Below are 275359 nucleotides of genomic sequence, written 5' to 3'. Positions count from 1 at the left end.
GCAGTCTATGGCTCCTATCTTCCCTGACCATTGGCCATGCTGGCTGCTGGGAGATGGAATCCAGCAACATGTTCCCTTCCGGGCAGCCTTCCAGGGGCCACATGTCTGTGGTGGGAGGAGCCAGGGGCAAAAGTGGGCGGAACAACAAAGGCCAATGCTACCACCGTTCAGCAGGCTGGTTTCTACGCATGTGTTCAACCCCCCACTTCTCTAACCACCATCCTTAGAAGCAAGAGGCATGCTCAGAAGCCAGCCAGGCAAAAACACAGGGGGCAGCTTGTGGGCAAGGATGGCCAAGCCAAGAGTATCCCAGACCCTGAGATTTCAGAGCCCAAACCTGAGACCTAGGGGTGGCCCCTGGTGAAGTATTGTGGGGGGCTCTGATTATTCTTCCTCTGTGCTTCCTCCCTCCACTGAGTCCTGGAGACGGAGGTTAATTGGGAGAGGGGAAGAAGGAGCGGAGTAGAGCAGGACACCCCACCCCAAGAGTCTATGCAACAATCTGCAACCCAAGCTTGCCAGCTCCACGCATAGTCTTCTTGATAAGAAATAATCATTAAAGGCACTCTTGCCCACCTGGAGATTCAAACCCTCTCCCTGCCACCTGGAGGGGAGTGAGGCAAACCTGGAGACTTCAGGTCAGCCCAGGAGTGTGTTGACAGTTTGCCATTGTGGACAGTTTCAAGGGCCAAACCAAGTTGCCTGGAGGGTCCCTACCCCAGGTCCAAAAGGTGCCTTCCCTTCCTGGCTTAAATGAGCTTTATTCTCCTTCTATTCTGCCTCTCCTTCCAGGTTGGTGCCCTGCCCGAGAAACGCCAAGGCCACATCTGCTGAGATGAGTAGCAACCTTTGGAATGAATTTCCTCTCTATTCGCGGAATTATCACTGCCTGGCACGCCCCTTTAGAAAAACCATCTCATTATCACACTCCTTAGAAAGGGTTGTATGAAAGGGAGGAGGGAGTTTTTCTTTTTCACAGTGCAAGGACTCAAGGGTGCTCCCACCCTTGTATTTGAGTGTCAGGTCACTCAGCAGGAAAGAGGGCAGAGGGCAGGTTCTTAATGTAAAATCTTAGTCCTCCCTGTTCAAAATAGAGAGCTGGTTTGAAGGGGAACAGAGGAAGCTGCCTGATACAGAGTCAGAGCCATTGGCCTGTCTGGCTCAGTACTGGCAACACTGACCGGCAGCAGCTCTCTCGGGTTTGAATTCTCAGCCTGGAAAATGCCGGGATCTGGGACGTTCTGCACACAGAGCAGGTGCTCCACCACCGAGCTGTGGCCCTTCCTCTAAATCAGAGTTTCTCAAACTTGGGTCCCCAGCTGTTTTTGGACTACAATTCCCATCCTTCCTGACCACTGGTCCCGCTAGCTAGAGATGATGGGAGCTGTAGTCCAACAACACCTGGGGACCCTAGTTTGAGAAACACTGCTCTAAATGTATGTGATCTCTGACTGGTTGGGACAAGTGTCAAGAAGATGCTACTGAACTACAACTTCCAACAGCTGAAAACAGCATGATGATGGGAGCTGTATTTCCGCAACATCTGGGATGGCGAAAGGTTCCCCCACCTGCCTTACGCAGTGCTTTACTTCTCCCTCTCTGGTTGAGTGACAACCGTGGGATACGTCGAGGCAGACAGTTAGAGGCTCAGAAAGCAGAGAGGTGGAATCTGCAATCCGCCTTCGGCAACCGTCAGCTGTGGACAGCTGACTTTGTACTTATCTGCCTCCATTGCCCCTGCCACTTATTAGAACATAAAAATCCATTCTTGGTTCTGTGAGAGTGTGTGTGTGTGTGTGTGTGTGTGTGTGTGTGTTTGTTTTTAATCACATCAGAATATAACTTAGGCGGGGGTAGAGTTGTGATGTAATTTTTGACCTGGCAATATTTTGTGAATCATGGGATGTGCGTGCACTATGCAAAAATCACAATGTGGGGAAAACCGTGAAGCCAGCTAACATTTCTACAGAGCTCCATCCTTATTTCAGACATCGGGACATATCTCTATATCGTGATGTTTAGCTGGTGAAACATAATGTTGAAAACCAGGTATTGCCCGGCCCTAGAAGCCTCCAGCTGTAACCCTCATGCCTAAAAAAGCTGGGAACCCCCTGCCTTGTTCACTATGGAAAGAAATCAACCCTCAGAACAGAAATTGTTGCAGATTCATTTCCCCTTCCTCTGCTGTCTCCCGTTGTGAGGTTTTCTAGACTGTAAGTGCCTCAGGACAGAGAACTGTCTCTCACTTCTTTACTTATTTATTTGGTATAGCGCCATGTATATAGATGGTGCAACAAAAGCCACAATAACAATCTGTATTTTTGGAACACTGTTTGTTCATTCTGCATTTACGATATCTTACAATATCGCCACCTGATTTTGCGTGATGGTTCCTGAGATCAAGCAGCAGGTTTTTGTCTTTCTTTGGATACAACTGGGCACCATTTTGAATTAAGATGGTGGACTGAGCCTTGCACGGATTTTAAGCACTGATTTCAAAATTGCAATAATTCTTGGTTTGTTTGAATTGGGTGTGCTGGCTGATGGTAGTCCCCTGAACATCTGGAGGGCCACAGGCTCCCCATCCCTGCTTTATACCTCTCTAAGTGCATTTCATTTTTGAATTATGGTGCTGGAGAAGACTCTTGAGAGTCCCATGGACTGCAAGAAGATCAAACCGATCCATTCTTAAGGAAATCAGCCCCGAGTGCTCACTGGAAGGACTGATCCTGAAGCTGAGGCTCCAGTACTTTGGCCACCTCATGAGAAGAGAAGACTCCCTGGAAAAGACCCTGATGTTGGAAAAGATGGAGGGCACAAGGAGAAGGGGACGACAGAGGAAGAGATGGTTGGACCGTGTTCTCGAAGCTACCAGCATGAGTTTGACCAAACTGCAGGAGGCAGTGGAAGACAGGAGTGCCTGGCGTGCTCTGGTCCAGGGGGTCATGAGGAGTCGGACACGACTAAATGACTAAACAACAACAAAGTGCATTTCATATGTGATCCCTGATTGGTTGGGACACGTGTCAAGGACAGGAGTGGGGAACCTGGCGCCCTCCAGATGTTGATGGGCTTCAGCGCCCATAAGAGCATCCCTGCTGGATCAAGCAAAGGCCCATCTACCCCAGCACCCTGTCCTCACTGTGGCCAAGCAGATGTTTGTGGGAAACCTGCATCAACTCCAACCGCTGGCCGTGCTGGCTGATGGGAGTTGGGAGTTCAAGCACATCTTGGAGGGCCACAGGTTCCCCACAGGCCTGGGCTTAGAGCTACTGAGCAGCAAAATGTGCATGCATGCTCACCCACCAACGCATGCATAGGCGTGCACCAGGCATGGTTGGGGAAGGGCTGCTCACCTCTGCCTGCCTGCAGAAAGATGGGTCGTGTGTTTGTGTCTATGCATGGATGGCTGGAAGTGAGTGGGGGGAGAGAGGCTGTTTAGATGCCTGTCAGTAGCCCCAGCTGGGAAGGGTGGGGGGTGGGGAGTTGTGGGAAGGGAGGAGGCTGGCGAAACAAACGCGGAAAGACCAAAAAAAGCTTCAATTAATTATTCATCTGAGGAAGTGAAGTGTAGAAAATACAACATGGAAAAAAACAAGCTCTGAACGACTGGGCTGATGGTTGGAGCGGGCAGGGTGGCTGAAGGGGGGGTGGGTAGAGAAAGAGGAGGGGTGGAAGGTACAAGGGGAGGGGGCAAGGAGAGAACAGCAGTCCCAGAGGCTCTGTGTGAGTGAGTGAGTGAGTGTGTGTGTGTGTGTGTGTGTGTGTGTGTGATAGAGGCAGCTGGCCATTAACCCTTCGGGTGCTGACACCGCAAGCAGGGCTGTCAAAGCCTCCAGGTGCTGCTGGATTCCCACCTCCTGCGACCCGTGACCATTGAGCCATGCTGGCTGCTCAGCCTGATGCATGTTTGGAAGTTCAGCAACAGCTGGAAGGGCTGCAGGGTTCCCCTCCCACCACACCCCTGTCCTAGACACATATCCCAACCAATTAGGGATCCCATATTAAATGCACTTGCAGAGGTGCAAAGGAAGGATGGAGAGGAGGGCTGGGTGATATCTGGTTTTCAACATCACAATATATCACGAGCTAAACATCATGATATACCAACATATCACAATGTCTGGAATAAGGATGAAACTATGTAGAGGCAAACAGTAGGGCTGGGAGATAACTGGTTTTCAACATCTCAGTATATCACCGGCTAAACATTGTGATATACTGATATATCACGATGTCTTAAATAAGAACAGAGCTATGTAGAGGCATTGGCTGGCTTCACATATCAAAATTATGAAACCAATATCCTGATATGGACTTCAAACTGGTTTTGGACAATATATCACCCAGCCCTAATGGGGAAACCATGGACCTCCAGATATTCTTAGACTCCAACCCCTGTCAGCCCCAGCCAGCATGGCCAATAGTTCCAGGGAGGATGGGAGTTGTAGTTCAGCAACATTGGGAGGGACACAGGTTCCCCACCCCTGTCCTAGGCACATGCCCCAACCAATCAGGGATCACATACGAAATGAACTTACCCAGCCAGTATAGCCAACAGTCAGGGAAGATGGGTGTTGGAAGTCCAATACCTGGAGGGCCACAAGCTTCCCAACTCATGTTTTATACCTCCATAAGCGCATTGAATCTGTGAACCCTGGTTGGTTGGGACACGGGTAAAGGACAGGGGTGGGGAACACTGTGGCCCTCCAGATGTTGCTGGACTCCAGCTCCCATCATCCCTGGCCAGGCTGGCTCAGAGGAGTCAGGAATCCAGCAACAGTTGGAGTTAAGCTCCAGCTGGAGGCCATGAAACACCCTGCACATGCTCCGAGGCACTGTGTTTTTAACCTCCTCACTTTTTCTGGATCTGAAACAGGTATTCCGACCGAGTTTCTACAGCCACATGCCATGGCAAATAAAGCAGAGTGCTTTTAATGCCATTGCTGTTAGGGGAATCTGTAAATCTTATTACTACAATTGTAATTATACAAATGTTCTGATCTTTATGTTGTATTGATATTATGCTGTGTAGTGACATTTGCGTTGTATGTGGTGAAGCACCCTGGGAACTTCTGTCGAAAGGTGGTATATAAATTAAATTAATAATACTAACAGTCTGGGGCTTAGGAACCTTTGAGACAGTTACAGAGGGAAGCCTGAGAAGAGGTTTGTTTTCCCCTTAATCCAGTCCCCCTCCCAAAATGTAGAGATTCAGCTCTTTTGAGTCTCACCTCTGCCACAGACACTGTTGCAGTAGCCAAAATAATTATTTACACAGCCTCCACCCGCCCCCCCCCCCTCCGGCACGACACAACTCATGATTCTGGCCGACATTGCAAGGTTGTCGTTTGCAAGATTGTTCAAGGATTGCCAGTCACTGATCTGCGCATGTCTTGGGGGGGGGGTGACCATTTCAGCCGCACCATTTCTACCCACAGAACAACCCAAGTCAGAGATTTACTTAGAATTAGGGTGAGAGATAGCGAATGGCCCAAGCTCACTCCATGAGCTTTGTGGCTGATTCGAACTCGGATCTTCCCAGTCTTTGCCTTGCACTCTAACCACTGCCCCACACTGGAAGGTCAGGAACCGGCTTATATAACAGATCTGAATTAAGGAGAACAGACACCTGGGACACCATGCAGACACTAGGATTATCAAGGAGCTCCGAATATCACCTGGTAAATTGAATCTTGGCAGACAGATAGTCTGGGACACCCCAATTATTACAAAACAGTCTGAAAGCAGGATTATCTGTATATAGCTCCCTCAAAATGCTGGGGCTTGCATTTCAAGGACATTTCAGTTAAGTTGTGGGTGAACATATCAGACGACACAGCGATTCTTCAAACAACTCTTGTTTATTCAGAGGCCAGAATAGAACTGAACTGAACTGAACTGAAGGGCTCAGTCAGCCTGCTTATATAGAGCTTCAGTACAACGTTACTGTAGCAACTTTCTAAAACTATCCAATCACTGAACGTCACTTTCGAGCCTTCATTTGCATAAAAACTATCCAATCACTGAACGTCACTTTCGACCCGTCATTTGCATAACTATCTACAGTATCCCCCTGCTGGCCAGGGTGAGAACTTCAGTACATAACAATTTCAAAGCACGGATTCACCCCCAAAAAAGAATCCTGGGAACTGTAGTTTGCCCCCTCCCCCCACAGAGTTACATCTCCCAGCGCCTTTAAGAAATTACAGTTCCCAGGATTCGAGGGTGGGTGGGCAGTGGAAGTTATGTGCTTTAAATGTATGGTATGTACTCAGCCAAAGGATACCCCAAAAGAGCTAAGGCATGTAAAAGCTTTTTAAAAAAGTGAATACTGTATATTCCAAGACCTCCTGACCCCTAAAAATTTGGCACACACACACACACACAGCAGTGAATACTACAAAAGCAGAGAAAGCGGAGCATTTGACTGGAAGACAGTGTGGTGAGTGTCACTCTACGACCTGCGAGTCCTGGGTTCGAAACCCTATTCAGTCATGAAACTCACTGGGTTGAACTTTGTGCCACTCGCTGCTTCCCAGCCTAACCTACCCCACAGGGTTGTTGCGGGGATTAAATGAGGAGGGGGGAGCCACGTACGCCACCTCGAGCTCCCCGGAGAAATATGTGGGATAGGAACGCCTATCCAGCATCTTGTTCTCAATGTGGCTAAACCAGTTGCCTGTGGGAAACCATCAGGCAGTATCTGAGACTATTCTCCTCTCTTGGGGTTCCTAGCAACTGATACTCAGAAAGCATTGCTTCCTCCAGACACGGAGATTGAGCACAGCCACTGGGGCTAGTTGCAGTCAATTGCCCTCTCCTCCATGAATCTGGATTTGTCTAATCCTCTTTTAATCCAGGTTGGTGGTAAAAAGGTAAAGGTCCCCTGACCATTAGGTCCAGTCGTGGACGACTCTGGGGTTGCAGCACTCATCTCGCTTTATTGGCCGAGGGAGCTGGTGTACAGCTTCTGGGTCATGTGGCCAGCATGACTAAGCCGCTTCTGGCAAATCAGAGCAACGCACGGAAACGCCGTTTTACCTTCCCGCCAGAGCGGTACCTATTTATCTAATTGCACTTGGGCATGCTTTCGAACTGCTAGGTTGGCAGGAGCAGGGACCGAGCAACGGGAGCCCACCCCGTCATGGGGATTTGAACCGCCAACCTTCTGATCAGCAAGTCCTAGGTTCTGTGGTTTAACCCACAGCGCCACCCGCATCCCTCAGGTTGGTGGTAGTTTAACTAAATACTTTCGATAGGTGATTGATAGATAGATGGAGGGATAGACATACAGACCTCACAGGTCAGGACTTCAGAACAGAGTCTGATACAGGTGCTTATATATGGAACAGAATATTGGGATGGGTGAGGCTTCTACCAGTTTCAATTTGGAGTGAGTGGGGGAAATGATCCCATAGCAGCCAGGAGCATAACCCACGGCAGCCAGGAACTTGCACAACTTTGCAGAAAACAAGCCTCACCAACATATCGTACACACAGATATGCACACGCAACACAACCGCTGGTTTGTGCCCCCTTTGGAAAGCATGCTTGCACGAAGGATACAGAACATTCCCCCCACCTCCCTGGTTGTTATTCAGCGTGCCCGCCAGGGTACACCATTTACCACTGTGGTGGAGCGATGTGACTGACGGGCGCTCCGGCAGCGGCGAGGCTGGCACCCTTCCTCTTGGCACATCACCAGAGACAAGATTGAGGCACGCTGCCTGCAGAACCCCCACCCCACCCCACCCCCCCTTGCGATCTCCCGCCCACAGCGCAGCCGTCAGGAACCGTGGCAGGTTGACGGCACAAGCAGTGCCGACAGCGAGAACGGGCAGTGCCAACGACAACGGTGGATGAGTTCGTTACAGGCAATTGGGGGGGGGGAGAGAAGAGAGAGAGAGAGAAAGAGGGAGAGAGAGAGAGAGAGAGAGAGAGAGAGAGAGAGAGAGAGAGAGAGAGGAATGGGATTCACAGCTGAAGCTCTGTGGCAGGGAGCTGCAAATGTGTTGGCTTTCTGTCTGCCTCTTTGTGCCAGCCACCACCTTCTGCCACTCTGTGCCACCCTTGCGCAGCAGTGGGAATTTCTCTCTCCCTCCCCCCATCCGCCGATGTATGGAAATAACTCCCCCTACACAGCGTTCTCTTGCGGATGAAAACACACATAAAAGGCACACACACCTCCACATGCCGTTATAAACACACCGCCGTCGTGTGGAAGGGGAACACCAGGCCCAACACGGAGCCTGCATCACGAGCACATTCATGGGCCTTGGATCAGTGACAGTACATTATTATTATTATTATTGGTAGTAGTAGCAGAAGTAGTCCCCTGCCCATCTGACTGGGTTGCTCCAGCCACTCTAGGTGGCTTCCAACAAACATAAAAGCACAATAAAACATCAAACATTAAAAACTTCCCCAAACAGGACTGCCGTCAGATAGTTGTGTGATTATTTATTTCCTTGACACCTGATGGGAGGGCGTTTAACCAGACTAGTGTCATTACTGAGAAGGCCCTCTGCCTGGTTGCCTGTAGCTTCACTTCTGACAGTAAGGGAACCACCAGAAGGCCCTCAGAGCTGGACCCATAGTGACTGATGGGGGTGGAGATGCTCCTTGGGACATCTGCTTTGTGAGCAGAAGGTCTCAGGTTCAATCGCCAGCATCTCCAGGTATGGCTGGGAGAGAACGCTGCCTAGAACCCTGGAGGGCAGCTGCCAGTCAGTGCAGACAATACTAAGCTAGATGGACTAAGCTAGTGGGCTGAATCAGGATGCAGTGGCTTCCTGTGTGCCTATCTCCTGATAAAGCTGAGGACATTCCCTGCCTGAAAAACCTGGAAAGAGTGCTGCTGCCAGTCAGTGTATGCAATAGAGAGCTAGCTGGACCAGTGGTCTGACTCAGAAGAAGGCAGCTTCCTAGGTTGGCTCTTCCTACAGCTCTGTGGAATGAAGCAGCCTGCATTCCTAGGTCCATGCAGCACAAGTCACATAAAGGCGATTTTGGGAGACATGCCAGTTTCTTCCAGGGCGGCCGGGTTCTGGAGGTGCTGGAGACTGAACCTGGGCCCTTCTGCATGCCAAGCAGATGTTCTGCCACTGATCAGCAGCCGTTCCTCATGGGTAGGAAGGTAGCACAAACAGATTCCTGATCCCTACCATCCCCCAAAGCCTCCCCTTGCCAGGTCCCGGGAGAACCACCCATGCCCATTTCTTTGCTGACCAAGGGGGGAGCAAATGCCATCGCTCGGATCTGGCTGGCTGAGAGCGAGGGGGTGGTTGTTTTTGTCGCTTTTTCGGCTCTGATTCATTTCCCCAAGCCGGTGGCAGGCGGCTCCGTTTCCACGTGCTGGCTCTGGGAGAACGCCAAGCTTACAACAACAACAACAAAATGGGGAGGGGGTGGGGTGGTCCGCCAATGGGTGCCAAGCTGCCGGCACTCGGCAGAGTTCGGCCCTGGGACGCCAGGAGGCAGAAAAGGAGAGCGCACCGGGGACTAGGAGATTGACTGCCCAAACGCTTCCCAAAGGGGTTTTGGTGGCACAATGGAACACATCACCCAAAGGACCAGGTGCCTAGATGTGGTGGAAAGATTGAGGAGGACCTGCGTCCAAATCTTGCCCGACTCCTGCAAGCCGGGCTCTCTGAGGCCACATTCACATCACACATTTAAAGCTGTATCATGTCATTGAAAGGGACGCGGGGGGCGCTGTGGGTTAAACCACAGAGCCTAGGACTTGCCGATCAGAAGGTCAGCGGTTCGAATCCCCGCAACGGGGTGAGCTCCCGTTGCTCTGTCCCAGCTCCTGCCAACCTAGCAGTTCGAAAGCACGTCAAAGTGCAAGTAGATAAATAGGTACCACTCCGGCGGGAAGGTAAACGGCGTTTCCATGCGCTGCTCTGGTTCGCCAGAGGTGGCTTAGTCATGCTGGCCACATGACCCGAAGCTGTACACCGGCTCCCTCGGCCAATAAAGCGAAATGAGCGCCGCAACCCCAGAGTCGTCCACGACTGGACCTAATGGTCAGGAGTCCCTTTACCTTTCCTATGTCACTTGAAGCAGTCATGGCTTCCCCCAAAGGATTCTGGGAGCTGTTGTTTGTCAAGGGCGTTGAGAGTTGGTCCGTCTGTGAGGGGAATCGGGGTCTCTGCACAATGGCACCCTTAACAAACAACCGTCTCCCAGGATTCTCCGGGGGAAGCCATGACTGGAATCACCACGCTTTAAATGTAGGGTGTGAACGTGGCCTGAATCTCTCCCTCATGTGGCAGGGCCTGGACCCTGGACTCGGGTACCCCATACCTGCAAAGTGGCCTGGAGAAAACGGGACATCCCCTTTCTTCGCGTGAGGCGGAGGTGGCCATTTTGGCTGCCGCGATCTCACACGCTCTTGTCTGGGAAAAGCCGCCATCTTGCACGGCACCAAAAAGCATGCGTTTTTGGGGCGCCATGCGAGATGCGCCCGAAGAAAAGCGCTTTTCGGCGGACGAGACTGTGGCGCGGGCCGCATGACTTACCCCGGGAGCGCATCCCGGAAGACAAGCGTCCCGGTTTTCGATCAGAAAAAGAAGCATGGCACAGTACCCCTACTTCAGGGTTGGGAAACCTCTGGCCGGCATGTTTCCAAGGGGCATAAGGAGGAGGCCTGCGGTGTGTGTGTGTGTTTGCATCTTTGTGTGTGTGAACTGCCTCCTCCTGCCCTGGTTAATATTTAACCGTGGCTTCCTGTGACAGAACAGCTCGCAGTGTAGTGCATAGACAGTGTTCAATAAATCATTGCACAGGGCGGTGGAGGCAGGAGCAAAGGGGGGTGTGGGTGGGTTGGGGGTGCATTGCAGCTGGAGCGGGCGGTGGGCGAGGGGGGGCGCGTGATAATGGAGATTGCCGAGCAGAGAGCGGAATAAATTATTCATTAAATAAATAAACACGGAGCGAGCTTGCAAGGAGCAGGCGGGAGCGTCGCGGGGAAAGAGGCCTTGGCAAACAGGCCTGGCATGAAACCGTCACCCCCTCCGGGGGCCCCTGGCGATGGAAACCTAGTCCACGTAAAAGGGGGGGGTGAGGCACGCCAAGGTGCTACGCGTGGCACCCGAGATGTGGAAGTCAAACCGCGGCTCCTCGCGATCCAGCCGTCGCCCCTCAAGCGCCGTGACCGGAGAAACATGTCAAACAAATGTAGGACGAAAACCTGGAGTCTGTTGAACATGCCGTACTTTTAAAGGACGTTTAAAGCACCTCCAAGGACGCTGGGAACTGTAGTTTACCCCCCAACAAAGCAATATTTCTTAGCACACGCAACAAACCGCAGTTCCCCGGATCCTTGGGGAGGAGGGGGTGTTTTAAATGCACGCCCTACATTTAAAGCACATCTCCCTCCCGAAAGAGGCCTGGGAACTGTGGTTTTGACCCCCACAGAGCTACGATTCTCAGCACCCTTAGACAAACCGCAGTTCCCAGGATTCTTGGAGGCGTGTGCAGCCACACTCTGCTTAATGGTATATGTCTTTGAATTAAAAAGCACATTTTTAAAAACAAAGCGAAACCTAATTTTCTAAATGTTAATCATTTTGATTCAAATAAAACGTCCCAAACAAAACTGGGCTATAATTTTCTAAACAGTTCTATTGTTTTATTTCAACCTAATGCAAATAAAACACTGAAAACCACAAAATAAGAGTAACTGAGTAGACCAGGCTGAGCCCCACCAGCAGCGCCCCAGTCCAAATGCCATCGCACCTCTGGCAACAGTAGTCTCTCCACTGAAATATGTGAGCACCAGAGAGCCTCAAAAGAAAGTTGAATACATGCTTGCAGTTGGCAACTCATGTTCAGGATGCTAAATGTCCACATGTCAGCTTTTGATTTCAGCTGCATCCATACCATATATTTAAAACACATTCCCCACTCTGAATACTCCTGAGAACTGTAGTGCCCCCTTAGAACGCTACAATTCCCAGCACCCTTAATTACTGTTCCCAGAAATCTTTTCATAGGGTGTGCGATTTAAATGTATGGTGCTTATGCTAACTTTTAAAAACCCATTGGGGTCACATCCACACCTTACATTTAAAGCAGTATCATACCACTTTAAACCGCCATGGCTTTCCCTGAAAAATCCTGGGAACTGCAGTTTGTTAAGGGTGCAGAAAGTTGTTGATAGGAGGCCCCCATTCCTAGAGCTGCAATTCCCAGATTTCCCTAGAAGACAGATTGTTAAAACACTCTGAGAACTCCGAGAATCGCTTGGCATTCCTGCAGAACATTGATCAATTGATTGATCAGTCCATTGATCAATTGATTGATCAGTCCATTGATCAATTGATTGATCAGTCCATTGATCAATTGATTGATCAGTCCGTTGTTCAATTGATTGCATTTCTATCCAGCTTTTTCTTCAAGGAGCTTAAAGCGCCATACATAATTCTACTCCCTCTCCTCATTTAATCCACAAGGCAACACTGGAAGGTAGGCTGGCCCAAGGTCACGCCCAGTGAGCGTCAAGGCCAAGGCAGAATTTGAACCCTGGTCCCTCCCAGGTCCTAGCCCGACACTCTACCACAGTGGATAGGCCTTGTTCTGTCATGCTGCCGGTCTGAATCCCCACTAAGAACTCAGAAATGCTGGGACTGTGTATCTCTGAACTGCAAAACCCACTGCCCAGCTTCAGAAGAGGGTGACCGATGGAGAGCACTGCGTCCCCACCCACCCCAGTTCACCCAGATCCCACGGTTCGGGGTGGACGCCTTTCTCCCTTCCCCTGCCCATTGTTCCATTTCCTGTTTCCTTTTTTAGCGCCACGGTGCCTATTAAAATTGAATGAGGCCCTCATGGCTCGTCGGGTTGAGTCAACGTCTCGCCAGTGCTGAGCCCGCTATGCTTCCCTGCCCTCCCAGCGACGTCCGGGGGGCTACGCTGAAGACGGTGGCAATACGGACCACCTGTCCCCAGGGCGTCCATGGGGTTGCCAGCTGGCTATGATGCTTTGCAAGCCCCAAACGGGAAAAATTGCTTGTGGGAAGGAGGACATGCAAGGTTGTTAAGCCTCCAGGTGGGTTCTAAGAGGCTTCACCTGCAAATCGACAGGTATTGCATTAGCCCCACCCCAGAGCCAACAGATCGCCCTGTGGCTCCACCCTTGGATTGGCTAACTTTAACTCTCGCATTCTAGCTATTCAGCCAGGTGGACCAAGAGTCAGACCCAGGATAAGGCAGCTTCTTCCTATGTTCCTTTGACCCATGGCATAACTTGGCATGAAACAGCCTCCCAGATTCCTATTTAAATCAGCCTTTTTATTCAGAACCATGAGGACTAGCGTCTTGCTTTTTATTAGGCAGAAGGAGCCGCTGAGAAGAACGGGAGAGAGAGCACAAGAAGAGCTGCTGCTGGATGTCAAGGCAGGAGTCGGGAGCAAGTCGGCGATAACTCACAAGGTTGTTTGTGAAGTTAGCTCTTTATTCAAAGAAGCAAAACAGCGTAGGCCTAGTGAGCACAGCAACTCTTCCTGGCAGATCTTGCCCCAGTGAGGCGGTTGTGAGGATGGAAAGTCCCCAACTTCCACCACTTTCTAAGGCTCCTCCCCAGGGCCCTTTCCCAGCAGCCTGAGACTCCTTCGTCTTGTCACTCTTTGCTTCACCCTCTTCATGCCTCTTCTGGTTCTGGGAGACCAGGAGGGAAGAGGAGCCGGTCACACAGCAGGAGGGGGAGACTCCCTGGCTTCTTCAGCAGCCTGGCCACCTCCTCCTCTCCAGCCTCCGCTTCTACCTCTGAGTCTGAACCGCTCTCTGCCACTGCATCTTCCTGCTCACTAAACCCCGTTCCCTCTTCATCTTCGGACACTTCCTTCTCCCAGCCTGCTCCCTCTGGCCAGTCATCGCCATCCCAGCAACACTCCCCTGGCTCTGACCCTACTTCCCTTGAGAGTTCACTTGCCTGAAAGCCTGGAGAGCTGCTGCCCGTCAGTGCAGACAGTACTGAACTAGACAGACCAATGGTCGGACTCAGTATAAGGCAACTTCCTACTCTATACAGCACACAACACCTCTCAGATTCAGATTCTCCCTCGCTCCTCCATCCTCTTCTGAAATGATTCACACATGGATGGAGATTAAAGGGGGGGGAGAGCAATGGGGATATATAGACTCTATATTATGTGGAGGGAAACAAGAGTATTGGGGAAGGGGGCGGGGGCTTTACTCCTCCCCTTCCAGTCTCCAGACCACTAACTCAAAGGGGATTATGGAAAGCAGGGTAGGCTGGGGGGCTGAGGATTAAGCCCCCTCCCCACATTGGGGCCACTTTTGGATTTCAATAGCCCTGCAATCCTCAGGATCTGCATTTGAATGGGATCCAGCTACTTCCCATTCTCCTTGCAACTCCAAATCCATGGTCTTGGTGTATGGAGCCAGTGGGCTGGGGGGGGGCAAGGGGGGGAAGGAGGTGGCAGCCTCAGCAGTACATTCAGATAATTTTAGATTCTGGACCGGACTGAATGGTTTTTCAAGTGGGGGGGGGGCGTGAAAACAAGTGTTTTTATACCCACCTGCCCTCCAAGGAACTCAAGGTGGCAGACAGGGTTCTTCTCCCTTTCTTTTAATCCACAGAGCAACCCTGTAAGGTAGGCTAAGCCTAGAGGCAGGGACTGGTCCAAGGCCACCATAACCCTCTGTCTGGCAGGCTACACTTCCACCTTTATGGGTCCACCTAGCCCAGAAGACACGCTGCGGTGGTGAGAAGGCTGGACTAGGACCTGGGTTCAAATCCCTGCTCAGCCATGAAGTCCACCGGGTGTCCAGTCTTACGGCCTACCCTACCTCTCAGGGTTGTTTGGGAGGGCGAAAAGGAGAGGAAGAGAATCACGGGTGCCAGCCTGAGCTGCGTGGATTTAAAAAAAAGAAAAGAAAGGTGGGAGATGAATGTCATAATAAAAGTAACGAATGCTGCAGCTAACTTGCGCTTTTTCTGCGGAGGCCGCAAGTCAGGGAAAGAAGGTGATAAGATGCTTCCCTTGCTGCCTGTCTGAGTAGTGCATCCTCCTGGGGGGGGTTTGTGGGGTGTGTGTGTGTGTGTGCTGTGTGCCTTAACCCGCTCTTTGCCTCTGCCAAGCTGCCGGCAGAAAGAGAAAGAGAGAGATCCAAGGAAATGCCAGCCGAGGTGTGAAGAGAGATGGAGAAGGAGCCCCGGTGAAACCACGGATCTGGAGGGAGCGGCTAGACGGCAGGCGGCGGCAGGGAGGCGGCTGGCAAGGCTCTCTGCAGGCTACCTAAGGGAGCCGACCTTTGGCCCTGCCTCGCCTGGCACGCGGGCAGAGATTCTTGCTTGCTAGGGGAAGGAGGAAGAGAGGCGTTTTCTGCATGTGGGAAGTCAAGCAGGGAGGGAGGCTGGTTATAGCCACCTTTGCTAACCTCTTCGTAGAAAATAAAAGGGCTTCCCAAGCAACTAGCAACATGCTACAGATGTTGTTGTTGTTGTTTAGTCGTTCAGTCGTGTCCGACTCTTCGTGACCCTATGGACCAGAGCACGCCAGGCACTCCTGTCTTCCACTGCCTCCCGCAGTTTGGTCAAACTCATGTTGGCAGCTTTGACAACACTGTCCAGCCATCTCGTCCTCTGTCGCCCCCTTCTCCTTGTGCCCTCCATCTTTCCCAACATCAGGGTCTTTTCCAGGGAGTCTTCTCTTCTTGTGAGGTGGCCAAAGTATTGGAGTCTCAGCTTCAGGATCTGTCCTTCCAGTGAGCACTCAGGGCTGATTTCCTTAAGAATGGAGAGGTTTGATCTTCTTGCAGTCCATGGGACTCTCAAGAGTCTCCCCCAGCACCATAATTCAAAAGCATCAATTTTTCGGCAATCGGCATTCTGTATGGTCCAGCTCTCACTTCCATACATCACTACTGGGAAAACCATGCCACAGATAAAAGGCCGTTTTAAAACGGAGGATTTCAAAACACACCAAGCAATAAAAATGGAGTGGATTCCCCGTGAAGGAAGGCTGCAGCGTTTGGAGCTCTTAGAGAAAAGGCCGAGTAGCAGACATTGTGAAAGAAGTTCAGAAAATGATGTGTGGCATGGAGGGAACGAATACAGTTGTTTTCCTTCTCACGTAACACAGCAGTACCTCAATTTTCGGACATCTCCATTTCCGAACATTTCAGTTTTCGAACACCGAAAACCGGGAAGTAAATGCTTCTGTTTTCGAACGCGCCACAGACTTCCGCTGCGTGTATCTGTTGTTTTTCACAATTTTCTCTATTGAATTGGCAGACCGCCCTTTGTGCCTCGGTTTTTGAATATTTCAGAAGTCAAAAGGTCTTCCGGAACGGATTATGCTCCAAAACCAGGGTACCATTGTAGTAGAAATCGTGGCCACCCAATGAGGCTGAATGTCTGAACGTTCAGGATAGATAAAAGAAAGTGCAGGCAAATCTCCATTTACACGGGAGTTGCGTTTCATTTAAGTGAAATCACGTATATTTGAAATGCCATTGGAAAAGCCTGCAAAACACCCCATTCCGCCCCTTTTGGGGTCAGTTCAATGTGCGAATGTGCGGTTGTGCACATATTGAACAGGCATAAATGGCAGGTCGCTTGCATTTTCTTTCTAAAAAGAAGGGAAACAAAGAGAAAAATGATGCACACAAACACACAGAGCCATCTGGCAGAGTTACCTCTTAACCCTTGTCCCCCACAAAAGGTAGTGGACCCTCCCAGCTCTCACCTGGGTGCTTCCCTTCCTTCTCCCAGCCTCCCACCCTGGGAGACCTTCCCTTCCCTGCCTCTTGCGCAGGGTTCTTCACCATCCACCCATCACCTTCCTGTGTATATCCTCATTAAGTCTGAGTAGAGGACATAAAAAAACAACGATCAAAACATGAGTATAGGTCGAGTTAACGGAAGAAGACAGAAGCTAGAAATCATAAAAAACAAAAAGGGAGATGACTGGATTATTAGGGGTTTTTTTTACACGTACATAAGTGTAGCAACAAATGCATAAATAATCCCCGATCTCCAGCTTTTGCTGATTTTTAATACAAGCTGAGACCTGGCTAGGAATGACCCAGGAATGTGGCCCTCCTAGATGCTGCTGGGCTCCATCTCCCATCTATCCTGGTCATTGGCAATTCTGGCTGGAGGGCTGATGGGAGATGGAGTCAAGCAGCAGGTTCCCCCAGTCCCGCCTTCAAAGAGCACAACTCAGCCAAAGCCCCCAGGGAGGTAGGGGTTAACAATGTCCTCTGCCCAGGTCTCATGTCTGAATGAGTCAGTGGGCAAAGCCAAGCAGTGTTTTTGGCCCAGGGGCAAGTTGCACCATTCAGTTGCTCAATGGATGTCAATTGCTGATCTGGAGAGTCAGATAGCGCAGCAACAAATCAAAGCTCATGGGAAGCTTTCCTGACTGTTAAGGTTTCCCCCCACCCCTTCCTGGCAAACCACTCTTTCCCTTCCAATTGCCAAGGAATCTGTAGCCAGTGCATTCCTGTAGGAAACATCACTCTGGGCTAAAAATTAAGCAGGGAAATAAATTTACATGGTGCAGGTTTCTTGGCAAGGGCTGGTGAGAACTCGTGGGTGCCGGGAAAGCAGCCCAGCAGGCAGAAATTCAACAGGAGGAACATGGGAAGGAACAGAGGAAACTGACATGTTGACCCATCTAGATCAATGTTGCCAGCACTGGCTGGCAGCAGCTCTCCACTGTTTCAGACGGGAAAACTTTGCACTACCTGTAGATGCAGCTCTGTGAAGGGCAAGCTACAGATCCCAGGATTCTTTGGGGATGGGAGGGAGAATGTGCTTCAAATGTACGATATGTTCAATACTGTATAGTGTTGTCCCCAACTAAGTTATACTCAAGAGTCAATGCATCGAAATCAGTGGATCAAACAAAATAAAATAGATTTATTCAACTGTTTTTAGTTGGCGGCACAATGGTTTAGTGCACCTGGCTGTTAACCAGAAGGTTGGTGGTTCGAGCCCACCCAGGGATGGCTGTGAGAAGTATTCCTGCACAGAGGGGGGTTGGTCTAGATGACCCCTGGGGTCCCTTCCATCTCTACAATTCTATGGTTCTGTTTATAGCTCGCCTTTCCCCAAGCTGGGATTCAAGTTGGCTTCCAGCATTTAAAAACATCGTTCTAGAATACAAAAACACACAAAAAACCCCAAACAAGTTAAAAAGAATAGTGAAAACACACCAGAACACAATCAGAACCTACAATTAAAATACGGTTTGCCCTGAAAGCAGCCCAGTGGCCAGCTCTGCCGGCACCTTAGTTTCCAAAGGCCTGTCTGAACAGGATGGTTGGCTGGTGGCAGAAGGATAACCAAAAGCAGAAGGCCAGCCAATCTGATAGCCAATGTCAGTGGTGGAAGCATAGCCAATTTGACCTCTCTTGGTAATTCCACAATTTTGGAGCAGCCATGGAAAAGTCTCTCTCTCTCTCTCTCTCTCTCTCTCTCTCTCTCATTGCCAACTGCCATTCTTCTGGTGTCAATGGAACCAGAGAAGGTGCTCACCTGAAGATCTTAGCACCCAGGTAGGTTTGTATAGTGAGATACAATCTTTCAGTTAGCTATATCTATTAATTTCAATGCGTCTGGTTCTGAGCAGGTCGAGTGTCGGGTACAACCCTTAATTACTTTCACTGCAATCTCTTGTCTGAATTGAGCTGCCCTGGATGTGGGCCATAACAAACAATAAATGCACTTTGCCGTGTCCTCGTGAACCTCAGCGCAGCGTGACTCTTTATATACATGCGCGCACACCCTCCCCTGTCAGAAACTGTGAGCGCCCAGAAGCAGGCCAACCTATCAGTAATCCAAGTAATTCCCAACAGGAAATACAAACAGGTGACTCTGGGTTTGTTTGGTTTCCCTCTTTACTTTTTCCTGTCTTGATTCCCTCCCTGGCTGCCGGCAGCTCTGTCTGGGATCGGAGCCCTCGCTGCTAATTAGCCGGTGATTAATTGTGGCGAGGCCACGATATTGATGGCGCCTGCCATTCCCCAATCGGATTCATGTCGCTTAACGGGCTGACAACAGTGGTCGAAAGGCTGGATTGGAGAGACCTGCTAATGTTTCCTTTCCTAGGCTGCCCAGGTGCCTGTCAATCACATATGCATACCCACTCAGTGGTGTAGGGGTCCCTTCCTGATGGTCCCAGGAAGACCCCGCTCACAGCCATGCCCCTTCTTTTCTAAATATAGAGCATTATTGAGTTTTTGCTTATGTATTACAAAAAAAGAAAAGCATTGTACAATCAAAAGGTATTACAGTGGTAAAGGTAAAGGTAAAGGGACCCCTGACCATTAGGTCCAGTCGTGACCGACTCTGGGGTTGCGGTGCTCATCTCGCTTTATTGGCCAAGGGAGCCGGCGTACAGCTTCCAGGTCATGTGGCCAGCATGACTAAGCCGCTTCTGGCGAACCAGAGCAGCACACGGAAACGCCGTTTACCTTCCCACCAGAGTGGTACCTATCTATCTACTTGTACTTTGATGTGCTTTCGAACTGCTAGGTTGGCAGGAGTAGGGACCGAGCAACGGGAGCTCACCCCGTCGCGGAGATTCGAACCGCCAACCTTCTGATCAGCAAGTCCTAGGCTCTGTGGTTTAACCTGCAGCACCACCCGCGTCCCTATTACAGTGGTACCTCGGGTTAAGTACTTAATTCATTCTGGAGGTCTGTTCTTAACCTGAAACTGTTCTTAACCTGAAGCACCACTTTAGCTAATGGGGCCTCCGGAGCACGATTTCTGTTCTCATCCTGAAGCAAAGTTCTTAACTCGAGGTACTATTTCTGAGTTAGCGTAGTCTGTAACCTGAAGCGTATGTAACCTGAGGTACCACTGTACTGCAAACAAACAAACTTCCAAAAATGTCACCCACCAAGAGAGAATCAGGATCCAGACCCCAATCAAGGTGCAATATGAAATATGAAGATTTAATGAAATGTCAAATTAATAAGTTGTTCATAGAAGTATTTGAATATTCAGGCAGTGGCTTTTGGATACTATTTCCCCCCCCCCCCCAACGTTTCTGATCAGCATATACGGAAATGTTAAAGATTAAAGATTTCCCCACGGGCTTCAGGATATCCGCACCGATTTATATATCATCGGGACCACCCTGCCATGCTCTCATGCATTTGTAAATTCAATAAAGGGAAACCAAATGGCCACAAATTCATCTCTTTCCCGTTGCCCCCTCATCACCTGTGGCTTCCAAGAGAGTTTCTCCAGGAAGGCGATGTGCCGAAGTTTATCACACCGATCATTCAGACCTGTCAAATGCACACACTCCGTAGGTGCAGAGTCTCTTTGTGATCGTCACAGGCGCCAACACCCATTGCAGCAAGGCCCCTTCTAAGATTACACAACAATCTCATAATTGTACAATAACGGGGAGGATTTGCAGCGATCGATACAGATCTCCATGTGTTGCCTTTCAGCCAGATCTACAATTTTCCATGCACATGCAAGTGCAAAGGATTTGGAGTGCTCCAGTATCTTATTTCAGAGTGACTTAAGTTGTGTTTTCCATGTGGCTCCATTGTCTCATAGCAGAACTTACACACCGTTCTCTTGAAACTGAAGCACCTTGAGTTTTCTGTGTTCTTAAACGCTTGGCTATGGAACATACAGAACATCTCCACGCCTTTCTTCCCACATACCTTTTCCAGAGTGACCTGGAGAGCCCACCCTCGAGGGCTGACTCACCTGCTTGCATTCGGATTGATTCCAATCAGCACAAAGACTGATAAGATTCTTCTTCAGAGGCTAAACGGCCACCTTCCATGCTGGCTGGGCAGCTGGAGGATGCTGGAGGCAGGGACCCTGTTGCAGAAGTAAAATGGGACTCTGACCCCCTGCAGCCCAGAGCCGCTACACCACTGCATGTGGAGGAGAGGGTGCTGATTTGTGCATGCTAATTTCTGGGTATAGATGCATTTAGAAATAGTAGCTGATAGGAACATAAGAAGATGCTTTATACCAGACCCTGCAAGTGTCCCTATTTCCAGGGACGGTCCCGGATTTACAGTTTCTGATTGGATCCCAGAATGTCACGCTTTTCCTTAGGACGTCCCTATTTTCATCGGAGAAATGTTGCAGGGTATGGAATTATGTGACACTCCGAGCCAAGGAGATAAGTAACTATACAACCTTTAGAACACATCTGGAGGCAGCCCTGTATAGGGAAGTTTTTTAAAAAATGTATAATATTTTATTATGTTTTTATATACAGTGGTACCTCGGTTTACATACACTTCAGGTTACATACGCTTCAGGTTACACACTCCACTAAGCCAGAAATAGTGCTTCAGGTTAAGAACTTTGCTTCAGGATGAGAACAGAAATTGGGCTCCGGCGGCGCGGCAGCAGCAGGAGGCCCCATTAGCTAAAGTGGTGCTTCAGGTTAAGAACAGTTTCAGGTTAAGAACGGACCTCCGGAACGAATTAAGTACTTAACCCGAGGTACCACTGTATGTTGGAAGCTGCCCAGAGTGGCTGGGGCAACCCAGTCAGATGGCTGGGGTACGAATATGGTGATGTTGGAATAGGATGTCCCTATTTTTATCGAAGAAAAGTTGGAGGCTATGTTCTATGGAGTCAGACCACTGGTCCATCTGGCTCTGTATTGTCTGCGCTGATTGGCAGAAGCTCTCCATCAGGCTGGGGGGACATTCACAGCCTCTAACTGGAGATGCCTGGGATAGACCGCCGGGGCCTTCTGCATGCAAAGCAGATGCCCTGCCATTGAAGCACAGCCTGTTCCTTCAACTGAGCTCGTTCGCCGCAAGCACTGGGGAAGTGCAGTGTGGACCAGCCTGGGCTGCATCGTGGGAGGAAGACTGTAACGCTAACTTCATCCGCGGACCTGAGCAAGCAATAATGTTCAGCTTGCAGTCCTTGTTCGTTTTCTGCACATCCAGCTGTTGTTGAAAGCCACCAGAGCAGCCCAGTCTGGTTTCCCCCCCTGCCATTTGGCAACTCCAGTCCCATCGGTCAATGCAGGCATGCAGGACGATCAGCTCCCCAGTCATCTGCAACCCAAAGCCAGTGAGCCAGTGTGGTGTAGTGGTTCAGAGCGGTGGACTCGTAATCTGGTGAACCAGGTTTGATTCCCTGTTCCTCCACATGCAGCTGCTGGGTGACTTTGGGCCAGTCACACTTCTCTGAAGTCTCTCAGCCTCACTCACCTCACAGAGTGTTTGTTGTGGGGGAGGAAGGGAAAGGAGATTGTTAGCCGCTTTGAGACTTCTTAGGGTAGTGATAAAGCGGGATATCAAATCCAAACTCTTCTTCTTCTTCAAAGGGCACCACAGGTACGTCTCCTGACATTCAGCCCCCAAGATCCTAACTTCTCCCTCTGTTACCTCTCTCCCTCCCCAGTGAATTTAAACCAAGGGTGTGGAATCTCAGGTGCCCAGGGACCACATGTGGCCCTCTGGGTCTTTCCATCTGGCCCTTGGCCCTCTCCCCAGGCCACGCCCCTTGCTGGACTTGCTTTGCATCTCCACACCACTAGGATGCAGAGCAGACACATGACCACTCAGCTTCATCCCTTCCCCCAAACAGAAAGCTGTCTTGGATGCAGTCAGGCCACTTGCCCATCTAGCGGTGTGTTGTCCGCACTGACTGGCAGCAGCTCCCCAGGACTGAAACTGGGGTCTATCACACGCCACGGGGCAAACGCCAGCCAGGCAGAGGGTCACTCGCTCAGTTGGGCCACCTGCTCCTGCATGGCCATGGCCCTCAAAAAACATGGCCACCTTGGCCAGCTCCTTCACCTTGCCTCCTTCTCCTCCTCCTCCCTGCTCTCTTTCAGCTCATTCCATCTAGCAATTTCGGCGGCCATGGGGAGAGCAGGCAAGGCAGGCGGGGGGGGGGGGTGGCTGGTTTGTTCCCTCAGCAGCCGGCGGCGCCAAGGAGAAAATGAGGCAATAAATAATCGGGGGATGGGAACGGATGAGCCCTGGCGCTGCGCTACGGTAATGCTGAAATATGGCTCCGCTGGGTTCAGGGGCGGCGCTTGCAAAGACTCTGTCGCAGAAAACCGAGGCGGAAGCCCGATGCTTCGTGCTGGCAAACTGGAATTCTGGGACGGTGCATAGGGTGGGGGGGACGCAACGAGATCAAATCTGGCCCCAAGAGAGAGAGAGAGAGAAATTTAGGGGCCTTGACATCACCCTACAACCCCAGTTTCCTGGGTCGACCAGCCAACGCAGCTAAAACAGAACCTCCAGGTCAGGGGCAGTCTACCACCGAACAGCCATTGCTGGGTGGGGCAAGGGCAAAGAGGCAGAGGAGGCCTGCTGGGCCACAGAGTTGGAGGGAACCCAGCGGGTCATCTAGCCCAACCCCCACAATGCAGGAATCGCAGCTTTAAAATCCCTGGCAGAGGGCCTCCCAACATCTCTTTCAAAATCTCCAATGAAGTCCACTACTTTCTAAGGGAGTCTGTTCCACTGGGTCTTTGGGGCTGACAAGGTCTCTGTCCTTCGACCCACGACCCTCCCTTCTCCTCCGTGGAGCAAATTTCCCTTGCTTAAAGAAGGTGTCTGTAACTGCTGGGACACCAGAAAAGCCCTTCTGGATCAGGCCCATGACCCATCTAGTCCAGCATCTCGTTTTCACACAGTGGCCAACCAGATGTCCCCTTAGTCACTCATAAGAGCATAAGAATATTCCTGTAACGCTTGGACCAATCCAGACATCCTGTTCCACTGTTAAATTTGCTAAAGAGAAGGAAGGAAGGAAGGAAGGAAGGAAGGAAGGAAGGAAGGAAGGAAGGAAGGGTGCACTTATGAGGACTTGTGTTCATGATGCTATCAAGGTGCTTAGACATGATCTCACATTCAATACTGTTTGCACCTGAAAAAGTTCCAGGACAGGCAGACTGCTACCTTTCTAATCTGGGCATGCCCCATAGGTAAAGAGACCCCTGACCATTAGGTCCAGTCGTGACCGACTCTGGGGTTGCGGCACTCATCTCACTTTATTGGCCGAGGGAGCCAGCATACAGCTTCTGGGTCATGTGGCCAGCATGACTAAGCTGCTTCTGGCGAACCAGAGCAGCGCATAGAAACGCCGTTTACCTTCCCACAAGGGCGGTACCTACTTATCTACTTGCACTTTGTGCTTTCGAACTGCTAGGTGGGCAGGAACAGGGATCAAGCAATGGGAGCTCACCCCATCATGGGGATTCGAACTGCCGACCTTCTAATCGGCAAGCCCTAGGCTCTGTGGTTTAACCCACAGCGCCACCCGCATGCCCCATAACTTCCTGCTAAAACCCTGAATCTTTCTATGCCACAAACATTCCGATTTATTTTTTTCGTCTCGTCGTTGTGGTGCTGGGTTAAGATAATAATGTCAACCGATAAAGCCAACTGATGTCTGGATGGTCTATTATCAACCCACCGCTAATGTGGTATGATTGCATCAATGACACAGTGCTGGATTCACCCTCAGAAAAACAGAAAGCCCATCAGTCTGGAGCGGGGACCCTAAAGAACAGCAGAAGAGGCCAGGTGCTGGATCAGGCCAAAAGCCCACCTAGTCCTGCATCCTGTTCCCATAGTGGCGAACCAGGTGCCTTTTGGGAATCAGGACCTGAGTAGAAAAGTACCCTCATACCCCACAACTGCCCCATTTTAAGTGGGACATCCCAGATCATCCTGGCTTCTGTTTGGATCCTGTTTAAGACTGTCCTGTTTAAGACAGGCACCTGGCCCTGTGTCAGCAGGGTCATGTCCAACTGTGCTGATGAGTGCCAGACCGCTGGGACCAGAAGGCGCTCTGGTATGAACCTGTTGACAATTCTAGGGTGGTACTTTGGGGGTTGTGACACGGATGGCGCTGTGGGTTAAACCACAGAGCCTAGGACTTGCTTATTGAAAGGTTGGCGGTTCAAATCCCCGCGACGGGGTGAGCTCCCGTTGCTCGGTCCCTGCACCTGCCAACCTAGCAGTTCGAAAGCACGTCAAAGTGCAAGTAGATAAATAGGTACCGCTCCGGCAGGAAAGTAAACGCTGTTTCCGTGCGCTGCTCTGGTTCGCCAGAAGCGGCTTGGTCATGCTGGCCACATGACCCGGAAGCTGTACTCCGGCTCCCTTGGCCAGTAAAGCGAGATGAGCGCCGCAACCCCAGAGTCAGCCATGACTGCACCTAATGGTCAGGGGTCCCTTTACCTTCACTTTGGGGATTGCCAAAGGGCCACACCAAAGCACATCTGGGAGACTGCGCATGCCACCACAGAAGGCTGCAGCGGAGGAGGAGGAGATGGGCAAAGGAGGGGGTGGTTGGGCAGCAGTGGCAGGTGCCAGCGGGCACACAATGGGGGCAGCGAATGGTGCAGGGTATGTGTATCCCAATTTGCTCTCCCAAAATGTTGGTGGGTACGCACTTATGTACTCTCCCTTCCTCCGTTTTTCAGCAACTGGTATTCAGAAACAACGTCACTGCCTTCAACCAGGAAAGCGAAACATAGCCATTGTGGCTAGCAGCCACTGGTCACCTTATAACTCTCCACTATTTGGTCCAGTCCTCTTTTACAGCCATCCATGTGACCCACTGCTGAGTCCTGCATCTTCCCTCGAAATTATTAGCTGTGAGGATATGAGACTGTCCTTAAAACTTTTTACGTTTATTTATTTTTTAACTGTATTGGTTCCCCCCCCTGCTTTCTGGTTTGCCTTTTGGGGGGAGGGAACGGCAGGACAGACATTTTTAGTAAATAAAGTAAAGAAAAGACAGCTGGTTACTTTGGAGTAAACACAGGGAGTATGGGGCCAGTAGTGTTTCTGGAAGTCTGCATTTTAAAGTCAGCATATTGCGGAATGGATGGGTGGGGGATCTGCTCCATAAATGCGTTGCTGACCCGGCCCCTTTGGGGCCTGTGAATCTGTCACTGGGATGTGTCCATCTGCCCCCCCAACTCCCCAACAGCCCCCTCTAAATTATTCACACCATCGATCCTGTTTCTTGCTGCTCAAGCGTCTGGCCTTGAGCTTGCCGGACCTGGCTGAGAAATGGTGTGTGTGTTTGTGTGTTGTTGAAAATCACAAACCAGCCAGAACTTTGCATTGCACCCCAACCAAGCTACACTCTCAGAGTAGGCCCACTGATATTAACAGATAATTTCAGGCAGGGCTTGGGGAACCTTTGGCCCTCCAAACATGGCTGAACTACAGCCCCCATCATCCCTGGCTGTTGGCCACGCTTGCTGGGGCTGATGGGAGTTGTAGTTCTGAAACATCTGGAGGGCTACAGATTCCTCCAGATCTCATTTCATAGTAGCTCAGGGAAGGAACACCTGTTTAGCATGTAGAATGTCCCAGATTTAATCCTCAGCATCTCCAGGTAGGGCTGGGGGTATCCCCTGCCCTGCCTAAAACCCTGGGGAACCACTGCTGGCCAGTGAAGACAATATTGAACTAAATGGATCAATGGCTTGATCCAGTTTGAGACAGCTTCCTATATTCCTATTTATTAAAGTAAAATTCCAGTCCTCATGGGACTAAGTAAATAGGGTAGCTTCCTAAGTTCCTATATAGTCATGTCCTTGAATTTCAATGGACAAACCAACGCAGAAAGGTCTAGTGATACCTTGAGATCTGTAAGTGCATTTAATGTGTGATCCCTGATTGGCTGGGACATGTGCCTGGTAGAGGGGTGCGGGAACTGGTGGCCATCCAGATGTAGCTGGACTACAACTCCCATCATCACCCCTGACCATTCTGGCTCTTCGGCAGGTTGAAGGAGGCTGCAGTTATGGGACAAAAACGCCACCCTAGCAGGCCGTTGTTCCCTGGTTGTGCTGCAGCTAATGCAGCACCTGTTGGATTTCTGCCTCCTTAAAGACACACAGGTGCTAGGGGAGGAGGCCCGCTGCCCAAGTCAGAGATGACTTGAGGAGGCAGGCAGAAGTTGCGCCAGGGAAGGGGTTAACCCCCTGCTATCATTTGATCCAAGTAATTATTTTCCCTAATCCCCTGTGAGGCAGGCTCTGCTTTGAGGGGCTTATTCACAGATTGTCCCAGTGCCAGTGGGTAATTACCCTGCGATTACTCACCCGGTGACATGGCTGTGATTAAAGCCAATTAAACCCAGGGAAGGAGGGGTGGGGAGGAGGGGTGGGGAGGAGAGTGGGTCTCGGGAGACCCCCTTCCTTCTTTCCTTCCTCCCTTCTTCCAAGGCTTGCGAGGGGTGGGGTGGGGTGGGGGTCCATAGAAATAAAAACATTACACCAAAAAATATATGTCTGCTCTTCTTCTTCTTTCTCATTCCTTTTTACAGAAGCAGATATTTCTTTTTTATCATTCCTGAATCATCCTAACATTTTTCTAACCTAATTATCCAACCTTGGTCCCCTGAAAGAAAAAGCCAATGCGTCTCTTAAGTTATGGGGTAGTGCATGATTGCGCAAGCACCATGCATTCAAAGCGCATTTTGGATATGAGACATCCGTTTCTTTCTGGTATAATTCCTCTGTGTATTCTTGCCGATCACACCAATAAGAACCCTGGGAACTGTAGTGTGTTAAGGGCGCTGGGAACTGTAGCACTCCAATTGTTCCTAGGGTTCTTTGGGGGAAGCAATGGACATAGATATATGGTGTGTTTGCGGCCTATTTTGACTAAGTAGTTGAGCTTCGAATTGGGAAGTTCTGGGTTTGAATTTCAATCTTGGATAAACCACATTCTCTCTCTCTCCCCCCCCCCCTTTTTCAGATTCAACTCTGCAAAATAGGAAAGGGCTGCAGATCAGAGGGGTCAAGTATAGTGTTGGCTCCAGATATTGGGGGGGGGGTGTAGGGGCTACATTTAACTGCACACCTTCCTAATTTGCAATTTCCAAAATAATCCGAGAACCAGAATCTCAGCCACCCTTTGGATTTCATCCCTCCTAATTCTGCCATGCAGTTGTCTAGCTAGCCAGCCAAATAACGTGTACATAAATGCATGTACTAGGGCGAAGCATGAGTAACATGCATGTATTAGTGAACATAGAAATATGTGTTACATTAGGAGACTTGCTTTTCAAAAACACGTATACTGGCCAAAACTGCATATAGAACTGCGTATATCAGGAGAGATTTGCACGGATATCTTGATGTGTTTTGACGAGTGTTATTTTGAAAAGGCAAACTAGTGTGGAAATGACGACAAACTGAGGCCACAATTACACTGTACATGAGACCACTTAAAGCAGAAATGGCTTCCTCCAAAGAATTCTGGTAGCTGCAGTTCGTTGAGGGTGCTGAGTGTTGTTAGGAGATAACCACCACACCCCCAAAAAAATCCCTTCACAGAGCTATAATTTCCAGAGTTCTCTGAGAGGAGGGATTGATAGTCACTCTGGAAACTGCAGCTCTGTGAGAGGAAGAGCATCTCCTAGCAACTCTCGGCACCCTGAACGGTCATGGTTTCCCCTGAGGAATTCTGGGAGTTGTGGTTGGTTAAGGGTGCTGAGCGTTGTGAGGAGGCCCCTATTCCCCACCCAGAGCGACAACCTCCACAGTGGTTTAACAAATAAACCTTATTCACGGCGGACTCTGGGAACTGTAACTCCCTTGACGCACTTAATGAACTACAGCTCCCAAAATCCTTTGGCGGAAACCGCGACTGTTCAACGTGGCTTCGCTGTATATGGCATGAATGTGGCCTGATAGACTCTGCCACCCCCATCCCTAGGGCAAGGTGCTGCTCAAAGTGGTGAGGAGAAGGTCCTGGGTTCAAGGACAGCCCTGCCAGGCTTATCAGTAATTGCCGCAGAGAGGCCCGCAGCGAAACCTTCAGGATGTACACGCTGGGCGCATTAACATGGCAGGGCCCCAACCTACAGGATAGCATCGCTTCATTTCAGCAAACAAAGCCTTTCTGAGCGTGCCTGCCTCAAAGCTCTGGAACTGCCGGCTTGGAAACAGCATGAGTTTTTATCAGAGCAACTGATGAAGCTGGAACGTTTTGCCATACAAATAGTAAGGGGGGGGGGACACATCTGTTTTGTTAATCACAGCAACATTATTTTAGCGATTAACCAAGTCCTAAAAGGGACCTCCCCTTCATGGATCACTGCCTTGCCGTGGCGAAGGGGCTTGAAGAACTCAGAGAAGCTATGAACTATGCCGAGCAGGGCACCCAAGATGAACAGGTCATAGTGGAGAGTTTTGACCAAATGTGATCCACCTGGAGGAGGAACCGGCAAGCCACTCCAGTATCCCTGCCAAGAAAACTCCATGGACAAAGACAACAGGCATATAAAAGTTATGACGCTGGAAGATGAGCCCCTCAGGTCGGAAGGCGTCCAACATGCTACTGGGGAAGAGCGGAGGGCAAGTACAAGTAGATCCAGAGCTGATGAAGCGGCTGGGCCAAAGCCGAAAGGACGATCAGTTGCGGATATGCCTGGAAGCGAAAGGAAAGTCCAATGCTGTAAAGAAAAATATTGCATAGGAACCTGGAATGTAAGAACCATGAACATGGGTAAGTTGGAGGTGGTCAAAAATGAGATGGCAAGAATAAATATTGACATCCTGGGCATCAGTGAACTAAAATGGACGGGAATGGGTGAATTCAGTTCGGATGACCATCATATCTACTACTGTGGGCAAGAAACCCGTAAAAGAAATGGAGTGGCCCTCATAGTCAACAAAAGAGTGGCAAAAGCTGTACTGGGATGCAATCTCAAAAATGATAGAATGATCTCGATACGAATCCAAGGCAGACCTTTTAACATCACAGTAATCCAAGTTTATGCACCAACTACTGGTGCTGAAGAAACTGAAATTGACCAATTCTATGAAGACTTACAACACCTTATAGAAGTGACACCAAAGAAGGATGTTCTTCTCATTATAGGGGATTGGAATGCTAAAGTAGGCAGTCAAGAGATAAAAGGAACAACTGGCAAGTTTGGCCTTGGAGATCAAAACGAAGCAGGGCAAAGGCTAATAGAGTTCTGTCAAGAGAACAAGCTGGTCATCACAAACACGCTTTTCCAACAACACAAGAGACGACTCTACACATGGACATCACCAGATGGGCAGCATCGAAATCAGATTGATTATATTCTCTGCAGCCAAAGATGGAGAAGCTCTATACAGTCAGCAAAAACAAGACCTGGAGCTGACTGTGGCTCAGATCATCAGCTTCTTATAGCAAAATTCAAGCTTAAACTGAAGAAAGTAGGAAAAACCACTGGGCCGGTAAGATACAATCTAAGTCAAATCCCTTATGAATACACAGTGGAAGTGAGGAACAGGTTTAAGGATTTAGATTTGGTGGACAGAGTGCCTGAAGAACTATGGGTGGAGGCTCGTAACATTATACAGGAGGCAGCAACGAAAACCATCCCAATGAAAAGGAAATGCAAGAAAGCAAAGTGGCTGTCCAATGAGGCCTTACAAATAGCGGGGGAGAGAAGGCAAGCAAAATGCAAGGGAGATCGTGAAACATACAGGAAATTGAATGCAGATTTCCAAAGAATAGCAAGGAGAGACAAGAAGACCTTCTTAAACAAGCAATGCAAAGAAATAGAGGAAAGCAATAGAATGGGAAAAACCAGAGATCTGTTCAAGAAAATTGGAGATATGAAAGGAACATTTCGTACAAAGATTTCCATAATAAAGGACAAAAGTGGAAAGGACCTAACAGAAGCAGAAGACATCAAGAAGAGGTGGCAAGAATACACAGAGGACTTATACCAGAAAGAAACGGATGTCTCATATACCCCAGGTAGTGTGGTTGCTGACCTTGAGCCAGACATCCTGGAGAGTGAAGTCAAATGGGCCTTAGAAAGCACTGCAAATAACAAGGCCAGTGGAAGTGATGGTATTCCAGCTGAACTATTTAAAATTTTAAAAGATGATGCTGTTAAGGTGCTACACTCAATATGCCAGCAAGTTTGGAAAACTCAGCAGTGGCCAGAAGATTGGAGAAGATCAGTCTACATCGCAATCCCAAAGAAGGGCAGTGCCAAAGAATGCTCCAACTATCGCACAATTGCACTAATTTCTCACGCTAGCAAGGTTATGCTTAAAATTCTACAAGGAAGGCTCAAGCAGTATGTGGACCGAGAACTCCCAGAAGTGCAAGCTGGATTTAGAAGAGGCAGAGGAACCAGAGACCAAATTGCAAACATGCGCTGGATTATGGAGAAAGCTAGAGAGTTCCAGAAAGACATTTACTTCTGCTTCATTGACTATGCAAAAGCCTTTGACTGTGTCGACCATGGCAAACTATGGCAAGTTCTTAAAGAAATGGGAGTGCCTGATCACCTCATCTGTCTCCTGAGAAATCTCTATGTGGGACAAGAAGCTACAGTTAGAACTGGATATGGAACGACTGACTGGTTCAAAATTGGGAAAGGAGTACGACAAGGCTGCATTTTGTCTCCCTGCTTATTTAACTTATATGCAGAATTCATCATGCGAAAGGCTGGGCTGGATGAATCCCTAGCCGGAATTAAGATTGCCGGAAGAAATATCAACAACCTCAGATATGCAGATGACACAACCTTGATGGCAGAAAGTGAGGAGGAATTAAAGAACCTTTTATTGAGGGTGAAAGAGGAGAGTGCAAAATATGGTCTGAAGCTCAACATCAAAAAAACGAAGATCATGGCTACTGGTCCCATCACCTCCTGGCAAATAGAAGGGGAAGAAATGGAGGCAGTGAGAGATTTTACTTTCTTGGGCTCCATGATCACTGCAGATGGTGACAGCAGCCACGAAATTAAAAGACGCCTGCTTCTTGGGAGAAGGGCAATGACAGGCCTAGACAGCATCTTGAGAAGTAGAGACATCACCTTGCCAACAAAGGTCCGTATAGTTAAAGCTATGGTTTTCCCAGTAGTGATGTATGGAAGTGAGAGCTGGACCATAAAGAAGGCTGATCGCTGAAGAATTGATGCTTTTGAATTATGGTGCTGGAGGAGACTCTTGAGAGTCCCATGGACTGCAAGAAGATCAAACCTCTCCATTCTGAAGGAAATCAGCCCTGAGTGCTCACTGGAAGGACAGATTGTGAAGCTGAGGCTCCAGTACTTTGGCCACCTCATGAGAAGAGAAGACTCCCTGGAGAAGACCCTGATGTTGGGAAAGATGGAGGGCACAAGGAGAAGGGGGCGACAGAGGACGAGATGGTTGGATAGTGTTTTCGAGGTTACCAGCATGAGTCTGACCAAGCTGCGGGGGGCAGTGGAGGACAGGAGTGCCTGGCGTTCTCTGGTCCATGGGGTCACGAAGAGTCGGACACGACTAAACGACTAAACAACAACAAAAGGGACCTGGAGAAAGTGGCGCTTGATGCTTTTGTAATGATACGGAATCACAGAATTGTAGAGTTGCAAAGGACCCAAAGGTCATCTAGGCCAAACCCCTGCAATGCAGGAGTCTCAGAGGTTGGGTGGGGTGTTTTTTTTGGGGGGGGGGGGAATTGTGACAGAAGAAAATGATGGGCTATGCTTCCCCCCGTCCTTCTGGGTACAGTGGCGGAGGAACCCTCTCTGGCACCCGGGGCGGTGCAGCCCATATGGACTGCGCATGTGCGTCATCCCGTGCATGCGCAGTCCGTACGGGCTGCCGCTCACACGCAACCGTACAGGCTGCAGCTTGCATGGTGACCATAGAGGCTGCCGTGCGAGCGGCATCCCGTACGAACTGCGCATGTGCGGCAACCATACGGGATGCCGCATATACGCAGTCCGTATGGATGCCGCTTGTGTACGGAGACTGTACAGTCACCATGCGAGAGGCAGCCCATACGGATGCCTGCACGGACAGTGCACGAGAGCGGTGGCGCCCATACAGACTGCGGGCGCCCTTGACCGCTCTACAGCTGGGGGGAGGCAGGGGCCATCTTGTCACCCCTCGCAGAGTGGCACCCGGGGCGGACCACCCCCTCCACCCCCCTTCCTATGTCACTGCCTGGGTAGTTTCCACATAAGCACACCAGAGAGCCAGCGGTAGCCTAGCAGTTAGAGAGTCGGGCTGGGACGTGGGTTCAAATTTCGACGCTCAGAGGTTGTGAAGTTTGCTGGGTGGTGACCTTGAAATTCTCAGCCTTGCATACCTCGCAGGGTTGTTGTCTAGGAACACAGGAAGCAGCCTTATGCGGAGTGTCAGGAACTTGGTCCATCTGCCTCAGTACTGTATACACTGGCAGATCCTCCAAGTGTCCCTGTTTTCCAGGGACATCCCTAATTTAGAGAAGCCGTCCCAGTTTATGATGTGATCCTGGAATGTCCTGTTTTTCCTTAGGAGGTCCCTACTTTCATTGGAGAAACGTTGTATGGTATGACATTATCCAACCCTCGAGCTGGCTGAAGGCAATCCTGTATAGGGAAGTTTTTTTAGAAAAATGTTTTATGTTTTTATATATGTTGGAAGCTGCCCAGAGTGGCTGGGGCAACCCAATAAGATGTGTGGGGTATAAATGGTAAAATTATCATTATGGAATGGGACGTCCCTATTTTCATCGGAGAAATGTCGGAGGGTATGCACTGACGGGAGGGACACGAGTGGCGCTGTGGGTTAAACCACAGAGCCTAGGACTTGCCGATCAGAAGGTCGGCGGTTCGAATCCCCGCAATGGGGTAAGCTCCCGTTGCTCGGTACCTGCTCCTGCCATCCTAGCAGTTTGAAAGCACGTCAAAGTGCAAGTAAATAGGTACCACTCCGGCGGGAAGGTAAATGGCGTTTCCGTGCGCTGCTCTGGTTTGCCAGAAGCGGCTTAGTCATGCTGGCCACATGACCCGGAAGCTGTACACCGGCTCCCTCGGCCAATAAAGCGAGATGAGCGCCGCAACCTCAGAGTTGGTCATGACTGGACCTAATGGTCAGGGGTCCCTTTACCTTTACTTATGCACTGACAGACAGCAGCTCTCCAGGGTTTCAGACAGTGATCTCTTCCAGAACCTACTTGGAGATGTCATTGGAGACTGAATCTGAGGCAGATGCTATGGGTTTCCCCCATATATAAAAACATAATAAAACTGCCTGCAAGGCAGCTCATGAAGTGGAATCTCATCTGAAACACCCTTAAAAAAAAGTCAGCAAATATATATTTTATAGTAACACAACAGCAAAATCCTTCCCCCCCCCTCAAATTCCTCCTCCACTGCTTATTCTCACCCTCCAACAATAACCCAGGGCACTTCACTTGAAGAAGAGGGAGCTATTGACCCGCTCCGGTCAATATCACCTGCTGCAGGCGTTGTGGTTGCCAGTGTTTCTTAAGTGTTGGATAGGAGTGGGATTGCTTCAGAAGCCAGGGACAGAAGAAGCCTGTGCCCTGCCTTTTGATTCAGAGCTGGTCTCTTGCACACTCCCTCTCAGGCTGCTTGGACTCTTCTGGAGAGAGGCAGAGAGAAAGGAAGTTGCCTTCCTGCTTTCCATTCCCTTTACCCCCAGCTCTGGCCTGTGGTGGCTGCCCTGGGGCGAAGTCCTTTGAAGGCGGCTCATGGCAGCTTTCTCCTCCAGGCCACATCTGCCCTTCGCTTCCACTCTGCATCTTGTCCGCCCGTGGGCTGGTCAAGGCACGAGCCTCCGCTCGGAAAGTGGAAGCGTTGAGAAACTGGGGACCGAGCCTCCAGGAAGACAGCGCTTGCGAGATTGCGTTAAACCCAAATCACCCATTAAAAGAGCATCGTAGCAGCTCAAAGGCATTGGTGGCGTCTGGGGTGGATAGCTGCAAGGCACTCTGTTCGTGCTCACTCGACCGCTTTGGGCTGTGGAACAGGCACTGCTACGGAGGCCATACGATAGTTGTCCCACAGCGATACGAAATCAATCACTTTGGAACTCCCTACCTGTTGACACCAGGCTAAGTTCTCTCCAACGCCTGCTTAAAACATTTTTTGTTCAGCCAAGCCTATCCAGACAAATAGCATGTTGCCAAGTTTCACAGAAGCCTAGAATTGTAGAGTTGGAAGGGACCTCGAGGGTCTTCCAATAAACAAATAATAATAATAATAATAATAATAATAATAATAATATATTTATACCCCGCCCATCTGGCTGGGTTTCCCCAGCCACTCTAGGCGGCTCCCAATAGAATATTTAAAAACACAATAAAAGATCAAACATAAAAAAATTTCTAAACAGGGCTGCTTTCAGATGTCTTCTAAATGTCAGATAGTTATTTATCTCCTTGACATCTGACGGGAGGGCGTTCCACAGGTCTGTCGCCACTACCGAGAAGGCTCTCTGCCTGGTTCCCTGTAACCTCAATTCTCACAGTGAGGGAACTGCCAGAAGACCCTTGGGTTGAATGATGGGGGTGGAGACGCTCCTTTGGGTACACTGGACCAAGGCCGTTTAGGGCTTTAAAGGTCAGCACCAACACTATGCAGTCTTTTCTGATTGATAATTTTAATACTTCTCATAAGCCACTTAGAGGTTTAACTACAATCAAGTGGCATATACAGTTAAGCAGTTTCGTCGACTCAATAAATAAAAATAAAATAAAATTGTTTACAGCAGGGGTGGGGGATCTCAGGCGTTGGGACCAGTTGCGGCCTGCAATGACCCTCCTTAGGCCACACTTTCTCATCAGATTCCCCGTTAAAAAAGAGTTAAAAACAGGCATTTCAAAATATTCAAAAGATGGGTTGAAATCAACAGTAGCTAAGAATCATCATCATTATTATCATTATCATTATTTTCAACATCATCTTTCTTTTCATCCCAAGGTCTCAGGGCAGGTTACAACAATTAAAAACACAATGCTAAAAACAGTTTGGAACAGCTTGCAATCACAGAAATAAGGCTGGTCCTAAAAATACTCATCTCAGGTGTCAAAAGCCAGGATGCTGCAGCACGATCGCTGACGGGAGTGAGGCCTTGTCAGCACGTAACATCTGTGCTCAGAGATGTGCCCTGGATTGCCAATTTGCTATCAGGCCAGGTTCAAGGTGCTGCTCTCCGTATGCAAAACCCTTTCACAACCTGGACCAGTTTCCCTACAAAACTGTCTCGGCCCATATATCCCCACCTGACTGCTTTGATCAACAGAACTGGCACAGTTATAGATGTCACACAACACCCATTCTGCCTTTGCAAGAGCTTGAGCCTTTGGTGACTATTGATATCAAGCAGGTGCCTTCACTGTATTATTTTCGGCACCAGCTAAAAACATTTTTGTTTAGACAAGCCTACCCAGAAGCTCGGCCAATAAAGCGAGATGAGCGCCACAACCCCAGAGTTGGTCACGACTAGACCTAATGGTCAGGGGTCCCTTTACCTTTACCTTTACCCAGAAGCTTAGAAAGCTGGTGAGTGTTTTAATAAGTTCTTAGCCTATTGTTATTTTAAATTTTCAAATGTCTTAAATTATTGTTGCTACTTCTTATTGTTTTATCTTTTACTTTGTAAACCACAGTGAGGGTTTCTTTTACAATCAAGCAGTGTACGTATACATTTTCGGGAATAAATAAAAAGCCACCGTAACTTCCCATGGACTGCAAGAAGATCAAACCTCTCCATTCTGAAGGAAATCAGCCCTGAGTGCTCACTGATAGGACAAATCCTGAAGCTGAGGCTCCAATACTTTGGCCACCTCATGAGAAGAGAAGACTCCCTGGAAAAGACCCTGATGTTGGGAAAGATGGAGGGCACAAGGAGAAGGGGACAACAGAGGACGAGATGGTTGGACAGTGTTCTCGAAGCTACCAGCATGAGTTTGACCAAACTGCGGGAGGCAGTGGAAGACAGGAGTGCCTGGCGTGCTCTGGTCCATGGGGCCACAAAGAGTCGGACACGACTAAACGACTAAACAACAACAACACCATAACTTCTGTCTGTTTGGTTAGGCTTCTCTGAACAAAAGATAATGTTCTAAGAAGGTGACGTTTCATATTGTAAGATCATCCAGGCAGGGACCCTTCTCCTTCTACCCACATCTTTGTGCTATTCTGTAAAAAAACAAACAGTGTGTGTATTTCCTGCACTGCCACAATCGCAACAAAGGCAGGCGCACGCCTGAGGTTTTATAAAAATTACAAATCTTCCAGAGGGAGAAGTGTTTGTCCTTTCTCCAAAATGCTAGATTAGAAGTTGGGGGCGGAGGAGATCCTGGAGGAAATCAATTGACAGTAAATCCCCAGCAGACGAGAGTTATAAGGACACTGTTCATACTGTATAAAGGCAAGGCCTCGCCAGCCCCCAGCCCCCAGGATTGATCTGCCCAGCCGCCATCAGAAATCTTTCAAGATGGATCTATGCTCAACACCTGAGAGTTGGTTCCATAGTCAATGTTGCTGTGTAATGTATGACAATTAGTACAGGGCTGTATCTCGGTTCCGATTACACCTACTGAAATTGATCAGCATGACAAACTGAGGTCCATTAATCTCAATGGGTCTACTCTACGTAGAATTTAGCTGGATGCCACCTACTGTACCCCAGGGAAGAGGAACCTTCTTTTCTTTCTTTTAGCCCGAGGGCCGCATCCTATTCAAGGTAACCTTCCAAGGGCCATATGCTAATGGTGGGCGGAGCCAGATGTTAAGTGGGTGGAGCAACAAACAGTGAATTTTACCATTGTTACAGCAGGCTAGTTTCTGTAGACACACCCTTTCTATCCTCCGTTCAAGCAAGCAAGAGCCCTGGCTCAGTTGGAAGAGCATGAGACTTTTAATCTCAAATTGGGTGAGATTAAAAGCATGGCAGGGGCTTGGATTAGATCAGTGGTTCCTAAAGTGAGCGGTACTACCCCTTTGGGGCAGTGGGGGGTGCTGGAAATGTAAATGACTGCCAGTCTTTGAAAAGATGGTAGTTCATCAGTTTTCCTGACTTAGGACTCAGCTAGAGTGGTAAAGAAAAAGAGTTTTATATGTGTTGTATATGCATTATAGCACTGTGACACCAGATGGCGCTGCGGAGCTCCATTTTTGCCAAGGCGATTTCTCATCCAAGTTTACAACGCGTTTTCCTGAAACGCTTATTTGATGTGTCTGGATCCAGCCCTAGTTAAGTTAAATAGTTTTAATTTGAATACATGCACAATTAAATTGTTTTCATCTTAGTGTTATTGTGTTATCATCTTAGTGAGTCATGCAAAGTGCTATTCTGAATAGGGGGCGTTGGAGGTGAATTTATGGAACCAAGGGGGTGCCCTCCCCACAAAAAAAGTTTGGGAACCACTGGGCTAAATGACCCTTGTGGTCCCTTCCAACTCTACAATTCTATGACATCATGAACACATTTCAGCCACGCAAAAAACCCTCAAGGAGGGCAGGAAGCAGAAACAGTGACGCTCGTGGTCTGCAGAGAAGGGGTGCAGCTGGGGTGCAGTGCAAAAGAGTCCTGAGTCCCAGACAGAGAGGCTTAAACCAAGATACAGATTTGGGTCTGAGCTTCCCCAACCCTGCTCTGTAGATCTGTTACAGTCAATAGCTGTTGGGAGATTGTCAAATACGGTAATCGCTTTGTTAAGTTGTGGGTGAACATATCAGACGACACAGCAATTCTTCAAACAGCTCTTATTTATTCACAGGCCAGAACAGAACTGAACTGAAGGGCTCAGTCAGCCTGCTTATATAGAGCTCCAGTACAACGTTACTGTAACAACTTTCTAAAACTATCCAATCACTGAACGTCACTTTCAATCCCTTATTTGCATAACTATCTACAGTATCCCCCTGCTGGCCCAGGGTGAGAACTTCAGTACAGAACATTCTTTATCAGCAACCTTACTTCTTGTGACAGCGAGGTCCCCAAGTTAACCCAAAGTACAAATTAAGGGAGGGGCTGCAGCCTTTGCAAGCAGGAGGTCCCAGGTTCAATCCCTGGCAACTCCAGGGTAGGGCTAGGAGAGAATCCAGCCAGAAACCCTGGCCAGCCGCTGCTGCCAGTCAGTGTAGACAATATTGAGCTAGGCAGACCAATGGTCTGTCTAGGCATAAGGCAGCTGCTTCCTGTATTACTATATACAGTGGTACCTCGGGATAAGTAGTTAATTCATTCTGGAGGCCCATTCTTAATCTGAAGCACCACTTTAGCTAATGGGGCCTCCAGCTGCTGCCACGTCGCCGGAGCATGATTTCTGTTCTCATCCTGAAGCAAAGTTCTTAACCCAAGGTACTATTTCTGGGTTAGCAGAGTCTGTAACCTGAAGCATATGTAACCCAAAGGTACCACTGTACTGAGTACCATGAGGACTGGAATCTTACTTTAATTTTGGGAGAAAGATCATAGCTCGGCGGCACAACACCAGCTCCTTAATGTTCCTTGCCTACAATACGTGAATTAGTTTCACAAGCATCTCTCTTCCCAGGCATCCAACGCTCTCATTGGCCCTGCTGCAGTGATTCAAGAAAGGGAGCATCCAAAATTTATTTCAGGAAGAGCTGGCAGCGGAGAGGAGGGGTTGAGCCCGCAATAAAAACCAGGTTGGTGTAAAGTTGAAAAGCTAATGCCGGGGTTTTTTTTTCTGGGCAGAGGGGGGAAGAGAGAGAAATAAGAGGCCAATTTCTGCTGAATCGCCTCCCTCGCACAGACCATTTCACGCCTCTAACAAAAACTGGGAGAGAGAAAAAACTTTTGCCTACGAAAGCAGGCGCACAGCAATAAACCAGGCAGCCTCGAAAGCGCCGCAGAGATTTTTGTCTCCCCCTCGGGGGCAATGAAAGGGGTTTAGCATGCGAGTGGCAGAAGAAGATGCAGCTGGATGCGGCCCTGCAGCCACACTGGACAGCCCGGCACGTCCAGCCTGGCACAGCAGCAGGATTATCGTCCATCAGGCTTAGAAAACAGAGACAGGAGACAGGGGGGGTTCGGTGGGGGGAGGCCAGACAGAAACGTGCTGAGGAATCAGGGGAGCCTGCTAGACATGGCTTCAAATGCCTCGTAGACACCAACAGGTCACCCGTTCCGCATAATACATTTTTCCTGCCCTGTCTTCACATTTGTTCCCCCGCTAGTGGAAGAAATTCAGTAAGAGGCGACATGATTGAAGTTCATAAAACTTTTTCCACGTAGAAAAATAACTACACAACTTTCAGAATACATCCAAAGGCAGCCCTGTGTCGGGAAGTTCTTAACGTTTGACGTTTTATTGTGGTTTTATACGGGTTGGAAGCTGCCCAGAGTGGCTGGGGGAACCCAGCCAGATGGGTGGGGTATAAATCATAAAATTATTATTGTTATAGAGCAAAGTTCTTCTTTCTCTCTCAGGACACCAGAACGAGTGGACATTCCAGGAGGCTGAATGTTAGAAAATTCAGGACAGAGAAAAGAAACTGCTTCACGCGGCTCATAGTAAAACTATGGAACTCTCTCCCACTGGAGGCAGCAATGGCCTCCAATGTGGATGGCTTTAAAAGAGGATTAGACAGATTCGTGGAGGAGAGAGGGCTTTCAATGGCTACCAGCCACAATGGGCTATGCTCTGCTTCTTATGGGCTTACCAGTGTATCTTTGAATTTTGTAATGCAGTTCTCCTGCTGAGTAATTGGGGGGGGGGATGCACAGACTGGGGTAAAGCATGCATCGAAAAGCATATAAAAATGCATCGTGTTAGGGGGAATATCTGTTGCAAAAATCTGTAAGGCTATATGAAAATGTTCCAACTGGGAGAAATTTGCAGTTAGAAATATGGTGAATGTTCACAAGGGCTTTAAAACTAAATACAGTGGTACCTCGGGTTAAGTACTTAATTTGTTCCAGAGGTCCATTCTTAACCTGAAACTGTTCTTAACCTGAAGCACCACTTTAGCTAATGGGGCCTCCGGCTGCCGCTGTGCCACCGGAGCACGATTTCTGTTCTCATCCAGAAGCAAAGTTCTGAATCTGAGGTACTATTTCTGGGTTAGCGGAGTCTGTAACCTGAAGCGTCTGTAACCTGAAGCGTCTGTAACCCGAGGTACCATTGTATCAAGCTGAGGTTGAAATGGGAAGAAGTGGATTTAAGCCTGGAAATATGAAAAACAGAGAAAATGAAATCGACAGGTTCGTCCAGCCTTTCCACCCCCAGCCTTGTGTGCTTTAAAAATAACGTTCCGAGTCTAACATCTTTCCAGTTTAATCCTCAGTGGTTCCAAGGATGCCCAACCTACAATCATAAGCTTCCATGTCCCCCATCTCCCTGGCAGATCCTATTCACTTCCTGGTGAATTACGGGTGAGGAAGGGGCAACAGAAAACAATTTATTTTAAGCTTAGCCTGCCTCCTTTCCATTAAAAAACTAAAAACAAAAACAACAACCCACCACTGTTCTCCACCAACACACACACACATATCAGGGTCTCTGTACAACTATCAACCTCTCTTTTGTGGGTGATATGCCCTACAGGGACGTGGGTGGCACTGTGGGTTAAACCACAGAACCTTGGACTTGCCGATTGGAAGGTCGGTGGTTTGAATCCCCGCAATGGGGTGAGCTCCCGTTGCTCGGTCCCTGCTCCTGCCAACCTAGCAGTTCGAAAGCACGTCAAACTGCAAGTAGATAAATAGGTACCGCTCCGGCGGGAAGGTAAACGGCAGTTCCGTGCGCTGCTCTGGTTCACCAGAAGCGGCTTCGTCATGCTGGCCACATGACCCGGAAGCTGTACACCGGCTCCCTCGGCCGATAAAGCGAGATGAGTGCCGCAACCCCAGAGTTGGCCACGACTGGACCTAATGGTCAGGGGTCTCTTTACCTTTACCTATACCTATGCCCTACTAGGGCCCGTTGGCATGGCAACACAGAAGCACCCAATTCCCCAAGGAGGCTCCCACCTTTGCCACATGCTCTTCCCTATTGGAACTGATGGGGCTAAAGTCCGAGGCCCTCATAAGACCATGAGAAGAGTCCTGCTGGATCAGGCCAGAGGGGGTCTTCTAAGTCCAGCGGCCTGTTCTCACAGCGGCCAGCCAGATGCCCCAGTGGGCAGCCCAGGGCCTGAGTGCGCCAGCAACTCTCCCCACTTCTGATTCCCAGCAACTTTTATTCAGAGGCACATTGTTACTGCCTTTGACAGTGGAGATGGAAGACAGTCATCATGGTATAGAGAGCGATTGGGAGGGGGGACCCTCTCTCGAAATGCAACCTCGCTGCGTTTTAAGCCACCAATGTGTACATAGCCTACGTTTTTTCCTCACACACAAACTCCGATCTCGCAACCGCCAGGGGATGCTGGCGGAGGGGGAGGGAATGGAGGAAAGGAATTCCTCCTTCCTTAATAATCCCTAAGCTCAAGTCCTCCGTCCAATTAACCCACGTTTAGAGGATTCGGCACCACACAGACTTTCTTGCAGGGGAGCCAGCACGCTACGGCAAAGTACATCCACAGGCATGTCTGCATTCTCTGTGGAGGCCTAGAAACCTGCTGCATCAAGGCATGCTTGGGGATTTGGTTCCGTCTGTTCATTTCCCTTTATTTTATTAAGCAAACTGACCTGGTTTGCACTTCCCAGCTTGGATGGCTTTGAAAGGGGGATCAGGCAAATCCACGGAGGAGAAGGCTCTCTACGGCCACAATGGCTACGTCAAAGGCGTTTGTGGGAAAACTGGAGACTTGGGTACAAACCCATCCAGATATTCAGATTAATTTGCAAAGGGTAACACTTGAGACAGGGATGTGGGTGGCGCTGTGGGTTAAACCACAGAGCCTAGGACTTGCCGATCAGGAGGTCGGCGGTTTGAATCCCCGCGATGGGGTGAGCTCCCGTTGCTCGGTCCCAGCTCCTGCCAACCTAGCAGTTCGAAAGCACGTCAAAGTACAAGTAGATAAATAGGTACCGCTCCGGCGGGAAGGTAAACGGCTTTTCTGTGCGCTGCTCTGGTTTGCCAGAAGCGGCTTAGTCATGCTGGCCACATGACCCGGAAGCTGTATGCCGGCTCCCTCGGCCAATAAAGCAAGATGAGCGCTGCAACCCCAGAGTTGTCCGCAACTGGACCTAATGGTCAGGGGGCCCTTTACCTTTTCAACACTTGAGACACTTGGCAATTCCCAAATATTTATTTTGGAGAAAGTGACCACATCAAAAAGCCTACCTTCCTCATCCCTTCTCTTCCCACATCCTCCAGGGAAAAGAACTTTGAAATGTTATTTTGAGCTTTGAAATACCTAGCCAGCAGTTTTGTGAATTCTGCCCAAGCTTAGTGCTAGCTTCACCAAAAAACCGGAAACCAGGAGAGGTTTCTGCTGGAACAGACAGGTGCAGCTTAGAATAGTCCCTTTTGAGTTTCATATAAAACAGCAAATGATAGAGCTGGGGTAGTTCAGTCGGTAGGGCACAAGACTGTTAATCTCAGAGTCGTGAGTTTGAGCAAAAGATTCCTGCATTGGAGGGGGCTGGACTAGAGGACCCTCGTGGTCCCTTCCAACTCTACAGTTCTCTGATTCTACGAAGGCGGCACTCCTCTGAACCCCAGTTGCTGGGAACCGCAAGAGGGGAGTGCCACGGTTTGCGGCCTTCCCGCTGAGGCCTCTGGTGAGCCACTGTGAGAACAGAGCGCTTGGCCGGATCCAGCTGGGCTCCTCTGTTCTCTCCCCCCACCCCCTGACCTTCACCCATTGAAGGCCCAGCCTTTGAGGAAGGCTTCCCCACAAAGGGGCCGAGGGCCTGCTCCCGCCAAGACCCGCTGCAGGGCTTAAGCCCCGTGTCCGTCAAGGTCGCTCTGCCACTCCGCAGCGGCCGGCAGCCTCTTGTTCGCCTGCCAGCTCCCATCTCGCGGCGTGTCGGCCAGAGAGAGGCCCCCCCGACACGCGGCATTAAGCACTCGACCGTGAGGCCTGTTCCGGGCCCGCAGGCAAAGCGCCTCAGGGGGCTGGCGGAAAATGCACCCCGACAACCATGCCCGGCCTTGTGCAAAACACTAAAGTGTAGGGAATCTCTCTCCGCCCCCCCCCCCGCCCCCCCACTTCCCGGCAGCCTGAGAAAGAGTTGAAAAGCTGTAGAAATACAGGGGGACTTTTGTAGGTTTGGGGAGGCGGGCAGGGGAAAACGCGATTGTGAAACGACAATAATCCGTGGGACAAAAGGCCGCTCGGGAAAGAAACGCACTGTTTCGCGCGCTTGGGTATGCACACGGCTTAAGAGAAAGGACCCAAACTGATCGGCCCATTGTCCGGTGCATCGTTGCGGGAGGGAAGAAAGGAAAGCAGGCTCTGGGACAGATGAGTGACGGGGAGGAAAGTCCCTCGTACAGCTCAAAGGCACCCTCTCCCGTGGTGGCGAATTCAGAAGGGCACGGTCCCTTCGTGATGGTCACAGCCACCCCGCCTCCTCACAGCCACCTCATTTCCTAAGATTATACAACTTTCTGCGATTATACAATATTCGTACAATTATACAATCATAATAATCAATGCAGTGCAATGATCAATGCAGATCTCCACATGTTACCTCTCAGCTAGATCTACTACTTTTAGTGCATGTACAAGGGATTTTGAGAGCTCCGTTATCTTAAGTTGCCTTTTCAGCCATGTTCCATTGGATGTTAACAAAACTTGCACCTCAGTCTCTTGAAACTGATGCATCTTGCGCTTTCAGAGTTCCTAAATGCTTAACTTTGGAGCAAAAAGAACAAAAACTCTTCCCGAGTGTTCTCCCTGAGCACACCTTCTCCCGAGTCACCCTCAGTGGACAACTCGCCTCCTTTCACTCCGATTGCCTCCAATCAACACAAAGGCTGAAAAGTGCCCTAAAAGCTCCCCTTTCGTGCTGACTTGGTGTCTGTAGGATGCTGGAGGCAGGGACCCTGCAGCAGAAATAGTAAGGGGTCTTTGGCCCACTCCTGTGACAACGACATCACTGCTCCCATGCCTATGTGGCGGCTTTGCTTGGGTTTGAAGCAAAAATATCCATCTATTCTGGCATTCTGATTTTGCCAGGGTTCAGCCGGGTGCCTCTGGGAAACCCACAATTAAGCATGGAAGCCACAAGCCTCTCCCCTTTGCTGTTGGTGACGAGCAGCTATCACTGCCTGTGGGGGGTTCCAAACAGATATTGCACTCACAACTGTTGCTGGCGTGAATTTATCTGCAATCTTATTCTCCTTTTTCTTTAAAGCACTAAGAAGGAAGCCTCCTACCAGGGTAGACGACCCCTGAAAATGGGAGGGGTCCTCCCTCCTAGCTTCCCATACAGCTCTCCTCCTCCGCAAATTGTCCCTATCCTCTTTTAAAGCCTGTGACGGCCATCCCATCTTATAGCAGCGTTCAGAGGTAGACTGCACCTGTTATCAGCTGTTTTCAGTTAGCTGCAATGGCTGGCAGCAGTCGCCGGACTTAATGCTCCATGAACTTGCCCACGATCTTTTCTGTCTTCAGCATTTGGGCAGCATTTGGGTCCACACCCCCTGCTTATTCAGAAGGTAAGGTAAAGGTAAAGGGGCCCCTGACCATTAGGTCCAGTCGTGACCGACTCTGGGATTGCGACGCTCATCTCGCTTTATTGGCTGAGGGAGCTGGCGTACAGCTTCCGGGTCATGTGGCCAGCATGACTAAGCCGCTTCTGGAGAACCAGAGCAGCACACGGAAACATCATCTACTTTCCCGCCAGAGCAGTACCTATTTATCTACTTGCACTTTCACGTGCTTTCGAACTGCTAGGTTGGCAGGAGCAGGGACCAAGCAACGGGAGCTTACCCCTTTGCGGGGATTCGAACCGCCGACCTTCTGATCGGCAAGTCCTAGGCTCTGTGGTTTAACCCACAGCGCCACCCATGTCCCTATTCAGAAGGTAGGCTGCACCTGAACAGGGAGGCTCCCCTTCCTATGCACACACACATTCTGCAAAGGGTTCCCTTCCTCTTCCGCAAGTGCCTGCCATCCCCTTTTAAAGCCTGGGGCAGTCATCTCAGCAGCGGAACAAAACAAAACCTCTCTTTATTATATCCATGTACTTTGGTTCTTATGCATGCGCCAAACTTCAATGACACTGACTTTAATTCATCCCTCTCCCTCCCTCCGTGTGCCTCCCTCCCTCGCTCACACACACCACAGGGAGCAGCGAGCCAAACGGAAGAAGAGATCTGGCTGACTCAGCACCTAATCCTGGCAGCCCCCTCATGATGTACCAAAGCGGCCTGCACTTTCTAGGTCAAGGAGCTGCAGCAGGGAGGCGGGCCCGGGCACCATTTGCCGCCGCAAGGTGGGGCAGGGGGTGAAGGGTCAAGCAGCAGAGGCCCGGGCCCTTGCCTGGACAGGGCCGCAGAATATAAAGCACCATCTCGGCTGCGCTTGCATGCAAGCCGACGTGGTACATTAACTCCACGCAGAGCTGAGATTTTAAAAAATACCTATGCTCTAGCCCAGGGGTCAGCAAGCTTTTTCAGCAGGGGGCTGGTTCACTGTCCCTCAGACCTTGTGGGGGGCCGGACTATATTTTGGGGTGGAAATGAACGAATTCCTATGCCCCACAAATAACCCAGAGATGCATTTTAAATAAAAGGACACATTCTACTCATGTAAAAACATGCTGATTCCCAGACCGACTGCAGGCCAGATTTAGAAGGCGATTGGGCTGGATCCGGCCCCCGGGCCTTAGTTTGCCTACTCATGCTCTAGCCTTTTGCTGGCACGGAAATATGTAGGGACGTAATGAGTGCTTGCTGGATCAGGCCCATCGTGCAGCTTCATCCAGCACCCTGTTCTCACAGTGGCCCTGCGGGAATCTCAGCTAAAGCGTCCACGACAGATGGCCATCCAATCTCTGCTTAAAAATCTCCAAGGAAGGAGAGTCCACAATCTCCCGAGGGAGAGACCAGCTCTGACGGTCTGAAAGTTCTTCCTGATATTTAGCCATAGATTAAAAGAGGATTGGACTAATCAATAGAGGAATGGGTTGCCAAGGGCTACCGGCCAGGATGGCTATGCTATGTCTCCATGGTCAGAGGCAATCATGCTTCCAGTTGATGGAAACCTCAGGAGAGAGTGCTCTTGTGTTCGAATCCTGCCTCAGGGTTCGCCACAAGCATCTGGGTGGCCACAGTAAGAACAGGATGGCGGAACAGATGATCCTGATCCTGATCCTGTACGGCTCCTCTTGTGTTACGTTAAAATTCAATTAGGGGAAGATTTTTTGGGGGGAAATTCGCATCGTTCGCTGATCACTGGCCATGCTCCAACCACACACAGAGAAAAACAGTTATAAAAACAAGATGCTGTCATCCTCACTCAGTGAAGGGTACGATAGGAAGCTGCTTATTCATTTATTGCATTTACACTCCAATTCTCTTCCAAGAAGCTCAAGTTGGCACACACGTTTCTCTTTCTCTCTGTTTGATCCACAACAGCCCTGCGAGGTGGGTTAGGCTGAGAGATTGCGGTTGGGCCAAAGTCACACTCAGTGAGCTTCATGGCTGAACGGGGATTTGAACCCTGGTCTCCCAGATCCAGGGACGCGGGTGGCGCTGTGGGTTAAACCGCAGAGCCTAGGACTTGCCAATCAGAAGGCCGGTGGTTCGAATCCCCGCGACGGGGTGAGCTCCCATTGCTCGGTCCCTGCTCCTGCCAACCTAGCAGTTCAAAAGCACGTCAAAGTGCAAGTAGATAAATAGGTACCATTCCGGCAGGAAGGTAAACAGCATTTCTGTGCGCTGCTCTGGTTCGCCAGAAGCGCCTTAGTCATGCTGGCCACATGACCCGGAAGCTGTACGCCGGCTCCCTCGGCCAATAAAGCGAGATGAGCGCCGCAACCCCAGAGTCGGTCACAACTGGACCTAAATGGTCAGGGGTCCCTTTATCTTTACCTCCCAGACCCTATTCCAACATTCTAACCACTATGCCATGTCTGGAACAGACACCAGTGAGCGGATAAAACCTGTATTTGCTGTTGTCTTTGCTTTCGGCCCACAAATGATATGCAGGTAGATTACTCCCCGCCCCATTTGCACTGGGTTTCCTCTGCAGAGTAATGTAAAGAAAGAGGCGAGTAACTGGTTTTTTGGCAGGAGGTGAACTGCAGCAGCGCTGGATGCAATGAGCACAGGGAGGAAGGGAAAACAGCGGCTTCTTATATACCTACTCCATAGTGCAATGTGCATAACTCAGGCAGGCTCTCCCTAAATTTAAAACTGTCCCCAGTACGCTGGCTCTCAGGCCCACCTGTGGCGCCTTCTGTTTCCTTTCCCGTGAGGAAAGGGACTAAGAACTTGGACTATGGTATTATTAGCTGCCAGAAGACCCCACAAATCAGCAGAAGAGATGCAACTGTGAATTGGCGTCCTTATCATCTGCCAGCCCTTACGCACGCACACACACACACACACCCTACCAAGATCCACCTGCAGCTCCTTCTGGTCCCTAACAGAAATCTCTAATATTGGATTTTAATTGTTATAAGTTGCTTTGGGAACCGATCTTGGCTGCAAGGCTGGAGCCTAAGTAAAAATAAAATCAAATATTGATGGCTAGAAATCAGGAGGCCTGAAACCCATTCCAATCAGAGCTGAAAAGGATCCTATTTAAATTGGGGGGGGGAGAGAAATATTGTAAAGATGAGTGTCAAAATTTGCCCTGAGGCTGGAGAGAGGGCAAACGGCTGCTCTAGAAGAGCCTCAAAATGTGGGTCTGGGATTCTGGGTTTGCCAAACGAGAAATTAAGGAGGCTTGTGCAGCACAGATCTGGTCAAAATACTTCTCATCAGGCTTCAAAGTCCTAGCCCTGATCCCAGGTGTGTGAGGTTTGGCGGTGGTGATCAGTGGGGGGGGGGGACCACTCTGTACATACTCAGAGAGTAGAGGTTGGTTCCCCTAGCGTTTCAGAGCAAAACGCCAGCATTGAAAACCGGATTCCAAGACGAAGACCCTCTTCCTACGCATTTCACCTTCACAACAACCCTGTGAGGTTGGTCGGTCTGAAGGTGGATGACTGGCCCAAAGTCACCCAGGGAGCTCCATGGCCGAGTAAGGATTTAAACCCTGGTCTCCTGCAGGTCCTGGTCCGATGCTCTAACCACTGCACCACACTGGTCTCAACTCTCCTATGCTTGCCTTTGTCTGCCTGGTACCCAAGCCTGAGCCTCGCCCTGTATTCCACCTCGCCTCAGCACAGAGGCACCCTCCTCTCCCACTAGGGCATGAAATAATGAGGCATGATTTCATGACAGATGTAAAGTCAGAGGCTTAGTCAGGGCAGGAGGTTAAGTGAGGAGGCGGAAGGAAAGGCTGGCACAGATGCTCACTGGCCCTTGCTCCTGGAGCCTAGCACAGCCAATCACGTCTGAATAGTTATGGAGTGAGAAGTAGTAAGAAGAAAAAAGAAAACCAAGGAGGTACAAGAAAAGCCTCTTTTTTGTTATCAAACAACTTTGGGCAGGAGCAGTCTATCTGAATGGATGAGAACATTGGGACTAGGATCAAGGAGGTAAAGGGTAAAGGGACCCCTGACCATTAGGTCCAGTCGTGGCCGACTCTGGGGTTGCAGCGCTCATCTCGCTTTACTGGCCGAGGGAACCGGCGTACAGCTTCCGGGTCATGTGGCCAGCTGGACTAAGCCGCTTCTGGCGAACCAGAGCAGCACGCCGAACCGCCGTTTACCTTCCCGCTGGAGCGATACCTATTTATCTACTTGCACTTTGACGTGCTTTCGAACTGCTAGGTTGGCAGGAGCAGGGACCGAGCAACGGGAGCTCACCCCGTCGCGGGGATTTGAACCGTCAACCTTCTGATCAGCAAGTTCTAGGCTCTGTGGTTTAACCCACAGTGCCACCCGCGTCCATAGGACCTAGGAGACCAGGGATCAAATACCTGCTCAGCTGCAAAACCAGTTAAGTGATCTCAGGCCAATGAAGGCTTCTCCTGTTAATCTACCCCACAGGGTCGTTGTAAGGATAGGAGAGAGCCGTTTTCACCCCCTTGAGCTCCTTGGAGGATGGTGGGGTGTAATAAATGTGAAAAAATGAAATATGAGCACTGTGAAAGCTTGTCACGACAGGATTGATGCCCTTCTAAAAGCCCAAAGCCGGACTTGAACTCAACCCAGTGGTACGAAGAGGCCAGGGTCAGGAGGCTTGTCAGAATCCCAAAATCTGCCCTCTGCCCGTTGGTGTGTTTTGAATCCGCTCCCTGTTCGCGCCCAAACAGGAGCTCCCCGTGCCACTGATTTGAGCATGATGTAGCGATTAGCCCCAGTGCGCCTCTCTAATGAGGGAGCGAAGACGGGGCAGGTTACCACAGCACAGCTGGTCTGGGGGAAAACGCACGGCCAGGCCTAATGCCTTAGAAATGTCAGAGTCTCCCAGCGGCCAGAGAAAATGAGGGAGATTAACGGAGCTGTCAGGAGCAGGGTGGAATCGAGAGGAAGGGAAGACGAGGGGGAGATGAGGCGGGCGCGCTTGCTGACACAGATATGAAAAAGGGGCCCGGCGATACGCTTGACATAAATATGCACGCAGGGTATCCGTCTGCTGGGATCGACGCAGACCAGGAGGCAAAGGGCCCGGCTTCAAATGGCTTTTTAAAAAATGTGTCGATGATGAGAGGTCTGCCCTTGAGACAACTTGGAAACGTCAATGGGTCCAAAAGGCAGAGGCTAAATTACTGGCTGGGTTTGCCATTTCCAGGGCCAGTCCAAGGAATTATGGGTGTTCTCACAACTGGGGCCTCTGAAACGACATCTCCCAGGATTCCTTGGGGTGAGCCATGGTTGTCAGTTTGTTTCCAGAGCCAATTTAAGGTGCTCCTGCTAGTATTCAAAGCCCTAGAGGACTCAGGCCCCAACTATCCGAGAGGCCGCTGCTGCCCTACAGGAGGCAGGAGATCAGTAGAGGGTGGCCCTCTTGGTAGTTTCACCTCCCTCAGAAGCTCGGTTGGGTGGTGGCAGCTCAGGACAGGGCCTTCTCTACGGCAGCCCCTCAGTTGTGGAATTCCCTCCCCAGAGAGGTCCGCCTGGCACCTTCACCATACAGCTTTCGGCACACCTCTCTTCCCTGGCCTTTGAAACCAGAGATGTACATTTTCAGGAAGTGTGACCGTAATCTGTTTTCACCTGCTGACGAAGGGCAGGCAATAAATTTATTATCAATAATAATATTAATCTTAGCCACAGAGCCTCCCTCTTCAAACGAAGTCTATCTCTGCATATCAGCTCTTGGGGGGCAAAGGAGGGGAGGGTTTACTGGGCTCATTTCCTGCTTGTGGGGTTTGCGGAGGAATCTGGACGGCCCACTGTGGGAAGCAAGGACAGCTTGATTTCATTCCCCACCTCGTGCAAGACTTTTGCAGCATTCTGATGATGCGACGGTGGGAGACCTTTGGGCCATTTCCCCATTCCACTGTGGGCCAAATGACAATATTGGGTGATTGGCAGGTGGGTGGACCTCACCTACTTGCCAAAGTTGACCCATGGTGATGGAAGGAGTGTTCCAAACTGCTGGTGCGTTCCCAGAAGGGAATGAGCAAATACCTTGGTTTTCAAACACCTTGGGAGTCAAACGTTTTGGCTCCCAAATGATCGAAAACCAGAAGGTATTGTTCCGGTCTGCAAATGTTCTTTAGAACCCGAACGTCCCGACGTGACTTACGATTGGCTGCAGCAGCTTCCTGTAGCCAATCGGAAACCGCGCCTTGGTTCCTGAACTTTTTGGAAGTTGAATGGACTTCCGGAATGGATTCTATTTGACTTCCAAGGTACCACTGTATGTCCATTTCGGTTTCTCTTGCCTCCCATTTTCCCAGTCTTTTTTAAACAGAGTTTTGCCTGATGCAGGCTTCCTGCCCCCAAAGCAATTCCCCTAATACGTTGGCACCCTCATGCCCACCACTGCTCTAATAAACCATATTAGAATACGGTGCTAGCAGCGCCAAGGCTGCGGGTTCAAGGGACAGCTGCAGGGGGCTGGACTAGATGATCCGCAGAATCCTTTCCAACTCTCCGATTCTACGGGAACCCTCCGTCACTGTAAACCCATTGGAAGACGAGAAAAGCCCTGCAGGTGGATCATGCCAAAGCAAAGGACAGGAAGGGCATAAAGAAATGCGCTCCTCTCTCATTGTTATTCATAAGAACGTTAAGAAGAGCTTCCAGGATCAGGCCCATCCAGTCCAGCTTCCTGTTCTCCCAGTAGCTGACCAGTTGCCCTGATGGGAAGCCCACAAGCAGCACCCAAGCGCAGCAACAACTCTCCACACTTCTTCTTCTTTTTTTAAATGATATTTATTAAAGTTTCAAGAATTACAAAAAGAAAAAATGAACATACCACGTTAAATAAAAACCAAGCAACACACCACAATATAAGAAAAAAACAACAACAGAAAAATAAAACCCATTAAACTCAAACAAAATTAGAAAAAAGAAAAAGCATCAAATCTCCTTTCTATTCTTTCATTAGCTTGTTTCCTTGACCTCCTCACACCTCCCTTTTTTGTATTCTAGGTCGATTATCTATTTCAGCAAATCCTTTCCCTCTTTTAAAATTTTTGTCCTGTAAATTGTCTTAATATAATGTAATTTTACTTTTCCTCCTTTCACCAATTAACAGTCAGTTCTTCCCAAATCCTTTATATCATTCCTGCTAAAATCATATATTATTATTCCAACATCCTTCTAACAAATATTAATTTTACAATGTTTCTGTAGATAGTCTTTAAATTTCCTCCAGTCTTCCTCCACAGACTCTTCTCCCTGGTCTCGGATTCTGCCAGTCATTTCCGCCAATTCCATGTAGTCCATCACCTTCATCTGCCATTCTTCCCGGGTGGGTAAATCTTGTGTCTTCCAATACTTTGCAATAAGTATTCTTGCTGCTGTTGTAGCATACATAAAGAAAGTTCTGTCCTTCTTTGGCACCAATTGGCCGACCATGCCCAGGAGAAAGGCCTCTGCTTTCTAACTCTCCACACTTCTTACTCCCCGAAACTGGTACCCAGAGGCACATCCTGCTTTATTTCCACCCATGATCTTGTCCAGTCCTCTTGAAAAGCCCATGCAAGTTGCAGCAAATTCCTAACTATACGCTGTGTGCATATTACTTAGGAAGACGCTTTTAAAGACCACACTAAATTTTGCTGTTCTTTTATTTCACCTTCCCGCGTCTGTTGCAGGAGAAAGGCCATATAAATGCTATATGTATGTATCGGATGTGAAGTTTAGTTTTACATGGGAGAATTTGCTCTTATATATGGAAATTGTGTGTAACTGTTTTTATCATTGGTGTTTTTTTTGTAGGGAAGGGTACCGCAAAATGACCGAGAGACATTTTACAAGGAGTGGGTCTTAAAGGTGAAATCAAATAAATAAGCTGATGTCAAAGTACATAAATAAATGCACCAACAGCTCTAAAAGGCCCAATAGCTAAACCTCCATGTATAGGGGCAGTTTATCTCCGAACAGCAGGTGACGGGATGAATAAGTGGGGAAGAGCTGTTGCTTTTGCTCCCTGCTTGTACAGTGGTACCTCAGGTTAAGTACTTAATTCATTCCGGAGGTCCGTACTTAAACTGAAACTGTTCTTAACCTGAAGCACTACTTTAGCTAATGGGGCCTCCTGCTGCCCCCGCGCCCCCGGAGCACGATTTCTGTTCTCATCCTGAAGCAAAGTTCTTAACCTGAGGTAATATTTCTGGGTTAGCGGAGTCTGTAACCTGAAGCGTATGTAACCTGAAGCCTATGTAACCCGAGGTACCACTGTAACCGTCTTTCTTTCTTTCTTTCTTTCTTTCTTTCTTTCTTTCTTTCTTATACTTACACACACACACACACACACACAGGCTTTTTAGTTGCTGTCCCTGAATAGAGCCTCCAGAGGAAGAAGCAGTCTACCCCAGAAGTACTAGCAGAAGGAGATAAGGATGAAAAACAAGGGTCTGCCTTCGTGCCCAGAGGCTTCTGGGTGGCTGCTTCACAGCACAGGGAGCCCTTTGTCTGTGAGAGTACTCTCACCACACACACACATATATGCCACAACCGCCTTCCCCTTCTTTTCTTCCCCAACCTGCCTTCCCTTTCTGTCTCATTTACAGATTCTGGGCCAGACATCTCCCCAGGGTGGCATTAAGAGGAAGCCCCGAGGCAGAGAGAAAAAGGCGAGGCGGAGGGGAGGAAGCAGTGGGGAGCAGGGAGGGAGCATCATGGCGTAATTTACCTTTAATAGATTCAATTTGGGCGGCCGCAGGCTGGTGGGGGCAAGCAGCCATCTTCCTGATTCGGGGGCCGAAGAATTCGATTTGCCAGGAGCCGCCGTCAATTAGCTTTTATTGAGGCCATTTCTCATCCACAGCCGATGAGGGAAGGGGAGAGGAGGGGGGAAAGAGAGAGAAAGATTCCCTACCTGTTGTTTTTTTTTTTAATCTCCCTAGGAATATTCCTGGCCCTTTTTAACAGTTGGGTGCCAGGCAGGAACTCAACTGGTGAAGCTCACCTAACAGGGAGAGCGGTTAACTGACCTGGGGCGAGGAAGCCTTTTTTTGTGGTCCAATTCCTTCACAGACAACCTTCCAGGGGCCACATGCCGGGGTGGGCAGGGCAAATCAAAAAGTAGGCAGAGCAACAGCACCACCTCTTAATCTTTGCTATAGGCAGCCATGCAAAAACCAGAGGTTTTTACATATGCACACTCCTTCCAGGTAAGCAAGAGCCATTACAGTGGTACCTCAGGTTACATACACTTCAGGTTACAGACTCCGCTAACCCAGAAATAGTACCTCGGGTTAAGTACTTTGCTTCAGGATGAGAACAGAAATCACGCCACGGCGCAACAGCAGCAGGAGGCCCCATTAGCTAAAGTGGCGCTTCAGGTTAAGAACAGTTTCAGGTTAAGAATAGACCTCTGGAACGAATTAAGTACTTAACCTGATGTACCACTGTATTGGCTGGGTTGCCAGACAGTCTCTAAATTTGCTGGCTTCCTCCAGCGCCAGTTGGCCTGCAGCTTCTGGCTTTGGACCTTACAAGCCAAAAGGTAGCTTGGGAGCCACTTTTGTACTAGAAGAATCTTGCTTCTCCAGGATGGCAAGATCGGGGAGGCATGCCCAGTTTCTGAAAAGGGCACGATCCATGGCTGGCACACTGCCTGTCCGTCTCCACGAGGCCAAGAGCTCTGTGCAACCCTGCTTTCAAATCTGCACATTAAGGCAGGAATGCCATCCGTGACTCTCACCACCCAATAGAAAGATGCGACAAGGAGGATTGCCCCCAAATACACACTCTTGTTGGAGACAAAAAAAACATTACAACAAAGTTGGATCTTGACCAGAGCTGAGGCCCCGAACTTCTTCTTCAACGTCAAGATTTCAAGTGGGATATTTTAGTTTAGAGAGAAGGCAAGTAAGAGGTGACATGGTGGAGGTTTCTAAAATCATGCAAGGAATGGAGAGAAAGGTTTTTTTTCTTCCCTCTCTCAAACAATGAAACTTGTGGGCAACCAACAAAGTTGAACGCAGGAAGGTTCAGGACAGATAAACTCCCTTCACACAGCGCATAGTTAAAATGGCGGCACTTAAGTTCATGGGAGAGACAGCTGTTGAAGGCTGTGCTCTGCCTCCACGGTCAGAAGAAACAATTCTTCTGAATATCAGTTTCCAGAAACCACAGGAGGGGAGAGCGCTTTTGTCCTCAGGTCCTGTTTGTCGATTTCCCTCAGGCATTTGGTTGTACACTGTGAGAACAGGAGGCTGGACTAAGTTGGACGTTGGTCTAATCCGGCAGGCTCTTAGGTTCTTGAGTTTGCCTCCCAAACCAGGGTTTAATTTATGCACCTTGGGATCTTGCTGAAGGTCTTCCGAACATGGGCAGAGTGCTCTTTGCTGGGAGTGGCTCGGGCAACCCAAGTCAGATGGGTGGCATATAAATAAAATTATTATTATTATTATTATTATTATTATTATTATTATTATTATTCAGCTTTGGGACAAGCACGTACAAACATCTTGTGTTACAAACACTTCGGGTTACAGACTCCACTAACCTGGAAGTAGTACCTCGGGTTAAGAATTTTACCTCAGGATGAGAACAGAAATCGTATGGCGGCGGCGTGAGGCCGCAATAGCTAAAGTGGTACCTCAGGTTAAGAACAGACCTCCGGAACGAATTAAGTTATACCACTGTATATCCAGGGGTTGCAACCAACCAATGGCGTAGCATGGGGGGTGCAGGGGGGGGCCGGCCGTACCGGGCGCAACATCTGGGGGTTAGGGTTAGGGGGCGCAAATCCACGGGTTAGGGGGCGCAAATTACTTGCCTTGCCCCGGGTGCTGACAACCCACGCTACGCCACTGCAACCAACCAGAAGAAATTATTAGCTAAGCCTGAGCCCTTGGTTACCATATTTTAGACATGATACTCTTTAGCACAGGTGGGGAACCTGAAATGTGGCTCTCCGAACCTATCAACCTGGCCCTCAGGACTCTCCCCCAGGCCTTCCCCTTCACCAGCCCCGCTTCACAGCTTCTCTGAGTGTTTCTGCCTGGATGGACTGTGCCCTTGAACTACGATCATGCTTCTTATTTGCCTGGATGGAGATCAGAGAGGGACGTGCATTTATAGAAACTAGCTCACTGAACGAAGCTAAGATTTACCCCCATTGCCATGCCCACTTTCCCCTCTGCCCCTATGTGGCCCCCCCAGAAGAAAATGCAGCCCTCAGGCCGGAAAAGATTATCCACACCTGCTCTCCTGCTCCTGAAAAAATAAATAAATCTGGATTTACTATTTCCCTATTTTAAAACCCTGTGCCGGTTCCTGAAATTGAGTCTCTTTTGCCTTACAGTATACGGTGGCTGGCGAGTTTCACCTGGCAAAAAAGGAAAAATCCACGCCAGGCAGCAACCTTGCATAGGAGGCTCGGGGGAAGAGCAAGGAGGAGGAGGTGCTGCTGCTGCTGCTGGGGCCTACGTCAGCCCGGCTGTGCAGCTTGCAGGCAAAACCATAAAAACTCTCCTCGGACGTGACTCTCGCTCGCTGCAGCAGAAGGCAGAAGTGGCAGGCAACAGTGCCAGCAGCGGTGGCTCAGAGCTCTGGGAAGAGGAAACCAGGCACAAACACACCAAGATGGGAACAACCTGGGAAGCCGCCTTCTGGTGAGTCAGTCCGCCCAGCTCAGTGTTGTCTGCATTGACTGGCAGCGTCTCTCCAGGGTTTCAAATGGGGGAGTCATTTCCACAGCCCTACCTAGAGGCCAAGGATTGAACCTGGCGCCGTCAGCACGCGAAGCAAATGCTCTAGCAATGAGCTATGGTCTTCCCCTTAAAACCAAGTAAGAGGCTAGTCCTCAAGGTTCTGATTTAAAAAGGAAGCTGTCTTGGTCCATCTTGTTCTGTACAGTGGTACCTCAGGTTACAGACGCTTCAGGTTACAGACTCCGCTAACCCAGAAATATTACCTCAGGTTAAGAACTTTGCTTCAGGATGAGAACAGAAATTGCGTGGCAGGCCCCACTAGTTAAAGTGGTGCTTCAGGTTAAGAACTGTTTCAGGTTAAGAACGGACCTCCAGAACGAATTAAGTTCATAACCAGAGGTACCAGTGTATTGTCTATGCTGATGGGCAGCAGCTCTCCCAGGTTTCAGACGAGGAGTCTGAAGGACACAAGGGACTGAACCTGGGACTTTCTGCATGCAAAGCAGGTGTTGTGCCAGTGGGCGAGAGGCCTACAGCCCTTTCCCTAGAAATAAACATGGGGATGCAGGTGGCGCTGTGGTCTAAACCCTGAGCCTCTTGGGCTTGCCGATCAGAAAGCTGGTGGTTCAAATCCCCGCGACAGTGGTGAGCTCCCGTTACTGTTCCAGCTCCTGCCAACCTAGCAGTTCGAAAGCACACCAGTGCAAGTAGATAAATGAGTACTGCTGTGGCGGGAAGACGAACGGCGTTTCCGTGCACTCTGGTTTCCGTCACGGTGTCCCGTTGCGCCTGAAGCAGTTTAATCATAGAGTTGGAAGAGACCACAAGGGCCATCGAGTCTAACCCCCTGCCAAGCAGGAAACACCATCAGAGCACTCCTGACATATGGTTGTCAAGCCTCTGCTTAAAGACCTCCAAAGAAGGAGACTCCACCACACTCCTTGGCAGCAAATTCCACTGTCGAACAGCTCTTACTGTCAGGAAGTTCTTCCTAATGTTTAGGTGGAATCTTCTTTCTTGTAGTTTGGATCCATTGCTCCGTGTCTGCTTCTCTGGAGCAGCAGAAAACAACCTTTCTCCCTCCTCTATATGACATCCTTTTATATATTTGAACATGGCTATCATATCACCCCTTAACCTCCTCTTCTCCAGGCTAAACATGCCCAGCTCTCTTAGCCGTTCCTCATAAGGCATCGTTTCCAGGCCTTTGACCATTTTGGTTGCCCTCCTCTGGACACGTTCCAGTTTGTCAGTGTCCTTCTTGAACTGTGGTGCCCAGAACTGGACACAGTACTCCAGGTGAGGTCTGACCAGAGCAGAATACAGTGGCACTATTACTTCCCTTGATCTAGATGCTATACTCCTATTGATGCAGCCCAGAATTGCATTGGCTTTTTTAGCTGCCGCGTCACACTGTTGGCTCATGTCAAGTTTGTGGTCAACCAAGACTCCTAGATCCTTTTCACATGTACTGCTCTCAAGCCAGGTGTCACCCATCTTGTATTTGTGCCTCTCATTTTTTTTTGCCCAAGTGCAATACTTTACATTTCTCCCTGTTAAAATTCATCTTGTTTGTTTTGGCCCAGTTCTCTAATCTGTCAAGGTCGTTTTGAAGTGTGATCCTGTCCTCTGGGGTGTTAGCCACCCCTCCCAGTTTGGTGTCATCTGCAAATTTGATCAGGATGCCCTTGAGTCCATCAACCAAGTCGTTGATAAAGATGTTGAATAAGACTTAACCGTCCAAAGGTCCTTTACCTTTTTCACGGCCTAGGACCCTCGTACCTATGGGACCGCCTCTCCCGGTATGCCCCACAGAGAGCCTCAAGGTCCATAAATAGCAAAACCCTAGAGGTCCCGGGCCCTAAGGAAGTTAGATTAGCCTCAACCAGAGCCAGGGCCTTTTCAACACTGGCTCCAGCCTGGTGGAACGCTCTGTCTCAGGATCTGATTTCTTTCCGCAGGGCCTGTAAGACAGAGTTGTTCCACCTGGCCTTTGGCTTGGAGCCAATTTGATTCCCTCCCTCCCTCTCTTTCTTTTTTCTTTTCCTTTCTCCTCCTGCGATGAGGTTTCAATATTTTAATGTTGTATTTTAATTTTGTTTTTAAGTTGTATTCATTCAATTTGTTTTTATTATTGCTTGTTAGCCGCCCTGAGCCCAGCCTTGGCTGGGGAGGGCGGGGTAAGTAAGTAAGTAATTTTATTTACGGCCATAGGCCCATACAGGTAAAAACGAGACATAAATAACAACTTGTGCACGTGGGGAAAACAGCCACTAAAGCACCACTATAACAATAAAATACTATAGAATAGAATGGCATACTACGCCTTAGTTAGCTTGTAGTGCTCCTTGGCGTCGCTTTTGGGTAAGGACAGCGACCAGGAACCTTGCCACTTTCAGGGTCGTATGAGTATCCTTATCCTGCAAGATTTGGGCAAGGTGGAATTTTGGTGGGGTGCCCTCTAGTTTCTGTATGATTGATCCCAACAAATTTGCCCGTGGCACATTAAACAGGGGGCAAGTGAACATAATGTGCTGGAGCGACTCCGGTGTCTCCTTATCACATTCGCACATGGCGGGGGCTTGGCCCTTTGAGAATCTATGTCTCAGGACGTTGGAGGGAAAAACGGGGTATAAATAAAAATTGGAGGGCGGAGTATAAATAAAAATTATTATTATTAATTTAAATAAGAACCTAGAAAGCTGGTTTAGTTAAACCAGTGTCCACAGGAACAGAGGAAGCTGCCTTATACAGTCAGACCATCCAGTCCAGAAATTCCCTAAATGTACTAAGGCTACTGCTGCCTTCCTCTACCCACCAGCTCTGGGACTGATGGTTTTATGAGGGGTGGTGGGTGAAGGGGGTCTTTAAAGCCGCACTCACACCATATATTTAAAGCACTAAATGTAGCACCACTGCTATTTTTCTAGAAAAAGAGGTGCCGGAACTCACCATGACCTCTTCTTGTTCTCTTAGACTGGCAATAGTGCCCACCTGAGAGGTGCCGGAACTGAGTTCCGGCTGAAAAAAAGGCCTGGCACCACATCTTAACCATCAAACGGTACGTAAATTTTATGAAATAAGCAAAGTAAATTTTTAAACAGTTATGGCTCCTCCCCAAATAAGGGAAATGTAGTTATTTAAGAGTGCTGAAACTTGTTACGAGACGCAAACACACCCACCCAATTCTCCCCGTGGAGCCACAATTCCCAGAGTTCCTAGGAAGAGGGATTGATTGTTAAACCCTTCTGGTTTCAACGGGTTTACTCTGAGTGAGACATGATGCCACCCATAATGAATTTTGCAACATCTTTAAAAAACAAAACAAAAAAGCACTTACCTAGAAATGTGGCGAACTGAAGACTGAGAAAGTGAGAGCCACCCAAACTGACAAATTTATGCATCCCTGCTAGGATTGCCATATGTCCTCTTTTTCCAGGACATGACCACTTTTCCATGGGTATGTAAAATGAGTCTTGTCGTAGCGATCCATAGTTAAAAGCAGAAGTCAGCAAACATGTCCTCTTTTTCTGCTTTTCAAAATATAGCAACCCAAGCTACCTGTTGCTTGCATTGAAACAGTTTGCTAGGAGCTCCGCCCTCAGGTCTTTCAGGCTCCACCCCTTCCGCAACCAAGCTCCTCCCCTGCCACAGGCTCCGCCCTCCTGGACAGTCTCAGGTTTTGCCAGTTGCACTGGCAGGTGTCCCAGACTTGAGCAAAATCAGGTTCCAACCATTGGAGGAAAAGCAAAGAGCAGAGAGTAAGGCAATTCCAGTAAGGCTAAAAGGTTATTGCAGGCCAGGGTAGGCCGAGAGGAAGCTTAACAGAGGGCCGCTCTGAGAGACCCTCATAACAACCTTCTCCAAACACCAAAGCACCCTGAACTGAGGTCAGAGCAACAAGCCCTGGAACTTTATAGCAGTCCATGGAATGGGATTGGCCACCCTTGGTCACCTGACCCCCTAGGAACCAGAGGATTCTGGGCTGTGAGGCCGGCACTTCCTTTTCAAGCCACCTGCAGTTCCCTTTGCTGACCAGCGGCAGCACTAAGGAGCGGAAATCTGTGGCTGGATTGGGAGTGCTGCCTGTTCAAAGTTTCCCAGAGCACCTTGATGGAAAGTTTATACCACATCCGAGATGCTGGAATCCCTCTAGAATAGGGGTCAGCAAACTTTTTCAGCAGGGGGCCGGTCCACTGTCCCTCAGACCTTGTGGGGGGCCGGACTATATTTTGGGGAAAGAAAAAAAAAAAGGAACGAATTCCTATGCCCCACAAATAACCCAGAAATGCATTTTAAATAAGAGGACACATTCTACTCATGTAAAAACACGCTGATTCCTGGAACATCCAAGGGCCAGATTTAGAAGGCGACTGGGCCAGATCTGGCCCCTGGGCCTTAGTTTGCCTACCCATGCTCTAGAACAAATCCAGGTTTGTAAGCCAAGCTACTCTGGGTTTGGCACAGTTGGAAGAGATGCCTTAAAAATAACAAAAAAACAGCCCCCCCTGCTACTGCATCTTTAAAGGTCACATGCACACCATACATTTAAAACCCTATGGCTTCCTCCCCCAAAGAATTCTGGGAGATGTAGCTTGTTAAGGAAGCTTAGCGATCCCTATCCCTCTCAGAGAGAGCTACAATTCAGAGTCCCCTGTGAAGAGGGACTAACTGTTAAACTGCTCCGGGAAGAGAATACAGTGGTACCTCGGGTTACATACGCTTCAGGTTACATACGCTTCAGGTTACAGACTCCATTAACCCAGAAATATTGCTTCAGGTTAATAACTTTGCTTCAGGATGAGAACAGAAATTGTGCTCCGGCGGCACAGCGGCAGCAGGAGGCCCCATTAGCTAAAGTGGTGCTTCAGGTTAAGAACAGTTTCAGGTTAAGTACAGACCTCCGGAACGAATTAAGTACATAACCCGAGGTACCACTGTAGGGGTCTCCCGACAGCTCTCAACACCCTCAACAAACTACAATTCCCAGGATTCTTTGGGCCGAGGCCATGATTGTCTAAAGTGGTATCATAATTCTGTGCACATATCGTGTGAATGTGGCCTAAGAACAATTTGATACACAGGAACTGGAAAATTATCCTGGTTAACAGCTTCACCTGCTAATAATCACAGCATGTAAGCATGCCTAATAAAAAGAGATACTGCCTGCCTCAGGGTATCATTTGGTATTTGGACGGGTGGCAATGGGTTGTTGATTGGCCAAAGTACTTGCAATATGTGTCAAACTTACCTTTCAGGGCAGGGATGTTCAAATGTGATCATCTTTTTTTCTTTTTCTTTTAAAGAGTACACCAAGTGAGAACAGAAATCTGGAAGCGTAGCATTGGTTGTGCCCTATAGGAAGAGCGCAGGACAGGCTGGTGTTGGGTGAGTTGTACCCAATAATTTATGCTCTCAGTCAGAGCCTTGCACCACCCAGAGGTGGGCAACTTAGGGCCCAAGGGCCTCAGCCTAATGTGAGATGCTGTACTAAGGATCTGACAGAGACCCGAGTTCAAATTCCTCCCTCCTCTTCAGATATGAAGCTTGCTGTGTGAACTTGGGCCAGTCACCTGGTCGCTCGGCCTAAACTACTTCACAAGGTTCTTGTGAGAGCAGGGAAAAATGGCGAGAGAATCATATACTATACAGTGGTACCTTGGTTCTCAAATGTCTCTGTTGACAGGCATTTCAGAACCCGAACACTGAAAACCCTGAAGTAAATGTTTCTGTTTTCAAATGCGCCTCGGAAGTCGAACGGCTTCCGCTGTGTATTTTTTCAATTTTCTCAACTGAATTTGCAGACAGCCCTTCGCGCCTGTTTTCGAACATTTCGGAACTCGAATGGTCTTCTGGAACGGATTACGTTCGAGAACTGAGGTACTACTGTATGTCGCATTGTGCTCGTCAGAGTAAAGGTGGGGGTATCAAATAATTTCACGTCGACGGGAAGTGAGACACAAAAGGAAGCGGGGACTCTTCTGCAAGTGATCAGCTCTAACCTTTTGGGGGAAGCCCAGGGGGGTGAGAGAGGAAAAGGTGAATGTGTTAGAGAGAAAGGAAAGGGTGTCAGAAAGAAAGTGAATGGAAGCGGGGCAGAGAGAGGAAGACCCCCAGGCACCACTCCCAGCTCCCTAAGAATTACTCACAAGGAAATGCAGCCCTTGGCGTGCAAAGTTCCCCCACCCCTGGCTCCTGGCAAGTCTAGTTTATCACAGGCATGGGGGAACCTCTGGATGTTGCTGGCTTCTAGCTCCCTTCACCCTCAGCCAGCATGCCCAATGGTCACAGATGGCGAAAGCTGTAGCCCAACAACACTGTGGAGGCTGGATTGTGCAGGGGGAATACGGTGTCTTCATCCCTGCTATATTGCATGGTGGGGAAATGAAATGGGGAGGAACTTTTGGGCCAGGAGGAAAACCCAGGGGGCCACATAAGCACCCCTATGATTTATATCCTCCTGGCCAAGGGCCCATCTCGTCCAGCATCCTGTTCCCACAGTGGCCAAGCAGACAGCCCCTCAGAGAATCCCACTAGCAGGATCCTGGCCAGGGCCAGATTTAGGTCTGATGAGGCCCTAAGCTACTGAAGGTAATGGGGCCCTTTATATGTCCAGCTGTCCTTTGTCAACAACAAATTGTCACTGTTTTTTGTGTTGAATATATGCTATATAATAATTTATGGACCTAATAGGTATCTAAAGCCATTTGCACATAACAAAATATGTATTTTATCAAAGTAATTGTTTTTTATCTTATAATTTGGAAACGTACATCCAGGTTTTTTCCTTTAATTTTTTTGTGGGCCCCCAAGAGAGTGGGGCCCTGAGCTATAGCTCGTCTAGCTTATACGTAAATCTGGCACTGATCCCAGCACAAGAGCCCTCTCGCAATTGCTCTCTTATCCTCCACGTGGCCCAGCTGTGGAGATGGGACTTTCCTAGTGCTTCTTTGATTGGCAGGTGTTTGCCGGGTACCTGACGGGCCAGATCCTGGCCTGGCGTCACCTGTTGCATCTTCGGCAGGGTGGGCAGCTGGGAACGGGGACGACTTGTGGCGGCAGCCAAGCTCCTCCAAAGCCGCTTGGAGCGGGATCAGAGGAAACCGAGCCGCATTTGTACATAAAGGTCCGTGAAATCAACATGCCGTGGCAAGCCTTGGCTGCTGCAGCTGCACATCACTCGACAACGCACCCCCCCTTCTCCTGCGCCCCCGGAGCACGCATCCGATGCTTAGGCTGCCACGCTCCACTGCAGGCAGAACTGATACGGGGAGGGGGGAGAGGGAAAGCGTGGCAGGGTCCAACACAACAGGAAGACAGGATTGAGTCAGATTTTTGTCAATACTGTCTGCACTGGCTGGCAGCGTCTCTCCAAAGCTTTCAGGGAGCAGCCAGGAGATGCCATTGGGCATTGAACCCACAGGCTAGATAAGCTGCGTCCAATCTTACCAAGAAAGCCGCCAGGAAACACCGAAATTCTCTTGCACAGGGCTCCATTGGACTGAATGGGGCTGCCATCACTTACTGGGAGTCATTTTGGACTCACAGCTGTCCATGGAGGCGCAGGTCAATTCTGTATCCAGGGCACCTGTCTACCAGCTCCACCTGGTACGCAGGCTGAGACCCTACCTGCCCGCGGATTGCCTCGCCAGAGTGGTGCATGCTCTGGTTATCTCATGCTTGGACTACTGCAATGCGCTCTATGTGGGGCTATCTTTGAAGGTGACCTGGAAACTACAACTAACCCAGAATGCGGCAGCTAGACTGGTGACAGGGGGCGGCCGCTGAGACCACGTAACACCGGTCTTGAAAGACCTACATTGGCTCCCAGTACGTTTCCGAGCACAATTCAAAGTGTTGGTGCTGACCTTTAAAGCCCTAAACAGCCTGGGCCCAGTATACCTGAAGGAGCATCTCCACCCCAATCGTTCTGCCCGGACACTGAGGTCCAGTGCCGAGGGCCTTCTGGCGGTTCCCTCACTGCAAGGAGCAAAGCTACAGCGAACCATGCAGAGGGCCTTCTCGGTAGTGGCACCCGCCCTGTGGAATGCCCTCCCATCAGATGTCAAAGAGATAAACTACCTGACATTTAGAAGACATCTGAAGGCAGCCCTGTTCAGGGAAGTTTTTAATGTGTGACATCTTAGTGTATTTTTGGAATTTGTGGAAGCCACCCAGGGTGGCTGGGGAAACCCAGCCAGATGGGCGGGGTACAAATAATAATATTTTTTAAAATCATCATCATCATCATCATCATCATCATTATTATTATTATTATTATTATTATTATTATTATTATTATTATTGCCCCAGCGCCCCCTAGAGGACAAGGACATTGCAGTCCTTATTCCTCTCCCACTGACCTTTTTCCCTACGAAGCAGGTTTATGGGGGATCCGGTTTTCTAATCAGGGGGCAGTAAAAAAAGAAAAAGGAAGGAAAAGCCACACACACAAATCTGTCCCCGTGCCCACATTTGTGCAGCACAGGCCACCCTCGTTGATTTGCAGGCTTCTGCCGGCAATTGCCCGGGCTCCTAGCGATGCCACCTGCCGCCGTTTTACGGCCGACACTAATTCTGCAGCCTTGATTTGCGGCGGGGGTTCTAATTGCCTCGTTTAGGCGTGGCGTTGGTGCAGGGGCCGTTAACGTCAGCCAGAGTTATACCGCGCTGCGCCGAAGGTGCCGGGGGGGGGCGAGGAGGGATAAATCCTACAAGCGTACGAGCCGGGGAGGGTGGGGGCACGGCTGTCTGCGGCGAGAAGGGGGAGGCGAATGCGGCTGGCGGCTGGCCGCTTTTGTGCCGTGCGTGGGCGCAAACGGCCTCTCCAGCCCCCTCCCCAATCCAATTGAGGATCAGCAGGCAAGAAGCGCTCGGGAAATCGATCCCGGTTAAAAAATCAGGGGAAGCTTCCTGGCGGGGAGAGCTGATCAGGCAATAGAATTAATGCGCTATTGGGGAAGCGGTAAAATCACCTGCGTTACAGGTTGGCGGGATGGATATCGGCTCCGAGATGCGTGTTCACAGGATTAAGTAAATTATTAACGTTTGGCCGAGGGGTGGGAGGGGTTCGAATTCTGCAGAAAGAAAGGGAAAATGGATTATGCAACAGGAACAGGAAGCTGCCTGTTCAGGAAGGAGTCAGGCCACCAGGACACATCTGGCTTAGTACTGTCAGCACTGACTGGCAGCGGTGCTCCAGGGTTTCAGGCAAGGGAGAGACCCCACACCTACCTGGAGATGCTGGGGATCAAAGTTGGGGCCTTCAGAATGCAAGACATGTGCTCTACAGCTGACCTATGGCCCTTTTCTTAAATACAATGGTTAAGAGTCTAGTCCTCATGGTTTTGAATAAAAAGGGCTGATTTAAATAGAAAGTTGCCTCATAATCAGACCATTGCGAAGGATGCCTTCGGCAGAAGCTCCACCAGAGAGTTACGGCCCTTCCCCATGAGCTAAACACCACACCCCAGAGCAGACATAGGGCACATCATGCAGATGGGAACCTAATTTCCTACTAATTTCGCTCACCATGCATGGGAGAAGGGGCTACACAGGTCACAGAAGCCCCTGAAACTCAACAGGGCCCAGTGTTCCTGATAAATGGCATTTTTATGTTGTGAACCGCCCTGAGATCTACGGCGGTATTCAACTTTAATAAATAATAATAAAATAATGAACTTGAAAGCTTGCTCAGCTTTGGAGGGTTAAGCTAAGTTCTGTCCAAAAGCAATTTTTTGCAACGATATGGTAGTGCTCATAAAAGAAAAAGATGCAGAATACCAGCATATGCATAATGGCACATGTTCACGTCAACTGGGATTTGTGCAGATCTTCCTGGTGGATGGGGCCCCGTGGGTCAGACCTGCCTGGCTTCCACTCTTCGTTCACATTCAAAATCTGCCACCGCAGGTGGGCTGCCTCGTTGCGTCTGACCAGCGGGCAGTCCAGAGTCCTTCGCCCCCCAAAAGTGGGCTTTCCATTGTCCGCCAGAAGCTGGGACCTCCCCACTGCCCCTGCGAGGCGGCACACGAAACCGATTGGCATGGGCTGGGTCAGCCGTTGCCACGGTGCCGGCGCCGTTCCCCCACCGGGCCTGGCTCGCCGCGGCGTCTACACTAATTGCTGGCAGGCGGTCCGTAATTAAAACTTCCATCGTGACATTTCCTGACATCTCAATATCAAACACTACAATTAATCCCACCCGCCTGTAAGGTCGCGGTACCGAGTGGCTGGGGGAGAAGAGGCGGAAGAGAACAAAAGGGAGCCAAACGGAGCAGAGTGACGCCAGAGACCTCTTTTTTCTGCCCCGCACGGAGTTCTGGGCCTGATTTCAGAAGTTGGCATCGTTGGTGCCTGCCTTAAAGGAGGGGACGTCCTCTCGCAAGACCCCCTGCAATCGCTGCTGGGACAGAGGCAGGCCCTGCACGCAACAGCCTTCGCACCACCGCCAACTGGTACTCCATAAACTGCTGAACTACAACTCCTGTAATCTCTGAAACACCAGCCGTGCTGGCTAGGGCAGATGGTAGTCATAGAATCGCAGAATTGTAAACTTGGAAGGGATCCCCTAAGGCCATCCAGTCCAACCCTCTGCAATGCAAATGTTGTAGTTCGGTACCTTCAGATATGGCTGGACTCCAGCACCCACCACTCTTGGCCACTGGCTGATGGGAGCCGGAGTCCAGCAATGTTTTAGGGTCCCCAATCCAGCAGAGAACCATCTGCAATCACCACTGCCACTGATACAGAGATAAACCATTGGGTCTAGCTCGGTAAGCCTGCATTGACCAGCAGCGGCCTCCAGGGTTTCAGACAGTAGGGACCAGGGCTGGCTCAAGACATTTTGCTGCCTGAGGTGAAAAACAAAATGGCGCCCTCCCCCAAGGCACATACAGAAGCTAGTTTGATTGGGAGTTGAATCTTACTCTGACGCTGGTGAGAAAAAAGCGTCTTCCACTGCAATTGAGGGCAGCAGACCACATGGCACTTGCAGCTATGTCCCCTCCCAGCACCTGCCACCTGAGGCAGCTGCCTCAATCTGCCTCATCGTAGGGCCGGCCCTGGATTGGGGGACAATCCCAGCCTTACCTGAAGACGCTGGGGATTGAACCTGGGACCCTCTGCACACAAAGGAGATGTTCTGTGACAGAGCTATGCCCCTTCCTCCTCAGGTTACAGGCAGTCCAGTCCCCTTCAGATGACCTCTGTTTGCTAATTCCATTTTTTTAAGGTTACTGGACAGGAGCGGGGAAGAGGTCTGGCTACAACTGGAAGGAAAAAATGGCGGATTTCATGACAAAAGAGCCCTTAAGCTTCCCACTGCCACCATTTTACGCACCCGCCAGCATCCGAGGGGGAGAAACACCCCCAATTCACCCTTTCCCAGCCTAAAACTGAAGGGACGCAAGTTCAGATTTCTTGCCTAACGCACCCCCTGACTTTCTGAAAGCAGCCCCTGTACAACAGGGGTGGGGAATATTTATCAGCCCTAGGGGCCACATTCCCTTCTAGGAAACTTTTTTGGGGGGCCGCATGGTGGGCGGGCCAGTAGCCAAAGAGGGTGGCACAACAAATGCTAATTGTGCCTTTATACAATAGGTTGCAAGGGACGTGGGTGACGTTGTGGGTTAAACCACAGAGCCTAGGACTTGCTGATCAGAAGGTCAGCGGTTCGAATCCCCGCGACAGGGTGAGCTCCCATTGCTCGGTCCCTGCTCCTGCCCACCTCGCAGTTTGAAAGCACGTCAAAGTGCAAGTAGATAAATAGGTACCACTCTGGCGGGAAGGTAAACAGCGTTTCCGTGCGCTGCTCTGGTTCGCCAGAAATGGCTTAGTCATGCTGGCCACATGACCCGGAAGCTGTACACCGGCTCCCTCGGCCGATAAAGCGAGATGAGCGCCGCAACCCCAAAGTTGGTCACGACTGGACCTAATGGTCAGGGGTCCCTTTACCTTCACCTTTACAGTAGGCTGCTTTTAGCACACACCGACACAAAACCTTCTCTATCCTGCAACCGAAGGGCATGATCAGAGTCCAAGGGAAATTCAGTTCAGGCAAAAGCACCCAAAAGAGGGTGCGATGCCAGGGCACTGAGGGGCGTGGGCCGGGGAGAGTTCTGAGGGCCAGAGGGAGACGGCCCCCAAAGGGCCGCATCCAGCTCACGGGCCTGAGGTTCCCTGCCCCCCCCATACGAAATCTCAGCTGCTGCTCCTGCATCCCCAACCCAGCAGCCAAGACTTCCACATCCCACCAGCCACACAGCTCTCCCAGTCCCGCCATCCCGATATCCTAAGTTTCCCCAATGCCCCTTCCGACTCTTCAGTGGGGGTGGAGGAATAGGGAGATACGTCCCGGGGACAGAAAGAAAGGGGGCAGAGTTTCCGAAACAATTTTATCATTTGGCTCAGTCACTGACAATTAATGGCGGGGGGGGACGACCCCAACATATTTAAAATGAAGAAGTCATAAACCAGGAATCGGTGACACCGAGGAAGCGTCTTCATAGAAGACAAAAGCGCAGGCGTCATCATGGCCGTTCTCGCCGAGAACACAAGGTGGGGGGAGGTGGCGGGGGGGGGGGGGCCTGACACAGTCCAGTTTTTTGCTTCCGGGCAGGGGAGAGAGAGAAGCCGAGCTTGACAGAGACATAAAACAGGGGCGGGGGGGGGGGGAGAAGTCGATGCCCCCCCGTTTTTAAAGCAGCTGAGCTTCGAGTGTCACGGACTGCAAAGTGTCTCTCCCCATCTTTGGCATATCAACAGTCCTGGACACAAATATTGCGAGTCCTTTGCTGCGCTGCAGAAGAGATATTTCAGTTTCTCCCCCACTCCCCCCCCCCATTCCATGCCACTTTCCCCAAAAACCAAATCTGAGTCTTTTTGGCGAGCTGGAAAATCCCTGTTCCGACAGCACCGCAGTCACCAGAAACGGTCAACCTGACCTCCGGCAGGAATGTCACCGTGGAGAATCAACTCCTGTAGGGAAGGGAACAAGAGAGATCCTGTTAAGAGGCAGACCAGGGGGGCTCAACTACCAAGCCCTTTCCCCACAACCTGGCTTCAGACCGACCCCCGACCCCGTGACATGACCATTAACCCAAACGCTGCCTTGAAGCATGTGCAGAGTTCCTTCCTCTCCTTATGCGGTCCTCGCTGCAGGATCACATTCACCCGGTGCTATACCAGCTGCACTGGCTCCCGGTGGAGTACAGGATCAGGTTTAAGGTGCTGGTTTTAACCTTTAAAGCCCTATACAGCCTAGGACCCTTGTACCTACGGGACCGCCCACGGTATGTCCCACGGAGGACCTTACGGTCTTCAAATAAAAACATCCTGAAGGTCCCAGGCAACAGAGAGGTTAGGCTGGCCTCAAGCAGAGCCAGGGCTTTTTAGGCTGTAGCTCCAATCTGGTGGAACGCTCTGTCACAAGAGACTAGGGCCCTGCGGGATTTGACATCTTTCCGCAGGGCCTGCAAGACAGAGCTGTTCCACCAGGCCTTTGGTCAGGGTGCAGCCTGTCTCCCTCCTTTGGCAATCTTTACAGAACTTAAGCTTATGGTTGCCATCAATCTGATTTTAATTAATTTTTATAATGAAATGTTTTTAGAATGTTGCACTGTTTTATTGTTGTTAGCTGCCCTGAGCCCGGCTCCGGCTGGGGAGGGCGGGATATAAATAAAATTATTAATTATTATTATTATTATTATTATTATTATTATTATTATTATTATTACTGAGGAATGTACAGACATTAAGAAGGCTGGGTCAGACCATTCCTTCTGTTGCCTGGGAGATAGACTGCGTCTGAACATGGGTGCTCTGTTTAGCTCCCCACATTAGCACACGACCAGAGATTTGCCCCCTCAAATTCAATTTATCTGACTGTCACCAGCAGGTTGACAAAAATATGATTGCTTCCTTACACCAAGAGTCTATCTAGCTCCATACTGTCTACACTGACTGGCAGCGGCTCTCCGGGTTTCCGGGCAGGGGCCAATTCTCAGCCTCACCTGGGGACTGACCCGGGGACCTTCAGCATTCAAAGCAGCTGCTCTGTCCCTGAGCTGCGGCCGATACACAGACACTACCCATGTTTTTAGTGCCCTTTGCTGACACGAATGGTCACGCCTCCTCCCGGTCTTTCATATTGGCTTCTGACATTTTCATGGTTCGGTTATTTGATTTTGAACCGCCTCCGCAGATTATGTGATTTGTTCTGTAATTTTCTGCCTTGTCCCTTCCCTCCTAATGTCCTGTTGCCAGTAGCTCAGCAGTTCTGCGGCTGTTTGTTGTCCACTTGTTTTAATCTTGCTTTATCTCCCCCCACCCCACCTACCCACTGGCTATTTCCAAGGTTCAGAGGTTAGCGCTGGTCCCTACACACAGTCAAAACAGCACCGTCGAACAAGAAGAGGGAGAGATTGCCAAGAGGCATGGGGTGGAACCTCAGTCCTTGCAGGTACAGTGGTACCTCAGGTTAAGTACTTAATTCGTTCCGGAGGTCCATACTTAACCTGAAACTGTTCTTAACCTGAAGCACCACTTTAGCTAATGGGGCCCTCCTGCTCCTGCAGCCCCGCCAGAGCACGATTTCTGTTTTCATCCTGAAGCATAGTACTTAACCTGAAGCATTATTTCTGGCTTAGCAGAGTCTGTAAGCTGAAGCGTATGTAAGCTGAAGCGTATGTAACCTGAGGTACCACTGTATACCCAAAAAATATTTAGGGAGGGAAAAGCCCCCAGGGCAGAGGAGAATCGACCCGTGAAGCCATTCCCCCAAAATCCTTATATCCCTGCCCGATCATGGAGGTCTTTGAGGAGCCTCTATTAGCAGGCCTCTATGGCTCATATGCACAGTTTGCATCCATCAGGAGCTGAGCGTTCCATATTGTGGACCCTAGTTCTATGGAACTCCCTCCCGGCCCAGATCAGACAGGCCTCCTTCCCCGGTTGACCTTCCTGAAGCCTCTTTAATTTCAAAAAACAAAACAAAACCCAGCAAGCATTTTAACCGAATTCTGATCTTACAGTTTTAAGCTGCCTTTTGGATAAATGTTTATCGTGTTGTTGAGTTACCTGTGCGCCACCCTAAGGCAGTTGCAGTTAAGCTGTATCTAAACAGTCGAAATAAACGAGTTAAATGTCCAAATGTGCAAGAGATGTCGGACAGTTGAGCAGGCCAACTCCAGAAGCGGCAAGCTCGCTGTGACAGGCTGGGATTCAGACTCAGAGGCTGAACCTGAGGAATCCCAGCCTGCACAGGAGTCCCCCCCTCCAGAACCTGCTGAGCCGGGGCTGGGGCTGAGCCTGAAGGGTCCTCACCTGTGCTGGATCCTCAGGTGCAGACACCAGCTGAGTCTGCTCTGGCTCCGGAGGTGATGGAGGACCCATTGCCTGCAGGTGCTCCACTCTCAGCCCTGTCAGGGGAAGCTGAGTTTGCCTCTGGGTCCGGTAACCCTCCATCCTCTCCTGAGCTGCAGAGGCTCAGGGCAGAGAGGCGGACGGAACTAAGTTCCCGCAGGAGGAGTGCTCACCTCCAGGCCAGGAGAGGCGAGTCACCTGTGGACCGGGGCTGCCCTATGCCTCGGGGCAGATAAAAGCCGGCCAGCCCCAGTCCCAGGTTGCGGGAGCAACATTGTTGGTAGCCTGTTCCTGCCCTGCTCTTCTGCCAGAGTTCCTGACCTCACCCGACTCCCTGCTTTGGACCCCGCCTTGCCTTTGACAGACAACCTCCATACCGGACCCCTGACCTCGGACTGGACTTGGACCTTGCCTCTCGGTTAGCCCCCGAGACCAGCACACTCGTCTTCCCTGGATTTATTTAAGCAGAGGGTGGGTGGACGGCCGTCAAGGATGTTGAACGTTGTGAGATCCCTGCGCCAAGCATGAGGTCAGGAGAGATGGCCTCTCAAGACCTCCAAATTCTGAAATCCTACTCTTTTTGTTCACCTCTTAAGGAACTCTGTACAGTCATACCTCGGGTTATAGGCGCGATTTTGGGTTGCATACCGCGCCAAACCTGGAAGTACCGGAACGGGTTACTTCCAGGTTTCGGCGCTTGCGCATGCGCAGAAGTGCTAAATCGTGCTTTGCGCATAAGTGCCAAATCGCAACCCGCGCAGACGCAGCGCATTGTGAACATGCTTCCCACAAAGATCACGTTCGCAACCTGTGTCCACTTGTATATCAAGGACAGGCAACCTGTGGCCCGCCCAGAGATTGCTGGACTCCAACTCCCATCAGCCCCAGCCAGCATGGCCATCGGTCAAGGATGGTGGACTGCCCAGCTCAATACTGTCTGCTCTGACCGGCAGAAACCCTCCAGGGTTTCAGGCAGGTCTCTCTACCTAGAAACCCTGCAAAGCAAATGCACTGAGCTACCTCAGTTCTTCCAGAAAAAAAGTAAGATTCCAGTCCTCATGGTTCCAATTCAAGTGTGGGGAACATTTGGCACACCCCGAGGTTGCTGGGTTCCCAACATCCCTGCCGACTGGTTATGCTGGAACTGCTGGGAGTCAGAGTCCAGCATCCTCTGGGAAGGCTGCAGGATCTCCCATCCATGCTGTAGCTGTAACCTACATTGTAGATCCTGCATTAATGAGGGGGCCAGAGTCAATATCCTTCATGGTCCTACTGTTATGGCTTTATTTAAACTCTTATTTCTTTAGATGATTTCTCTCCTACCCTTCCTCCCAAAGGAGCCCAGGGCGGTAAGCAGCAAGGGATAAAACAAAACAAAACAAAAACATTGCAAACAATTCCAATACAGATGCAGGCTAGGATCTTTATAAAGTGGTACCTCAGGTTACATACGCTGCAGGTTACATACGTTTCAGGTTACAGACTCCGCTAAGCCAGAAATAGTGCTTCAGGTTAATAACTTTGCTTCAGGATGAGAACAGAAATTGTGCTCTGGCGGCACGGCAGCAGCAGGAGGCCCCATTAGCTAAAGTGGTGCTTCAGAACAGTTTCAGGTTAAGAACGGACCTCCGGAACGAATTAAGTACTTAACCCGAGGTACCACTGTATCTGTAACAAGAAAGTCTTCAGAAGGTGCCGATAAGACAACAGTGCCTAATATTCACTGGGAGGGAATTCCAGAGTTGGGGAAAGACCTCCTAATAAGATGATATCTACAGGCGGCCTTCACTTGGAAAGCACAGTGATCCATTGATTACCGTATTTTTCGCTCTATAACACGCACCTGACCATAACACGCACATCGTTTTTAGAGGAGGAAAACAAGGGAAAAAACATTCTGAATGAAACAGTGGATGTATCATTTTTGTGCTTCATGCTGTGGCCACAGACATGTGATCTGATGGTGAATTTGGGGTGACCCAATGCAAAAATCCTGAGAATCCCTGTGGATCCATGCTTTGTAACCACGTTTTTACACCATTGCAGCCCCAGGCAACGGTGGGTGCGTGATTTGGGGGGGGCAGGCTGTAGCCATGGACATGCTATGTGCTCTGATGGTGAATTTGGGCTGACCGAATGCAAAGATCCTGAGGATCCATGTGGATCCATGTTTTGTAACCACGTTTTTACACCATTGCAGCCCCAGGCAACAGTGGGTGCGTGATTTTGGGAGGGCAGGCTGTAGCCATGGACATGCTATGTGCTCTGATGGTGAATTTGGGCTGACCCAATGCAAAGATCCTGAGGATCCATGTAGATCCATGCTTTTTAACCACGTTTTTGCACCATTGCAGCCCCAGGCAACAGTGGGTGCGTGATTTTTGGGGGGCAGGCTGTAGCCATGGACATGCTATGTGATCTGATGGTGAATTTGGGCTGACCCAATGCAAAGATCCTTAGGATCCATGTGGATCCATGCTTTTTAACCACATTTTTGCACCATTGCAGCCCCAGGCAACAGTGGGTGCGTGATTTTTGGGGGGCAGGCTGTAGCCATGGACATGCTATGTGATCTGATGGTGAATTTGGGCTGACCCAATGCAAAGATCCTGAGGATCCATGTGGATCCATGCTTTTTAACCACATTTTAAGTGGGGAGGGAAGGAAAAACACAGAAGGGACAAGGAGCAGGAGAGGGGTGTGCAAAGAAGCAGCTGGCTAAGAATGCAGGAGAGGGGTAGGGAGGAAAGGAAGGCAAAAGTTTTCCCTCACCTACCCACCCAAGCCAGCCAGCTAGCGCTCTCTCTCTCTCTCCCCCTTCTGCATGTTTTCAGCTTTCCCCTCTGCTTGCCTGGAGGGGAGGGGCTTTCTCTGCTCTTTGTTCCGTTTGAGCAAACACAGCAAGGAAACAGAGGTGGGTGGGCAGTAAGACCCTGAGGCAGAATGCCGGAAAGCAGCCGCTTCCTCTTTCAGGTTTCCCTTCTAGGAGACGCGCAATTTGATTTTTGCCTGCTTTTTTTGCCTCCCCTTGCACTATTTGGCTCCAGGGACCACACATTCGCTCAACAACACGCACAGACATTTCTCCTTCCTTTTTAGGAGAAAAAATCTGCGTGTTATAGAAGGAAAAATACGGTATATAAGGGGCAAGATGATCTTTCAGACATCCTGGTCCCATGCTGTAGATGGCTTTCTGCACCAGAACCAGCACATTGAATTTAGCCTCATCACCAATTTGCAGCCAGGGCGATTCTTTCAACAGTGGGGTAATGCATTGCTGGTATCCTTTCCCAGGGAGCAGTTGAGCTGACGCATATTGCACCAGTTGCAGCTTCTGGACCAACATCAAGGGCAGCCCCAGATAGAGAGCATTGTAGTAGTCTAGCCAAAAGGTTTTCCCCCTTGGCCCACCACCACCTTGCCTGCTCCAAGCCTTACCTCCAGGCCAAAGGTCTTCTTCTTGCTTCAGTGGATCCAAACGGAGAAGGGGGTGGGCATACTGAGACTTATGGGGGTGTCCTGCCCCCTTTTGGCTGGGTTGACGCAGCATCTGGGAATTCAGCTCATCTCTGAGGAGCAAGGGATCCGGCTGTGAAGGAGGCCCACCAGTACATCGCCTCTGAGTTCTAAAGTGCCAAGTGAGGAATCCAGCATCCTTGCGAGTGGGGGACGAGGAGGACCAAGCACCGCCCTCGCTCCTCACCCCGGCCTGGAGCCTCTTAAGAGTCCCCGGCCCTGGGGGCGGGGGTGGGGTCAGAGCCACAGGAAGGGTAAGAGAGCCAGCCCCAAGCAGGCCCCGCTGGACCAGGAAGGGGCAGAGCTACGTCCGGGGGCTACAGCGGCATCTGTGTGGGGAGGACAGAGGAAAAAAACGGGCAGGTGTTGTTGTTGTTGTTGTTGTGTGTTATGACCATTTGACTGGGTTGCCTCAACCACTCTTGGCAGCTCCCAGCAAAATATTAAGAACACAATAAGGCATCAAACATTAAAAACTTCCCTATACAGAGTTCCCTTGAAATGGCTTCTAAAAGTCAGATACAGTGGAACCTCAGTTGTCAAACGTAATCCGTTCCGGAAGACCGTTCGACTTCTGAAATGTTCAACCGAGGCGCAATTGCCGGTTGGCAGATTCCTTTTTTAAAAATGGAGAAATGTGCCTCGGAAGCCGTTTGACTTCCGAGGTGCGTTCGAAAATGGAAGCATTCACTTCAGGGTTGTTGGCGTTTGGGTTCTGAAATGTTCGGCTTCCGAAACGTTTGACAACCAAAGTTCCACTGTAGTTTTTTATTTCCTTGGCATCTGATGAGACGGTGTTCCACAGGGTGGGCGCCACCACCGAGAAGGCCCTCTGCCTGGTTCCCCGTGGCTTCACTTTTCACAGTGAAGGAACTGCCAGAAGGCCCTTGGCTGGATGATGGGAGGTACCAGTAGGTACCAAATAGGCAGAGATGTGGAGAACCTTCGGCCCAACCAACGGCCCAGCCAATCAGGGACCATATTAAATGCACTTACAAAGGTATAAAGCGGGAACTCATGAATCCCCAGATGTTTTCAGATCCAACTCCCACCATCCCCAGCTGCAATTGCCTGATGGTCAGGGGTGATGTGAGTCACTCGCTACCCCTTATCCCTGCAATTCCACCCTCAAAAGTCCTGCCTAGTTCTAATTTCCTTTTCCTTTCTCCCCCCGTTTTCTTAAAACTGAACTCTAATAACAAACAGGTTTCAAGAAATGAAGAAACATTAGTTGTTTAAAAAAAGGTACACTGTCACAATTGCCAATAAAAAAGCATAGCATACAGCAGTGTGATTTACTGCGTCAATAATAACACATGCCAAGAGGAAAAGGGTGTGCGGCCTATAATTGCAAAAGGCTCCGTGGTCTGAATCAAAACAGGTACATGTTTTTATTTCAAAAAGGGAGATAAAGAATAACTTCAGACAGCGGTAGATCGAGACAATCGCATAGACCTGTGGGTACCTGGAGCCTTGGTGATTGTATATAAAATAAAATTGGATCAAATGCCAAGGAGGCCATCTCAAGCCTTTTTGGCCCCTGAAAACCTCCAGCTTGTGCAATATTTTATTTTCCAAAAAGGTGATTTGCCAAATCTTGGAATATTTGGTGCTAATCTTCTATCTATCTATCTATCCATCCATCCATCCATCCATCCATCCATCCATCCATCCATCCATCCATCTATCTATCTATCTATCTATCTATCTATCTATCTATCTATCTATCTATCTTGGAATATTTGGTGCTAATCTTCTCTTTCTCTCTCTCTCTCTCTCTCTCTCTCTCTCTCTCTCTCTCTCTCTCTCTCTCTCTCCTCCCTCCCTCCCTCCCTCCCTCCCCCCTCCCAATCTTCCCCACCACCCTCCTTCCTCAAAACTGTCTTCCGCGTCTGTAAACTCTTTGGCAGAACACCTGAGTGGGTTGCCAACTTTCCTGTAAGTTTTAACAACACCTATTAACACCAGCTTGAGACACGCCGCACACACTCTTAGCCTGAGGGGATAAGTTCCCGCTCTGTGTTCGAGGTGTGGTGTAAAAGTCAAGAGTGTTTGTCTAGGACCTCGGAGGCCAGGGTTCAAATCCCCAACCAACCATGCTTGCCTCTCAGCCTAACCTACCTCACAGGGCTGTTGTGAGGATAAAATGGGGAAGGGGAAGATTCATAAATATGCCACCTTGAGCTCCTTGGGGGAAAAGGTGAGATATAAATGAAACAAATAATAATACATAAAAGCTTCGCTGGCCAGTTGGGAGCTACCACTATTTTGCTCAAGGCACAGGAGCGGTCAGGCTGGTTTTTAAGGGTCAGTTGGCAACCTTTTTGCTGTCATTGCAGACTGGATTGAAGCCTAAGAATGCATCAGCTAGATCTACTCAGTCAGTGTACATTTCGGCTGCCTTCCTATCACCTCCTCTGTCTTTGTCAAGGACACAGAAATGTGTGATTGTAAGCTCCTTGAGGAAGAGAACTGTCCTGTTTGTCATATTCCTCAGTAAAGCACAAGGCACACTGAGGATGCCTTTTTAAAATCATGCACTTCCCCCCCCCCACCCCTGTGCTTTAAATGCAACAAACCGCCTTGCTGCCACCCCCTTGCCCGAGCCCCACTCACCCTCGGAGCTGCCTCTCCCACGTGGTTGAGATTTGGGACCCTCCGTCACAGGCTCTACGGCTAGAATAAAAACGAACGGGTCAGTTCAGAAGGCGCAGACAGGACCAAGCTTCCTCTCCCGGTCCTTGACGAGTTTCCCCCTCGATATATATACATTTAAGGAAAGCAGATCTAGCTAAAGTGGAACACCCATTATCTAAATCAGGGGCAGGGAAACCTGCAGATATAGGGCCACATTCTGTTCTGGACAAGCTTCCGGGGGCCGCACACCAGTAGTGGGCAGGGCCACAGGGAAAAGGAGGCGGGGGCAATAAATGCAAATTTTTACCTTGGTACACTAGACTAGTTTCTACACACAGAGATCAAGGGCATTTTCCAGCCAGGCAAAAACATTCAGGGAGGGTTGGGCCAGTGAAGGGGTGTGGCTTAGGGAGAGTCTTAGGGGCCAGAGAGTGAGGTCTTGAGGGCCACATTTGGCTTGAGGTTTTCCTATCCCTGATCTCCAGGTTGGCTTTTCAGAATTTTCTCCTGGTCCTTATTGGAGAAGCGATTGCTGAACAATTCAGGTGTCATAGGTCAGTTAATTTCTCTGTCTGGATTATTTACTTGGTTCTCTGTACCCGGGGGGGGGGGCGGCGGCGGCGGCAGGGGAATCCCTGCTGATGAACAAGTCGGACAGACAATAGATGGACTCACTGGTTGTCTTGCAGCAAACTGAAACCCGCAGTTTCAAGCAGTGTCCGGGACTCTCTGCGGTGGGGATAGCTATGGGGAGGGAAAGGACCCAGAGATAAGAGAGACAGAGTGGGGTTAGAATGCAAGAAAGTCAAACCTCCCAGCACCAAACTACAGCCCCCATAACCCTTTGGGGGGAGCACATGGTTAAACGACGGAACTCGCCCCCACAGAAGGCAATAATGGCCACCAATTTGGATAGTTTTACAAGAGGAATGGACAAATTCACGGAGGAGAAAGCTGTCAATGGTTACTGGCTGCGATGGCTGAGCTCTGCCTCTGCAGTTGGAGGCTTCTGAATACCATTTGCTGGAAACCACAAGATGCGAGAGGGCTCCTGTGTTCAAATCCTGCTTGCAGGTTCCCCAGAGGCATCTTGTTGGACAGGATGCTGGCCTAAATGGACCATTGGCCTGATCCAGCTCAAGGAAGGGAACAAGGTGTCGCTGCCCCCCCTCCATTTAATCTTTGCAAAAACCCAGTGAGGCAGAGAGAGAGAAATGACCTCAGAGCCACTCAATGAGTTTGTGACCAAATGGAAGTTTGAACCCAGGTCTCCCAGGCCCCAGTCCGGCCCTCTAACCACTATACCACATAGGCGGTCAAGGGCAGGTTTAGGGCTCAGTCACAGATGCCATAGCAACGAATGGGTGAGGTTAAATTCACAGATTATCAGAAAGAGTTCAGAGGAGCACCCAAAGCTTAGCCACTGTCCAAACAGGGCTATTATTTCTGAATACTTGTGTCACCTTGAGCTCCCTGGAGAAAGAGGTGGGATATAAATGCAACAGATAAACACACCATATTTTAAACCCTCTGTGTGGCCTTTGGATCAAGAGCGTGATATAAATTTACTAAATCAAGAAATACATTTGAATACAAATAAATACATTTTTTAAAAAACCTCCCCCCCCCAAAAAAAAAAAACCTTACACACACAGAAATGCTGCTTCACTCTATCTTCTGTTGCAAAACCCAGCCCAAAACTTATAAATTAAAAGTTTGCCGAAATGGCAAAATTAACTACGAAGCTCAGGGACCAAGAAGACAAGATCTTTTAAAAATACAGTTGTAATGGAACGGTATGTATGGATAATTTAGAAAGATTAAAAAATGGGAGAAGTAGTGATATGCAGTTGAAAATAGGATCAATAGGGCCCATGGAAGGGTTTCGAGGCGGGGGGAGCCAGGAGATTCAGAGTAATTTCAACATTTGGATTTGGAATGGGTTTTTATGTACCGTATTATTCGCTCTATAGGACGCACCTGACCAGAGGACGCACCTTGTTTTAGAGGGGGAGAACAAGAAAAAAAAAATCTCCCCCTCTCTGCTCAGCACCCCTTCAGCGAAGCGGCAGGAGAAACGGAGCCCCTTCCATTTCTCCTCCCACTTCACTGAAGGGGCGCTGCGCAGCTCTCCCTCTCTGCTGAAGCCAGGAGAGTCTTGCTCTCCCGGCTTCAGCAAAAGGAACCCGAAGCCTTTGGAGCGCAGCGTGAGGTCCCGCTGCACTCCAAAGGCTTTAGGCGGCTATCGCTGAAGCCTGGAGAGTGAGAGGGGTCGGTGCGCACTGATCCCTCTTGCTCTCCAGGCTTCAGCGAAAGCAACGCGTAGCCTCCGGAGCGCGGAGGGAGTGCCTCCAGAGCGCAGAGGGAGTGCCCCCTCTGCGTTTCAGAGGCTTCGCCTTGCTATCCCTGAAGCCAAGGAGCCTGCATTCGCTCCATAGGACGCACACACATTTCCCCTTAATTTCTGGAAGGGGAAAAGTGCATCCTATATAGAGCGAAAAATACGGTAGATTATTGAAAATCAAATAAAAGTTTGGGGCAGCACTAAATCCCATTCATAACTCTCTCTCAGAGAAAACCTTGTACAATTTGGCCCTCAAGTCGACTCAGAACCTTCCTATGCTTGCCAAAGGCCCAACTCACAGATATAGTAGTAGTCATGGCCCAGCTGAAACTCGAAGCCCAGCGAGAAAGGGGTGAACCTCTGGATTTTCTCCGAGAAGCGGACCGGCCCGTAAGGAGCGTAGGGCCGGTTGCATTCCCAGCGTTTGAAGGCTCCCGGTGTCTCGTAGCAGCCCCGGTAGCCTTCAACGTCCACCATGAGCAAAGTGAAGGATTCCGGGCTCCCCACTGCCAGCGGCTGCTCGTAGTGTGGGCAGTAGATATCCAGGTAATCGTTGATGGAGACCTGGACGGCATAGTCTTCTTCAAGGAATCTGCGAATGGGGAGAAGCAAATCAGTCAGCCGCCAAAGCGATCAGGGGATAGGGAGGAGTTTTCAACCAAAGGGCCGCATTCCCTGCAGGGCAACTTTCTGGGGGCAGTGTGGCAGGACCATGCTCAAAAGCCGAAGGAGCAACGGCGGTAAACCTTTGGGCAGTAGGCTGGTGAGTTGCTACGAACAGACTTGCCCATGCCCCTCTGTTTCCTACATCCTGGCAAGGAAGAGGCATGACCAGGGTTCGAGGACACATTCCAGCCAGGCAAAAGCACTAAAGAGTGGGCAAAACAAAGTCAATGAGAGATGTGGCCTGGGTAGAGTCTTAAGGGCAAGATGGAGAGAATATGTATTTTTTTCTGTGCCCCTTCCTAGATGGGGCACTTTCTGGAAGGAGAAGAAGCCGGATTAAAACGAGCCTGGCATCTAAAAAACAGCAACGACAGCAGAAAAGGGAAAAGGTTGCTTTTGATCAAGTGACCCAGTGTAGTATTGGGTGCAAAAGGAAGATCCCTAAGAATCAGCTTTCTTTAAAAACAAAACAATACCCAACAGCAAGTAAGTTTCTAGTTCTCATGGCCAAAATAGGCCAAAAAGCATGCAGTGAACGGAAGCCAGGGGAGCTGCAGAAGACGGAGAAGATTATCAGAGAGTTCTTTGGAGACACGTCAGAAATTCCATCAGTTGGAGAACACCACGACTCTCCTTTGAGCTAAGACCGGATGCTGAGAACACGAATGCCAAGCCTTTCCTAATCCGCATTGGCATCCAGTTTGCTCCCAGGCCCTTATTTAAGGTGTGGCCGATGACTCCTCAAGTTTCCACATCAAAGGCCAGCAACCTGAACTACAACTCCCACTGCCCCTGACCACTGGGCCATTCTGGCTGTGGGACTGATGGGAGTCAGAGGACAACAACATCTGGCTCAGGCTGCAGAAATCTTGGGTTTGAGTGTTGCATTAGGTCTGCAGCAGGGATGGGAATCTGTCTCTCTCCTGGCGTTGCTGGACTACAACTCCCATCATCCCCCACTGTTGGCCATGCTGGCTGGAGCTGATGGGAGTCTGAGTGCAACAACAACCGGGGGGGGGGCAAGGTTCCCCACTCCTGCTCTAGGCACAGAGGTGCCTCTTAGATTGGGGGCCCAATGGTCAAGGATGATGGGCGTTGTAGTTCAACACTGTTCCCTCCACCCCTGCCTTACCTAAATGTCTTCAGATGTCACACTCTGAGCAACATACCATTGCAAAAAAAGCATTTCGCCCGTTCCGAAAAAGAACGCATTTCACAGGTTTGCTGTGGTTTACATGTTCGAAAAGTCCCTGAGGGAAAATGCTGGGATTTTCCCAAAGTTAATTAAATATAATTCACAGTTCCCATGAGGCAGAAAACACCCACTCGTGGAAAGAAGGTGCCTGTAATCGCCCCCCCACCTCCTTCAACAGGTTTACCTCTCATCCAACACTGAAATGTGGTAGAATTACTCCATCGCTTTAGCAGTGCCTGACTGAAAGCAGCCAAAAAGCATAGCGGGCACTCGTGCAGAGGGGCAACCAGCACCCTCCTCAGAGGGCAAGTACTTTATAGCAGCATTGGGCATGACTAAACAAGCCAGACACATCTGATTTCAGCACTGAGAAAACATTGCCTGCCTCAGAAGGATCTTGGGTTAGAGCAGGGAGTCACACAGGGGGGCAGCGGGCAACCTCATTCTGCAAAATGGTGCTATCACTCTCAGGGGAGTTGTGAGGGATTTCTGGACTATATTGCTGCAAGTTCTTTCTGATCTTGCCTCACAGATTTTATCTTAATCCTGTGGTATATTTTACCTCCCTTTTTCCCCCCAATCGCAGCAGTGCCATCCTGTTTCTTTCGCATTCTTGACCAAAACCATTTGTCTGTAGAAGACTCTTCACAACAGAAACCTGCACCTAGCAATCCTGAAGAAGTTTCTCTCTTAACACACAAATCCAGCCCTCACGGACTTCTCTTCATCCTAGTATAAAGCCCAAGGTTTGATGATGTACAGGAAAGGACTCTCTCCAAAAGCACCCCCCAAAAAAGTGAGGGGGCACAGCCTTTGCAGGCGCCCCCCACCCACTGCTTCGATCCAGCTGCCCAGCTCTGCTAAACAAGCAGGTGTCAGCTCCGATTAATTCACGTGACTGGAAGCAAAAAGGGTCAGCGGGGAGCCCCCAGGGCAATGGGCCAACAGCCCAGCCCCAAGACAAAGGACCCCCGACTAGGAGTGATGCATCGTCGGGGAATGTGGCAGCCAAAACCCACGCATGGGCGCATGACCCCCTTGCAATGCGCCACCAGGAAGTAACGGGCATGTCTGGCGGGGATGGCTTCGGTATGTCAAAAAAAAAAAACCACGTTCACAGGCAGCCTCAGGAACCTAGGAATCAGAACTTTGGTCCGTCTAGCTCTGGCTGGCAGCTGCCCTCCAGGGTTTGTGGCAGGAGTTTCCACGGCTCTAGCTGAAGACACCAGGATTTGAACCTGGGACCTTTACAGTATGCAAGGCAGATGCTCTGCACCTGAGCTATGGTCCATCCGCATGAAACAAAGCAAGATTCTAGTCCTCATGGTGCTAAACAAAGGGCTGATTTTTAAAAGCAACAGGTGAAGCTGCCTTATACCAGCTCTACACAGACTGGCAGCAGCTGTTGAGGACGTTCCCAGCCCTTTCTGGAGATGCCAGGGATTGAATCCTGGGTGCTCTGTCGGTGACCACAAAGCATCTTTCCCTAAAGGAAAAGTTGCTACATTTCATGTTTGCCTGAAGGAACCCAAAGTGTCAGAACTCGAACTCAAGGCACGAACCCAAAGTGTCAGAACTCGAACTCAAGGCATGGACCAAACTGAGGGGTATGAAGGGGTGCTCAAGTCAAGAGCGCTTCAGCACTCCCAATCTGCATCCAAAAAGCACATGGCCGCCTGTGACAAGGAAACCACAGCAGGCCAGAACCTCCCGGCCTCTCCTAGAAAAGCTCCTCAGCCCTGGCACCAGCACACAACCCTTTTGGTCATTTGCCAGAGCTGCCTGCTAAGGCCTGCCCTAGTTGCCCCTCAAAAAGAAAGGTTTCACCGACAAAAGAAGAATGGCAGACAAAATTACTGGACTACGCAGAATTGGATAAAATGACAGGAAGGACTCGAAACCTGCGGGACCAGAGATTTACAGAAGATTGGAAGAAATATACGAACTATTTGAAGAGCAACTGTAATCAACAAATTACACTAGGAGGACTACAAGACGTTTTGTAAGGCAAAACATATGAAATATTGCAAAGAAGAGAAAGAAGAGAGATATTAGTTATGAGATTTAAATGTAATAGTGAAAGTAAGAAATGTATATTAAGTGAAAAGAATGGAAAATTTGATTGATGGAAGTCAAAAAATTGTATAAGATATAAAAGTATGTTTTATAATTGTTGAAAATGACATGTTAAAAAACTAATAATTTATTTTTTAAAAAAAAAGAAAGGTTTCAAGCACACCTTGGGTGACACCATTTTAAATTTCCCACAATGCCTCAGGGTGACACTGCCATGGCCACTTGGTGAAGAAACCAAAACAATACCAGGAGCCACAACCAGAGCTCCTCCTGGCTCTCATCCGTTCTTGAACTGCTCCTTTGCCCGCTCTCCTCAGCCCAACCCTACAAGGCGGGATAGGCTGAGACACCATGATGGGTCTGCGGTCACCCAGCGCACTTCACGGCGGAGGCCGGGGTTCAAATCCCCCACACTGTCGCAAAGCTCACTGGGCGTGAGGATCAGTTGCTGCCTCTGAGCCTAGCCTACCCCACAGGGTTGCTGCAAGGGTAAAATGGGGAGAGCCATGTACGCAGCTCCTTGGAGGGCGAGATAAAATAAAGAATAAATCCTCAGGCAGGCGGGAGGCCGTCTCGCCCACCCTGTTTCAAACCACATGCCTGTGATGCCCCTCCAGATGTTGCTGGACTACAACTCCCATCACCCCCAGCTCCTGAGCCACTGGTTTCCTGGAATATCCTAACCAAAGTCCTGTGGTCTTTTGAAGCAGGGCTGTGGCCTTCCAGTGGCTAGACTACAACTCCTATCACCTCCTGGGGCTATTCCACCATGGCGGCTGGGTCCCATGGAAGCTGTAGTCCAGCCACTCAAAAGACCACCTCTTAATAATAATAATAATAATAATAATAATAATAATAATTTATTTATATCCATCCCAGAGCGGCTGACAACAGTTCCAGCAAGCCAGCGACTCAGGCCCTGTAGCAAACTTTGCTCCTGTTTTGAAACAGATAAACGGCGTTTTTAAAAACACATTAAACAACAACATTCCCAGTTTATCATTTGGATTGACCTGTTTTGTCAAGCTCTTATTACATTTGAGTTTTGGCTTCTTTGGGCGGTGGATGCTTTTGACAGGAGTTGATTTTGTTTCTTCAGGTTTGACTCCCCGTTTTAATATCCTGCCACATAAGGGCCTCCCGTTATTACAGCACCGCACAGCCAAACAGATTAATCTGAAACTAATATGCAAACGCCTGAAACAAACAAAAACAGGAAGGAGTCATGTCTCTTCAACGTGACAGGCCTTATTCATCAGTACATCGTCCAGAAGCGGTTTGAGGGCCAGCACAATGGCGCCTTCACCTGCTGGTAAATCACAGGTGGGCCTTGCCTTCTGCCCCGCGCCAAGAGCTGGGGGTGGCAGCGGTTGCACCCTGGTGCCTCGCAGGACCGGGGCAAATGTTCCTTCCCTTTCAACATCACGATGCAACGCTCTTATCGCCATGGTGATACATCGCGATGTTGGAAAGCGGGTATCGCCCAGCCGCAGACAGAACGTAGACATCGCGGCTAATAGCCTTTGATAGCATTTTCCTCTGTGAATTTTGCCCAGTCCCCTTTTAAAGCCATCGAAATCAGTCATCGTCACTGCCTCTTGTGGAAGTGAGTTCCATAGAAGAGGATTCTGTCCTGAAACTTCCTCCATTCAGCTTTGGGGGGATTTCCACAAGGCCTGGTGTTTTTGCCATTTTTTAGCTTTTTTTTTCTTCCAGAAATCGGCAAGAACGATTTCTGCCCAGACAACCCTTCTGACTACAGTATTCCAGGAATGTCCGGGAAATTCCAGACGTATGGCAACCCTAAGATTATCCTTTTTGAGGTAAGGTGATCAGAACAGTATACGGTATTCCAAAATACGGTTGCGCCATAGATGTCACTCTTCACAACCTTTAACAACAACAATAAAAAACACAAGTGGAATTTGAGTATTCAAGAATACAGTGGTGCCTCGGGTTACCTATGCTTCAGGTTACATATGCTTCAGGTTACAGACTCCGCTAACCCAGAAATAGTACCTTGGGTTAAGAACTTTGCTTCAGGATGAGAACAGAAATCGTGCAGCAGCAGTGGGAGGCCCCATTAGCTAAAGTGGTGCTTCAGGTTAAGAACAGTTTCAGGTTAAGTACAGACCTCCGGAACGAATTAAGTATTTAACCCGAGGTACCACTGTAGCTTCCAACTTTCCCCTACTGTTAAGTACAGGCCCGGGTACATAGCAAATCATTACTGACAGCGGATATGACATCTGAATGGGCTGGAATGGCATTTAACCCCACCCCTGCGTCCAAAATATTGCAGGCTGGCCATGTGGCGAACGAGGAATCCCCACAAGAAAACCACAACTCCTTGATGCGTGGGGAGTGCGCTGCTGCCGTTGTGCACCGATTGCGCAAAAAACCGGACGGATCGGAAATGGCCAGGGTGGAGATCCTGGAAAAGGCAAGGATCGCCGCTCATTAATTAGGAGCACCAATGACCTATTTTACTGTTGTGAAGATCGATGAGATTAGATACTGCTTGCTGTCCTGGAGGAATCAAGGGCTCGAGTGGGCGAGTTGCGGGAAAACACGCGGGTTGTCTCTTGGCAGCTTCTGTTTTCGCTTTATTGCTGAAGTTTCTGAACTGGATTCTTAACGCAGCAAAGAGTTAAAACTGATGGTCAACAACTTGAATAGCCAAACCGGATTGAAGTCCATAAAATGATACTGCTTTCATAATTTTTCACCTAGCAATATATCGCGAATCATGTTTGCTTGTGTGTGTGCTATGCAAAAATCACAACATGGGAAGAACCGTGAAGCTAGCTAATTATTATTGTACTCGTTTGTTTTTTTTTAATCATTTATAACTCACCCATCTAACTGGGTTGCCCCAGCCACTCTGTTTGGCCTCCAACATATATAAAAACATAATTAAACATTAAAAGACTTCCCTATTCTCATATCAGACATGGTGATAAATCAGTTCATTGCAATGTTTAGCTGGTAATATATCACAAAGTTGAAAGCCAGCTCTATCCTTATTTCAGACATTGTGATATATCGACACAGCACAATGTTTAGCTGGTGATATATTGTGATGTTGAAAACCAGGTACAGTCAAACCTCGGTTCTCGAACGTTTCTGTTTCGGCTCCCGAACACTGAGAACCAGGAAGTAAATGTTCCAGTTTTCGAACGTTTTTCAGAACCCAAACATCTGATGCGGCTTCCATTTTGAGTTTCCCTATTTAATTGAGGCTTCCATGTTCAGTTTTCGGTTTTCAAATGTTTTGGAAGTCGAACAGTGATCCGGAACGGATTACATTCGAAAACCGAGGTTCCACTGTATTGGGCAGCCCTAGATCACAGCTATCAATGGCTACCAGCCTATTCTCTGCTGCCTCCATGGATGGAAGAAGGAATGTTTCTGAACACCGGTTGCTCTTCTTGTGCTTGGGTCACGCTTAGAAATCACAAAACTATAGACTTGGAAGGGATCCAGCCCTCTTCACTGCAGGAATCCTGCTCACAGCCATCCCTGGGTGGGTTCGAACCACCAACCTTCTGGTTAACAGCCAAATGCACTGATCCACTGTGCAACAGGATGCTGGCCTAGATGTGCTCTTGGCCCGATCCACTGGGCCCTTCTTATGATTGGAGGAACAGACCCAGTGGGAGGAGGTGTTGACAATTTCCCAGCTTTTTTGAAGGGGGGCGGATAATCACCCCCATTTGCTTTTCTCCCACTATAGGGAAAAAATAGAGGATATCAGTATCTTTTCCCCAACAGACGGAAAAGCAACTGGGGGACGGCGGAGCTTCAACAAAAAGGACCCTGTCCTATCACTGCAACTCTGATTAAATTTGGATCTGGTAGCAGCCTTAGAGAAAAACACACACACACACACCCGGCACAACCCGCATCTCATCTGACTCAACCGTGAACTGCTAAGTAAGCAGGGTGTGGAGAGGACAAACTTCACACAGAGTCAAATATTTATATAGCCAGATTTATTTATTTTTAAAGTCTATGCAACCTTGATTTTCACCAATTAGTCAAGAGCACCCGCAGACATTCAAAACAAGCTAGGTCTGTGTTACTTGTTTCGATTATTGGAAATTTAGTCACCCAACTGTCCCCACATCCCAGGAGGATCCTAATATCCAGGGTGGATCCTATCAGTGGTGTGAGTTCGGAAGTTGGCTGTCAACTTTGCACTCGGAAACCTCTTACGAGAGCGGAACCAAAATTTGCACAACGGTCTTTGAGATCCAGGACTGAGTTTTTCTATATGTGCTGATACAGTTGGGCACCATTTTGAATCAAGATGGCAGGCGGACTCTTCCCAAACTGCACTGATATCTTAGGGTTTCTTATCTTTCCCAAGCAACTCAGGTCTACGACTGCTGGTGAATTTTAACTTGGAGGAAAGTCCCACTAACTGCCATGGGACTTACTCCCACGTAAGCCAAGGATAGCATTGCAAATACCATCCACATGTAAAATGTTCTATCTAAAAAGCATGGATGGGCAACTGGTGGGTCTGGAGCTAATTCCAAAAGAACTTTGGGAAGCAACGAGTTCTCTAGGTTTGCTTTGCACCAAAAGTTCCCCGTGTTAAACCCCAGTGGAAAGTCTCCTGTTTGAAACCCAGGAGGGCAGCTGCTGCCGGTCAGTATAGACGGCACAGAGCTAGATAGATCAGCGGTCTGACTTTCAGTAGAAGGCAGCTTCTTTTTACAGTGGTACCTCGGGTTAAGTACTTAATTCGTTCCGGAGGTCCGTTCTTAACCTGAGGTGCTACTTTAGCTAATGGGCCTCCTGCTGCCGCCGCGCAATTTCTGTTCTCATCCTGAAGCAAAGTTCTTAACCTGAGGTACTATTTCTGGGTTAGTGGAGTCTGTAACCTGAAGCGTATGTAACCTGAGGCACCACTGCATATTCCTAAGAACTGTCTGTTTCAAATCCTGTGAGATGAAGAGGAGGAGAGGGAGGAGGTTGTCACACCCTCTCCCACCCAAGAATCATGGGAACTGTAGTTTACAGAGCTATAGTTCCCAGCACCCTTTAAAAACCACCATTCCCAGGATTCTTTGGGGAGCAGCTATGTGCTTTAACTGGACCCAGGCAAAGAGAGAGAAAGGAGGAACAGAAACAGAGGGAAAGGGAACCCCAATTTGGGGTCTGAGCCTCCCCCACTGACTTCAGACCTGCCTGCTGCTGGCATGGGTCCATCACGCCACAGAGACAACCCACAAGGGAATGTAGTTCGACAGCAAAAAGCTTGCCCCACTGCCCTGCAGCCCAAAAAGTCTGGCTAGGATTCGCAGCTACTAATGTTTGGCGAGATGCAAGACAGCCCAGGTGTCAAATTCTCAGATACGGGAAACTTTTCCCCAAATCTCAGCCGTCTGAGGCTTGGGGGCAGCCTTGGTTTCAAGAGCCAAGGAAACACACTTCTCAGAGAACCTTGTCTAGTATTTCTTCCAGAGTTCTGCAGCTTTAGAGCCAGGGGTTTTTTTTTTGGGGGGGGAGGCAGTTACGCCTTTGCCCTCGCCAGGTTAACGGCACCTCTGGAGTTGCTGTTGTTTTACTTGCATGAGAAGCTTTGTAAAACAGCAGCAGCAGCCACCTCACAATGACTAAACAGAAGAGCGCTCAAAGCCCAGATTAAGAGCGGAGCCAAGGCTGCGAGGGTTTTGCAAGAGAGGGTACAAAGTTCGGAAGCGGGCAAATAATAGGCCCCTTTTAAAATAGACGTGAGAACCGAGTTTGCCAAACAGGACGTGCTGTTTGTTTCTTATCCAGAATCCTCAACCTAGATGTTGGTGGGGTGAAGGAGCACAAGGAGCGGAGGGTTGCCACATTCACTCACCCCATAGAAGCCACCAAAAATATAGACATGTACATGATTGGTGGGTGGACAGAGAAGAAGAATGTAGGTGAGAAAGTGTGTTTGTTTGTTTGTGCATACGAAGAGAAGTGTGTAAGAGTGTGCGTGTTTGCTTCAAAGAGCATGGGTGCGCGCATACAAGCGCATGGCTGCTGTGAATTCTTCAAAGCACCAGGGTCTGCACATGTATGCAAGTGGGCATGGTGCCCGCCAGACATTGTTTGTCTACTCCAAACCCTATCACCCTTGATCACTGGCCTTGCTGTTTGGACCGTCTAGCATGGGTAGGCAAACTAGGGCCCAGGGGCCAGATCCGGCCAATCGCCTTCTAAATCCGGCCTGCAGACGGTCCGGGAATCAGCATGTTTTTACATGAGTAGAATGTGCCCTTTTATTTTAAATGCATCTCTGGGTTATTTGTAGGGCCTGCCTGGTTTTTTTTACATGAGTAGAATGTGTGCTTTTCTTTAAAATGCATCTCTGGGCTATTTGTGGGGCATAGGAATTCGTTCATTTCCCCCAAAAAATGTAGTCCGGCCCCCTACAAGGTTTGAGGCACAGTTGACTGGCCCCCTGCTGAAAAAGTTTGCTGACCCCTAGTCTAGAGGGGTTGGGAGCTGGGGGCACTGTCATACAGTGGTTCTGCTCCTTCCTTCTGGGCCGTGTTCAGAAAGTGGTGTTGGGGGATGAGTGTTCAGACCCCTGGGCTCTCACTTGTGGGGTGCCTCAGGGTTGCGTCCTCTCCCCCATGCTTTTTAACATCTATATGAAGCCGCTGGGAGAGATCATCAGGGGGTTTGGGCTTAGTGTTCATCAGTATGCGGATAATACCCAGCTCTACCTCTCTTTCAAGTCGAAACCAGTGAAGGCGGTGAAGTGTCCGGAGGCAGCTGGAGGATGGATGGCGGCTAACATATTGAGGTTGAATCCTGATAAGACAGAAGTACTGTTTTGGGGGGCCAGGGGGCGGGCGGGTGTGGAGGACTCCCTGGCCCAGAACGGGGTAACTGTGCCCCCTGAAGGATCAGGTGCACAGCCTGGGAGTCATTTTGGACTCACAGCTGTCCATGGAGGCGCAGGTCAATTCTGTGTCCAGGGCAGCTGTCTAACAGCTCCACCGGGTACGCAGGCTGAGACCCTACCTGCCCGCGGACTGTCTTGCCAGAGTGGTGCATGTTCTAGTTATCTCCCGCTTGGACTACTGCAATGCGCTTTACGTGGGGCTACCTTTGAAGGTGACCCAGAAACTACAACTAATCCAGAATGCGGCAGTTAGACTGGTGACTGGGAGTGGCCGCCGAGAACACAGCCCTAAACGGCTCCACCCCCATCGTTCAGCCCAGACACTGAGATCCAGCGCTGAGGGCCTTCTGGTGGTTCCCTCACTGCGAGAAGCAAAGTTACAGGGAACCAGGCGTAGGGCCTTCTCGGTAGTGGCGCCCACCCTGTGGAACGCCCACCCATCAGATGTCAAGGAAATAAACAACTGTCTGACTTTTAGAAGACATCTGAAGGCAGCCCTGTTTAGGGAAGTTTTTAATGTTTGATGCTTTATTGTATTTTGTTGGAACCGCCCAGAGCGGCTGGGGAAACCCAGCCAGATGGGTTGGGTATAAATAATAAAAATTTAGTAGTAGTAGTAGTAGTAGTAGTAGTTTGGAGGGGACCAGGGTTTGAGGCTGTGTTTCAGAGAGGGTGCACGTGAGAGTTGAAAGGGATTTTCTTTGTGGCAGGGGGAGAGGCAGTGAGAAAGGGCAGATAAGTTTTTCGGAAGAGACCCAGAACGCAACTACTTTTGGTCCTCCAGACCATTGGCATAGCTGGCCAGAGTGGCATTCTTGAAGGCAGCAACATGTACCGTCTCTCGCAGCAGTGAGCTGTATTTTTAGCACACACAAACACAATCTCAACCGAAGGGTTCTTCAACATTAAAGCCTCACAAGCAAATAGCTGGCTGTTTTGAAAGATGAAGATGTATCAACAGGGGCAATGGAGACTGAAGTGGAGTAAAAAGGCACGAGAAACAGAGGGAATTTTCTTTTGGAATTCCCCCTGTGCAAATCTGCTTGCAAAAAACCACCACAAATTTATATACTGTCTCTCCTACCTTTTCATTCAAAGCTTAAAAAGGAAACCTACACCCATAAAAAGAATATAATATATATATATATGTCAATATTGCACTTTCACACAAGCACACACCAAAAAAACCCAAAATGCTCAAGTTTTCTACAAAAATGTTCTGGATGATCCCTTCCATTTCTTAGCTCTGCTCAGAACTAAATCTCACTGAGTTTAATGGGTCTTACTCCCAGGTAAGTGTGAACAGGACTGCATCCCAACCACACCACCTCAGCTGGGATCATTGGGCTGGATGCGACCTAAATTCAAGCCTAGAATAAGCCCATACAGAGGTAGCATGCATAGGGCCCTCCAGATATTTGCTGGACCACAACTTGATAATTTCTATACTTATGCTCAGCACAGGGAAAGTGAAGAGCTTTTCTCCCTCTCCCCCAACACTAGAACTCATGGACCTCCAAAGCTTTGGGACAGATAAAAGAAACAACTTTTTTACATGGTACATAGTTAAACTGTGGAACTCACTGCCACAAGAGGAAGTGACGGCGACCATCCTGAATCCTGCTGGGTGGTTTTCCACAGACATCTGGTTGGCCACTATGGGAACAGGATGCTAGACTAGATGGGCCACTGGCCTGATCCAGCAGGACTGTCTTTTTTCCCTATGAGTTGAAGTCTGACTATATCAGAAGGGCACCACTCTGGCTACACTTGCGATAGAACTTCAGTTAGTCCCAACGGATCTGCTCTAAGGATAATTAAATCTCGAGGCAATCCACAGTTTGCAGATTTATATTCCTTTCTTAAGAATAAAGAAACAGTTTTTTGTTAAAAACACACAATCTCCAACAATGAATTCTCTAAGTCTCTGCCTAGGGTCCAAATGAATATAGTGAGTCTGAAACTGAAATAGGCTGCGGGTTGCAGCCCAAGAATTCTTGGTCTGAAGGAGTAATTCTGAAGTAAGTCACACTGAATTAAACAGGACTTACTCCCGAGTAAGCACGGGTTCCCAAGGAAACGTGCACAGAATCTCACCAAAGCAAGGAATCTCCTGGAATGTAAACGGATCAGCAAATTTTAGTCACTGCTTTCTTAGGCAGGCAGGCAAATGTTAACATCCAAAACTCCGAATGCGAAAGAAACACAAGGAGACTCCATTCAACGCCAGCAATTTCAATCCCCAAAGCAGCCAACCAGAGGCTTTCAGAAAGCTTCTAGAGGTAGTAAAGGTAAGGGGACCCCTGACCATTAGGTCCAGTCGCGGCTGACTCTGGGGTTGCGGCACTCATCTCGCTTTATTGGCCGAGGGAACCGGCATACAGCTTCCGGGTCATGTGGCCAGCAGGACTAAGCCGCTTCTGGCAAACCAGAGCAGCGCACGGAAATGCCGTTTACCTTCCCGCCAGAGTGGTACCTATTTATCTACTTGCACTTTGTGCATTCGAACTGCTAGGTTGGCAGGAGCAGGGAATGAGCAACAGGAGCTCACCCCGTCACGGGGATTCGAACCGCCGACCTTCTGATTGGCAAGTCCTAGGCTCTGTGGTTTAACTCACTGCGGGTACAGAATGCTGCAGCGAGGCTCCTCACGGGGTCTCTGCCATGGGAGCATATTCACCCAGTGCTTTTCAAGCTGCACTGGCTCCCGGTGGAGTACAGGGTCAGATTTAAGGTGCTGCTTTTGACCTTTAAAGCCCTTCACGGCCTAGGACCCTCGTACCTACAGGAGCGCCTCTCCCGGTATGCCCCACGGAGAGCCTCAAGGTCCATAAATAACAACACCCTAATGGTCCCGGGCCCTACTGAAGTCAGATTAGCCTCAACCAGAGCCAGGGCCTTTTCAACTCTGGCTCTGGCCTGGTGGAACGCTCTGCCTCATGAGACCAGGGCCCTGCAGGATCTGATTTCTTCCCGCAGGGCCTGTAAGACAGAGTTGTTCCACCTGGCCTTTGGCTTGGAGCCAATTTGATTCCCTCCCTCCCTCTCTTTTTTTTTTCCTTTTCCTTCTCCTCCTGCGATGAGGCTACATTTTAATATTTTAATGTTCCATTATTTTAATGTTGTATTTTATTTTTGTTTTTAAGTTGTAATCATTCATCTTGTTTTTATTATTGCTTGCAAGCCGCTCTGAGCCCGGCCTTGGCTGGGGAGGGCGGGGTATAAATAAAAAATTATTATTATTATTATTATTATTATTAACCCACAGCGCCACCCCTACTCCAAAACAAGTAGGCTCCACTGAGGCAAAAAGCCAATCAAATTAGCTTCGCCCAAACTTCAAACCTGCACATTACAAATTTACATCCAAGAGTTTCGAGCTGTACCTGTTAGAACAGTTACTCAGAAGGAAGTTCAGCGAGTTTGGTGGGGCTTATCTCCAGGTAAGTGGGTGATGGTCTGGGATAGGAGCAGTGCCATTTCAGGCCGGGAAGGTGGGACGTGCGCCTGATTGAACATTCTTTGGTACAAAACTATCCTGGTACTTAGAAAGCTAGCATCTCAGGGGAAAGGGCAGTCTTGGAAGTTTCTGCCTGACACACTACATTTCTAAGTGCAAGGGGTTAAAAATAAACATTACACATCCCTAAGGCCACATTCACTCCACACGCTTAAAGCGCTACCATACCATTTGTAAAAAAAAAGTCATGGTTCTCCTACCTGCCAAAAATAAAAATTTTAAAAAATCATGGGTACTGTATTTTGTTAAGATTCATTATGAGAGTTGTTAGGAAACACGTTTCCCTGAGCTACTATTCCCAGAGCTCCTTGACGGCGAAAGCACTCTGGGAATTGTAGCTCTGGTGATATAGTAGATAGATAGATAGATAATTTATTACGGTCGGAGACCAGCTTATAAAACACACTTAGGGGTACAGTCCCAGAAGGAAAACAAACAATCAAAACATTGTACAACAATAAATTTAAAATTTATAAATGCGATAAGTGTATATAGACCCTTAAAACTTTAAGATAAACTACTGCAGAGAGATGAGCTGGTAATATAGTGGTACCTCAGGTTAAGTACTTAATTCGTTCCGGAGGTCCATACTTAACCTGAAACTGTTCTTAACCAGAAGCACCACTTTAGCTAATGGGGCCTCCTGCTGCTGCCACGCTGCTGGAGCACGATTTCTGTTCTCATCCTGAAGCAAAGTTCTTAACCTGAAGCACTATTTCTGGGTTAGCGGAGTCTGTAACCTGAAGCATATGTAACCTGAGGTACCACTGTAGCTCCTCTCAGCACCCTGAACAAATTACAGCTCCCAGAATCCTTTGCAGGAAGCCATGACTGGCGCCACAGGGCTTCAAATGGATGGTGACCTAACTCAGGCCCAGTCGTTTCCAATGGCTCTACTCTCAAAGAGTACAATTTAGTTTTGATACAAGCCGTGGATAATATATATACATATACATCTGGGCGGGGGAGAGAGGGCAGAGATAGATTCTGGACAGACGAAAGGAAATGCTTCTTCTTCGCGTGGCTCAGAGTTAAGCTACGGCATTAGCTATCCCAAGATGTGGTGAAAGCCACCAACTTAGATGGCTTTAAAAGGGGATTAGGCAAAATCCTCGGAGAAGAAGTCTATATCGATGGCTACGAGACAGGATGGCTGAAAACTACCCCAGGATCAGAGACAGGGTGCCTCTCAATACCCGCTTCCAAGCAAGGAGGCTTTTTGCCCCATTCAAGTTCGTTTTTGCCCCCCAGGGGCTTCCCAGAGACATCACTGCAGAAACAAGGACGCTGAACCAGCCAGGAAGCTGCCCCACAGAGTCAGAACACTGACTAGCTCCATACTGTCTACACTGACTGGCAGCAGCTCTGCAGGATTTCATAGAATCAGAAGGGACCAGAAGGGCCATCTAGTCCCCAGGAATCTCTGACACAACGTGGTGCTTGAACCCATGGCCATGAGATTTAGAGCCTCATGCTCTACTGCAGGGGTCAGCAAACTTTTTCAGCAGGGGGCCGGTCCACTGTCCCTCAGACCTTGTGGGGGGGGGGCCGGACTATATTTTCAAAAAATAATAATAAGGAACGAATTCCTATGCCCCACAAATAACCCAGAGATGCATTTTAAATAAAAGCACACATTCTACTCATGTAAAAACACGCTGATTCCTGGACCGTCCGCGGGCTGGATTTAGAAGGCAATTGGACCAGATCTGGCCCCCGGGCCTTAGCTTGCCTACCCATGCTCTACTGACTTGAGCTATCAGTTCAGGCACGGCTCTCTCTCCCAGCCCTACCTGGAGATGCCAGGGATCAAGCTTGGGCCCTCATTCCTTCTAAAATTTACTCAAGATTCTAGTCCTCATGGTTCTGTGTTAAAGGCTCAAACATCTAGACGAGTTAGAAAGTGGCCTCATCCTGAGTCAGAGCATTAGGTCCACCCAGTTCAGTACTGTCTACACCAGGGTTTCCCCAAACTTGGGTCTCTGGCTGTTTTTTTTGGACTACAGTTCCCACCATCCCTGACCACTGGTCCTGATAGCTGGGGATGATGGGAGTTGTAGTTGAAAAAAAAACAGCTGGAAACTAAAGTTTAGGAAACCCTGGTGTACACTGGCCAGAGGCAGTTTCCCAGGGTTTCAGACAAGGATTTCTGGGCGTCAGGTTGGCAACCAAGTTTAAAAGCCTCTGCCTTAGTCTATAGCTAATTCCGTTTCCCATTTGCCTTTCTCCTCCTTGCACACTGGGACCAGCGAAGCGTCGCAAGGGCAAACAATGCAAGCATCGTGAGCGTTGGAAGGGATCCCACGGGTCATCTAGCCCAGTGTTTCCCAACCTTGGGCCTCCAGATGTTTTTGGCCTACAACTCCCATCATCCCTAGCTAGCAAGACCAGTGGTCAGGGGTGATGGGAATTGTAGTTCAAAAACAGCTGGAGGCCCAAGGTTGGGAAACACTGATCTAGCCCAATCCCCCAGCCAACAGACGTCCTGTTATGGCAACCACAACCTAGGTTGAAGGTGGCGCCTAGCTTACGAACCCGAGTTTCTAGCACTGGTTCACGCCCTGCCCGTGGGCCTCTGAACGGCCAGTGGGAGGACAGGATGCGGGCCTGGATGGGCCTGATCCTGCAGGGCTCCCCTTAGGAGCACCAGGGAGGACTGCCGCCTCCAGTCTTCTCATCTGGCAGGCCAATGTGGGAACAGGATGCTGGGTGAGATAAGGCCTTCGGCAAAGGGGGGGGCGCCTTCTGGCATTCGTACTGCAGGCCTCTAGCAACACAGGCCAGACTCAGGTTGATGATGATGATAATAATAATAATAATAATAATAATAATAATAATTTGTTATTTATACCCCGCCCATCTGGCTGGGCTTCCCCAGCCACTCTGGGTGGCTTCCAACAAAATATTAAAATACCGTAATACATCAAACATTAAAAGCTTCCCTAAAGAGGGCTGCCTTCAGATGTCTTCTAAAAGTCTGGTGGTAGTTGTTCTCTATGACATCTGGTGGGAGGGCGTTCCACAGGACGGGTGCCACCACCAAGAAGGCCCTCTGCCTGGTTCCCTGTAACTTGGTTTCTCGCGCTGGACCTCAGTGTCCGGGCAGAACGATGGGGGTGGAGACACTCCTTCACATATACTGGACTGAGGCCGTTTAGGGCTTTAAAGGTCAGCACCAACACTTTGAATTGTGACTCCCATTCTTGCGAAAATGAGTGATATGGTGGGGGGGAGGAATAAAAGTGCAGGTCCAGATTGCACAAGCTGGCACGGTCCGGGGGTGTGTGTGCCTTTCCCAGCCTCCCAAAGTGCGTTTGGAGCTCCCTCTCACCCTGCCATCCTTCCGCGGGATTTATAATTCCGATTGGGCCGCCCGCCAGCTCCCCCCTCCATGGCACTCCCAAGGCCGCTCTGGCTAGGCCCGAGACCCAAGCGCCAACTAACCTGACTCTCCCACGCCAGGGAAAACAAAACAAGCAGGAATGTTCCTGTGTAACTCTGAGCTCCCACCCTCCTTCTCCGTGTCCCGTCCCCCCCCCCCCCCCCGCCAGCCAGACTCGCCCCGACTCGCCCCCTCCGCCTCCCCGGGTGGGCCCCACCAAGGAAGGAAAAAGGAGGATAAGCTTGACAACAGTAAAAGGGAGAGAGAGAGAGAGAGAAGGAGATTAGTACCAGGGCCTGGGCATTGCCACACAACACAGAGTGCTTAAAATTGTGCTGAGCTGAGGCGCCCCATTCACAAGGCCCAAGCTCAACCCTGGGATCGATGGCAGGCAGGCAGACAGAAATGGTTCCTGTGCATGTGCAGAGTGCACAGCAGAAAAGCAAAGGGGAGGCCTTCCGGAAAGAGTTAGCATTGCTTTGGAAAGGGAACTCAAATGCGTTGAAAAGCCAGATTTGAAAGTGAGCTAGCCTTTTCCAATCTCAGTTTTTATTTACAGTGGTACCTCAGGTTACATACGCTTCAAGTTACATATACTTCAGGTTACAGACTCCGCTAACCCAGAAATAGTACCTCAGGTTAAGAACTTTGCTTCAGGATGAGAACAGAAATCGTGCTCCGGTGACGCAGCGGCAGCGGGATGCCCCATTAGCTAAAGTGGTACCTCAGGTTAAGAACAGTTTCAGGTTAAGAACGGACCTTCGGAACGAATTAAGTACTTAACCCGAGGTACCACTGTATTTGTTTTTTTCAATTTGTTGCTTCTCTCTTTCTCCAGGAAAAATGAGACATGGGTGCCATTCCTTAGGGACATCCAGAGTCGGCTCTTCCCCTTTCTCATTCGTGGGATTGGAAGAAGTTGGTCCATCTAGGTCAGTATTGTCCACACTGGCTGGCAGTGGCTTTCCAGGGTTTCGGGCAAGGGACATTTCCAGCCCGACCTGAAGATGCCAGGGACTGAATCTGGCACCTTCTGAATGCCAACCAGATGCTTTGCCGCTAGACTCCAGGCCTACGAACCCTTGCCATAAAATAAAGACCCCAGTCCTCAAGGTTTTAAACAAGAACATAGGAAACGCCCTTCTGTGAAGTCAGGCCATTGTTGTACTTAGCTCAGTATTGCCTGCACTGACTGGCAGAGGCTCACCGGGGATTTAGGGCAAAGGGGGAGGGCACCTTTTCCCAGCCCTACCTGGAGATGCTGAGGATTGAACCTGAGAACCTTTGCAGGCAAAGCACGGGCTCAAAGACAGAGCTCTGGCCCGTCCCCTAAAAATAAATCAAGATTCCAGCCCTCATTGTTCCAAATAAAGTGCTAGGAGCATAGGAAGCTGGGTTACTCCTAGTCGGATCCTTGTTCCATCCAAGGCAATACTATCTACAATGACTGGCAGCAGCAATCTAGGGTTTCAGGCAGCAGAGAGGGTGTTTGCAGAATCATAGAACTGTAGAGCTGGAAGGGACCCAAGGGTCATCTAGTCCAACCCTCTGCATTGCAGGAATCTTTCGCCCAACATGGGGCTTGAACCCACACAACTCATGCTCTCCTGACTGAGCTAAGAGCCTTAAACTACCCCAGGCTGGGGGAAAGAGGCGGAATGAACCTATAGCATGGCAGAGCCCCCCGGATAGTGAATGGCTGTTAGGGGTCACTTTTGCCACTGGGGTCCCAGAAAGCTCTCCCCCCCCCCAGCAACTGTCGGCAGGAGCAAGGGCAAACATCACCCACAAGAGAGGCCCAACAAGCAAGGACAGGCACCCAAGCCTCCGGGCACCTGTAGGGCACAAGACCGGGCAAGACTCTCTGGGGAGAGAGAGAAAACAGAGGCCAAGGCAGCAGCCCAGCCTAAAGAGGTTCCGCCAGCCCAGCCAAACTCTGCCACCAATGCCACGCCAACCTAAGAAAATGTGGGGGGGGTTTTTTAGCCTGGCAAGACTCTCCTGCCAGGTAGTTCAAGGGGGAGACACCCCCTTCCTCCCCACATTAACTGGATGAGCAACACCCCCTCCAAAGGCCAGCTGGGGGGGGGCGGGGAAGGGGAGAAGGGGGGCAGAGGCGACTTTTTCATGGAGGGAGATTGGGGGAAAGGGGGGCGGCACCTGGGAGGCCGCCAGACAAAGAGATGCTGAGCGCGCAACACGAAGCCAGCTCGGAAAGGGGAGGTGGGGGAGGAGAGGCAAGCCCCTCACCCCTTTCTCTCTCTCCCCCCCCCCCCAGTCCCATCCCACCGGCCTCTTTAACCAAATCCTGCCCGGGGGAGAACGAGTTTAAGAAGGGCCGGCGAAGCCTTGCAGGACCTGAACCCCATTTATTTTGGGGAGGGGGGTGTAAGAGGCAAGAAGGAACGAAGTAGGGAATCGGCACCTTTCTCTCCAGTCGAACAACAGAAAAAAAAAGAGTCCCGTCCAACAAACCGCAAGCGAAGATCCGGAAAACTTGAGGATTTTTGGGAGGAGGGGGCGCACGGCGGCAAAGGCCCCCGAGGGTCGCAGGGGCCTGGAGGTGGGGCAGGCGGGTGCGTTTCTGGGAGGGATCGGGGTGCAGGTGAGGCCTAAACGGGGATCGACCCAGATCCCCGACCCAGATCCACTGGATCCCTCCCTCCCCATCTTTTTCTTTTTTTCTTTTTCAAACACTTTCGGTGCGGCTGCGTTACCTGTGGTTGCTGGCGTTCCAGTAGACGCTGTGGCGGAGGCCCCGCACCTGCCGGCCCAGCAGGGCCCCCCAAAGCACCAGCAGCAGCCCCCAGGGCAGCGCCCCCGCCGGGCGCATCGCTCCGCCGCCCCTGCCGAGCCCCCCGTCGGGGCAACTGGACGGACTGAGCGCGCTCGATCGGCCGGAGGAGGGAAGCCGAGCGAGGGGAGGGGAAGCGAGCGGGGGAGAAAGTGCTGCTGCTGCTGCCGCCGCCGCGGCCACGCCCCCAATCGCGGCCAGTTCTAACTTCCCACCAATCAGAGGCCGGGGCTCGGCGCGGATAGTAGCAACTCGGAGCAAAGGAAGAATGAAAAGAAGAAAGGCAGGCGGGGGGGGGGGGGAGGAGGGAAGTTCGGAGTTAACCCCTCGAGGCCCGCGCCGCTTCGAGAAAAAGCCCCTTTTCTCTCTCTATCTCTCTCTCGCTTCATTCACCCGGCGGAAGTCTGGATGGATGGATGAATGGGTGGGAGGGGTTGCCAACGTTGCCGGCTCGCCCCTGCTCCGGTGCTTTTGTGCTCGACGGGCAGATATTCAGAGAGCGTGGCACTCCTTTTTTTGGGGGGGGGTGGATGGTTGCGGGGGGGGGAGAACGCGATTTCGGGACATCACCCCCCTCACACAAATATGCAGGGGTGCCAACTTGGAAAAACTAAATGGCGGGCCAGGTAATCGATCACAAAGACGTGGCACACGAGCACCATTTCTATGGCAATGCCCATCAACTTGGGGGCCCCCGGACCCCTCAAATATTTTAGGGGGGGCGAAGGGGTCTCTTTCCCTAGGAGTTTGGCTCCTATGCCCAGAAGGCGGCGCAGGATGAGGATCTGTTGTGTGCTCCCTCTGGCAACCTCAGAAGCCAGGACCACTCCGAAAACGGGGATTATTTATGCATTTGTTGCTACACTTGTTGTTGTTGTTTATTCGTTTAGTCATGTCCGACTCTTCGTGACCCCCTGGACCAGAGCACGCCAGGCACTCCTGCCTTCCACTGCCTCCCGCAGTTTGGTCAAACTCATGTTCGCAGCTTCGAGAACACTGTCCATCCATCTCGTCCTCTGTCCTCCCCTTCTCCTTGTGCCCTCCATCTTTCCCAACATCAGGGTCTTTTCCAGGGAGTCTTCTCTTCTCATGAGGTGGCCAAAGTATTGGAGCCTCAGCTTCAGGATCTGTCCTTCCAGTGAGCACTCAGGGCTGATTTCCTTCAGAATGGAGAGGTTTGATCTTCTTGCAGTCCATGGGACTCTCAAGAGTCTCCTCCAGCACTAAAATTCAAAAGCATCGATTCTTCGGCGATCAGCCTTCTTTATGGTCCAGCTCTCACTTCCATACATCACTACTGGGAAAACCATAGCCTTAACTATACAGACCTGGAGGATGAGGATCTGTGGTGTGCTCCAAAACCCTCTGGCAACCTCAGAAGCCAGGACCACTCCGAAGACGAAGGGCTGTGAGAAGAGGACACTGAACGGGATGGGCTATTGGCCTGATCCAATTGGGGTCCTTCTTATTCCTCCATCCCTTATTTAAATCATAATGCATCTATCTCACCTGGGCAGATGGGGCTCGTCGACCTGGGAAGGGACCCCATGTAGGAGGAGAAGGAAAATTCTGGTTCTAAACCTTTGCTGCCTTTGCGGCTATACGGATTCATGAGTAAGGCTTTGGGAGTAAACCCCGGGGGGGGGGGGGCGAGGGAATCCATACCTGCTCCCTTGTAGGATATCTCAGGAGAAGAAAAGGCTCAGGAGTAAACCCTACACAAATCTGGAGTCCCTAAGTCAGTTGGATGGCACCTTGTACGCCTCCTTCCTGCAATTCTCGCAGCCAAGCTGGTGCCAAATGTCTTGCTCTGCTTTCCTCGGTGCCACCTCAGTGACACTGAGATGGGGGTCTTGTCTGGGCAGCCCAGGACCTTCAGACACATAAACCATGTGCATAAACTTCCATAAACCAGGCCGCAGGGACACCTTTCCACGCCCCCCCCACCAACCCAATTGTCCTCATCAAATCATCATTTTATCATCACCAGCTCACATGCGTAATTAATCCTCCAGGCCAAGCAGAAAATTTGGAGTGGTTTTGAGACTGATCCTGAGCACAACATATTGAAGTGTTTAGTGTGATTAAAGTTTCTTTTCTCTTCCACAGGCCCAAACTCTCAGCAATAACAGAGTCGTGTGTGTGTGTGTGTGTGTGTGTGTGTGTGTGTTCTTTTCCCTTCTTCCTCAACTCCATTATAGGATTCAGTAACCCCAAATTCTGTTACTGGGGCAGCCAGGTTGGGGTCTCCTTCCTCCCATAAAAAAGGAAGAAGAGTCTACTGGATGAGGCCCAAGGCCCATCTAATCCAGCATCCCATTCTCATAGGAAGTTCACAAACTGGTCCTGAGCTCAACGGCAAATGTCTATGCTTGCGATCACCAGGCATCATTTTATAAATGTTGATCGTGTTGTGACTTATTTGCCTTTTCTCTCAATTAAAAAGTCTCGAATGCTGCAACTTTTTCTAACAGGGAAGGAGTTGCTCCTTGAATGAATTGATTTTAGAATGTATTTCAATTAACAGATTGTGATTTTATGTAAACTGTGTTACTTTTACTGTTGTTAGCCACTCTGAGCCTGGCTTCGGCTGGGGAGGGCGGGATATAAATAAAATTGTATTATTATTATTGTTGATCATTTTGCTCCCCTTTTTCTGAACCTCTCCCTGCAACGCATAACTCGTGCCCCCCTCCCCTGTCTTATATATAGGTAACTCACTGATTTTGCCCACGCGATCGCAGGTTTGCATGGGTGGTGGGAAATAAATAAGGAAATGGGGAGCAAAAATAAATTAAAAAGGGGGGGAATTCACCATTCACCACTCTCCATGGGTTATTCCCACCTACCCATGTGGGGTTTCCTTGAGGGGATCAGCTGTTCTAAGGGATTCCTACCTTTATGAGTTTTTGCACTTAGGTGTGGACCCCCGTAACAGAACCCCTGCATAAGAGGTGAGTTATCTGTATTCAGAAAGCAAGAAAGACATATACTCTCATTAGGAGTTATGGCAAAGATGGAGGACCTATTGCCCACCTCCCCAGATTCCTTTGGACTCCAGCTCGCATCAGCCGCAGACCCTGATCACTGGCCGTGCTGGTCAGAGCCCAGCAGCAAATGAAGGTTCACAGCTGTGCACCAGGACATAAATTATAGTGTTCGGTTATAATCCTCCATGTACGTTCTTTATTTCATCTGGAGCAGGAGAAGACTACCTCCCTAAATCTGTCCATTAGGAGCAAACTGAACCTCCAGGGTGACACGAAGTCTATCTCCATATATATGCAAGACGTTTTGTTATGGCTACACTGGCTGGCAGCGGCTCTCGAGGGTTGCAGGCAGGAGACGGTCCCAGCCAGACCTGGAGCTGCTAGAGATTGAAGCTGGGACCTTCTGCACTCAGAGCAGATTTCCTGCCTCTTCGCAGTCGTTGAATGGAGAAAACAGCAGGCGTGGGCTTAGAATAGGGGGTTCCTCAGACCATGTGGGGGGCCGGACTATAGTTTGGGGGAAAAATATGAACGAATTCCTATGCCCCACAAATAACCCAGATGCATTTTAAATAAAAGCACACATTCTACTCATGTAAAAACACCAGGCAGGCCCCACAAATGACTCAGAAATGCATTTTAAATAAAAGGACACATTCTATTCATGTAAAAACATGCTGATTCCTGGACAGTCCATGGGCCAGATTTAGAAGGTTATTGGGCCGGATCTGGCCCCCGGCCTTAGGTTGCCTACCCCTGACTTAGAATCTCCATAACCTTCTTGTAGGATTTTCCCAAGACAAGTGTATTGGGTTGCCAGAGTGGGGGTGGGGAAGGACTCCAGCCTTGTAAGCTATCCAGACTCTCAGACTTCCGCGCACCCATGCCACAACCTTTACCTGGACTTCTTCAAGTGCTTTAAGCCAAGGTAGAAGGTGTCTTTCAAGTGTGAAGACAGTGCTTGATTTTTTGGATGGAGGACAGGAGTTTGTGTGTTGCACAGTTGCAACTTCACAATGTCGCCTTTTGCAGAAAGAAAAGGGTGTTTCCTCTTGGGTCATCTGGCTGGCCAGTGTGAGAACAGGATCTAGTCCAGCAGGATTGTATTATTTTCCTATGAGCTGAAGCCCCTATAAGGCAGGAATCTTTTTGCCCAGCATGGGCCTCAAACCCACAACCCTGCGATGAAGAGGCTCGTGCTCTGCCAGCCTCTTCCATATTTCTTTTGGCAGTTCAAAGTTGGGATCGATTATGATCGGCACGTCCCGCAGGACCTGGAACACAGCCCGGCGGCCCATAGAAATTCCAGGTGCTGGAGGATGCCCTGTCATTAAAAAAACAACGCTTTTGATAGTTTTCCCAGGTGGAGATCACGTAAGGAGGCTAAGGAGCCGGGTGCGAAACGCGGCGTGCTCCATTACCAACGCACACACACACAAGCCTTTTTGATGGGCAACCTTTCCCTCCCTCCATCCCCCCAATATACCCACTCCATCCCAAATCCAGAGGCTTCAGCAGTGCCTTTCCAGTGCCAGCTGTGCCTCCTTCCCAAGCTAGCCAGCACATGATGTGGACTGGCAGCCGGGGGCTCCTGTTGAGAGTCACGTACCTGGTGAAATTACAGGGTTGGGAAGCCCCATAAACATGGATCCGCGTGGCCGGGCAGGACAAGAGAACCTTTGTTCTCACGGGGGGGGGGGGAGAGAGAAGGTGCTTGAACCGTGGGACACACACACACACGTAACACACACACACAGAACTTGTGCCAAAGTGCAAGGTCAGCACGCAATTGCAGTGCGGGTGACAGGCCACGATCCCCAGCGATTTCAATTTCAGCCGAAGCTCACGCAGGGGTTGCGTGGCAGAGCGACCCCCCCTTGCCAAGTCCCTTTCCGAAACTCTTGCACGTCCCGTGACTCAACCTCCAAGTTTCGCCACAGGATGTGTGTCCTGGGAGGTGAAACTCAGCGGCGATGGCAGCCAGGAAGACGCCACCTCCAACAGCAGCAGCCTAAGACAAGGGTGAAGGAGTCTCAGGCCCTCCAGGGCTCTCTGTCCGGCCCTCGGAACTCTCCCCAGGCCACGCCCCTTTCCCCTCAAGCCACACCCCTCTGTGGCTCTGCCTTGCTCCCTCTCCTTAAGTGACCATGCTCGCCTGGGGTTATGCCTTTTGCTGGCTTGGTTGGAGGATAGAGGGGGGTGGGAGCTAGCTCACGGACGCGACTCCCCTGCGAGGTAGGGTGGCAACCCTTGGGAGCCCTTGAGTTTAGAGAAAAAGCAGGGAAGAGGTGGCATGGCAGAAGTTTATAAAAACAGGGCCTATTTAACTGTGGAACTCACTGCCACAGTGACGGCCACCGGCTTAGATGGCTTTTAAAGAGGATATAGGGCACCTATCTACGTGATGCACTCATACACTAAGTAAAGAAGGAAGGTTTACTGTCTTCCTCACCCCCCTCTTCTTCTTCTTTTCTCTATTTTCTCCTCCCTCTCCCCCCCTCAACCCCTCAATGCCTACAACAAAAATGTCTCAGAACGACTGTAATTGGTCTGTATTCTACGATTCGAAGACACTTGTTGTACTTTGATTATTTATGGAAAGTCTGTTAATACAGATGTGTTTCTTTTTTTAATTAAAAAAAAGATTAGGCAATTTTGTGGAGGATGATATGGCTGCACCGTGTTGGTTTTTACCCCTTTTCTCTCCCCAAGCAAAGAACTCAGTGTTACCATCAAAGCTTACGTACACATTACGCCCCAACAGAGGTCCTTGCAACAGAAGCCTCTGCTACTACTTGCACTGCCCACTCTCGAAATCTCTAGGAACAAACCAGGCAACTGTATGGATATTTAGAACTTTAGCTGGGGGGTGATGGACTCCTAGGCTGGGCTGCCACCTAGTGGTATAGCAAAGCAACCACAACTTGCTTGCCAAAAAGTGGAGGACACAGAATTAGGGACAGAGAATTATCCAAGGTAAAACAGAGGTGGCCATTCTGAGATTGGGGGGAAAGATGGTGGGCTTCTCGATCCAACTTTGTGCCTCCTTCAGGCATCTGCAGGACTCAGACTCCTTATCAACCCCTGCCAGCATGCACAATGGTCAGGGATGATAGGAGTCAAGGGTCCAAAATATCTATGGATGGATTAATCTGTCAGTTTCATTTTCTCCAACTCTTGTTTTCTGGCTGTTTACGGCAAAAACAGACACTGGACTAAATGGACCCGTGGCCTGATCCAGCAGCCAAACGGTTCCTATGCTCTATAGATAGATGGCTGGTATTTTGGTAAATTTTACATCAACTGGCTTTTGTTGTTTGGTTTGTAGCTGAATCTTTTAACTTTTGCTTTACATAAACCGCTCAAGAGGATTTCATTGATCGGGCAATATGTAAATCTTAGAATCACAGAATCGTAAAATAAATGTCTAAATCTTGTTAAATGAATGAAGAATAATAAACAAGAACAAGACCTAAAGAGTCTCCCTTTCCTATCAAGACAATTGAGTCTTATCAAACTCCAACACTGCGTATCTCACAATCAACTCAAATCTGGGAACACTTTATCTAAACATGAGCAGCCTCACCTTGCCATGGGACCACAGCATGCCTAAATATGATCACATACACCTGATTCGGAGCAGAGCTCTTTCACCTCCTCTCCCCAAAGGCCTCACCTTTACCAGAAACGCATCAATAACACAGGCATCACCTGGAGACATGCGGGAAGGAGACCCTGGGGAGAAATTCCACCCGGACTTCATCAACTTCCCCCCCCCGGCTCCATCCACCTGAGCCTGGGTCCTGAGTCCACAAAACAGGTTGCTTTCTTGACAACACCACAGAGCTATAGGATGGGCAAATAAAAGCTTGGTCGTACCAGCTCATGCACGCTGGTTAATTCAAGACCGGATTGCTGCAATGCACCCTATGTGGGGCTTCCCTTGCGCTGGATCCAGAAGCAGCAGCTAGCGCAGAATGCTGCAGCACAATTGCTGACAGGGGCCGCTGTCAGCGTATAACTCCTGTGCTTAAGAGATCTGCACCGGCTGCTGATTTGCTGCTGGGCCGAATTCAACATATTCCTATCAGTATAAAAAGCCCTTACCAACCTGGGACCAGTTTACTCCATAACACAAACTATGCCGCTTCTATCTGCAGAACTGGCGCAGCTACAGGTCCCGCATAAAACCCAATTTTGCATTTGTAAGCAATTGATCTTTCAGTGTGGCACCAGTTAACTTTGGAACTCCCCGCTGATTGATATCACGCAGGCATCTTCCCTGTACAGCGGTACGTCGGAAGCTGAACGGAAGCCGTTCCAGAAGTCCATTCGACTTCCAAAACATTTGGAAATCAAGGCGCAACTTCCGATTGGCTGCAGAAAGCCCGTCAGACATTCAGGTTCCAAAGAACGTTCGCAAACCAGAGCACTCACTTCCGGGTTTGCAGTATTCGGGAGCCAAAACATTCCCAAGGCGTTCAGCTTCCAAAACAACTCCCAAGGCGTTCAGCTTCCAAGGTACGACTGTACTCTTTTTGGCGCTTGCTGAAATATTTTTTGTTCAGACAAGCCAACACTTGGCATATGTTTTAACCCGGTTTTTAGCTTATTGCTGATTTTAATTATTTTTTTGTACATTCAGAACAGTTGCTTTCTATTGTTTCTTATTGACAATTTCATCGCTTTCTTTTCATAAACTGCTCTGAAGGTTCCACTTCCCCCGCCCCCATTAAGTGGTGTAAAATTTTACAAAATGAATAAATAAATATAATTTGGCACTTCATACCAGAAATTCACAGATAGCTATGTGTTATGTCCAAGCTAGACCACCCAAAGCTCTGGCCCGCAAAGTGAGACCCGCAATTCCTATTTGAACAAGGCTCTTGGGTTCCAGAAAAGCATGATGCCTTGTGCCAAGACAAACGCAACCATGAGGCAAGACCCACAAATACGAAAATATACTAATGCACTCCAAAGAAACAAACATAATACGAAAGGACAATGGGCGACGAAAACTACAGAACAATCGGCTACAGATCCGTTTCTGCTCTTAAGCCTTTTGCAAATATGTACCAATTAGTCCTTGGGAAAGGTTTTTGAAACAATATTATTTGGGGAACGTGTCCAAATGATTCCTCATGTGCATCAGCAGATGGCAAGAAGTCTCTTTCAGCTTCCCAGGACAAAAGGAGTGTCTTGGTGAATGACCAATTTTTTGTCAGAAAGGGGGGGGGGGAACCCCAACCTGCCTCTCAGAGAACAGCCTCACTGCAAGAAGAAAATGGTTCACTAAAAAACAGGCTTACGATTAATCAGCCGCTTGATGCACAAGAATAATTAGTTGAACACATTCCCCCAAAGAAAACTGAACGCAAAATGAATTCTGAATGCAAAATAAAATTTCTCACTACAGCTCCATATAAAGCAGGCGGGTCGCCAATGCTGCGCCAAAGGCAACGCAAAAAGTTTATGGCATTTGGGAATTTTTCGTGGCACGTAACAAGTGACATGATAGAAGTTTATACAATTATGCATTTCATGGAGAAAGTGGATTAAAAAAATGCTTTCCTCCCTCTCTCCTAACACTAGAACTTCTGGGCTTCCAACATTCAGTTCCACTGGAAGATTCAAGACAGACAAAACAAACAACTTCTTTATGCAGCAACCAGTTTAACTGTGGAACTCCTTGCCACAAGAGGCAGCGATGGCCACCAGCTTGGATGGTTTTAGAAGAGGATTAGACCAATTAATGGTGGAGGACAAGGCTATGGATGGCTACGCTTTGCCTCTACAATCGTGCTTGGGTCCTGCTTGCCAGTTTCCCACTGAAGCATCGGTTGGCCACTGTGAGAACAGGATGCTGGACTAGGTGGGCGTCGGTCTGATCCAATATGGCTCTTCTTATGTTCTTAAGTACAGTCATACCTCGGGTTGAATATGCTTCAGGTTGAGCGTTTTCAGGTTACGCTCCGTGGCGACCCGGAAGGAACGGAGCGCGTTCCTTCCGAGTTTTGCCGCTCGCGCATGCACAGACGAATCAAAATGACGTCACACGCGTGTGCGGAAGCAGCGAATCACAGGTTGAATTTGCTTCTGGATGCGAACGGGGCTCCAGAACGGATCCCGTTCACATCCAGAGAGGTACCACTGTAAGACAACAGCAACCAGGGATGCCGAGGCGTTTTTTAGGAGATGGGACTGTGGGACTCAGGCTCTTTTCTGCTGGGGCACCAGATCTCCTACCACTTCCCAAACACCCCCTTTAAAAAAAACACCACCACTTTTTTTCTTTGCTTACATGGCACAGTGCGAGAGAGACCCCGGCTGTTCGGCATCCTAACACAAACTGGTGATTTGTGGCCCAAGTACCCAACACCACAGCTGCTCCGACGGAACGGGACAGGGTGGCAACTCCCCTGCCCTGTGGGTACATTTGCTAAAAGATGGTGGCACCTTCAGATGGAGCCTGAGTCAGGCCTTCCCTGGTGGTCAGTCCCAGCCTGGATAAAGAGGCGCTGAAGGAAATGAGTGGAACCAGTCCGTTTTTATTACGAAGAAAAGAAACGGGCGATTTCCAGGCAAGATTCATGAGGAGAGGATTCCCTTAGGGAATGACATCCCACACACACACACACAGACACAGAGTTCTCTCTCTCTCACACATACACACACCTTCGCCCTCCTTTTTCACCAGTGCAAAGACTTCTTCCCTTTCCCCCCAGAGTTCCTTGTGTCCAGGTTCCGAAACCAAAAGCAGGGACTTTTGAGCCAAAATGGTGCCAAAATGGCGGAGGTTTCCAGCCAAGCTAGGAGTGCGACTTCTGGGCAAAGGGGGGGAAACAAAACGAAACACAGCCCTGCCTTTGCAAGGGTGCAAAGCCGCCCTCCTGTAAATCCGAAGCAGCCAGCAAAGCGAGTGCCAGGAAGGGGCTGGGGTTGTCGTCCTCATCGCCCGTTTCGGCCAGAGAGGGGCGCCGTAGGAAGAGTCCGTGGGCCTGGCCTGGCCCGGGTTAGATATTGTGGATGTGTAATGACGGGCCGGACACCATGGGAGGAGGAGGAGGAGCTGGCCTGCGTGGGAAGCAGAGAAAGAAGGAAAGGTTTGCGCTGAGGCATACGTGTCATAACAAGTTCTTTTTTTAATTAACTTCACTAGAGCAAGGCTAGGAAGCCTTCCAGATGTTGCCGGACTACAACTCCCATCATCCCTGACCATTGCCCGTGATGACTGGGGGCTGATGGGAGCCGGAATCCAATAACGTTAAATTACAACATCCCTGACCACTGGCCAGCACATACAATTGACCCACATTTTGAATCGCTGCACCATTCAAAATTGCACTGCATTTTTTTTGGGGGGGGGATTATTTTTGTGTGTGTTTCTAACTATTTATTTGTGCTTTTATCTTGTATTTTTATTTTGTGAACTGCCCTGAGATCTTTCAATGAAGGGTGGTATATGAATCCTAATAAATAATAATAATAATAATAATAATAATAATAATAATAATAATAGAATTCCCAAGCAACATTGGGTACGAGGCGACTATGAAATGAACCATTATTGCCGCATTTACGCAAATCTAATGTGCCATCAGGAACGCGGGTGGCGCTGTGGGTTAAACCATAGAGCCTAGAACAAATCCCCGTGATGGGGTGAGCTCCCGTTGTTTGGTCCCAGCTCCTGCCAACCTAGCAGTTCGAAAGCACAAAGTGCAAGTAGATAAATAGGTACCGCTCCAGCGGGAAAGTAAATGGCGTTTCCGTGCGCTGCTCTGGTTCGCCAGAAGCAGCTTAGTCATGCTGGCCACATGACCCGGAAGCTGTCTGAGGACAAACGCCGGCTCTCTCGGCCTGTAAAGCGAGATGAACGCTGCAACCCCAGAGTCGGTCACGACTGGACCTAATGGTCAGGGGTCCCTTTACCTTTACCTTTAATGCGCCATCAAATCTAATGCTCACCCCAATTTTCGCAACGTAATTTGGCCAAAAAAGTGCACATTACATTTGAGTAAATACGGTATTGAGAACATCTAAAACCACCCGCAGCACCGTTGAAAGGCAGGGCTTCCCAAACTTGGGTCTCCAGCTATTGTTGGACTACAACCCCCATCATCCCTAGCTAGCAGGACCGGTGGTCAGGGATGATGGGAACTGTAGTCCAAAACCAGCTGGAGACCCAAGTTTGGGAAGCCCTGGTTTAAGCAGCTTGTCTTGCCCACCACCCCTCTCCTCCAATTCCCCGCAGCTGGAAAAGAAGCAGCCACCTCCCTCTCGGCCTCTCCCACCCCAGCCGCCTCCCATTCTTCCACTCACCTCGATGGCAGCATCTGGACCCGAGGGTCATAGTTGGGAACAGCGCAGAGTTCGGCCCGGGGGGGATCCGAAGGGAGCGGTTTCTGGGGTGGCGGAGGCTTGGCAGGGGGCTGAGAGGAAAACAGAAGGAGCCTGAATTAGGGGAGGCGGGTTGCGACGCATGCTCAAACGCTTGCGCACCACCTCACGCTAGCAAGGGGGCGGAGGCCAGAGAGGTGCAGAATATTTATTTTTAGACTCTTCATTAAGTGCGTGGGTGCGACACCACACACACAATGCAAAAATAACACGTGTGCATAAGCAATTTTTCCTGACATCTTTGCGAGTGGGCTGCCGCTCACTTCAGTTAACCTTACAAAATGGCCAGGGGTTCTCTCATTTTTCCGCTTGCTTTGACGTCAACTTAAGTACGTAAGGAGACTGGATCCGGCCAACGGCCCATCCAGCCCAGCATCCTGTTCCCACAGTAGCTAACCAGATGCCCCTTAAACGAATATATCTACTGTATTTTTTGCTCTATAAGACGCACCAGACCACAAGATGCACCTAATTTTTAGAGGAGGAAAACAAGAAAAAAAATATTCTGAATCTCAGAAGTCAGAACAGCAAGAGGGATCGCTGCGCAGTGAAAGCAGCAATCCCTCTTGCTGTTCTGGCTTCTGGGATAGCTGCGCAGCCTGCATTTGCTCCATAAGATGCACACACATTTCCCCTTACTTTTTAGGAGGGAAAAAGTGAGTCTTAAAGAGCAAAAAATATGGTATATTTCCATGGCTGGTGTCAAGCTAAATTATGCTCAGAGAGTGGAACCACGTAAATGGGCTCTGTGGGCCTCACTTCACTTGTGGGCCTCAGCAGCTGAATAGTGTCGAGCTCTGCACCGTTACAAGTTTCACTTCGTTTCCCTGGGAAAAGGGATTGTTACCCCATTCTAGGCGGGGAATAAAAGGGCCTGCTAGCAACTCTCAGCACCCTTGACAAGAAAACAGCTCCCAGAATTCCTTGGGAAAAGCCATGGCTGTCCTTTTTTCATTCATTTTTCATTTTCATTCATGACATACATCTCAAATTCTTAACGTTTACTATATATTCCTCCCTCCCTCCCCCCCCCTCCAAGACTTCCCCCAAACTTGCGTTTCTGGTTTGTTTCTATTTTCATCCCCTTTGCTACCTCTCAACAGAAAAGGTTATTAATAACATAACATCAAACCTATAAACATGAAAATAAAATTAACTGCATCACCTTATTTCACTGTCTTCTAAACATTTTCTGGTACTAATAAAGTGAATGTTTATTTAAATCCTGCCATCAAGTCTATTGCCTTTCTTTGTTTCTGCAAATATACGGTAATATGAAGGGTTCCCAATCTTTTTCAAAGTCTCTGTTGTCTTTGTCTTTTAGTCTTTCTGTCGTTTTCCTCTTGGTCTTTCTGTCATGACAGAATGACAATGACAGCCATGGCTGTTCAAAGTGGCACACTGGGTTTCAAACACCACCGACTGGTTGTTGTGTCCCATGCCTAAAATTTGCCTCAGGCCACATTCGCACCATACATTCCCCCCCCCCCCCAAATAATATTTATTATTTTCAGTAGATAAACATAGTAAAAAAAAAAAGATTAACAATAATAAAAACAAACAAAAAATAGGAGAAAAAGAGAAAAAAGAAAAAAGATACATACAACATATTACCACTTAATTAATTAAAAATAAGTACCATTCATCTTCATAAACATAGTATTTGACTTCCTCGAATCTCTTCCATCCGAATTTCTTAGCAGTTTCCAGTATCAGAATTTCAAAAAACCATATCACAGTCCTAATCATTTTACATAGCTTTCCTTATCGTACATTTTCTTATTTATAAATTTAAGTCCATTTTAATCCTAGGCCTAATTGTTTCTTTCAAGTGGTTACATATCTTTAATATGCACCATACATTTAAAGCACGGGGATAGCCTATTAAACAGCCATGGCTTCTCTCAAAGAATTCTGGGAGTTGTAGTTCGTTCTGGGTGCCGAGAGTGGTTAAGGGACCTCCCCATTCGCCTCACAGAGCTACAATTCTGCAGGTGGTTTAACAATTAATTCCTCTTCCTGGGGAAACTCTGGGAATTGTAGCTCTGTGAGCGGAACAGCTTTCTTCTCTATCCATCTGTCTAATCCTCTTTCAAAGCCACCCAAGTCGGCTGCCCTCTCTGCCTCTTGTGGGAGTGAGTTCCACAGTCTTTCCTTTTGTCTGCTCCAAACCTCTCGACATTCGGCGTCGCTGGATGGCCACAAGGTTCCAGTATCACATGAGATGCTAAAGAAGGCTGCATTCCACCTACAGCAACGCTAGGCTCTCTTGGGAGCTTCCCATCGGCCGCACTTCCCAGAATAAGTTGGAGTTCTTCTTATTAAATATACCAAGAAAAAAGCACACCAAGAACTCAGGCCAATGTAAGTTTCAATAGTGGGAGTGGTCCCCACTCGCAAATCAATAGTCAATAGTAACCTTAGCGTTTTTAATTTGATACAACACATGTAACTATTATTAATATTGATTATTTTCAGCTGCTATCCTTGAGAAACGTAGAAAATAACAGGATATATTTATCCGAAAACCTTCAAACTTACACGACCCTTTAAAAATTAGGTAAGGAACCAAATGTTATATAATACTGTTTTACAAATTATAATTTTTGAGGATTGAGAATTTAAACGTATTTTCATGTAATATTTGATACTTCCAGCTAATGAAGGTGAATACATCGAAACAGGGCCCTGTCCTGGTTTCTAATCCATAACTGACTTCTGACTTCTGCTCAATGATTGAAACTGAGGCCTCCACAACGAATCTGGACTAACATGAACTTATCTCTACTCATAAACTCTTATCTCTAATTCTGTAATGAATTATTGTGTTATACATATTTTTATGAGTTTGAGATTGTAATCTCTGTTAGAGTTTGTAATCTCTATTTGAGTCTGTAACCCTTGTCAGAATACATACTTTTGAATGGATTAGTTTTTGTTACTATTGACTATTGATTTGCGAGTAGGGACCACTCCCACTATTGAAACTTACATTGGCCTGAGTTCTTGGTGTGCTTTTTTCTCGGCCTTGGGTACGAAATCGCACTGCTCTGCTCCAAGAAGCGCAAGCAGCACAAAAAAGCACCAGGGCCGTCTCCAGCAGCTTTCTGCTTGGCCCAAACCAGGATGAGAGCCAGGTAAGGTAAAAATTATGGGATAAAAATTCTTCCCCATCGGCCGGGGAGGATTAGGGCTGGCACATGCCTGGAATTTCCCAGACAACTGGGATTCATCCTTGGAAATGGATTTCGGAGGGAATTTATCAATATTCGGTGTATGGAGAAGAGGGATCGCTCCTTGTTTTTGGAGGGGAACTGGGGAAGGGCGTTTCCCCAGCCTGAACTGAGACCTTCCCATTAACTCCCATCCACCTTCCACCCTGCCCAAAGAGACCACCCTCCTCCCTCTCAAAAAAAACCACACACCACCACCAGGAATGGCACCATGCTGCCAGTTACCTGAGCATCTTTAGGAATGGGGTCAGCAGGCAATGGGCGCGTTGGGGGCGCTGGCCTGTCCTGGACCGAGGCCTGGGCAGAAAGAGGAGGTACAGCAACAGACAAGACATGCTCGGGTGAAGAAGAAGAAGAAGAAAAAGATTGGGGGGGGGGGGTTGTATGTTGGGGAAGCAGCTCTGGAAGAAGCATGGGAGGGCCTTGCTGTTTACTAAGGGCAGGCAGATCTGGTTTAAGGGAAGGGATGTAGATGAGAGGTAGAGCGTCTGCTTGCCCCCAGGTCCAATCCCCAGAATCTCCAAGCAGGGCTGGATAAAGACCCTGGAGAGCCACCGCTAGGCCTTACTCAGCAGCAGGCAGCTTCCTATGTTTGTATTTGTTCAGAACCATGAGGACCAGAACCTTACATGTTTTTAAAGTTTGGCCGCAACTCAGAAACAGAGCATGCAGAAGGACTCCGTTTCAGCCTCCGGCATCTCTCAAGGTAGGGCTGGAAAAGGCTCTCCGGTCTGAAAACCTGGAGGGACCCTGCCAGTCAGCTTAGACTAGGGATGAGGAAACCTGCGGTTGGATTTTGCTGGATTCTTGTCCCCATGGTTCTTTTCTTGTTTAAATTATTTTTTTAGTGCAGATTTTCTTGTGCTACAGAACAAACAAGGAAAAGTACATATAGTACCTCCACTTTCTAATTCTTATTGTTGTTAGAATTTATATACTGCCCTATACAGTTGTGCCTCGCAAGACGGAAATAATCCGTTCCGTGAGTCTCTTCGTCTAGCGGTTTTTTCATCTTGCGAAGCATCCCTATTAGCGGATTAGCGGCTATTAGCGCCTTAGCGGCTAAGCGGCTTAGAAAAAGGGGGTGGAAGGGAAAAAACTCGCAAGACTCACAAGACGTTTTCGTCTTGCGAAGCAAGCCCATAGGGAAATTCGTCTTGCGAAGCGCCTCGAAAAACGGAAAACCCTTTCGTCTAGCGGGTTTTCCGTCTTGCGAGGCATTCGTCTTGCGGGGCACCACTGTACCCGAAGGTCTTAGGGCGGTTCACAGAATTCACAGGAACTTTTTCACGGTTTGTTGACATTCAGTATGAGACACTGTTGTCAGACATTGTGCAGATGGGGGGAAAGAGGGGGAGAGAGAGAAATAGGGAGAATAATGACCTTTCGTTCTATTGCAGTGTTTGGGCAGGGATTTTGTGCCACCGTCACGCAGGTAGGTCTATCTATCCTATCTATTTATTTTCATTGGCACTGCGAGAGACTGGAGGGCCCAGAGCTTGGTTTCTTGCGTTCAGCTGGTTGCAGTGTCGTTTGTTGGTGAAGGGGGCCGTGTTGATGGGTCAAATTAGTCATATTGATTCGTATGCTTGGCGGGGGGGGGGGGGGGAGATAGGTCACTGTCTTGTGCTGTGCATGTAATAAAGGGGAGTCACACCGGGGAGGGGGGAGGCATCCTCTTTTGCTTTTCCTCCCCACGCTACCTTAAGTTTGTTGGCTAACTTTTTTAGTAGGGTGGTTAGTCCCCATGGTTCTGCATACAGCTCCGATTTAAAGAGGAAGTCAGGAAGCGGTTGTTTTTTTAAATACCAAAGTTAGTCTATTGTGTCTATCTAGCTCAGCACTGTCCACACGGACTGGCAGCCTCTCTCCCAGGTTTCAGGCAACACTTATCTGGCGATGCCATCGGGGATTGTATCTGGGACACCTGCACACAAAACACTGAGGCCCTGCCATTGACCGACGACTTTTCCTCCCGTCGCAGGAGACCATGCAATGGGGTCAAGGGACAAGCCGCCCCTGCCCCCTCCTTCCTCCCGCTCCGTTACCTGTTGACCCTTTGGGATCGGGTCAGGCGGAAGAGGCTTGGATGGTGGGTCAGGTCGAGAGCCATCAGGGGCAGCAGGCTGCAGAGAGACGGAAGGCAGCGCCACAAGGAAACCAGAGAGCAGATTGGAAGAGATAGAGAGATAGAGATAGAGATAGAGAGAGAGAGAGAAGAGAGAGAGGGTGTTATCGTTCCGGCCTGTGGCATGCATGGCTAGGGGTTCATGAGAGGCACACACATTCATGCAAATGCAACCATGCAAGGAGAAGAGAGAGACAGACAGAGAGAGAAACAGGCACCCCAAAATTTCTCGTCCATTTAGGAATTTAATTCTGAGTCTTAGATTGGTCCCAGAACATGTTGCAGAGGCTCTGCCGCGAACACCTCACGTGAGTAAGAAGAAAGGGGTGTCCCAGAGCATGTACAGAGCGCCTTGAGCTCCACTGGGTTAAACTGCCACCAGCCAGCCTGAGCCTGGTTTGGGAGGCTTAGGAAGGAGAAACTAAAGGGCGTTCCAAAATTAAGGAAGGGGGTCTTCTCCTAGTCGCATTTTAAAGAATCCCACTGAGCCTCAGGAATTAAAAAAATAAGCATTTAGAAGTCATATCCAGCGGGACTTCCGCGTAGTCTTTGCTCACGGACAGATGCGTCTCTCTCACTTTGCCAAGGTCGGGAGGTACGCGTTCGTTAGCGGAGCTAGAAGGGGGAGCTAATTGAGTCACATCTATTCTGGCTTAGAACCAGGTTTCTACAAATCTGGCACAGGATTTTGGTGAATTATAGGAAGCTGTGGCCCTCCAGATGTGGATGGACTACGACTCCCATCATCACTGGACGCCGGCGCTGATGGGAGTCAGAGTCCCACCTTTCCAGTAAGGAGGTAGCAGAAGCTGTAGTAACACCCTCCAGCCACTTGAGGGTGCTGTGGGACTTTCTCCTTAGCCAGTCCTATCTACACTTCTACTTGTTCTTTCACTATACCATATAGTCTCACCGGGCAACACCTCCCCCTTTTTCTGGGGAAATTGTTCCATTCTGAAGGTTTGCCTTTTATTCAGGGCCGTGTTTACAGGGAGAGAGGGACCTGTGGGTGATTCAGCTCCCTTATGGACGTGCCGGGCCCCCTCTTCCGACTTAAAAATTAAACAAAGGGGTTGTGCAGCAACAAAAATGTTGCAGCGCATCCCCAGCTCCTAAGAAAGAGCGCTCCTGTTAAGGCTCCCAGCCAGCCAGCTACACCTCTGCTTCTGGGACACTCCGTTCCATGCCCTCTACCAGCATACTCCATTGCAAAGCCCCCCCCTCCCAACTTTTTTTCTCGTTTTTTAACTCATTACTCAGCATTTGGATGGTAGGCCTGGAGAATTAAGCCCTTCAAACTAAGATGGCACTTCATGATTAAAATTAGTCTTCAGTGTATGCAGCTGAGTTTATATTAAATTATTACATTTAGCATCAAATGCTTCCAGGCTAACAGGGTGGAAGGGAACTTATCTCTTTTGGTGCAAAGGTGCTTTTGGTGCTTTTGTTTTCCTACTAATTCCCCCCCACACACACACAAAAAAAACCCAAACCCACAAAAAACCAAGGTAACACTCAGGATATAACAGGATTGAATGATCTGTAAGCCCCGCCTCCCAACAGTAACTGACCACTACCACAGCCAGCCATAGCAACAGTTTCTAAGCCCCGCCACCTGTCAGCAACTATTCAGCCAATCACCCGTGGCAACAGCCCAACAGCCCCACCACCATCCATGACCAATAGCAGCAGCCTAGGAGACAGGCCCCAAGCCTATAGTTACCATGGCAACCAACACACAAACGGACCGAATATAATCAGTGAAAACTTCAGAGCAACCTGTAACTGATCTAGACAGATATAGATATCTATCTGTATGGATGTAAACATGCACACACAAATTTACTAAACACAAATTTACTAAACGTTTTATCTGCAACCTTGGAATTAAAAGTTTGCAATGTCCGTAAGGCTGAAAAGTACAACTTAACAAGTTATCACCAGGAAACAAAATTTGACAACTGGGTGTGTGGAGATTATGCGTAAAAGAAGTCTATGAGATTCTGCTTTTCTTCAGACTCTGCACAACAGGCCGCTCCCCAGTTTGGATCCATCGTATTGAATAAATTAATTTTTTAAAACAAAATGTAATAAATATAATAAAGAAGAACTGGGAGAGGTAATTTTTGTTAATGCTAAAATAAAATAAAATTGTTGCTACTGGGGGGGAAGGGAGAGAGTGCTTCAGTTCAGTAATTTTAAAACCTCCCTCCTGTATATGTGTGTATATATATATATATATATATATTTGGGGGGGGGGGAATTGTTGCTAAAAACACATGCTAAAATTTTCCCTTTTCTTTCCAAGTTCTTTTTGCGGCACTAAAACAGCTTCCTCTCATCCAACAAAAATGCAGTTATCATATAACTACATCATACACACGTAGCCAAGAGCCTGCATGGTGTGGTGGTTGTAAGCTGTGTGTTGGTCTAGGACCTGGGTTCGAATCCCCACTCAGCCAGGAAGTTCACTGGGTGACCCTTGGCCAGCCACTGCCTCCCAGCCTAGCCTACCTCGCAGGGTTATGGGGGGGATTAAATGATGAAGGGTGAGAATCATGTACTCCACACCCTGGGCTCCCCGAAGAAAAAGGTGGAGGTATACAGTGGTGCCTCGCAAGACGAAATTAATTCGTTCCGTGAGTCTCTTCGTCTAGCGGTTTTTTCGTCTTGCGAAGCATCCTTATTAGCGACTTAGCGGCTATTAGCGGCTTAGCGGCTTAGAAAAAGGGGGGTGGGAAAGGGAAAAAACTCGCAAGGCTCGCAAGACGTTTTCGTCTTGCGAAGCAAGCCCATAGGGAAATTCGTCTTGCGAAGCGCCTCGAAAAACGGAAAACCCTTTCGTCTAGCGGGTTTTTCGTCTTGCGAGGCATTCGTCTTGCGGGGCACCACTGTAAATGCAACAAATAAATAAAATATCCCACCCTAGCCCTGAAGATGGAAGTTTAGGCCTTACATCCAAAATAACATCCGAAGAACATACGTTCCTACCCATTACTATGGAAGGCGATACGCAGTCTGCATTAACCACAAGGTTTTATAGTGTTAGGGGAGCCCTCTATTAATTTTTAGCCATGTGCATAAAAAGGTGTATTAAAGGTAAAGGTAAAGGTACCCCTGAACATTAGGTCCAGTTGTGACCGACTCTGGGGTTGCGGCGCTCATCTCGCTCTATGGGCCGAGGGAGCCGGCGTTTGTCCGCAGACATGTGGCCAGCATGACTAAGCCGCTTCTGGCGAACCAGAGCAGCGCACGGAAACGCCATTTACCTTCCCGCCGGAGCAGTACCTATTTATCTACTTGCACTTTGACGTGCTTTCAAACTGCTAGGTTGGCAGGAGCAGGGACCGAGCAATGGGAGCTCACCCCGTTGCGGGGATTCGAACCGCCGACCTTCTGATCGGCAAGCCCTAGGCTCTGTGGTTTAACCCACAGCGCCACCTGCGTCCCTAAAAGGTGTATTGATTCGTGGCAAAAAGGTCTTTGTGCTTCAAACCTTGGGCCAAGTTTAGTTAGTCAATTCCACCCCCTGCCAAAAAAAACCCCCAAGTGCTTATTTGCCAGACTTTATTGTACCACTGTCAAAGCAACACCCCTCCAAATTCTTCTGGTATCTCATTATTACAAGTACATACCCTCCAACATTTCTCTGATGAAAATAGGGATGTCCCATTCCATAATGATATAATTTTACTATTTATAGTCTGCCCACCTGACTGGTTTGCCCCAGCCACTCTGGGCAGCTTTCAACATATATAAAAACATAAGACAACATTAAACATTTTTTTTTTAACTTCCCTATACAGCATTGCCTTCAGACGGCTTGGAGCATGGGTAGGCAACCTAAGGCACAGGGGCCAGATCTGGCCCAATTGCCTTCTAAGTTCAGCCCACGGATGGTCCGGGAATCAGCGTGTTTTTACATGAGCAGAATGTGTGCTTTTATTGAACATGCATCTCTGGGTTAATTGTGGGGCATAGGACTTCGTTCATTTTTTCGTCAAGATATAGTCCGGCCCCCCACAAGGTCTGAGGGACAGTGGACCGGCCCCCTGCTGAAAAAGTTTGCTGACCCCTGGCTTGGAGGGTCAGATAACTCCATACCCTCCAACATTTCTCCAATGAAAATAGGGACGTCCTAAGGAAATGTGCTGGGACGCAGGTGGCGCTGTGAGTTAAAGCCTCAGCGCCTAGGACTTGCCGATCGAAAGGTCGGCGGTTTGAATCCCTGCGGCGGGGTGCGCTCCCGCTGCTCGGTCCCAGCGCCTGCCAACCTAGCAGTTCGAAAGCACCTCCGGGTGCAAGTAGATAAATAGGGACCGCTTACCAGCGGGAAGGTAAACGGCGTTTCCGTGTGCGGCTCTGGCTCGCCAGAGCAGCGATGTCACGCTGGCCACGTGACCCGGAAGTGTCTCCGGACAGCGCTGGTCCCTGGCCTCTTAAGTGAGATGGGCGCACAACCCCAGAGTCTGTCAAGACTGGCCCGTACGGGCAGGGGTACCTTTACCTTTACCTTTTTAAGGAAATGTGGGACATTCCGGGATCGAATCAGAAACCGGGATGGCTTCTCCAAATCAGGAACGTCCCTGAAAAAATAGGGACCCTTGGAGGGGCTGTGAGTAAGGGGTTTGAACCGTAAGATGACATTGTAATAATCTAACGAATTAGTAAATGAAAGAAATGCAGCGATCACAGGTGGCACAGCCAGGCGCCATCCACATACGAAGGTGGGAACCCATCACTTACCTTGGAAGTCGGCATGAGCTGGAGCTCAGTGTTCTGCCTGAACTGTGGGGGCCGGGGGCGCCCTGGGGGGGCTTGGCTGTAAGTCCGAGGCTCCGGGTGCGTGATCCTGATGGGGGAGAACAGGAAGGCTGAGGCCTCGGTCTTAGGGGACATATTACAGGCCAACGCACACATATACACACAGAGAGAGACCAACACGCTTTTGCCTCTGGCTCCGCCCAGCGCTGAATTGCGGCCCCCAATAGGTCATCCAGAAGGGAATGCGGCCCTCGGGATGAAAAAGCTTCTAGAGTCCACAAGCAGCCGCAGGGACTTGGATTTCGCCCCAAAGGAGAGAAGAGCGCGCGCAAGAGAAATACCATATTTTTTGCCCCATAGGGCACACCGACCCCTCTCGCTCTCTAGGCTTCAGTGAAAGCCTGCATTCGCCCCATAGGACACAATCACATTTCCCCTTCATTTTTGGAGGGGGAAAAGTGCGTCCTATAGGGCGAAAAATACGGTATATTTGTATAGAAGCACCAAACCCAGGCAAAGCACCAAACCAGCACCAGATAGGAAGGGGGGGGGAGCCTCCACCATTTCATTCACACCCAAAAATGACATCAAAGCTCAGCTGTTGCAGGATCAGCCATATTACCCTCTTTGTTCAGCTGGGCGGATGAATCGCACCCGGGACTCTGTCTCAGTGCTGCAGGGTGAGGGGAGCAGAGTTAGGGTTCCACAGCAGTGTGTGACATTGGGGAGAGGGGAGGACAGAGGTCCCTTTGTGGGGCACGGAATGGGCGCGTGGGGAGAGAAATAGCCAGGTGTCCACACAGTGTGAGGAATCAGATGGAGGTTAGGGCAGGAATTATCATTACTGGATGGCATCCAATTGCGCTCTGCTTAGAGTAAGCCCATTGAAGTTAATGGACCTAAGTTAGTCATGTTGGTTAAGGAGCCTGTGGTCATGTACAGTGGTGCCCCGCAAGACGAACGCCTCGCAAGACGGAAAATCCACTAGACGAAAGGGTTTTCTGTTTTGGAGGCGCTTCGCAAAACGAATTTCCCTATGGGCTTGCTTCGCAAGACGAAAATGTCTTGCGAGTTCCTGCGGGTTTTTTTTTCCTCCCCCCCCCCTTTTCTAAGCCGATAAGCCGCTAAAAGCCTCTAAAAGCCGCTAATAGCGCTAATCCGCTAAGCCGTCAATGGGCTTGCTTCGCAAGACGAAAAAACCGCTAGACGAAGAGAATCGCGGAATGGATTAATTTCGTCTTGCGAGGCACCACTGTAGTGGTTAGAGTGTTGGACGAAGACCTGGGACATCGGGGTTCAAATCCTCCGTCCAGTCGTGAAGCTCACTGGGTGACCTCGGGCCAGACACGGTCTCTCAGTTTAAGCTACCTCGCAGGGTTGTTGCAAGGATAAAATGGGGGGAAGGAGGAACTGTGCATTCCACCATAAGCCGCTTGGAGGAAAGGTGGGATAAAATAATAATAAACAAATAATTTCAGCGGGTCTACTCCGACTAGGGCTAAAACGGGATACAACCCATCTCCACAAACAGTTACAGTGGTGCCTCGGGTTACATATGCTTCAGGTTACAGATGTTTCAGGTTACAGACTCCGTTAACCCACAAATAGTACCTCGGGTTAAAAACTTTGCTTCAGGATGAGAACAGAAATTGTGGTCTGGCGGTGCGGCGGCAGCAGGAGGCCCCATTAGCTAAAGTGGTGCTTCAGGTTAAGAACAGTTTCAGGTTAAGAATGGACCTCCAGAACAAATTAAGTACTTAACCCGAGGTACCACTGCATTTGACTTCTCCATTGCTTGCTGCAGACAAGTCTCCAAGCAACATTAAAAAAAAAAACAAATCATAAAAATCATACATTCCGATAGAGCCATTGCAGATGGCTCATAAAGAAACCCACTAAAAACATTTCTGCAGCAAGATTATATTCCCACCATGGAGGCCACCGGCCAACAGATCACACTCCACTAAGAGACCTGGAAGGAGAGGGGCGTTTCAGCCCGATGCCAATAAAAGAGGAACGATGGCAGCAGGCAGACCTTAGCTGGAAAGAGGACTCCACAGACAACTGAAAAGGCCCTGTTCCTTGACCACCACCCTCCATAACTCCTCCAGAGTGAGGAGACCTGGAAAAATGACTCAGATGAAGACCAAGGTGGAAGAGGGGGCGGAATCCAGATAGGGTCATATCGGGAGAGGAGCTATGAAAGATATTGTGGTCCTGAAGTTAAAACCAGCATCGGAAAGGAGATCCTGGCATGACGGCTTTGATCCGCCTGGGTGGCACATTTTGGCCTTTAACGGGACGGAGGGAGGAAGGAAGGAAGGTAGGTTCTCATCTTTGCTAGGGCAGCCATTTGGAAGGGATGTTGGAGGAAAAGTGGAGGAGTCATTTCGCGGGGACACCGGTGGAAAGCAGGGCAGGGATCAAAGGGCAAGGAGGGTGTGCCGTCCATTACCTGTACTGGCAGGTGGTGCCCTTGCCGATCTGCCAGAGGCGTTTGTGGAGGCCGACGCGCTTGGTGCAACAGATCCCGAGGCAGAGGACCAAGACGAGTAAGAGAGCGGTCAGCACTAAGGCGGTCGAGGTGGCGCTGCCCCCTGGGAAGGAGAGGGTGGGGAGGAAGAGGAGACAGTGTGTTATTCAGTGCCAGGCAGACGCACGTCCACAATGCCGCATGCCAGGCTGTATATTCCCCCCCACTGCATTCCCACTAACAAAAGAGACCTTGTTCCCAACTCAGTCACCAGTTCTGAACGCCCTACGCTGTTATATACAATACAGAGCTATCCACCCACCCGGCAGAAGGAGAGGGGCTGGGGGTTTAATCCTCCCTTCCCAATAAGCTTGAAGCAACTCTCCTGCGGCGTTTGGGACTTCTTTAAGCTGAGAGAAAAGACGTGACACGATGGGAATCTATAAAATTATGCGTGGGTGGAGACAGTTGTTCTCCCTCTCTCAACATACGAGAGCTGGGTCCATGGGTGCCGAATGTTGGAAGATTCGGGACAGAGCAACAGAAAGTCTTTCTTCACGCTGTTAAACTATGGAACTCTCTGCCACCGGAGGCGGGGTTGGCCACTGACTCGGATGGCTTTGAAAGAGGTTTAGATGAATCTCTGGAGGGCAAAGCTGTTGGTGGCTATGCATGTCTGCTAGCCACAATGGCTATTGCTCTGTTTCTGCTGTCAGAGGCTGGATGTCCCTCTGAATACTGGGAGTTCCTGGGAGTCACAAATGGAGGGAACTGCTCTCGCACTCGGGTCCTGCTCGCAGGCTTCCCACAGGCATTTGGTCGGCCACTGTGAGGGCAAGATGCTGGATCAGATGGCCCTCCTTTGGCCTGATCCAGTTGCATGGCTGTTCTTAAGTTCCTACGAGCAACAGTGGGCTCTTTCCTGTGGTCTTCCTGCAGGCATCCAATGGGCCACTGTGAGAACAGGATACTGGACTAGATAGGCCCTGGCCTCATCCACTCTTCCTAGGATCTTATGGCTGTTCTCTTTCCCTAGAATCTGGCCTGGATACTGATCTCCTCTTGCAATGATGGACTAGGGCAGCCTTTCTCAACCTGTGGGTCCCCAGATGTTGTTGAACTACAACTCCCATCACCCCTAGCTAGCAAGGCCAGAGCTCAGGGATGAGTTGTAGTCCAACAACATCTGGGGACCCACAGGTTGAGAACTGCTGCACTAGGGGGTTCCTCCAGACTGGGGTTTGCATCCACTGCTAGTCCCGAGAGTAAACCCACAACGCGACCAATTTAGACAGAGTTATTTAAAGGACTCTACTCTCTGTAGGACTTGGCTCGGGACGACCCTGGGCTGCTGTGCTTTGCAGCTGTGTTCTGCAACGTTAAGAACGCGAGGCGAACCTGCTTGGATCTCCTTAGGTTCTTCTCACTGACGAAAAAAGCACGCATTCTTGGCGGATTTTTAACTGTCCCCCACGCCACCCTGCTTTTACGAGCAGTTCTGCAATGCTTCCCCAATGTTATCAACATTATTGCCGCCTGGAGGGGGGAGTCTCGCGCTATTAGAACATAACAAAAGCGGGACAGAAAAGAGACGCAAAGGGTATCAAGAGCAGGATCGCATGCAAAACCATCCTGATGCCATCAGGAGCACAAATTGTCAGGAATGCAAGATAAAAAGGATGTCTAGAAGGGATGCTAGGGAGATATAATGACTATGTGGCTGATTTGTATATGCATGAGTGTCCTTCAAGGCTGTGTGACCTTTCACTGGGATCCGCTTTCTGGGTCTAAGAATTATGTGCACCTTCAAGTTTTTTAATTTGGAAGAGGAAAGGAAAAAAGCCAGCCTCGGGCTACAGCACTTTTGGGAAATCACTGTTGTAAAAGAAAGCAGAAGAGCAATTGTCTGCCTCCTTTTATGGTATTTTCCATTGCTGTTACTGATGTTTTATTTTCAAAATTGCCTTGCCTCGCAACGTTTACGGCTTCCAGAAGAGGCTTTGAAAACATGTGTTTCAACACATGAATATGATTTAAATAATGATGATTAGGTAGATATAAGTAATAAAATAAAATAGAAGTAAGTAATAGAAATATGACTCCTGGCTAACCATGCCTTTCTTGAGCCAACTGAGTTGTCAACAGGCCCAGAACGGGTGTCAGATAGGAACATAAAAACAGCATGGCTCCTGGATCAGGCCAAAGGGTCACCTGCTTCAGGATCCTGTTCTCCCAGTGGTCAGCTGGATGCCCATAGGGGAAGCCCAAAAGCAAGACCTGAAAGCAGGTTATCAATGGCAGCAATGGAAGCTAGCGGCTAGAAAAATAGCTGAAGGCGTTTTCAAAGATTTTGATGCAAGAAGTTTGTCGAGTTGCATTTAAAGCACTGTGATGCCACTTGAAACAGTCATGGCTTCTCCCAAAGATCCCCGGGATCCGGGGTTTGATAAGGGTGACAAGAGTTGTTAGGAGCAACCCCTATTCAACACTGGCTCTGGCCTGGTGGAACGCTCTGCCTCATGAGACCAGGGTCCTGCAGGATCTGATTTCTTTCCGCAGGGCCTGTAAGACAGAGTTGTTCCGCCTGGCTTTGGCTTGGAGCCAATTTGATTCCCTCCCCCTCTTTCTTTTTTCTTTTTCCTTTCTCCTCCTGAGATGAGGCTGCATTTTAATATTTTAATGTTTCAATATTTTAATGTTGTATTTTAATCTTGTTTTTAAGTTGTATTCATTCAACTTGTTTTTATTATTGCTTGTTAGCCGCCCTGAGCCCAGCCTTGGCTGGGGAGGGCGGGGTATAAATAAAAATTATTATTATTATTATTATTATTATTATTATTATTCCTCCCAGAGAGCTACAATTGACCGTTCAGCCTCTTTGAGAATTGCAGCACTTATCCCAGCCCACTGGGCCCCATGGCTACTTACTTGACTCCATAGCAGCCGACCCGCTGTCTATGCTGCCCCCCGACCCACTGCTCAGGCAGTTCGGAGGGGCCCAGCCAGACTGACAATGGCAGTGTCCTTTGCTGTTACATACCTGCAAACAGGGAAGAAGGACCCACAGAAGGAGGTGATTTGGCAGAATGGGAAAAGGCCAGAGCGCTTTCTTTATTTCCCCACATTGTGGCCCATGAGCATCCATCAAGGGGTTACCCTCGGAGGCCCCGATCCGCCTCTATGGGAGACGGGGCTGCTGAAACTCAGCCTCCATCCATGCAAAACAGTTAAATCAGTATCATACCACTTTCCCCAAAGCATCTTGGGAAACTGTAGTTTGTTAAGGGGACTGAGAGTTGTTAGGCAACACCCCCCCCATTCCCCTCACAGAGCTACAATTCCCAGAGGGGTTTAGCAATCTGTCATTGCAAGGAACTCTGGGAATTGTAGTTCTATGAGAGGAATGGGGGGGGGAGAGATTCCTGGCTTCCAACTCCCCTCCTCCCATACAGTAGAGTAGTGGCAGGTTCAGAGGCGCAGAGTGCCTTCACGATAATCACTGCCACACCCTTTATCAAGATTGTACAATAATCTTACAATTCTACTCTGGGCGGTTTCCAACAGAATAAAAACACAGGAAAACATCGCACACTAAAAACTTCCCAATAGAGGGCCTCCTTCAGATGTCTTCTAAAAGTCATATAGTTATTTATCTCCTTGGCATCTTATGGGAAGGGGGTTCCACAGGGCGGGCGCCACTGCCAAGAAGGCCCTCTGCCTGGTTTCCTGTAGCTTCACTTCTCACAGTGAGGGAACCGCCAGAAGACCCTTGGAGTTGGACTTCAGTGTCCAGGCTGAACAATGAGGATGGAGATGCTCCTGAAGGTATACAGTCATACCTTGGAAGTCAAACGGAATCCATTCCGGAAGTCCGTTTGACTTCCAAAACCAAAGCGCGGCTTCTGATTGGCTACAGGAAGCTCCTGCAGCCAATTGGAAGCCACGGTAGCCCCGTTGGGCGTTCGGCTTCCAAAAATAGTTCGCAAACTGGAACAGTCACTTCTGGATTTGCGACGTTCGGTAGCCAAAACATTCGAGAACTAAGCTGTTCAAAAACCAAGGTACAGTGGTACCTCAGGTTACAGATGCTTCAGGTTACAGACTCCGCTAACCCAGAAATAGTACCTCGGGTTAAGAACATTGCTTCAAGATGAGAACAGAAATCGTGTGGCTGCAGCACGGTGGCAGCAGGAGGCCCCATTAGCTAATGTGGTACTTCAGGTTAAGAACAGTTTCAGGTTAAGAACGGACCTCCGGAACGAATTACGTTCTTAACCCAAGGTACCACTGTACGACTACTGGGCCGAGACATTGCAACACTCAGTGAAAACCTCCCTGTGTGGCCTTTCAGCCAGATCTACTATTTTCTGTGCACATTCATGGGCAAATAATTTGGAGTGCTCCGATATCTTCTTTTAGAATAACTTAAGTTGCGTTTTCCCTGAAAGTCCCACTACTTTCTCTCGAAACTGAAGCGCCTTGTGATTTCAGTGTGTTCCTAAATGCTTAGCTTTGGAGCATGTACAGAACAAACTCCCCCTAGGTGTTCTTCCTGAGCACCTTTTCCCCACAGTGATCCTGGGAGCCCATCCTCAGAGGCCGACTCCCCTCCCTTCACTCCGATTGGCTCCAGTCAGCACAAAGGGTGAGAAGACTTCTTCTCAGTGGCTAAAAAGCTCTACTTTCATGCTGATTGGCTGGCTCTAGGATGCTGGAGGTGGGGACTGGGCTGCAGAAATTGTAATGGGTCTTCGACAGACCCATGCAAACCCTGCAACCCCGGACCACTACGGCTCTGCCCCCCAAGTCCTTCCACTTACCCCATGGCTGTTGCACTGACACGATGGCAGCTTGAGCGAGGAAAGATCTCGACACCGTTGGTCAACACACACCTGCAACCAGAGAAGGAACAATTTTATTTTTAAAAAATTAGTTTTTATTAAGAGTTTCAACATAGCAAATTATTAAAACATATCCTCTTCATTCCCCCCCCCCATTTTTCCCTCCCTCCCTCCCTCCCTCCCAAGGCTTCCCTCAGCTCCTCTCTCTGATTTTTCAACACGTTATTCTCTGCATATTGTAAAACTGTAAAGATCCTTAAATGATCTATTATGTTAACAATCAATAAATTTGTGTATGTTTATTGAAAACCTGCCAAGGAGTCCAATTCATTTTGTTGTTTTTTTAAGTAGTTGGTAAAACGTTCCCATTCTTCTTTAAAGTTACAGTTGTCCTTGTCTCGCAGTTTGTATGTCAATTTCGCCAATTCTGCATAATCCATCAATTTCTCTTGCCACTGTTCTTTTGTCGGGATTTCCTCATTCTTCCATCCTTGTGCTATTCAGACTCTTGCCACCGTTGTGGCATACATAAATAAATTCTTTATTTTCCTTGGCAGGTCTTTCCTATAATCCCTAACAAAAATGCTTCTGGTTGGTTTTTTTTTTACAAATGTTAATTTAAACATTTTCTTCAACTCATTACATCATTTCCCAATTTTTTTTAATTTCTCTACATTCCCACCACATATAGTAAAAAGTCCCTTCTTTTTCCTTTACACTTCCAGCATACGTTTGACCCAGTTTTGTACATTCTTGCAATCTGTACTGGTGTTATATACCATCTATACATTATTTTCATATAATTTTCTTTCAAAAGAGAACAGTCTGTAAATTTTAAATCTATTCTCCTCAATTTTCCCCAATCTTCAAATTGTATGTTATGTCCTATATGTCCTAGAAGGAACAAATTGACCATCTCAGAGGAGGATTGTGCCCCAAACAGCAGCTCGCGGAGGGGGGGAACCTAACACGATACACCCCCTGCGCCCGCACGATGCCCACTCACCTTGCCAGCCCCACAGCCTGTGCCGGGCAACACCATGGCCAGATCCAGGATGTCATCAACAGGAGTCGGGGTGTGATGTGGGCATTCGGGAGCCCTGGTCGTTCTGTTCTGTTTTCTAGCATTGGTGCTGCTGGGTTGGCACTGCAGCCGCCCACACAAGGCGTCCCTGGCAGAAAGGGATTGCAAGTCTTTGACACACTGGTTACTCTTTACTCTCTCCACGTCAAGTTTCCAGCCCTCAAGTTTTTTCAAGGAAATGAAGCAAGACTTCTAGTGTCACCGTGGTACAATAATATGGGGGCTTCGGCCATTGCAGGGAAAATAACTCCTATATCCCATGTGTTTCTATGGGTAAGGAAGACTCAGGACATTTCTACACCGTTCAGATGGGATTTAATTTCTTACCTATCAAACTCAGATGTAAAAAAACTCTCTCCCTTTCATGGAAAGCTTCCATAATGTCTTTTGTTGCTTTTACAGTGGTACCTCAGGTTAAGAACTTAATTCGTTCTGGAGGTCTGTTCTTAACCTGAAACTGTTCTTAACCTGAAGCACCACTTTAGCTAATGGGGCCTCCTGCTGCCACCGCGCCGCCGGAGCACGATTTCTGTTCTCATCCTGAAGCAAAGTTCTTAACCCGAGGTACTATTTCTGGGTTAGAGGAGTCTGTAACCTGAAGCGTATGTAACCTGAGGCACCACTGTATTTTTATTATCTCCTCTCTATTTGGAGAATACAACCTCTGTACTGCTCCCATGTTTGGTAACTTCAATTCTGTTTTTGTTCATCAATACCTTTGAGCTCACATTATTACTACAATTTTTAAAAGTGCTTTGCATCTGACCTGCAGCATTTCCAGGTAGAACTAGGAAAGATAAACCTGCCTAAAACCAGGGAAGCTAGTTTTGTCTGCCTGTACAAGGGGTGGTGAGCCTCAGGCCTGGGGGACAGAATCTCCCCACCCCCCACCCCGACAGCTTGACCTGGTCCTTGGAACTCTTATCAGGCCACGCCCCTTCTAAATAGGCCACACCCCTCACTGGCCCCCATCCTTACAGGGAAAGCACTCACTTCTCTGAACACGGCAAATAGGAACCATCGGCTTGCTGACCACAGTGCCCTTCCAGGTCACCTCTGCCATTCAGAGAGGCCACACAGGCGTCCGAGACAGGGACCGAACCTGCCAGGGGAGAGGGAGGGAGGGAGAGAGAGAGAGAGAGAGAGAGAGAGAGAGAGAGAGAGTCAGGACAGCCAACGACAGCAGCAGCATGACGCCATTTTGATAGTCACGGCTTGAGAATAAATGGAAAAATTAACAGGCAAAAGAACCACATAAATCTTTGTCAGCAACTACGAGGGAACGTTCACTAAAAATTGTGTATGTGTGGTTATTTAACACTGAGGAACCTATCGTATAGCTAGATAGATCAGCTGGTTGGAGCTTGGTGTTGGCAATGCCAAGGTTGCAGGTTTGATTCCCGTATGGGACACAGTTGTGCACTAGGCTGGGCTAGATGATCCTCAGGGTGCCTTCCAAATCTATGATCCCGTGAGAATAATGGGGGAAGCGGAACAGAAGTGCGCAGAGGTAGTTAGAGAACACTTGGGAAACGTCCGGGAGAGGAGGAGCCTTAGAAAGGGCAGAAGGCAGGGACCTTCAGCCCTGGCAAATGCTCCATGGCGGGCCAAGGCCTACTGGGAAGGGTTGAAGAGTTGGACGTTTGTTTCCTTGGATAAAAAGTTAACTACACTGACAACCGGCTCTGCTTCTTTGTGCTGGCCTGCAATAGACTCCAGCCCTGAAAAATGGGAGAGAGCTGGTGTGCTCGGATCCTGCCTGCAGTTTCCCCAGTTGATCACTGTGAGAACAGGATACTGGCTATTAGATGGGCCATTGGCCTCATCCGGGAGGCCCTTCTTAAGTTCTAAACTGTTTTGAATTATGGGTTTTAACATGGTGTAAGCATGCTTTGAATGCATGGTGCGGATGAGGCCAAGAAGCAGACCAGGCCTTCTCGGGAGCTCGCCCCAACCCACCCTTGGAAAAAATCTCCTCCCTGCACACAGCCCCAAACACCAGCTCACCTGGGCCCCAAAGTTCTTGGCACTGGCTCAAGTAACTGGGGCAGACCCCGCCATAGCAGGCGGCCTTCTCGTCCCCACACGGCGTCCCATCTTGCTTGTGGACGTTGGCCCGGCAACGTGGGGAGGTACCGTCGCAGTATTCGGGGAGGTCACATTCGTTCTGGGCTTCCCGGCAGAGAAATCCTGCGCTGCGGAGCTGTCGAAGGATGAATAATAATAATAATAATAATTTATTTTTATCTCGCCCTCCCCAGCCGAAGCCAGGCTCAGAGCGGCTAACACAGTAAAAATAACACAGTTTACATAAAATCACAATCAATTAATTGAAATACAGTGGTACCTCAGGTTAAGTACTTAATTCGTTCCGGAGGTCCATTCTTAACCTGAAACTGTTCTTAACCTGAAGCACCACTTTAGCTAATGAGGCCTCCTTCTGCTGCCACACCGCCGGAGCACGATTTATGTTCTCATCCTGAAGCAAAGTTCTTAACCCAAGGTACTATTTCTGGGTTAGCGGAGTCTGTAACCTGAAGCGTATGTAACCTGAAGTGTATGTAACCCGAGGTACCACTGTATATTCTAAAATCAATTCATTCTAAAATCAATTCAAAATCAAATTAATGGCAACCATTAGGCTAAAGTTCTATGAGAATTACCGAAGGAGGTGGTCAGACTGAGCCTTGGCCAAAGGCCTGGTGGAACAGCTCTGTCTTGCAGGCTCTGCGGAAAGATGTCAAGTCCCACAGGGCCCTAGTCTCTTGTGACAGAGCGTTCCACCAGATCGGGGCCACGGCCGAAAAAGCCCTGACTCTGGTTGACGCCAGCCTAACCTCCCTGTGGCCTGGGATCTCCAAGATGTTTTTATTTTAAGACTGTAAGGTCCTCTGTGGGACATACCAGGAGAGGCGGTCCCCTAGGTACGAGGGTCCTAGGCTGTATAAGTCGAAGACGGTAGGAAGAGGGACACAGGTGTTGGCAGAGCCTGCAAGTGAGGAGGGGGTTCGCCATGCCTCTGGCCGCAGCCACACCCAAGATTTAAAGCGCTATGAATAGTCATGGTTTCCACCCAAAGAATTAGTTAAGGGGGCTAAGAGGTGTCAGGAGACCCCCCCACATCCCTCTCCAGAGCAATTTAACAATCAATCCCCCTTCACAGAGAACTCTGGGAATTGTAGCTCTGGGAATTGTAGCTCTGTGTGAACTGCCCTGAGATCTGTGGATGAAGGGCGGTATACAACTTCTTCTTCTTCTTCTTCTTCTTCTTCTTCTTCTTCTTATTATTATTATTATGTTATTTATTTATTAAAGTTCTTATGTTACATCGGTAAACATTATCATAATACATCACAAGGCTTATTATACTATAGTTTTCAACATGTATACAAAGTTTATATACTAAAAGGAAAAAAGGGGGGGGCGGAAACAAGGGCAAAAAACTATTCCAAAATCATATATATACCAACACTTTGGACTGCCTGTCTATCCCGTTGTCTATTCCTTTTTTCAAATGAATGTACTCTTATTACTGTATATTTATTTACATTTATTATTATTATTAAGCTAGGAACACGAAAATGCTATTTCTCATTGTAACTGATTTTAATACTTGCAAACTCCTTGGAAGCCTATTGCGACATTAAGCAGTATAATAAATAAATTAGTGCAATAAATCAAGTTTCCGGCCATCAAGGAGGTGGACAAATCACAAAAGCGCCTGTTAGGAGTTGTGTGCTGCAACCCCTCCCCAATTATTGTAATTCATAAAACTTATTTGCCACAAAAAAGCAGCTCAAACAACGTACAACATCAGTCAAATAATATTCATATTAAAACCGCCACACAAAAGAGAAAAATCTGGAACACATTCACATTTTTAAAAAGCAGGGTTAGAACATCGCACACACACAAAGAAGCTACCGAGATTAAAAGCTGAAGGCCTGGTGGAAAATAAATGTTTTTGTCTGGGGTCTAAATGTATGTATTGATGTCACCAGGCAGGCCTCTCTGGGAAGAGCATTCTGCAACCGGGGAGCCACCACTGAAAAGGCCCTGCTCTCGTGTTGCCACCCATGGGACTTCTCAGGGAGGGGGCACCCACAGAAGGGCCTCAGATAACTATTGCAAGATCAGAGTTGGGGGCTCAAAAGGGGGCCCAAGAGAGACTTGGGGCCAACATGCCTTGTCAGTCACAGGCCAGCAGGTCTCCCGCACAGGTCAATGACATATACAAACCTTTAGGTGGAACATGCAACCGTGCACTTTCACTTAAAAGCCAAATTATCAGAGGGCTTGTGTGAATGAGAACACCCCTTCGAGGCAGGGCTGAGAAACCACCGGAAGATGTTCCCTCCCCACTCCTCTGCTCCGACAACTTACCTTGCACTCGTGGCAACAGGCTCCCCCCGTGGCGCACTGGGCTCCGGGCATCAGCTTGCATGAGCTCGCATTGCAACATGGGTCTGTACACTCCTGAAAAAGGAGAAAGGCATATGTTCAGTGAAAAACCAACTGGGCTGCTCCAGATCCTCGCTTAGGCTTAACATGCACAACTATACTGGGCTGCAGTGAGATGAGTAAAGCCAAAGCAGGCTCTCAGCAAAATGTAGAGGATGCATGCTTCGCACCAACTCCAGCTTTCTCCCTCAATTACAAAGGAGAACTCTCTACTTCAAGGGGACCCTTTTCGGCCTAGGCTTCTGTGCTAAGGCCTATAATAATAATAATAATAATAATAATAATAATAATAATAATAATAACAATAATAATAATAATAATACATTTTATTTATATCCCGCCCTCCCCAACTGAAGCCAGGCTCAAGGCGGCTCTATATGGATGAGTCATATCTGAGAGGACTTAACCTCAGTGTGCCGTGTCTCAGAACACAACCCTCCTCATAAATGGAGCAACCCAGTCAGATAGATGGGGTACAAATAATAAAACTATTATTTATTTATTATTTATTATTATTGTTGTTGTTACTACACAGCAAGGGCATCTGGAAGCTGCATGGGGCAAAGGTGACCTTTAAAGCCCTAAACAGCCTCACCCCATATACCTGAAGGAGCGTCTCAAACCCCATCGTTCTGCCCGGACACTGAGGTCCAGCTCCGAGGGCCTTCTGGCGGCTCCCTCACTGTGAGAAGTTACAGGGAACAGGCGGAGGGCCTTCTCGGTAGTGGCACCCTCCCTGTGGAATGCCCTCCCATCAGATGTCAAGGAAATAAACAACTATGTGACGTTTAGAAGACATCTGAAGGTAGTCCTGTTTAGGGAAGTTTTTAATGTTTGATTATTTATTGCTTGATGATGATGGGAGCCGCCCAGAGTGGCAGGGAAACCCAGCCAGATGGGTAGGTATAAATTAAAAAAAAAAATTTAAAAAGGAGAGGAGGAGGAAGATGGGGAGAGAGGTGCCCTTCGTACCACCAGGAGGCCGCAATCGCACTCCTCCTTGTCCTCCACAAGGAAGTTCCCACAGCGAGAATCCACCAGGCGCCCTGGATCCGGCACGTCAAGGAGGCACCACACGCGGTCGCTCTGCAGAATCTGCTGGAGCTTCCGGTGGCTGCAGCTGCTGAAGGTTAAACCGGGCATGATGCTGGCAGAGAAGAGGGAAACGGTCAGAGGCGGGGTGTCCTCGAACCCCCTGTATTTCAGCAGTCCACCCAACCACCCGTGGTGGGGAGGAAAACCCCACACACGTTCAGAGGCTCACCCCGTCAGTGGCTCCATGATGCAGCTGCGACCAGGGGGAAAGTTAGGGCCAGAGCCGTCACAGCTGCAGCCAGCGCCATCATGGTCAAGGCCCAGGTTGTGGCCTAGCTGGTGCGAAAGAGTTGAGGCGATCATCAAGGGGCTGACCGAGTGGTCCTGGAAGAGGAGAAAAGACAGCTGGAGATTGCTCTGCGACTCCCTTTGGTTCGCACTTTTGAGCAAGCCAACCTAATTCGCACTCCTCCTTTTGTTGTTGTTTAGTTGTTTAGTCGTGTCCTACTCTTCGCGACCTGGAGGTGCTGGAGGAGACTCTTGAGAGTCCCATGGACTGCAAGAAGATCAAACCTCTCCATTCTGAAGGAAATCAGCCCTGAGTGCTCACTGGATGGACAGATCGTAAAGCTGAGGCTCCAATACTTTGGCCACCTCATGAGAAGAGAAGACTCCCTGGAAAAGACCCTGATGTTGGGAAAGATGGAGGGCAGAAGGAGAAGGGGGCGACAGAGGACGAGATGGTTGGACAGTGTTCTCGAAGCTACCAGCATGAGTTTGACCAAACTGCGGGAGGCAGTGGAAGACAGGAGTGCCTGGCGTGCTCTGGTCCAGGGGGACATGAAGAGTCGGACACGACTAAACGACTAAACAACAACTCCTCCTTTATTCATTCATAAAAACACTTGCATATACAGTATACCGCTAACTCATAAAGAATAAAGATCCTTAGTTAAGGGCCACAAAAAAACCTGTGGGAAAGGAAATGCAAGGACAACAGATTCACCATCTCTTCAGGAATGTGTGGAGGTGGCAGTGATGGATAAAACAACAGATATAATCCAGAAAAAGAGAAAACACATGAGGTGGGATATATAATCAATGGGGAGAGATGGAACTGTTTTGTGGTCTATTGGAAAGAGCATTGCGTGGAGAGACTAGAAAGAGATTTGTTCATCTCGATTATGTACTTGTTTTTCTCCCCGTTCTCTCTTCCCTTTCTGTAGTTCAATGAACAAGTAAAAAAAAAAAAATTAATGTGCAAACTACGGAAGGTTACCTTATATATGTAAAACGACATAAAAAGCATATAATGAAATAGAATCAGATAAATGTTGTGGAAAGGTGTCTTGTCAAGAATAAGCTTGATGAAACAGAAAAGTTTTCAGCAGGCGTTTAAAAGCTGAATACCTAATTATTTATATTTTTAAAAATTATATACTTCCATTTATTCTTTGTTTTTCCTTTTATACTATTCTTCCCAGAATACTACTACTGCTAAGCAGATCAGGACTGTGACCTTTTCTGTTTTGTTCCACTTCTCCATGATTCAACCCCAAACCCAAAAGCATATCCATCCATCAATCAATTTATTATGGTCAATAGGCCAAAAGAAACACACCATACGAAACAATCTTGGAGCAAAACAGATTGTAAAGTACTGCACAATGTAAGAACCATCATATACAGATTTAATAATTGCACATTAGTCCCTGAAAAAAGGTCCTTAAAGTTTCAGGCGGCGAGATGTTTCTTGCTCCCAGTGTTACTGGCAGAAATTTAACCACTGCGAGTGATACCTTGGGGTTTTTCTTCCATTAAATATCTAACATAAAACTGAACTGACCTTCCCAGAAGTTTGGCCAGCAAAAGGCCAATTGTCTCCTGCCTAAGTTACTTAAACAGAAGGACAGTTGTCTACAGATCCCAGCTCCTGATTATTACAGACCATAATACCCTTAAGGAAAGAGGAGCGCCAGCATCGCTGCCCCAAAGCACTTAGGTCGGGAGGATATTAAATCTGGCTGGAACAAAAAGCTCTGCAACATTTAACAAATGAACATAAAGATGCAAACTCTAAGTCAAACGTCTACACAAATGCAGAACCTTGATACTCCAGGTGGGTCAGTCTCCCCCCAAAACATCAGAAGCACAGCTCCACAGCAATTCCAAGCAAGACTTTCAATGAGGCTGCCCTGGTTCCACGGAACAGATAGTAACTACTGCAATGCACTCTACGTGGGGCTACCTTTGAAGGTGACTCGGAAACTACAACTAATCCAGAATGCGGCAGCTAGACTGGTGACTGGGGGCGGCCGCCGAGACCACATAACACCGGTCTTGAAAGACCTACATTGGCTCCCAGTACGTTTCCGAGCACAATTCAAAGTGTTGGTGCTGACCTTTAAAGCCCTAAACGGCCTCGGTCCAGTATACCTGAAGGAGCGTCTCCACCCCCATCATTCTGCCCGGACGCTGAGGTCTAGCGCCGAGGGCCTTCTGGCGGTTCCCTCATTGCGAGAAGTAAAGCTACAGGGAACCAGGCAGAGGGCCTTCTCGGTAGTGGCGCCCGCCCTGTGGAACACCCTTCCAGCAGATGTCAAAGCGATTAACAACTACCTGACATTCAGAAGACATCTTAAGGCAGCCCTGTTCAGGGAAGTTTTTAACGTGTGATATTTTATTGTATTTTTGCTTTCTATGGAAGCCGCCCAGAGTGGCTGGGGAGGCCCAGCCAGATGGGCGGGGTATAAATAATAAATTATTATTATTATTATTATTAATGCAACAGGCACCCGCTTACCTGGGCTATCCAGAAACATGCCGCTACTCTGGCCTCTGAGAAAGCAAGGGGCACTAGTACTCACCATGCTGACCCCGCCGGAGCGATGGGAGCAAATCGAACCCTGCGTGGCCGTTCCTATTGAGCCCCCGGTGAATGGAGATCCCCTATGGGGCAGGGCAAGAGAAAGATCACCAAAATGGGGCATGGGGGGGAAGAGATAAGGTTTTACACAAGACAGACAGAGCCAAGTACACATTGGGAATCCTGCCACAGCTGAGTGGGCAGGCACAAAGTGGGCAGACTTCGGGATAGCTCCGCCCATCATGCTTCCTTTTTTAAAAAAATAATATTTATTAACAATTTCAATAAAAAAGAAAAAAAAGGTTACAAAAATGATAAAAGAAAAAAACAAAAAATACAAATTACAGAAAAGATAAAAACAGTTAAAAATAAATCCCTCTTTCTATATCTTACAATTCATTTACTTATTTTCATGACTTCCTCACACCTCCCTTTTTTGTATTTCAATTCAGATAGTTAATTCAGCAAATCCTTACCCTCTTTGTTTTATCTTATTTCTTAATCCATTTTTACATACTCCTTTTTAACCTTATTACTAAAACCGCTTCATTTCATTCCAACGTCATTTTAGCATTCAATAATTTTACAGTGTTTCTGTAGATAATCTTTAAATTTCTTCCAATCTTCTTCCACCAACTCTTCTCCCTGGTCTCGGATTCTGCCAGTCATTTCCGCCAATTCCATATAGTCCATTACTTTCCGCCCATCATGCTTCCAGGCCCCGCCCACAGTCCCAGTAGTGTCTATCCCTGCCCATCGGTAGTGCAGGCCCCGCCCACAGGGCTGGTTAGTGTCAATCCCTGCCCATCAAAAGTGCAGGCCACACCCCCTGCCTGGCCAAACACATGGCACCCGTAACCCAGGCCAAGCACCTGGCACTCCTTCGGGAGGCAAGTACCCAGAATGCACCAAACGAAGACCCAGGCTCCTCCGTCTATAGGCACCTCACTTCGCCAGTCCACCCCCCTACACTCCCCCGCTAGGGATTCTCTGGAGCCCTTCATTTTTTTTTTTTTATAAAATTTTTATTAATTTCCAATTTTTAACAAACACAAAAACAACATAAAAACAAACACAAAAAATCATAATTTCTTTACCTTATTTCCATAAACCTCTTTTCCCGGACTTCCCCATACCTTCCCCTTTTTGCATCCTTTATTTTAACAATTGTTCAACAACCCTTTTTAGCCAATTGAATATAAATTCATTCTCCTTTTCAATTTCACCCTAAACTAAACACAATTTACCGCTGCAATTCTACGTCTTCCTCTCCCTCAGCATTTTAGCACTCCTCAATTTTATAGTAGCTCTTAAGATATATTTTAAACTTCTTCCAATCTTCTTCCACAGTCTCTTTCTCTTGGTCGCGGATTCTGCCGGTCATTTCTGCCAGTCCCATAAAGTCAATCACTTTCGCCTGCCATTCCTCCAGCGTGGGTAGCTCTTGTGTCTTCCAATACTTTGCTAGGAGAATCCTTGCTGCCGTAGTAGCGTACAAAAAGAAATTCTTATCCTTCTTCGGCACCAGCTGGCCGACCATACCCAAGAGAAATGCCTCTGGTTTCTTATGAAAGGTGCATTTAAGTACTTTCTTAATCTCATTATAAATCATTTCCCAGAAGGCATTAATCTTTGGGCAGGTCCACCAAAGGTGGAAGAAGGTACCTTCAGTCTCTTTACATTTCCAACATTTGTTATTGGGCAAATGATAAATCTTCGCAAGCTTGACTGGGGTCATGTACCACCTGTAAATCATTTTCATAATGTTTTCTCGTAGGGCATTACATGCCGTGAATTTAATACCTGTGGTCCATAACTGCTCCCAGTCAGCAAACATAATGTCATGACCTATGTCCTGTGCCCATCTAATCATAGCTGGCTTCACTGTCTCATCTATTGTATTCCACTTCAACAGCAAGTTATACATTCTTGATAAATTCTTAGTATTGGGTTCTAACAGTTCTGTTTCTAATTTCGATTTCTCCACCTCTGGAGCCCTTCATAATCATAATCATAATCATAATCATTTATTTGTATCCTGCCCTCCCCGGCCGAGACTGGGCTCAGGGCGGCTAACCCTCAGGCTCCTTACATGATAAGCTGGACGCTGTCGTGTGGGATCCGAGGAAGCAGTTCCTCCTGCCTCCACCGCAGGAGCCGCTCCAGAACTACCCGGGGGGAACCGTCCACAGAAACGCGGTTCCCCTTGTTCCAGACTTCAAGGCCGACGAGAGCCACCCGCAGACCCACCGTCCGGTAAAACTGGGCAGAGGAGGGGAAGAAAATGGGAGAGAGTGGGTTTTTAAAAGAAGAAAAAGGAAAGGAAAGGAAAAGGTCAGAGGGCAAGAGGAAAAAAAAGGGGTGAGTGCTTTTATTCCTTCATTTAAATAATTATAAATTTTGCAAGACTAAAAAGAACAAGATCATCATAAAAGTGTCAAGCACATCAGTCAAAGCTGCCTGGCAAAGAATTGCACATTTGAAAGGCCCTGTCTGAATAATCCAGGATGTTTCTTTTTCAGAAGAAATCCAAATACCAAGCAGGGATTATTCCTGTCGAAACTCTAGTGGAAGGGATTTCCACCCTGCCATACAAAAGGCTCTGCCCCTGGCAAAGTCCAGCCAGCCCTCAGGAGCGTCGGCCATCGAAGTGTCCCCTCAGAAGACCTCAGCCCAATGTTTCTGTAATTTTACAGAAAATTAAGGAATGTTAGAAGGATGTTGGAATGAAGTTTTGTGGTCTGAGCAGAAATGATATAAAGGATTAAGTAAAAATGGATTGGTAATTAGTGAAAGAGGAGAATGTAAAAATATAGTATATCAAGATAAATTTTTTAGGATAATAACAAGGATGGAAAGAATTTGCTGAAATATCTAATTGAACTAGAATACAAAAAAGGGAGGTGTGAGGTCAAGGAAATAAGCAAAGGAAAGAAAGTTATGTAAAGGTTGCATTTGTGTGTTTTTTCTTTTTTTTTTCTTGGTTGTTTGTCTTTTTTGTAATCTTTAAAATTGGAATAAATATTAATTTTTTTTAAAAAAAGAAGACCTCAGCCCAGAAGGCAGAGCTGAAGGAATCGGCAACTCTTAAGGTTCCTGGGTCTTAAACTGCAAATTTCCTGCCGAGCTCTCCCCAAAATTACTCTCCGTGCGAGGTAAACACTGAAGTATTTGGAGAAATGTCTTTTAAAAAGCAAAAGCAAAGACAGTTCCCCAATATATACGAAGCTGCCTGGCATCAGGGGAGACCATTGGCCAACCCAACACAGAATTGCCTAGCCAACCTCCCCTAACCTCGAAGAGGATTTGGACTACAACTCCCATCATCCCTGACAATCAGCCATGCTGGCTGATGGGAGCTGGAGTCCAAGGACGTCGTCAAACTACAATTCCCACATGCACCACCCACATCCGCCTAGGGCAGCCACTCACCCCGTCCATGTGACTGGCGATCTCCAGCATCCGTGTTTGCGTCCAGTTAAGGTCGGGGTTCAGCTCGAACTGAAAAGGAAACAGAAGTGGAGGTGGTGGGAAGGGACTTGAGACACTGGGGGCCGAGCTCAGCTCTCTGCATCTCTCTGAAAAGGATATACCAAGAGCTCTGGCCAAAAGTTTCAATACAAGGAATAATTCCTACTCGAGAGTTGAAAAGAAAAACGTGTATATTCTGCTAAGAATAACAGTTTTAAACTAATAGTAAATTTAAACACAACGTATAAGTGCGACAGTTTTAAAATAATAGTAAATTTAAATACAACGTTTAAGTGCAGGGTTATGTATATACTTCATTATATTTATGATTTATGGTATTGGAGAACCTTGATCCATTTTGACATATTATTTGATATTACCAGCTGAAGAAGGCATTTACTCCGAAACAGGGCCCTGTTCTGGTCACCACTGCTGAGTCGTACATCTAATTCATACTCCGGATACTTCTTTTTGGCCCTATTTGATTCTTTATTCTGACTTTATATAATATGGACTCTTTTTGACTGCCATTGAGACTTGTATAAAACAATTGTTACTCTTTTTGACTGCCATTGAGACTTGTATAAAACAATTGTTGTGTACTGATATTTTATGTACCTTTATACTATATTATTGCATATTTGAAACTACATTATTTCTGCACTTAAACGTTGTATTTAAATTTACTATTATTTTAAAACTGTCGCACTTATACGTTGTGTTTAAATTTACTATTAGTTTAAAACTGTTATTCTTTGCAGAATATACACGTTTTTCTTTTCAACTCTCGAGTAGGAATTATTCCTTGTATTGAAACTTTTGGCCAGAGCTCTTGGTATATCCTTTTCAGTGTACTTCCAACAAGAACTCTGCATCTCTCTGCCTGGCCCTCGGAACTCTCCCCAGGCCACGCCCCTCCTCCTCCAGGCCACACCTCTCCTCAAACACATGTTTAAAGCCCTGGTGCCTGAACAGGTTTGGGTTCGCTATGGAATTCCTGTATTTAAATACAGTGGCACCTTGGTTGTCAAAGTTTTTTTTAAGTTTTTAAAACATTTTCACAATAACCTTCAAATCAAATAATTGCATTCCTTCATAAGTTGACTTCCCCACCCTCACCTCCGCAGCGTTCTTACTCAAACCTTTTTCTACTGCATTATATCTTCATCAGAATTCCCGTATTTTTATTTATTTTTTAAGACAGGCGTCGGCAAGGTTTACCTCGCCTGGGCTGGTTCACTCCCACGGAGATTGCTCCATGGGCCAGATCGCATCTGTGCAGATGTGATTTCCGGCGCCATGGAAGCGAGTCCCTGCTCTGCGCTGTGTCGGCATGGGGACTCGCCAAGCGGGCGGCTTAGTTCGTGGGACATTTAAACGACCCCCATGGGCCGCTTGTGGCCCATGGGCCGCAGGTTGCCAACCCTTGTTTTAAGATTTACACACCGCTTTATTTAAAAACAAAACAAACAATAACAACCACCCACCTCAAATTAGTTTACGGAGAGAATAAAATGATGGAATCATCAGCTAAAAGCAATGATTTGAAGCACAGAAATAAAACCCGCAATAAACAGGGTAAAACATACATCCAAAAACTCTAGGTGTTTGGGTAGGCATGTCTTAAGCAGAAATGTTTTTAGCAGGCTCTGAGAAGAGTATGGCAAAAGTGCCTGCCTGATGTCAAGAGGCAGGGAGTTCCAAAGTGCCTGTAAGATCAATTTCTTACAGATGTGGAGTGGGTATTATGTGGCACTTGTAGCCGTGTCAGTTATACAAGTGGGCACGTCTGGAGCAACATGATCTTACAGGTAAACTGGCCCCAATTGTTAAGGGCTTTATAGCTTGAACTTGAGCTGGTAGCAAATCAACAACCAGTCCAGTTCTCTGAGGACATGTGTTTTATATAGTGACAAGGCCTCACTCCTGCAATTGTGCAGATTCCTCCCTTCAGGGGCTACTTTCAACCAATCATCTTACCAGACTTACTCCTTTCTGCGTACCACGGCTCTAATAGATTTACCAAACGACAACAGATTTAACCATCGGAAACATTCAGTGCAGATTTCTCTGGGAATTGGTTTCCGATGGGGACAGTGAGGGAACGAGGAGAAACAGGGAAACCTCTCCTCGTTGAGATCTGGCAACTTGAGGAATCGGCCCATTGGGAAATGTCCCTCACTGGGTAAAACTGCACATTTGCGATCTGTTTTAGAAGAGACACCACTGTGCTTTCTCTCTGGGAAGCTACGAGGAATGTGTTTACGTTTGTGTTAAGGGCTTTGCCATGGGGGGCTGGGGGGGCGGTACGAGCATCGAGCATCGTCTCACCTCTGCCTGGTCGGCCACCATCACTAGCTCCACAAATCCACGTTCAGGCTCTGCCTCTCGCTTCGCCTGGGAGACAGGGCGAAAAACACTGTTAAGCACCGGGATTGCTGCTGCCGGTCAGAATAAGCAGCACAGGGCCGGCTGGGCTTTCTCTCTGGCCCAGATGTTCAAAACGTACCCTTTGTAGCCAGCTGCGCTCGGGCTGTGGCCGCGGGCGGAACTGTCCCCGGGACAGAGAGACCAGCACGCATTCTCCCGTCTCTTGCCTGACCGACTCAAGTCTGTAGGCCCTCGTACCCAGATCCTCTTCTGCGCTGGACTCCAGGCTGTAGCTCCTGTCGCTGGACACAACCAGCAGACCACTGGCAGGGCGGAAATAAAAAAAAAACAGTCAACCACATTTTTGCCCACGGAAAACCGCAAGAGTGAAAGGAATCTGCTCAGGGGTGAACCATCCGTCCTCCCACAGAGCTTCGCCTCATCCAGTCTCTCCTCATACCTTAGCCCAGAGCAAACGCAGACATTGGCCCAGGAGTCTCGATAGCCCTGGATCTTGCCTCGATAGCAGCAATTGCCCTGGAAGACAGAGAAAGCAGGGAGAATAAGCACAGCCTCCCAGGTTTGGCGTTATAGCCCTGCCCCCTGCTTTTCTCACAGAAGATTTGCCCCATCCCCTTGACCACTGGGGCCACATGACCTGGGATAGCTCAGTCAGCAGAGCAAGAGATTCTTCATCTCAGGGTTGTGGGTTGGAGCCCTGCGTCGAGTAAAGGATTCCTGCACTGCCGGAAGTTAGACCTGATGACCTGTGTGGTCCTTCCAAGTCTATAAACATCTACGCCATACGTTGTAAAGCACTGTGATGCCGTTCTATGGCTTCCCCCGGAGAATTATGGGAGCTGGAGTTTGCTAAGGGTGCTGAGCACTGTCAGGCGGCCTCCTGAAGGAGCTGCAATTCCCGGAGTGGTTTAACAACCAATCCCTCTTCTTCATAGGAAACTCTGGGAACTGTAGTTCTCTGTAAGGGAATCAGGGGTCTCCTAACAACTCTCAGTGCCCTTCACAAACTACAGCTTCCAGAATTCTTTGGGGGAAACATGGCAGCTTAAAGTGCTTTCAATATAACCCTTAACTTAACCCTTCCCAGCTCCACAGTTGAAATACTTTATTGTCACTTGTACAACTTGTATACAGTGAGATTACATGAGCACCCCCCACTCAGCTCTCTTAGTCTTAATTCCCCTCGTTTACTGACGCACACACACCAAACCCAAAAGTCAGTTCCCCTGTTGTTATCTTTTCATTCAGCAGCCTAACAGCCCACGGATAGAAGCTGTTCTTTACCCTGTTGGTGCGACTAATCAGGCTTCTATATCTTCTGCCTGAGGGCAGGAGATCAAGAAAGTGCCGGCCAGGGTGTGAATCACCCCTGAGAATTTTCCTCACTCTCCTGAGGCAACGTTCTTCCGCTATTTCATCCAGTGGATTCACAGGACAGCCCATAATATCTTGTGCTGTATTCACCACCCTCTGTAGGCACTTCCTATCACATGATGTCAAACCAGCGTACCACACTGTGATGCAGTATGAAAGGACACTTTCTATTGTTGCTATTGTTGACCGGTAGAAGGAGATCATCAAATGTTGATTGACATTGTTCTTCTGCAAGACTCTGAGGAGATGGAGTCTCTCTTGGGCTTTCTTAACCACCTGGGTTGTATTTATTTTCCAAGTAAGGTCTTTAAGCTTTTTGAGAATACAACAACCAGAACGGTACACAGTGTGGTTAGACTGTGAAAGGCCTGAGGCAGCTGCCTTTTCCCCAACGTGAAATCCACCTTTTTCAGAGTTTCCGCCCACAGGCTGGACCTTTTCCCCTTGAACCCTCTGCTGCTATGACCCCAATCTCTCTTTCCTGGTCAATCGCTGCCCGCTCAGATCCCAGCCTGCTTCTCCAGCCCTGGAGCTGGCACCTCTGCTGAAACTTCTGCATCGTGGCAGAGTCCCAGCTGGCAGAGGAGGTGAGCCCAGGAATAAACATTCCCCAGGCCCTGGATTTCGGTGGGGATGGGTGCCAGCAGAGGAATGGGCTGCGCAGAGCCAGAAAAACAGATGCCCACCTCTGTGCTCGTCGGATGCGTCGCCCTCTCCCCGTTGGAAAGGTAATAGACAAGTCCTTGGGTGCCTGCCAGCAGCTCCCTACGATGGAAGACATACAAATCAGCAGGGACAGACCATGGATTTGGAGGAGACGCAGAAAGGTTGCAGGGAAAAGATGGCAGCAAAGCTCCTTTTTAAAATTTGCCCCTTGAATCAGAACCACGAGGACTGGAAGCTTAATTGATTTTTAGGCGAGGGACCCTAGCAGAGAACCTGCCTTGCATGCAGAAGGTCTTGGGTTCAATCCCCAGTACGGTGGCACCTCAGGTTAAGAACTTAATTCGTTCTGGAGGTCCGTTCTTAACCTGAAACTGTTCTTAACCTGAAGCACCACCTTATCTAATGGGGCCTCCTGCTGCCGCCGCTGTGGGATTTCTGTTCTCATCCTGAAGCAAAGTTCTTAACCTGAGGTACTATTTCTGGGTTAGCGGAGTCTGTAACCTGAAGCGTCTGTAACCCAAGGTACCACTGTAGCATCTTCATACAGGGCTGGGAATATCTCTTTCTCTGAAATCCTGGAACCCCACAGGCAGATCAGTGTGAGCTTAGATGGCCCTTTGGCCTGATCCTGCAGGGATCTTGGGTTACTGCAGCTCTCAAACTCTTCTCTCTAGGCCACACTTTCAGAATAAACATTTGCTCGTGCCAAATTGAATTTTTCAATGGTAAGAAATGCAATGGAAAACAAAAAGATTGCAACTGGGATTGTCCTCAAGGTTGTTTAATACACTTTGCTCTCAGTTTGAGAAGATATCTAGCCATATTCTGAAAATAAATATTTTTTTTTGATACTATACAGGCAACGGCCGTTTTGCACGGGGGCTACGTTCCTGACCCTTGCACGTGTCGACGGAGCATACAAAAGCCCGCCTTTCTCCCGCCCAAGCCCCTTTTTCCTGCCACTTCTGGGTGTGTTGCGATGTGTGGATGTGCTGTCACACACATATTGGACCAGAAAAACAGCCATCGCCTGTACTACACTGAAATGTTTAAACGTTTCTCGGATTCTCCTCGCATCTCCCTGCCACACTTGCCATCCTCTGCGCGACACCCTTGGAGAACCGCTGGATTACGCTAAGATTCAGGGAGGGGGTTAGGACAAAATGGTGGACATGGCCCCCTGCTTTATTTCCTGTGGGTTGTTTTAATAATGTGATGGTGGCTGGGTCTGTAACCTGAAGCGTATGTAACCCGAGGTACCACTGTAATTCCAGGGGCAAAGCTAGAGATTTCTGGTTAGAAGGCACTTGTCACTTCTGCCCATGATGCAAACCCGAACTCACCGATTCTGTACCAAGTCCAGGAGGAGGCGATCTCCCTCGACCTCCAGTGCAACCCTCAGCCGAGCCGGGAAGCCCTGAGACCCCTGAAAAGGAGAGAGGTGATGGCTGGCAGAAGGCGACAGAGAACCCATCATGTTTTCTGTGTGGACAGATCCCACCTGCCCCTGCTTAGTAAAGAGGGGTATCGCTGTGAGCCGGAGCAAGGGGCTGAGACCACCCTCTTGGGCCAGATCTCTGCATGCAAGCTAAACTCTTTCCAAAAGTGCCCCTTTCACCAAGGCCAAACCTAGGGCAGGGAAAAAAAAGCTCCCTTCGACCCCTTGATGGCAGGAAGCACCTCGCCCAGCTTAGCTCATTGTCCTCCTGCAGGCGTGAAGGGGAGCGGGGGTTGTGTGTGACCAAGCATGTTGCACAGGGGTGTCTGCTTCTCTCCCCCCACCCCGGCCATCCCCACCCAGCGTTTCCTGCCCAGGAGTAATACCCGGAAATGCTTGGAGGCTCCCAGCATCCGTGGGTCAAGCAAAGGATTGGGAGGGAAGGCTGAAGGCTTGGGGAGAGGGGGAGGCGAGTGGCACCCGTTGCAGAGCGCGATGAGCTCATTTGGCCAGCTCAGCTCGAGGTCACGGCATCACCGCAGCTGCTCCACTGCCCCCTTTCCGACCGCCTCCAGCTTTCTCCCAGTTAACAGATCTCTCTCCAGCTGGAAAGCCGGCATGGAAACTCACCAACGACGCCTCCTTCAGGCTGACGGGCTGCCCGCCCCACAGGATCGTTGGCGAGATGGGCCACGAACAGGTCCTGTCATCCCATGGCCGTTGGGTCCCGACATCTGAAATTGGGAATGGGCAAGGGGTTACTCTCAGTTTCGTGTTTTCCTGCAATCTTAAATTTGGCTCACCGCTCCAAGCTACGATTAGTTTTTTTTCCCAAGCCCTCGTGAAAATTCACCAGCTTTTCAGCGTCACTTTCTCCCCCCTCCCCCCAAGGTTTCGTTTCACTATATAACGCATATAAAACCACAGGGATTTAACAACAGGTGAAAAACAAAACTACGAAATAGGCACGTAGAATGAATCCAATAGCACATGGGTTAAAGCAACAAGAGGATCAGCGTTATCAGATTAGCAAATCCAGTTCCAGATTTGTCAGGCTTGAAAATTACGGTTTCGCTGCATACATGATAAAAGTGTCTGGAGGTTTTCATTCTTGTTGATTTTAGTGCTAATTTCTCATGCCCGTTTTTTTGGTATGCAATTTCAACTATTATTTTTGCAAAATAACCTTTTCCTAGACACAATGCACTGCTGCATGCTTTTTTGACTAATGCATACATTTTGACGCACACAACGTCCTGGTATATGTATTTGAAGACCTCTCACTCAGCTGGAATACAGAATTGCAAAATTCGGAGAACTGCACATTTCAAAGGAGGGCGTTCTGGTTTGCAGATTGTTCCGGGAAGTGCAGATATAACAAGTTCTCCTTTAAATGCAAACGGAAACAGATTTCTTCTCCAGTGCAACACGGAATGCCAAAAAAACAAAGCATTCGCCGCCTCCCTTCCCTCTCTGCTCCATTCAGTTGAAAGCCCTTTTCCCCCCACCAGTTTTCATGCCCAGCCATGTATTAAATCGGTATATTGGAAAGTCTGGATTCCCCATGGAGAAAGCTTGCGATGCCGTCACCTCAATGAATAATGCAAATGGACACTGTTATAAACAGTTGCAAGGCCTAATTGGTTCAGCTTCTGAAAGGCATGGAAACAGTTGTGGACAGAACCTCGGCCCTCCAGATATTGCTGGGCTCCCCAACTCCCACCATCTCTAACCACTAGTCATACTGGCTGAGAGGCTGATGGGAGGCAGAGCCCTATACAGCACCTTGAGTGCTGGCAGTCTGACCTTTGGAGGGGGCCACAGGTCCCCTTGGTCTGCCCTACCTTCTGAGTCCCTCACCAGACTTTGAAGATCTTATGGACTAGAAACCTGTGTGGTGTTGTGCACAGGTTTTTTAGTATTAGTATTATTCTTTTGCACAAGCAGAATTCAGCCTTAAAGCTGAAATACAAGCAAGATTATGTCACAATAGACTTCTCCCCCCCCCCCTTCCAAGGAACTAAAGAAAGGACTTCCTTTCTTTGTGGGGTTCTGCTGAATCACTCAACACAGTGCATTGAAATGTGCAGCAAATGAGCCTTTGCTCAAACAGACTTAAGGGCTTAAATGGTGCTGGAAAGGGGAGGGTGGTGAGCTGAAAGCAGGGAGTGGGGGTGTGTGTGCAGAAAAGGTGACTAACATTACAAGCCCATGCATGTTTACTCAGAACCATCCCCTGCCTCTGTTCCATGGGGATCATTCCCTGGTAAAAGTACACCTGGTTGCTGTTTGACCTGACATGTTCGTGCACAGATAAAAGGAAACGTCTTTCTAAATCAATCTTTGGTCCAGCAACATCAGGATTGATCACACTGGCCTGCAGCAGCATTCCAGGAATTTGGGTGGACTAAGCTCCTTCCTACCATCTATGAAGCTGCCTTATGCAGATTCAGCCCATCAAGAGCAGTATTGTCTACACTGGCTGGCAGCAGCTCTCTGGGATTTCAGACAAGAGTCACTTCCAGATACCGGGAGCTGAACCTTATAATTCTGCATGCGCTCTGCCACCGAGTTCTGGGCCTCCCCCTAGAAATAACGCAAGACCCCAGCCCCCATCATTCAAAACGTATGACTGATTGGAACAGGAACCTCAGAAGCCGCCTTCTGCAGAGTCAGAACGTTGGTCCTTCTAGCCGAGTATTGCGTGCACGGGCTGGCAGCAGCTCAATTGGGATTTCAGACAAGTGCCTTATCCCACCCTACCTGGAGATCCTGGGAACAGAACCTGGCACCTTCTGCATGCAAAGCAAGCGCTCTACCAATCAGCTACCGCCTGTTTGCTACACCATTTAAGAACTGTGAAGACCATCTGAGTGAAGGTTCATAAAATAGTTCAGCTGGTGAGAGCATAGTCCTCCTGACAATGCCAAGGCTGCAGGTTCAATCCCGGTAAGGGACAGGTGCATATTCCTGCACTGCAGGGGGGTTGGACTAGATGACCCTCAGGGTTCCCTTCCAACCCTACGGTGCTGTGAAAAGCACATCAGAAGGGCCCAGCTGGATCAGGCTAAAGGCCCACATCCTGTTCTCACAGGGGCTGCTAGCCAGATGCAAGCCCGTATTCCTCTGCTCACTTTGACATCTGGCCCCCAGAAGGTTGCTTGGAAGACAATGCAGCACAGGAGCTCAAGAAGGGCAAAGCCAAAATCCATTGTGGAGGTACCAGTTTAAAAATTTAGCAGGTGGCCAAGGAGAAACCACATGGATTTCTGCGCAGCACTTAGGATAAGTTGAAAGCCAGAGTGAGGATCCTCTTGGAAGATTGCATCCAATCGAGGAGTGCACAGTAACGTAAACGGAGCGTTGTTATTGGAGAGGCACTAGAAGCTGAGTGTGCAGACACACAATGCCCCCCCATCACTTCCAGGGGGTTGAGTAGATTTTAAGGAGTACAGTAAAAACTTCTACCAGTCCAGTCCCCCCCCCGATTTCTTAGCTGCCCAAACCATAGAGGTTGGTTGGACTCCAACTCCCATCAGCCAGTGCAGCCAATGGTCAGGGATGATGGGAGTTGCAGTCCAACACCTTTAAGAGGGTCACTGGTTCCCTTTGTCCTTCACACGTCCCAACCAATTGGGGATCACAGGTTAACTGCACTTAACAGAGGTGTGAAGCAGGGATGGGGAACCCACAGCCTTCCTGACGTTGCTGGACTCCGACTCCCATCAGCCCCAGCTAGCAATGGCCCACAAGTCAGGGAAGATGGGAGGTGGAGTTCAGGACCACCTGGAAGACCGCAGGTTCTCGAGCTCTGCTTTTTAGGAACATAGGAAGCTGCCTTAATCCAGATCACTCTCAGAATCGCTTATCCTGGCTTGGTAGCAGCTCTATCACACAGGAAAGGGCCGTGCTACTGCCTTCGTTCTTGGAGTTTTCCAGAGGAATCTGACTGGCCACTGTTGGGAGAACAGACAGATAATGGTCTAGACAGTGGCGTAGCGTGGGGGCTGCAGGGGGGGCCGGCCGCACCGGTCGCAACATCTGGGGGTTAGGGTTAGGGGGCGCAAATCCATGGGTTAGGGGGCGCAAATCCATGGGTTAGGGGGCGCAAATCCATGGGTTAGGGGGCGCAAATTACTTGCCTTGCCCCGGGTGCTGACAACCCACGCTACGCCACTGGGTCTAGAGATGGGAGTTTTGCTCTGATCCCACAAAATCCCCTTTATATCCCTAGGCATAAATTCTGAAAAGCAGCCTTTAACCTCCCTTCATCCTAAACTTCTCGATCCCCCATTGTTTTGGAAGCGGAGGACCAGGGCTGCCAACTCTCAAACAGGTAACTATAACGAGGATAGCAGATAACGGAGCCTCCAGGTTCAGAGGCAGCCTACCTGCCGACAGAGCAGCCACACCCAACCTTGGTCCCCAGATGTTGCTGGGACTACAACCCCCATCATTCCCAGCCATCATTGCCCATGGTCAGAGGATGGGAGTTGTAGTCCCAACTGTGTCTGAAGAAACCAAGGACGAGCTAGAGAGATTAATGATGGGGAGAGCGCTCTTGGCTTCATAAACCTGTTGGAAAACAAACTCAGGGATGTTTGGTCTAGCGTTGCCAACTTCTGCAGCTGCGCCTTTAACAGCAATTTGACTTGCAGCAGTGAACAGGTGATCGTATTACGTTCAATGTCATGGAAAGTACACCTGCTGATTTCTCCATCTCAAACCACTGTTAAAAAATGGAGGGAAAGGGAAAGGTAAAGGGACCCCTGACCATTAGGTCCAGTCGTAACCGACTCTGGGGTTGCAGCGCTCATCTCGCTTTATTGGCCGAGGGAGCCAGCGTACAGCTTCCGGGTCGTGTGGTCAGCATGACTAAGCCACTTCTGGGGAACCAGAGCAGCGCACGGAAATGCCATTTACCTTCCTGCCAGAGTGGTACCTATTTATCTACTTGCACTGGCATGCTTTCGAACTGCTAGGTCGGCAGGAGCAGGGACCGAGCAATGGGAGCTCACCCCATCGCAGGGATTTGAACTGCCGACCTTCAGATCGGCAAGTCCTAGATTCTGTGGTTTATCCCACAGTGCCACCCGTGTCCCTTCCACCCCCCAAATCCTCCTCACCTGCCTTCTCCGGCTATCAGCAACCTCCACCCAAGATGGGGAGTGAACCGAGGAATATAGGCAGCTGCCTTCTTCCGAGTCAGGCCCATCAAAGCTCAGTACTGTCTACACTGACTGGCAGCAGCTCTGCAGGGTTTTCAGAGGGAGTCTCTCGCAGCCCTACCTGGAGATGCCAGGGATGAAACCTGAGACCTCCTGTTTGCAATGCAGTTGCTCCGCCACTGAACTATGGCAAAAACTGCCTCTTTCGGCTGCTGATTCAGAGGGCAAGAGTACACCACACACCATACAGGAAGCCCAGACTCTCACAGCCAAGGGTGCAGTTAGAAAAGAGCGCCAACCCCAGCTTTCTAGATGAGCAAGACACGTTTTCAAAGAGGCACCTGTCTATAGCGTTCACTTCAATTATTTTATAGGACAGGGCAGTTAAGGGCTGCAATCCTACTGTCATACTTACTTGAGAGCAATCCCATTGAACGCAATGAAAACATGCCTAAACGACTCAGTGCTTAATTTGTAAAGGGGGGGGGGGTTTAAAATCTGTTAGCAGCAACTCCCCTCCCCCTCCATTTTGGAAATTTTCCCTCTAATTTGATATGGGTCTATTTACTGCGTGACAATGCAAATACCAGGGGCGCGGGTGGCGCTGTGGGTTAAACCACAGAGCATAGGACTTGCCGATCAGAAGGTTGGCGGTTCAAATCCCCACGACAGGGTGAGCTCCCGTTGCTCGGTCCCTGCTCCTGCCAACCTAGCAGTACGAAAGCACGTCAAAGTGCAAGTAGATAAATAGGTACCACTCCGGCGGGAAGGTAAACAGTGTTTCTGTGCACTGCTCTGGTTCGCCAGAAGCGGCTTAGTCTTGCTGGCCACGACCCGGAAGCTGTATGACAGCTCCTTCAGCCAATAAAGCGAGATGAGCACCGCAACCCCAGAGTCGGCCACGACTGGACCTAATGGTCAGGGGTCCCTTTACCTTTACCTCTGAATGCAAATGCCCTCTGAACATGCTTAGGGGCACCTTCATCTTGTCTGCCTCCAATGAAGAGCATTGGCCAATGGCTCCATGGTGGGATAAACTAAACCACAGGCAGAGACGGGGAAATTGTCACACTCCAGATGTTGTCTGGCTCACATCAGTCCCAGCCAGTTTGGCCAACGGTCAGGGGCATAGGTGCCAACTCCCTGGGGCACTGAGTGCCCGAGCACCCTCAAAATTTCCTATGAAGGGGCTGGGCATGCCAGGATCATGCACATTGCATGGCACCCACGGTCAGGGATGATGGGAGCTGTAGTCCAGCAACATCTGCAGGTCTACAGGTTTTCTACTCCTGTCCTGGACCAATCATGTCCTAACCAATCAGGGATCACATAAAAATGCATTTACAGAGGTCAAAAGATTGTGGCCCTCCAAATGATGTCAGACTCCAGCTCCCATCAGCTCCAGCCAGCATGGGATGATGGGACCTGGAGTCCAAAAACATTTGGAGAGAGATACACAGGTTTCCCCACCCTGGTATAACAGCTTAGAAAAGAGAGGCTGCAATTCTAACGCCACTTACCATCGAATCCAAGGGGAATGACTTCTTTGCAGATATGAATAGAACTGCAACTTGAGTCATCAGGAAATTCCGCTCCTACCTCTCCCATCTCACTACTGACAAGCTGCTGTTTTCTCTGCAACACGCAATAATGCTAGCCTGATTTATTATTGTGAGCACCTGCTCTGCGTGCAAAAGGCTCCAGGTTAAATCCCCAACATCTCCAGGTAAGCTTGGCAATAAAAGCACCTTTACTGAGAGCTGCTGCTGCTAGGCAGCCAGTGTGGGAAGAAGTAACGTGTGAAGAAGTGGCGCTTGGGAAGAAGTAACGTGTGAAGGCGGCCCCAAGGGGCGGCGGGGAAAGGGGTAAGCGGCATACGCCTCTCTGACTCACCGTCCTTCCGTGCTCTCGAAGTGCCTTCGCGCTGCTCCGGCGTCGCTCCGGGGAGAAAGCCGCCAACCCCGAAGGGAGCGCAGGAAGCCAGAAATACGCAGACCCCCCAAAGCAGCGCCATGCGTCTCTCGCAGCCGCCGGGGAGCCGCGGGAAGAGGCGCCCCGACGGTGCGCCCTAGCGCGCAGCAACCGCCGGCTCCTTGGAGAGGTCCGTGCGCCCTTGGCGGCGCTTTCGGGGCGCTCGCTTGGAAAGCAGCCGGAGATCGGGGCGGCCAGGAAGGGGAGCAGCTTGGCTCCGGAGCAGCAGCCAGGGCAGCAGCCAAGGCTCCGGCTAAATCCCTCCCCGGGGCCGGGCTGCAACGGATCAGGGGCCGCCTCCTCCTCGGCCCCGCCGCCGCCGCCGCCGCCTCCACCCGCCCTCCCGCCTCGCATTGCAGCGCAGCTGCTGGGCCCGCCCGAGAACGGGAACTTCCTGCCCAAGCGACCTTCAGCCTCCGCCCGGCTGCGCGTTGCCAAAGCCCGGCCCGAGACGCCGCGCCGCGCCGCGCCCGCCCTCCTCCCCGGCTGGCGCAGGGCCGGGACGCGCCCAAGGAGGGCGCACCGGGCGGGCGAGGCGCAAGCATCTCCGCCCGGCCGAAGAAGGGGCTCCGAGGCTGGGAAGCGGCGCCGCTTCCGAAAAGGGATTGGCACCGAGCAGCAGCGGGGAAGGGGGCGGTGGAGAGCTTCGGGATTTCCCTGCTCCAGAGGCGAAGGGCGAGGCATGGCATTTTGGACCTGACAGGAGTTGCCAAACAGAATAACAACAATAATAACAACAATAAAAAATATCATCATCTTACTTGCGAAATCGCCTTGCCCCAAACACGCCCACTCCGCTGCTCCAATCTGCAGGACTGGCCCTGTTGCAATCCGCGCATAACACCCGCATAGTCGTCGTCCCACATTTGTAAGAAGTTACCCTTTGGAACTCCCTGCCTATTGATGTCAGGTCTTTTCCGGCACCTGCTAAAAACATTTCTGTTTAAGCAAACCTACCCAGATATGTAGAATGTTGGCCGATTTTTAAAATCTGTTGTTTTTTTTAGCTTACTGGGTTTTTTAAAAAACTTTTTATTTTTACTGATTATTTTATTCTTTCATTCTTTTTGTAAATTGCTTCGAGGGCTTTATGATGGGCAAGCAGTATATAAATCTTTGAAATAAATACATTAAATAAATAAATATTAAAAATCATAGGTAAAGGACCCCTGAACAGTTAAGTCCAGTCAAAGGCGACTGGGGTTGCAGCACTCATCTCGCTTTCAGGCCAAGGGAGCCGCATTTGTCCACAGTCAGCTTTCTGGGTCATGTGGCCTGCAAAGAGGTGTGGCCTGGGAAGAATCCAGAGGTCAAAACAGAGTAGTCTGGAGGGCCACATTCAACCCGCAGGCTGGAGGTTCCCACCTTGTGTTAAGAAAAATTGAGATTAGGGCATAATATCCAACTTTCAGATTGGGAAAGGTTACGGAAAACTGATTTGAAATTCTCGGTGTGCTGTACATTGAAAGAAAACTATATGAAAATGATGTACCAATGATATTTGACTCCCAGTAAGTTAGCAAAAATGTCTAAGATAGGTACAAATATCTGCGGGAAATGTAAAGAAAAAGAAGGCACCTTTTATCCTATGTGGGGGTCTTGTAAGCTAATAAAAGCATTCTGGGAAATGATATATAATGAATTGAAAAAAATGTTCAGATTAACTTATTAAAAACCAAAACCACAACCCAGAGGCTTTTCTATTAGAAATTGTAGGTGCTGAAATTCCAAGGGAGCAAAAAAAGACTTTTTATGTATGACAGCCACACGGATGCTATTAGCCCAGAGATGGAAAGAAGAGAAAGTCCCTACCAGAGAAGAATGGCAAATTAAACTGTTGGACTATGCCGAAATGGCGAAACTGACAGGAAATCTCAGGAACCAAGAAGACCAAACTTTAACACAGGATGAGAAAAAATTATAATTTATCTTGGAGACCGCTGTAAGCAGATGAAAACGTTAGCAGGATTGCAATAACACTTGTAATGTACGTAGCAAGTACTATGGAGGTAATGGAGTTATATAAAATATGGACTATTGAAAAAGATGCAGTAGAAAAAGTTTAATAATAGGACCCATGGAGGGGATGGTGGGAAGTCTAGAGATTCGTCCCTATTACAGTGGTACCTCGGGTTAAGTACTTAATTCATTCCGGAGGTCCGTTCTTAACCTGAAACTGTTCTTAACCTGAAGTACCACTTTAGGTAATGGGGCCTCCTGCTGCCGCCACACCGCTGGTGTGCGATTTCTGTTCTCATCCTGAAGCAAAGTTCTTAACCCGAAGCACTATTTCTGGATTAGCGGAGTCTGTAACCTGAAGCTTCTGTAACCCAAGGTACCACTGTATAGTTATAATTTTATATTTGTAAAATCAAATGAAAATTATTTCAAAAAAGAAAAACCAAGATTGGGAAAATGAACAACCAAACCAATCATTTAATAACAAAAAAGCGGGGAGGGTGCCATTTTGACTGCCTCAATCTGCGTAGCCCGTCTGGTCCTCGCTGCTGTCGTCGGAGGACAGAAGATCTTCGGGGCTGCAGGCAAAGCAGACCCGCCCCATGTCCTGCCAGCACATCCGGCAGTAGAGGGTCCCACACTCGGGGTCTGGGCACAATTTGGAGTTGCTGGATTGGGGCAGGCCGCAGAGGATGCAGTACTTGCGGAGAAACCGCTGGAGGAACGGGAGCCAGCGGCCCAGCCTGTCCAGGAAGGGCTTCTCCTGCAGCGGGAGGAGAGAAGGGAGGGAGGTGCTCAGCCCCAGCAAGAAAGGGAGCTATATGCTTATGTTATATCATAGAATCAGAGTTGCAGAGTTGGAAGGGACCCAGCGGTCATCTAGTCCAACCCCATGCAGTGCAGGAATTTCCACGGAAGGGAAAGTTGTTCACCACCTGTTTCCAGATGCCTCTTAACATCCGGAAGACATCTTAACATTCAGAAGACATCTGAAGGCAGCCCTCTTAAGGGAAGCTTTTAATGTTTAACAGACTACTGTATTTTAATACTTTGTTGGAAGCCGCCCAGAGTGGCTGGGGAAACGCAGCCAGAAGGGCGGGGTATAAATAAAAAAATATTAATATTAATATTATTATAACAATATCCTTGCTAAGGATTTCATACGGCAGTTCCTGCGATCAAAGAAGTGAGTCTTCATCTCTGTTTGGATACAACTGGGCGCCATTTTGAATCAAGATGGCCAACTGAACCTTTCAAAACGGCCCTGATTTTAACCACCAGTTTCAGAACAGCACAGACTTTTTTGGGTGTGTTTCTTAGAACCCTTCAACAAACACCTGGGGAAGAAAGGAGACTGCTGATTGGAAATATATCCAAGTCGAGAGGGTGCTGGGGATATCAACATTAAATTACATAACAAAACCGACAACCTTCACCAGAATAAAAATAGAACAACCCGTTTCAAAACGTTGGCATTCGACAGTCTCTTTTTAGGATCCAGATTCCAGAGCCATTTAAAATGGCATTCTTCCCCCCCCCCCTAATCTGAAGCAGTACAATCCATGTTGAGTTTCCTTTCCCCTTCTTCCCTCCCTGCGCCTTTTCCTTTGTGTGTCTTGTTTTTAGATTGTAGGCCTGCAGGCAGGGACAATCTTGTTTCAACTGCTTGTAGGTAAGCCGTTCTAGGGCTGAAAAGTGGGGTGCAAATGCTCTAAAAAATAATGCCACCCCTTCCTTCCCCTGCAGGTAGAGAGATTGGCCCGGGTCCAACTGAACCAGCATTTCGTATAGTCGCGGAGCCTGAATGTGCCTTGTTTTTCAGCCAAGCTCCTGGAATGAAACTATCTGACCCTTGGCCTGCTAAACTATCAGGTGCTTAAAAGCGCCCGGCTAGGCTGCTGGTTTACTCAGTGGTCCCCAGTGGGAGGGAATGGGCGGAGGCCCATCAGCTGAGCCAACAGGAAGCCTTGCCCTGAGGTCCCTGCGCAGCAGGGGAGGTGGAAAGGTAGAGGGCTCAAGTGGGCAGGAAACGGGGGCAGGGTGTTGCCTTCGGGCAGAGATTTAATGGATTGCACAGAACTGCCCAAACACTTGTGCTCTAGATGCACTGGGGGCAGAGAACAGGTGCTCACAAGCAAATCCACACTGGGAGCAAGCATGTTTGGGGAAAATCCTTCCTTATTCAATCAAAAACATGTTATTCAATAGCACATTGAAATAAAGAAGAAATGAGATAATATGAGGAACGGCAGATGGAGTTGGGTATGTTTAACCTGGAGTACAATACAATACGATAATCTTTATTGTCATTGTCCCATAAAGAACAACAAAATTGAAAAAATCTACATCAGACATTCAAAAACCCACAAGCCTGCTATCCCAGCCTGGTTAGCCCCTAGAAACTCTGATACCCCATAATTGAATATAATATACTCACATAAAGACCACCTTAAAGGTAAAGGTAAAGGGACCCCTGACCATTAGGTCCAGTCGTGACCGACTCTGGGGTTGCAGCGCTCATCTCGAGGGAGCCAGTGTACAGCTTCCGGGTCATGTGGCCAGCATGACTAAGCCGCTTCTGGCGAACCAGAGCAGTGCACGGGAACGCCGTTTACCTTCCCGCTATAAAGTGGTACCTATTTATCTACTTGCACTCAGGGGTGCTTTTGAACTGCTAGGTGGGCAGGAGCTGGAACCAAACGACGGGAGCTCACCCCGCCGCGGGGATTCGAACCACCGACCATGCGATCGGCAAGCCCTAGGTGCTGAGGTTTTACCCACAGCGCCACCTGCGTCCCTAAAGACTACCTTACACTGCGTTTAAAACCAAAATCGCATTTGGATAGAATGCCACTACCGATCATCATGAGGGGGTGGGGTTGCGGGCTCACGACACCTCCCACACTCCCGCGGGGCTGGCGTCAGCCTCGCGGGAATTAGGGATTCCCCAGTCACACCCCGCGCGCCAGCCAATTGGCTGGCGGCAGGGGCGGGCCTTTCAGAGGCCACATAAGGTCGGGGCAGCCCTTGGCTTGCCCCTTTCCTTCCTTGCAGCGAGCGCGATTCGGATCATCTCCCTAGCGCTGCTGCTTGCCCGCTGCAAGAGTCTCCACTTGAGGTCGAGCCTGGTTGCCTTCTTCTCCCCTGAGCCGCCTGCATCGCCGATCCAGTAACACGAGCGCCGGCAGCGTGCGTGGGTTTGACCCGCTGAGCCGACGCTACTTTTCCTCCTCGCGCCGCCGGCTTGCCGCGCTTAGCGGTGACACAAAGGATACCTCGCTTTAATACCTTGCTTTACCTTTGGTTTAACGTCCTCCCGTCGCCGGATTGCCGCGTTCAGCGGCTACCAGAATTACACTCCATCGAGAGCTTCAAGGGAGCGCCGAGTAGCGAGCTGCCGCAGCGCTCGCTGAAGGTTCGGAAGGGATCGGGGGAGCAGCGGGGGGGCACCTTAAGGGGATCCACGTAGCGAGCTGCCTCAGCGCTCGCTCGAGTTCCAGGAGGGATCGGGGAAGCAGCGGGGGGGCGCTTTAAAGGGACCGGACGCTGGGAACAAAGGTACTGGTGTGTGGGTTTTTTCTTCCTTTCCTGTGGGTTTGTCGGTTTGCCTGATTTGCGTGGGTTGCTAGAGGCGCTGGCGTGCTCATTTAAGTATCTTTTGTTTCTGGAGATCCCTTTGTCGTTTTACTCCGGCTAAGGGCAATTTCGGGGTTTCTTACTTACGTGGGACGTGCAATCCTTTAAGTTCCGGCGTCCAGGTCGCCCGGACAACGAGTTGGCCGCCATCTTAGGTGTACCACGTTGCTCAACGGCGGCCATTTTAAGTGAGGAAATCTGAAAAGTGCCTCGAGCCTTAGGTTTACCGTATTGACGCGATTTACTTAATTCCTGCAGTACCTTTACTTTGACGCGATTTACTTAATTTCTGCAGTACCTTTACTTTTAACACCTTTACGTTTAATACCTCTGGTCAAAACTCCTAATTTTAGAATCACTGTTCTTAGCACATTTTACTCCCTAGCTGTACCGGGCTGACTCGCCATTTCCTAGCACGTCCTAGGATTTACTGCCTTTTGGTCAGCAGCCTGTTGCTTAGCATATACTTACGCTCCAAGGGCCAGACTTGCCTTGCATAAGCAGAGTCAGCCAACGCATAACAACCGTTTGACAACACTTCTTCCTCATTTAAACAATTTTATTGAGATAATAATTCTAAAATAAATAAATAAATAAATAAATAAATAAAAAAAAAAATAAAAAAAAATAAATAAAAAAAAAATAAATAAATAAATAAATAAATAAATAAATAAATAAATAAATAAATAAAAAATTAAATAAAATAATAAGAATAATACTTTAGTAGTATAAAAAAAAAAAAAAATTAATAGTAATTATAATAATTAATAAATAAACAAATAAATAAATAAATAAATATCAGAGGCAACTGTCCTTATACTTGAACACGGTCTAGTTGCTGGTACAGTTGTTTTTACGTTTAAATTAGTTTAGCGCTCTACGCAGATTTGCTGCCTCCTGCTTTGGCCTTACTATGGAGGGCAACAGTAATCCACAAGCACCTCAGCCTGGTAACGTTCTGGTGCCAACAGGCCCTTGCAACCCTCAGGCCCTGGCCCAGTTATTTTCCGCTTTGCAATCATTTTACGCCCAGTGTAGGGCACCCATCACTCCCTCCCCGAACATTGTGGAAGTGACTCAAGATATGATCCCGGATACCCCCCCCAGTCAGCAGGGTCAGGATGGGCCTTCCACCAGTGGGGCCTCCACGGTCCAGCAGGCCCCCAGCAGGCCTCGGACGCGTCAGCAAGCCGCACGGGCTCAAAAAGCTAAATCAGGTCAGCGGAAGGGTAAGGCCCCTGCGCAAAAGCCTAGGGCCAACACGCAGAAGCAGAGACCATCGGTGGCCACCACCGCGGTCCCTCGTCAGGAGTTAATAGACGTTCCTAGCGTTTTTCAGGACAACCCAGGACAGCAGAGCTCTTCGGAGGGGTCGACATCAGATGAAGAGATACTTCCACAGCAGGCAGATCAGGCCATCAATGACCCTGCCCCGGCCGTCAGTGTCTCACGTCGGAGCGGAAAACGGAAGTCAAAGAGGAAGCATCGTTCGAAGAAGAGCAAGAAGGGAGATACTTCGGACTCAGAGGAGGAGACAGGTACTTCTTCTTCAGATGGGGATAGTGATGCTCCTATGGAGACGTACTGGGGGGAAGGGGAGGACACGGGAGTCCCTCTGTGGATTCACGAAAGGAGGGCCAATTCTCATAGAAAAGCCTTTAACGGCACCTTGGATTGGAAGGACGGTGCTTTGGTTCAGGACGTTAAGGTCTCGACCAACTCGGCCACTGATTTTATTCTGGGGAATCTCCTCTCTAAGAGGAAGAGGAATAAGATATTAAACGGTGATTACGTTGATATGTTTTCGTTGCTACCTCCAGCTCAGGTTAAGGGAAAAGGTGAGAAGAGAAGGTATTATGGTAGAAAGAGGTACAGGGCTCCTCGGGTTGAGCGAACTTTTGAGAATTGGCTTAACGGTTATCAAGTTTTTATGGCAGTGGTGTCCGGTTGTTATCCAAAACGCGGCATGCACCTCGTGTCTTACTTGGCGCATTTGGATAGAAACTGTTTCTCAGGCAGCTAGTCCTAGTCTTTATAAAGCACAATGGGTGACATGGGAGCCATATCTAAAGGGTTGTCGCATGGAAGATGGAGCAAGCTTGTTTTCTGCTGCTCTGGGAGGGAGGACCTGAACCAATTGGCTTCGAACTGCAAGAAAGGAGATTCTGATTAAACATCAGGAAGAACTTTCTGGCAGCGAGAGCCGTTCAGCGGTGGAACGGACTTCCAGGGAAGGACTCTCCTTCCTTGGACATTTTGAAGCAGAGGTTGGACAGCTATCTGTCTTGGATTCTTCTGCTGCGATGCCTGCAGTGCAGGGGGCTGGACTAGATGACCCCTGGGGCTCCCTCCCGACTCTACAATTCAGCGAAGCTACCTGTGTTCTTCCACTCACCAGTCTTTTGCGCTGCCGCACCCGCAGGATGATGCGCTTCCGCTGCACGATGATGAAAGCCATCCTCTGCCGGAGCATCTCGTTGTAGAGGAAGAGAATGCGCTTCTTCTCCCTCTAAGAGAGAGAGAGAGAGAGAGAGAGAGAGAGAGAGAGAGAGGGTGGCAGGGAGAACGTGAGGCTGGAGAGAAAGCGTTGTCTGGCCATTCTGGCCGCAAATGGACGTCACCCACCCTGGTAGCCAGGGCCGGATTTCGGTTTGATGAGGCCCTAAGCTACTGAAGGTAATGGGGCTCTTTATATGTCCAGCTGTCCTTTGTCAACAACAAATTGTCACTGTTTTAGGGGTTGTTTTTAAAAGTCTGGAACAGATTAATCCGTTTTGCATTACTTTCTATGGGAAAGCGCGCCTTGGTTTTGGGACGCTTTGGTTTTGGAACAGACTTCCGGAACAGATTAAGTTTGAGAACCAAGGTACCACTGTATATAGAAATGAACAAACCAGTGATATTTTAGGGAGCAGGCTAGCAGGTGGGGCCCATTACTTACATCATAGGAGCCTACACAAAACACTGCTGCTGTAGGTAGGTTTTATTTTATTTGTTTTTTATCTTATATTTTGGAAATGTACACCCAGGTTTTATTTTCCCTTTAAAATTTTTTAGGGGGCCCTAAGAGTGTGGGGCCCTAAGCTATAGCTTGTCTCTTATACATAAATCTGGCACTGCTGGTTGCCCTCACAGTGCAACGGAGAACATTTCTCGTGTTGGGCAGGGTGTGTGCGTGCATTTAATCTGGGGCCTGGCGTCCCAACCTTGGGGAAGAAGAAGGCGGCGATGACGCGGCGGATGCGGAAGACGTAGACCTGCGCGAAGCACAGCAGGATCAGGGCGCCCAGCGGTGTGACGCAGCTCACGTACTGCTCCTTGCTCATTCCATGCGCTTCCGGCAAGCAGTCTGAGGGAGAGAGAAAGAGAAAGACAGGCCAGAGGGGCAGCCTTTGACAGAACGCAACAGCCATGGTCTTGTTCAATCCCGAGTGGAGGAGGCATGCAGGGAGCCTCTCTCAGCCCAAAGGCCGCATTGCCTTCTGGGAAAATCTTCGCTGGGCAGGGCCAAGGGCCAAAGTGGACAGGCCTCTCAGGCCGCGCTGGGTTTACGTATAAGCTAAACAAGCTATAGCTTAGGGCCCCACTCTCTTGGGGGCCCCCCAAAAAAGTGAAGAAGAAAAACTGGATGTACCATACATTTCCAAAATATAGGTAAAAAACAAATAAAATAAAACCTACATACAGCAAAAGTGTTTTGTGTTGTGTAGGCTCCTAGGATGTAAGTGATGGGCCCCGCCTGCTAGCCTGCTCCCTAAAATATCACTGGTTTGCTTATTTCTATATATAGGGTGCCTACATTCTGCGTGGACTGGTTGCATGGCAACATGCGCAAATGGCTTTCGATACCTATTAGGTCCATAAATTACTATATAGCATATATTCAACACAAAAAACAGTGACTATTTGTTGCTGACAAAGGACAGCTGGACATATAAAGGGCCCCATTACCTTCAGTAGCTTAGGGCCTCATCAAACCTAAATCTGACCCTGCTCTCAGGGCCCACCTGCCGCTAGATATTAAACACATATGCATAGCACTCATTTCTACTGAAATGAGGCTGCATTTTAATGTTGTACTTAATCTTGTTTTTAAGTTGTATTTTAATCAATTGTTTTTATACCTGGTGTTAGCCGCCCTGAGCCCAGTCTTGGCTGGGGAGGGCGGAGTATAAATAAAATTATTATTATTATTACTGTTGTTGTTGTTGTTGTTGTTACTATTACTATTACTATTACTATTGGCAGCTGCTCTGGAGGCTAACCCCTGGACCGTGGGGCCTTATCCCTCCCCACTTCCAGGAAAACTGCACAGAAAATACCCTCCACCCCCAATCTTACGGTCTCCATCCTCTGCACGGTGCCCTTGCCTGGACTCCTCCCCAACTTACGCAGGTTGTTTGTCTCCATCACCATCTCCGAGGAGGTGTTCAGGGCCCCGATGGTGCTGCGCAGGAGACGGGCCATCATGGTGTTCCCTCCGACTATGACTTCCAAGTGGTGGCTGCCTGCAGAGAGGGGCAGGAGAAGGGATTTAGCTAGTTAGCTATCACCCACTCTTTACCCCAGCCATCCCATTAAAACACAATGTTTTAAAAAAAGAAAGTTAAAACAACTTGCGACCACAAAAATAGTAAGTGTCAAACGCCAGGGCGAAAAGGGGCGTCCTGAACATTTGCCAGAAGCCGCATAATGAAGGCGTGAGACATGTGCCTGTGTGGAGGGAGTTTTGGGGGCCACCAGAGAGCAAGCCCTCTTGCAGCCCACCACCACCCCAGGGCTCTGCGGGCGGAGGAATGACCAAGAGGGGCCCCTCTGTCTATCACAGCACCCGAGAGAAGAAGGCAGTCTTTTCAAGGTATTTGGGGCGTGAGCCATATCGGGTTTTGAACATCAACATGAACACATTGAACCAGTGGCATAGCATGGGTAGCAGGCGTCCGGGGCAAGGCGGGGAGGGTGCGGGAGAGAGGGGAACAGATGGAGTACACATGCGCATTCAACTGCCCAATGGCATCCGTGTCACCCAGGAGATTGCAGCCACAGGGAAAAAGAAGAAGAAGTTGTTTTGCTGTCTGGAGAGGTCACTTCCTGCTTCACACGGAGAAGCCATTTTCAGCAGAGCCCAGTGACAGAAGCACGCAGCTGTATGGAGGCAGCACCAGGTGCTGAAATTTTGTGACCCTAAGAATTTTGTGTCCTGTGCTGCCGCCCCCATGCTACGCCACTGCCTTGAACTGGACCCAGAAACAAACTGGCAACTGGTGCAGGGGTCATACGAGATCTAAAAGGAACCCCAGCCAGGAATCTGGTTGCTGCCTTCTGGACCAACTGAAGTTTCCAAGTCGTCTTTGACAGCAGACCCACGTAGAGCACATTGCAATGTTGATTTGTATTCCGCTTTTCCAACAACAAGTGCTGCGCTCATAAAAACTTCCTGCTCTTAAAATGACTCTGCGCCATCTTGCTGGTGCCTGGGAGTGGTGCTGGATTGCCATACAGGCATGTGCTCAGGGCAAGGGACGTGGGTGGCGCTGTGGGTTAAACCACAGAGCCTAGGGCTTGCTGATCAGAAGGTCGGCAGTTCGAATCCCCGCGACGGGGTGAGCTCCCGTTGCTCGGCCCCTGCTCCTGCCCATCTAGCAGTTCGAAAGCACGTCAAAGTGCAAGTGGATAAATAGGTACCGCTCCGGAGGGAAGGTAAACGGCATTTCTGTGCACTGCTCTGGTTTGCCAGAAGTGGCTTAGTCATGCTGGCCACATGACCCAGAAGCTGTACACCAGCTCCTTCGGCCAATAAAGCGAAATGAGCGCCGCAACCCCAGAGTCGGCCACGACTGGACCTAATGAACAGGGGTCCCTTTAACTTTATGTGCTCAGGGCAATAGCTGAGCAAGACCCCCCAAAAAGCTAGAATGGTGTTTCTTTTAAAGCATAAAAGTAGGGGGTGTCCCACCAACACAGATCAAAGTAAGGCAAGGAAATCAGATCCTGTTGTGTGTTGCAATGAACTTATGATACATTCTGTTATAAGCATTTGATTCGTTTCTTTCGTTATTGCATATGCATAAAAGCAGCGTACATTGTGCAATTTGCTGTTTTATTTCAGATAACTGAGATAAGAGGTGGGACCAATGCTATTTTATTTTATGGTTCAGCATAGAGGCGGCAGCAGTGAAGAATGCCCGTTCTTGGGTCACCGCAGGTTTGCCTTGTAGCACAAGAACGGTTTTCCCACCCTTGTACTAAAATAAAGGAAATTAATAAATATTTGCCCGTTTGATGTTTTCTAAATATCCAGCTGATGTTTAAGGCAGGGCTGGAGAGGAGGGGAAAGGGGGAACCTCCCTTCCGGGGTCATATAACTTACTGCGGAAAGAATACTCCACAAAGGAGTGGTGTTTGATGGTGCTGAATATGGTATACAGCAGGAAGTCAAGGACGCAGGCAATTATCACAAAGAGCGATGCTGGCAAACAGCCCAGTAATTCTGACATCTGGAAAGAAGCAGGGTGTGTGCGCGGGAGGAATAAGTGTGGGTCAGTGACACATATGGGGCTGATCAGGATAGAGGACATCGCCCGTGTTTTACAGTAAACAGCATAAAACATCTATGCGAAAAAAGTTCAGAGAAATCACGAGAGGAAGAGGCTACCCCCAGCAATAATGAGTCAGGTTAAAGAACTTGTTGTCCGGCATGGGCAACAATTAAAGGTAAAGGTACCCCTGCCCGTACGGGCCAGTCTTGACAGACTCTGGGGTTGTGCGCCCATCTCACTTAAGAGGCCAGGGGCCAGCGCTGTCCGGAGACACTTCCGGGTCACGTGGCCAGCGTGACATCGCTGCTCTGGCGAGCCAGAGCCGCACACGGAAACGCCGTTTACCTTCCCGCTGGTAAGCGGTCCCTATTTATCTACTTGCACCCGGAGGTGCTTTCGAACTGCTAGGTTGGCAGGCGCTGGGACCGAGCAGCGGGAGCGCACCCCGCCACAGGGATTCGAACCGCCGACCTTTCGATCGGCAAGTCCTAGGCGCTGAGGCTTTAACCCACAGCGCCACCTGCGTCCCTGGGCAACAATTAATAACAGCTAAATCTATTCACCGTATTTTTCGCTCTATAAAACGCACCAGACCACAAGACGCACCTAGTTTTTGGAGGAGGAAAACAAGAAAAAATATATTCTGAATCCCAGAAACCAGAACAGCAAGAGGGATCTCTGCACAGCGAAAGCAGTGATCCCTCTTGCTGTTCTGGCTTCTGGGATAGCTGCGCAACCTGCATTCGCTCCATAAGACACACACACATTTTCCCTTACTTTTTAGGAGGGAAAAAGTGAGTCTTATAGAGCAAAAAATACGGTACTTGTTTACATTTATATTCCACCTTTCCCCACCACCCCAGGAGCTCAAGGTGAGGTGCACATTTAATATTTTATTATTATTATTATTATTATTATTATTATTATTATTATTATTTATTCAACTTATAGCCTGCCCTATACCTGGAGGTTTCAGCGTGGTTCACAACAAGACCACAGCATACAAAATCAAACCAAAAGCAGTAACCTAATTAACCCCCCCCCCAAAAAAAGCCATATTCTAAAAGAGTGCTGGGTGTCAATAAGATCAACCAAAGGCCTGATTAAAAAGGAACGTTTTTGCCTTCCTCCCCATTTCTCTTCCTCCCCGTTTTATCTGCAAAACAACCCCGTGAGATAGGTTGGGCTGAGACGCAGTGACTGGCTGAAGGTCACACCCAGTGAGATTCATGGCGGAGTGGGGGATTTGAACCCTGGTCTTAGCCCGGCACTCTAACCACTATTCCACCGCTGCCTCTCCAAGGAAAGAGGGCACCACTGGACATATAGAGCTCACAGTGAAAGCTGCTGAACTTGGACAAGGTTATGTGGTCTCCCTCGAGATATAAGATTCTAGATTTTTATGACTGCTTTATATTGTACATCTCTGGGCAGTGCAATATTCGAGGGGTTTCAGGCACAACTTACACATCACCTGTGTTTCCCTTTGGAAAGGAGGCACAGTGCAGACTGTGGCATCTCTATGATATATGGTTTATTTACACATATATACAACCTGGTCCCAAGAGGGTCTTGTTTCCCCCATAGCTGCAGCCCTGGATTTCAACAGACATCAAACATGGCTCTGACCCTCTCTCTAGCTTGCCGCCTTTACCAAACTGAAACCTTTTTTCTCCCAATCACATTCCAGCCTATGCTAAAACTCCAAACCCTGGTTTTTATTCTTCTAACGAGCTCTGAACTGAAGGAGGGGCCCCACTCATCTGTGTCTGGCACAGAGCCATCTTAATCGCTTTCTTAACGGCCCATTACTTTCCTTTTGTTTTCTTAATGGCTCATCTCCCAGGCAATTATCTCATCAGGAAACTGGCCGGGGTTATATTTTAACCCTGGCTGGATCCAGGGGTTCAGGAGTTGGTTAAATTCTAACATCTACTGGATCCAGAAATTTAGGGGAGTCTGGTACCCAAAAACGCATAATGATATATTGTATAGGTCACGTTTTTGTTTTTGTTTTGTATAATTCCTATGAATATTTTTATGTTAGTATGATTCTGCTTGGCTACAACCATCATTTGGTTGCCTTATAAATCTGAAGTTGGCATGAAAACAGCAGTGGAGGTGCGGGGGTAGGAAAACTTACAGGGCCAACCCCAGGAGGAGAACTGTAGCTGTGTGGGGGGAATACAAGGGTCTTCTGGCAGTTATCAGCACCCTTGACAAACTACAGCTCCCAGAATGCTTGGGGGAAGAAGCCATGACTGTTCAAAGTGGTATCGTAGTGCTTCAAAGGTATGCTGCGAATGCGGCCTAAGAGAATTGAAATGGACAGATCCTGCGATCCCTACTAAGAATAGACCCACTGACATTAATGGACCTAAGTGAGTCATGTCATTGACTTCCATGCACCTACTCTGAGTAAGGCTGGCACTGGATATACAGCTCACAATTATTAAAGCATAGCAGGATCCCAATCCTTCGGTATCCTGCCTCGATGCCTCCCTCTAACTCCCACCACCCCATCTCCGTAGGTCTCTGCCCCCAAAGCCCATCCACTTACCATATTTTTGGTCTCGGGCGGCTGGAAAGCGAGGCGGAGGGGGTCGATGAGACTGCTTTGCTCGGCACGCCGCAAGGGCAGAAGTGTCCGCTTCTTCTGCAAGGTTCACAGAGCGGAAGGAGGCAGTAGGAGTGGGGAAGAGTTGTCATCACCCTGTTGCCTGTTGCCATCACCCAGCAAATTACATCCAGAGGTAGACTCTCTCTGGATGTGGAGGTTCCACTTCAGCTCTTGTGACTAAAAGGCTGCTGAGGGACGTATCCTTCATGGGTCTGAGAACCCCGCAGGGGCTCTGCTTCCTTCCCCCGAATGCCCTTTGACCTCTGCCGCCTGCAACCACAACCCCCTCTCTCTGTGACTGCTGACCGTCACCACCCAGCCATCTAGCCAAGCCGCAAACTCTGGCTGCTCCTACCTGCTTCCGACGTCGGGCGTCTATCTGCCGGAAGTAGCGGGATATGTAAAGATTGTCGAAGCGGATGTCCTGCGTGTAACTGTTTGTGTAGGAGAACGCCCTGAGGGAAAGGAGGATGGAGATGGGGCTGAAAAATAATGTGGCGAGAGGTGGGGAGACACTCCAACCTTGTCTGCCTAAACCACCGATCTCCACTCCCACTGCAAAAGCTCCTGCCAAGGCCTTTTCGTTAAAAATACAACAACCAATGACACAGCATGCAACTAGTCCTCAACATTCAGATCACAGCTGCCGAAGGCTGCAAAGCTCTGGGTCAGGGCTGCTGCTGGTTGTCAGCTTTGGTGTCCAACCCACCACCAGTAGAAATTCAAAATCCATCCCCATCGCACACCTGCTTATTATAGTCCCACAGCAGATGTGGAACACCACAATCATTCCTCTTGCACCAGAGGGGAACTTGACGCCTTCTGGATGGTGTTGGTACTCCAACCTCCACCAGTCCTCCCTGCCAGTGTGGCCAATGGGCAGGGCAGGACAATTCTAACCAAGCAGCTTCTGGGGGCCACAGGTTCTCCACCCCTGTCTTCGGCACACATCCCAACCAATCAGGGATCATGTTATATGCTCTTGCAGAGGTGTGAAGAGGGATGGGGCCCCTGCAGCCCTCCAGTTGTTTGTTGGTACTAGAACTCCCATCAGGGATGACGAGGGCTACAGTGGTACCTCGGGTTAAGAACTTAATTCGTTCTGGAGGTCCGTTCTTAACCTGAAACTGTTCTTAACCTGAAGCACCACTTTAGCTAATGGGGCCTCCCGCTGATGCCGCGCCACCAGGGCATGATTTCTGTTCTCATCCTGAAGCAAAGTTAACCCAAGGTACTATTTCTGGGTTAGTGGAGTCTGTAACCTGAAGCATCTGTAACCTGAAGCGTATGTAACCCGAGGTACCACTGTACAGACCAGCAACACCCAGAAGGCCACAGATTCCCCTTCCTTGGCTTATTTTATTTTCACGCACTGAATAATGGCAGAACACGTTTTCATGCTGCAGTCAATTAAAAGCCAGGTGTCGAAGGCTCACCCAGAGACTTAGGAAGGTCGGTAGGCAGGGCAGAGGCATAGTTTCTTGTAATTATTGGCTCCTGCTTCTACAACAGGGGTAAAGGCCCTGCAGCCCTCAAGATGTTTACAGGGACTAAGGCCCCCATCAGCTCCAGCCAGCATGGCCGATGGTCAGACATGCTGGGAATGTAGTCCAACAAAATCCATGAAGGTTGCCAAGGGCCTCAGGCTTGCCTCAGGCACAACCCAAATAGGTTCCCTGCCCCCACCCAGGAGCCGCCACACCCCCAGCCCAACTCACGAGGCAAAGACGATGATGAACATGCAGGAGAGGAGGACCCGAAGCACAGACATGGAGGTGCTCAGGCGCTCGCCCTGCTTGGCCACCTCTTCGTTGACTTCATCCACCAGGTGTCTGTGGGAGAGGTTGGCACCAACCAGCATGGTCTGGTGTTCTTCCTAGATGCGGGGAGGGTGGGGGAGAAGAAAGGAAAGGAATGTCCTAAACGCTGGTCCCAAAAAGATCTACGCTGGTTGCCGGTACATTTCTGAGCACAATTCAAAGTGTTGGTGCTGACCTTTAAAGCCCTAAACAGCCCCAGCCCAGTATACCCAAAGGAGCGTCTCCGCCCCCATCATTCAGTCCGGACACTGAAGTCCAGTTCTGAGGGCCTTCTGGCAGTTCCCTCCCTGCGAGAAGTGAGGTTACAGTGAACCAGCAGAGGGCTTTCTCGGTAGTGGTGCCCTCCCTGTAGAACGCCCTCCTGTCAGATGTCAAGGATATAAAGTATTATATGAGATTCAGAAGACAGCTGAAGGCAGCCCTGTATAGGGAAACATTTGTCATTTTATTGTCTGTTTGATATTTTTTTAGGAGCCTCCCAGAGTGGCTGGGGCAACCTAGCCAGATGTGTGGTGTAGTATTATTATTATCATTGTTGTTGTTGTTGTTGTTAAATGCCTGGGGTTTGCTTGTTTATTTTTTTAATTGTTTGTTTTTTAATTGATCTGTAAACTTTGCTAGACCCCTATCGCCCTTGCCATACTCACCTTGACCGCTAAACTGGCTGTGAAGTCCTGGTTTAAACTATCCACGGAATCGTTAACCCGATCGTAGATTTGGCCAAAGTTCCCTTCCACAGGAATCTTGTCATGGCACCAAGTGTGCATAACTGCAGAGGAAGAGGAGGAAGAAAGCAGCTGGAGAGCGAAGCTGCATTTCAGAACGAGAGTTAGGTGCTCAGCAGGGATGTACCACTTCAGACGGGCAGGTGGAGGAGGGAATGTACCACTGCTGGTGGCAGGTGGGGACTCACAGGATGGGATTGGATCGGGATTTGAGTCCGACACGCCGGTCTGGTTCACAAGGTGTGCTAAGCCAAAGCTTGGTTTAGGGAGGTTCTGCATGGCTTTCCCTGCCAACCAAAGATCCCTGGGAACTGTAGTTTAGCCTAGGTAGCAGAGCCGTTATCAAGAGGCTTAAAAACAGCCCGTCAGCCACACAACAAGCAGTCCCTACAAACAATGGCCTCACGGCGGCTTCTCTTCTCTTGTCCTTGGCTGCAACTCACTCTTGGCAAAGTGGCAGAGGAAGCTGAACTTCATAGGAATGCAAAGCAGGTGGTTGATGAAGGGCACGGAAATTGTCCGCATGCAAGATGCATGCTTAACTGCAAACCATCTCTGGCAGCGTTTGATGGCTTGGTCTATAATTTCTAGAAGGGGGGAAAAGAAAGCGTCAACAGTGACAGATGTCCATGAAACCTCTGCTTAAAAACTCCCAAGGAAGGAGAGTCCTATTTAGTAGAAGAAAAGTCAGAGATGGACATATCTGCCGATCGGTAATCTGAGTAATTTCACTCTCAGCTGAACCTACATCTCAGGGTAAAATGACTAGGAGGAGAACTATATAGGCCACCTTGAGCTCCTTGGGTACAGTGTAATCAATCAATCAATCAATCAATCAATCAATCAGTTAATCAATCCCACCCCTCATGGGTGGATGTACCAACTATAATACACCCTCTCCAAAATATAGGGAAAAGATTAGAATTTATCAGGAATAACTTCCTTGGTGTCCACTTTTTTATTTGATGTTGTCAACATTTTTTATTTGATGTTGTCAACTTTTTAATGCTCTGTATTTTTGTATTTTCTGGGTGGCATCAACTAAGTTTTACTTACAGTAGCCCCATTGAAATGAATGAACAAAGACGGCTTGCAGCAGTTCTCAACTTGTGGGTCCCCAGATGTTGTTGGACTACAACTCCCATCATCCCTAGCTAGCAAGGCCAGGGCTCAGGGATGATGGGAGTTGTAGTCCAACAACATCTGGGGACCCACAGGTTGAGAACCGCTGGTTAGAGAGACATTTGGGGAAAGCTCTGACTGTTGAAGTGGATTACGAGTGATTTAAATGGATGGTGTGAATGTGATATTAAATGCAGTTTTGAATGCAGTGTCAAATGTGGGTTTAAATACATTAAAAAAATAAAATAAAGCTCCGACAAAGGTGGAAATGGGACAGAACTGATGGATGGTGAACAGAAGCAAAAGTGATGCTGACCAGATATGTGATCCTCATGCCCACCCTTTGAATAATCCATGCTCACAATCCCACGTGTCCCTTTCCCATATGCTTACGGGTGCAGCGCATTCGGGTCTTGGCCTCGTAGATCTCCTGTGTGGAAGGGTTGGCTTTGTGCACCGCCGACCTCACCGAGCGAACCCCAAGGCCTGCCTCGCTGGCCACCTGCTCGTTCAGCTCTGAGAAGGAACGTGAGACGTCCCTGGTTTCGGACCTCAGGGTCTTGCCGCTCCTCTGGTGCAGAAAACAGATGGGGGGGGGGGGCGAGAGGGTGGACTAGAGATGGCAGCCCCACAGATGGAAAAGACTGATTCATATATATTTTTCCCAAGCAGCAGGGACAGCTACCACGATGGGCCAATTCCAGGGCTCCCATTCCACCATTCTCACTTCGCATGACCACAGGAAGTGAACCCTGATGGATGGGACCAGTGGTCCATGTAATCTAGGGAAGAGGGGATCTGTGGCCCCCCAGGTGTTGCCAGACCACATATCCCATTATTCCTGGCAATTGGTCATGCTGGCTGGGGCTGATAGGAGTTGGGAGTACAAGAACATTGTTGAACTACACCTCCCATCATCCCATGCTGGCTGCGGCTGGTTGGAGTCCAGCAACACTCAATGGCCAGGCAGATGCTCTAAGAGAACTAGAAGTACCCCATCTTGGAAAGCCAAGCTGTTCCTGGAAAACTATCCCCTCTGTTTTGAGCTGCTTTCTTCAGCCTCTGCCTAGACTCCTTAAAAGGCTTAAACGTCTCAAGACCGCAATACCTCAAGGACCACCTCTCCCCATATAAACTGTCCTGGACCCTGAGAACATCCTTTAGGCCGTTCTTTGTGTGCCTCCTTCCACGTGAGGTCTGGAGGGTGGAAACACAACAAGGGCCTTCTCCGCAGTGGCTCCCTGTTTGCGGAATTGCTCTCCCTGAGGGATGTTCATCTGGCGACTTCATTCTATTTCGCCAGGGGAAAAGCTTCCTCTATAACCAGGCCTTTGGCTGACTAACCTCCCACAGTGGTACCTCGGGTTAAGAACTTAATTCATTCTGGAGGTCTGTTCTTAACCTGAAACTGTTCTTAACCTGAAGCACCACTTTAGCTAACGGGGGCCTCCTGCTGCCGCTGCGCCGCTGCTGCACGATTCCTGTTCTCATCCTGAAGCAAAGTTCTTAACCCGAGGTAATATTTCTGGGTTAGCGGAGTCTGTAACCTGAAGAGTATGTAACATGAAGCGTATGTAACCCGAGGTACCACTGTATATCCTTTTAAAAGTATTTGTGGGAGGGGGTGGGGCTATAGTTTTGTTATGTCCTTGTTTATATGGTGAGTTTTGCATTTTTAACTTGCATTTTTATACTGTAAAGCGCCCTGAGATCTTCGGATGGACGGTATACAAATTTAATAGATAATAACATTATTAATCAATCACACCAGGGTTTCTCCCTGCCAGAAGCTCCCATGCTGAATGCCCAGGGACCTTTGGGGGGCACTAGCAGTACTGCCAACCCCCCACCCCACCCCACTGGGCGACCTAGTATACTGCTTCTCACCACCATGTCCTTGAGAATCTTGCGTAGAGGGGACAGCGAAATCTTCCAGGCACGCTTGGCATTGTCAATCTGCATCTCCACGGTGCAGCTGATGGAGCGCACCACTTCGCCCAGGTTGTGCCGGGTATTTGCCACCGGACCTGGTGGGGAGGAGGGTGTATGGCAGGAGGAGAGAGACAAACATCATGAAAGAAAGAGGAGTGGCACCCTTTGCGCCAAACTATCCAGGTGGCGCTGTGGGTTAAAGCCTCAGCGCCTAGGACTTGCCGATCGAAAGGTCGGTGGTTCGAATCCCTGCGGCGGGGTGCGCTCCCGCTGCTCGGTCCCAGCGCCTGCCAACCTAGCAGTTTGAAAGCACCTCCGGGTGCAAGTAGATAAATAGGGACCGCTTACCAGCGGGAAGGTAAACGGCGTTTCCGTGTGCGACTCTGGCTCGCCAGAGCAGCGATGTCACGCTGGCCACGTGACCCGGAAGTGTCTCCGGACAGCGCTGGCCCCTGGCCTCTTAAGTGAGATGGGCGCACAACCCCAGAGTCTGTCAAGACTGGCCCGTATGGGCAGGGGTACCTTTACCTTTACCTTTTATCCAGGAATAGGGCAGAGGCTTCTGCTGTGGCTTTCTTGGCAATGGCAGCATAGTTGGCACCAGAAGTTAGGCTGCTTACCACAGCCTCTGTGGGTAGCCCTCTGGTTCAGCCAGAAAGAAAAACTAGGGATGGTCAAACTTGCCCCTGTTAATAATCTTTATTGGTCACATTCACCCCATACATTCTCTTTTTTTGCATACTATCAGCAGCCACACAAACTGCAGCATGACGACATCCTTACAACCTTATTATATAGTAAGTCGTATTATATACACGCAAGCGCACACACATTATCATGCTGGATAGAGGCGTATTAAAACATATTCAGTACAAAATGCATTGAAAACAACAATCAATCTAGCCCAACCCCCTGCAATGCAGGAATATGGGGGTTGAAACCCACAAACCTAAGATTAAGAGTTTCTTTTAAAGTTAATACCTGTCACTGCCTGTTGTGGGAGTACTTTCCATAAAATATACAGTGGCACCTCGGTTTACGAATGATTCGGTTTATGAACTCTGCTAAACTGGAAGTGGTGTCCCAGTTTGCGAACTTTACCTCAGTCTAAGAATGGAAGCCAAATGGTAGAAGGGCACTGGCAGCACGAGGCCTCATTAGGGAAAGCGCGCCTCAGTTTAAGAATGGTTTTGGTTTAAGAACGGACTTCCGGAACAGATTAAGTTCATAAACCGAGGTGCCACCGTACTGTACACACTGTGTACCATTGGATATCCCCAAGTTTTATAGTGTTACGAGAGAAGGAGAAAAAATATTCTCCATTCACTTTCTCCATATAGCAAGCTTAATTTTACACATTTCTCTCACGCAGTCATAGATATGAGTATTTATTGTACCATCGAAGACCCTTGCCAAGACATAGGTGAGGATGTAAATCCGTCCTTCTTTCCCCAGGAATTTGGGTACCACCAAGAGGCTGGCACAGCGGAAGTGTGGGGACGTGCCCCAGCCCAGGGCAGCCACACCTAGGGGAGGGAGATGGGGGAGACAGTCAGTTTTTATGCTGTGGGGCTGCCCCATGCTCTTATCAGCACTGGGGAGGAACTAGCTTGATTTAATTGCACACACATTGCACTTCTGAAGAAAGGTGGGTTGTTTAAACCACTTTTGGAATTTCAACACCCCCCATGGCATGTTCATTTATTTATCTTAAATTGATCACCCGCCCTTTACCAGCAGATCCCAGGGGAGGTACAGCAATTAAAAAAGTAAAAGTAAAAGCAGATTACAATAACGGGAACAATGGGCCTTGAAAACATATACACACACCCCAGATATTCACATTTATTTGAAAACCATTGAAAGTATGCCCCCTGGAGAAGCGTGTCCCCCCAACCAAAGCCTGTCCCACGTAATATCCTCTTTTTGGGGTATATATTTACCCATGATTTCCCCCCAAAAGGCTCAATAACTTGGGGGGGGGTCTCCTTAAAAAAGCTCAAGAACTTTGGCTGCCCCCCTAACAAAAACCCTGGCTATGCCCATGCCACACGCCCTGTGGCAGCCATTTTGTGTCACGCCACATCCCTGTGGGAAACATTGTGCGTTAGTATCATTGAATTTTTTACCTGCCCTTTACCAGCAGGTCCCACGGGCAGGGGTACAACAACTCAAAATTGAAAACCAAAAACAGTTGGAAAAGATGACAACCGCAGGGACGGCATAGGCCTGGCAAACATGCACCCCAGGCCTGGGTAAACAGGGTATACGTCACACACCCCATCTGTGGCGGCCCTTTTGAGCCATGCCACGGCCCCCACGGAAATTTCTAAAATCTCCAAATATGCCCACAACTTCCTGGCACTAGATAAGCCTCTTCCAGTGTAAGACCATTCATGGTTTTGGTTGTTTGCACGGAGGTTTTGGGTTACAGGGGTATTTGCAGAAAGCTAAAGGGAACTGGGCCCTGCTGCTAACAGGTCTCCCAAGATGGCGGGCCCTTCGTTGCCCAAACCCTTTACGAATCCTTCTGCTGCCATGGCACCTCCTCTTTCTCCCCAGAGCCTCCGCCGTCCCTCCTCACCAGCCATGCCACACATCAGGTCGATCTTGTGCTCTTCGGAGATGGTCATGGGGAGAATCAGCATCCTGGAAAGGCCTGGAAATCAAGACAAGGGACTCTCTTGCTTGGGGTCCCCAAAGTGAAAATCCTGATTTATTTATTTTTTAAAGCATTTTTGTAATACAGTGGTACCTCGGGTAACAGACTCTTCAGGTTACAGACTCTGCTAACCCAGAAATAGTACCGTGGGTTAAGAACTTTGTTTCAGGATGAGAACAGAAATCGCGCGGTGGCAGCAGGAGGCCCCATTAGCTAAAGTGGTACCTCAGGTTAAGAACAGTTTCAGGTTAAGAACAGACCTCCAGAACGAATTAAATTCTTAGCCCGAGGTGCCACTGTAATAATAATAAAAAACATCGCCCTACTTGACATGCAGCCGGGTTTCCCCAGACATTTTGCCGATTCAGCAAAAATTTGGCCAGACGTCATTTTGGCAGCCCAATTCCCATATGTGTCTAGGAAAACACATGGCAGCCCTACTCTTGCTTCTATCCCTTGAACAAATGGTGCATCATATTTTCTGATCCCACCCACCCTTGGAAACCATCTTTATTTTGGTCCTACCATCCTCCACCGTTGGCCACATTCACACCATGCATTTAAAGCATTATGAGACTGCTTCCAACAGCCATGGCACTTGCCATATTTCAAAAAGTGAAAATCCAGTTTTGCCCAAAGTTGTTGAGCTGAGTATCCCCACAGCTGACAATCTGCAAGGGTCTGTCCCAGCCCCCTGGGCCCTATAAACTCCTAGCCTCAGAATATGCTTGTCTGATAGGAGGCAGGCGGAGGAGGTGAGGACAGGTGACCCTACCTAGGCCCGAAGTCACCCCCCCCCAATAATCACCCCAGGCCTCAAAACTGTCCAAAATTCCTTTTGTCTTCTAAAAATCCACAGCTAAAGTTTTCCTCTGCTTTTTCTCCAAGATGCTGTGCATAGGCAAACTGTTACTTTTAATTAGTACAAGAAGGCTTCAAAAAGCTAATGAATAGGCTGTCAGAGCAAGTCTGAGAACTGACTTTTATCTCATTCAGTTGCAACATCTTGAACATGCTGAATCACAAGGCTACCCGACCCCCTTGGCTTCTCACCCCCCCCCCTTTCCCAAAGACAGGAGCTTTCTGTTCATGCTCAGGAAACTCAACATGGGGCAGGACTCCTGAAGAGGAGGAGAAAGGGGAGGGAACTGGAAGGGGAATATATGCTCTGTGCAAATGACTGTGAACCCATGCTTGTTTGTGAACTATCACACTTGCTCCTTCTACCAGTTCATGGATGGTAGAAATAAAGCTTTTTCTCCAAAACTATTCCTTGAGTGTCTGCTGACTCCCATTTTCCCTTTCCCGGGTGCAATACTTTTTCCCACCTGAGGGCAAAGCCTCATAAGGCTACAATACCAAGTCAGAGCACTGGTCCATCTACCTTAGGAATGTTGACACTTCATGCTCTGCTACTGTGGTAAATCAAGTTAAGTGTCCAGTCCTCATGGTTTTTTGAATAAAGGAGGTGATTTTTAAAGGAGCACAGGAGAACTGTTCTATCTAGATCAGTCCTGTCTGTGCCAAGCAGTGTTTTAGACAAGTGCTCTACCTCTGAGCTATGGCCTTGATTATAAAGATACCAGTCCTCATGGTTCTGGATAAAGGGGTGACTTAAATAGGAACAAACAAAGCTACCATATACTGCGTTAGGCCCATGTAACCAAATACTGTCTACCTTGTGTGGCAGCAGCTCTCCAGGGTTTCAAACAGGGTATCTCCCTCAGCCCTATCTGGAGATTATTATTATTTACTGAATATATATACTGTACTGCCCTATACCCAGAGGTCTCAGATGATGTCAGAGATTGAACATTGGACCTTTTGCAAGCAAAGCAGGTGCTCTGAGTTATTGTCCTTCTTAGCTTCTCTAGAATGCAACATTTGCCTCTTATGGACTATCCACCTGCTTCCAAAACGCTGTGAGCTCCTCCAGTTTCATGGGACCCTGATAGTTTGGGACCTGACGTTGGCCGAGACCAATTCAAAATGCATTCATATATTTCTACCTCCGTCTACATTCACATTTCCAGCCCTTACTGGATCAAAGTAGACTCACCCAGAGCATACAAGCTCCCGATTCCAGCCCCCAGGAAAAACTTGGCAGCCCAGAATTCGTCCGGCTGGCTCCAAAGGAACGTGATGCAGAAGCGAGGCAGCAGGAAGCTGAGAGCGCGTTTCAGAGCTGCAAGAGAAGTTTATAAAACTATGCTTGGCGCGGAGAGAGTGGATAGAACGCTGGAACTCATGGACATACAATGAAGCTGAATGTTGGAAGATTCGGGACAGATAACAGAAAAGACTTCAGAAGATTGGAAGAAATTTAAAGTTTATCTACAGAAACATTGTAAAATTAAGGAATGTTAGAAGGAGGCTGGAGTGAAGTTATGTGGCTTTAGCAGAAATATTATAAAGGATTAAGTAAAAATAGATTGTTAATGGATGAAAGGAGGAAAGGTAAAGTTACATTATATTAAGATAAATTATAGGATAAAAATTGGGAAAGATGGAAAGGTTTTGCTGAAATAGCTAACCGAACTAGAATACAAAAAAGGGAGGTGCGAGGAGGTCAAGGAAACAAGCAAATGAAAGATAAGTTATGGGAAGGTTCGTTGTGTTTTGTAATTGTTTCTATTTTTCTGTTTTTCTGTTTTTTATAAAAAAAAATTCTGTTCTCTTCTTTCATTATTGTGATGTGTTGTCAAGTTTTTGTTTAACTTGGAGTTATCTCTTTCTCTTTTTGTAACATTTAAAACTTTAATAAATATTATTTTTTTTAAAAAAAAAAGATAACAGAAAAGACTTCTTCACACAGCGCAGAGTTAAAACTATGGAACTCACTTCCGCAGGAGGCCGGGATGGCCACCAATTTAGACAGGTTTAAAAGAGGATCAGACAAATTAATGGAGGAGAAGCCCGCCAACGGCTACTAGCCCTGGTTCCTATGTTCTTCCTCCACTGTCAGACCCAGTAAAGGGCATGTCCTGGAGGAGAGGGAGTGTGGCCAGGGGAGAGTCACTAAGGGCCGGACAAGGAGGCTTGGAGGACAATCTTTTGACCCTTGGGTATGGATACCCCACCTCTCCTCCAAGGCTTGAGTTGAGAGCAAGGGCTCAAAGGGGGAGACTCACTGGTGTTGGGGGGCTTTTGCCTCCGGCCCTTCTGCTTCTTCACTCTTTGGTACTTTCCTTTGTCGTCTGAGTGCCCCATAGCTCATGTCTCCTGACGCAAAAAAGGAGCAGGACGTTGTATTTCTTTAAAAAACCAAGACCTCCAAAGCACGGATTCACCGGCGAGGAAAATTGGAATGGTTAGGGTGCTGTTGTTGTTTGTTAATTATATGCAGGAACCTTGTGCACAGTAATTAACTCCAACAGGCATCTCCCTCCACTGTCATCTATCAACAGCTGTAGCTGCAGAAAGTCCCACTAGCCTAGCCTTCTTCCTGACAGGCTAGATTTCTAAGTGCAGGGATTCTTTTATCCTATTTGTGCAGATGAGCATTCCATTGAAGGGAAAACCCCTCCCTCAACACACACCAACAAGTAACCTGAAGCGGAACAGCTCTAAACACAGCCTGACCCCTTCCGTGAGAATTGTGTCATCACAATCTGGGTTCTATGTTGCCGTGCAAAGTGTGTTTACAAGGGACAGGAAAAATGCACCACCTTCTCTCTCAGAATTTCAGCTCTGCTGGGTGATCTATTGAGATCATTGGATGAATAGAAGCAATGTTGATTAAGTCGCAAGAGCAGGATTGATTTGAGTTGATTAAGCTGGGTAAATGCGGCAGCCAGACTGGTGACTGGGAGTGGCCGCTGAGACCATATTACACCGGTCCTTAAAAGACCTACATTGGCTCCCAGTAGGTTTCCAAGCACAATTCAAAGTGTTGGTGCTGACATTTAAAGCCCTAAACAGCCTCGGCCCAGTATACCTGAAGGAGCGTCTCCACCCCCATTGTCCAGCCCGGACACTGAGGTCCAGCACCGAGGGCCTTCTGCCAATTCCCTCACTGCAAGAAGCGAAACCACAGGGAACCAGGCAGAGGGCCTTCACAGTAGTGACGCCCTCCCATCAGATATCAAGGAAATAAACAACTATCTGACTTTTAGAAGACATTTGAAGGCAGCCCTGTTTAGGGAAGTTTTTAACGTTTGAAGTTTTATTCTGTTTTTAGTGTTCTGTTGGGAGCCGACCAGAGCGGTTGGGGAAACCCAGCCAGATGGGCGGGATATAAATAATAAAATTATTATTAATATTATTATTATTATTATTATTAGCTATGCCCTTTCGAAGGATATCCTCTGAAGTTCTAGAGCAATTCCTGGCTTGTCCCTCTGATTTAAGTTGCCAAACACTGATTTCACAAATTTCATATCCTCTGTGTAATTCTGGGAGGCTGGGCTAGGGGGAGTCACCCAAAATCAGGGCAAGGCTTAAATAAATGGATAGGGGCAGACTTGCAGTAGAATCTGAAAAGAAGAGTTTTTAGCAAGTGATGAGAGGAGCCAGGGCAGAAAGTGGGTGGAGCTAGGGGCAAGGTTGGGGCAGAATTTGGCAAGGAGGTTTGGGAGGAGCTAGTGTGGAATGTGGGTGGGGCTAAAGTGGAGTCAACAGAGAATGCAGTGAGTGGTGGGAGGAGCTAGTGTGGAATGTGGGCATGGCTAGGGTGGAGTCAATGGAGGATCCAGCAAGGGATGGGAGGAGCTACTGTAGAATGTGGGTGGGGCTAGGGACAGAATCTGACAGGTCGTGTGTGGAGCCTAGCGGAATCTCAAGTGTACTGGTTTTTCAGACCTGTCATAGGAACGTTGGTATAATTGTTGTTGGGACGATAACACACTGACTGGAGACTTTCTCCTTTCCTGGCTCCCCCATTCCAAATATCTTACCACCCCATAAGTTTTTAACACAGGTTTCTCTTGGTTTGTGATTTTACCAGACACACTTCCAAACCCATTGCAGACACGGAGACCACGGAGCACCCCTTGCTCTGGTCCATGCAGTACTCTGTTGGGTAGCCTCCTTGAAGCCATCACCGCCATGGGTCTCCTGTCTATTTTCTCACCGCGTGGGGGTCGAAACAGGAAGAGAAAGAAGCCACCGGTCCCACAGGTGGTCGAGGACACCCTGGGCCGGTCAGTGACCCGTAGTGTGGGTGGCTTTGCCTTGGGCATGATCCTCGCCACAGCCTATGGGGCAATGGTCATTTTTGTGCAGGGGTACAACATCTGGTACTGTCTTCTGTCGACCATCACCCTGGCCCTTGGGCTTGGCCTTGGCATGGCCTTCTCATGCAAAGTTCGTGTCACCGTCCTCCTCATGCTGCCCCAGATCTTCTCAAGTAAGTGTGGAAAAACCCAAGACAAGTGAAAATAATACAGTCCCCAGACAGAATTGGAGGCGGGGAGCGGGAAGTGGCGTTGTGAGCCAGACAGAATCCACTATTTTGAAGAACGACCCACAGCGAAAGCTGCTATTCTTTGGGGGCTATTCCTACCCCTAATACTGGTTACTTGAGAGAACAAGGGCTGTAGCTCGCTGGGCATAGCTGTCAACCGTCCCTTATTTGGCGGGAAACTCCCTTATCCCAGCACTGTGTCCCGCTGCTGTCCCTTATTGATGATGTCCCTTAAATTTCCCGGGTTTCCAAGGAAGCAGCTCCTTTCCCTCCCTGCCGGCCTGGGAGGAGGGAGGCTCCAACTGTGTTGCTTGGCTGCGTTGCTCACCCAATAAGGAGTCTAAGAAGGACTGGGGGGTGGAGCTTGCATGCCTTGTGCCAATCAAATCGGCCGCGTTGCCTGGGGACTCGCCTTTGCTCAGCGCTTCCCAGTGGAGAGGTGACGGTGGTTTCCCTTGCTGCATCCCCTTTGCTGGGTTGCTGCGCTGTGGGAACCACCACTTGAGGCTTCGTTTGGCTGCTGACTGGGCTTTCTGCCTTTGGCTCGGAGGGGCTCAGAAGTTGAACATACCTGTGCTCGGAAAATCCCTTATTTTGGCTGCTGATCCCTTATTTTCGAGGCTGCTGGTCCCTTATTTTCAAATCTGTAAGTTAACAGCTATGTCGCTGGGCGAGCATCTGCCAGTTTCGATGCCTGGCATCTCCAGGTAGGCCTGAGAGGAGACAGCTGCAAACAGCCACACTCCGCACTGCAACATTTTGTTGAAGCGCCTCACTCAGTGCTGTTGGCAGGGCCTAAGAACTGGCTGGCGACATACAGCTGCAGTTCTGGGGCAGGAGGAGAAAGACTTCCCTGAGAGGGACCCCACTCAGCCCCTGACGCTTTTCTATTCCGTCTCCCATCTCTGTCGCCACCTACAGAAGAAGGCAAGACCATGCTGTTGATCCTGGCATTCGGCTTGGCCATGGAGGGCCCGTTCGCCAACATCATCCGCAACTTCACCCGGTGCGCCGATGCCGTGTCGTGTGGCGCCGAGCTCGCCCTCAACCAGACGGCAGAAATGCTGCAGAGGGCCCGCGAGCCCCTGATCAGTGAGACGACGGGGTTTTGTTGCTGTTCTGCTTGCACCAGCCTTGCACTTTTATCCCTGGCCGGAAGTGCATTTTTTGAAAGGCAGGGGTTGAAAGACCTCTGTCCACAGGAGTTGAATGGGGCCCTCTGGGTCTCTCTGTCTGTTACAGTGGTACCTCGGGTTAAGTACTTAATTCGTTCTGGAGGTCCGTTCTTAACCTGAAACTGTTCTTAACCTGAAGCACCACTTTAGCTAATGGGGCCTCCCGCTGATGCCGCGCCACCAGGGCATGATTTCTGTTCTCATCCTGAAGCAAAGTTCTTAACCCGAGGTACTATTTCTGGGTTAGCGGAGTCTGTAACCTGAAGCGTATATAACCTGAAGCGTAATGTAACCTGAGGTACCACTGTACTCTGAATTCTCCCCAGGCCACGCCTCCCCTCCCTAGGCCCTGCCCCCTCAGCAGCCCAGGCCACGCCTCCCCTCCCTAGGCCCTGGCCCCTCAGCAGCCCAGGCCACGCCTCCTCTCCCTAGGCCCTGCCCCCTCAGCAGCCCAGGCCACGCCTTCTTCCCCAGACCACGCCCCTCAGCAGCCCAACTTCACACCCCCGTCAAGTGTTTTTTCCTGACATGCTCCCTTGAAGAGGAAGAATGCCTCATGCTTGCTTTACTTGCGCTCTGCAAAGGCAATATTTACCTCCGTGACCCCACCCACTTTTTGTCTCTGACATCGCCCACCACTAGCGTGCGATTCCGCACAAATTTCTAGGGGAAAGATCTTGCCAGCTGCTCTGAGATCCTGTGATGAAGGGAGGTATATGAATCCAATAAATAAGCAAATAACAAAATATAAATGAATCGTAGAATCAGAGAATTGTACAGTTGGAAGACCCCTGAGGGGCATCTGGGCCAACCCCTTTGCAGTGCAGGAATCCTGCCCACAGACATCCCTACATGGGCTCGAACCACCAACCTTCTGGTTAACGGTCAGACACACAATCAAACAAACAACCCCCAGATGCATCCAGTAAAACCCAAAGCAGGACCAGTGGCGTAGCGTGGGTTGTCAGCACCCGGGGCAAGGCAAGTAATTTGCGCCCCCTAACCCATGGATTTGCGCCCCCTAACCTGTGGATTTGCGCCCCCTAACCCTAACCCCCAGATGTTGCGCCCGGTGCGGCCGGCCCCCCCTGCACCCTCCACGCTACGCCACTGCAGCAGCACCAAACTGTTAATTCAGAGGCACGTGAATGCCTCTGACATTGGAGCAGAACATCTCTACTGTGGCTGGTAGCAGTTGCTAGCCTCCGTGATTTTGCTGAATCCACTTTTAAAGCCATCTAAGTTGATTGCCATCACTGCCTCCTTTTGGAGCATATTCCTTAGTTTCTGTGCTTATCTGTCCCGAATTTCCAGACATTCAGCTCCCTTGGGTGCCCAACAGTGTTGACGAGGCAGCCTATCTACCGTATTTTTTGCTCTATAAGACTCACTTTTTCCCTCCTAAAAAGTAAGGGGAAATGTGTGTGTGTCTTATGGAGCGAATGCAGGCTGCGCAGCTATCCCAGAAGCCAGAACAGCAAGAGGGATCGCTGCTTTCACTGCGCAGCGATCCCTCTTGCTGTTTTGGCTTCTGAAATTCAGAATATTTTTTTTCTTGTTTTCCTCCTCCAAAAACTAGGTGCGTCTTGTGGTCTGGTGCGTCTTATAGAGCGAAAAATACGGTACTTTCTCCATGCCAAACATCCTCATTAACCATTAACCGTCCTAACATGGGCTGATGTAGGCTTGCCATATATCAGGAAAATTCCTGACACATCTTGGTTTTGGGGTGTAAAAATGGCGTCTGGGGGAATTTTGCTGAATTGGCAAAATCTGGATATATATGAGAGCCAGTGTGGTGTAGTGGTTCAGAGTGGTAGTCTGAACCTGGGGAACCGGGTTTGCGTCTCCGCTCCTCCACATGCAGCTGCTGGGTGACCTTGGGCCAGTCACACTTCTCTGAAGTCTCTCAGCCCCACTCACCCCACAGAGTGTTTGTTGTGGGGGAGGAAGGAAAAGGAGAATGTTAGCCGCTTTGAGACTCCTGAAGGGGAGTGAAAGCCGGGATATCAAATCCAAACTCCTCTTCTTCTTCTTCTAACATGATGGAAAAAGCAGCGGAAACAGCTCAAAAAGCTTAGAATCACTATTTTTGGGTTAGGTTTCCCCCCAGAAAGCGCAGGAATTTTACTTTCTGAAATCTGGCAGCCCTAGCTGATGGGAATTAGAGTCTAGCAACTTTAGAATGGCACCAACACTGCCTACGCCTTCAGTCCTGGCACTGTTCTTGGTTCTTAATAGACACCGACCATATTAAAAGTGGGCTTTCTCTCTCCCCCAACATCTTCTGCCTAGATGCGCTACGAAAAATCAAGGACATCGCTCAGAAAGCAAAAGTGGTTGGTGACCGCGTCCGAAAGCTTTTCCGATCTGTCATGGACTCTGTACGGCACGTGGGTGAGTTTGCAGGGGCGCAGAATGGGTTGGGATGGAGGGGGGATGCAAGAAGCCAGGGAGATGGACTAAACGGGTTTCACCCTATAATAATAATTTATTATTTATACCCTGCCCATCTGGCTGGGTTTCCTATGGCGTCACCCGTGGGGTCAAATGAGAAGAGAGCTTTTGGCTAACTCCAACCTACCACAAGACAGTTAGTTTACCCACAGAGACTGTCTGTCATTATTACAATTATCATCCTCATCATCTTTGAATTACTAATCACCTTCCAAACCAATTTACAGGTAATTAAAAACTAAATGTAATAATACTATGTGTTCGTTTGTTTATATATCAGAAGTCGCTTTGAGTTACCTTGGTAAAAAGAAGAAAAACCAACCAATAAATTTAATATTATTATTAATAATAATAATAATAATAATAATAATAATAATAATGAATGCATCTATAACTCAAAGCAACCTATGGTATATAAACAAACAAACACATCCATTAAAGCTAGCACAAAAGAAGAGAAAAACCTAAAGCACAATAGTCTTTTAAGAAGGCAGGAATAAAACACCCCATCAAGTCAAGGAGGCCACAGATAATTATTATTTATTAATTAGCTGCCCTTGACCCTAAGGTATGAGTTACAACATTAAAACTCAATATTAAAAACAGTTTAAAACAGCCTACAAATTAAAAGCTAAAGGCCTGGTGAAAGAAGATTGGTTTCCCCCAGGGCCTAAAATGGTGTCATGCTGGTCTCTCTGGGGAGAGCTTTCCGCAAGCAGAATTAAAAACAGACAAGCAAAGTGTACACTTGTGGTAAAGACCCTTTATCCAGGTGGAAAAACCTGCCAGGACAAAAATATATTCAGTTGTTTCCAGGAAGTGCAGCTAGCCTGGACAGGGATACTGTTCCACAGAACAGGTACAGGCCCCTTAAAAGCCCTGCTCTGAGATAGTGGATTTCTGAAATCTTTGAGATTTGCAGGGGAGACCCTGCCGAAACCGCGGTGATGTATAAGGGATACATAAGGGATAAGGCCGTCTCTCAAATAACCTGGTCCTGAGCTGGAGAAGGACATATTATACCTTGAACTTGGCCCAGCGGAAGATTCGCCACGAGTTCAAATTCTGCCAGCAGGGTGTTATTGACCGGCAGCCACAAGCAGCCTAGCTGCTGCGCTCTGCACGTGCTCCAGACAGTCAAATTCACCCTTTTCTCTTCTGCCCCTTCCTTCGTGCAGCTCACTGCCTGCGCAACGTGTGGTACTTCCTCCTCAACCTGGGCGAGGTCTGCAACGAGGAGATGGGCACCCCCTACCGGAAATGCACCCGTCTCTTTGACAACGCCAAGGACACGTGTGAGCGGGCAGTCCCCTTCCTCTACTTCCTCTGCTCCGTCGTCCTGCTCTTCAAGTACCTCTGCGGCCTGGCTAATAGTGAGCGTGAACTTTGACCCCTTGACCCTCCTGTCGCCCCTCCGATGGTTGCACTTGACCTCTGACACTAGTGCAGTGGTCAGTGGGATTCCCTTGTCTCCAGACCTTCATCCCCAAACCTCTTACCCTTCGCTGGCTTAGTCACTGCTTAGCATGACCCCTGATCTCTCGTCAACCTAGTCACTGCTGTGCTGGGCCCAGGGTTAACCCAAGTAACGGTCCTAAATGCAAGGGTTCCGCAAGGAGGTCCGGTCCCAAATGCAAGGGTTCCGCAAGGAGTCAGTCCGACAGGGCCAAGGCAGGAAGCCAGGCTAGGTCAGGCACAGGGTCACAGGCAGGTTCTGGCAAACAGCAATGTTACTCCCGCAACCTGGGGCGGGTCCAGCAGCCTTTTATCTCTGTCGGGGTCATAGCTGTCAACTTACAGATTTGAAAATAAGGGACCAGCAGCCTCGAAAATAAGGGATCAGCAGCCAAAATAAGGGATCAATATTTACTTTGATAAAATACATATTTTCTTGCGTGCAAATGGCTTTAGATACCTGTTAGGTCCATAAATTACCATATAGCATATATTCAACACAAAAAACAGCAACAATTTGTTGTTGACAAAGGACAGCATAGAAAGGCCCCCATTACCTTCAGTAGCTTATTTAAGGGACATCATCAATAAGGGACAACAGTGGGACATGGCGCTGGGATAAGGGACTGTCCCGCCAAATAAGGGACGCTTGACAGCTATGGTCGGGGTAACAGCCGGTCCCCAGCGACTCACCTCCCTGTCTCTCCCAAAGGCGTACTCCTCCTCTTGCAAGTACTCAGGTCTCTCCTTCTCTCAGACCTCAGTCTCTGCAGCTCGGGAGACGTCGGTGGGTTACTAGACCCAGGGGCCGCTCCAGCCTCCCCTGACCCAACTGGTAGTGAAACAACTGTAAGTGATGGCCTAGCTGGAGGCAACGAGGTCATCCCTGCATCTGGAGCCAGGGCAGGCTCACGCCCCTGACTCGGCCCAGCTGGTGTTTGTTGCAGGGGAACCTGTGCAGACTGGGACTCTTCAGGATCAGGCCCCAGACTAGGTTCAGCTGCCGCCTGAGGCAAAGGATCAGGTGCGGACTGAGACTCCTCTGGTTCCGAATCCCAGGCCATCACAACTGCTTACTGTGACCTCTGTCCTCTTGCTAGGCTAATCGCTGTTTAGCATGACCTATGGCCGCTTGTTAGCCTAGTCCTTGCCCAATGTGACTCCTGACCTCTGACCCCTGGTTCACTTAGTTTCCGCTTAGCATAACCCCTGACCTATGACCTCTTTCGACTTTTCACTGCTTAGCATGACTCCCCATTAGTCTAGTCAATGTTTGTGACCTAAACAGCACAAACTATCCTTATTCATGATAGACATGGCATAGCTCCTCTAGCTCCTACAAGCCTGGTCACTATTTAGGATGACCCCTGACCTCTGGTCAGCTTCGTTTCTGCCTACTGTGACCCCCAGCCTTAATCAAAGTCCATGAACCGGCCTCTGAGCCCCTCGTCCACCTGCTTAATGTTACCCTTGACCTCTCATGAGCCATGTCACTGCTTTGTGCAACCTCTGACCCCTTCGTCATCCTACTGTGAGCCTTGACCTCTGGTGTCTGTGGCAAACAGCTAGTGTGACTCAGGTGCTTCTTCACGTTCTCTGCATGGCCCCAGCCTCAAACACCACCAGAGCTCAGCCCCGGAGTCCAACCAGGCCAGACAGTTGAATCTAGACACATAAAAAAAAAAAAATGCTGTGAAAATGCTTTTTTAAAAATAAAATAAATAAAAATATATATTGAATTTGCCAATAGCTCGTCATCTAGTGTCACATTTGTATAATGCACTTAAAACACACATAAAACGTTATGTTTGCAGCAGAGAGATTCGCAGAAATCAGCCATTTAATAATATATTGTTGGGAGCTATTGGGGCGGGGGAGACTGGTGTGCTATGGTTGTGTTATGTGCGGGCAAGATATATGGTAGCTGCAGTTCATTGGCTTTTCAGGCCCCGATTAACTGACAAAAGAAGGGATAGCAATACAAGCCTACCTTAGAGGGCTGTTGTATGTGGGTGAATTAGATAATGTGTTGAACATGCTTTGACCTCACTGAATCTCTATGGTAATGCTTAGGAGTAGCAATATTGCTGTGACTGAGGCCAGCCAATGAATGTGTGTGCGGCTGAGAGCTAGACCACCGTGCCCTGCCCTCCTAATGGTCTTGTCTTTTTCCTCACAGTCCTCCTGCTCTTCTGCATAATTCCACAGTACATAGCACCGTTCCTGCGCCGCAAGGTTGTTGAGCGTGAGTGTGGAGAAAGGTTGGGGGATAAAACACCTGTCCAGTTCAGGTCTGATCCAGCAGGGCTTCCCCAAAGTTTTTAAGTGGACACCTTTACTTATACATAGCATTTGGTACCCCAAAAGGCTTACAGAGCAGCCTACATACAATCAAAGCAAGGCAATCCCTACTCCTAAGCTTGCAATCTTAACAAAAATACACATAAGGTAAAAGGCACAGGGAGGGCAAAGGAAAACTAAAACCAAAACTCAGACCAGGCATAGGCATAGGCAAACTCGGCCCTCCAGATGTTTTGAGACTATAATTTCCATCATCCCTGCGTGCCATGACACAATTGGATGCATAAAAACTGACTCCTTTTGGAATAAAAATTGCCCAGACCTAGAAATATGATTTAAAGCTTTACTAACCATAACTCCTTCAAAACAGGTACAAAAACGATCAATAATACACCCAGAAAGGAGTATAAAGCATATGCATATTCATGCAGAGGTTCTTCTTCTTAAATATATAATATCATTACGGTCAGAGCAAAAATCAAAGCTCTGTCTCTGCCATAGCTGCATCTAGCATAAGGTTATTTGCTGCTGGAGAAACATTATTACCACATCCTTTGCTCCCTGTGGCTTCCAGAGAAAGATTAACAGGCAGCTCCCTTCAAGGTGGCGATTTGCAATCAAATACCCCTCACATGATCTAAGGTTAAACACTCGTGATAAAGATAGCAGAGAACACCAGCAGTTAATCAATCTGTTAGAGCTCAGGGAGCTTCAGTATGCTTCAGTGGAATATTCCAATGTTAAACCCTTGGCAATATACATACAGGCATTCTCAATTTCGCTATGCGATTAAACAATTATACTTAACAGTCTTGTGGCTCTGTGAGTCGCCAAAACGCGACCTTTTAACAAAGCGATTCAAGCCGGCGCTAGAGTTGTAGTATAGACGTAGCCACCCTTGTTCTCACACCCTCCCCTCCCATCTCCCCCAATATGCACCACCAGCGATCGTGGCTGTGCTGAACCGCGTGCGACACGAGTTCGAGTTCAACATCACAGCTGTGCACCACTACGACGTGACCGTCAATGCCAGCAAGAGCCTGTCCCAAGTCGCCTTTGACATCATGGAGGACGTCTCCAAGCGGCTGCAGCCTGCGAAGGAGGCTGTAGGGCTTTTTGGCTATATGTCTACCTTGGTCATTCTGTACCTCTACATCAAGTGAGTCAGAGCAAGGAGGCCAAGAGGAGCGAGGAGCTTCTTTGCTATTCCTAAGACAGGGCTAAGGAACCAGGCGGTGGTAGACTACAACTCCCATCATCCCTCACCATTGGCTCTAATAGCTGGGGCTGAGGGGAGATGGAGTCCAACAACCTCTGGAGGTTCACCTCTATACGTTCCATTTGGCTAAACACCACTGTTAAGTTCAATTTGATATGTGATCCCTGATTGGTTGGGAGGACTGTGGCGTTTGCCCTCCTAGGTGTGTGACATCATACTGGGTTCATAAAGAAAGGGTTAACTAATTGTAAAATGACTAACCAATAGGAACCCAAGGGGAGGAGTTAGAGTTAGAGTTGTTAAGAAGTCAGTCTGGTGTTAGAGAAGAGAGGGAGAGGATAAGTCTGTGGGTTGGGCTAGTCTGATGTGAGAGAATCTGTTAAGAGGAGTCAGTCAAACAGTTGAGATAATCAGTCAGAAGGTATTAGGAAGGTATAGGCCGGTAAAGAAACCAAAGTTAAGAAACTGAGAAGAATGTTATCTGAGAAACCATAAACTTGTTAATACTTATAAAATAAATTTGTTTATTTGGTTGAATTTTAACAACTGTCTGGACTCAGTGTTTTACCCGAGAGTAACAGGTTGGTAGGGGAAACAGGTGGCGCTTTGGGTTAAACCACAGAGCCTAGGACTTGCTTATCAGAAGGTCAGCGGTTCGAATCCCCGCGACGGGGTGAGCTCCCGTTGCTCAGTCCCTGCTCCTGCCCACCTAGCAGTTTGAAAGCACGTCAAAGTGCAAGTAGATAAATAGGTACCGCTCCGGCAGGAAGGTAAATGGTGTTTCCGTGTGCTGCTCTGGTTCGCCAGAAGTAGCTTAGTCATGCTGGCCACATGACCCGGAAGCTGTACGCTGGCTCCCTTGGCCAATAAAGCGAGATGAGCGCCACAACCCCAGAGTCGGCCACGACTGGACCTAATGGTCAGGGGTCCCTTTACCTTTACCTTTAATGGGCTGGTGGCAGCGGGGAAGCGAGCACAGTGGTGGCACAGGGATCAATAGACTGTTAAACGTCCAGGGACCCTGTGTGATCGCCACAAGGACATTTAGACCATGTGCTGCAAACTGCAGGAGAACAGAGTGTTTTTGTGCTCGGGTCCCACTGTGAGAGCAGGGTGTTGGGCTAGATGGGCCATTCACCTGATCCAGCAGCGATCTTCTTATACTTGCTGAGCTAACCTATCAGCCTTTCTCATGTGAAAGCAATGTCTGTTTATTGACTTCAACAGGGCTCTGCTGTACCGGAAGCATTATTTGCACGAGGACAGTTTTGACAACATCTTCATCACCAAGCCGTTCCTGGAGATGGATGCAATGCGGAGGAAGAACAAGAAACCCACCGTCCTGCCGTTGTCTGCAAAGGAGTGTACCAAGTACATCCGCCCAAGTAAGGCAGCAGCTCTAGAAAGACCCAGCTTGGCCTCCGGAAATTATTCACTAAAATGAGAGGTGTTGGGTGGAAACATGCATATGTATGCTGCAGGGAACCAGGCAGAGGGCCTTCTCAGTAGTGGCGCCTTCCCTGGGGAATGCCCTTCCATCAGATAAATCGGAGAACTACACAACTTTTAGAAGACGTCTGAAGGCCGCCCCGTATCGGGAAGTTTTTAATGTTTGACATTTCATTATGTTTTTATATGTGTTGGAAGCCACCCAGAGTGGCTGGGGCAACTGAACCAGATGGGCAGGGTATTATTATTATTATTATTATTATTATTATTATTATTATTACTACTACTATTAATGCATTACACACCAAGGGCCCGTCTGCACTGTACAATCATACCTCGGGTTGCGAACGTGATCCATGCGGGAGGCATGTTCGCAACCCACAACGTTTGCAACCTGAAGCACCGTGTCTGCGCACGCGCATGACGCTATTTGCCGCTTCTGCACATGCACGTGATGTCATTTTGTGTTTCTGGGTATGCGCGAGCGCCGAAACCCGGAAGTAACCCGTTCCGGGTTCAGTGTGGTCTGCAACCTGAAAACGCACAACCTGTAGCGTTCATAACCCAAGGTATGACTCTACATTTAAAGCAGTACCATACCACCTTAAACAGCATAGCTCCACCCCCAATAATCATGGGAAATGTAGTGTGTTAAGGTTGCTACACAGTGGGACGCAGGTGGCGCTGTGGGTTAAAGCCTCAGCGCCTAGGACTTGCCGATCGAAAGGTCGGCGGTTCGAATCCCTGCGGCGGGGTGCGCTCCCGCTGCTCGGTCCCAGCGCCTGCCAACCTAGCAGTTCGAAAGCACCTCCGGGTGCAAGTAGATAAATAGGGACCGCTTACCAGCGGGAAGGTAAACGGCGTTTCCGTGTGCGGCTCTGGCTCGCCAGAGCAGCGATGTCACGCTGGCCACGTGACCCGGAAGTGTCTCCGGACAGCGCTGGCCCCTGGCCTCTTAAGTGAGATGGGCGCACAACCCCAGAGTCTGTCAAGACTGGCCCGTACGGGCAGGGGTACCTTTACCTTTACCTTTAAGGTTGCTACACACAATGTCAATTTCCCAAGTTTAGCTCAGTAGGGGAATAGGGAGGTCTCCTAATCATTCTCAGTACCCCGGACAGACTACAGCTCCCAGAATTCCTTGGGGGGAAGGATGGTAGTTTAAAGGGGCACCGTCTCAGCATCGCCCTTGAGCCAGTGTCACCAACTGGACTCATGCACTTCAACCCCGACTGGGCTAGGCGAGCTGGGTAGCACTTCCAGAGACCACCAGGTCAAAGTGCTGTGGACTCATAGCTTAGAGTTGTGAGCACCGGATTCACTCCCACAATACAGTCGTCGCACAGCAGAGTATGGCAGAGTCTGGCAGTGTATACACGACTCGGAGAGCAGCTCTGTAGAATATCTTCTTTTATTCTATAACTATAACTATAATACAAAACTATATACAGAGCTAAATAGGTCTAAGCATAAATGAATGCTGCACTGAGTGTCTGCAGCTGCTCTTAGCAGCAACCTTATCTCTACACACAATCTCTAACACTCAGTCTCTCTCTCTCTCCGACACACTGACTGACTTGGTGCTGGAGCTGAATAAGTAGAAAGCAGAATACTGCTCCTCCTCTCTGGAGAATCAGCAGACTCGTCAGGAGATTCTTGGATATGGGAGGGGTGAAATCTCCTCACACCGTAGTGCTTTAAATGGTGTGAATGTGGCCCTGAGTCCACCCAGCCACTATTGCTTCTTCCTCTGCAGCCTCGCTCATATTGCCCCGCAAAGAGCAACTCCGCTACACGCTGGCCATCGTCTCCCTCTTTCGCCAACTGACCCTTGCTGTCCTGCTAATCATCGCAGACTTTTCGGTCTTCTGGCTGTTGGACTTGGTGAGGTATCTGCTGCATGGAGAAATCGTTGCAAGAGGTAACAGAACTGGTGGGATGGTGGTCTATTGTGCAACCTGCCAAAAGAGTACAAAGGTGGATCTGTTTTTGCACCAATTATGGGTGGAGATTGGGATTCAGACATAATAGCTACTGTTCAGATCAGGGCCTGAGCCGCGTCTCCCCGCAGCCCCCGTGACAATGAGCGTCAGTGTCAACGGGACAGGCTACACCGGCGAGATGTACCGCGACATGGTCTCGGCCTTCGAGGTCCTGCAGAGGGGCAACGTCAGCGTGCTGTCCCGGAAATGTCGCCTGCGCCCGGCGGAGCCCGATTACGACGGCTACATCACCATTGGTAACTGGGGGGACTGGGAAAGGCTTCCTCCCCGGTGGGGGCTGGTGCTGCCTTTGGGGACTGGTAGGGCTGGAGGTCCAACACTAGGTCGAGCCAGAGCCACCCTCTCACTATATATAAGGGTCTGGTGACTTCTGTTTCAGTGTATCTGAAGAAGTGTGCATGCACACGAAAGCTCGTAGCAATAACTAACTTAGTTGGTCTCTAAGGTGTGCAGGTGGCACTGTGGGTTAACCACAGAGCCTAGGACTTGCCGATCAGAAGGTTGGTGGTTCGAATCCACGCGACGGGGTGAGCTCCCATTGCTCGGTCCCTGCTAATGCCCACCTAGCAGTTCGAAAGCACGTCAAAGTGCAAGTAGATAAATAGGTACCACTCTGGCAGGAAGGTAAATGGCGTTTCCGTGTGCTGCTCTGGTTCGCAAGAAGCGGCTTAGTCATGGTGGCCACATGACCCGGAAGCTGTACGCCGGCTCCCTTGGCCAATAATGTGAGATGAGTGCCGCAACCCCAGAGTCGGCCACGACTGGACCTAATGGTCAGGGGTCCCTTTACCTTTACTTTAAGAGTCTGCCAGCTCTGCAGGCAAGGGGCGCCACAACGGGGCTTTCCACAGGGGTGCCGCAGAAAGAATGTAGTTGGTCAAGGGAGCCGTGGACCCCAGAAAGTTGAGAACCTCTGCTGTCGTGTGATTGCTGATGGGCGCTGAAAGGGCACGGGGAGGCCAGCAGTAGGTGGCACCAGAGACAGTGACAGACAGAGCCACACCATGACTGGTTGTGGGAGGGGAAGCCTTAAGGTTGTGGGCTGGAGCAACCTTCACCACCTGGCGCCCTCCAGATGTTTTGAACTACATCTCCCATCGGCCCCAGGCAGCCAGGCCATTGTGGACTACAACTTCCATCAGTTAACAGCCACGCTGCCCAGGGCTGATGGGGAGTTGTAGTCCAAAACATCTGGAGGGTGCCAGCCAGGTTGGTGAAAGGCGGACTTGAAAGGTCCCGATGGGATTTTGCGGCCACAAGTCCAGCTGCCAGGTAGACTTGGCCGCCAGCGTCAGGGAAGAAACTAGATGGGGGATACAGATGTCTAAGCTGCATTGCTCAGAAGAAAGTGCGCCAGGAACTTCATAACAGTGAAGTTGGTGAAGACTTGACGTCATCCTCCAAAAAGTTTTTTATTTGAGTTCCTACTGAAATGAGGCTGCATTTTAATGTTGCATTTTAATCTTGTTTTTAAAGTTGTATTTCAATCAATTGCTTTTATAGCGGTGTTAGCTGCCCTGAGCCCAGTCTTGGCTGGGGAGGGCGGGGTATAAATAAAATTTAATAATAAGAAGTGGCAAAGTGGAGGAGAGGGAGATTCCCTGCACTGCTGTGGTCCATGGAATTGCCCATTAAAAGCACAAAGCTCTGCACCAGCCTCTTGTGGCTGTTTCTGGAATTGCACAGTGCAGGAAATGTTCCGCAAGGGTACCACAGTGCAACGGGGTGTTAGGGGAGAGGATAGTACCTCTGGCGGGGGACTCCTTCTGGGCTAGTTTGTCCACCTTGGATCCCCACCCTGCACCCAGCTTTCACCTGTGGCTCCTAGAAGCTGTCAGCATGAGAGGGCGGCCACACCCCAGGGAACAGCTTCGACTGACAGGCTGAACCAAGTGAAGGGAGCCAATGGGTCACAAACCCTGGGTGAGTTAGGGAATGCCCCTGCGTGTGAAGACAGGCTCTGAAGGATTGAGTGGACAAGACCAGGAGTGGGCCCAGCAGACAAGAAGGTGATTTCTGCACCTGCTGTAGAGGGAAGTGAGGGGCAGGTGGGGCTCATCTGCCTGGGAAGGGAGCCCACCTAGGAGAAGGAAAACTCTGATTGTCATGGTCCGGTTCACGGGCGAGCAGTGTCCCAGCTGGGGACATTGGGACTGGGGGCAAGATGGCGGGGTGAGAGCAGGAACAGGAGTCCGGAAGCCAAGAGTCCGAGGGTCAGAGAGCCAGGAGTCAAGAAGCCAAGGGTCCGAGGATCAAGAAGCAAGGAGTCACGAAGTCAGGGGTCTGAGGATCAAGGAGCAAGGGGTCACAAAGTCAGGGGTCTGAGGATCAAGAAGCTAGGGGTCACGAAGTCAGGGGTCCGAGGATCAAGAAGCAAGGAGTCACGAAGTCAGGGGTCTGAGGATCAAGAAGCAAGGGGTCACAAAGTCAGGGGTCTGAGGATCAAGAAGCAAGGAGTCGCGAAGTCAGGGGTCTGAGGATCAAGAAGCAAGGAGTCAAGGAACCAAACGCAGCAAGGCAGTGAACATGTTGCTGTGGCAAAGAGCCGAAGGGAAATGCAGTGGTGTCCCGCAAGACGAATGCCTCGCTAGACGAAAAACGCGCAAGACGAAAGGGTTTTCCGTTTCTTGAGTTGCTTTGCAAGATAAATTTCCCTATGGGCTTGCTTTGCAAGACGAAAACGACTTGCAGGTTGGCTTCCTTTTTCTTAAAGCCGTTAATACCCGGGGAATCCGCGCTCCACAAGACGAAAAAATCGCAAGACGAAGCAACTCGCGGAACGAATTAATTTCGTCTTGCGAGGCACCACTGTGCTGACCTTATATCCCTTCCCGGCTCTTGCCACCTGGTGCTGTGAGTTACCAATCGGCCTCACCTGTGCGGCCACACCTTGCCTCTCCAGAACAAACTTAGGAAGGCCCCAGTCCTGCGAAGCCCTACTGGTCACAGGGCCTGGCTCCTGCACGCACTCCTGACACCGATCCCAAACCTTTGCTGCCTTGTGGGATTTTTTTTTGGGGGGGGGGGGGAGGCTCAGAAGCAAACCCTGCACAAATCTGGAGTGGAGTCCCTGAGATGGTTGGATGGCGCCTTGTAAGCCTCCTTCTGGCAAGGGGGCTTAACAAACTACAGTTCCCAGGATTCTCCATGTGATAGAAGAGTGTGGGGCAGTGGTTAGAGTGTCGGGCTAGGACCGGGGAGGGGGGGAGAGACCAGGGTTCAAATCCCTTCTTGCCCATGAAGTTCACTGGGGGACCTTGGGGCAGTCGCTGCCTCTCAGCCTAACCCGCCTCGCAGGGTTGTTGTGGGGATTAAATGAAGAGAACCACGCACGCCACATCAAGTTCCTGGGGGTGGGAGGAGGATGGATCTAAATGCGCCAAGTAGGCAGATAATTAAGTGGTGTTGCTTCTTCAAACCTCCTAACCACCCGTCTCCCAGGTCTCATGTACGGCGTCTGTTTCTTCATCGCCATCTTCGGCACCTACATACAGCGCCTGCGGCGGGTCGTGTGTGCTTGGTACTATCCCTCCCGTGAACAGGTGAGTGACTCTACACACACACACACACACACACACACACACACACCCTTGGATCGGGGAGGAATTTAGCTTCAGGTAGGCTAATAAGCGGGTGGTCTAAAGCACTGAGCCCAGGGCTTGCCGACCAAAAGGTCGGCGGTTCGAATCCCTGCAATGGGGTGAGCGCCGGTTCCTCGGTCCCTGCTCCTGCCCACCTAGCAGTTCGAAAGCACGTCAAAGTGCAAGTAGATAAATAGGTACCGCTCCGGTGGGAAGGTAAACGGCATTTCGGTGCGCTGCTCTCGTTCGCCAGAAGCGGCTTAGTCATGCTGGCCACGTGACCCAGAAGCTGTACGCCAGCTCCCTCGGTCAGTAAAGTGAGATGAGTGCCGCAATCCCAGAGTCGTCCGTGACTAGACTTAATGGTTGGGGGTCCTTTACCTTACCTTTACAGTGGTACCTCAGGTTAAGTACTTAATTCGTTCCGGAGGTCTGTTCTTAACCTGAAACTGAAACCCCACTTTAGCTAATGGGGCCTCCCGCTGCCGCCACGCCGCTGCTAGCAATTTATGTTCTCATCCTGAAGCAAAGTTCTTAACCCAAGGTAATATTTCTGGGTTAGCGGAGTCTGTAACCTGAAGCATATGTAACCTGAAGCGTATGTAACCCAAGGTACCACTGTAGTTGAAATTCCTGCATTGGAGGGGTTACACTAGATCAGTGGTGTCCAAACTTTTTTCAAAGTGGGCCAGATTTGATGAAGTGAAGGGCCATGGGGCCGACCAAAGTTGTTGAGGTTTTTTAGTATTTTACCCCAGGAAATAAAAGCCACAAGGGCCAGATTAAGCTGACCGGTGGGCCGGATTAGGCCCCCAAAATGGACTTTGAACATGCCTGCACTAGATGATGCTTGGGGGGGGGGTCCCTTGCAACGCTATGATTCTAACCACAACACCCCCCCTGAGCCACCTGACCACCTCAAATCCAGTTTTTTCTGCATGCAGCCTTCACCCCAACTAATTCCCTGGGCACCTGGTCTCCCGCTCAACCCAGTGATCTTATTTCCCCGCAACGATCCTTTAGGAGCGCACCTGTTACCTGTACAACACCATCCTGACACGAAGGACGGGACTGGCCCAAGCCGTGTTAAAGGCCGTGAGGAATCGCTCCGCAGACGGGGGCCACACCAACATTTTGTTGGTCCTCGCAGCTAAGTAAGCCCCCAAACCTTTTCCCGACAATGGAAGGAAAGAGTTGTAGTCTATGATGGTCGTGCCGGCAGGGGCTGATGGGAGCTGCAGTCAAAAACACTGGACAAACAATTCTGTCGTTGTCGTCATCAGAAATACTCTCCATCTGATATCCTTTTCCTTCTGGCCAGGGCACAGGAAATAAAACCTAACCATCCATCATCCTACACTTGAGAATTATATTTTCAGGACACACTCTAGTTGTGATTCTGATTTGTTTCACACTGATTTTAATGCTTTATTTTATACTGCTGTAACCTGCTCAGGGACCTTCTGGTAAAGGACAGGTGGTACTAATTGGGTTGAGGAAGCTGTGGCCAGTAGCAGCTGGGATGTTTGAATAAGGGAGGTATATATATCAAAACAACGACGTTTCACCTGCACACAGATAAAAGCAGAGACTGGTGGTGCTTTTGCAGAATCTTGACCTACAGTGCATTGTGTTTGTGTGTGTGTGTGTGTGTGTGTGTGTGTGTGTGTGTGTGAAAGAGACATCCCTCATGGGTCTCCTCCACAGGTCTCGGCTGTGCTCGTGGCTGGTCAAGAAACTGGGCGTCCATGAGTCCTACTGCATGGGCTGCGGGAAGATCCGCAAGGGCACGGACAGCGAGGACTTTGTCACCTGCAGTACGCAGGGATGCCGAGGTTGGAAGCCAGGGCGGGGCGAGGGAGGCTGTGGGGCAAAGGCGAGGCCCAGAAAGGCTGTAAAAGGAGGGCGGGGCAAATCATATTGTGCAGGATGCAGCTACTGGCGGCTGCTGCAGAAGGGGGCAGATTCAGGCCCAGAGGGCTGATGCAGGCCTCCAAGCCATAGCTGTTAACCTTCCCATTTTTTGCAGGAAATTCCCTTATTCCAGTGCCGTTTCCTGCTGCTTCCCGCTGCTATCTCGGATTGTTAGATATCCCGTAGACTGTGTGATCCCTTATTTTCAAATCTGAAAGTTGACAGCTATGCTCCAAGCCTTTGTATCTGGGGCACTCCCAGGCCACAGCCTTCGCCAAGCCCGTCCCTGACCCTCCTTGCATGTTCTTGCCTGGCCAGACTGTGTCCTTGAACTCTGATCCTGTTTCTCACTTGCTTGGACGGAGACTAGAGAGCCGGGCGGGGTGCGTGGCAGTGAGGGTAGGAACTAGCTTGTTGTAACAGGTGAAATTTATACCCTTTGCTCTGCCCACTTTTAGTTAAGTATTTTTATTTATTTACTTGATTTTGGCTGTGGCGGGGGGGTGTGGTGTGGCAGCGGGCTACGCCCATGTCTTGAGCTGAAAAAGTTTCCGTATGTAACCCTTGGGATTCTCCCCCAGAAAATCTGTACGGCAGTGGTGGGAAAACACAATCCAGGAGGCCAAATGCGGCCCTCCAAACCGGTTTGCCTGGCCCTCAGGACTCTCCCTAGGCCACACCCCCATCCTTGGACACACCCCTTCTCTCCAGGCCACACCCCTCACTTGCCTTGCCTTCACACCCTGATTTTGCCTGGGTAAGAGTACAGAGAGGGGTGTGTGGAAATTGAACCACCTTATATTGCTCCTCCCACTCTGCCATTGCTCCTCCTACCTTTGTCTCTGGTCCCGCCCACTCAGAGGGTTGATAAAGGTATCCCAGCCTGGCTCCTCTTACGCCACATGACTCTCCCTATCCCTTCTCCGCAGGTATCTACTGTCCGGACTGCTACAAACTCCTGGACAACATGTGTTCCATCTGCATGGCGCCCTTAACCTACCAGGGAGACATGGACGAGGAGGTGTGAGTGAGAAACTTCGTGTTTCCATTGCCCTCACTTTGGGGGCGCCCTAGTAAATAATGCCAGCCTCTCTAGAAGCTAATTCTACAGCGCCTCTCCTGCAGCACCCATGCATGCAGGCAAAGAAGAGTGATGAAATGATTTAGAGCTTACAGTTCGTTGGTGCTGAAACCAGGGCAAAGGAACTGTGGCGTAGTGGTTAGAGCACTGGGGTAGGGTCTGGCAGTGGAGTAGTGTGGGGGGGGGGCAGTGGGGCTGTTGCCCTGGGTGCAAAATTGGGGGCGGCAAAATTTCAAAAGAAAAAAAACCATATTGATTTTTTTTTAAAAAAATCAAGCAGTGTAAAATTTTCATGGAACTAATAATAACAATAAAATAAACAGCCTCTGACCTCTCCCCAGCTTCCTTCTCCCCACAGGGAAGACCCTTCTCTGCTGCTGCCATCTGGCCCTGACAGGAACCACGGGTTACGGGGCGCAATACTTGCCTTGCCCCAGGTACTGGCAACCATCGCTATGCTACTGGGACCTGGGAGACCAGGGTTCAAATCCCCACTCTGCCAGGATGTTTCCTGGGTGAACCCGGGCCTGTCACAGCCTTTCAGCCTAACCTACCTCATAGCATTGTAGAATCGCAGAGTTGGGACCAACCCCTGGCAATCCAGGAATCTTTCGCCCAACGTGGGGCTCAAACCCACAATTCTGAGGTTGTGAGTCTCATGCTCTGCCGACTGAGCTACTGAGGAGTGTATGCCGCCTTGAGCTCCCTCTCATTTTTAGATATGGATGTAAAAATAAGTGATAAATTAAAAAAAAACAAAACATGCCCATCATAGAAAGTCACCTCACATCAAGTGATGTCCCTCTTGGCCAGAATTGGCTCTTGAGACTTTGAGGCAGGGTGCCTTCCCCAGAGATGCCAGGGGGTCAAACCTGAAACCCCCCCCCCTGCATGCAGCGCAGGTGCTCCACTCACTGAGCCACACAGCCCTTCGCTTTCATCCAGGGATTCCAGTGACGAAGAGGCCATGGCTCTGTGGACCAAGGCAGTGCAGGCGCTAAGCGGGTCGCCGGACAAGGAACGCCAGAAGCAGCGGCGACTGCTGAGGGCGCGGATCGAGCGGGCAGTGAAAGGGCGCGGGGGCTGCCGCCGCTTACCCCCCGAACTGGCCAAGAAGATCCTGGAGCAGCTGAAGGAGCAGGAAGGGAGCAGCAGCAGCAGCAGCAGCGAAGATGCCGAGGACGACACATCTAGCAGCTCTGAGGAAGACGGTTCCTCAGGGTCGACATCCAGGTAAGGGCAGGGCATCGTGGGAAGGTACCTTACCACACTGTTTGCTCAATACTGTCTACACCATGGGTAGGCAAACCAAGGCCCGGGGGCCAGATCCGGCCCAATTGCCTTCTAAATCTGGCCCACGGACGGTCCGGGAACCAGCATGTTTTTACATGAGTAGAATGTGTGCTTTTATTTAAAATGTACCTCTGGGTTATTGGTGGGGCCTGCCTGGTGTTTTTACATGAGTAGAATGTGCCCTTTTATTTAAAATGTATCTCTGGGTGATTTGTAGGGCATAGAAATTCGTTCATATTTTTTTTCCAAAATATAGTCCGGCCCCCCACAAGGTCTGAGGGACAGTGGACCGGCCCCCTGCTGAAAAAGTTTGCTGACCCCTGGACTAGATTATGGGTAGGCAAACTAAGGTCCAGGGGCTAAATCCTGCCCACAGATGGACTGGGAATCAGCGTGTTTCTACATGAGTAGAATGTGTGCTTTTATTTAAAATGCATCTCTGGGTTATTTGTGGGGCATAGGAATTCGTTCATTTTTTCCCCTCTTCAAAATATAGTCCGGCCTCCCACAAGGTCTGAGGGACAGTGGACTGGCCCCCTGCTGAAAAAGTTTGCTGACTCCTGGTCTACACTGACTGGCAGCAGTATTCTTGCAACCCACTGGGGGGCCGACACCTGGGAGCTCCCAGGAGCCGGAGCTCTGGGGCCCTGTCCCTAGAAATAAAACGAAGATCCCAGTCCTCAGGGTTCGGGGCTGATCAAAACAGTAACACAGGAAGCTGCCTTCTGCAGAGCCAGACCGTTGCTTCATCTAGCTCGGAAGGCCCCGCACTGGCAAGCAGTGGCTTTTCAGGGGTTCAGATAAGGAGTCTATCCTAGCCTGGCTCGGAGGTGCCAGGAATGAACTTGGGACCTTCTGTACCCAAAGCAGAGCCACCATTGTTCATCCCAAACACTGTTTTGTGCCCTTAGCAGCTGTGGGACACACACACAGTCAACTGGCAGCGCTGTGGCCCAGCCATGGTGGCATGCCGAGGCCGCAACTGCACCTGTTGAATTCTTGCCTGCCGGACAGCTCGTAACAGCAGAGAATACCCCAGGGATGGGGAACTTCGGCCCTTCCAGGTGTTGTTGGATGTCATGGGGGAAGTTGTGTGCATAGTTGTAGCAGCCTCTAACATCTGCACAACTGGAATGCTCCGCCCAATGTGCCTCTGGCTCTGCCCCCCACATGCCCCCCCCCAGAAGGTGGTGTGAGAAGCAAACCTTGACCCAAAGAGTTAAAAAAAACCTCATCTTCTCCCTTGTCTTTTGTCTATTTCTTAAAATTATTCTGCCAAGATTGTCTCATTTTTAAGATGTCCCTTTGTGAGCAGCTTCGAGCACCTCAGGCGAGCGGGAAAAGTGAGGCTATGAAACCACTTAAAATTAAATGAGATCTCCTATATCACCCATCCCTTTCTCCCCGCCTTCCAGCAGCCTCGATTTCGGCTACCAGAAGGAAGTGGAGACCAGCAGCGGCGAGGAGCTGGAGGAGGTGAAAAGCGAGAAGAGGTCTGCCCCAAAAAAGTAGGGAGCGAGACAGAGAATGAGGCTCTGCCACCTCCCTTAAAGAGAGGAAGTATGTATGGCAATAAATTAGGTATCCGTGCCTTCTATTTTCAATATACAGCCAGGGTGTGCTGGTCCTTACGCAGCCAGAACTGCACCACCCACCCGCAAGCAGGAGGGAATCGGTCCGGGGCTGCAGAGGGGAATCCTGAGGTTTGCCAAAATGTCACACGCACCCAAGAGGTATTTAGGAAAAGCCTAAGGGACGTGGGGGAATACCCTAAAATCAGCCCAGTGAGGACTGAACATTCTCAGTGGCCGCACAGTGCAGGAATCGCGGCTAAAGAATCTGACAGATGGCTGTCCAGGCTCTGTTTGAAAACGTCTGACAGAGAGTCCACCACATGGGTAGGCAAGCTAAGGCTGGGGGGCCGGATCCAGCTCAATCGCCTTCTAAATCCTGCCCGCGGACGATCCGGGAATCAGTGTGTTTTTACATGAGTAGAATGTGCCCTTTTCTTTAAAATGCATCTCTGGGTTATTTGTGGGGCATAGGAATTCGTTCATTTCCCCCAAAAAATATAGTCCGGCCCCCCACAAGGTGTGAGGGACAGTGGACCGGCCCCCTGCTGAAAAACTTTGCTGATCCCTGGTCCAGCCTCCAACATGCTCCATCCCACTGTCAAAGAAGTTCTTCCTAAGGTTTAGTCAGAATCTTGTTTCTTGCCATTTGAATCCACCGCTTAGCATCCTCCCCTCTGGATCCTGCGAACCCTGCGGCGTTTTGCTGGAGGTGCTACGTGGATATAATTATTACCCTCTCTCACACCCCCATGTGGAAGCCACAGCCAAAAAACATGGTCACCCCTCAGTAGAGGAAGGAAGAGTTTTGCTCGCAGCATATTTTCCCGTCCAGTGCAGGAATTTGTGTAAGACATGTGTATACACAAACACAGTGGGGGCTTTTTCCTGGGGGGACGTAGGGGTACGCATACGCCTAAACATTTTGTGAATTTTTGTACTTTCGTCCATTTACTGTATTTATTTCCCCCAGTTTGAACTATAAAATGGTGATTTACTTGAGTCAAAATGAGAGTACAGTGGTACCTCGGGTTAAGTACTTAATTCGTTCTGGAGGTCCGTTCTTAACCTGAAACTGTTCTTAACCTGAAGCACCACTTTAGCTAATGGGGCCTCCCACTGCCGCCGCGCTGCCGTCGTGAGATTTCTGTTCTCATCCTGAAGCAAAGTTCTTAACCTGAAGCACTATTTCTGGGTTAGCGGATTCTGTAACCTGAAGCGAATGTAACCTGAAGCGTATGTAACCCGAGATACCACTGTACCCCTAAACATTGTTTTTAAGAAAAAAAACACCACATGGACAATGTGTCAGCCAGCCTAGTGGCTCCTCCTGGCACGGGTAATGTAAACGCTCGTGTCGCACGCAGCAGGTATTACAAGCCACTTCGCTCCACCTTTTCTGGGAGAATTTTTGTCCATGAAGGCAAGGCCCCACGCCCCCTACAAACACCAACGCAAGCCCAAAATTTCCCCTGCTTTTCTCTTTTATTGTAAAGCAGCCTCAACGGACACCGGGAATACCAGCACATTAATAATAATTAAAAAAAAACAACAACACCAAATGAAATGGCGGGGAGGTGAACACCCCATCCATCTTTTCCACATACCCGCCCCCACAGCCATCCAGGAAAATATGCACATTTGTGCTAGCGCTCCCAGAGGAAGGCAATGAGGAGGGTGGTATTTTCATTCATCTCCAGCTGTTTCCCCCCCCCCATCACCAAATTGCTGCTGCAGGAGGAGTCTAAGAGGAGGGGGGGGTCTTCAAGACAGGGAAGCCAGGGTGAGGTGTAGCTGAGGTATTGCAGGGTAAGGTGGAACAAGCGGGGTTTTTTTGCACTTCAAGTAGCTAGAAATTCAAGTTTAAACATACAGGCACTTTTTTAAAAAAAAAAGTCAGGGAAGACAACATGGGGCTCTCATCAGAGACCTGCCCTCCCTCTTTTCACCCGACGGGAGGCTCCCCCCAAAAACACCTGCGGGGAGGGTGGGGGGAAATTGAGACAGGGTTGGGGGTGGAAGGGAAAGCAGAGTTTGGGGAGGGGGGAATAATATATTACATCATCTCTTAAATATAGATTAAACTCTGTGCTAATACTCTAGGGACGGACTTTTCCCTGCGCTCCCCAAATGCCGCCTCTCTCCAACCCAACCCACCGGCTGTTTTGCCCCCTCCAGAAAGATGGGGGGGCCCCCTGGAAATCTAAGGAATGTGCAAATGGGGGTGAGAGGCAACAAGTTAGACCTGACCCCTAACCACCATTGAGGAGTGTGCCAGTCCGAACCCTCCCCGCCCTCAAATCGCAGGCAAAAAACCTAGTGCAATGGTGGAGGAGGAAAATTAAAGTGGGGTGGGGGGTGTCAACACAACGGGGTCATTGCCTTTTTGTGCAAAAGTCCACCGGACACCTGTTGCTGTGGAATGAAACTTCTGTGGGGAGGGTTTTTGGGGGGGGGTAACCCCAAGTTGATGGTCCGTCCTCCGCCAAGTGCTAAAACCTATCTTCTTGCAAGGAGTTAAGGTCTTGGTGTGGAAGAGCTATGGGAATGTGGGTCAGAAGACTCGTTTGGGGGGCGGCATCTTACCCCAAACGAATCTGGGGATGACAACGGGTTGCTGCTGGGACCAGCCCATTGCACTGTGCAAGGACGCCACCAGGAAGCGTCAAGGGCCGAGCGGGGCTCTCTGTGCAAAAAAGGAGGTGCTGTCAATATAGGGTGCAGGCACCGCCCTTGGGTGGTGTGGAAAAAACACCCCCTGCTTTCCTTTCCCCACCATGCAAAGGAAAGGTTGTGGGCCTCCCACTCACCCCCCCCCTCTCAAAAAGCAGCTGCCAGTCTCAGGGCCCGGAATAATAGAAAGATCTTCTTTTCTCTCTTCTGCCTCCTCAGAAATAAAATTCTCTGGAAAGCCAGAGGCAGGGATCAAACCCAGGAAACCTGGCACACTCCTCAAAAGCTCCTCAACCTGACATCCTCGCCTTAAGGAAAATAAATAAATCTAGTCATCCCCTCCTAGCCTCCCTAACAGGGGGGTCAGAGCACCCCCCAAAAGTGCAGGGTCTGGGGGCCAACAACCACTCCCCCCTTCCCAAAGTTATATAATTCTCTTGTTTTCTTAGGAAAAAAAATCAGGATTCTCTCCCACGCCACCCCCCCCAAATAGCACTACCCCTATTTAATTGCTTATTTCATTGATCCTGAGCATATGAACCCTCTCCCTTGCTTTTCTGCCCTCCCACCACCCCAACCCCACCTGCTTTGGTTCATAACTGCCCCATACCCCTTTGAGGGGTCGCTAAAGGCACCAAATCAGTGCGCCAGGGAGGGGCGGGTCATAGTGCATCTCGTCTCCGTTGCCGCGGCAACAGAAAGGGTGGGGAAATAGTGCATCTCGGCCTGGACCACGGCCTAGTCCCCGGAGTCGCCGTGGCAACGGCCAAAGCAAAGAAGGCCTGAGGCCTAGTCTCGGGGAGGGCGGCCCCTACGCCGTTTCTGCCTCCGCCGCCGGCCCGTCGTCCGTCGCCATCCCCTCCTCGCGGCCTTCCTCCTCCTCCTCCTCCTCGTCCTCCTCTTCTTTGATGTGAGGAGACAGGGCTTGCTGGGCGCGGGCCGGATCCCAGTAGCCGCGGGCGAGCGAGAGGCACTGCTCATCCGTCAGCCCGTTGGCCAAGTCGTGGTCGGCCAAGGGCATCCCCGCGGCGGGCAAGGAGTTGGGCTCGGGATCGGGACCACGGCGCCGGCGCCTGGTGCGCACCTCCAGGCAGTTCTGGCCCTTGAGGTGGCGCTGCAGGTGGTCGTCTTTGGCGAAGGCCTTGTGGCATAGGCAGCACTCGTAGGGACGGGCACCCGTGTGCAGGTGCAGGTGGTTCTTCAGGTCATAGCTGTGCAGGAAGCGGGCCGTGCAGTGTGGACAGGAGTAGGGGCGCTCTCCCGTGTGCTTCCGCATGTGGATCTTGAGCTTGTCGTTCCTGCGAGGGAGAAAGGAGGGGAGACAGAAGATTTGTGTCCGCAAGAGCATGGGGAAACCTCTGCCCGCGGCCCAGCAGCATCTTCCTTGCTTGTGGGCAACCTCAATTTCAAACAAGAGGGCAGCTAGTCCTTATGAAACGGAGAGGAACCCAGCGGACCACACAGAATTAAGGCTGGGCGATTTATTGTCCGAAACTGGTTTGAAGTCCACATTGTGATACTGTTTCATAATTTTTGACCTGGCAATATATCAGACCCTATTTTCCAGAGAACAGTCCCGGATTTACAAGAAGCCATCCTGGTTTCTGATTGATTCCTGCTTTTCCTTAGGAAGTCCCTATTTTCACTGGAGAAATGTTAAAAGAGGATATGGAGTTATCCAACCCCTGGGCCATGTAAAAGCAGACCTGTATAGTTAAAATGTTTAATGTTTTATTATGGATTCATATATGTCGCCCAGAGTGGTTGGGCCATCATAGTCAGATGGGTGGGGTATAAATAGTAAGTAGTAATAATAATAATAATAATAATAATAATAATAATACGTCCCTATTTTCATCAGAGATATGATATATTGCAAATCATGATTTGTGTGTCTGTGCGCTATGCAAAAATCGCAATGCCTAAGCATTGGCCTTGCTAGCAGGGGCTGGTGGCAAATGGGGTACAAAAAAGGCCCCCCCACCCGTAGTAATTGCTCAGTTAGATAAATGCAGAATGGCCTCTAGAGGGAGCTCTAGGAAAAGAAAAGCCTCTTTGAAGTTTGGCTATAAGCAGGTTCCCTTGAGTGCTACAGATGGAACTGTCCTCGCTGCCTGTCTCTTCGCTGCTGACAGTTCCAGGAGAGGGAGACCACTTTGTGCAGGGTTAAAAGTTACTGTTTATTTTAAACTTCTGTCCCGCCTTCTGCACAGCTCGGGGGGGGGGGAGGGCGGGACCAAGTAAGACATCTGGGATAGCTCAGACGGTAGAGCATAAGACTCTTAATCTCAGGGCTGTGGGTTTGAGCCCCATGTTGTGCAAAATTATTCCAGCACTGTAGGGAATTGGACCAGATATCCCTCGTGACCCCTTCCCAACTCTACAAATTCTATAATTCTAATAAAACCAAGCCAAGCCAGCACAGCTTAAAAAAAACACTGGGCTGGATTCAGTAGAAGCCGTGGACCTGAGTCACTTAAGCCCAGCAATTTCAATGGGTCTTCTCGTAGGGTGACCAATGGCCCATTTACAAACGAAAAGGAAGGAATCTGGGGCCAGCTTTCCAGCAGAAATGGGAGTGATAAGGTTTTGCCTAGGCCCCATCATCTGCACTAGCCATTTAAAGCACTATGATACCACTCTAAACAGCTGTGGCTTCCCCCAGAGAACCATGGGAAGTGTAGTTTGCTAGGAGTGCTGAGAGTTCTTAGAATCATAGAATTGCAGAGTTGGAAGGGAGACCACGAGGGTTGCCTCTAGTCCAACCCCCCCCCTCCCGAAATGCAGGAGTCTTTTGCCCAACGTGAGATTAAGAGTCTCATGCTATACCAACGGAGCTGTTAGGAGACACCCCCCCCCCGTTCCTCCCCCTGAGTGCTTGAACAACCAATCCCCTTTTGCCAGGAAATTTGGGATGTTTGGATGGAGAGACGCAGGTTGTGTGCATATTAAAAAAACCCTCAGATGTAGCCTTCCAAACAAAGATCCAGAGTCGCATCCATTAACTCCACCGCTCAATGCCTCCCGCTGTGTCTACCCCTGGGCATGCCAGCCCCCAGAAGGTTCCTTTCAAAGCAAAAGGGCCTTTGGACAAAAGCGCCCCATTGCCCTCTGATCTAGACCCTTTTCCTCCTCCTTGGCAAGGAGCTGTGTTTTCAACAACATGGCCAACATCAAAAGAAGGAAGCTGTGGTATTTTCACACACCCCTACACTCCCATGTGGTACAGTCTGTTCTCTCGCACCTGCCCTATCCTGCTGCTGGCATCAAGCCAGGCCGCAGTGGGCAGAGCGAGCCAGTTTCGAAAGAAAGGGGGGAAAGGCTCACCTGGTGAAGCGGACCCCACAGACCTCGCAGGCGAAGGGCTTCTCCCCGGTGTGGGTGCGCATGTGGCGGGGCAGCTTGCCCGCGCCATGGATGACCTTGTGGCAGACCGGGCACTCCTGAGGCATCTGCGAGCGCCGCTTGCGCACCAGCTTGTCCGGGGGGTCCAGGCCCAGGGACGGCCCTTCCGGGTTGAGGGCCCGCATGTAGGACATGATTTCGTGTTCGGTGGGCTCTTCGTCCGAGCCCAGGTCTTCTGGCGAGAGGCCGTGGGCGTACGGGTACGGGAAGGCGCGAGAGGGCGCCAGCACCTCGTCCTCGTGGGGATGCGTGAGGACTGGCGGCGGAGAGGCCTGACTGGGGGGGCTCGGCCGCTCCTGCGTCCCCGTCGATGAGGGGGACGGCGACGGCGACAGCTCGCCGAGGTGGTTGTTGAGGCGGGAGCCCTTGGCCTGCAGGAATTTGCGGATCTTCTTGCTGCGGCGGGGGGCCGGGTAGACGGGCGGCTCGGGCAGGTCGCCCTCGGCGTTGGGTAGGGTGGCAAAGGCCTCCAGGTAGCGGTGGGCACGCTCACGGGCGGCGTCATCGGGGACGGGCGCTTCCAAGCCATTTCCCTGCAGGATCTCGACGCAGGCCTTGATGACGCAGGGGATCTCGAGGAGGCGGGCGGCTCGCAGCACCTCTGCCAGGCTGCCCGTGCTGATGGTCAGGGTGGCAGTGTAGGCAAAGTCCAGCAGGGCGCCCAGCGCCTCGGCCCCCACGAAATCCAGCTCGCAGACGCCCATGCCAGGCCCCGCGAAGAGCCGCCGGAAGTAGCGGCTGGAGGCTGCCAGCACGGCCCGGTGGGTCCGGTACTCCGATCCCTGGGCCCGCAAGGTCACGTCGCAGAGAACCCCCCTCCGGCGCTGCTCGTTGAGGCTGCCCAGCAGGTCGCTGCTGTGTTCTGGGAAAGGGATCCCAATCAAGTCGTCTTCAGGGCTTCCCATTGCCTCACCTGCAAGGACAGGGGGGAAAGAGCAGGGATGTTAGCACCAGCCAATACAGACAGCATTTAGGTTTTGTATTTAAAAGCCATTCAAAGCAATGTGTTTGGAGACGGGCAATCATTTATTTTGAGAAGAGAAGTTTTGATCAATTAATCCCTCAAGTTACAATCAATTCCTTAAACTCGCAATCATTTACTAAGGCTAACAGAGGGTGAAGTTAGTCCTGTTTATATGCTGCTCAGCTCCTTCCCATTATTTCCCTTGTTTTGGAAGGTTTATTCTGATAGATTCTAATAGCCCTTAGCAGATCTTCCTATGTGTCCTCGCACTGCCCACTGAACCAGCCTCGCTGATTTCCCTGTGTGCAGTTAGTGGCATTGGGCTTGGTTAAATAGGGTCTGAAGAGTGTGCAAATTTGTAGAAAATCCGAAACCGGGTCTGTTGAGGTGTTTATGAGGCGGTGTCACAGGTTCCTCATTAAATCACTCGCCAAGATCCTATATATTTTGTCATTCAACATCAGAGACTATTTCACTCTTGACGTGCCCGAAGATTCACCAACTGCACACGTTGTCTCTGTAGGAAGCTGACAATCCAGGAAAAGAGCTAAAGAAACTAAAAGCGGGAAATGGTCGCTTTCAGTTCTTACCATTTATACATTTCTTGCATTTAAACCCCACCATTTCCCCCAGGTGGTGTACATGGTTCTCCTCAAACTGATCCCCAATATAACCCAGTGAGACAGGTTAGGCCGAACAGCAGTGGCTGGGCTTAGGTCACCCACAGTGAGCTCTGTGGCCAAGAGGGAGGGCCGCAATGGCTGCACCTCCAAGACAGAGGTGAGGTTTGCAGAAAGGCCTTCTTAGTACCCGCCTGCCTCCCCTCCAAGCCTAAATCAAAAAGGGGTTGTGTTTTGCTCACTTTCCTCTTCCTTCCACATGCCTTTTCCTTTTGTGCCGTGTCTTTCAGAGCGCAAGCATTGCAGTTGTTGTTTTCTTAGCTGATCTTACGTAAGCTGCTCTTAGAACCTTTAGCACAGAATCATGGAATAGCAGAAGGAATCAAGAGGGTCATCTAGACCAACCCCCTGCACTGCAGGAATATTTTGGCCTGACACGGGACTCGAACCCACCACCCTGAGATTAAGAGTCTTACATTCTCTACCGAATTGGGGGGGCGGGGCGGGCGGGGAGAAGACAATGTAGAAGCTTCAAATAAATAAAGCAATAAAACCCAGGCCTCCTTCAGGGAAGATGGCAGACGTACTTGAAGAAACTCAGAAAAGAATAGACACACACGGAAAGGAAGTGTGCAGACTCTGAGAGAGCACAGCACTGACTTCTTCTCAGAGCGGGAGGAAGTCCCTCGCCCCCAGACGGTGCAAAAGAGATCAGGGGCCTGATAGAGACAGGGTTAGAGGCAGATTCCTAGGAAAGATAGGGCAGCTCCCTCCTGCCGCCCACGACCCATGGCATTTGAGAGCCTCAAACCCTCCACTCTCAGGGCGCCCAGAGAGAGAGAGAGAGAGAGGACCCAGAGCGAAAGCTGCAGGGGGAAGGAGGGGGAGAGGGCTCAGGCGGCCCTTAAGGCCTCTCAGTCTGGCCCCTGGAACTCTCTCCCTAGGCCCCGCCCCTCACGGACCCTGCCTTCACACCCTTGTTGGCTGGGATGCAACCTTGGACTCCCATCATGTCTCGGGCTGGCCTGGATTTAGGCAAGAGAGAGAGAGGGGAATGTGGTGGGTGGAAAGCAGCCCATACCTTCCAACAATTTGAAGGCAAAATCCAGGACGCCATCTTCCCAGACGTACTATCTTCCCGTTTTTTGACCCGGAAACTACAACTAATCCAGAATGCGGCAGATAGACTGGTGACTGGGAGCAGCTGCCGAGACCATATAACATAGGTCTTGAAAGACCTACATTGGCTCCCAGTACGTTTCCGAGCACAATTCAAAGTGTTGGTGCTGACCTTTAAAGCCCTAATCGGCCTCGGTCCATCATACCTGAAGGAGCATCTCCACCTCCATCGTTCTGCCCAGACACTGAGGTCCAGTGCCGAGGGCCTTCAGGCGGTTCCCTCACTGCAAGAAGCCAAGTTACAGGGAACCAAGCAGAGGGCCCTCTCAGTAGTGGCACCAGCCCTGTGGAACGCCCTCCGACCAGATGTCAAAGAGAAAAATAACTTTTAGAAGACATCTGAAGGCAGCCCTGTTTAGGGAAGCTTTTAATGTTTAATAGGTTGTTGTATTTTAGTGTTTTGTTGGAAGCCGCCAGGAGTGGCTGGGGAAACCCAGCCAGATGGGCGGGGTATAAATAATAAATTACTATTATTATTATTTATCGAGAGAGCACGGCCATCATTTTGGTTGCCGTGCCCTCACACAATTTTGTGCCGCGCTTTCCCTCCACAAAACAGCGCTTTTTCTCCAGGCAAATCACGTCTGTTGCCCCACCCAGTTTTACCTCTGGCCCCGCCCACCGCTGGCATGTGCCCCCCCCCCACGAAGGGAATGTGGGTCTCAGCATAGCCTCTTCAGCCAAGCCGTTCCCTAGACAGGCTTGCTGGCCTCCAGAGGTTGTGAATGACAGCTGCCAACCTCTGGAGGGCATCGGCTGCCCTAGATGTTCCTAACAAGACTGCATGGCGCTTCCCAGGTAGAAATTCCAATTGCATGTTGTATGTGCTTAGGACGCCGAAGAATTGATGCTTTTGAATTCTGGTGCTGGAGGAGACTCTTGAGAGTCCCATGGACTGCAAGAAGATCAAGCCTCTCCATTCTGAAGAAAATCAGCCCTGAGTGCTCACTGGAAGGACAGATCCTGAAGCTGAGGCTCCAATACTTTGGCCACCTCATGAGAAGAGAAGACTCCCTGGAGAAGACCCTGATGTTGGGAAAGATGGAGGGCACAAGGAGAAGGGGGCGACAGAGGACGAGATGGTTGGATAGTGTTTTCGAGGTTACCAGCATGAGTCTGACCAAGCTGCGGGGGGCAGTGGAGGACAGGAGTGCCTGGCGTTCTCTGGTCCATGGGGTCATGAAGAGTCGGACACGACTAAACGACTAAACAACAACAACAACAACAAATGTGCTTAGGAACACTGCCGTTTCTATGCGCCAGAGTACAGATCAGGGGAAGGCTGTGCTGGAATCATTTCATATGGGATCCCTGATAGGTTGGGACACGGTCCAGGACAGGAGAGGGGGTCCTGTGGCCTTCCAGAAGTTACTGGACTTTAACTCCCATCATTCCCTGAACCTGTGGTCATGCTGACCAGGGGCTGACAGGAGTCTAGAAACTTCCAGTAGAACTATAAAGATCCTAGTGCTGTAGGTGACGTCCCAGGTACAATTCACCAGGAAAGGGGGAGCATTTCGATCCAGTTCACACTTTAAGGCAGTGGCGCTGTGGGTTAAACCACAGAGCCTAGGGCTTGCCAATCAGAAGGTCGGCGGTTCGAATCCCCGCGACGGGGTGAGCTCCCGTTGCTCAGTCCCTGCTCCTGCCAACCTAGCAGTTCGAAAGCACATTAAAGTGCAAGTAGAGAAATAGGTACCGCTCTGGCGGGAAAGTAAACGGTGTTTCCATGCACTGCTCTGGTTCGCCAGTCATGCTGGCCACATGACCTGGAAGCTGTACACCGGCTCCCTAGGCCAGTAAAGGGAGATGAGTGCCGCAACCCCAGAGTCGGCCACGACTGGACCTAATGGTCAGGGGTCCCTTTACCTTTACCTAATTTTTGCACTTTCCGAAATGATGCAAGAACTGAAACGCAGCCCACCTTCGAAATCTGCACTCCTCTGAATTTTATGATGCAGTTTCTCCAGCATATTCTTCTTCAGCTTTGGCTCCTCCCCAAGCTGATGTTGGACTACAACTCCCATTGTCCCCAGCCAGCTCAGGCAGCGGTCAAGGATGATGGGAGTTGTAGTTCAACAACTTCTGGTGTGTGGCAAAGGATGATGGTGCAAACGCCGTTAAGGGCAAATTGTACTTTTAGTGCATGTATTTGTGAAAACACCCTACCCATTATATTAGGGGGGAAACGCTCTGCAAAGAAAATGTGCCTCTCTGGCAAACTGTGTACGAAAAATGGGTACAGTAGGAAAAATTCACACTGAATGAATTTTCATTTTGGGGGGGGGGGGGAAATCAAACAGTGGTAGAAATGAGAAACTGAAATAAAAAGGTTAGCTCGCCCCCTACCCAATACCAATGAAAAGACGTCAGTTTTTAAGAGAGAGCCAGTGGTGGCGAGAGCGTCAGACTAGGACCCGGGAGGGACCCGGGTTCGAATCCCAACTTGGCCACAAAGCTCACTGGGTGCTCTTCGGAGCCAGTCACTGCTTCACAGACTAACCTGCCTTGCAAGGTTGTTGTGGGAAGTGGGGGGGGGGGGGAGCAACGTATGCTACCTTAGGCTGCTTGGATAAAAACGTGCTATACAAAGGAAAGTAAAATAATCCTATCTGCCGTCCTCCAAACTCCCTCCAGCACCCTCTAATAATGTTTCCCCTGCTGCATACTGTTCTCCCACCCACCTTTTGCCCAGATAGCCTGGGTGCCAGCTGGGCAAAGCTGGTGGGGTATGGGGGGGGGGAGAGAGAGAGAGACTCGTCGTCGTGCCTCGCCTTGTTCTCGGAAGTCGGAACGGGGCTGCCTTGTGGCCACTCCCTGCCCGCTTTGGGTGCCAGCCAGCTGGGCTGTGTGTTTGCCTTCGACGGGGCAGGGGTGGGTGGGAAGGGGACGGGCTCCAAGCAGGGGCAGCCGCTCCCCTCTCTGCCAAGCAGGCTCAACCGGCCGGGCAAGGGGATGGGCAGGCGGGCAGGCTGGCTCTGCGGGGAGGAGGAGGAGAGTGGCGGTGGGAAGGCTTGGAGGGTGGGGGGGACGACGGATGGGGACCTGCCAGGCAGGCGTGGTTTTTCTTCCTGGAGGAGCAATCTGACCCAGGAGCTGGGCGCGGTCCGCGTCATGGCAACGCCCGGGGGGGGGGATGCCAGCTCAACCAGAACTTTGCCAGCCCCTGCCTGGCATGGAGGAGCGAGGGGGGAGCAAGAGAGAGAGAAAGAAAGAAAGAAAGAAAGAGAGAGAGAGAGAGAGAGAGGCTGGCTTTGATTGCGTTCCCTCAGGGAGGGGCGCAATGGGGCAAAATGCCCAGGACAGGCCTTGCTCGGTCTTCTCTCCGCGGTCTCTCCAAGTCCCAGCTAGCAGCCTCCCCAGCTCTCCCAGCGCCCCACTCCTTTCCCACACTGCACGCCCGGCCCTCTCCCCACCCCCCAGCCCAAGCCTCGTGCTCCCATTCCTCGTGTCTAAGCGCCACTGCCTTTGCCCCCTTCTCTGCAGGATGTCACGGTGTCAGGCAGACATTGACGCGATCTTCCCTGCACAGTGAATATTGTGTGTGTGTGTGTGAGAGAGAGAGAGAGAGAGACAGAAAGAGCTTTTCCTGTTGAATTTCTGCCTGGCAGCTCTAAAGGCCAGGCAGAAGCTGAGCAATCGCAGGTCACCTGCTGCACGCAGTGTCTGTGTGGCACTTCACCTGACGAGTTTCTGCCTGGCTGCTGTGAAAGAGGGCAGAAATTGAGCAGCAGGGATTAGGTGAGAACTGTGTTTTTCCTGTTGGATTTCTGCCTGGCTGCTGTGCCGTAAAACAAACCGAGCAGCTGCACGGCCCTTCCCACTGCAGAGAAAGGTGGCCAAACAGCACTTTGCCTGTGGAATTTCTGCCCGGCTGCTGCTGCGAAATAGCAGGGGGAACAAAACAAGGCAGCAAGCCTCTGCTGAGAACACAGAAACCTCCGCTCTCGATTTCCCTCCCCTCCCAGGGCTGGGAATAGAACCCAGGAGTCCTGAGATTACCCACGAGGCCTTCTCCACCTGCCCCTGCGGGCACAGGTGGGAGGCAGAGGGACGGGCTGAGCTGCAATTAAGCCATCATGCCCCTCTGGGTTGACAAACCCTGACAAACGCCAATCAGATTAGGAGGGATTAGCAGGAGGAGCAATCGGCTGGGATTAGAGGTGGTGGTTGTGGCACAGGCGGAAGCCATCAGGGTTCGGAAGGGAGCTGAGGGGAGACTGGCAGGGTCCAGACGCAATCAGCTATAAGGGCTTTGCAGGCAGAGGGCTCTAAAAACTGCACAGCGGGCAGAAATTCAACCGGTGCAGCCATTTCTGGGAAAGCTTCACCTGGTGCACTGCTGCCTGCTAGGCAGTTTATTGAAAGCATGGAGCTTTTAGCAGGAAAGGCAGAAGGAGGACATAACTCTGTATCTGCGGCAGAGCCAGCGCAAAGTCAAATCCTCTGTTCACCACCCCCAAAGTGTGGGTTGGCTCCCCTCACTCTGCCTAACCTACCTCTCAGGGTTCTTGCAAAGACTGCCAGAGGGGGTGACCCTCCTGCTGAGCCCCTTGAGAGGACAAAAACGAGAAAGCATCAGAAATTAGTGGTAGCATTTGGGACTTTTTAGTTTAACTGCAGCAGAGTTAATCTACGGGACTCCCTGCCACAGGAGGCAGAGGTGGCCACCAACCTGGATGGCTTTAAAAGAGGATTAGAGAAATTCGTGGCGGGGAGAGAGGGCTATTGCTGGCTTCTAGAGGGCGACAGGTTCCTCACACTGGCATGTAAATAAATGCGTGTTCAGTACCCAGGATCCCCTCTACAGTATTGTATAGTCAGGGTGAGCACAACCGACTTTTATCATCCGTACATGCTACGGAGAGTGCCTTTGAGCATGTCAAGAGCGTCGCCACGCTGCAGAAACCACAGGCATCATGCCCGGTGTGGTTTGAGATAAGAAAACGGGGCAGCTTCGAGGTGCAACACTGGGGGTCCCCAAAGTTTTGTGGGGAAGGGACATATAGAGAAGTGGGAGGAACTGCAAAACACGCATCTCAAAGGAACACCCCCTGAGCAAAAGTCAAAATGCCCACGCCCAGCCCAAAACAAACAGAAAGCAGACACACCTATACAACCCCCAAGCAGTCAGTGTAGACAACGGCAAGGTATAAGTCAGTTCCCCTATGTTCCCAAGGAAGAATCATTCCCATAATACCATGAATGTCATAGTCTGGCATTACCTAGATGCACTACTAAACTGCATCATCTATGACCCAAACTCACCATCTGCTTAATATTTCACAGGGACAATTGTGCAACACCCTGATTCTCCCATTATTATATTTCCCCCCCCCCATGTCCCCATCACACTGTTCCCATAATGTGGTTCAGTGAGCAGTGCATCTCCAATTCAACCCCCATCGTCTCCCAGGAGAGCTGTTCCCATAGATCAGGGCTCAGCGTTGGCGTAGCGTGGGTTGTCAGCACCCGGGGCAAGGCAAGTAATTTGCGCCCCCTAACCCGTGGATTTGTGCCCCCTAACCCTAACCCCCAGATGTTGCGCCCGGTGCGGCCGGGCCCCCCTGCACCCCCCACGCTACGCCACTGGGGCTCAGCAACCTTTTTCATCCGTGGGCCGGTCCACCGTCCCTCAGACCATGTGGGGGGCCGGACTATATTTTTTTTGGGGGGGGGGAATTGAATGAATTCCTATCCCCCACCAATAACCCAGAGATGCATTTTAAATAAAAGCACACATTCTACTCATGTAAAAACACGCTGATTCCTGGACTGTCTGTGGGCCAGATTGAGAAGGCAATTGGGGTCGCATTTGGCCCCCGGCCCTTAGGTTGCCTATCCCTGCCAGAGGACTAGAATTTTATGTGTTTCAGTGAACGCCAGAGGAGGGAGGCGGGATTGATTCTTAAAGCACTCTGGGAACTGTAGCTCTGGGAGGAGAATGGGGGGGGGGCACGGTCCACCTAACAGCACCCGTAACAAAATACAGCTCCCAGGATTCTTTGGGGGAAACATGACTGTTTAAAGAAGCGTCATGGGGCTTTTAACATGGTGTGACTGTGGCCTCACTGGACAACAGATGCAGCTTCTGTAGCAACGCTGAGGCGGAGTCTATTTTGCATGTCCTTCTCTATTATAGTTTTTATGAAGAGGTGAGGAAAGGTTTAATATATCCCATAATACAGTCCCTCCCTGGTCCCTCCTCCGAGCTGCAGGGTTCCTATAAGTCAACCACTGATCAGGAGGCAAAGTTTTTGGGCACAGCTATCCTTAATAGACTTCTTAGGATTGCCTGAAAATATTGCCTGAGTGTCTAGTATTTTAATTCTGATTTTCAGTTGCATTTATGTGCATTCAGTTGTTATAAAATGTTGACTGCTGATAAAGTAAGCTTCACTTTCAATATGATTTCTGTTCGGTGAATTTGGCACCCCAAAATCTTCACCCAGATGTTCTGGACAATATCTCCCATCAATGTCAATGGTCAGGGATGATAGGAGTTGTATTCCATCTGCACCTGGAGGATGTGAGGTTTGGGAAATGCTGCTCAGGAAATGCATTTGTGCCTTAAGAGGCAGTGTTGTATAGTGGTTAGAGAGCTAGAAGATCCGAGTTCGAATCCGTGCTCGGCCGCTAGGCTAACTGGTTGACCTTGAGCCAGTCAATGCCCTCTCTCAGCCTAGTCTACCTTACAGGGTTGGTGGATAACAGAAAGGGCAAGGTGTAGAATAATGTACATAGGCCCCTTGAAAGGTTACGGCAGGGTACACATTTAACAACCCAAATAATGTAAATAAAAATTGCCCAAACGCAGGAATATCCAGCTCAGTTCCAAATAGCCTGGTTGACAGAGGTTTGGGGTAATTTATTCCGGTTTAACTGTGCATTTGATGCAAGATTTAAAGATAAATCAGAACTGCAGTGTATTTATTTTTAAAATAACATGCCGTTTTGCAGCTCACTGGCAGAGAAAAATTTGAAATGGAAACTAGAGAATGTGGAGATGTTGTGTTCAGATGTTTTGCCAAGTTGTTCTGGATTCACTGCTAATAATATTAGTAGTAGTAGTAGTCCAGATTGGAAGGCTGTGGAATATGAGGAATCAAGAACTAGGCTTTCAAAGATGAAGGAACAAGCCAGTATCCAAAAGGTGTAAAAACCAGAGGAATAAAGCTTGTCTCAGAAACAATCTTAAAATGATGGTCCAGGTTAGTCACCACAGCCACTCAGAGCACTGCGATTCCATTTCACAGGTGGGGAAAACTGAGTCTGAATAAGTCCACTTATTCCTTGAGTGAGCAGGCATTCAGATCAGGCTCTCGTCATCCAAAATGAGAATTCTTACCATCACACATTCTTATATTTGTTTGCCTTGTTTTAAATGAGAGTCCTTGGGCCCCAAACCTGCAATGCCAGCAAGACGTCAGTGCCAAGAGAAAGGCACTCTGTGCATGCTCGCTGGCATTCTAGCCTTACACATCCATCTCAAAGAGGGAGATGATCCTGAACTAATCTAAACGGCGGGGCATCATGTCGCCTTACCCCACAATAAACTCCAGCTACCTGCTGTGCTCGAATCATTTCCCCACCTATGGCAGAGAGTTTACACACCAAGATCTGATACAACAGCCATTTGGCTCAGGCTGGGGCGATGAAGCAATCTTGCCCTGAGCCCGGTCTCACCTGTGAGCTTGCGACTGCACCCTTTTGTAATCCAGGATGGAGGTGTATTGCGAGCAGCCCTGGGGGGGTGGGAAGCACCCCAGCTCAGTGGGAGAGCACCTGCTTTGCATGCAGAAGGTCCCGGGTTCAAGTCCCTGCATTTCCAGGTGGGGCTGGGAATGTCCCCTACCTGAAATCCGGGAGAGCCCCTGCCAGCCTGTGTCGACAGTCCTGAGCTAGATGGGGCAGCGGTCTAGACGACTCAGTGTAAGGCAGCTTCCTGTGTTCCTATCTTCTAGAATCATGAGGACCAGAATCTTAGCTTATTTCTAGGGGAAAGGCCATGACTCAGTGGTAGAAGGCGGCCCTACATTCATTCCTCAGCTGTTCAAGGAGGCCTGGGAATCTCCTATCTGATACCCTGGACCAGGCATAGGCAAACTCGGCCCTCCAGATGTTTTGGGACTACAACTCCCATCATCCCTGACCACTGGTCCTGTTAGCTAGGGATGATGGGAGCTGTAGTCCCAAAACATCTGGAGGGCCAAGTTTGCCTATGCCTGCCTTGGACAGTTGCTGCAAGTCCGTGTGGACAATCACTGAATCACACAGCGGGGTCATTTAGTCCAAAGTTCTAAAATGCAGGGATTTTTTTGTCCAACGTGGGGCTCGAAGGCTGAGCTAGACGGCAATTTTCCATCGCGAATGCCCTGGGTGCGATCAAGCTGTCATTGTCGGCCGAAAAACTGTGTACAAGGGGAAGATTCGGCAACAAATCTAGCGACACCCAAACCAGATCTTTACGGAGCAACCGTTCCCCCCATCGTCCCCCCCACCCTGCACCTTTGACGTGGGAGCTCTGGGGTTTGACACCTTTTCCTGTTTTCAGCAAAAGATTTTTTTGCTGCGGCAGGCCAAGGGGGGGTCTGTGAGAATTGCGTGCTTGGCGGCTCATCACACCCACGGCCTCTCAACCACTCGAAAGCTGTCTCCTCCGTCACCCAGGAGAGAGATTTCGGAACCCAGGTTTCAGAAACGATACCCTCCAACATCTGATGGGGAAAAAATTACAGGGGCCTTTTCGGGCCCCTCGGAGCATGGCCGAGCGGGCAAGGCAAATGCCTCCGCTGCAGGGTTCAGCGTCGCCATGCCCAGCCAAATACTCAGAACTTATCCGTCGGGTTTGGCTACTTCTTCAGACTGGCCATGAAAGGAACCAAAGGTTCCCAACTTCAAAGTCAAGCTGGCTAGCCAATCCACACTAAACAGCCCCTTAGAGGCTCAATAAATAACCCTCTGGGACAGACAAAGGAGCCGGCGGTGTTAGAAATTAGCCAGGCGCCAGGCGCGTTTTGCTATTGCCACAGGTCCAGTTGTGACCACATGCAGATTTCTGGGAGCCAGGTTGGCTACCACAGGTTTTTTAAAAAAAAAAATTAAATTTTTATTGGAATTTTTTTTACAACATAACATAAACCCCCACCCCCCCAATACATAAATCCACCCTCATTAAACATGAACATAACATACAATGAGCATAACATACAATACAAACAACCAAATAAAAGACTTCCTTTATCCTGTACCTGGACTCCTTATTTGCTTCTTATAAACTGTTTCCTTTATGAATAATTATTAAGATTTTTCTAATTCTAACTTAAATATCCACAAAGTCTCCTGCAGACATTCATCAAAACAAGTCCAGGTATGTATTTTAGGGCACTGTTTTGTGAAGTAGTCTCTGCATTTCCCCCACAGTTTAAAAAACCTCTGCCTTGCTCCATAGTTAATACCATTTCCATTTCCCCTGCACGTGCTTCTCCTCCTGGGGAAGGTGAATTGTTGTAAGGGCAAGCAATGTAGTTGAGATAATGGAATCGTAGCGCTGGAAGGGACCCCAGCGGTCATCTAGTCCAACCCCCCCAGTGGCAAATCGACATTCTGTTGTGGCTACCGCAACCTAGATTCAAGGTGCCATTTCGCACTTAGTGGAACCTCGGGTTAAGTACTTAATTCGTTCTGGAGGTCCGTTCTGAACCTGAAACTGTTCTTAACCTGAAGCACCACTTTAGCTAATGGGGCCTCCTGCTGCCGCTGCGCCGCCACCACACGATTTCTGTTCTCATCCTGAGGTAAAGTTCTTAACCTGAGGTACTATTTCTGGGTTAGCGGAGTCTGTAACCTGAAGCGTCTGTAACCTGAAACATCAGTAACCCGAGGCACCACTGTACTTGAATTTCTATCACTGGGAGCCAGCCACGGTCTAGGCTGCAAAGTTCTACAGGCCCACTCCTCTTTTCAGGCCATCTAAGGTTGGTGGTCTTCACTGACGGGGGCTCCCAGCTCCCACTGACCTCCACACACATACAGCCTATGCTCAGGGATGATGGGAGTTGTAGTCCCTCGATGCCTAGAGGGTGTCATGATTGAGGGATGGCCAGGGTGCAGAGAGTGTGTGGCGGGGGGGGGGGGAATGTAGCTCCCAGGCAGTTGTTTGCCTCCGTTTTAAGAAGAATTTAAAAAGTGGGTGGCGGATGTTGCAGCAGGGCTGAGCTATCCCGGCGGTGACTGGAGGAGGGGGTTTTCCACCTCCGCCGCCGCTCTCGGGGGAGATGCTGAGAGATAAGGGCCGGGAGGCCAGGGCCAAAAGTGCACATCTATGGGCGCTGGGGCTTTGCGCATTTACGGGAAGCCCTGAATATGGAGGGTGACCAGATGCAAAAGGGGGGGGGGAGAGGATGAATGCAGCGAAGGGGGAATTTGGAGAGTGTTGTTTGCCACACAGGGGTTAGAGAAAAGCTGAATCAGCTAGAATTCCCCCCAAAAGAGACACTAAGCCCTGCGGTTCCCCTTGCATTTGTGACGGCCGTCCTGGGCATCAGCCCCAGAACCAGCAGACCGCAGAAGTAACAGCGATGTGCAAGGGGCGGAGCCTGGATGGGGAGGCGGGGCTTGGTGGGGTGAAGGCAGGGCCTAGGAGAATTTTCAGCTAGGACGGAATCCCAGGCATGGTGGGGGCGGAGCCTAGAGGGATTTGGCAGGTCATGGAGGATCAGGTCAGAGGCGGAGCCAGGTGGGACAAGGGGCGGGGTCAAGAGTTTTAAAATTTGCGCATTTTTCAGTCCAGCTTGGAATTGTGTTGGGTTTTCGGTTTTTTGTTCCAGTTGCCTACCGGAACCTGGGATTTACTGGATATTTAGCAAATCCAGCTCCTGCCCAGCCGGCACCTTAGGCTGCTAGTCCTCAAGAGGCACTGGTAAAGACACACACCTGAGCCAAATTTTAATGCAAGGAAGAAGCTTAGAAAAACCAAAGTTTTGTTGCTGAAAGTTCACACTCTGCTTTGCAAGTATGGGAAAGTTAATTAAGGCAGAAGCAAAGCGCCGAGCGTGGAAGCAATCTCAAGTCTCGGGAATGTCGGGTGCGAGTCGGATAGTCTCAAGATTTGAATCTCACACCAGCCAACGCATGACACGGCTCGGGGGCAAAGCTGCCCTGTTCTCAGTCTCCGCCGCCCCATAAAGGGGACAGCCAAGCCAGCCTACCTCACAGGGCTGCAGCCAAGATTGGCCTGATAAGTTCAGGGAGAGCTTTGAACTCTCCAAAGCATCTTATAATTAATTGTCTTTATGTCGTAACGGAGGGCACACACACATCCAAACTATTGAACAACTTGAAAAACAATTCCAATCCTAAAGCAGCACTAAAGGACCTGAGCGTCCTGAGACAACAAAGCCTTGTGCGGTCATAAAATCCCTGGTTCTCACACCCTAGGTTGTTTGTAAGGCATACGCCCTGCTGCCCGTTGTATACTTGTTGTACATCCACACAACTTCAGACTTGCAGGATCTACTTCGTTTTTTGTTTCAAATCCACTAACTGAAGCCAAGCGTGTATTCTTAGAACTGAAATAATTCTGCGCTTGTCTGGATGTGGAACTCACAGTCCTTCCACACACAAAAATCCTGGTTCCCCTGCCCAATCCACCCATATTTCTTTATTTGATTTATTTCAGCAATATAATAGAGAGGGGGAGAGATTCCAACTCTGCGATTTTACGACTGTCCACACAGACTCTTCAGGGTATCAGATGGAAGATTCCCAGGCCTCCTTGAAGTTGCTGAGGATTGAAAAGTAGGGCCTTTTCCTACCAGTGGGAGTCAGGTCACACTGCCGCATTTAAAGTGCATGGCTTCCTGCAAAGGATTCTGGGAACTGTGGTTTGTTAAGGATTCTGGGAATTGTAGCTCTGTGATGGGGGAAACTACAGATCCCAGGATTCTTTGGTGGGGTGGAAGCCATGATTGCCGAAGTGGTACAGGTGTGTTTTCGATGTATGTTGGGGGTGTGACCTCAGGCATCCTAGCCAATCGGCACATCACAGACGTCGTTGACATGACATGATCCAAAGATCTGCGTCAACTTCTCCTACGATGGGACGCAAAGTAAGATGGTCAAAAAGCAAAAGTCTCCTTTTTAACTTAAAACAAAACACCACCTAACAGAACCGATGGGGGTTCAACTTATTACGGAAGAGACGTGTTTGCCAAATGTTCACTAACTCGGGCAGGCAGCTCCGAGTGCTGGACGTTAGGGAATTAAGATGCAAACGGAGTACAAGTTTGGGATTTTAAAGCACTTTTGCAGGTGGGGGTTGGCTTGGCTGCTTAGACATGCTCAAGAACCTGACCGGCTTAAGAAACTCAAGAGACCGCTTCTGGCTCAAGGGAGGGGGGCTGAAAGCTAAAGTATTGTAGTACTCATGGCAAAGGCATTAAAAAATAATAATCAGGATGCTATCTTGCCAAAGAAGAACATTCCTTAAGTCGATCGGGACGGTTAGACGCTTGCATTACGTTCCTGTCTTAAGTTTCATCCAAAGGAGCCTGGGGAATGCCTATAGCCTTTCCTCCAAACAGCCCTGGAAGGTAGGCGAGCCTGAGAGATACTATCCAGCCCAAGGTCACCCAACACTGATACCTTTTATGGATTTGGAGCCAAGTTTCTGTGCTTCACTAGGGACGCGGGTGGTGCTGTGGGTTAAACCATAGAGCCTAGGGCTTGCCGATCAGAAGGTCGGCGGTTCAAATCCCCGCGACAGGGTGAGCTCCCATTTCCCGGTTCCTGCTCCTTCCAACCTAGCAGTTCAAAAGCACAAAGTGCAAGTAGATAAATAGGTACCGCTCTGGTGGAAAGGTAAACGGCGTTTCCGTGCGCTGTTCTGGTTTGCCAGAAGCGGCTTAGTCATGCCAATAAAGCGAGATGAGCACCGCAACCCCAGAGTCGGCCACGACTGGACCTAATGGTCAGGGGTCCCTTTACCTTCTGTGCTTCGAGTCTGACACTCTAGCCCAGGGTAGGCAACCTAAGGCCCATGGGCTGGATGCGGCCCAATTGCCTTCTCAATCCAGCCCACAGACAGTCCAGGAATCAGCGTGTTTTTACATGAGTAGAATGTGTGCTTTTATTTAAAATGCATCTCTGGGTTATTTGTGGGGCATAGGAATTTGTTCACTCCCCCCCCAAAAAAAATATAGTCCGGCTCACCACATGGTTTGAGGGCCGGTGGACCGGCCCACGGCTGAAAAAGGTTCCTGATCCCTGCTTTAGCCCACAGCTGGGGGGCCTTGCAGCCCTCTGGAGTCCCCACACAGCCCCAACTCCTGGCCCTGCTGGCTGAGGTTGGGGGAGCTGGGAGTCTGGGCACAGGTTCCCCGTCTGCGGGCTACCCTGACTTGCAATGGGTCTCCAGTACAGTCATACCTTGGAAGTCGAGCAGCCTAGTTCTCGGACGTTTTGGCTCCTGAATGATCAAAACCCAGAACTGACCCTGGGACCTTATGCAGCCAAATGTGTCAGATGTGTCAGATGGCACACTGCCCCTCTTCCAAATATCTCCCTCCCAAACCAAAGGCCCCAAAACACCTTGGATGGCTGCCCCCAAGGGATCCCAGTGATGTCTGAGGGATCGTCTTAGAAACACCTGTGTTGCAAGAAGCCGCAGTGAAGCGCCCAGGAAAAGACTGGCCAGCGAAAGGCAACTCGGTAGCTCCTGCAATCCCCAAATATTAGCTGGGCGAGTTATTAGCTGTATGTGTCTATTACTCATTTCCAAACTTGTGTGTTGCAAAATTGCCTCAAGGAGCGACGCCTATGCATTGAGGAGGAACGCAGGAAGCCGCCATTGACGGTGTCAGCCTAGCACAGGATTCCCTACACTGACTGGCAGCAGGCCTCTAGGGTTTTAGGCAGGGAGTCTCTCGCAGCCCTACGGGGAGACACAACTGGGGCTTGAACCTTCTGCCTTGAAAAGATCTACCACTGAGCTACAGGAAGAGGAGGGGGCCCTGTTGTGTCTCTGCATGAGTTTGCTGTCCCACCTTCTCCCATCTGATCCTGCCATGCCTCAATGCCAGAACCTGGGCCTGCCTCTTACAGGAGACAGCCTGCTGCTGCTCTGCATGAGTTGCTGTTCTGCGTCGCCCTCTTCCTCCCTAGTGCCCCCATCTGCCACAGGCTCTACCCAGCTGAGTCAGGCCAAAGCCCCATGCGGCCCAGGATGGCACAGTGGCCAACCAGATGCCCCTCTGGCAAACCCGCAAGCGAGAGGGAACGAGATGGGAACAACCCTTTTCTGCCAGAGAGAGTTGCCGCCAAACAGGGGAACCAGCACTGGGACTGATGAACCAAGAGTCTGAGCGGCATCAAGGCAGATTCCTAGCAAGCTTAAGAAGCAGAGATGCAGGACCTGCGGGCCTTAGATGTTGCTGGACTACAACTCCCGTCATCCCTGGTCATTGGTGCTGCCTGGTGCGAGCTAATGGGAGTTGGAGTCCGGCAATGTAAAAACAGCCTGCTGGATCCAGCCCATCTAGCACACCTGGAGGAGGATAGCACAGCTAGCTCTCTCCTGGCTTGAACCCCACCCCACACCAAAAGCAGGGAGGGGGAAGGAGGAGACTCCAGCCAAATTAAGACCTATTGAGGCCCCTAAGCACTTAAAATATTTTGGTGCCCCCCCATATATATCCAATTTAAACTATAAACAATAATAGACCGTAGAACAAAATTTTATTTTTTGAAACGTTACGAAAAAAAAACTACAGTAAGATGGAAAATAATGCTTGTTTTGAATACAGTGGTACCTCAGGTTACATACGCTTCAGGTTACAGACTCCGCTAACCCAGAAATAGTACCTTGGGTTAAGAACTTTGCTTCAGGATGAGAACAGAAATCACGCAGCGGCAGCAGGAGGCCCCATTAGCTAAAGTGGTGCTTCAGGTTAAGAACAGTTTCAGGTTAAGAACGGACCTCCGGAACAAATTAAGTACTTAACCTGAGGTACCACTGTACTTCCAACTTTATTTACACTTGGAAAACCTTCCTCCTTTTTCTAATTGAAAAGTCTTGGATCAGATCCTTACGTAGCCCGCCTGCTTCAATACTTAGGAGACATAAGGCACCCCAGCACGCTTTGCCGCAAAGTTGTTCTGTTGCGATTTTTTCCATGTACTTCAACTGAGAAAACGAACACTCAGCTGAGCAGTTTGTGACCATTAATTTGGTTAAAATGGAAAAAAAAATTGTGGTGCCTCCCTTCCCTTGATGCCATCATCACATGCTTAGAATCACAGAATTGGATAGTTGGAAGGGACCCCCAGGGTCATCCAGCCCAACCCGGCTGCAATGCAGCAATCTTCAGATCGAAAGCATCCACGAGAGGGCCACCCAACCTCTGCTTAAAAAAAAACCTCTAAGGAAGGAGGGTCCACAACCATCAAGTTTATTTTGCTTAATGGTTAATCCAGCCCTGCTTGAGCATGGGGAAAATAAAAATAAAATGGAAAGAGGCATGGTTGCCAGGCTAACTCAACCATTTTCCAGTGGGGCATCTAGAGCAGTGTTTCCCAACCGTGGGTCTTCAACTGTTTTTTTGGACTACAATTCCCATCACCCCTGACCACTGATCTTGCTAGCTAGGGATGATGGGAGTTGGAGTCCAGAAATAGGTGGAGACCCAAGGTTGGGAAACACTGATCTACAGAACAGAAGGACCGATGAGTTGGGTCACTGGCCTGATTCGGATAACCAGGCTCCTCTTATCAGAAATTCCCAACTCGGGTGTGGCGCTGGGCTCCCGCCATGGGTGTTGGGATACTCTCATCTGCCTAAGTCAAGGAAGCGGACTGCAGGGCAGGGAAGCCAAGGGTGGCAACACCTGGGCACTGGCAGGCAGCCTCAGGAACCGGCTGTACTTTTTCCTACCCAACGCCCATTAATCACTCTGTTGCAAACCGGCCCTGAAGGACAGAAGGAGGGGAGGCGGCCTTTGCGCCAGGGCTCCCGAGCGGTGCCAGGCAGGCGATGGGTGGGAAGGGGACGTGCCCAAACAGGTCCTGGGAACGGCCCCCGGTACACGCAGAGCCTCTCCCCTGGGTCAGGAGGACCCTGGCAAGGAAAGGAACCCGCCTGCCAGAGAGCTGGGAGCAAGCAGGAGAGAGCAAGGCTTTCGTACCATAAAACACACACACACACACACAACACAACGCAAAACCACACAGCCGCCCTGATGTGACTTTGCTGCTAGCGAGTTCCCAGGGGAAGGGAGTGGTTCAGATGGGTGGGAGGATTCCCAGCCCCTAAACAACGTGGTCTCTTTAAGAAAGGGGGGGGGGAGACTGAAATAGTCATACGCTTCAGGAACATATTAAAAAAAATGTCCAGCAACGCAGTTGTTGCAGCTTGCAGGAAAAGGAGCGCTGGCTTAGACTTGGACAGGGCCAAGAAAGAGAGAAAGAGAGAGCGTGTTTAGTTTGGCTAGTGGGTGGTGAATCAGGTCCGAAACAGATCAGGCGCTGAAAGTAAAAGAAAGCAAGTTTCTGTGTTGCAAGGCCACAGCGCATGAGGCTAGTCCTCAGCGTCTCAAGAACGCCAATGGCCTATCTAGTCCAGCCTCCTGTTTCCTCAAGTGGCCAACCAGTGGGGAGCCAGCAAGCAGGACCTGAGCCATAGCTGTCAACTTTTCCCTTTTCTTGCGAGGAATCCTATTCGGAATAAGGGAATGTCCCTTAGAAAAAGGGAAACGTTGACAGCTATGACCTGAGCACGGGAGCGGCCCTTTCCTCTTGTGCTTTCCAGGTCGGTACAGTGGTACCTCAGGTTACATACGCTTCAGGTTACAGACTCTGCTAACCCAGAAATAGTACCTCGGGTTTAGAACTTTGCTTCAGGATGAGAACAGAAATCGTGTGGCGGCAGCGGGAGGCCCCATTAGCTAAAGTGGTGCTTCAGGTTAAGAACAGTTTCAGGTTAAGAATGGACCTCCGGAATGAATTAAGTACTTAACCCGAGGTACCATTGTACTCAGAAGAATCGCTGCATCCTACTGTGGCGGCAGAGCACAACCACCATGGCTAGTAGCCACGGGTAGCGTTCACCTCCAGGAATTTGTCCAAACCTCTTTTAAAGCCATCCAAGATGGTGGAGCATCGCTGCCTCCTGTCTCAGGGAGTTCCACAGTTTAACCACGCCACACGCTGCTGCCTCTAGCTGTGGAGGCGGAGCACAGCTAGTAGCCAATCGAGAGCCTTTATCCTCCATGAATTTGGGAGAACAAAAGAGAGAGAATAGGCTTCCATTTCTCTCTCCTTCCGCCTTCCCACTCTAACCCTCCTCCTGACTCCAATTCCTCACTTCCAGGATCTGTAGGACCCCACCTCTCACAGCCTGAGAAGAGGGAAGCAGTGACCCGCTAGATTTTTTCTGAATTTCATCTCCCATCCCTCCTGACCATTGGCCAGGCGGACTAGGGTTAATGGGAGCTGTGGCCCAACAACATCTGAACATTCCCCCAGCTTCCCCAACCTTGCTTTACAGCTCTGTAAATGCCTTTAACACTAATTGGCTGGGCCATGTGATCCCTGATTGGCTGCGCCATGTGTCCAAGACTGGGGTGGAGGATCTGTAACCCTCTAGATTCCCCCAAACTTCATCCCCCCTGACTATTGGTCCTGCTGGCTGGGGATGGATGGCAGCTGTGGTCCAACAAGGTCTGAAAGCATCCTGAATAAGGACGGCAGTTCTGTCTTTAGGAGACAGTCTCTGGGGTGTTTTTTTAAGAATTTAAAAAAAAAATAAAACCCCACGCTGACTATTTGGATTGTCTATTTTTAAAAGAAAATCAGATAAAAGTTCCTTTCATTGCCATCGCTGCGTTTGCTGATGCTTTGAAGTGCGACTTTCCGAGACAACGGAAGCCAATGGTGCTTCTGTTTCGGTCTCCAAGTGAGACAGAGATCATTACTATTTTCTTTCCACTCGCAACTTTGAAACACGCCAGCTGGCAAAATGCAAGCGTAGCTTCTCTCCCCCCCTTCCCCACAGGAGGCAGTGTGGTGTAGTGGCTAGAGGGTTGGACCAAGACTGGAGGGTTTGAGTTGAACACATCCCCACCTGCCCACTTGGCCACAAATCTCACAGGGTGACCTTGGTCTGTTATCTCTGAGGCTCACCTACCTCGCAATGTTGTTGTGAAGATGAAAAGGTGTGGGGGGGAACTATGTAAACCACTTTGACCTGTTCGGAGGAAAGACTCTTCCCAAGGAGATGGAGGTGTGCAGAGACAGTACATGTTGCCAAATTCCAAAAACCCAGCAAGCCGAAAGTCCCGGTAGCCAAGGTGCACTGAATTTTGCCCATGAGAAGTTCAGTTTTTAAATGGTGAAAGAAACAAAATGGTCATCTGTCGAAGGAGCCCATTTCAGTGGGTCCTGGGTGGACCAGGGAGAAAGAGGGAGGCTGAGGACAGTAAGGGGCAGGCAAGGGTTAAGGTTAGGTCATAATACTCTTTAGGGCTGGGTGGTATCTGGTTTTAAACTTCGTGATATATCACCAGCTAAACATCGCAATGGGACACGGGTGGTGCTGTGGTCTAAACCACAGAGCCTAGGACTTGCTGATCAGAAGGTCGGCGGTTCGAATCCCCGCGACGGGGTGAGCTCCTGTTGCTCTGTTCCTGCTCCTGCCATCCTAGCAGTTCAAAAGCACGTCAAAATGCAAGTAGATAAATAGGTACCGCTCCGGTGGGAAGGTAAACGGCGTTTCCGTGCACTGCTCTGGTTCGCCAGAAGCGGCTTAGTCATGCTAGCCACATGACCCAGAAGTTGTACGCCGGCTCCCTTGGCCAGTAAAGCAAGATGAGCGCTGCAACCCCAGAGTCATCCACAACTGGACTTAATGGTCAGGGTTCCCTTTACCTTTATTAAACATCGCAATATTCTGATATATCACAATGGCTGAAATAAGGACGGAGCTAGGCTTTGTGGTTTTCCCCACTGTGGTTTTTCCAAAGCACATGCACACGTCATGATTCGCAATCTATCGCAAGGTCAAAAACTATGATACTAATATAAAAATATGGACTTCAAACTGGCTTTGGATGATACTGTGGTACCTTGGTTGTCGAACGGCTTGGCTCCCAAACAAATCGGCTCCCGAAAGCCGCAAACCCAGAAGTGAGTGTTCTGGTTTGCAAACATTTTTCAGAAGCCGAATGTCCGACATGGCTTCTGATTGAGTGCAGGAAGCTCCTGCAGACATTCTGAAGCTGCGCCTTGATTTTCTAACGGTTTCGGGAGTCAAATGGACTCCCAGAACGGATGAAGTTCTGACAACCAAGGTATCACTCTATATCGATACATCATCTGGAGCATGCTGTCTTATACAAGTCCATGTAGAGTAGGCTGATCCAAAGGCTCTGACGTTGCTCCCACTGGAGGTAAGCAACGGCCAGTAACTTTTGATGGCATTAAATGGGGGGCCAGGCAAATCCAGGGAGGCAAAGGCTACTGATGGCTGCAAGCCACAACGGCTGTGTTTCCCCTCCTCTGTTGGAGGCAGTGCCTCTGAATACCAGTTGCTCAGGTTTAGTGTTAGAAACTCGGGTATATAAGTTGGTGCCAAATGGCACCTTGAATCTAGGTCGCCACAACAGAATGTCCACTCGCAAAGCGGGTTGGGCTAGATGACCCATGGATCCCCTCTTCCAACACTACGACTCGGTGATCTCAATTACATCACTTGGCTGTAGCTTGCTCTTACAGCAGTTCACTTGTCCCAATAAGCAAGGAGAAAAGAACAGGTGGAAATGGAAATGGTACTCAATATGGAGGTAAGGCAGGGGTTTTTAAACTGCGGTCGCCAAACCTGGTACCCAGAAACCTCCATGCCGAATCTGAGAATTGTAAAGGACCATCTCGTCCAACCCTCTGCATTGCAGGAATATGCAGCTGTCCCAGACAGGGATCAAACCTGCAACGGTGGCCACTGTCGTGGATGGCTTTAAAGGAGGACTGGACAAACTGGATAAATTTGTTGCTAGCTGCAGGTAAGGACAGGTACACAGCTGCCCCGTCAGCAATCACAATACTGAGCTTGATGGACCGAGGACCCGATTCTGTACAGGGCAGCTTCCTACACCCTGACAAAACCTCTTTTGAGAAAATAAAAACCGACATCCTTTTGCAGCGTGGGTCGGGCGGCACAGCAGCGGAGGAAAGTGGTTATGTCTCTTCCTTCCCCCAAGCTTTGCTACATCGCACATTTCCAGGTGCTCAGGGTGGTAAAAACAGGATTAGTCCCCTGAGCACTACGAATGGGCTCCCAACCTGCAAACCGCAGTGCTGAGAGATGGACAGCAGAATTTGTAGCTACCTGCATGCATATTAAGCCCCTAGCCAACCACCTTTCCTGGGACAACAAGACCCAACTTCAACCTAGGATGGGTTTCACATCATTTCCCAGCCACATCTCTGATGAGTTGTAAAAAAACATCTTTGCACAGATGCGGAAATCAGCACTGACTGCCCGTTTAAGGCCCGATTTCAACTGTGACTGGAAAATTTCAGTTTCCGGGCCCGATTCAAAGTGCTAATAAATGCCAGCACCCAAAGACCTAGGTAACTTAGGCTCCAAATATCTGAGAGGCCTCGCCCTTCCCCACAGACCGTCCTTGGGGGGGGCACCTTGGTAATTCCACCCCCCTCAGTTGTTTGGGGTGGCAGTGGCAAACGAGAGGGCCTTTTCGGTGGCAGCCCCTCAGTTGCGGGACTCCCTCCCCACAGAGGTATGCCTGGCTTCTCCACTGCACAGCTTTCTGGGGATGCTGAAGGCACGCATCTTTAGTTGGGCTTCCTGCACTGCGGGGGTTGGACTAGATGTCCCTTGGGGTCCCTTCCAATCCACAATTCTATGATTCGACTCTGGCCTACAACATCTGAGGTGTGTGCTTTCAAGGCCCACCCTGTTCCTGAGACTATAATCAGTTTAAACCATTTTTAATACCAGATTTGAAATGGTCGCAACATCCCCTGGGACCTGCTGGTGAAGGGCTGGCTACTTTCTGGTGGCGGTTGGTAATAAATTTAATAATTATTATAATAATACGAAAATTCTGAACTTGGACTCATCCACCCTAATAGCAATCTGGTTGCCCTTCATAAGTTTTTGAGATTACCATATTTCTTGCTCTATAAGACGGACCAGACCATAAGACGCACCTAGTTTTTGGAGGAGGAAAACAAGAAAAAAAATATTCTGAATTTCAGAAGCCAGAACAACAAGAGGGATCGCTGCGCAGCGATCCCTCTTGGTGTTCTGGCTTCTGGGATAGCTGCGCAACCTGCATTCGCTCCATAAGACGCACACACATTTCCCCTTATAGAGCAAAAAATAGGGTACTTTTTCGGTGGGCAAGGAGAGGTTGGGAGTGGGAAACCGGAGATGAACAGGACGAACTGAAACAGAAACACGGGAGTTGTGCAAAATGGGTTTATGTTGAAGTAACTTTGCTGATAGAATCTACGTATATTAAAAAAGAAAATCTGCCAACTTGCCATTTAATAAAGAAAGAAGGAAACTGAACTACAGAAAGCGGAGTTCCCCTCGCAAAACATGACGATGGCACCGGAAAAGCTTTTCACAGATCTCTGCAGTTTCTCCCCCGCAAACACACACACAGAGGACTAGAAGCATGGCTGAGGTGTCAAACTAAATCCAGAGGATTTCAAGGAAGCAAGCAAGCAAAACCTGTGCCACAACACCGGAGATATGAAAGTCCTACCAGAGCTCATTCTCCTCCCCTCCCACCAACGCCTCTCCAAGGGTGAATCAGTTTGTGCCAAATTTCAATTATGGAAGGAGACGGTGGATTCCAGTTACTGAAGGAATCCTCCGACAGCAGGAGATAGAGGAAGGGAAAGCACCCCACAGAAAGAGCACAGCACACACCCCCACTCGATCTGGGGGGGGGGGGGAGAGAGAGAATTCCAAGGGGACGCGGCAACTGACACACTTTGGAAAACTACCCAAGCGGAAATCATATATTACAAAATGGGGAGGGAATAAAAACCACAGAGACCCAAAAACATGTGGTGGAAATGTGGGGGGCTAGGATACACACTGGGGGGCTCGGTTGCGGATATGACGGGGCGGTTAAAGGATGCCAAAAACAGCCACTTGCCTAGGTTATGTTTGATACTGAAACACACACACAAACACACATAATTTCATAATCTTCGGAACGTAAAAGCAGAACCAGTTTAAATGCCCCCCTTCGCCTCAAAACAGCCAGGCCCCACAGCTGGGGGGCAGAAACCCCTTGCCAAGCTGCCCCAAGAGGGTAGCAAGGGGCAGGGAGAGGGCCCCCCCCCTTTGCCACCACCCGAACCCAGCACCTATAGCTTCCGGAAAGGGCTAAAATTACAGCTTCCGACACTTTTGCAGGGCCCTTCGACCAGTTCTGCTTGGTTCTGGAACCTCTCCGCAGAACCCTGCCAAGCGGGCAAACATTTCTGGCGGAGAGGCTGCCAGCGAACCCTCAAAGGCTCATCTCAGGAGGGCTGGCACCTGGAGCGCCCGTTCTCCAAGCCCCCCTTTGCCCAAACACATCCCTCAGCCACCCCCGGCGATTCACCCTTGCCACTTACCTCTCTCCCCCTCTCTCTCTCACTCTCTCGAAGGAGCAAACAGTTCTGAGCCAGGCAGGCAGGCAGGCAGGATCCCACCTCAAACAGGCGGCAACGCCCACACCCCAGGTTGTGAGCACCCCACCCTCAAACCTTCTTAACCCTTTGCCACGCTCTCCAGCCTCGAACGGAGAGCCCGGCAGGGGGGTTCACCCTGCTTTCTCCCTGCTCCCCGGAAAGGCACCCACCCGGAAAAACACACACACACTAACCACCACCAGCGAGCAGCCAGCCAAGTGCGGCGAAGGCTACAAGTCAGGAAACAGTCCCGGGTTCGAATCTCGCCGTGCGCATCCCTCGGCGTTTCCCCTCCCGCCCTATTGAGGGTGAGGGGGACAACGCCACATGCTTGCCTCGCAGGGTCGTTTGGACGCAAGGCAAGAGGTGCGGGGACCCCTCGGAAGCCTCTGAAAATGTGAAATGGCTGCTCATGACATTTATTGGGAAATCGCGCCGGTTTGGAGGCCTCGCCTCTAAACCCACTCACCCACCCAGGTGCGGGAGAAGCAGTTGTGGTGAGCACAGAAGCTACCTGAGGCTGATCAGCAAGCAGATAATTTAAGAGAAGCTTGTAAGAAAAGCGAGGCGCGGAGTCCTTTGGCATTCACATGCGCACACAAGCTCCTCGCAGACTCTGTGCTCCGTCCGTATAAACACAAAGCAGGGTTGCCAACTGTCCTGGAAGGCATGGCTTGGGCAGCTCCTGTGCTTCAATCTGTGGAAATCAGCGTGTGAGTGAGAGACCGCGTGGCGTCCCATGGCGCATGGATCAAAGCACACATGCCTGACTACAGAGCATCCCGTTCCCAAAAAAAGGCACAGCCGCGGAGGCCGTTTCGGAAGTTGGCAAGCATAGGCCGCGAAGCCTTCCGAAAGCCATATGAAAGGAAGAGCCGCCCTCCTCCTCCGCCTTTCCTTCTGGCATGCGCTGAGCAGCCGGCCCTTGGAGGTAGACTGCCCCTGAAGTGGGAGGTTCCATTAATGGCCAGCCAACTCCAGAGGCTGCTGCAGAAGCGGTGAGCCGTACAACTCGCAAACAGACACATGCATACAAAAGTCAGTGGAGGCTTATTAGCTCTGGGGTGGGGAGCCCCGGGCTCAGGGGTTGAATATGGCCCTCGAGATATCGCTATCTGGCCCTCAGGACTCTCCCCAGGCAACACTCCCCCCCCCCCCGCTGGCCCTTGGCTTCACACACTGCTTGCGTGTTTCTGCCTGGCCAGAATGTGCCTTTCAGCTCTGATCATATTGTCCTCAGCGTCATCTAGTCCAACCCCCTGAAATGCGGGAATGTCAACTAAAACATGCCTTATTTACTCGCCTGGAGAGAGAGAGAGAGGGAGAGGGAGAGAGAGAGAGAGAGAGAGAAGTGAGCAAGTGTAGCCCCATGCTCAAAGGCAAAATTTATATTTGCTGCCCCGCCCACTTTTGCCTCTGGCCCCGCCCACCGCTAGCACACACGGCCCTTGGCAGGCTGCCCAGAACAGAATGCGGCCCTCCGCTCCCCCACACCCAACTTTGCAGAGTGACAAAAATAAAAGTTGCCATCTGCGTGGCATCCTCAAAGTAGAACCATCTGACCTTGAAGCAGCCCTCCAGCTCTTCCCTATCGGGGGTGATTGCGATGGTTAAGATGGACAAGGACGGGAAAGACCTGGGTTCGAATCCATACTCGGCCATGACGCTCACTGGGGTCACAATGGGCCAGTTACCATCTTCCAGCCTAACCTACCTCGCAGGGTTAGTGTGGAGGGAGGGGGGAACTCTGTACGTTGCTTTGAGCTCCTTGGAGGAGAAGGACGGAGGATTAAATGTTATGAATATATAAGTAAAATCATTTTCTGGTTTTTTTCTGGGGGGGTGTCCTGTTCAGATTTTGCTATGTGTGACTCCCTGCTTCAAGGCTGCAACTCTTTGCCAGGATCTCTGGGAGTTAACATCTTAGAAGCGGGCGGGCCTCGTCTCCAGGACACATGCGTGTTAAGACACACACACAAGAGCGCCACCGCACATCCAGTCACATCGCACAATGCCCGGGCTCGTCTTGGCAGCAGACAATTGCAGTTTTGGTTTGTTTCAAACCCTCAATGAGGTGGCAGCAAAGACCCTCTTGGCTTTTTGAACAGGGTAGGATGGATAAATCTACCCAGCGGAGGCGCCTACCAGGAGGACTCTAGTTCCTATCAGCCCCCAAGGATGCTGGGAGTTGTAGTTCGACCATGTTCTCGGACTCCAGCTCCCATGAGCCCCCTAGCCAATATGGCCAATGGCCGGGGATGCTGGGAATTGTAGTTTGACCAATGTTCTTGGACTCCCATAAGCCCCCAGCCAGTCTGGCCAATGGTCAAGGACGATGGGATTTGTAGTCTAGCAAAACATCTGGTCAACAGCATACAGAAAGGGGAAGAGAGCCTTCAGCCACATGTTGCTGGCTGGGCATGCAGATGTTCTGAACAAGAATCTCAGGCAACAAGGATTTTACAACGTTGACCCTATTTCCACCTGTGAAACACCAGGGTAGGCGAGAGGGTGGAGGCGAGCAAGGATGACCCCTCCAGACAGACACTTTTATCAAGCACCAACCAACAGACGCTAGCAAATGGGCGCTTTGCGGTGTGGAAAGTGCACTCTGCACATGCTCCAGAGTCCCCTCCTGCTTCCACAAAGGCTGAACCAAACCTTTGGAGAGAAGAAGAGGGAATGAATCTCTCATTTATTCTGCCTCAAATCACAACCCTGGTGATCCTTTTTTTCTCCCAAATCTCCCTCGGGTGAGGAAAAATGGACTGCAAGAGGGGGGAAAGCAAGAAAGAAGCAAGAACGAGAGACACTGCCTTGGAATATGGAGGTTCTGCTTAGAATTCCCCTCTGGAACTCCCTGCCACAAGGTGCAGAGATCGCCACCCACTTGGTGGCCAAATCCCGGGAGACGGACGGCTGCCAGCCACGATGGGGACGCTCTCCCTCTGCTGCCAGGAGCGGCGACGTACCTTTGAATACCACCTGCCGGGAATCACGGGGGTGGGGTGGGGGGGGGGAGAGACATCATTACGCCACCTGCCCCAAGCGACCAGAAAGGGTGTCCACCACCAGCCTCGCTCCTCGCCCTACTTCCTTGCCTCCTGCCCCACTTCTCCGAGCCGCGTTGTGTCACCTGGCGGGGCTGAGCCAAGCCGGCGTGCCCCAACCTGCCCTGCCGAGCGACCTGGCAAGGTGGGCGCTGCCCCTGCTGAGCCAAGCCGCGCCCCCACCCAGGTCCCTCCCCGAAAGTGCTGGCTTGACTCAGCCTGCAGGGTAGCAACGGCGCCAGCAGAAAGGGTTTCTTCCCTCCTGAACAGATGGGGCAAGGCGGGCACAGAACTGCGCCAGGGGAGATGGCAAGGAGAGACAGGCCTGGCACCAGATATAGGACGGGGCTGCCTTATAAACAGGCAGACCACTGGTCCATAGAGTTCAGTGTTGCCTGCACGGACTGGCAGCATCTGTCTAAGGTTTCGGGCAGGGGACGTCCTCAGCCCTACCTGGAGATGCCGGGACTTGAACTCAGGACCTCCTGCATGCAAGGCCACTGAGCTCTGGTTTCCCAGCAGGGCTCTTCCTGTGTCCTTATGTTCTTTCCAGCAACTCCCTCTGCCAAATTAGAAGTTCCTAGTCCTCATGGTTTTGCATCAAGGGATGATTTAAACTGGAACCTAGGAAGTTTGGACCATTAGTCAAAAGAACATAGGTGGTTGCCTTCTACTGAGTCAGAATCTGGTCCATCGACCTCAGGACTGTCATCAGTGACTGATAGCGACTCTCCAGGGTTAGTGGCCAGGGACATGCTCTGGAGAGGACGCTCCCTGTCTGGTTTCGTCAAATCAAAATTTTGTTGGAAGATGTAAATAAAATAAAATAAAATAAAATCTCCCTTCCGTTGTCCTGGCAAGTACTAGGTGGGTTATTTCGTAAAGGTGCTCGTGTCGAGCGCTTCCTGGGAGGAATGCCCAGACCCCTCACAGGAGGGATGTGGCATTTGAACTCTGAACATGCTCAGAAACACACCATTTCGCAGCCTGGCACTGGAAGTGGGCTCCAATTAGGCCCCTCAAAGGAAGTGCTCTGGTCCTAGCCTTCTGCAGATCTGGTTTGCGGAAGGTCGCAAGAAACTAAGAAGAGCCCAGCAGGATCAGGCCGCGTCTAATCCCAGCATCCTGTTCTCACAGAGGTTGAGCAGGAGGACCTTGAGCTCAATAGCAACTCTCCTCACTTGCAACTGAGAATGAGGTAGACTGCTCCTGAAACAGGAGGCTCTAGACGGCTCTTGCGGCTATTCACCCATCAAAATAATCTGAGCTGGTTTCTGCCCCTATCAGAACGTAAGGCGAGGCTTCTAGATCAGGCCAGCCTAGTAGCCTATTCTCACAATTGCCAACCAGATGCTCTGAGTTCGGGTTTGTCTGCTGGTAGTACCTGACCAGATGCAGGTTGTGAGTGTGTGATATGGAAAAAGCAGCGGCTTTGTGTGTTTTCATTTCTATTCCACCTTTCCTCCCAGGAGCTGCTTCCCACTCTTGTTTTATCTTCACAACAACCCTATGAGGTAGGTCAGGAGTCAGCCCAAAGTCCCTCAACTGGGTGAGAATTTGAACCTGGGTCTCCATAGTCCCAGTCGAACACTCTGTGTGTGTGTGTGTGTGTGTGTGTGTGGAACAACACACCCGTGACCAAATAAGTCAGCTGCCTATGGGTAACTTTGCCCTGGGACTCTGCCAACCCTCAAATCTGTTTTTAAAAAAACAGACAAACCAGAACCATAGCTGTCAAGCGTCCCTTATTTGGTGGGACAGTCCCTTATCCCAGCACCATGTTCCGCTGCTGTCCCTTATTGGTGATGTCCCTTAAATAAGCTACTGAAGGTAATGGGGCCCTTTCTATGTCCAGCTGTGCTTTGTCAACAACAAATTGTTGCTGTTTTTTGTGTTGAATATATGCTATATGGTGATTTATGGACCTAATAGATATCTAAAGCCATTTACACGCAACAAAATATGTATTTTATCAAAGTAATTGTTGATCCCTTATTTTCGAGGCTGCTGGTCCCTTATTTTCAAATCTGTAAATTGACAGCTATGACCAGAACTCAGTCCGATAGAAAGCAAACTAACAAAGTTACACCCACCGTCTGTACTACGCATTTAAAGCAGTTCCATACCACTTTAAATAGCCGTGGCTTCCTCTGGGAAACTGTAGTTTGCTATGGGTGCTGAGAGTTCTTAGGAGACCACCCATTCCCCTCACAGAGCCACAGTTCCCAGAGTCCCCTAGGAAGAGGGATTGACTGTTCAAACCACTCTGGGAACTGTAGGTCCTAACAGGCCTCAGCACCCTTTCGCAAACTACAGTTCCCAGGATTCCTTTGGGAAAGCCGTGATCCTGCTTTAAATGTTCAGTGCAGATGGGCCCTTAGTCTCTAAGTCTGCGGGTGGGAGCAGGGAGGGAAGTCCCTTAATCTGCTCACCACCAAACAGGTGCCTCAGCCCGGACACCTGGGTTCCCCAGGCAGGCTTCCGATTCTTCTTTCGCCCACAGCTGCAGCGTGGGGGGCCAGACCGCTTCCCTCCCACCCCTCAACCCCGCTGAGGAAAAAATGAACAAGCCAGCTGGACAAGAGCCCACCCAGGTGGGGGAAGAAAATAGAGAACGAAAGAGAGAGAGAGAGAGCGCAAGGGAACGAGGAAATAAGATTGTCCGTTTACTACCCACTTAAGAAGAGCAGCTGATATGAAAGAGGAACTGCTGCGTGGCGGCTTGCAAAAGGGGGGTGGGATTGCTAACAGGGCTAGGATAGGCTAGAAGGGCATCGGACGACATGCACCTCGGAAAATGAAAAACACGCTCCGTTTTGCAAGAGGCATGGGGTGGGCACAACTGCCTCTGGGCAGGATCCCAGGCACCAACACACCCTGGGCCCATTTCACAGAATCACAGAATTGTTGAGTTGGAAGGGACACCAAGGGCCATCTAGCCCAACCCCCTTTTTTGCCCAACGTGAGACTCGAACCCACAGCCCTGAGATTAAGAGTCTCATGCTCTACCGAGCTGAGGTATCCCAGGGATAACGTTCATTTCCTGCCTTTTCCTCCAAGGAGGTGGCGTAAGTGGCTCTCCCCCCTCCTGGGTTTAATTCCCACCAGAATCTTGCGAGGTGGGATAGGCAAGAGAGAGAGACTGACACCCCTCCCATGGGTGGGATTTGAACCCTGGTCTCTTCCCAGGTCCTTGTCCAGTACTCTAACCACTACACCAATATGTCTTGAGAGTGGGGACATGCAAGACTCCAGGCCCGATGGCTCCAAAATGGCGTCCTAATGTCCATAGCCAATGGTGGTCCTACTTGAGAGTCAGCACCCATTAAGGTGAATGCGCACGGCTAACTGAGGCCCGTTCCTTTCAATGGGTTTATTCGGAGGAGGGTGAGCAGAGGAGATGGCAGCATGCCCAACGAGGGCACAGGGGCGAAAGCGAATTGTTGTCTCCCACCCAACAGACTTGGCTCTCTCCCACCCTCCCCGTTCCAAGTGCGGCCTAGAGATAGCGCCAGTCCGCTCTGGAGGGCCGTTGTGTGGCCCATTGAGATAAGGGGCCCCAAACGGCTGAAAATAAGGTTAATTTAGAAGTGGGAGAGCTACTTTCTTTTTTTTGAAAGTGAAAGGTTCCTATACTATACCCCTAGGCTGCAAGGGAATGGCACTCGGCCTTTGGTAAGGCCTAGGCCAGGGGAAGGCTACCTCGCAGGGGTGTTGTGAAAAGGGAGAACCACGCCCGCCACTTTGAGATCCTGGGAAGAAATACCGTATTTTTTGCTCTATAAGACTCACTTTTTCCCTCCTAAAAAGGGGAAATGTGTGTGCGTCTTATGGAGCGAATGCAGGCTGCGCAGCTATCCCAGAAGCCAGAACAGCAAGAGGGATTGCTGCTTTCACTGCACAGCGATCCCTCTTGCTGTTCTGGCTTCTGAGATTCAGAATATTTTTTTTCTTGTTTTCCTCCTCCCAAAACTAGGTGCGTCTTAGAGAGCGAAAAATATGGTATATAATAGGGTATAAATGAAAGAATAAATAACGAATAGATGAACCTGTTCCTCAAGCTAATGACAGGCTCTCTTCAAGTCTATTTCTCGAAGGAGATGTGATCAAGTCAAGGGACCACAGCGGGGTTTTTAAAATACTAATAATAATTTTATTATTTATACCCCGCCCATCTGGCAGGGCTGCCCCAGCGACTCTGCACAGTGTTTGCTTTGCTAATGCAGACAAATAACGAGCTTGATGCACGACAGCCTGATCTGGAGTAAGGCAGCTTCCTGTTTAAATCAGCCCTTTATTCAGAAACCTGAGGACTAGAATCTTGCTTTATATGGAAAGGCCCCAGTGGCCTAACTCTCTCCATATAAGGCAATTTCTCCCTCCCACCAGCACCCAGGGACCTCTCCCTATGCGCTTCAAATGCGCTTGAGCATTCGTCCCAGAGGGTGAGCCCAGGACACAAGGGTGTAGCCCCCAAAACAGGCACGGCGGTGGAAAGGGAAGAAGAGGCGGTTGCCCGCTTGTGCTGCAACTCCCTTGCCCTTGCGCAACGATGCCTAAGATGGCAACAGGATGGCTGAGGCCATCTCAAGGACCGGCTAGCGGTGCATAGCCACAAACCGCGACACCCCACACCTCCCTGTCCCTCTGTGCAACAATGAGGCTTGGGATCAGGGCCAAGAGGAGAGGCCTGTGTTTCTGTCCCTACTGGCGTTCCAGGGTAGACTGCCCCCATCCATGGAGGCTCTGCAAGGTCAGCCTGAGGCATCCAGCTTTCAGAGGTTCTCTTCTGCACCATGGGCTTTGCCTCAACATTTTGCCCCAAAGCACAAAGGGCAACGACAGTCCCCTCCTGTTTTATCCTCGCCCACCTGCTATTCAGGGGGTATACTGCCCTGGCAACCAGAGGCTCCATATTTAGCAACGCTAGCCAACAGCTTGCTGCTTTATTCTCATCCACCTGCTACTTGGAGGTGGTATATACTATCCCTGCAATAATAATAATAATAATAATATTTTTTTTTTATTTTTACCCCGCCCTCCCTGGCCTCAGAACAGCTAACATCATATAAATAATACAATCTGCATAAAAACAAGCAGTCAATTGATTAAAATGCACCCCAAAAATAATTCAAATAAATTAAAGTTAAAGCTGGACAAATGATAATCCTCAGGTTAAAACTGAAAGCGGTTAATACTAGACAGGACCAACTGTTTTCCACTGATATTATAAGGACCTGTGAGCGGGCTGGGAAACCTCCTTCGTGCTTTTTCTTATACAAAGAGAAAATGAGTCAGACTGAACCCTGACCAAAGGCCTGGTGGAACAGCTCCATCTTGCAGGCCTTGCGGAAAGATGCCAAATCTCGCAGGGCCCTGGTCTCTTGTGAGAGCACGTTCCACCAGGCTGGGGCCACAGTGGAAAAGGCCCTGGCTCTGGTTGAAGCCAGTCTAACCTCCCTGTGGCTCAGGATCTCCAAGATGTTTTTATTTGAAGACCATACGGTCCTCCGTGGGACATACCAGGAGAGGCAGTCCCGTAGGTCCGAGGGTCCTAGGTCTGAGGGTCCTAGGCCATATAGGGCTTTAAAGGTTAAAGCCAGCACCTTAAACCTGATCCTGTACTCCACTGGGAGCCAGTGCAACTGGTATAGCACTGGGGGAATGTGATCCCGTGGCGAAGACCCCGTAAGGAGTCTCGCCGCGGCATTCTGCTCCACTCCTCTCTGCTAGCCAACAGCTTCCTGTTTTTTCCATAGCCACCTGCTATTCAAGGGGTACACTACTCCTGCAGCTGGAGGCTCTATTACTGTTGTTGTTATGATGATACAGTGGTACCTCAGATTACATACGCTTCAGGTTACAGACTCCGCTAACCCAGAAATAGTACCTCGGGTTAAGAACTTTGCTTCAGGATGAGAACAGAAATCGTGCCCTGGCGGCGCGGTGACTTCAGGTTAAGAACAGTTTCAGGTTAAGAACAGACCTCCAGAACAAATTAAATTCTTAACCAGAGGTTCCACTGTAATGATGATGAGCTAAACCACCCTTCATCTGAAGATCACAGAGCGGTTTGCAACATAAAACTACAAGATGTCAACATAAAACACATAACAAAACTAATAACAACAACGAACCAACAATCCCTCTTCCCACAAACACATTTTAAAGGGCACTGGATGTCAATCAACCCAAGGCCTGGTTGAAGAGGAACGTTTTTTGCCTGGCGCTAAACGGGGAGCCATTGCAAAAAAGGCCCTGTTCTCCTGTTGCCACACTCAGAACATCTCATGGAGGAGGAACATGGAGAAGGGTCTCAGAGGATGATCTCAAGGTCCCGCGTAGGTTCATACTGGGGTTGTGACAGTCCTTGCAGTCCACAACCCCAGCCTCTCTGCCGCCTCAGTGAAAATCTTTTAAAAGACATTTTTAAAGCAGCTACGAAAGCCGGGCAGTACAACCACTCCCTGTCCTTTTGACCGATGCAGCTTTCCCCCCTCCCTCCCCCAGCTGCCACCCCCCACTCTGGTTGCACCAGCCAGGTCGCTGCACTTCCTGGAAATCCAGGTGAGGCAAGCAGGGAGATAAGGAGGGTGAAGCAGGCAAGGGAGAGGCCCAGGCACCTTGTGTGGCAAGGAGGGTTCAGGGTGGTACCATGGGGGGGGGGGAGAGACCTCCTGGAGAGGCCCGTGACTCAGCCTGGGTGGGAGCTGCTGTCGCAAGTGCGCTCTCTCGCTCTCGTTCTCTGTCGCAAACCAGAAGTGGTTATTAAGAGGAGAGACCCCACCCTGGCCTTAGACTCAGGCCTCATCCAGACACAGAGTCCGTTGCCTTCGCTTTCCTGGTTCTAAAGCCACTGCTTCCGTCCCCATTTTATATTCTTACGTTGCAATACCTCACTGTGTTATGGGGCTTTTTGATCAGAAATATCCCCATGCCAGGGGGAATTTCAAATGGCCGGCCCACCCGGCGGAAGACTGGTGGTCTGCGCTGCTGCAGTTGGAACAGCTCTTCTGGGTTTCAGGTGTGTGTGGGGGGGGTCCGTTTTCCCACCTGGGGCTGGGACCTGGCGCACAGCAATGAGCTGCTGCCCTCCCCATAAAAATAAAACAAGATTCTCGTCCTCAAGGTTATGAATAAAGGGCTGACTTAAAGAAGAAGATGCCTTAGAATGGTGTTTCCCAGCCTTGGGTCTCCAGCTGTTTTTGGACTACAAATCCTATCACCCCTAGCTAGCAAGACCGGCGGGCAGGAATGATGGGAATTGTAGTCCAAAAACAGCTGGAGGCCCAAGGCTGGGAACCAGCACAGAATTGAACCAGCACAGAATTGTAGCGTCAGATGGTACCACAAGGGTCGTCCAACCCAGTGCGTCGCAGAAATCTTTTGCCCAACGCGGCACTCGAACTCGCAACCCTGGGATTAAGAGTCTCATGCTCTACCGACTGAGATAGTGACGGACCTCACTGTCCGTCAGCCGGGCAATCTACACACAGAGAGTTCTTTCTGCAGTCCCAGGTAAAATATAAGAGTTGTCAAGCAGTGAGTAGGGAGCCCCAGGTCCAGGGGGCATTGATGGCCCTCCAGGCCTTCTCTCTGGCCCTCCGGACTCTCCCCATACACCTCCTTCCCCACACCACGCCCCTCCCCAGCCTTGCTTCGCAACCTCCTTGCTGGTTTTTGCCATTCTTGAACTCTGACATATGCCTCTTCCTTGCTTGGAAATGGAGGACAGAGCAGGGCGTATAGGACTTTGTGTGCAAAAGAATATAAGACTATTTCACAAAGGTAAAATCTATGCTAGTTGCTCCACCCACTTTTTGCAACTAGCCCCACCCTCTCCCAGAGCTACAATTCCCAGAGTTCCCTGGGAAGGGGGATTGATTGCGGAACCACTTTGGGAATTGTAGTTCTGGGAGGGGAATAGGGGTGTCTCCTAACAACTCTCAGCACCTCTAACGAACTACAGCTCCCAGAATTCTCTGGGGGAAGACATGAGTGTTCAAAGAGGCATCCTGATATGGCCTTCATTACTCGCATGATGCCATCCTACAAAGCACCACCGTGGTATTTTATCTTGACTTAAAAAATCTATACCGGGGGCTCCCAAACTACGCTTCGTTCTAGGTGCTCTTCAGCTACGCCGTGAAAGACAGGAGACAGCGTTTTCATCACATTAAATATCTATATTGTATTTTTTTATCGCTTTGTTTATTTCTTATATTTTGTAATGCCGTTAAATGCAATACGGAAGAAAGAATAAAAATTCAGAATCATACAGCGTCTACAATTGCTACAACGGGAACAAAAATCACAAAGTGGTCCAGTAAGATCCCCCCAGCAATTTCCAAAGAGGGGAAAATTGGAACCAATGATACACACGGTAAATATCCGTCTTCTTTTCTTAAATAAATAGATGAATTATCTCTAAAACATCAATACCAAATATTTAAACGTTTGCTTGTAAAAACATGAAAATATGCTTAAATTCATTTCCTTCCAAAGGGCAAACATTCTGACCCTTTATCTGTTATTATCTGGGGTGTGTCTGTGTGTGTGTGTGCATGTGTGTAGATAGATGATAGATAGATAGATAGATAGATAGATAGATAGATAGATGGATGGATCGATAGACAGAAACACAGACAATCATTTGTTGACTTCCATTTAATCATTTCCTCCCTTATAATTTTATTTGGACATGTCATCCCACTTGTAATTTCCTGCTGTTCCCAAATCTTGCAATCACTTCTTGGAACCCGATGTCTGACCTACCTTACAGGGCTGGCGCAAGGAGCAAATGAGGATGGGAAATCCCACAGTTGCACCCCACACTCCCACACACATACCTGCACCCTGAAGTGGCACACTTGCTGTGCCCCAGCACTCCCAGCTCGTCTCCATTACTGTGGGATTATTCCTGTTTTCACCACCTCGTTCTGCTATCGGGGCTGATCAGGACCCCAGCCGACCTTACAACACCCTTGTAAGGTAGGACAGAATCACGATTACTGGCAAGGAGAGCCTGTCCGAGCAAAGAGGCTTGCTTACTCCTCAAACCATGTCCCCACCTCACCCTTCCAGGTACCCCTAAACTCTTTGCAGAAAATCGACTGCTTCCTGGGTTTGCATGCCAAGGACGGGCACTGCCAATCTTCAGGACAGCAACAACGAGATATTGGCACCATCTGAATACCTTTGGTTGTTTTGCAAAGAGACATTTTTAAAAAGAGGTCGTTAGGAGAAGCAGAGATTTTAACGGACTGACCCAGATCGTCACCTGAGGCCTTTCAGGAGGGTGGCAACACAAAAACGGGGCCTTTTTGGTGGTGGCCCCCTGCTTCTGTAACACTCTCCCCAGAGAGGCTCAGCTGACACCATCATTACTTATCTTTAGGCATAAGGCAAAAACTTTTATTTCCCGTCAAGCCTTTGGGCTTTCATTTAATCTGTGGCCTCCTTCAGGGGGTGGGACGTTTTAGTCCTGCCTTTTAAAAATATGAACAAATTTTTAGTTTTCTTCCATTTTAGATTTATGCTGGTTTTAACATGCACTGTTTGTTTATTGCCACTTTTGAGGTTTTTTTTGTAATAAAAAGGGGGAGGGACCCAACTAATAAGTTAAAATAAATAATAATTTGAGGGTTTTGCAAGGGCATAGAAAGCGCAGCTTTAGCGATACGCGCCATGCTCTGCTGTCACCCCCTCTGACCCTTCTCAAAAAAGGAAAACGCACAAGGAGAAAAACGGAAGGCATGGCTGGAGGAGGAGGAGGAGGAGAAAGGAAGGAGCTGGTGAAACAGAACCCAAGTCTAGGAAACAGGAAGGACAAATTTGACTGGCCACAAGCCATCCCCCCCCCCAGGGGGTGGAGAAAGGAGAAAAAAAATGTATTTCCCCCTTTCTTCCTCTTGTGCACAAAGACCTTCAGTGTTGTATTCCTGAGGAGGCCAGGAAAATTATAGCTGTCCTGCTGTTGCAGGCAGTTAGAAAGAGCAGAGGACACTCTGCACATGCTCAGAGGAACACTCCACTTCCCTGGTTTCTGGCTGAGGGACCAGCTACCACCTTGAGGTCGTCCCACTCGAAGCAGACCCCGCTGAAATCTAGTCATTCGTTTCAGCGGGGTCTACTCTGAGTAGGAAGCGCGCTTGATGGAACCCCTTCAGCAGGTTGGCTGGTTCGCCCTACCAGGCAAAGGTTCCCCCACCCGAATCCGCAGGCTCAGGGCACAGCTGGAGGGAGAGATTGCAAAGTGTTTCATATGAGCCAGGAGACTGCAGAGAGAAGGAGGGGAGCAGGAAGAAGAAGGTGGAGTCATTCAGGGAACATTACAGGGTGGGACTTGGCCCCGAGGGACTCGGGAGAGGCGGTTGGGTGGGGTCTGCTGCCAAGTGGGCGTTGGGACGTGTGCAGAAAGGGGCAGCTCGGAACAACACCCTGTGCCTCTGTTGTCGCGCACATCTCTGCAGGACAAAGGTAGCCAGCCCTACTGGACTCCAACTCCAAGCAGCCCCAGGGAATTATGGGAGCTGCAGTCCATCAACATCTGGAATAGTAAAGACAAACGTCCGAGGACTTAGAAGCAGTTGCGGGGGGTGGAGGGGGAAAATATCCTCAGGTTCAGCAGCTCCCCCAAATTCCCCATCTCCACAGAGCAGCTGGAAACTACAAAAATTGCAGTTGCAGTGAAAATTTGCACGCCACCCCGTAGATTTCAGAGTTGTTCACGACATAAAATTGCAATATAAAAAAGTCAGCTGGGATGACAGGCTCCTATAAAAGGACAAGGGAGGCAATGAAGAATTGGAATTGGATACCCATAACTATGTATATCAATTTGAATAAACAAATAAATATAGGGGGGGGGGTCAGAATGTTTGCTGCTATAAAGGAAAAGGATTCTCACTTCTTCGCAAGTAAACGTTTACATGTTTGATATGGAGATTTCAAAGGTGACTCATTCGTTCGTTTCTGAAAAATAGATTGATGTTTCACACATACACACATACCTCACAGACACAGACATTTGTGTGTCGGACCAAGGTTCAAATTCGCACGTGGCCCTGAAGCTCCCTGGGTGCGACGCTGGAACTTCTCAGCCTAATCCGCCTCACAAGGTTGTTGTGGGAATTAAATGAGGAGGCGGGGACCACTTTGAGCTCCTTGGAGAAGAATCTGGGATAGCGACATGGGCGTAGCCTGGCTTTATTTTAGTGGGCCAAGCAAGCTTTATGTTTTGGGGGGGCAGAACCAAGATACCTGAAATGCAATTGGTCAGTTAGTTAAGTATTTCTATTTATTTACTTGGTTTAGAGGGGGGCAGCTGCCGCCCCTCCACCGCCTTGGCTACACCCAAGGATAGCAATGGGCTAAATAAATAGATAAATATATAAATACATTCCTCTCTAACCTCATCCACCCAAACAGACCCCTGGAAAAAATTGCTGAGGTTTTCAGCCGACCACTCCATGATTGCTCCCACCTGGTGTAGCAATTGTCATGCGCTGTTTTCCATTGTATTTTTTAATTCGTGAGATCCACATTGTGAAACGAGAAAAAACAATATAAGAAATAATAAAAAAGGAATCAAAAAAAAAAAAAAAAGCAAGAATCGTTAATGGAAACATCTGGATGAAGCTATTGAGCCAAGAATGGTCCACAGACCACAGTTTGAGAAATGGGCACCCCTGTTTTGCATTTCTTTTTTTGGGGGGGAATAGTGGAAACCTAGGGACACGGGTGGTGCTGTGGGTTAAACTACAGAGCCTAGGAGTTGCCGATCAGAAAGTCGGCAGTTCGTTGCTCGGTCCCTGCTCCTGCCAACCTAACAGTTCAAAAGCACGTCAAAGTGCAAGTAGATAAATAGGTACCACTCCGGCAGGAAGGTAAACAGCATTTCTGTGCACTGCTCTGGTTCGCCAGAAGCGGCTTAGTCATGCTGGCCACATGACCTGGAAGCTGTACGCCGGCTCCCTCGGCCAATAAAGCGAGATGAGCGCCGCAACCCCAGAGTCGGTCACGACTGGACCTAATGGTCAGGGGTCCCTTTACCTTTTAGTGGAAACCTACTTAAAAATAATATATATTTACCTACTGCTGTGGGGGGGGGGGGAGAGAATGGTAGTGCCCCCAATTCTTCAAGGTTAGACTTGAAGAATGCCCCTTGGGCATCACTAGTGGGCAGTGCCAAGGCAAGTGCGACCGTCCCACTGCAAGACTGCCAACTCTTTTAGGGCTGAGCTCTTTGAGACAGTGGCATCTCAGGCAGGCATCCCACAGGTGAAGCTATCCTTATCACCACACGTCCTTGCCTGGGATAGGGAAAGTTCACCTGTTGGATTTCTGCCCATTACACTGCTGTTAGCAAGCAATTCACCTCGTGCCAGGAAAAAAGGTGAGACTGACTCCCACCCAAGACACAGGAATAAGGTCAAAAGTGCCTCCCTATAAGATTCTCCCCATATAAGTTCCTCCAAAGTCCGGAGGAACAGTAATAATAATAATAATAAATTTTATTTATATCCCGCCCTCCCCAGCCGAAGCCGGGCTCAGGGCGGCTAACAACATTAAAACAGTGTGACATTATAAAACATTATAAAAATGAATTAAAATCAAAATTGATGGCAACCATAAACTAAAGCTTTGTAAAGATTGCCAGAGGAGGGGGTCAGGCTGCGCCCTGACCAAATGCCAGGTGGAACAGCTCTGTCTTGCAGGCCCTGCGGAAAGATGTCAAGTCCTGCAGGGCCCTTGTCTCTTGTGACAGAGCGTTCCACCAGGTTGGAGCCGCAGCCGAAAAAGCCCTGGCTCTAGTTGAGGAAGTCTCGAGTGGTTTCTTCCAGGTGGGGCAACTATATATAGGACTAAATATAGGCCAGGAAGGAACCCTTTTCTATGCCAGGTTTGCACTTCTCTCTGACACAAAAAATAATAACAACCAAGAGTGCATCTGAGCATGTAAAGTGTTCCTTCCACACTGAGGAGGAACCACAGCCTGGGAATAGGAGACAGAGCTCAGTCAACCAAGCTGTGTTTTCAAAACAAGACTGAGGGGTGACCCCACCCCAGAGCCCTACATTTTTTGAAATCCAGCACCCAAAACAAACAGGGGTTTGTTTTTTTAAGGCTTTTCCCAAACCAGCACCCAAAACACCTTGACCACTTGGCACCCATGTTTTTCTCAACTTCTGGTGTGGAGTGGGAAGTAGACAGAGCCCTCGTCCCAACCTACAATGTCACCCCAGCACCTCACAAAGTCACCCCCCAAACGGCCATGATTCTGCCCCCCCCCTTGGCACTCTCTCACACACAAGAGTTAAAATCTGACCTGACCTCGCCACCACCCCTCTCTCCAATTCCAAGCTGGCTGAGCCAGCCAGAGGGAAAATTGCAATGCTTAATCCCACAGCCCACACCAACCCTGAGTCCCACCCACGGCCACAGCTTATAGCCACCCACAATTGCGCAGTGCGCACACTCAGCCAGGCCCCGAGCAAAGCCTCCTTTTCCCAGCAAGGGAGTCCCAGTCCTGACCCCACAACAAAGGCCACGCTCTCACTTTGTCCAGTTTAAACCACAATTACATCGCTTTAACCGCTGTAGCTTCCCTTAAAAGAATCCTGGGAACAGTGTCATATACAATCTAATGTCCAAACAGCACCATCAACCTGGCTTGCGGGCGCCACAGTGGAAGACCTCAGCGCCATTTTCTTTTACAACGGGGTTTATCATTACTGTTGTCGTTCATTTCATTTCTATCCTACTTTGCAGTTTCGGGAAGAAATCTCAAAGCGGCTCACAATGCATCGAATAAAACCAGTGGCATAGCGTGGGTTGTCAGCACCCGGGGCAAGGCAAGTAATTTGCGCCCCCTAACCCGTGGATTTGCGCCCCCTAACCCTAACCCCCAGATGTTGCGCCTGGTGCAGCCGGGCCCCCCTGCACCCCCACGCTACGCCACTGAATAAAACAATCCAGAATAAAACAAACGCAAGCTTCAAGGAAATTATTTCAGATAAGGGGTGTTTTGCTTTCTCCAGTCGCCAACCCGGCAACCAGAGATCTCCATGTGGTCACAACCGGACATGCGCCTGGGGCTTGATTGGTTGCTAACACAGCCTGGGAACTGTAGTTTTTTAAAGGAGTTCTTAGAAGCCCTCTATTCCCCTCACAGAACTACAGTTCTCAGAACTCCAATTGCTAAACCATTCGGGGAACTGTAGCTCTGAGAGGGGAAATATGGGTTTGCTAACAACTCTTGGCACCCTTCCCAAGATCCCAAGAATCTTGAGGGGAGGAAGCCATGACTGCTTCTTTGCCACCCAAAAGCCACAAAATGGAGGGTCACATGTCTCCTTTGTTTTATACACCCCTGCAGTGCGGTCCTAAGGGTGAACACAGCTTAGAACCAGGGCACAGCTGGGCACCACAGGTGAATGCCAAAATACGGGTATGTGGGGAGAGGGAGGCAATCACCCCACCCCCCAAAAGCCACACATCCACGCTACACTGCCTTTGCATATGTCCTCGAATACCAGGGAATTATAGCGCCCGCTCCCATCTGCCTCGCACGCAATCACTGTTAACTGATATGTGAATATGTATGAATATTAATTTGGCAATTTAGGCCAAGCCGAAAGGAGCAGCGAGTTTCCTGGGAAGGAGAGGGAACCTTGCAAGCTCTCTCTCTTTCACATACACACCCTCTCTGCCCCACCCGTGCCCACAGCCGTGCCCTGAAGAACAAGGCTATGGGGTGCAATAATCTGTAGCAGCGGGGGAGGGGGGGTTGGACCTGTGGCACCCAACATTTGGAGGGCCGCAGATTCCCAACCCCATCCTATATGTCCCAGCCAATCAGGGAACCCATACCAAATGCATTTACAGAGGACGAGGAAGCAGGGATAAGGAACGAGCAAATGATGGACTCCAACTCCCATCAGCCCCTGCCAGCATGGCCAAGGGTCAGGGAACATGGGAGATGGAGTCCAGAAGCATCTGCAAGACCTTTAGTTCCCCCGCCCTCAGTCGGCCTGGCACTCCACCACCCAGCCGTTTACACCTCTCATGCCAGGGATGATAGACTCTGCACGCTAATGATCAGGAAAAGCCACCCGGCTCGGAGTTCGAATCCCCCCACTTGGTGTGTCAGAGGTGGAACGAGAAAAAACAACCCGGAGGAGACGGCAACTAGAGGTTCGTCTAAAAAGTTTAAAGGCTAAAAATTAAGACAGAGTGATCGGGGGAGCCCCTGGGGGGCAGTCCAAAGGCAGAAAGTCCTGCTCCCCCCCCCAAAAAAAAACCCTGGCCTCTCCAGTTCTTACCCCATCCGGTGCCCATGTGGCTGGTGGAAGAGCAGCTGAAGAGTCAGGAGGGTTGTGGCAAGAGTGCCCGCCGAGCCCTGCCCGGCACAGCGGCAAGGCCTGACCCACTTCTGCTTCCGACGTGTCACCTGCTCTCTCCCCCCACCCCACCCCACCCGCCACCCCGGGGAGGGGAACTTCGCCAAGTCATACCAAATGTTGCCTGGGAGGATACCCACTTTCTTTGCGCACAGACAAGCGCCCCCTCAAATATCAGCTAGCAAATGGGATTCTCCCCCTTGCCTTTCCATCGCCTCCTTCAGCTGGGCACCAGCGCAGTGGCACAAGCTGGCAACCGGTACTTTTTTCTTTGCCAAGTCGACTTGGCACTGGGGCCGGGGCCGGGGGGGGGGTAGCACCGGCAGCAGCAGCACGCAAACTGTTTGGTGCTCCCAAGGAAGCTGCAGGAAAAATAAAAGGAAAGGTTGGTGGGCGAACCCTCCTGGCCCTCCCTCGGCTCGGCTGTGCCAACCGGTTGGCACCGCGCCCGGCTCGTCGCAGGTTTCCCCCTGCCAAGCCAGGCTCCTGTTACAGGCCTCGCCTGGGGTACGGCAGCCAGGCCGGGGATGTGTGCCACGCAGGGTTGCCATGGAGTGCGGAGGAGCTCAGGGGCAGCGTCGTCCCCCACCCTGGGGCGGCGAGGGAGGGGGGCACCTCCAGCAGAGAACAGGGCGCGGCACATGCAGGGAGATTTCTCCGTGGTTTCATCAGCCGCCCCCTGAGGAGGCTGGCTGCTGCAGCAGCCCAGGCTCCCACGGCAACCAGGCCACATTTGGCGCAGCCAGCCCAACTAGGCCACAGCTCCGAAACCAGGAGCAGAAAGCAGAGCATGAGCCAGGCCGGAGAGCGGGCGGCCGTTGTGGCTGACCCTGTTGCACTGCTGACTGTCCCTCGGGCCTCCGAAACCCCAACCTCCTTGCCTGGCATTTGGGGTCACCAGCAACCCCCCCCCCCACTTTTAACAGATAGAAAAAGCAAAACTTTCAAAAATAACAACTTAGGCAATACATTCATCTTAACCGCTTAAATTCGGCCCAACAAAGATAATTTCAACCTTATCCAAATCTCTTTTGATATCCTTCCATAACTTTTCATAATTGTCTTTCTACAGTTTCAATTTTTTTGCAGTCATATTTACACCCAGATACTTCACCCTTTTCGAGAAAAAGCAAAACTGTCAGGAAGGACATGGGTTGGTGGGGAGAGGAATGCTGCACCTGTTGAATTTCTGCCCGGGCTGCAGGAGCAAGAAGCAGGAAAGGAGTCCCCAAAGACTCAACCCACAAGACCACCCAGCCAAGCGAAAAGCAGGGCCAGAAATAGACCAGAGTGTAACCCCCCACCTCCCACAACCCAGAGCTTTTTCTTCTTTTTATTAGAAAAAAATAATAAGTGCAAGTCTTAAACAGTGATGCAGCTGCAAAACTGGGTTTCAACACAGCTGTTTCAAAACCATGCTTAGTTGACACCCACTCTTTATCAGAGAATAAAGGAAGGGAACTCAGCGCATGCTCCGAGGTTCATTTTAAAATCTGCATTTCCCTCAACGACTTAATGCATGCAAATGAACTGCGGACTTTACAGCAAAATACCCTGCAAGTGAGCTGGTGGTAACAGAATATTCTTATATATTGGTGGTAATTTCATCTGCTTAGTTGTGTTTATAGGTGCACATCTTCGCACACGAACAGGCTGGTGGCTGAGGCAAATAAGTATCTGATACTCCGCATGTGCTCAGAGGAAAGGCTAACCAGCCAGCACAAAACACCATCATCACGAAAAAGCTAGTGACATTCAGTTACGTTTTTCTCACAAGCACCCACTGAACTTAATGAGCTTTAATCACGCATAATGGATAAAGCATAGCTGAATACCACCTAGCGTTCCGTCATTCTAATTTAATTTTTGTAATGTTTTAAACCATTGTCGTTAATCGGTCTTCTCAATCATTTAACTGTTTTTGTAAACCGTTTTGAGGCTTTTTCTTTTTTTAAAAAAACATTGATCGGTGCACAAATCTTACCAAACAAACAAACAAAACAAAACTGAGAAGGGAGAGGTAAAACCAAAGAGGTGTTGGGGGGGGGCTCAGTTTAATTTTGGGATGCCTTAATCCGAGCATTTACCTTCTCAGTCGCCCTCACGTCCTTGCCTGCTATTTATTGCTCTTCCCCATACACACACACACACACACACACTCACACACCAACCTACAATCCACTTTGTTGCCTCACGAGCCCCCCCCTTCCCCCACCTCCAGCACACGAGGAGGACACCTGGGGACATGGCGCAGGTGTATTCTTAGCTGCCTCCCCACCTTGCTCACCCTTGCGCTGCCGGTTCAGAGCCCTCAGGGAGGTGGGTCGGCGCAAACAGGCGGGTGAGGCTGGCTCGCCTCGCAGCCTCCGCAGGCAGCCTCCGGGAACCGTCACCCTCTGGCACGCAGGTGGGCAAAGAACTGTGTGTCCACCTTTACACACGAGAAGAGCTTACGATCCATACTCTCGTGCCAGATGAGCGGGGTACAAATAATAAATTATTATTATTATTACTTCAGCAGCCATGGCTGCCTCCCCCAAAGAATCCTGGGAAACCGTAGCTTGTTAAGTGGGCTGGAAGTCCCCTTAGGTCACTGAGCTACAGTTCCCTGGGAAGGGAGATTGCTTGTTAATCTTGGGAACTGTAGTTTGCTCGGGGGGCAGAGAGTTGTTTGGCGACCCCTCCTCTTTACCCTCACAGATCTACAATTCTCAGAGCTCCCGGGGAAGCGGGTTTGGCTGTCAATCCTAGAAACTGTGGTTCTCACCTTCACAAAGCTACAGTTCCCTTGACGGTTCCCAGGATCCTTTGGGGCAGGGGGGAAGAGGGGCATAAGAGTGCTTTAAATGTATGGTATGGACGTGACCCACATCCCGACTGGGGCAGTGAATGTTGTGTGGGTGTGGAGGACAGAACGCAGAGACGGAACAGCTGGTTATGGGTTGCATCCAAGTTTAATCATACCCAGAGTAGGCACAGCAAAACGAATGGACATGATTAACATTGGGCCAGTGGGTCTACTTTGAGTATAACTTAGTTGGATACGGCTCACCACTTGTTCTCTGGTTTTCTGGGCAGTGTCCAACTGAAGCATTTAGAACAATTAAGAGCATCCTATTTGTGAAACAGAAATCACAATATATATACTTAGACAGGATAATATAAACATAGAAGTCAAAATCAGAGTGATAAAATAATCTAGCTGGGGGAGGGACCTCCCAGCCGGCATAAGAAGCAGAGACTTATAGGAACATAGCAAACGGCCTTTGGTACATCCAGTTCTGTACACCAGGGTTTTCCGCTATTTTTTTGGACTACAATTCCCACCACCCCTGACCACTGGTCCTGCTAGCTGGGGGTGATGGGAGTTGTAGTCCAAAAACAGCTGGGGACCCAAGTTTGGAAAACACTGGTAGCAGTGGAGACGCCAAAGAACTGAACCCGATACCTTCTCCATGCAAAGTAGATACACTACCACTGAGTATTAAGATGTTGTGATAAGGGAGAAGAGAACGTCGGATCCACACACACAGCTGTCAAAGACCCCATAATATTCCGATGCCACACAGGCAAGATCACACCCTGCGTTAAGTCTCCAGGAATAACCACCACTTCCAATTTCTGGATTCCCACTTGCTAATCTGTGTCATTAACCAGACCCACCAGCCTAGGAGAGATTGCCAGTCAACAAAAAGGACCTTTCTGCATTGGAACATAATAGCTTATACTCATCAGTCTTATCAATCAGACCCGTTTGGCCATATTATTCTGTACGCTGAAATAAGACGGATGGAATAGTTTTATTGTCAAGGGACAGAGGATGATGTCTCTTTTCTTGTGGGCTGTATTTGCAAGAAACAAAAGTGGGAAAGGGCTGTTTTCAAGGATAAACTCTGTCAGGCTCGGAAACCACCACAGCTGCGACGGGAGATTCCTTAGTTTAAAATATGTAACTAAGGAATCTTCCATTGTCATATCACGATCGATTTGAAAGTTTTACTGGGTGAGCCATTAAAAAATATAAGTACTTGAAAATAAAATATTTATTTGATTCAAATTATCACATTTGCCTTTCTTTTTCTCCCCGTCCTTGTAACTCTCAAGCATCGACTTTGATGTTAAGCAGACTTCCTAAAAGTAGAAAGTATTTAACATGTGTGAAGCACTTTCTTTGTAGTGCTACCAATAATATTGCTTTTTTTAAGGTCTGGACCATAAGCTGCATTTCATTCCACTGAAAGCGGAGGAGGGAGGAAAGGAAGCTCCCCCTTTGCCCTAAACTTTACAAACTTGTTTTGGGACACTGCAGAGGGTGGGGAGAGCCGAAAGGTCAGGAGAAATCCCGAGCAAAAGTCCCACCCCAAGAATCATGGCTCCCAATAAGAACAGAAGAGGAAGCCGGCTGCCGGATCAGACATAATGGCCCATCTAGTCCAGGATTCTGTTCTCACAACGGCCAAACAGTTGCCTGTAGGAAACTCGCAGGCTGCTGCCAGGCTTGCCAAGGTTAGCACACCTATAGACACAGCCCTGTAAGGGAGGGAAGGGTAATCAGTGGGGCTGGGTGCAACTTGGAGGGCAGAGTCCAAGTAGTAAAGTTTGCCCAAAGGGAAAAGGGAAGAAAAAAGAAGTCACCCACTCAGTTCTTATTAGCACAGCACCCAAGCAAAACGGGCACCTTAAGAATCATACCCTTTGGATTCCAAAGGGCACTTCTGCATTTGAGACAAGGCCTGCTTTCAATGCCCGTGTGCCAAGCGGGTAAAACAGCTTTCTGCTCAATTGCCATCCATTCCCTGCTTGCGGGGGGTACAAGAGTGGGAAGCGGGGATGCACAGGGGATGAGATCCCAGTTGGGCCCCTCCCTCCCTGGCAGCGCCTAAGCCACAGATGCCACCCCTGCTCCTTCTTGCACACAAGAATAGCTGGGTCTTAGCTTCAGTGGGGTAAGGTATTTGGGGTCCACCCTACGGAAGCAAGGAATCCTGCAGCAACCACAAGGTAAGACAGAAGCCTGACAGCAACTCTAGCTAACAAGGAAGCTCTCATCCTAATAAAGTCCCTCCCCAGGTTACAGTCCAGCAACTGGGCACTGCCCGCTCCAACCATGCCCACCTGACCTTAGCACCATCCCCAGCTCATACGAGGACGACGACAAGCCACGGTCATGTCTTACCCCTATTCAAACCTAACAGCTCCAACAATTAAAACTGGCTCCACCATTATTTGAATGACGTCCTTTTTGGCGGGCACATGCTGCCCACCCCTGGCAAGGAGTCAATACCTGCCTGCCTGGACAAGAAGATTTTGTGACAGGGGGTGCAGGTGGCATATGATGGGGGGGGGGGGAACTACACACAGAAACATGCCCACAGTTTATGCCAGGGCAGTGCCAACCCACGGCGCAGAGAGGGCAAAGGATAAACAGTGGAGAGGATCCCTACCTCTCTGATGTCGCCAAGGCCCGGACCTGGCACCAGCCACGTTGCCAGGAAACCTTTGCGAACCAAGCACCCCCTAAGTTCATCCTTCAATGCGCTGGACGTCTACAAGCTTAGCGATTGGTAAAAATAGCCCCCCAAGCTGGGAATCTTCAAACTCAAGAAGGAAGGGGGTGGGGGAGTAACCAGGGAACCTGTCAAAGGAGGGGCGGAGTTGATCCACTCTCAAAAAGGCCTGGAATTGTGGAGTAATCCCCCCGCAAAAGAGGGGAACACCCCCCCCCCTCTCGATCCACAGAAACAAATACCCATACAAACAATCGGCTCCAATCATTGGTATGGAGGAGCCTGGGAGAGAGAAAACGGGCGTGACTTCCAAAAGATCGCCCCCCCCCGACAAAATCAGGTTTTAAAAAACTGGGATAGGGAAACGGCTCACGCCTGCCCTGATCTTATCCCCAACGTGCCTTTTTGCGTCCTAACATCACCTCTTATTGGGAAGTGTGTGGGGGGGGGGGGGGAGAAGGGATCTGGGGAAAGTAGGTGATGGGGGGGGGTAGTGGGGAGGATTTGGGGAGGGGGAGAGGAAAAAGAGCCATGAGGAAACTCCCACCCAGCCACCCCACGCAGCTTGTTATGTGGGGCTCGATTTCTGCTCTCGGGGTCCCCGCGTGTGCGTTTAAATCTCCGGGAAGCAGAGGGGAAGTTTCGAAGGAGAAATGGGGGGCGGTGGATTTCCAAAATTCCTGGTGAGGGTCAGTTTTGAGACCCAGAACCCCCATCTCCGGAGGATCGGCGCCCCGCCGCGGAGGATCGGACTCACCCCAATATTTTCCCCTTCCGGCCAGGTTCTCGGGACGCTCCGTGGACACTTTTCAATAGGTACCGAGATCCCTCTTGCGCGCGTGCCTGCGCTGGCCGGTGTCGGCGGAGGAGTGTCGCGCACGATCCCCTCCGCCTCTCTGCGCCCCCTCCCGGCTCACCTGTCCTGGCCACGCCCCCGGCTCACCTGTCCTTCCTCCCCCGCCCCCCCCTCCAGCTTAGCAACCCAGCTGCGCCAGGCGACCTTAGCCTCCCGCAACCCGGAAAAGGAGGCCAGCCCTCCTCCTCTCTCCAACCCCCACCCCCGACATTGCGCGCCCGTGTACCCCCCCCACACCCCACCTGCGCCAAGCCCCGCCCCCACCTGCGCCAAGCCCCGCCCCCGAGCCTCCCGGCGCCCCGCCTTCTCCGCACCTGGCTGGCGCACTTCCACTCGCCATCTCATCCTCTCGCGTCCTATTTTTTCCCTCCTCTTCCCAAGGCAGCGGGGACGATCCCGCCTCGCCATTGGACGGAGCGGGCGATCCCTCGCCTCCCACTGGCGGGACCCGCCGCCCTTCATCCCTCCGCACCCGCCTCCTAAGCGCCTGGGTGGGTTGGGTGAGGGGAGAGGGTTATTTCAGGTCGTAAAAGCTGGCGGCCATCAGATCCCTTTCTCTCCTTTATATTTCCCCCCTCCTTTATCCGCCGGACGCCTGGGTTCTTTGCAAAGGCTTTCCACGCCCTCCTCCTCCCCTTTGCTGGGAATCTTTGCAAGGGTTAACGGGCTTCTGCAAACTTGGGGTGAGGGGGGACTGGAGATCCGGTCTGGGTAGGGGTTTTTTTTGGGGGGGGCGTCATTTCGGTCACTTGAGGAGAGTCCTAGGAACAGCTGAATCATCCGAGGCTGCGGAAGAGAAGTTTGCAAGCGGAAAGGATGATTTAATCCCCAGGCGGTGGGGCAAGGGGAAAGTGGGGGGGGGGAACACACGACTTCCCACTTGGGGAGGGGGAAGGATTGGTCACCCCCTTCTCCTCCTCCCCCCCCCCTGCGCCGCAGCGCTTGGCCTGGATGATGCAGCCCGCAGCGAAGCCATCTGGCTCCGGATCAGCCCCAAGCGCGCACACGCCCTAAGCACCATCTACAGGCCACGTGGAGGCCCACCGCTCCCTCCTCCTGTTGTATTTATGCAGCCGTTCCTTTGGAGCAAGAACCTAGCCTGGCCTTTGGAAAGGCTCTCCAGAGCTGCTTCTTGCAAATCAATAATAATGAAATAACCCTGTGCGCAGCTTGCTGCTTTTTAGAAAGGCATGGCACGAAAGGAAAAAGGGAGGGGAAGGGCAGAGGTGAACAAGCGAGCTCGCAGGCCCTGGATTCCTCCTGCGAGAAAGTGAATAAGCGGCCTCTACGGAGCCCACTCAACCTGGCGAGATTAGGCGGTGCCAGCATTGGCATGCGTAGCCGGACCGTTGGAACTGGAGGGGATAGTTTTGCTTTCAAAGTCCAAAAGGCTATATTTCTGCTTCAAGAGACTTAGGCCCCGTCTGCACTACAAAGCATTCTGATGCCACTTTTGAAAGTGTGGCTTCCCCCCCCCCCAAAGGATCCTGGGAACTGTAAAGGTTGCTGGGAATTTTGTGGAGACTTCTGTTCTCGCAGGGCTGCAATTCCTGGAGATCCTGGGGAGAAGGAAAGGGGGGGTCTCCTAACAACTCTCAGCACCCCTAACTAACTACAGCTCCCTGGGTTCTTTGGGGGAAGCCGTGACTGTTTACAGTGGTGCTGTGGGTTAAACCACAGAGCCTAGAACTTGCCGATCAGAAGGTCAGCGGTTCGAATCCCCGTGATGGGGTGAGCTCCCGTTGCTCGGTCCCAGCTCCTGCCAACCTAGCAGTTTTAAAGCACGTCAACGTGCAAGTAGATAAATAGGTACCGCTCTGGCGGGAAGGTAAACGGCATTTGCGTGTGCTGCTCTGGTTCGCCAGAAGCGGCTTAGTCATGCTGGCCACATGACCCGGAAGCTGTACGCCGGCTCCTCAGCCAGTAAAGTGAGATGAGCGCCGCAACCCCAGAGTTGGTCACGACTGGACCTAATGGTCAGGGGTCCCTTTACCTTTACCTTTAACTGCGTCAAATGAATTAACGTGCAGATGGGGACTCTGTTGAGAGATTTTGAAAATACTTCTTTGCTCAGAGTCTGATCCGCGTTCTTCGGGTACTTGTTCTCAACCTGTGGGTCCCCAGATATTGTTGAACTACAACTCCCATCATCCCTGAGCTCTAGCCTTGCTAGCTAGGGGTGATGGGAGTTGTAGTTCAACATCATCTGGGGACCCACAGGTTGAGAAAGGCTGTGTGATTACATGGTTTAACAACTGGGCAGCAGAACTCCTGCTATTGGGTCTGTGAAGGGTTAAAGAAGGATCAGGGGAAGCTGACCAGGATCATCCAATTGGAATCTGGAGTCCTGCATGCAACATAGGAGTTTGAGAAGGGAGTGGGAACTTGTAAGCACGAAGTATCATAGAATAGAGTTGGGAGAGACCACAAGGGCCATCGAGTCCAACCCCCTGCCAAGCAGGAAACACCATCAGAGCACTCCTGACATATGGTTGTCAAGCCTCTGCTTAAAGACCTCCAAAGAAGGAGACTCCACCACATTCCTTGGCAGCAAATTCCACTGTCGAACAGCTCTTACTGTCAGGAAGTTCTTTCTAATGTTTAGGTGGAATCTTTTTTCTTGTAGTTTGGAACCATTGCTCCGTGTCCGCTTCTCTGGAGCAGCAGAAAACAACCTCTCTCCCTCCTCTATGTGACATCCTTTTATATATTTGAACATGGCTATCATATCACCCCTTAACCTCCTCTTCTCCAGGCTAAACATGCCCAGCTCCCTTAGCCGTTCCTCATAAGGCATCGTTTCCAGGCCTTTGACCATTTTGGTTGCCCTCCTCTGGACACGTTCCAGTTTGTCAGTGTCCTTCTTGAACTGTGGTGCCCAGAACTGGACACAGTACTCCAGGTGAGGTCTGACCAGAGCAGAATACAGTGGCACTATTACTTCCCTTGATCTAGACGCTATACTCCTATTGATGCAGCCCAGAATTGCATTGGCTTTTTTTAGCTGCCGCGTCACACTGTTGGCTCATGTCAAGTTTGTGGTCAACCAAGACTCCTAGATCCTTTTCACATGTACTGCTCTCAAGCCAGGTGTCACCCATCTTGTATTTGTGCCTCTCTTTTTTTTTTGCCCAAGTGCAATACTTTACATTTCTCCCTATTAAAATTCATCTTGTTTGTTTTGGCCCAGTTCTCTAATCTGTCAAGGTCGTTTTGAAGTGTGATCCTGTCCTCTGGGGTGTTAGCCACCCCTCCCAGTTTGGTGTCATCTGCAAATTTGATCAGGATGCCCTTGAGTCCATCATCCAAGTCGTTGATAAAGATGTTGAATAAGTGACCTCCCAGCAGTGGGCAGGGTGTATGGGGGTCCTGCCCCGATGACAAGACCCCCTTCTTAGCATCGCTGATGTGGTCCAGAGGAAAGCAGATCAAGACGTTTGGCTCCAGCTTGGCTGCAGGAATTACCAAAAGGAGACGTACCAGGTACCACCCAACCGTCTTAGGGGCTCCACTCTGATTTGTGTAATGTTTACTCTGCAGCCTTTTCTTCTCCCAAAGATATCCCAAAAAGTGGTTGACAATGGAGGGAGTGGGGCGAGGGGAAGATATCTGGTGGACTCTCCCCCCCCCCCCGAAGCAAAATGAGATTGGGTTCCTTGTGTTTTGGGGATCGAGGGGCTAGCAGAGAGAAGACTCCTGGGACACCAAAGCCTGGAAGATTGGCAGCAAATAGTTGAGAAGAGGATATCTGGATTCTTTCCTCTCTGTGGACTCTGAACATACTGCAAATGTGTTTTGTTATTAACAGATCCAGAATGATTTTCAAGAAATTGCGGAACTGGAGGTGGGGGGTCAGAGAGAGAGGCACATGGAAAGGCGGTCCTATCCACAAACCATCTTCAAGATTTGCCTGCTACAGTGGTACCTCGGGTTACAGACGCTTCAGGTTACAGACTCTGCTAACCCAGAAATAGTACCTTGGGTTAAGAACTTTGCTTCAGGATGAGAACAGAAATCACGCAGCGGCAGCAGGAGGCCCCATTAGCTAAAGTAGTGCTTCAGGTTAAGAACAGTTTCAGGTTAAGAACGAACCTCCAGAACGAATTAGGTTCTTAACCCGAGGTACCACTGTATATGATTCTAGAGTGCAAGGCTATGGGATCCTGGGAACTGTAGTTTGTTAAAGGGTGCTGGGACCTGTTCTGTGAAGGGTGAACTACAGTTCCCAGCTCCTTTCAGAGGAAGCCATGTGCATTAAATGTGCGTCGGCAGCCGTTTAGATTATGCAATATGAAATAAGCCCAGGCTCCAGAGTGCAAGGCGTGCTTTGAATGAACCACGGACCCTGCCCCACAGCTGGTGGTGGGGTGCAGATGGGGAGGGGGGTTTGATCCAGCAAAGTGCCCAGGCTCAGATTCATGCAAAGGAAACTCTCCAGCCATTCTGGGCAGGGTGGTGTAGACTCCCTTATCCCTGCTCAACGCCCCCCCCCCCACTTGCAGGTAACTGGGTGGGGTCACACACACAGGCCCAACCTGTTTGGCTGCCGCCTGACGGGCGGGCGAAGAGCTCACCGTGTTCCTCCTCACTTTACACTCACCTGGCCTCACCTGAACAGACCCTCCCGCCCCACCCAGTGCGCAGCCAGGAACTTTGTCCTCCCCCCATGGAAAAATTCCTGGCTTCCCAATCTTGTTCCCTTCCTTCTCAGCCTGAGTCAGAAACAGCCACACGCAGGAGAGCTTTTTGAGCTGAGCTGGGCGGAAAGCTTGGAGGAAGCTCACAGACCCCTTGCCAAGGCAAACAGGTCCCTTTGCACAGACATTATCTCACTGAAGCGGCTGAGCCCAAGGCCCATAGCAGTGGGGGAGAGCACGTTCCAAGAGGGATGCAGGATCTGGGCCCAGCAAGGCTCGGGTGCGTGCCGAAGGATCGCAAAAGCCCAGCCCTGGCGGTTGCTTCCCCCCCCCCAAGCGCACACACCTCTCAGGATTGCAGCTCAGGCCTTATTGTTCTGTTGCTCCGGCATGGTGTAACCAAAGCAGCTCTCTGCCCCGAGGAGCTTACAATTGGTGTTGCAAACGGAGAGAAAGAAAGAGGAGCTTGCGATGGCTATGCACTCTGCCTTCATAGAATCATCAGAGTCGGAAGAACGGATGCGTGCGTTTCCCTGCGTACAATTTCCTTCCTGAAATTTGGCAGGGGCAGAGTAAATTGCAATGTAGAAATGGACACATGCAGAAGGTGCGTTTCAAAAGGGACAGATTCAAGAACTTACATAGCAGTAAGAAGCACTGGGCATGCTTCTGAGCATGTACAGAGTGCATTTCAGTACGGACAGTTTAAGGTTTCCCCTGAGCACATGCAGAGTGTTGTTCGGGTAAGGAGAGGTGCAAGTTCTCCTGAGCATGTACAGTGTGTTTCAGTGGGTGCAAGTCGTGACCATATACCTCCCTGAACCTTAAGATCCTCCTGGCAGGCTCTGATCTGAGTGACCCCAGCTGGATGAAGTGAGGCTGGTTAGAACCAGAGAACGGGGCCTTTTCAGGAGTGGCTCCCTGGTGACAGAACAGTCTTCCAAGGGAGTTTTCTCCAGAACCATCTTTGTGATACTTTCAGACTTCTCTGTTTACCCAGCCCTTTCCATAAATGATGTCATCAGGGTCTATCCCTGCACTTTAACTTTGGAGCCTGCTTGCCTGCAGGAATCTTTTGCCTAACGTGGGGCTCGAACTCTGAGATCAAGAGTTCAATGACGGAGCTATCCATTGTGAGCCAAGTTTGTTTGTTTTGTATCTCTAGAACTTTTGACTCAATGGCTTTATGTCTTATTTTCCATTTATTTGGTAAATATTTGAGGTTTTTGTTCTGCTTTCTTTTTCTTTTCTTATTTATTGTATGCCACCCAGCACGAGCTCAGGAAAATGCACTCTGCACATGCCCAAAGCCATGTTTATTTATTTATTCACAACATGTTTAGGCTTCCACTGACCTGGGAGAGAACAGGTTTCAAATCCCCACTCAGCCTTGAAGCTCTCTGTCTGTGACCTTGAGCCAGTTGCTCATTCTCAGTCAAACTTATCTCACAGGGTTGTTGTGGAGGGAAAAGAACTACCCGCACCTTGAGTTTATTGGAGGAAATATTTTATAATAGTAATAATTATTATAAGTATATACTACATGGAGGTGATCACAGTATTCTGCCCTGACTCTCAGAGAATTACTGAATCCTAGGCACACTAGATTTCAAGCTGATTTTACATATGAAAGTGCTTTTAATTGTTGTTGTTTTTTTTTAAAAAAATATTGTTATAATTGTTTTTAATATATGAAATGGCATAATTGTTTTGATGGCTGTTTTTATTGTGAGACCGCTTGGAGATGTTTTATGGGAAGTGATTCATGAATGGAATGAATGAATGAATATCTTGAGTTATTTGAATTTGCTGTCTGTATACGTTCATCGCCCAACTATCCACAACTTTGCTTTTAGTACATAGGACGTAAACAAAGCAAAAAAAGAACAAATAAACAAACAAGCTGGATAAACCATTGGAAGAAGCGGTCTGACAAAGCATCGCTGTTGCTGCCTGCACACCGTAAATTGAAAGCATGCCTGCTCAGAGAATGCTGGGGAATGTCGTTTGTTCAGGGTGTTGGAACTGTAGCTCCAATTAGGAGTAAACTACAGTTCCCAAGATTGGTGGCTGCGGATGTGCTTTCAATGTGCTTTAAATATATGGTGTGTACCATATATGGGACGTGGGTGGCGCTGTGATCTAAACCACAGGGCTTGCCAATCGGAAGGTTGGCGGTCCCAGCTCCTGCCAATCTAGCAGTTCAAAAGCATGTCAAAGTGCAAGTAGATAAATAGGTACCGCTCCAGCGGGATGGTACCGTACTTTTCGCCCTATAGGGCGCACCGGCCCATAGGGTGCACCTAGTTTTTAGGGGGGGGGATATTAACCGCACGCGACTCCTGCAGGCTTTTCGACCAGGAGGGAGAAGGGACTGAAACGGCCAGTCAGTCCCTTGTCCCTCCTCGGGGAAAAGCATTTCAATGCACTGCTCTGGTTTCACCAGAAGCAGCTTAGTCATGCTGGCCACATGACCCGGAAAAACTGTTATGCTCTGGCCCCCCACAAGGTCTGAGGGACAGTGGACTGGCCCCCTGCTGAAAAAGTTTGCTGACCCCTGGACTAGATCATGGGTAGGCAATCTAGGGGCCGGGGGCTAGATCCAGCCCAATTGCCTTCTAAATACGGTCTGGGAACCAGCGTGTTTTTACATGAGTAGAATGTGTGCTTTTGTTTAAAATGCATCTCTGGGTTATTTGTGGGGCATAGGAATTCGTTCATATTTTTTCCCCAAAATATAGTCCGGCCCCCCACAAGGTCTGAGGGACAGTGGACCGGCCCCCTGCTGAAAGAGTTTGCTGACCCCTGGGCTAGATTGAACCTCAGGGTCCCCTCCAGCTGCAATTCCATGATCCTATGGTTTGAACAGCCTTGGGGGATGAGAGCAAAGGCCCATCTTGTCTAGCCTCTTGTTCTGATCGTGGTCATTCAGATTCCTCCGGGGAGGTCCACAGCCAAGGCTCGAGGACACTGTTACTCATAAGGAGACCCCAGCTGGATCAGCCAAAGGCATAGCTGTCAACTGTCCCTTATTTTGCGGGAAACTCCCTTATCCCAGCGCCATGTCCCGCTGCTGTCCCTTATTGATGATGTCCCTTAAATTTCCCGGGTTTCATGCTTGCCCGGCTTGGGAGGGAACCAGCGGCTCGGGGTCCTCCGCTACGAGAGAGAGCACGCACTGGCGCCGTCGTCCTGGCGCAATGAGTTCCATTGGTCCTTCCCCGCCCAGGAGAGGGGGGCGAGGGAGAGAGATTCTTGCTCACGCCGCCCGCAAGCCCGGAGGCGGCGGCAGCGGTGGTAGCAGCTGAGGGGGCGGCCTGAGGGAGGAGGAAGAGTAGGGGATGGGGAGGGACGCAGAAGGGTGGCGCTTCAGCGGCCGCCGCGGTACCGCAACCGCCTCATGCCGGATTGACAGCATCTGTCACTCCTACCAATGTATGTAACTCTTTACAATAGCAAAATCCCTTATTTTGGCTGCTGATCCCTTATTTTCGAGGCTGCTGGTCCCTTATTTTCAAATCAGTAAGTTGACAGCTATGGCCAAAGGCCCACCTAGTCCAGCACCCTCAATTCGCGGTGCCCAGCCAGATGCCCCCGGTGGGAAGCCCCCAAGCAGCCCCCAACTGCAGCAGCGCCTTCATTCCCCACCCACTTCTGATTCCCAGTTCGCTGCCTCCGACAGCAGAGGGAGGCCTTGAAGCCGCCGACTCCCCTTTATGGCGTGCACTGATTTGAAAAACCCCACACGGCAGGAGGCAAACTCTGTGGCTGAAGGGATTTAGCGGCACGGCGCTTCCTTTAGGGGGGCGTCCGCCTCGGGTGGAGGGGAAGCTTTCCTGTGTCAACCACTTCAGAGGGGCCGAGGAAAGAACGGCGGGCTCAGGAGAGGCATGAAAGGCAAGCCACAGTCGGAGGCGTACGTAAACCACCCTGCGCCCCCAGAAACCGACCCTGCCGCCTGATTTCTAATTTTAGGCCCTGTCGGAAAGGAACAGATCCTGCAAGGGGGAGATAGAGTGGGAGCCTCTGCGCTTTTTATACATTCACCTCTTCCTCCACCGGCTCAGATTTTTGGTGGCGTTATAGAAAAAATTGGGGTTGGCTTTGACAGCCTTAACTCCCCATCAAGGGACTTGTCGGTCCCCTAAGTCCGTTGTCGGTCGGAGAAGAATGGATGGAGACAGGATCCAGCAAAAGCAAGGGAGATCTTTTATTTCCCTGTTGCAACAGAGCCCCCTCTGCTCCTTGCAAGGAGGCGAGAGGCTCAGAACAAAGGCATACAAAGACGTTTAAAGACTTCAGAAATTGCCAAACCCCTTAGCCGAAGACCACCCGTACATCACAGAAAAAGGCTGTTTACAACAGAAATTTGAGAGTATGGCTTCTCTCCTGTCTGCCGAGAGACCTGATAAAGGCATTACCTGGCCAGTCTAGGCCATTTTTTTATGATGGTAAATAACTTTAGTTCTTCAAATCCACGCCCTTAAGACAGGATTTGTAGGGCTTGTAAGTGAAAGAACTACTAGGGAAAGTTTCTCCCATATTTTCCCCTCTGTCAAGGAAATGTTTTTGAGTCAAGATGGCTTCAGGATTTGCTCTCCTGTAAGGTATGCGGGTGGCGCTGCGGGTTAAACCACAGAGCCTAGGACTTGTCGATCAGAAGGTCGGCGGTTCGAATCCCCTTGATGGGGTGAGCTCCTGTTGCTCGGTCCCTGCTCCTGCCATCCTAGCAGTTTGAAAGCACTTCAAAGTGCAAGTAGATAAATAGGTACCGCTCTGGTAGGAAGGTAAACGGCGTTTCCGTGCGCTGCTCTGGTTCACCAGAAGCGGCTTAGTCACGCTGGCCACATGACCGCTGGCTCCCTCGGCCAGTAAAGCGAGATCAGCGCCGCGACCCCAGAGTCGGCCACGATTGGACCTAATGGTCAGGGGTCCCTTTACCTTTACCTTACAGGTAAGATTGGGAGAGACCGCTGCTTGAACGTGCTGGAGAGATGCTGCCAGTCAGTGTAGACAATATTGTGGCACCCAGGGCCTGCTTGTGGGCTTGCTGCAGGCATGTGGCCAGCCACTGTGAGAACAGGATGCTAGACTAACTAGATAGGTCACTGGCTTGATTCAGTATTATGCTTGTATCTCTCAGGGCCACACTTAACAGGGGCCCAAACCTACCACAACACTCCCTTTGCTCGACAGTAGAGCCGGCTACCTCTGGCAGCGGGTGGCGGGTAGACTCCTGCCATTGGAAGAAAACATAAAGGGATTGCTCAGTCAGTGGAGCATGAGACTCTTTAATTTCAGGGTTGTGGGTTCGAGATTCCGCCATTGCAAGGGGTTGGACTTGATGGCCCTCTGCAATTCTAAGAGTCTTTCTCAGGCATAGGCAAACTCCAGCCCTCCAGATGTTTTTGGGACTACAACTCTCATCATCCCTAGCTAACAGGACCAGTGGTCAGGGATGATGGGAACTGTAGTCCCAAATTATCTGGAGGGCCGGAGTTTGTCTATGCCTGGTCTTTCTCATCTCCCCTCGGCTACCAGATGTCTGGGGATCCCAGCCTCTGCCGCGGGCCCCCCTCCAGCAGTCAGATGACAACACAAAGAAGTTTATTCTGGCTCGCTCTCTTCCTCCTCCTCCACCCCCACCTTCTGTTTTCCTTTAAATCTTTCGGTTTCTCTGAAGACTCGAGAATCACGCTGCGGGTTGTGGGTGGGCAAAGTGGGGGGGGGGGGGATGTTGGGACGCGTCAGGGAGGAAGCCGTCACTTCCCCCGTCATGCACAGCCATCTAGGAACATGAAAGGCCACAGAATGGCTCATATCACAGCCACAGCCGCACAGGCGGGTAATTTTAGATTCCGGGCTTCGTGGTTTCCCAGGCGGGGAATGGGTTGCTCTTCAGATCAGGGAGGGGAATCTGTTTCAACCCCCAAGGGCCACATTCCCCTCTGGGCAAGCTTCTTGGGGCTGCCTGGCTACGGGATCTGGCCTTTAAGCTTCGCACGAGAGCTGTAAGGAAGCACAGCTGCTCCCATTGCAGATCTCTGGCCCTTCCCCTAAAGCGGAAGTAAGCTTCTAGTCCTCATAAAAGGTAAAGGTAAAGGGACCCCTGACCATTAGGTCCAGTCGTGACCAACTCTGGGGTTGCGACGCTCATCTCACTTTATTGGCCGAGGGAGCCGGCGTACAGCTTCTGGGTCATGTGGCCAGCATGACTAAGCCGCTTCTGGTGAACCAGAGCAGCGCACGGAAACGCCGTTTACCTTCCCGCCGGAGTGGTACCTATTTATCTACTTGCACTTTGAGGTGCTTTTGAACTGCTAGGTTGGCAGGAGCAGGGACCGAGCAATGGGAGCTCACCCCGTTGCGGGGATTCGAACCGCCGACCTTCTGATCAGCAAGTCCTAGGCTCTGTGGTTTAACCCGCAGCGCCACCCGCGTCCCTTCTAGTCCTCATGGGACCATATTAAAGATCTGGCTTTAATAGGAAGTTGCCTTAGGAAGGCTGCACTTAGTATTTGTCTACAGTTCGGGGGAATAAAAGGCTAAGGAGTAAACCCTACAAAAGTGGACCCCTGAGATCAGGGGCTGGTGGTCTTGTCATCTGGGCAGCCCCGCACCTCCATACAAACTGCCCAGGATGGAGCCCAAGGGAGGTCACTTCCATAAAGCCATGAGCCATGATGGAGCCTCCATCGCCAGGGGCAGTCTATCTCCAAATACCAGACATTGAGGAACAATTGACAGGAGAGGGCTGTTGCCTTCAGGCCCTGCTTGGGAGCTGCTGAAATGCACCTCCATTTTGCTCTGATTTTAACTCTTCGCTTGCACTCATGCCTGAGCATTGTTTTTTTAAAAGTGCTATTTTATTGCAAAGCGATAAACCAGGGCTTAGGAAACCTGTGCGCCACCCTCCCCTCCCAAAATAAAGTTGTCGTGGGAACTGTAGTTCACCCTTCACAGTGCTAAAATTCCCAGCACCATCAACAAACTATGGGTCCCAGGATTTTTCGTGAGCTTTAAATGTATGGGGTGTACCGAGCTGTATTGTTAAAAGCAGGGATGGGGAAGCTTTGGCCCTTCAGATGGTGCTGGACTACAACTCCCATCAGCTCCGGCCAGCATTGCTCAGTGGTCGGGGATGATGGGATTTGGAGTCCAACAACACTTGAGGGTGCCGGTGCGGGTTCCCCATCCGTGTGTGTGTGTTTTAAGCTAACCTATGGGTGGCGCTGCGGGTTAAACCACAGAGCCTAGGACTTGCTGATCAGAAGGTCGGCAGTTCAAATCCCCGTGACCTTTACTCTGGCAAGCAGGTGGCCCATTGCATCTCCTCTGGATCAAAGCCAAACCTGTTGGGCTCCTACCTGCCTGGCAACTGTATGGGCATAGGAGCCAGGCCACCAAAGAGGGAGCGGCAACCATCCTTTTGCGGGAAGGTGTATAGCTCAGTGGATCTGCTCTGTGTGTGAAAGGTCCCAGGTCCAATTTCTGGAGAGCTGCTGCCAGCCTGTGTAGACAATATTGAGCTATATGAATACAACAACTCCGGATAAGGCGGCTTCCTGTGTTCCTATACAGTACATGGGCCCTGAAAAATATTTAGGAAACGTTTGATGCAGCTGGGGACACACCGCCCCCTGCTGGCAGTCACAGAGACGCCACTTTGAGTACACGGACTTCAAAGAATGGGAGAGATATTCCCTGGGAAGATGTGTGGGACTCAGAAGTCCACCTCCCTCTCCCTTGGCACGCAGCCTTGCTGACTTTCTTCCTTCCCGTTTCCAGAGGGGCTGGATCCGAATGCATTTGCGGCATTGCAGCGGGAGGAGAATTCATTTTGCACATGCTCAGAGAAGCCCTCTCAAGCACATCTGTCCACAATCGTTGCAAAAGTGGTCTCTTCCTTCCTTTCTTTGTGCCACTCTGCACGCGCTCAGAAGTAGTCTTGTCGCAAGCATCCATTCCCTGGGAAATATATACCCTGCCTTCCAGCTTTGCTGAGGGAAGCAGTTCCGGGGGGGGGGGTGTATCTTGACAAAGAGACCCTCCAAAGGCCTGAAAGGTGTGGTCAACTTGGTAGTAATGACCGCGAGCTCCTGGGCAGAGAATGTACTCGGGGTCACTTAACCTTATGTCTGCCCACCTGACCTCCTAATTTGCACCTGGATGCAATTGGTCAGATTCAGGGTTCCAGTTTTGTTGTTGTTGTTGTTGAGACATTGGGGGGTGGGGAAGGGGGTAGAGGGGGTAAGATGGGGTGGGGTGGGGTCGAGTGGCAATGTTTCTATTTTGCTTAATGTATGTA

At 49.7% G+C, this 275359-nt stretch overlaps 5 protein-coding genes across 20 annotated transcripts; 1 reads left to right on the top strand and 4 right to left on the bottom strand.

The window, feature by feature from the left end:
• Positions 1-69367: 69367 nt before the first annotated feature.
• On the bottom strand, positions 69368-101463 carry EFNA4 (ephrin A4). The gene is made up of 6 exons (XM_079958484.1): positions 101304-101463; positions 81146-81438; positions 79178-79246; positions 78482-78541; positions 75788-76194; positions 69368-69964 (listed from the first exon to the last, which is right to left on the bottom strand). The coding sequence occupies exons 1-5, from the start codon at positions 101417-101419 to the stop codon at positions 76103-76105; spliced, it is 630 nt and encodes a 209-aa protein (XP_079814610.1). The 5' UTR covers positions 101420-101463; the 3' UTR covers positions 69368-69964; positions 75788-76102.
• Positions 101464-110900: 9437 nt separating this feature from the next.
• On the bottom strand, positions 110901-156504 carry ADAM15 (ADAM metallopeptidase domain 15). 5 transcript variants are annotated; one of them, XM_079957976.1, is made up of 25 exons: positions 156054-156501; positions 149623-149726; positions 148898-148980; positions 147575-147653; positions 145954-146030; positions 145633-145816; positions 145455-145520; positions 143085-143153; positions 141745-141914; positions 139654-139735; positions 137016-137170; positions 136724-136898; positions 135674-135766; positions 133298-133493; positions 132284-132392; positions 131213-131378; positions 130186-130257; positions 128294-128405; positions 125348-125489; positions 123515-123565; positions 122875-122980; positions 118049-118126; positions 116226-116297; positions 112690-112799; positions 110901-111444 (listed from the first exon to the last, which is right to left on the bottom strand). In XM_079957976.1, the coding sequence occupies exons 1-25, from the start codon at positions 156172-156174 to the stop codon at positions 111384-111386; spliced, it is 2733 nt and encodes a 910-aa protein (XP_079814102.1). In that variant the 5' UTR covers positions 156175-156501; the 3' UTR covers positions 110901-111383. The 5 variants fall into 5 exon arrangements, with proteins under 5 accessions (XP_079814102.1, XP_079814104.1, XP_079814103.1 ...); XM_079957978.1 differs by lacking the exon at positions 118049-118126 and having other exon boundaries at positions 156054-156504; XM_079957977.1 differs by lacking the exon at positions 123515-123565 and having other exon boundaries at positions 156054-156500.
• Positions 156505-158538: 2034 nt separating this feature from the next.
• On the bottom strand, positions 158539-182712 carry DCST1 (DC-STAMP domain containing 1). Of its 3 annotated transcripts, none has more exons than XM_079958029.1 (16): positions 182278-182711; positions 181206-181331; positions 179030-179143; positions 177882-178010; positions 176440-176579; positions 174946-175123; positions 173874-174017; positions 173353-173474; positions 172604-172761; positions 171241-171340; positions 170826-170921; positions 168097-168223; positions 166118-166234; positions 164933-165075; positions 164122-164235; positions 158539-158853 (listed from the first exon to the last, which is right to left on the bottom strand). In XM_079958029.1, exons 1-16 carry the CDS (start codon positions 182354-182356, stop codon positions 158608-158610), a joined length of 2133 nt encoding a protein of 710 aa, XP_079814155.1. In that variant the 5' UTR covers positions 182357-182711; the 3' UTR covers positions 158539-158607. The 3 variants fall into 3 exon arrangements, with proteins under 3 accessions (XP_079814155.1, XP_079814156.1, XP_079814157.1); XM_079958030.1 differs by having other exon boundaries at positions 179069-179143; positions 182278-182710; XM_079958031.1 differs by lacking the exon at positions 164933-165075 and having other exon boundaries at positions 182278-182712.
• A 144-nt stretch (positions 182713-182856) lies between these two features.
• DCST2 (DC-STAMP domain containing 2) lies at positions 182857-206088 on the top strand. Of its 5 annotated transcripts, none has more exons than XM_079958003.1 (15): positions 182857-183011; positions 185472-185642; positions 188021-188122; positions 189361-189555; positions 191817-191882; positions 192884-193097; positions 194385-194542; positions 196363-196527; positions 196678-196845; positions 200051-200151; positions 201214-201344; positions 201898-202025; positions 203034-203127; positions 204131-204418; positions 205894-206088. In XM_079958003.1, exons 2-15 carry the CDS (start codon positions 185486-185488, stop codon positions 205988-205990), a joined length of 2064 nt encoding a protein of 687 aa, XP_079814129.1. In that variant the 5' UTR covers positions 182857-183011; positions 185472-185485; the 3' UTR covers positions 205991-206088. The 5 variants fall into 5 exon arrangements, with proteins under 5 accessions (XP_079814129.1, XP_079814130.1, XP_079814127.1 ...); XM_079958001.1 differs by lacking the exon at positions 182857-183011 and adding an exon at positions 183860-184493 and having other exon boundaries at positions 205897-206088; XM_079958000.1 differs by lacking the exon at positions 182857-183011 and adding an exon at positions 183861-184493.
• Positions 206089-207515: 1427 nt separating this feature from the next.
• Positions 207516-262830, bottom strand: ZBTB7B (zinc finger and BTB domain containing 7B). 6 transcript variants are annotated; one of them, XM_079958160.1, is made up of 3 exons: positions 262729-262830; positions 212050-213040; positions 207516-210020 (listed from the first exon to the last, which is right to left on the bottom strand). In XM_079958160.1, exons 1-3 carry the CDS (start codon positions 262820-262822, stop codon positions 209534-209536), a joined length of 1572 nt encoding a protein of 523 aa, XP_079814286.1. In that variant the 5' UTR covers positions 262823-262830; the 3' UTR covers positions 207516-209533. The 6 variants fall into 6 exon arrangements, with proteins under 6 accessions (XP_079814286.1, XP_079814288.1, XP_079814287.1 ...); XM_079958162.1 differs by lacking the exon at positions 262729-262830 and adding an exon at positions 262316-262466; XM_079958161.1 differs by lacking the exon at positions 262729-262830 and adding an exon at positions 255974-256117.
• Between the last annotated feature and the right edge of the window lie 12529 nt (positions 262831-275359).

The sequence above is a fragment of the Podarcis cretensis genome (assembly GCF_951804945.1).
Source record: "Podarcis cretensis genome assembly, chromosome: 16".
NCBI classification, from domain to species: domain Eukaryota; kingdom Metazoa; phylum Chordata; class Lepidosauria; order Squamata; family Lacertidae; genus Podarcis; species Podarcis cretensis.
This window is presented reverse-complemented; position numbering and strand designations above follow the sequence as displayed.

Bases quoted from the DNA above. Each gene is read 5' to 3' on its own strand.
- EFNA4 (XM_079958484.1), bottom strand. From the start codon at position 101,419: ATGCGCCCGGCGGGGGCGCTGCCCTGGGGGCTGCTGCTGGTGCTTTGG. The intron at 81,439-101,303 runs GTAACGCAGCCG...CCCCATTCGCAG, and splicing joins TGGAACGCCAGCAACCACAG to ATTCCTTGAAGAAGACTATG. The intron at 78,542-79,177 runs GTGAGTCCATCT...TTTTTATTCTAG, and splicing joins AGTTTGCTGCAAGACAACCA to CCGTAGAGCCTGTGACGGAG.
- ADAM15 (XM_079957976.1), bottom strand. From the start codon at position 156,174: ATGGCGCTGCTTTGGGGGGTCTGCGTATTTCTGGCTTCCTGCGCTCCC. The intron at 136,899-137,015 runs GTGAGCCTCTGA...CTTCTCTGCCAG, and splicing joins ATCATGGAGCCACTGACGGG to CATCATGCCCGGTTTAACCT. The intron at 132,393-133,297 runs GTGAGCTGGTGT...CTCCCCTGGCAG, and splicing joins CCAAGAACTTTGGGGCCCAG to GTTCGGTCCCTGTCTCGGAC.
- DCST1 (XM_079958029.1), bottom strand. From the start codon at position 182,356: ATGGGGCACTCAGACGACAAAGGAAAGTACCAAAGAGTGAAGAAGCAG. The intron at 174,018-174,945 runs GTAAGCATATGG...CCCCCCTTCTAG, and splicing joins GACCCGAATGCGCTGCACCC to AAATTATAGACCAAGCCATC. The intron at 170,922-171,240 runs GTAGGAGCAGCC...TGAACCTTGCAG, and splicing joins ACGCCCGACGTCGGAAGCAG to AAGAAGCGGACACTTCTGCC.
- DCST2 (XM_079958000.1), top strand. From the start codon at position 184,193: ATGGGTCTCCTGTCTATTTTCTCACCGCGTGGGGGTCGAAACAGGAAG. The intron at 188,123-189,360 runs GTGAGTTTGCAG...TCCTTCGTGCAG, and splicing joins GGACTCTGTACGGCACGTGG to CTCACTGCCTGCGCAACGTG. The intron at 203,128-204,130 runs GTGAGTGAGAAA...GCTTTCATCCAG, and splicing joins GGAGACATGGACGAGGAGGT to GGATTCCAGTGACGAAGAGG.
- ZBTB7B (XM_079958160.1), bottom strand. From the start codon at position 262,822: ATGGCGAGGCGGGATCGTCCCCGCTGCCTTGGGAAGAGGAGGGAAAAA. The intron at 213,041-262,728 runs GTGCGGAGAAGG...CTGTCCTTGCAG, and splicing joins AGTGGAAGTGCGCCAGCCAG to GTGAGGCAATGGGAAGCCCT. The intron at 210,021-212,049 runs GTGAGCCTTTCC...TCTCCCTCGCAG, and splicing joins TGTGGGGTCCGCTTCACCAG to GAACGACAAGCTCAAGATCC.